General features: G+C 40.9%; 5 protein-coding genes, 10 non-coding genes and 1 pseudogene across 29 annotated transcripts; 10 read left to right on the top strand and 6 right to left on the bottom strand.

The window, feature by feature from the left end:
• Window positions 1–16,557: 16,557 nt before the first annotated feature.
• Window positions 16,558–48,110, top strand: VSTM5 (V-set and transmembrane domain containing 5). 2 transcript variants are annotated; one of them, XM_068556274.1, is made up of 4 exons: window positions 16,558–16,705; window positions 44,019–44,345; window positions 44,458–44,598; window positions 44,731–48,110. In XM_068556274.1, exons 1-4 carry the CDS (start codon window positions 16,615–16,617, stop codon window positions 44,772–44,774), a joined length of 603 nt encoding a protein of 200 aa, XP_068412375.1. In that variant the 5' UTR covers window positions 16,558–16,614; the 3' UTR covers window positions 44,775–48,110. The 2 variants fall into 2 exon arrangements, 1 of the variants encoding a protein (XP_068412375.1); XR_011075471.1 differs by lacking the exons at window positions 44,019–44,345; window positions 44,458–44,598; window positions 44,731–48,110 and adding an exon at window positions 38,715–39,179 and having other exon boundaries at window positions 16,620–16,705.
• Window positions 48,111–60,445: 12,335 nt separating this feature from the next.
• MED17 (mediator complex subunit 17) lies at window positions 60,446–79,618 on the bottom strand. 2 transcript variants are annotated; one of them, XM_068555411.1, is made up of 12 exons: window positions 79,174–79,617; window positions 76,603–76,769; window positions 75,647–75,866; window positions 73,685–73,821; window positions 73,511–73,595; window positions 73,012–73,164; window positions 71,214–71,344; window positions 70,167–70,351; window positions 67,109–67,246; window positions 63,800–63,917; window positions 62,180–62,339; window positions 60,449–60,994 (listed from the first exon to the last, which is right to left on the bottom strand). In XM_068555411.1, exons 1-12 carry the CDS (start codon window positions 79,421–79,423, stop codon window positions 60,783–60,785), a joined length of 1,956 nt encoding a protein of 651 aa, XP_068411512.1. In that variant the 5' UTR covers window positions 79,424–79,617; the 3' UTR covers window positions 60,449–60,782. The 2 variants fall into 2 exon arrangements, with proteins under 2 accessions (XP_068411513.1, XP_068411512.1); XM_068555412.1 differs by lacking the exon at window positions 62,180–62,339 and having other exon boundaries at window positions 60,446–60,994; window positions 79,174–79,618.
• Window positions 79,619–85,469: 5,851 nt separating this feature from the next.
• C11H11orf54 (chromosome 11 C11orf54 homolog) lies at window positions 85,470–117,584 on the bottom strand. 3 transcript variants are annotated; one of them, XM_068556298.1, is made up of 9 exons: window positions 117,313–117,489; window positions 111,192–111,253; window positions 101,202–101,300; window positions 96,552–96,625; window positions 96,267–96,368; window positions 94,973–95,149; window positions 90,974–91,123; window positions 87,535–87,651; window positions 85,476–86,589 (listed from the first exon to the last, which is right to left on the bottom strand). In XM_068556298.1, exons 2-9 carry the CDS (start codon window positions 111,244–111,246, stop codon window positions 86,416–86,418), a joined length of 948 nt encoding a protein of 315 aa, XP_068412399.1. In that variant the 5' UTR covers window positions 111,247–111,253; window positions 117,313–117,489; the 3' UTR covers window positions 85,476–86,415. The 3 variants fall into 3 exon arrangements, with proteins under 3 accessions (XP_068412400.1, XP_068412399.1, XP_068412398.1); XM_068556297.1 differs by lacking the exon at window positions 117,313–117,489 and adding an exon at window positions 117,507–117,584 and having other exon boundaries at window positions 85,477–86,589; XM_068556299.1 differs by lacking the exons at window positions 90,974–91,123; window positions 117,313–117,489 and adding an exon at window positions 117,507–117,584 and having other exon boundaries at window positions 85,470–86,589.
• A 186-nt stretch (window positions 117,585–117,770) lies between these two features.
• Window positions 117,771–129,132, top strand: TAF1D (TATA-box binding protein associated factor, RNA polymerase I subunit D). Its single transcript, XM_068555690.1, is given in 11 exon segments — window positions 117,771–117,914; window positions 119,410–119,574; window positions 120,351–120,729; window positions 121,562–121,737; window positions 122,091–122,148; window positions 122,540–122,656; window positions 122,659–122,716; window positions 126,157–126,206; window positions 126,449–126,484; window positions 127,134–127,180; window positions 127,552–129,132. Coding segments are annotated over 7 exon segments (867 nt in total). The 5' UTR covers window positions 117,771–117,914; window positions 119,410–119,515; the 3' UTR covers window positions 126,177–126,206; window positions 126,449–126,484; window positions 127,134–127,180; window positions 127,552–129,132.
• On the top strand, window positions 123,280–123,406 carry LOC137772739 (small nucleolar RNA SNORA40). The gene has a single exon (XR_011075544.1). It is a non-coding gene; the product is annotated as a small nucleolar RNA SNORA40 (small nucleolar RNA).
• Window positions 125,982–126,112, top strand: LOC137772733 (small nucleolar RNA SNORA18). Its single transcript, XR_011075538.1, has one exon. It is a non-coding gene; the product is annotated as a small nucleolar RNA SNORA18 (small nucleolar RNA).
• Window positions 126,274–126,345, top strand: LOC137772747 (small nucleolar RNA SNORD5). Its single transcript, XR_011075551.1, has one exon. It is a non-coding gene; the product is annotated as a small nucleolar RNA SNORD5 (small nucleolar RNA).
• Window positions 126,931–127,068, top strand: LOC137772723 (small nucleolar RNA SNORA8). The gene has a single exon (XR_011075528.1). It is a non-coding gene; the product is annotated as a small nucleolar RNA SNORA8 (small nucleolar RNA).
• Window positions 127,300–127,434, top strand: LOC137772728 (small nucleolar RNA SNORA1). The gene has a single exon (XR_011075533.1). It is a non-coding gene; the product is annotated as a small nucleolar RNA SNORA1 (small nucleolar RNA).
• On the top strand, window positions 127,699–127,771 carry LOC137772722 (small nucleolar RNA Z40). The gene has a single exon (XR_011075527.1). It is a non-coding gene; the product is annotated as a small nucleolar RNA Z40 (small nucleolar RNA).
• Window positions 128,037–128,157, top strand: LOC137772731 (small nucleolar RNA SNORA32). Its single transcript, XR_011075537.1, has one exon. It is a non-coding gene; the product is annotated as a small nucleolar RNA SNORA32 (small nucleolar RNA).
• Window positions 128,498–128,624, top strand: LOC137772727 (small nucleolar RNA SNORA25). Its single transcript, XR_011075532.1, has one exon. It is a non-coding gene; the product is annotated as a small nucleolar RNA SNORA25 (small nucleolar RNA).
• CEP295 (centrosomal protein 295) lies at window positions 128,802–177,153 on the bottom strand. 11 transcript variants are annotated; one of them, XM_068555685.1, is made up of 31 exons: window positions 177,018–177,102; window positions 174,915–174,950; window positions 172,982–173,121; window positions 171,717–171,917; window positions 170,437–170,561; window positions 169,637–169,730; window positions 167,265–167,360; window positions 158,442–158,582; window positions 155,825–156,008; window positions 155,444–155,611; window positions 153,706–153,927; window positions 151,345–151,437; window positions 151,088–151,191; window positions 148,825–148,962; window positions 148,312–148,409; window positions 144,588–148,053; window positions 143,108–143,276; window positions 142,828–142,971; window positions 138,474–138,626; window positions 135,173–135,276; window positions 134,581–134,677; window positions 133,951–134,199; window positions 133,047–133,186; window positions 132,213–132,363; window positions 131,014–131,633; window positions 130,003–130,143; window positions 129,640–129,736; window positions 129,338–129,502; window positions 129,165–129,264; window positions 128,987–129,086; window positions 128,802–128,905 (listed from the first exon to the last, which is right to left on the bottom strand). In XM_068555685.1, the coding sequence occupies exons 3-31, from the start codon at window positions 173,096–173,098 to the stop codon at window positions 128,867–128,869; spliced, it is 7,716 nt and encodes a 2,571-aa protein (XP_068411786.1). In that variant the 5' UTR covers window positions 173,099–173,121; window positions 174,915–174,950; window positions 177,018–177,102; the 3' UTR covers window positions 128,802–128,866. The 11 variants fall into 11 exon arrangements, with proteins under 11 accessions (XP_068411786.1, XP_068411780.1, XP_068411782.1 ...); XM_068555681.1 differs by adding an exon at window positions 173,708–173,777 and having other exon boundaries at window positions 128,812–129,086; window positions 132,213–132,387; window positions 174,916–174,950; XM_068555679.1 differs by lacking the exon at window positions 174,915–174,950 and having other exon boundaries at window positions 132,213–132,387; window positions 177,018–177,153.
• LOC137772736 (small nucleolar RNA U2-30) lies at window positions 134,765–134,834 on the bottom strand. Its single transcript, XR_011075541.1, has one exon. It is a non-coding gene; the product is annotated as a small nucleolar RNA U2-30 (small nucleolar RNA).
• On the bottom strand, window positions 134,970–135,049 carry LOC137772737 (small nucleolar RNA U2-19). The gene has a single exon (XR_011075542.1). It is a non-coding gene; the product is annotated as a small nucleolar RNA U2-19 (small nucleolar RNA).
• A 48,174-nt stretch (window positions 177,154–225,327) lies between the features above and the next one.
• LOC137771380 (elongation factor 1-alpha, oocyte form-like) lies at window positions 225,328–227,991 on the bottom strand (annotated as a pseudogene).
• Window positions 227,992–269,850: the final 41,859 nt, after the last annotated feature.

The following is a 269,850-nucleotide window of genomic DNA, read 5'->3' on the forward strand; positions in this document are numbered from 1 at the left end:
ACATGACACAGCAGTGCAGGTTGGCGGCTCTGCAAATTCATGATTTCTCATCTCAGCTGGATCCTCAGTGCAGCTTGACAACCTTTCTCTTTGTTCCTGAATAACTCTTTTGATTCATTCATGCAATATCACTGGATTTGTACATTAGAAAGATCACTCTGGAACCTGATAGTTTGAAGGTGGGCATACAGAAATCAATGACACCTATTGCAATTTGGAACTCTATAAATGGGTCATACCCCTACTTAAAGCCTGCTGGGCCTCCTTATAGAAATGAAAACACTGGCCAGGGTCATCCCAGCCTATATAACACCTTTGTGTGAATTAGGGAAAAGCACCTTTGCCTCAAGTTAGAAAAGCTCTATGTTAATATATCAGAGTACCGGGAATTCCCTGGCAGTCCAGCGGTTAGGACTCAGCGCTTTCACTGCTGCGAGCCCAGGTTCAATCCCTGGTCAGGGAACTAAGATCCTGCATGCTGCGCAGCACTCGGCAAAAAAAAAAAAAAAAGTATGTGTGTGTATGTGTGTATATATATATACATACACATCCATATATATACACATATATATCATTATATATCACATATATATCCCATATATACATATATATCAGAGTACAACCTGAACAACCCTAAGTCATGAGCCCTGGAAATAGAAACAGAGGTGGCTATGCCCTCTGCCATGTTCAGTCACCCTGAAGGAACGTTCTAGCCCCAGTGGCCATCCTGCCCTCTGAGGCAGGCTGAAGTTGGAGGGCAGGGGGACAGGAACGTGTCTCTGAGAGCCACAGGTGAGAGAAGCAGTCTTAGGGGAGGCAGGAAGTGGTTGGGACATGCACGGTTGCACCTGTGTGAACATATCTCCTGAGCTTGTTTAGGGCTTCGATTGCCAACGTGGCTTTATTAAAGAGGGGATTCTCCCTCACTGCTCCAGGACTCAGCTGAAACCGTCTCACCTACCTCATGTGGGTTAGTATGTGAATGGCATGTATTTCACATACAATGCCATGTGAATGGCCCCCCCTTAGATGTGGTGCCCTTGTGCAGTATACAAGCTGAACAGTTGTACACAGCGACCCTGAGTCTGACAAGCTCCTCTGACCCTAGATATCGTACCCGTCCTTCCCAGTTAAAAAGCCAACAAAACTCTTTCTCTCTGAGCAAGTGTAAAATGGGTACCTACCATTTGCCACTGGAAAAGCCCTGACTATTAATACACACTGACAAACAGAATGAAGTGTAACAGACAGATCAGGGCCCCGACCCCAGGCTCTGGAGGTTTCTATAAGTATTAAAATGGCAGTGGGAAGGAGACGATAAGAAAGCTGTTTAAGATGTCTGAGGTAGAGTCGCTCTTGGTAACAGCAGAGCTGGGGATGGGCCCTGGGGCTGGGGACTGAAGCAGATGGAGGGAAAGGGAGAAAGTTGAGCGGAGAGGCTGGGCCATCCTCACAGGCACTGAAATTCCCCAGGCTGGTTGCAGGCGTGACGTAGAAATCTACCTCAGAGAATTATGGGTAATTTTCTTTCCCCTCAAACCCTTCCCCTCCTCTGTCCCACTTAAACTTGATTGGTTGGTTTGTCCCTAAATTTGCAAGGAAGCCCAGCTACCCCAGCTAATGAGGACTTTTTACTCTTTCTATCGCTGGAGGGGGGAACGGGGGAACCAAATAAAATCCAGTGTGTTCATCCCACAGGGAGGAAATCCCAAAGTGCCCCTGAGGCCTGGAGATGCACAATTTCCACCCTTCGATTCCCACCCCATGCCAGAGAAACTGTGATTTGCTGAAGAGTCTCAGAAACTTCGATGTTATCACTTTGCTCATCTCTTTCCAAAATCACCTCGAGTAACCATGATGCAGTGGAAAAAATGTGAACTTCAAAGTACAACAGATCTAGTTTGAATTCCAGCTCTGACCTTGGACAAGTTACTCGATATTTCTGAGCTTATATTTCCTTAAATCTAAAAAAAGTGGGGGTGGGGCGCTGCGGAATTCCCTGGTCCAGTGGTTAGGACTCGGCGCTTTCACTGTGGTGGCCCAGGTTCAATCCCTGGTAGGGGAACTAGGATCCTGCAAGCTACGTGCTGTGCTCAGCCATAAATAAATAAACTAACAATTCCCATCTCATAAGGCTGTTGTGATAGTTACATGAAATCATCTCTATAGAGCCGCTCCCTTAGTGCCAGCACAGAGTTCCCACTTCTACCACTATAATCCTTCCCCGCAAAGCCCCAATGGCATCAGACCTCCCCCTCCATTAGCTGTTACTGAACATGAGGATGGCTACATGGAGTGGAGAAAGAGAACTGGCTGAGCTGTTAGGAGCCCTGCACTCCAGATGTGGCTTTAGGACTTCAACGGGCAACACCCAGCCTGTCTGGTCCTCGATTTCTTCATCTGTAAATGCAGATGGTGATTCCAGCCCTGCCCAACTCACAGAATGGATACGAGTTTTAAGGGAGCTAATGTGATTTGTAAATATCAGCAAAAATGGACATGTTAAAGTACTAGTGAGTGACAGCAGTTTAGAGTGCTACTTTCCTGAGAAGTATCTCATTTTCCCCTGCAGTAAAATGTAACCAGCCATTCATTTAATAAAGCTGAACTGGGGCATCCATCATGTGTCCAATCCTGTGCAAAGGATTAGTTCATCAATAACCCTTCTTCCTCGGTGCTACTGGATATATGAGTTGAACATTCATTTATTCATTAAATAAATAAATCTTTACTGAGCTTTTGAGGTTTGAAAGGAGTTACTACCATGTTTATCTCTTATAGGACATATTTAAGTCTTAGTAATTTCGTTGACTGTCACCTCTTTCTGACTAGACTGTGAGCTATTTGAGGACAGGTGAGATTTGGGCAAGATTCAGTTTCTGTTGACTGACCAAATGTACCCAAAGGACTGACTCAGATGACACGGTTGCCATGAGCTGCTTCTCTCTGACCATTAACTATAGTTAATGGGCTGCTTGTCACCCTAGTCAGGCCCAGGAGAGGGAACTGGACTCACCATGTTTCCATCACTCCAAAGGAACTACTGTTTGCCTTCCAGGTGACTCAGAAGTCTCAGGGCCCTGGCCTGGCATCAGACCCCAGGTTAGCCCAGGGAAGTGTCCTCTCTGTGAGCACAGCCTGGCATCTGCCCAACCAACATGTAAGCTCTCTGGTCCCTCTGCAGCCCACGAGGCTCAGGGGCCATTAGGGCTGGCTGGGACCTCTGATATTAATGAGGGATGTTCTCAGCACAACTCAGCGCTGCTTCCTGGGCATCAGCCCACCAGGAGCAGAGACAGATCTCGCTGGCAAATGAGCTTCCCTCCAGGGCTGGGACAATCCAAGGCTGCCCACTGGATGGGTGGTGCGGGAAAGATTTTGCTTCTCTTTTTCCCTTTGTCTCCTCCCTTTCTCCATGTCCCGTCTCCATCCTCCCTTCCCTTCCATGTCCCGCTTCACTTCCTTTTTTTGTCCCCTCCCTTCATGCACACTTCTTCTTACTCTCTTTCCTTATCACTTTTCCTGCTGTCCCATTGTCCCCCTCCTCCTTTATCTGGTGCCTACCTCCTCTCCTTTGCTCTTAATTTTTCTCATCTTTGTCTAATCCCATCTCTCTGCTACCTTGCCTCTTTCTGTCTTTTGTATATGTCTGCCTCTGTCTCCCTTTCCCTGTTTTCCTCTTTCTCCCCTCCCTCTACATTTCTAACCCTCTCGCCCTCAATCCTGCAACCACTACAGAGGCAGGAAAGCATGGTTTAGGGCACAAGAAAAGTCCAATTCTAACAGGACACAGAACACATAGAGGGGGTAAGCAGAAGAGCCTGGGATGGTATTTGAAATTATCTATGAGACAACCTTGAAACCAGGTTAAAGAGGGTTTTCTCCTTCCAAAATAAAACACAATATCATTTCACACCCACAACACTGGATAAAAATTTGACTTGACCAGTTGTTGGCAAGGATGTACAAACAATAGAACTTTCATACGCTTCTGGTGGAAGTAAAATGTAAAATGGTGCAACCACCTTGGAAAACTATCTTTTTCTTTTCTCATAAAGTGCAATGTACATCTGCTCTATGACCCAGCAATTGCACTCTTTGGTATAAACCCAAGAGAAGTGAAAAACTATGATCACATAAAGACAAAACATAATCATAGCAAACTGATTCATAATAGCCAAAATCTGGAAAATATCCAAATGTCCATCAATAAGAAAGTGGATAAATAATCATGGTATATTCATACAATGGAATACTACTCAGCAATAAAAAGGAACAAACACATAACATAATGACAAATCTCTAAAATGTTATGTTGAGTGAAAGAAGCCAAACACAAAAGAATATGATTCCATTTATATGAAATTAAAAAATAGACAAATTGCTCCAGTTGATTTTGATTGCAACATTGTGAGACTCTGAAGGAGAGGGCAGAGGTTTTTTTCATGTCATTAAAACTAACCTACTGTGATAAAAATGAGGACGGTGGTGGTGTAGTACTGACAAGAAGGCAAGGGCAGAAGGGAGATTAACTGGAGAAGGAACCTTCTCAGATAATGGAAATGTTCTCTCATTTTGGATGACATTTATACAAGTGTATACAGTTATCAAAATTTATTGAACTGGACAGTTAATATCTGTCCATTCTATTGTAGGTAAACTATGTTCGTTTTTAAAATCACCCATAATTACATAATCCACAAAAAAATACTGCTATATTTTCTTTTCTTCTATTCATATACAAATGTATTTTCATAACTGAGGTTAAATGATATATACAATTCCTTTTCTTTTAACATCATTTTGTGCATTTTCCCACGTCTTTAAAATTTGTTGAAAAGCATCCCTTTTAATATAATATATATAATATAATAGATCATCCTAGAGATGTACCATAATTTATGTCACCATTTCCCTATTATTGGACAGGTATGTTGTTTCCATTTTTTCACTATTATTAATGGCAATGTCATGACAAACATAAATGGAAATGTGTAGGTACTGAAGATTTTTTTACATTAAATTAGTGGTTTAAGAGCAGACCAGTTAAGTTTGACTCTCAGTTCCACCATTTACTAGTTGTGGGACCCAGGCAGGTTACTTAACCTTTCTCTGCTTCAATTTCCTCCCTGGAAATGGTGGAGATGTTAATAGTAACTTACCTCTAGGGTTGTGGTGAGGTTTAATGGGATAATAAATATAAAGCACTTAGAAACGTGCCTTGCATTTAGTAAGTCCTCAAGAGGTATTAGCTATTGTATACGGTATTATGAGGAAAGAAATACAACTGGGCTTAGAACAATTGATGTTGCAAACAAGTTTAAAAAAAATTATTGTTGTTGGAGGACTGGGGGAGACTGGAGAGAGTTTTTAGATTACCCCCAAAGTCTATATTTGGGTTGGCAGAGTGTAGACTAGGGATGGCATAGCCCACATTTGCCACATCCCTTGACCTTGGCAGACATTACTATTCAACTACCACACTGCTCCCATGGAGCCCAGATATAGCCTCATAATCACTTTCATCACTCTAGATTCACTACTCTTTAATCAAGCTGAGATAAGGTGTGGGCTTCTTTACATCCTTGTTCTAGAGCAATGGTTCTCAGCCCTGGTACATACTGGAATCACCTGGGTGGTGGGGTGGGCAGACTTCCAAGATAGCCCCCAATGATCCCCACCTCCTGGTAGGCACATCCTTGTGTACTTCTCCACTTTTTGAGTGTGGGCTGGACCTAGTGGCTTGTTTCTAATGAATAGAATATGGCAAAAGTAAGATGTAAGCTATTATATATAGAGTGGATAAACAACAAGGTCCTACTGTATAGCACAGGGAACTATAATCAATATCCTATGATAAACCATAATGGAAAAGGATATTAAAAAAAAGAATCTGTATATATGTATAACTGAATCACTTTGCTGTACAGCAGAAATTAACACAACATTGTAAATCAACTATACTTCAATAAAAAAAAGAATAGGGCAAAAGTAATGGGGTGTCATTTCCATGAATGGGTTATAAAGCAGTGTGACTTCCCTCTTGCTAGCAGACCCTCTCTCTTGCTGACTTGAATGAAGCAAGCTTCCATGTGGGAAAGGCCCAAGTGGCAAAGAAGTGAAAGTGGCCTCCAGCCAACAGCCAACTAGGAACAGGGACCCTCGGCCCAGCAGCCTGTGAGGAACTGAGTCCTGCCAACAACAACTGAGTGAGCTTGGAAGCAGATTCTGCTCCAGTTGACCTTGACTGCAACCTTCTGAGAGACCCTGGGCCCACACCTTGACTGCAATTTTGTGAGAGACCCTGAAGCAGAGGATCCAGCTGAGCTGTGTCTGGACTCCTGAACACAGACACTGTGAGATAATAAATGCATGTTGTCTGAAGCCACTAAGTGCTGGGGTAATTTGGTACACAGCACTAGATAAAAGAAAAGAAGTGGAAAAGGGGGGGGGGGAATCTTTAAAAATGTATACTGCTGCTAACTACTTAAATCAGGATTTCTAAGGCTGGGGCCCAATCACTGGTAGTTTTTAAATCTCCCCAGGTGATTCTAATATATAGCCAGAATCCACTGTCCGGGCTTCTCAACTGTAAAGTGCCTAGGAATCATCTAAGTGTTTTGTCAAAATGCAGATCTAGGGTGGGGCCCAAGGCTTTGCATTTCCAAAAAGCTCCCAGGTTATGTTGATGCCGAGGGTCGCCAGACCACACAAAGTAGCAAGGGTCTAGAGACTCTAACACAGGACAAGACAGGCCTGAACTCGGTGTATGGCTCTGGAAACTGTGTAGAGCACGAGGATGTGAAGTGCGTGAAGGGATACTCCTCAAATCTTGGCAATCAGTTGGGCGTAGAGGGTGATGCAAGGGTGACAGCTGCCTTGAGGTTTGAAGTCCAGAGGACTGGGAAGAAGCTGGCATTTTTGGGTGAGATGAGGAATTTTAAAAGGAGAAGCCTGATTAGGAGGAAAAATTATCAATGATGGAAGTAACCTGATAGAGATGATCAGGACATAATTTGTGGGACCCAGTACGAGATGAAAATGTGGAGCCCCTTGTTCATAATTAATAAGAATTTCTGCAGAATCGAAAATATAACACAAATGAACTTATCTACTAAACAGAAACAGAGTCAGAGACATAGAGAACAGACTTGTGCTTGTCAAAGAGGAGGGGGGGATGGAGGAAGGATGGATTGGGAGTTTGGGATTAGCAGATGCAAACTATCATATATAGAAAGGATAAACAACAAGGTCCTACTGTATAGCACAAGGAACTATATTCAATATCCTATAATAAATCATAATGGAAAAGAATATATATATATAACTGAAACCCTCTGTTGTACACCAGAAACTAACACAGCATTGTAAATCAACTATACGTCAAGGGAATACATTTTTTTTTAATTATTGAGAATTTCAAGATGGCGAGAGCAGAGCATTAACCCAAGGGTGGGAGGCCCTCTGAGCATGGGTCATACATCCTGGGACAGATCTGTCAACAGCAAGACTTACCTACTCCAAGAAACTATCTTTGGTGCCTTTGGTAGCCCCTGTCCCAGCCCCTCTGCCCTAGGGAATGCCATGCTCCTTGCCTGGGACTCCCTCACACGTTATCCTCCCACAAGGCACTGGTCTTGCTAGCTCCTATGCCTGCCTCCCCAGTGAGACTGGAAGATGATGGGGGGCAGAAAGAGCGACTGCTTTGCTCTTTCCCCCCCACCTGGTCTCATAGAAGCCTGGGTGTGGCTTGTTTAAGTCCCCCCAGATCAGCAACAGGCCTGGGTTTCAATCCCTGTCCTGCACCCACCTCCCCTATGCCAAGGCAGAGCTGTGCTGCCCTGAGCCGCAGCAGCCGGCTTTCCCTCCCTCCAGCCCCTCCCTGGACCTGGGGGTCTCTCGCAGACTGGCCATTCCGATAACAAGCTATGAACACAGTTCACGGCCTGTAGCTCCAAGAATATTGCTGAATAGTTATTTTCAGCAGAGTGCTGTATGGTCCAAATCAGAAAAAGCTATTCCCAGGGGTGGGGCAATGGAGAATTGGATGAAGGTACTCAAAAGGTACAAACTTCTCATTATAAGACAAATAAGTGCTAGAGATGTAATGTACAACATCATTAATATAATTAACTGCTTTATGTTATGTATGAAAGTTGTTAAGAGAGGAAATCCTAAGAGTTCTCATCACAAGAAAAAAATATTTTTTTTCTTTTTCTTTCATTTTATATCTATAGGAAATGATGGATGTTCACTAAACTTATTGTGGTAATCATTTCGTGGATGTATGTAAGTCAAATCATTATGCTGTACACCTTAAACTTATACTGTGCTGTATGTCAATTATATCTCAATAAAACTGGAAGAAAGAAAAAAAAAAGAAAATAGCTGTTCCCTCCCTGAGGGTTGGCACTGGCTCCTGGCTGATCATTTGACACTGATTGGTTTCCTGTGGTTGTTTGTGAATTGCTTACAATGCTAACCTGGACACCCTCAGGATCAGACCCCACTCTCAGGCCAGCTCTCAGATTGCCTTAAAAGGGCCTAGAGAGTCTCCTTCTGGGCCAAATTATGAACAAAAATTCACAATCAATGTACTGGAAAAATATGTAATCAAACTGATCTACTTAACAAACTTATTATCCTTCCCAGTACTTAAATCATGTCTCAACACAAGAAACTAAAATGTCAAGAGGATGAAAATAATGCAGTGTATCACAGTCTACAAAATTCTATTGAATTTTACCTGCTGCAACTTTGCACATATGGTCCTGAAATGATAGGTAAATGGTGGGATGTTTGGCATCTTGCTCTGTGACTTTATACCTAAGGAAGAAGGAAACGAATATTTACTGTGAAGCTATTATGTGTCAGGTACTGTGCTGGGCACTTCACGTGTTATCTGGTTTAATAGCCTAGAGAAGCAGAATAACAGCGATGGGGAGAACAGTCTCATAAGCTAAACAGCTGGGTACAAGTGAAGCTCTGCTCTTACTAACTCCTGCCTCAATTTTCTTATCTGTGAAATGGTCAGAATGATAATAATAGTACTTTCCTCATGGGGTTGATGAACTGATTAACGAATTACATGAATTATTACTCATAACACACTTAGGACAGCACTGACTTTCCATGTTTAATAATCTACCTTTAGGGCTTCCCTGGTGGTGCAGGGGTTAAGAATCCGCCTGCCAATGCAGGGGACAGGGGTTCGAGCCCTGGTCCGGGAAGATCCCACAGGCCGCGGAGCAACTAAGCCCACGCGTCACAACTACTGAGCCTGTGCTCTAGAGCCCACGAGCCACCACTACTGAAGCCTGTCCACCTAGAGCCCGTGCTTTGCAACAAGAGAAACCACCGCAATGAGAAGTCCATGCACCGCAATGAAGAGTAGCCCCTGCTCGCCGCAACTAGAGAAAGCCCACGCTCAGCACGGAAGACCCAACGCGGCCAAAAATAAATAAATTAAATAAATAAATTTATTTGAAAAAATAATAATAAATCTACTTTTATGTTCACAGCATACTTGTGAGATAGTATGACAATGCTCAATTTACAGATGAAGTAACTGAAATTCAGAGACGTGAGGCAATTTGCTCAAGGTCACAAAGTTAATAGTGCAGGAGGTATTTGAACTCAGGAATGCTCCAAGTACAGCCCAACGTTGAAATTCCTGGCATTATTCAGTCCTGAGCTCCCATCATGTGTCAGGCACTGCAGAGAAAGTGGAGAACTAGAAGATGAGGTCCTGTTTGTTTTGGGGAAAAGAGGGGAGCCAAAAACAACTAAAGAGATGAAGAAAATTTCAGACAGTGACAATGCAATGAAGACAATGAAACAGACTGACGTCAATAGGCAAAAACGGAAAATGACCCAAATGCTCATCAACAGGAGAATGAATACACAAATGGCAGTAGTATATCCATACAATGGAATAGCAGGGAATGAAATTCTGATACACGTAACAACATGGATGAATCTCAAAATCATTATGCTAGGTGAAAAAAAGCACATGCAAAATACTACATGCTGTATGATTCTATTCATATCATTCTAGAGAATGCAAATGACTCTATATTGACAAAAAACAATCCAGTGGTTGCCTAGGGCTGAGGGCAGAGAGAAGGATGGGCTGACTGCCCAGAGGAAACTTCTGGAGTGAAGGAAATGCTCTGTTTCCTGATTGTGGTGGCTGTTTCATGGATGTATACATATAACGAAAGCCATCAAACTGTACATTTTAAATGGATACAGTTTCCTGCACATTAATTAAACCCCAGTCAAGTTGATTTTAAAACACGGAATAGTGACTGTGCAGGTTGGTAGGGCAGGGCTACTTTAGGTCTCTCGAACAGAATGAAATTTGTGCTGAGAATTTAATGATGTTCAAGCGGTAAGAGATCTAGTCCAAGGGCACCCAAATATTTTCAATCCATGGCAAACCAAGGGCAGGGGGCATCTGGTCCCTGATGCAATGAGGAGGTGCAGTGTCTAAAAAGAACTTAAAAATAAGAATAAGACCCACTTAAGAAATTTCATTACCACCATGCACCGGCAATTCTAAACAATGTCAGTGACAGAATACTCTTCCCTGCTCAAGCTGACCACTCCTACAACCAATGTTTTCAGTAATGGTCCACGGGATCAGAAAATTCCGTGTGGCATATAGTTAACCTTAATTTTTTTTTGAGTACAGTGGTAAACCATGATTTTAAAATATGTGTCATAGGGCTTCCCTGGTGGCACAGTGGTTAAGAATCCGCCTGCCACTGCAAAGGACACGGGTTCGGGCCCTGATCCAGGAAGATCCCACATGCCGCTGAGCAACTAAGGTCATGCACCACAACTACTGAGCCTGCGCTCTAGAGCCCATGAGCCACAACTACGGAGCCCACGTGCCACAACTACTGAAGGCCACGCGCCTAGAGCCTGTGCTCCACAACAAGAGAAGCCACCGCAATGAGAAGCCCGCGCACCACAACGAAGAGTAGCCCCCGCTCGCCGCAACTAGAGAAAGCCCACGCGCAGCAACGAAGACCCAAAGCAGCCAAAAATAAATAAATAAAATTAATTAATTAATTAATTTAAAAAATATGTCTCATAAGCTTTTATCATATCTATTATAATTTCCTTCATAGTGCCCCGCCTTTGTGACTTTTTCATTGACTTTTATTGAAATTAGACTTGAATAGCTCAATTCCCATCTTGTACATGGGATACCCAGCCCATCTGGGTCCATAATGGTCATGTCAGATCCTGCTGGCCAACCAGCTCACAAATGCCAGCGAATTCAGGAAAACTGTTATTTGTTCTTCTAATTTTTATTTTTGTTTTGTTGCGTTTGACTGAAAATCTCCTGCAGACCATATTCTGGGATCAAGCACCTGGCATCTGCTCCAAACCATGCATTCAGTGCCTAACTCTTCATTTTTACCAATGAAGAAACTGAGACCCAGAGATATTAAATCATTTCCATAATGGAACAGCTAAGACCAGGATTCAGGTTAGACTTTTGCCGTCCACCACACTTCCCCCACTGCATATTTACTGAACACCTTCTACATGCCGGGCCCTGTGCAGGAAGAGACAGTCCATAGAAGATCTGAAAGTAATGGTCTCTGCCCTTTAGAAGTGTAGTCTTAGCATCCAAGACTAAAAAAGCATGAATCCACCAGGGAAATGTATTCAATTGCTGAGCACCTATTATACAAGACACTGAGCTGGACGCTGTGATAATAACTGATGTGGATCAGGGGTTCCCCTGCAACCATCCCACTTCACACCTGTATCTTATTTGACCCTCTCAGCAGCATTACTAAGTAGTAATATCAGAATCCCACTTTTCAGAGAAAAAACTGCTGTAAAGGAATGTTAAGTAGCTTGCCTAAGGTCACACAGCTAGGAGTGGAAGTGCTGGGCTTTTCCTGGGTCTGTCTGACTCCAGAGCCAGAGCTCTTATCCAATGTGCTCCCCGGAATCACTATTATCATGCAGAAGGGATATTAAGAGAATAGCACTGGCACTTACCCTTAAGGTAACCGTAGGCTGATAGGGGATAAGGCTTGCCTGCTTCATCACCACAACTCCTGCTCACAGAGGCTACACCCAGGCTGCGTGGTCCAGGCAGTTTGGACCAGCCAAGTTCAAGGGAGAAAGAGAATTGCCATTTTGGATCTCCCCCTTAGTAGGCTTGGCCTCCATATGGTCCCAGAGTGACATGGGGAACACAACAACGGCTCAGTTTAAGAGACTTAGGGCACCGTATGGCACCATAAAAGCCTGGCTCAAAGGAACCAGTTTTAACAAAGATTTGTATAGGTCTTTCATACCATAACATTCAACACAATCCCCTCCCACTTCAACCACCTGCCTGGCACCCTAATACCATACACACATACATAATAAACTACAAGCATATTTTCAAGAGAGACAAAAAAAAAAGAAAAAAAAAGCCTAAGAACTTACAGGTTATCTAAATGTGGTAATCCATTTTGCAAAACTGAACACCAAGATATATGGTCTCACTGGAAGAGCATATTTAAAATCAGGGCTGTCCTTGAACATGAGAATTATATGGGGATATCTATGGCTGTCACAGAGCTAGATCACTATAAACACACATCATTTTCTTCTTCTGGAAGTGAAGAATGGCTCCTAAGGTTTTGAGAAAATAAACACTGGTGGGTGTTTTTTTTTTAACCAAGTGGTTGATTGGTGAGAATAGTTACCAAATACCTGAGGGCTACAGTTTATGTCAAAGATTTCAAAGGAGAAGCCTACATTTCATACTAAGTATGAATCTTGAATTATACCCTTATAGCAAAAACAAGCAGCCTCAGTATCAGTATACAGGCCCCTCAAATCTTAGTCCCAACATGCTTTTCTAGTTTTTCTCCCTATTCCTCCCTCTCTGCCTCAACCAGACTGTTGCCGTGCCTGGGATCTTGTAGGCACTTAACTAAAAGTTGTAGGAAGAAAGGAAGGAAGGAAGGGAAGGAAGGGAAGGAAGGGAAGGAGGGAGGAAGGTAGGAGAGAATGAACAAATGAAATAGTAAATATAATCAGGGCTTAAATGACCTCATGCTATCTCCCTCCTCCCCTCTATGAAATCCTACTCTATATAAAGGATCCCATAAACTCAGATCAAAGTATCATTTGACTATGACACAAGAAGCTTCTAACTAACCTAGAGCAGTGTTTTTCCACTCTGGCAGCACATTAGAATTATCCAGTGAGCTTTCAAAAAACACTAATGCCAGGGCCCCACTCCAGAAAATATGATTGAATTGAACTGGAGTGAGGCCCAGGCCGCGGTGCTTTTTTTCTAATGTGCAGATAGGGTTGAGCATTTCTGGTACAGCCCAACCCCCTCAGAGGTCCAGAGAGTTGATGTTACTTCTCCAAGGCCAGAGAGCTGGTGGGTGACAGAGGCAGGACAGGAACTCAGAGCATCACTGAGTCACTCTAGCCTTTATCAGCTCTTGATCTCATGAAATTCTTCCTTCTCTCTTACATCTCGCAGACTACAGTTTTTCTAATTCGTGTGCCAGGTGCCAGGTACATGGCAGTGAGCAAAACAGCGTCTGCTCTCATCTTGGCCTCAGCAGGAAGACCCCATATACCTGGAGGCCTTTCTCAATCTGGATCATGCTACTTTGTGAGTTTCTTGGGACCAGGAGCCAAGAGTTAGTTATTCATCTTTGGAGCTGCAGGGCCTAGCATGTAGCCTGGTACGGGGTCAGATGCTATGAAAGTTTGATGAATAAATAAATGAATGCAAGTGATTCCTGAATCCCCTTACATGGAATAAAAAAAAAAACCAGAAAACTGTCAAGAAGACCCCTTGTATGAGCCAGGACTTTCTCAATTTTATGTCAGAGAAATCCAACTTTAATTTTTTGAGGCAAAAGAGGGTATTTATTTGCTCATAACTGGCAAAGGCTAGTGTGCAGAATCCCAGAGCTCAATCCATGTCATGAGGGCTCTATCTCTCTTCTCAGCTCCCATCTTAGTTTGTACCATCTTGGCTTCATGCTTAATTCAGGGTCTTTCCAATATTCCCAGTATTGCCAGGTTCGTATCCTCTCATTTTAGCAATCCCAACAATGACCACATATCATTCCCAGGGAAGACTCTGAGGGCTCTGTCCAACCATCCCTGAACCAAACACTTTGGCTGGTGAAAAGTGTACTCTGATTGGTCAGCCTGGCTCACAAGCTCACCCAGGGGCGGTCGGCAGGGTACCACTACTGTCAACCTCACCAAGAACACATGAAATTGGCAAGGAGTCCCCCTTAGGAACCAGAAGAAGGAGACAGGAAAGTGTGCCAGACTGCCACGGTCTTCTATCTTTCTATCTTTCTGCTCCATCATCTTACTTGGCATGATGGCTTTTGTCCTCATCCATGTAACTTCATGGATACAAGATAGGTGCCACAGATCTAAACATTATGATGTCTTCAAGGCAGGAAGAAAGGGAGAGGGGCAGCCCTAGCCTTATCTGTCACTTTTATCAAGAAAGCAGGGACTTCCTTGGCGGCGCAGTGGTTAAGAATCCACCTACCAATGCAGGGGACACGGGTTCCAGCCCCGGTCTGGGAAGACCCCACATGCCACGGAGCAACTAAGCCTGTGCGCCACAACTACTGAGCCTGTGCTCTAGAGCCCGCGAGCCACCACTACTGAGCCCACGTGCCACAGCTACTGAAGCCCGCGTGCCTAGAGCCCATGCTCCTCAACAAGAGAAGCCACCGCAATGAGAAGCCCACGCACTGCAATGAGTAGCCCCCGCTTGCCACAAATAGAGAAAGCCCGTGTGCAGCAACGAAGACCCAACACAGCCAAAAATAAAAATAAATAAATAAATAAATAAATTAATTAATTAAAATAAAAGGAAGCAAAAACTTTCCCAGAAACACCCCAAGAAGACATCCCATCACTGGCCAGCACCGGACAACCCTGCTACCCCCAGCTGCAAAGAAGGCTAGAAAATATAGTTTTAACAAACCAGAGTTGAATTTCATGACTAGCTGGGATCAATACTAATTCCTCCTCCACCCTGTACTCTCCCTCCCCAGGGTTAATTACTCTTGCCCTGAGTCCCCATAGCACACTGGGCCTCCCTTATCAAAGAGACATACGCACTGTACAGCAATTGCTTGTTTTTCCAGCCCTACCCCTCGCTAGGATTTCTAAAGACTTCTATCTTGTTCATAGTTGTATCCCCAACCTTTAGCACAGTGCCCAGCTTCAATCCACCAATGTTTTATGACTGTCTACCATGTGTCAGGCCCTGTGCAAATAAGTAGGCTCTCAGTGAACACATCTTGTATGCATGGATGAATGGAGGTGTGGATGGGGGGTGGGTAGATAGTGGATGGAAGAATGGTAGATGGTAGATGGATGGATGGTGGATGGGTGTATAGATGGATGGATGGATGCATGGATGGATGGATGGCTGGTTGGATGCATGGATGGGTGGATGGATGGTGGATGGGTGGTGGGTGGGTGTATAGATGGGTGGATGGATGCATGGATGGATGGATGGATGGATGCATGGATGGGTGGATGCATGGATGGGTGGATGGATGCTGGATGGGTAGTGGATGGGTGTATAGATGGGTGGATGGATGCATGGATGGATGGATGGATGGATGGGTGGATGCATGGATGGGTGGATGGATGGGGGGTTGGATGCATGGATGGGTGGATGGATGGTGGATGGATGGTGGATGGGTGTATAGATGCGTAGATGGATGCATGGATGGATGCATGGATGGGTGGGTGGATGCATGGATGGATGGATGGATGGATGGATGCATGGATGGGTGGGTGGATGCATGGATGGGTGGATGGATGGGTGGTTGGATGCATGGATGGGTGGATGGATGGTGGATGGATGGTGGATGGGTGTATAGATGCGTAGATGGATGCATGGATGGATGCATGGATGGGTGGGTGGATGCATGGATGGATGGATGGATGGATGGATGCATGGATGGGTGGGTGGATGCATGGATGGGTGGATGGATGGTGTTTAGATGGCTGGATGGTACATGGTGAATAGCTATCATCACTGTCCAGTGGCTCCACCCAGATCAGCCTGAGGCTCCCTTGTCCTCTTCTCACCCCTCTCACCCTAGGCTGTCATTTCACCTACCTGAAAGCCTTCTCATTTCACATGGAGCCATTAGATGGTCCCTCTTGGTCCTCAGGCAACAGCTAATACCTTACCTTCCTTCTGCCACCCAGCATCCAGCTGAATCTTGAATCAATACCAGTCAAGTGGGTGTGAACGGAAGGAGACTACTCATTTTTTGCTATTATTTACCTCTGGGTGTGTGCGTTCCAACTGCTTCCTCTCTCTCTCTCTCTCCCTCCCTCCCTGTTTCCTCTTCCTTCCCCACTCCTTGGAACTGGTTCAACCAGAGTACAACCAGCTCATCTGCATCTGGCCTCACAAGACAGGCAGGAGGCAGCGGAGGAGGAGGAGCGGGCAGGCGGGCGGCCAGGAGCTGCAGCGGCTGCCACGTGAGCGCACAGCCGGGGCCGCGCCGCGCCGCGCCGCGCCGCCCGGGACGCCAATGCCGGGCCGGCGGCGCGCGGGGCTTGCTCATGAGGCCTCTGCCGAGCCGGAGGAGGAGGAGCCACGGCCTCTCGCTGGGAGTCTTCGCCCTCTGCTTGGCCGCTGCCCGCTGTCTGCAGAGTAAGCAAGGGCCGGACTGGGCGGGGGTGCGGGGGGCGCGGGGCGAACCACCGCTTTCCGCGGGGTGAACCACCGCTTTCCGCGGGGCTGTGCGCGGCCTGGAGCGGGGACCGGGCCCGGCGAGGATCCCCCAGGCCGGCTCCCGGACCACTCTGGGTACGCGCCCCGCCCCGGGCGTTATCAGAGCCGGAAGCCGCCCGGAAGATAACCGGCTCGGCCAGGTGGCCGCCTCCTCTGCAGCATTTTTTCTTTCTTTTTCCTGGAATAACCAGACTGCAGCCCAGGCGTCCGCGACCTCCGGGCACACGGGCCCCGCCCCCTACTGCGGGGACCCTCCCCCTCTCCCTCCCGCGCCTTCCCTGGTCCTGGTGCTGTAGGCCTCCCCACCTCTCAGAGGAACCCCCAGCAGACTCTCTCGAAGAGAAGGGGTTGTAGGGGTTTGGGTTGGGTGTTGGGGCCTGAATCCCTCAGGCCGGCTGTGGTCCTCACCGCTCTGCCCGGAGCTGAGGGTTTGGATGGGCTGTCCCCAGAATCCCCCGGCTTGGTGAGTCTGCATGTAACGCACAGCCCCACAGACTACCACGGACCCACACCACAGATTGCAGTGCAGTTCTACTTTCTCATGTAATCATGATCCTTATGATCATTCCCATTTTACAGATTAGTCATCTGAAGTGTAGAGACTGACCGGTGCAGGGCCACCGGCGGTGGGAGGATCTCTAGTAAGAGGCGGTGCTTACTAAGCATGTTTGCGCCCACTGTCCCCGGGGCTTGACGACACTTATTTCATTGAATCCTCGGAGCAACCCTATGAAAAAAGTGCCGCTCTTATCCCTGTTTCGCAAGTGAGGAAACTGATGCACGGCCGTCACCAGCTAGGCCGTGGTGGAGTTAGGATTTAAACCTGGGCAATCTAGCACGCTTGACCTTTACACCTCTCTAGCTAGAGCCCAGCTTTGGAGGCTGCAGATCTCAGAAACCCAAAAGGACTGGGAAGGGGCATGTGCCTCTGGCTGTCCGTGGAGCAAGCAATAGTCATCTAGTCCATCAGGTGGGTGGGTGTGTTTGGCCTTGCAGTGACCTTTTCTATCATTTTTCAACCCTTCAACATGTGTTTCCAATCAGGCATTCTCATGCAACATCTGTACAGCTGTCCCAGGCATTCAAGGACCAGCGATTCACCACAGTGTATAATTCGTTTATTCACTCACTCATTCGTGGCACCCTCTGCTTCCAGGAAGCAGGCCACAATCGTACTGGGGATACCATGGTTCACGTCCTGTCCTCAGACGAGCAGACAAGAGTGCCGGCTTGGAGTGGCGAGTCCTGAGAGGCAGGAAGTGCCAAAGTTCTGGAAGCCCTAGAGGCTCAGGGGAATGAGGCCAAGCCTCCCAAAGGGAGCTGCACCTACCCAGTGACAGATGGACAGGAGCAGCCAGGGGAACGGGACAGAGGGAACACAGCGCGTCCTAGGTAAAGAGGAAGCACATGCAAAACCAGGAGGAAGGGTCAAAGTTTTGCAGTTCTCCATTGAATAGTGACTCCTGCAAAGCTGTAAACTCCAGGAAGACAGATTCCCAGCGCTTGTCCAGTGCCAGCCAGAGTCTACCCCTTAAGGATAGTGAGTGGGTGTGCACCTGCCTGATGGGGGCCTGTGCTTCAGGGCCAGCACTGATGATGTAGAGGGGGCCTCCTCCCTCCCACCAGCTCCCTCCATTCTCTGCCTCTTCAGGCTCTGCCCAAAGCTTCCACCCATAAAGTCAGATATTCATCATTTACACTGAAGTCTGCGTGAAAGCATGCTCCACAAACACAAACACACAAACACCCTGCATTTGAGGCCTTTTCTCTATAAACGGGACTGTTATGGACTGAATGTTTGTGTCCCCCTGGAATTCACATGTTGAAACCTCAGCCCCCAATGTGATGGTATTTGGAGGTGGAGCCTTTGGAAGGCAGTTAGGTTTAGAGGAGGTCATGATGGTGGGGCCTCCACGATGGGGGTAGTGTCCTTATAAGAAGAGGAAGAGACACCAGAGATCCCTCTCTCTATCTCTTTCTGCCATGTGAGGACGAAGCAAGATGGCAGCTCTCTGCAAGCCAGGAAGAGAGTCCTCCAAATTTGCCGGCACCTTGATCTTGATGTCCCAGCTTCCAGAACTATGTTGTTTAAGGCACCCAGTCTCTGGTATTTTGTGATAGCAGCCCAAGCTAAGACAGAAATTGGTACCGAGAAGTAAAGTGCCGCTGTAACAAATACCCAGAAACGTGGAAGCAGCTTGGGGACTGAGTAATGGGTAGAAGCGGAGGAGTTTTGAAGTACATGCTAGAAATATGGACTCTAAGGGCCATTCTGGTCAGGTTTCAGATGGAAATGAGGAACATGTTATTGGACAGTAGAGAAAAGGTGATCCTTGTTAGAAAGCGGCAAAGAACTTGGCTGAGCTGTGTTCATGTTCTAGTGTTCTGTGGAAGGTAGAGCTTGGGAGTGATGAGAAATTAGATATTTAGCTGAGGAGATATTAAGCAGTGTCGAAGGAGCAACTTGGTCCCTCCTGTCTGCTTATAGTAAAATGCAAGAAGAGAGAAATGGCTTGAAGAAGGAATTCTTAAGCAAAAAGGAACTAGAACTTAAAGATGTGAAAAATTCTCAGCCTATCTATGTTACGAAAAAAGAGGGCATGTTCAGAAGAGAACACGTAGATTGCGGCCAAACACTGCTTGATAAGATTAGCCTGGGTGTGAACCACGGGCCTAATCAGCCACCCCAGCAGAAACAACTCCAGTGTAACTGAAGGGGGTGAAGACAGAATGGAATGAGGGAAGGCTGTCAGATTTGATAGATCCTACAGGGCTGACTGTATCGCTGTTTAGCTGTGTACACTATTTTTCAGGCTAAGAAAAGAATGACTCTGAAGGCAATTCAGCCAGCATCAGAGCTGTCTCCTTGGTTTCAAAAGGCGGGGGTAGGGCATTGCCTTGGTTTCAACAGACAAGATGGAGGCCTTGCAGAGTCTCCGGGGGACATGGAAATGCCCAGCAGAGCTGCAGGGGTGAGGGTGCACCCCTGCCTCAGTGGGTCCTAAAGGCAAGACCACCGCCCTGGTGGGTCCAGAAGGCAGAGCATCGAACCAAAGAGCTAAGGGCATTTACCTTGCTAGGTTTTGGACTCACTTGGGACCCGCCACTCCTTCTTACTTCTGATTTCTTCTTTTTGCAATGGGAATGTCTATCCCATGCTTGTCCCACCACTGCATTTTGGAGGTACATAACTTACCTGGTTTCACAGGTTCACAGCTGGAGAGTAATTTTCTTTCAAGATGAATCATACCCCAAGTCTCTGAAAGGAGTTAAGACTTTTGGAGCTGTTGGGATGGAATGAATGTATTTTGCACGGAAGAATTCATTGCATGAATTTTTTGGGGCCAGGGGCAGGATGTTATGGACTGAATATTTGTGTCCCCCAGAAATTCATATGTTGAAGCCCTAACTCCCAATATAATGGTATGTGGAGGTGGGTGGGACCTTTGGGAGGCAGTTAAGTTGAGATGAGGTCATGAGGGTGGGACTTCAATGAGGGAATTAGTGTCTTTATAGTAAGAGGAAGAGACCAGCGCTCTCTCCCTCTACATGTGAGGATACAGCAGGAAGGCGGCCATCTGCAAGCCGGGAAGAGGGTCCTCACCGAGAACTGAGTCTGTTGTCACCTTGACCTTGGACTTCGCAGCCTCCAGAGCTGTGAGAAGTAAATGTCTGTTGTTTAGGCCCCCAGTTTTTGGTATTTTGTTATAACAGCTCAAGCTGAATAAGACAGGGACTTAAAGGCATATCCCCTCTGAAAGCTGGCAGGCCTCCCACACCTGGCCAAGGTGGAGTGCTTTTCTAGGACCCTTGTTCGTTTCCTTTCTCAGCTCTCAACATGGGAAGTTATCCATCAGGCCTCCTCCTCATCAGTGCTCCCGCTCATTTGGAAGCAGATGATCCAAGACTCAAGTAGGAAAGTTTTGGGTTTTTTTGTTGTTGGTTTTTTTGTTTGTTTGTTTTTAATTGAAGTATAGTTGATTTACAATGCTGTGTTAACTTCTGCCGTACAGCTAAGTGATTCATATATATATACGTATATGCATATATATATGTATATATATACTTTTTTTTTTAAACTTTTTTGGGTTTGTTTATTTAGTTATTTATTTATTTATTTTTGGCTGTGTTGGGTCTTCGTTTCTGTGCGAGGGCTTTCTCTAGTTGCGGCGAGCGGGGGCCACTCTTCATCGTGGTGCGCGGGCCTCTCGTTATCACGGCCTCTCTTGTTGCGGAGCACAGGCTCCAGACGCGCAGGCTCAGTAGTTGTGGCTCACGGGCCTAGTTGCTCCACGGCATGTGGGATCTTCCCAGACCGGGGCTCGAACCCGTGTCCCCTGCATCGGCAGGCAGATTCTCAACCACTGCGCCACCAGGGAAGCCCCTATATACATTCTTTTTTAAATATTCTTTTCCATTCGGATTTATCATAGGATATTGCATATAGTTCCCTGTGCTATACAGTAGGACCTATTGTTAAGTAGGAAAGTCTAGCTAATGGCCTGGGCCAAGTCAGCTTGCTTCCTGTGCTCCAACCCCAGCTTCTAAAAAGCAGCTCACTCCCCCAGCATGCGCACACACCCAGCCACACACGTGCACACGTGAATACACACACGAGTGCCCTTTAACATCCCCACTTTACCAGGGTGGAGCCAGGGATGGAGGAGCTAGCCCCACTGAGTCACTCATGGCCCAGTGCCCGGGAGACCAGAGGAGCCTCATGGGGGCTGAGCCTGGGTCTGGGGAGGGAGTTGATAGGCCAGAGTGGCCACAGCCAGATGGAGCTATGGGTTCTGGCTTAGCTGGAGGTGCCATGGGAGGGGAGGGAGAGCCGGTGTTGGAGGAATCCCCTGGAGGCCCCGGGGAGACACCGGGATCCATCACACCAGGACAAGGCCCCCACTGGTCACCTATGCAGCCGTCCACAGTTACTAAGCAGTTATGGTGTATCGGGCTCTGCACTGGCCCAGGTGAAACAAATGAGGCGTGGTCTCTCTCTGCACTGTCCTCTCTGATTTATAGACAATAGTCTTGCGTACCTATAAAGGTACCCACCCAAAAGAGTGGTGCTTGGGCGTGCTTTTAAAAATGCAATAAAAAAAAATTGCAGTCATGCCGTACTTGTTACTCAGCAACTTACTTTTTACAGCAGTTTATTTATTTATTTATTTTTGGCCATGCCACCCTGCTTGTGGGATCTTAGTTCCCTGACCAGGGATTGAACCCCGGCCTTCGGCAGTGAGAGCGCCAAGTCCTAACCACTGGACCGCCAGGGAATTCCCTTTTTACAGCAGTTTTTGAGCTCTGTCCATGTTGATAGCCTAGATCTTGCTCATTCCTCTCAACTGCTATCTGTATGTCATTGTATCCACATGCTACTTTTTCCTTAGCTAGCCCTCTTCTGATGGACAGGTCAGCTTTCAGATTTTAACCCTCCCTGGGGGGAGAACAGAGCCCTAATACAGGGTGCTGAGTGCACTGCTATTGATGTGCACATCGTATGGAGGATGAGGAAGGCCGGGGGCCACCTCCAGGCTGACAGGTACCCCCTGCACACACACCTCCTCCTCTTGGGGGTAGTGCTCAAAAAATGGCTGGGGGATTACACTGAAGCTATTGAGGGAGGGGCGGAATCAACCAGAAAGTCACCCAAATTTCTTCATTTCTGGTCTCCAAGGGAGTCCTGAGTATATTCTCTGCTGGTCTGGGAAGGGGCTGCAGTCAGGAGACTCTCCTTTCTCCATTGTCCCCAGGACTTAAGGACACCTATTTATTTCATCTGCTCTAAGACTTTTTTTTTTTACTTTTAATATTCCGATATATCTAAAGTCAAGATGCATGTTACAAATGAATAACTTTGCTGTAATCTCTGTCAGCCTGGACTGAAGTTGAGTCCTTCCCGAATGTGTGTTGCTTCTGTCGGTCACCGTCACCGGGAAGCATCCTCCTACCTGGGGAACGGGAATGAAGAAGGTGATGTTGAGTCTTGAAAGATGAGTAAGGGTATACAGCAGGACAGGTGGAGAAGAGAGTTTCAGGCATAGAGCAAGTGCTCAAAAACTAGGTTCACGCATCCTCTTGGGGCCTGGCAGGGTCCGGGTGTGCTAAGCGAAGGAAGAGGAAGTGGGGAAGTGGGGGAGTTGCCTTGGTAGGCACCTACTGGAAACTTAACTGGTCCCCCACTCAGAGACCCCACTGACACTGCACCCCCGTAGCCTGTGCTCTCAAACACTGGGCTGCCTGCACCTGGGTTTTCCCTGGAACACAGCCTCAGGGTCAGAAAGTGTTTACTAGCAGAAATGGGAGTGGAAGAGAGGCATCGTTGGCAGGTATGAAGTTGGGCCATGATTTTCTCCCGTAACTGGGTTGCTGGGCTGGGAAGGCACCGGTCAGCCCTGTGGGCAAAGGGGAAAGGACACACTGGACCGTGAAGTGAGCACAGAACATTCCTGCTGTTCACTGGGGTCCAGGAAGCTCAGTGGCCTTTCCCCTGCTGAGGTGCATCCCTAGGGGCAGCTCAGGCCAGTGACGTGCCGATCCCAGAGGAACCCCGCTGCTCTGGGGCTTCCTGGGGAGTCCCCAGCTGGAAAGGGGCAGGGCCTGAGAGGCTGGCTCCAGTCCCGTGCTGGCAGTAAGCCCTGTATATGGGGTCACCTTCATTCTCTGAGTGCACAGGGCCAGGAGGGTGGGCTGGCTTAGCGGTTCATAGCCAAGGCTGCACGTGAGAACCTCCTGGAGGGCTTGTAAGACCTACAGATGCCCACACCCTACCCCAGCTGGTTACATCCGTCTCTTTGAGGGCAGGACCCAACACTGTCTCGTTTCAAGTTAGGCTCCTGGGGTGACTCTAATGTGTGGCCAGGCAGAGAGTTCCTGGACTAGACCATTTCCATGTCCCCTCCATTCATCTTATCTTAAGGAAAGAGCTGGGCATGAAGAGTGCACCTTGCTCCCATCTTCCGTTCTCAGAACACCCACCATTGTATGCAGACGAATCTCGCTTATGCCTTATTTGTAGTTTAATCCTGACAAACCCATGATACTCTGCCACCGGGCTTAGGTCAAGAGAGAAGGCTGCTTTGCTTTGAAGTTTGGTTTGGTTCAATAAATGGTTCCTGAGCACCTACTGTGTCGGGAGCATCATGCCAGGAGCCAGGGGTACTCAACACGGTCCCTGCAGCGGGGGGAATCACATGACCCAGAGGGGAGGTCAGATCCTACCCAGATGATTTGAGGTCAGATGCCCAGGGAGTACTGAGAAAAGCATTTAGCTCAGCTGAGAGTTGGAAGGAGTCTACTCAAAGAAGAAGCCTCGAAGGCAAAGTAGGAGGAAGCCAGGTGAGCCGGGAGGAGGAAGGTTCTGAGCAACAGGAAATAATGAGCGCAGACACAGCACCGCCACCTTCTCGCTCTTGGAGCCAGTAGCGGGTGACAATTCTTTAGTTAAGTCAAGTTTTTCAGCTCTGGTCAATTTCTTCATATTCAATCTGATAAGTTGTCTTAACAGTTAAAGGACTGGGGCTTGGGAAGGTCTTGGATTTTAAGTGCTGGAACATTTCCTCTGATAGACTCTTACACTAGTGCCAGGGGATCAGGAGGGAGATGTGGGTCCCTCGGCACCAGACACTGGCCAGGGGACCTAACGTGAGCCTTCTCTGGCTGTTTGCCCTTCTGTCCTATTGCAATATCCCCACCCCAGGCTCACTGTGGGACTGGATCACATTCCTTTAGGAAGCCAATGCCCAAAAGCCGAACACCAGACCCGCTCTTTCCTCTTGCCATCAAGCAGGCCTTCTGCGTACTCTGGGATGGGAGTTCAGGAGTCCTTGAACCAGAGCTTGTTCTTTTATGTCAGGTAGACTGTCAATTCAGTTTGACAGCCCCAGTTTGAATGAGCCATCCGTCATGTCACACACTGCTGGGGTGCTGGCGATTCGGACCTAAGTGTGTGCTTGCCTGCTCCTTCTAGCGGGGGAGATGGGCAGTCACTCATCCAACACGAATGCAAAGCCAGCTGGGAACTGTGCTATGGGAGCCGAGAGGGGCCTGGCAGAGGAGGTGGCATTTAAGATGGGCCTTTAGAAGTGAGCGGAAGGCTGAGAATGGGGATGGGTGATCTGAGCTGAGCTAGAGGGAGTAAGCCACAGTGGGGAGTGGTCCACAGTTTGGTGCAGCTGGAACTGGGGGGTGGCAAGGAGTCTTGGGAGATGGGGAAGGAAAAGAAGGTTGAGGCGAGATTTTTTAGGTCTTTCAGAGCCAGGAGAGACACAGCAAGATGCGTAGTTTAGAAAGATCACTAATAATAGCCTCTAGCCAACTGAAGAGAAGAAAAGCCAGTACCTCCTGAGTTTTTATAATTGTTAATAACAATTACAAGACAGTAATATCTGTGACTATTTATTGAGCACCACGTACTTTGTGCCAAGCACTGTAACAGCTGCTTTTCCATGCAACTTCACAGTAATCCTGCAAATAGGTATTATTAGTCCCCATTTTATAGATGGGGAAACTGAGGCTCAGAGAGGTTGAGAGACTTGCCTAAAGACATTCATTCTTTCATCAGGTGTTTATGGGAAACCCAAAGTGCCAGGCACTGTGCCAGGCCCAGGGGATTCAATGAAGAACGAGATAGACCAGCCCCTGTGTTCATAGCTGAAAGTTGATCTGCGAGGATGGAGCATTAATCAAGAGAAATTACAATGGACAAGGATAAGTTGATAGAGAGGGACAGGGAGCCATGGGAACCCAGAGCTGGGACCCCTAACCTGGTGTTGAGGGACTGTGGCAGGCTTCCTGGAAGAAGTGATGTTTAAACTAAGACCTGTAGGATGAAGAGGGATTGGCCCTTTAATCTCGTTGAAGGAGGAGCTTTGTACTCCTAACTGTGGTACCCTGTCACGTGTATGCCTGAATTATCTTTTGATCACTCGACACCCCTCTTCCAAGTGCTTTCAGGCATCCTGTAAAAAGAATTGTTGGGAGACTTCCCTGGTGGCGCAGTGGTTAGGAATCCGCCTGCCAATGCAGGGGACACGGGTTTGAGCCCTGGTCCGGGAAGATCCCACATGCCGCGGAACAACTAAGCCCGTACGCCACAACTACTGAGCCTGTGCTCTAGAGCCTGCGAACCACGACTACTGAGCCCATGTGCCACAACTACTGAAGCCTGTGCGCTCTAGGGCCCGTACTCTGCAACAAAGAGAAACCACTGCAATGAGAAGCCCGCGCACTGCAACAAAGCATAGCCCCTGCTCGCCACAACTAGAGAAAGCCCACGCGCAGCAGCGAAGACCCAACACAGCCAAAAATTAATTAATTAATTAATTAATTAATTTAAAAAAGAAAAGAATTGTTGGGAGGTCAGCCACCTCATTTCCTCCTTCCTCCTCCCGTTCCACACACATTTCCACAGAAGTGTCTGAGGAGCACCCCACCTCCTGGTTCCCCAGGCTGGCCACTGACTCAGGCACGCCGTAAGTCCTGCAGCCCAGATCTGCAGAGGGAAATACCATCAGCACCCCATCCCCCAAGCTTGGGCAGGGCCAGGCAGCCACCTTCGCCATACCTGGCTTCCTTGATATCCGAGTAGAAACACAGCAGTGACTTGACCATAGCCTGTGACCATTCAGAAAAGTGTTTGGCTTTCTAGCAAGGGTGGCTCTTGCTTAAGTCAGAAAGATTCCAGAAGGAATTCCACAGGGAGGAATTTCGGGTCACCCAATCTCTTGCCACACCTCCACAAGTGGATCACAGATTTACAAACGCTGATTCAAGTTCTATACCTGTTACGTAATTTGGGCTGGAAGAACGAGCCTCCTTCACTCAACACTCCAGCTCCCAGTCTCAGGTCTACTGCTTCAGTCCCTGGTACAACTCCAGCTTCTGCTTACACACCCATGAGGATGGGGAGCTCACTACCTCAATAAGCAGCTCAGTGCATCTTCACAGAATTCTTGTTCTTTGAAGAATAATAGTTCAATAATGATTGAATGGGCACCAAGTGTTAGAAACTGTGATAAGCTCCTTGTATGTCTTGCCTCCCTTAAACTGCATTCTGCTGCCGGAGGTGGGCACAACCCTATTATAATATACTTATTTCATTGGTACGGTAACAGAGACTGAAAGAAACAACTTTACCCCAGATCACACAGCTGTTATTGGCAGACCTAAATGTTGAGGATAAGTCTGCCTGACTCCAGGTCTATGAATGCGTGCGTTCTACACACACTCTCTCAGTCCTCTTCACCAGAACCCAATCTTCTTTCAATCTTTACCCACTGGTCCTCGTTCTGGCAATGATTGGGTGTCTCAAGTCTTCCCTTCTCCAAGGTGAGAAGTTCTGCAGCAGAGGCTCTTCCCCTGCCTGGCAGAAGTGGTATTAACTGTGCTCGGCAAGGAGAGGAGGGGCCAGCTTTCAGGGATCCTGGGAGCATCCTCAGTGCCCCCCTTTGCCCAAAGTTCTAAGGGTGTTGTCCTGGGACCAGCAGCCGCATTACCTAGGAACTTGTTAGTGATGCGAACTCTGGGGCCTCACCCCAGACCTGCTGAATGAGAGACTAGGGATGGGGCCCAGCAATTGTTTCAATAAGCCCTCCAGGTGATTCTGATGCACCTAAATGTTGAGAACCATTGCCTTATAACATTGCAGAGAGTAGAGGAGGCAAAGGGAAACACTTAGGTCACTCGTTCTTCCTCCCTCACCCAAAAGCATCTCTAGAAATAGGACCAGATATAGGAAAATTTGAGGGATGCCAGAAAGAGCCCATTTCCCCCAACTATCTTGCTGAAAGGCTGTCACAGAGCCTCAAACATTCCTTTTTCACACAATGGCCCTTCATTCCTTTGGTTTAGGCGTTGTTAAATGCCCCTAGGAAGTGGGTCTGGGCTTCAGCCGCTGACCCCTTAGTGTGGATTCGTTCAGTGGTTTTCAGTCTTGTCTGTACACTGGAATCATGTGGGAGCTTTTAAAAATCACAGAGGCTTTGGTCTCACCCCCAAAGGCTCTAAACTCATAGTCCAAGGTAGGATTTTTTAAAAGCTTCCCCAAATGGTCTACTATTCAAAGATTGACAGTAACTAGATTAGATCAGGTGGTTCCCCTTGGTCCAGTCTGCTGACGGGGGAGGTGGGTTTGCCGGGCCGTCTCTGCGGGGCTCTGGGAAGAGATTGGGTGGAGCTGGTCAGATGCCAAAGGAGCTAATTATGGATTTGCATGTAGCATGTGTGACTCCAGGCTGGTGCTCCATCAGTGTCGGTCCCCTTGACTTACTTTCCCAAGTGCTTGTTGAATGGGAGGAGACTGGATTGAGTCTGGGTGAAAAATCAGAGAAGGGAGCTCCTCTGCCCCCTGGAATTGTTCCTGGCTGTCAAGCTGTCTCACCTACATTTTTTTTTTTTTTAATTGACTCATTAACAGCCAAGCCATGATGATCTGTAATTACAAATGAGGAAATAGTGGCTCAGAGAGGGGAGGGGATTTGCACAGTTGTTCAGCTAGGGCCTGGCGCAGCTGAAACAGGACCTGGGTCTTCTGATTCCAGGGCTTCCCCAGCCGGCATCTTGCCCTCCTCTGCCACCCTCTGTCCCCACAGGCAGGTGTGCCTTCCCGGCATCTGGGGAGAAGGGCAGCGTTTCCTCTCTGCCGGCAGAAAAGGAGCTGAGAAGAACATCGGGTGAGTGTGGTGGCCCAGAAGCCACAGGGTGTTTCAAGCAGGAGAGGGTGCCCAGTGGTGTCCCAGCAGGACGAGGTCATCTGCTGGGAATGAGGAGGAATCTGGAGGTCAGAGAGATTGGAGGGACATAATAACCATGGAGAAAGGAAGAGTGAATTTACGTGAACAATACGTTAAGAGGGGCAGCCTGGAGGGCCCTCTCGAATGTGCACTGGAAACCGCGTTCTCTGTTGTTCTGGAGAGTGTCAGCCGTGGGATGTTCTCCTGCCGTGCTGACTGCTCAGGTCTCAGGTCTGGGCAGAGAGGAAGTGTAGAGCTGTTGATCCAGGGTGAGGGTTTTGCTAGTAGATGTGATTAAAAGACAGAGGCCACTGGAGTTTGAAGAATCTTGGCAAGAGTGTTTGGGACATGATGGGCTATGGAACCCAGGCTGGAGAGGGAGGGATGTGAGAATGATGGACTGGGAAAGGCAGAGAGAGTCGGAGTGGAAGGACTGAGGAGGCCAGTGGGAGATGTTGAACAGTAAACAGGAAGGAGAGAAGGTTGTGGTCAGAGCAGGCTGCTCTACTGGAGACCGAGGTAGAGGGAGAATCTTCTTGTAGACGAGGATGCTGGAGGTATGTAGGGTGATGCCATACCTTGCAGTAGGGTTGCCAACGTGTTTGAAGAGTGAAGAGGAGACTGGGGGAGCAGAGCACTCACGATGACGAGGAGGGGAGAGGGTGAAACAAACTCAAGGGAAGAGGATTTTTCTGAAGCGAGTGGAGGAGTGATGGTCGAAACCAATGGTATCCAATAGAAATATAATGTGAGCCACACATGCAAGACATGTATGTAATTCTAAATTTTCTAGTGGTCACATTAAAAAAGAAACAGGCACAGTTAATTTTAATATATTTTGTCTTACCCTATATGTCTAAAATATTATTTCTACATGTATTCAATATACAAAATTATTAATGAGATATTTTACATTCGGTTTAACATACTAAGTACCAAGTCTTCAAAATCTGGTGTGTATTTTACATTTAGAGCACATCTCAATTCGGACTAGCTAATTTCAAGTGCTCCATAGCTACTGCGGCTTGCAGCTACCATATGGGAAAGCCCAGGTCTAGACTCTTGCTTCTTGTCACATCTGTCTCCCAAGTCCTTACCAGCACTGAGTGACGTGCTATTTTGGGAAACATAAAAGAAGTGAAAACCTCCACGTCTATACTCAAAGTGCCTTATCTTATTAGAGGCAGCTGTGGAGCAGTGAAAGGAGAGTTGGGTTCCAGTCTCAGCTCTGATTTTCTACTTGTCAGGGATTTGGACACTTATACCGTGACTCAGCCTCAGTTCCCTCGTCTTTTTTTTTAATGAATAAATGTACTGCTGGCTTAATAAGATTTTGACTGTAAAACATTCTGATCACCAACTATCTTTTTTTTTAATTGAAGTATGGTTGATTTACAGTATTAGTTTCAGGTATATAACATTGTGATTCAAAAATTTTATCGATTATAATCCACTTATAGTTTAAAATATTGGCTATATTCCCTGTGCTGTACAATATATCCTTGTAGCTTATTTATTTTATATACAGTAGTTTGTGTCTCTTAATCCCCTACCCGTATTTTGCCCCTCCCCCTTCCCTCTTCCCACTGGTAACCACTAGTTTGTTCTCCGTATCTGTGAGTGTTTCTGTTTTGTTATATTTACTAGTTTGTTTTATTTTTTAGATTCCACTTATAAGTGATATCATACAGTATTTGTCTTTCTCTATCTGACTTATTTCACTGAGCATAATACCCTCTAAGTCCATCCATGTTGTTGCAAGTGGCAAAATTTCATTCTTTTTCAGGGCTAATATTCAATATAAACTGTATATTTATACCACATTTTCTTTATACATTCATCTGTTGATGGACACTTAGGTTGCTTCCATATCTTGGCTATTATAAATAATGCTACTATGAACATTGGGGTGCATATATCTTTGCAAGTTAGTGTTATTGTTTTCTTTGGATATATACCCAGGAGTGGAATTTCTGGATCATATGGTAGTTCTATTTTTAGTTTTTTGAGGAACCTCCATAGTGTTTTCCACAGTGGCTGCACCACTTGACGTTCCTGCCAACAGTGTCCAACGGTTCCCTTTTCTCCACATCCTCACCAACATTTGTTATTTGTAGTTTTTTGTTGATGGCCATTTGACAGGTGTGAGGTGATAGCTCATTGTGGTTTGTTTTTTTTATATATATATATTTATATTTATGTATTAGTGTTTCTTTTTATTTATTTATTTATTTTTGGCTGCGTTGGGTCTTTGTTGCTGCACGCAGGCTTTCTCTAGTTGCGGCGAGCGGGGGCTCCTCTTCGTTGCAGTACGTGGGCTTCTCATTGTGGAGGCTTCTCTTGTTGCAGAGCACGGGCTCTAGGAACGTGGGCTTCAGTAGTTGTGGCACGCAGGCTCAGTAGTTGTGGCTCACGGGCTCTAGAGCATGGACTCAGTAGTTGTGGCACACGGGCTTAGTTGCTCCGCAGCATTTGGGATCTTCCCGGACCAGGGCTCAAACCCGTGTCCCCTGCATTGGCAGGCGGATTCTTAACCACTGCGCCACCAGGGAAGTCCTTATTGTGGTTTTGATTTACATTTTCCTGATTAGCCATGTTGAGCATATTTTCACGGACCTATTGGCCATCTGTGTGTCTTCTTTGGAAAAATGTCTATTCAAGTCTTCTGCCCATTTCTTAATTGGGTTGTTTGGGTTTTTTTATAGTGAGTTGTATGAGCTGTTTATATATTTTGAATATTAACCCCTTATTGGTTATATCATTTGCGAATATTTTCTCCCATTCAGTTGTTTGTGTTTTTTTGTTTGTCAGTGGTTTCCTTTGCTGTGCAAAAGCTTTTAAGTTTACTTAGATCCTGTTTGTTTATTTTTGCTTTTGTTTCCTTTACCTTAGGAGACAGATCAAAGAAATGTTGCTATGTTTTATGTCAAATAGTGTTCTGCCTATGTTTTCTTCCAGGGGTTTTACAGTTTCAGGTCTTACATTTAGGTCTTTAATCCATTTTGAGTTTATTTTTGTGTATGGTGTAAGAAAATGTTCTGATTTCATTCTTTTACATGTAACTGTTCAGTTTTCCCAGCACCGTTTATTGAAGAGACTGTCTTCCCTCCACTGTGTATTCTTGCCTCCTTTATCATAGATTAATTGACCATAGGTGCATGAGTTTATTTCTGAGCTCTCTATTCAGTTCCATTAATCTTTGTGTCTGTTTTTGTGCCAGTACTATGCTGTTTTGATTACTTTAGCTTTGTAGTATAGTCTGAAGTCAGGGAGCATGATACCTCCAGTTTTGTTCTTCTTTCTCAAGATTGTTTTGGCTATTTGGGGCCTTTTGTGTTTCCATACAAATTTTAAGATTGTTATAGTTCTGAGAAAATTGCCATTTTTTTGTTTTTTTGGTTTTATTTATTTTATTTATTTATTTTTGGCTGCATTGGGTCTTTGTTGCTGCTCACGGGCTTTCTCTAGTTGTGGCGAGTGGGGGCTACTCTTCGTTGTGTTGCGTGGGCTTCTCATTGCGGTGGCTTCTTGTTGCGGAGCACGGGCTCTAGGCGTATGGGCTTCAGTATTTGTGGCACGTGGGCTCAGTAGTTGTGGTTCGCGGGCCCTTGAACGCAGGCTCAGTAATTGTGGCGCACTGGCTTTGTTGCTCCACGGCATGTGGGATCTTCCCAGACCAGGGCTTGAACCCGTGTCCCCTGCATTGGCAGGCGGATTCTTAACCACTGCGCCACCAGGGAAGCCCATTGCCATTGTTTTGATAGGGATTGCATTGAATCTGTAGATAACCTTGGATACTTTGGACATTTTACAGTATTAATTCTTTCAATCCATCTTACCATGGTATATCTTCCCATCTGTTTGGGTTGTCTTCAGTTTCATTGAAGACAACAGTGTCTTATAGTTTTCTGAGTACAGGTGTTTTACCTCCTTAGGTAGGTTAATTCCTAGGTATTTTATTCTCTTTGATGTGATGGTAAATGGGATTGTTTCCTTAATTTTTCTACCTGATAGTTTGTTGTTAGTGTACAAAAATGCAACAGATTTCTGTATATTAATTTTGTATCCTGCAATTTTACCAAATTAATTAATGAGCTCTATAGGTTTTTGCTGGTATCTTTAGGATTTTCTTTGTATAGTATCATGTATAGTATCATGCAAACAGTGACAATTTTACTTCTTCCTTTCCAATTTGGATGCCTTTTATTTCTTTTTCTTCTCTGATTGCTGTTGCTAGGACTTACAATACTATGTTGAATAAACGTGGCAAGAGTGGGCATCCTTGTCTTGTTCCTGATCTTAGAGGAAATGCTTTTAGCTTTTCACCATTGAGTATGATGTTAGCTGTAGGTTCGTTATGTATGACCTTTATTATGTTGAGGTATGTTCCCTCTATGCCCACTTTCTGGAGAGTTTTATAATAAACGGATGTTGAATTTTGTCAAAAGCTTTTTCTGCATCTGTTGAGATGAGCATATGGTTTTTATTCTTCAGTTTATTAATGTGGCATATCATATTGATTTTCTAATGTTGAACTGTTCTTGCATCCCTGGTATAAATCACACTTGATCATGGTTTATGATTGTTTTAATGTATTGTTGGATTCGGTTTACTAGTATTTTTTTTTAATAAATTTACTTATTTATTTTTATTTTTTGGCTGCGTTGGGTCTTCATTGCTGCATGTGGGCCTTCTCCAGTTGCGGCGAGTGGGGGCTACTCTTTGTTGCAGTGTGCAAGCTTCTCATTGTGGTGGCTTCTCTTGTTGAGGAGCTCGGGCTATAGGCGTGCAGGCTCAGTAGTTGTGACGCATGGGCTTAGTTGCTCCATGGCATGTGGGATCTTCCCAGATCAGGCCTCGAATCTATGTCCCCTGCATTGGCAGGTGGATTCTTAACCACTGTGCCACCAGGGAAGCCCCAGTTTGCTGGTATTTTGTTGAGGATTTTACCTCTATGTTCATCAGTGATATTGGCCCGTGTTTTCTTTTTTTGTGATATCTTTGCCTGGTTTTGGTATCAGGGTGATGCTAGCCTAGTAGATGAGTTTGGAAGAGTTCCTTCATCTGCAATTTTTTGGAATAGTTTCAGAAGGATAGGTGTTAATTCTTCTCTAAATGTGTGGTAGAACTCACCTGTGAAGGCATCTGATCCTGGAATTTTGTTTGTTGGGAGTTTTTAAAATTACTGATTCAACTTCATTACTGTTAATTGCTCTGTGGATATTTTCTATTTCTTCTTGCTTCAGTCTTGGGAGATTGTATGTTTCTAAGAATTTGTCCATTTCTTCTAGGTTGTCCATTTTATTGGTATAAAGTTGTTAGTAGTCATCTCTTATGAGCCTTTGTATTTCTGTAGTGTCAATTGTAACTTCTTTTTAATTTCTGACCTTATTGATTTGGGCCCTTTCTCTTTTTTTCTTGATGAGTCTATCTAATGGTTTATCAATTTTGTTTATCTTTTCAGAGAACCAGCTCTTAGTTTCATTGATTTTTTTCTGTTTTTTTATATCTCTATTTATTTCTGCTCTGATCTTTATGATTTCTTTCCTTCTAATTTTGGTTTTTTTGTTGTTCTTCTTTTTCTAGTTCCTTTAGGTGTAAGGTTAGGTTGTTATTTGAGTTTTTTTTTTTTGTTTCCTGAGGTAAGTTTGTATTGCTATAAACTTCCCTCTTAGAACTGCCTTTGCTGCAACCCATAGATTTTGGATCACTGTGTTTTCTTTGTCTTCAAGTATTTTTTTTATTTCTTCTTTGATTTCTTTAGTGACCCATTGGTTGTTTAGTAGCATATTGCTTAGCCTCCATGTGTTTGTGGTTTTTGCAGTGTTTTTCCCTTATAGTTGATTTCTAGTCTCATAGCATTGTAGCCAGAAAAGATGGTTGAAATAATTTCACTTTTCTTAAATTTACTGAGACTTGTTTTGTGGCCTAGCATGTGATCTATCCTGGAGAATGTTCCATGTGCACTTAAAAAGAATGTGTATTCTGCTGCTTTGGGGTGGAATATTCTTTATATATCTATTAAGTGCCTCTGGTCTAATGTGTCATTTAAGACCAGTATTTCCTTATTGATTTTCTGTCTGGATGATCGGTCCATTGACGTGGTGGGGTGTTAAAGTCCCCTACTATTATTGTGGTACTGTCAATTTATCCCTTTATGTCTGTTAATATTTGTTTTATGTATTTAGGTGCTCCTATGTTGGGTGCATATATTTAGTGATCAAATAAGTAAGCACCTGTGAAGCAAAAAGCATGGGTCCTTAACCCCAGTCCCCTGCCTGTCTCACAGGTTGAGATAGTCCCTGTGAAGTACTTTGTCAGTTGTGTGTATGTGAATTACTAACATTATCAAATGTGAAAAATCTGGCACTGTGACCCAATCTTGGCATTCATTTTATTTATTGTTTTTCTTTAAGTAATTCACAAACTCACTAAAATATTCTAACTGCTCAAAAGGATATAAAATGAAATGTAAAGCTTTCTTCCACCCCAGACACCCAGTCCCCTACCCAAAGACACCCATGGCACCTGATTTTTAGAATACCCTTTGGGAGACGTTCTGTGCATTTTATGGATAAATGTGCATATCTCTGTGTGTGTGTGCGCACATGCACATATACATATTTACTCAAATGGAAACAGTCTCTACACACTGTTCTGCTCTGTGCTTTTTCATTATTTTTGAGATCATCTAATATCAATGCATATAGATCTACCTCATTTTAAAAGTGCCGCTGTAGTATTCCCAAGTGTGAATATTGATAATTTATTTAACCAGTTCTGACTTAATAAGAAATATATGTTTGGTCTCTGCTCCTGATTCCTGACACAGAGCTCCTAAAAACCTAGTAATTTCCTGGGTGATAGCAGCGATAGGACCATCTTTTGTTATAATATTTGGTCTTAGTCCTTAGTTCCTGACACATAAGCTTCTAAGACCCTTGGATTCTCCAGAGTGATGAGTGTTTTTTCGATTGTTAATGATGTGACTCTTGGAAGATGAGGGCTCCTTTTCAGAGAAACCAACCATGTGATTAGAAAGTTGGAATTTTAGCCCCATCCCTGACCTCCAGGGAAGGGAGAAGGTCTGGGGATTGAGTTAATCACCAATTGCCAATGATTTAATCATGCCTATGTCATGAGATCTCCCCAAAAAACCCTATCTGAAGGAGTTGGGAGAGCTTCTGGGCTGGTGAACACATGGAGGTATTGGGAGGGCAGTGTGGCCCAAGAGGATATGGGAGCTCCACGCCCCTTCCAACATACCTTGCCCTGTGGCATCTCTTCCATGTGGCTGTTCCTGAGTTGTATCCCTTATAATAAAGTGCTCATAGTAAGTAAAGTGCTTCCCTGAGTTCTGTGAGCTGTTCTAGCAAATTATCAAACCTGAAGAGGGTGTCATGGGAACCTCCAATTTATACCCAGTTGGTCAGAAGTATAGGAAGCCTGGACTTGTGATTGGTGTCCGAAATGGGGAGCAGTCTTGTGAGACTGAGCCCTTAACCTGTGGAGTCTACACTAATTTCAGGTAGTAAGTGTCAGAAGTGTTCTTCGTGGAGTAAGAAACAGTTTTCCTTTACCTATGAGCACATAGATTGTCACCAGTCTTTTGCTACTGCAATTGACTATGCTGTGCTTCAGTGACAATATGTACACTTATAACTTTGCATCTATGTGCCCTTATTACTTGTAGGATAAGTTCCTAAAAGTAGCATTTCTGGGTCAAGAGGTATGTGCTATTTAATATTTCTATAGGTTTCAACATGTTGCCCTTCAAGCAGATTATAACCATTTATAATCTACACGGTAATGATTGAGTATAACTTCTGCACACTCGTGACAACATAATGTTATCAAACTTTCTCATTGTTCCCTGTCTGATAGCAGCCAAGTCATTCAACTTTCCCAGCCTGGGTTTCACTGAGCTGTGATAAATGTGTATGACAGCTAGTATTTAACAAGTGTTACCAGTAGAAACGGTGGCTCTTGCTATTTTGGAGTGATTTTTCTGGTTGGGGTACAAGTACAGGAACCTGATGAAAGAAAGCAGCCTGCCAGCCTCGATCTAAACCTGCATCTGTCCATTTTGTTTGGGTTTGGCTGACATCTGGGTGACTTCCCAAGGCCATTATATGGCAATATTGGGGGGTGGGGGGTGGGAGGAGCTCCCTCAGGGAGGAGCTGAGCTCTTTGGTCTCTGAGTGATCAGGCACCAAGAGGGGGAATTACTACCTGAGCTAACAGGAGGGATAGGTACCCTGTAAATTGGATGTAAATGTCAATCATCAACACTAGTCATGGCGTCTAAACCTGAAAGCTGTTATTTGGGGTTTCTGTGTTGTCCCCTCATGAAGCTGTGTGTCTGAAATTCCAGGCTCGCTTGTTTCAAGAATGGCAGAAGTTAGGCAGGGACATGGATGTATTAGTTGCAGCTTAAAACCATCCCATTTCTCCTCCTAGCTATTTGACTCTCAGCAAACTTGAGGCTGGGAAAGGGGTCTTGACAGTTCTCCCTCAGCCAGGCCTGTTGCCCCCTCAACTCAACACAGATCCAACCCCTTACTTTCCTGATCTCTCCAAATGGGCAGCAGTTCAACAGGCAGGGCATGCATATTCGTTTATTCTTTATTCATTCTTTCATACAGGCATGTCGTGAGCACCTATGAAGTGCCAGACCCTGTGCTGGACACTGGTGTTTCTGAGATGAATCGGAAACGAGTTCTCCCAGCAAAGATCTCACAGTCTAGGGCAGATCTACCGCGCACGTGTGTGCTTCCTGCTGCCCTCACCACCCCGTCTCCCCAGTCCAGGCCAGAGACTGGCCCAGGTCTGGCCACACTCAGCACCTTAGGCTGTTCCCACCTGTTTGGGCTCCAGCCATGAGCTCTCCTGAAGGTGCATAGGACAAGCACATGCGGTGAGCCCAGGGCCGTGCAGGTGAGGTGTGTAGATGATAAAATCATGAGTTCTGCTGCCAGATTGCCCTTCCTGAAGCCCAGTTTAGAGCATGCCATGCTTCTACTTGAATACCATCCTAGGGCCTCACTGCCCGCGGATAACTCCTTCAGTTGATTCCCAGCCTGTGACAGATTCCTCATGGTATAGCCCATCTTTGTTTCTTACTCACCAGGTCCCAAACATGAGGATCCATCATGCTCCTCTAGGTGGGCTCACTTCTTTCTTAGCTGGGATTGCCCTTCCTCCCTTTCAAAATCTTATTCTTCAAGCCTCAACTGTAATGATGTCTTCCCCCTTCCCCAGCTCCTGCAAACATCCTGGCGTATTATCGGGACAGTTGAAGAATACCCCGATTTCCATCTCTACTCAGCCACTTACTGTGACATTGCACAAATTACCTAACCTCAGTGGCTTGACCTTGCTCCTCTCTAAAATGGGGTTGATGATATACTCTTCACCAGGCCAGCACCCACGAGCCAGTGCCCTGCCATGGAGGAAGCGTGGCGAGTGTGGGGCTGGGCTCAATTACTCGTGGGTGGTCCCCACTAAAAAGGGGATGTGGTGAGATTGCCGACCCATGGGAGATGTGTTCGGAAGCCAGAGGGTTAAGGGAAGAAGGGCTTTTGTCCTCTCTGTTTACCCAGAGCTGGCTGTCTCTACATCCCCACTGTGGAGCCCCCTTGGGTGCCTCAGAAATCAGCTGTTGTCTACCTTAGAGTTTTCTCTTTGCTCTTCAACGTTTCTTTGAGTCTCAGATGGGGTGACCAGCTGTCCTGTTTTGCCCATGACTGTCCTGATTTTAGCACTGAAACTCTTGAATCCTGGGAAAACTCTCAGCCCTGGGCAAACCATGAGGGTTGGTCACCTGAGGCTGGTGACACACTGATGGAGAGGGGTGAGCAGTGGGGACTGCAGCTCCTGGACGGGTACCTTGTGCTCAGCCCCGCTGGGCCTTACATGTGTTGTGTCACCTCATCCTCACAGCCCTCCTCCCAAGGTTTTCCAGTCCTCATTCCACAGCGGAGGAAGCCGGGGCTCTCAGCAGTGAAGGCGCCGTCTCTAGGTCTTGACAGCTAAGAGGCCCCCAGGGTGAACCTGTGTGGATCCTCCCACATCAGGTATCTCCACTGCACCTCACCGCCCCTGGAATAACCCTTTTGTGATGTGACTCATCACTTCACCAACCTGCTCCAGTACTTCTGAATTAGGACCCCTAAACTAGGCTTTCTTACTTCTAGTTTAGTTGCCTACAGTCTTGATACGGATGCTGATGACGATGATGCTTGTTTCCTGGTTCTCATCTGATGATCGCACTGGCTGGATAAGTGGCTTTCCAGATAAGTGAGCTGAAAATGAGTTGTCCTGGGACTTCCCAGGTGACGCAGTGGTGAAGAATCTGCCTGCCAGTGCAGGGGACACAGGTTCGAGCCCTGGTCCGGGAAGATCCCACATGCCACGGAGCAACTATGCCCGTGCGCCACAACTACTGAGCCTGCACTCTAGAGCCCGCAAGCCACAACTACTGAAGCCTGCGCACCTAGAACCCGTGCTCCGCAACAAGAGAAGCCACTGCAATGAGAAGCTCGCACAACGCAACGAAGAGTAGCCCCCGCTCGCCGCAACTAGAGAAAGCCCGCGCAGCAACGAAGACCCAATGCAACCAAAAAAAATAATAATAATAAAAATTAATTAATTAAAAAAAATGAGTTGTCTTGATTAAGGTGTATCCTCCATGGCAGGCAATATCTGTCTCCCCTTTAATTGATGCTGTTGTCCCCCCAAATTGTGGTGTGAACATTATTAACCTTTATTGTGATTTCAGGAAATATATCCTTCTTAAATAATAAATTTTTAAAAGCAGCAAAGCGCTACCTCTCATTTACTTGTAAGAAAAGGAGTAAGGATTACTCCTTTTAGATTAGATTAGAGTATTAGATTCCAGCCTGTTGCTCAGTAGCTGGCTTCACCTGCCTGGTACTTTCCCTTTGATTAGTTCCCAAGGGGTGTCACCAGCTCTAGGAAATCAGACTTTCCAGAAGCCCGTTGGTTCAGGTTCCGTGACTTCTGCCCTGCTAATGTCTTCAGTTACGTGACCTCTTCCTTAAAGGAAGCATCTACATCTTTCTGGGAAATTGGTAGAATTTAGTTTTTCTCTTCTCTCCACGTAGAGTTCAAGTAAAGATGAAAAGCAAGGTAAACTTTTAAACTTTAAACTTTGCTCACCAGATATCTTGGTCTAATCAGGAGAACTTTAAATGATTTTTAAAACATTTTTTTAAATTTTCAATTTAATCAATGTGAAAATGCAAAATGGTATAAATGTATAACTTGGAAAATTTCTGGTGCCATCCAATCTCTAACGGATAATCCCTGTTAATATAGCATATATTACTCCAACATTTTTCCATACAAAATATATACATATTAGCACATAGTTACACAAATGTAAGTAAGAACATAGCATATGGTTTTATAAATTTATTTTTTAACTGAGTAACATGTCATAGACATCTTCCCTTGTCTGCACAAAGGTCATTCTTGTTCATGGCTGCCTGGCATCCACTTTACACGTAAAATCTGATTTATTGCACCAACCTCCTTGAGTAGAACATTTGAGCCAGGTCTGACTATTGGCCTAGCCACTAAGTTCCTCTGGACTTGTTCTGGAATGATTTTAGCATGAGGTGCAGGAGTGGTTACTCATTAATTCAACTTTTTAAACAGTTGACAAGCAGTTTGCCTTTAAACTCTTGGAACTGTTCATTTTCCATCTTTGCCATAGACCATTTATTCCTAATTCTATGTGTCAGGAAGAAGAGGAACTCTTTGTTCCTAAAACCTAGTTAAATGCCTGATTAATTTGTCAGATTAGGAAGAGGGTTTTCTAGTCAAAAGAAAATATAGGGCTTCCCCAGTGGCGCAGTGGTTGAGAATCTGCCTGCCAATGCAGGGGACACGGGTTCGAGCCCTGGTCTGGGAAGATCCCACATGCCGCGGAGCAACTGGGCCCGTGAGCCACAACTACTGAGCCTGCGCGTCTGGAGCCTGTGCTCCGCAACAAGAGAGGCCGCGATAGTGAGAGGCCCGCGCACCGCGATGAAGAGTGGCCCCCGCTTGCCGCAACTAGAGAAAGCCCTCGCACAGAAACGAAGACCCAACCATAAATAAATAAATAAATAATTTAAAAAAAGAAAAAAGAAAATATAGAAACTAACAAGGACCAGTTGGCCAGCTTCCAGCTGTGTCAGCATCTGAGAAATTTGGGCATGTTATTTTTGTTTTTCAGTTTTGCTGTTTCTTGGGACAAAATAACTGAAAGGCTCAAAATGGAGGTCCCTAAGGCTATGAAAAGGGCTGCTACTCTCCCAGGAGACTAGTCTGTCAGTAACCTTGACTAACATGGTTAACACAGGATGTACATGTAATACAAATAGTTGATGATCCAGATTTGTCATTAGTTCTAAATATGGTTCTCCAAATCTTACGGAAATCATAATCCCAGCTGCTCATATTTGAGGTCAGGGAAATCAGAAAATATAGATAAATAAATGATAGATCGATCAGTAGTCACCAAGTAGAGTGGAAAAACTGTGGGTTTTGAATCAGACAGAGCTGCATGCAAATCCCACCTTTGCCATTTCCTAGCTACATGGGTATGTTGCTGACTCCTGTAAAAAATAAAAGAGAAGGATTTTAAAATACGTAATAAATAGATAATAAAGCAATGGGCACATAAATCCTCGAGTAAATTACAGTTCTCTTTGCTACGTGTGTATAAGCTTTTAGATGTGCCTAATTTTTCAAACCACTGAAGCAGCAACATTTCTATCAGATCGGCTCGCCTTCTTGCTGCTATAATTAGTCATTCACTTATTCATTCAACAAACGTTTATTGGCCAATCACTATGTGTCAGGCATTGTGCTGGGTACAGGGAACACTGAGATGAAGAAAGCACCTAATTCCTGCCCTCCAAGGGCTGACCTGGAATTTAACCTCTGTTTTCTACCTGAGAGAGAGAGAGAAAAAGCAAATGCGGCAAAATGTTAATAATCGGTGAATTTAGGAGAGGGTATATAGATGTTAATTGTACTTGGCTTTCAATCTTTCTGTGAGTTTAACATTTTTTAAAATAGGGTTGGGGAGAAAATATTTTTCTGTTACGTGGCAGCTGTAACTTTTTTTTTTTTTTTTTTTTTGGCTGTGACGGTCCTTAGCTGCGGCATTCAGGATCTTTCGTTGAGGCGCACAGGCTTCTGTCTAGTTGTGCTGTGCAGACTCAGCAGTTGCGGCACGCGGGCTGTCTAGTTGTGACGTGTGGGCTCCAGAGTGAGCTGGCTCAGTAGTTGTGGCGCACAGGCTTAGTTGCCCCATGGCATATGGGATCTTAGTTCCCCGGCCAGGGATCGAACCTGTGTTCCCTGCATTGCAAGGCAGATTCTTAACCATTGGACCACCAGGGAAGTCCCGACAGCTATAACTCTTGAAAGCCATTATTACCTCCCAGTTTTTCAGCATGGAACCTATCGGATTATCTCTGGCCACTTAGCCGAGCCTTAGGAGAGGGATGGTAATGGGATATTCTGGGGATGGGAGAGGACAATGAGAAAAGTCTGGAAAAGTAACAGGCGTGGTTACCTGGAGCCACACAGCAGGGGCCCTGGGGAAACTGGGCACCCAAAGAGTGAGGGGCTAAACAGGAAGTAGCGGTGGAAACAGAGGCATGGGCTCCAGCTTGAATCCTGCCCTATTCACTATCCAGTCTCCAACCAGCCCTGACCGTTCTCTGTGTGGGGAGGGTGGAGGTGGAGGGGATTTGTCACATTCTGTGCCCTGAACTGCCAGCCACTGACCTTTGATTTGAGCATAGAGGTTAAATATCTGACCTTTGGAGTCAGCAGCCCTTGTGTGAATCTCAGCCTTGCAGGGTCAACTTGGACAAGCTACTTAATCCTGTTGACACTGAAGTTTCTTATATCCTTGATGGAACTGTAGTGGGTTGTGTGACACTTTAATGACGTGGCGTGTGTAAAGCAGTTAGCGCAGGGCCTGTGCATGGTACCTACGTAATAAAATATTTCATGACATATACGATCTTAGCCAGTGGCTCTACTGTTCATCCACACACTCATGCAGAAATCTCGGCTTGATGCCTCTTTTCCTCGCCCACTGCCACGGCTAGTTATCGGCATGTTCTGTCCTCTTTACTTCCAAATGCATCCTAAATCAGACCACCTTTCACTCTCTCCAAGGCTATGTCTCCATCTCTTATCTAGTCTCTGCGGCAGCCACCTGACTGTTTTTCCTGCCTCCACTCTGGCCCCCTCACCCGCAGACGTTCTCCACAGCGGACTCTCTCAAGCTTAATGGAGAATGTCACCTTCCCACCTAAGCCTTCCTATGGCTTCCCATCACCCTTGCGTAAAACCCACCCCTGACTCTCACGTCGTGACCCAAGTCCTGCCTAGCTCTCCAGCCTTGTCTCCTGAACTCGCCCCATGGCTCCCTGCATTCTGCGTTCTGGCCTTTCTGTCCCTCAGACATACCAGTTCACTCTCACCTCACTCTTTGTAGTTGTTCCCTCTGCCTGAAACGTGTGTCTTCACGTGGCTCCCTCCTTGTCCTCCCTGTCGTTTGGGTCCTGGTTCATTTTCTCAGCGAGGTCCTCTCTGACCATCCTGTCTCATGTTGTGTACCCTACCCACCACTAGTACCCTATTTTATTATCTTTAAAGCACTTGTTATCTAAAATGATCTCATGTGTTTATTTAACCCTTGTGTGTCTCCCTTATACAATGAAAGCTCTAGGGAATAGTGAATAGTAACCTTGTTTTGTTCACTGTCCTAGCTTGGGCTGCCATAATAAAATACCACAAACTGGGGGCCTTAAGCAACAGAAATTTATTTTCGCACAGTTTGGACGCTGGAAAGTCCAAGATCAAGGTTCTGGCAGGGTTTGGTTTCCGAGGAGAACTCTTTTCCTGGCTTGTAGACAGCTGCTTTCTCACTGTGACCTCAAATGGTCCTTTCTCCATATGTGCCCATGAGAGAGAGAGGGAGAATGAGAGAGAGAGAGAGACTTTTCCTATGAAGACACCAATCCAGGGGACTTCCCTGTCTGTCCAGTGGTTAAGACTCCACACTTCCAGTTAAGGGGAGTCAGGTTCGATCCCTGGTCGGGGAACTAAGATCCCACATGCCATTCGGCACGGCAGGAAAAAAAAAAAAAAAAGACATCCAACTGGAGCAGGGCCCCACCCTTATGACCTCATTTAACCCTAATTACTTCCTTAGAGACCCCATCTCCAAATACAGCCACACTGGGGGGTTAGGGCTTCAACATAGAAATTGGGAGGTGGGGGGGCAGATACAAACATTCAGTCCATGACATTCACCATTGTGGCATCAGCATTGGAACCTAGAAGAGAGCCTGGCATGTAACAGGCACTCAATAAATACGTGCTAAATAAATGAATGTGTTATAGAAGTTCACTTCACTGTGAGTCCATATGAGTGGCGCCAAGTCTAGCACTCCATCCCGCAGGTCAGGGCGTGTCCCTGTACATTCCCCAGGCAGCCATCAATGCCACGGTGGAAGAGGACATCCTGCTCTCGGTTGCATACTCCTGCCATGGCATCCCCACTATCGAATGGAAGTATACGTCCAACTGGGGAGTGCAGAAGATCGTGGAGTGGAAGCCAGGGACTCAGGCCAACATCTCCCAAAGCCACAAGGACAGGGTTTGCACCTTCGACAATGGCTCCATCCAGCTCTTCAGTGTGGGTGTGAGGGATTCTGGCTACTACGTCATCACGGTGACCGAGCGCCTGGGGAGCAGTCAGTTTGGCACCATCGTGCTGCACGTGTCGGGTAAGACACCCCCCAGGGGCCCCGGCGCCTCTCAGAACTGTGAGTGTGCGGAGGCCGACTTCATGATATTAAAAGAGACGTTATCTCCCCCTCCCCTCCCCCCGCCCCGTAGAGATCCTCTATGAAGACCTCCACTTTGTCGCTGTCTTCCTTGCTCTTCTCGCTGCCGTGGCTGCAGTGTTAATCAGCCTCATGTGGGTTTGTAATAAGTGTGCGTATAAATTCCAGAGGAAGAGAAGACACAAGCTCAAAGGTAATTCTCTGGGCCTTGTGATAATCGATTCGTGGCTTGGATGGCCAAAGGCGGCCCTTGTCACATCTTGTTCTTACCAAGAGACCAGCCCCGGCCGATTGGCAACTCATGGATGTGTCTTTTGCTTTGCAGAAAGCACAACGGAGGAGATCGAGCTGCAAGATGTGGAGTGTTAGCCAAGGCTGGGCCCAGTTACATTCCTGCCTCCAGAGGAAAACATTATCTCCCAACGAAAGGGGCAAACACGGCCAGTCCACCCCAAGCCTCTTGTGCCACACACTGGTTCCTGATGGGACAGCTGGATGTTGACAGGATGTTGACTGGATGTTGACTGCCTGGAGCTGGACTCTGGATTGGATAAAGGCAGTTCCAGTGGCATGGAGTTCAAAGAGGAGAGGGGTGCAGGCTCTGAGCCACAGCTGTGCTTGGCTGCGGCTCCCGGGCCGTGTGGACGCATCAGCAGTGGCCCCGTGCAGGCCCTGGCTGCTTCCTCACTACGCTCTGCTCTGGCGGGGGGATGGCCATTGGAGGGGTCCCCGTACCAGAGGCCAGAGTATTTCCAGATCAAGTGTGCAACCAGCACCAGAGCAAGCTGTCTGTGCTCCGGTCTCCTCTGCCTGTGGCCTCCTCCAGCCCTCTGCTGTGGGAGCTATTGTGAGAGCTGAGGCATTAGAGCACCTGCTCAGAGCAGGGAAAGGACCCCCCCCCCCCCCCCGCTCCGTGGCCTGGAGCTTTAGGGAGAAGAGCTTAATTTGTTCCACAGGGACCAGCACTGGGAACAAGGAATAGGAGAAAATTCTCTTTCTCTTTCTCTCTTACTCCAATGTTAATTAGATTTTTCCCTTCTACGGCCCCAATGTAGGCCAGTGTGAGGAAAACAGTTCATCTCCGCCATGGGCAGAGTCTGGCTTCCAGATGGCCCCCTGACAAGCTGGGTGACACTACCTGTGTGAAGGCTGGGCCTGCACGGTGGGAGGGACAACTGGAAAGTCAGCGCGGGCTTCGAATCTGTCCCCCTCAGCCACTCACACTTCCTGTCAAGTCAGAGCCTTGCTTGCTCCCAACTGGGCTGAGGAACACTTGGCCCGCACCTACCTCACCCTCAGGGTATCATGTGAGGCCCACAGTAGCACAGAGCACTCCGAGCAATGGAAGGAAAGCATGAGGAATCTTCCAGAGCCTAGAAAGCAATAAGCACTATGCTGAGTCCTGGAAAATGTAAAATACCCTGGGGTATTGGGGCCCCAGGTGAAAGTGGGGACTGGATCACAGCTGACCTTGGCCGTTGTTCTCTGAAGTTGTTGGCCACCGCGTTTGCCTGAGTTTCTCCATCCCAGCTTCCTTTCGGCAAGCTCTAAAGCAGGCATGAATTTATCTTCCATTCTCTTTTCCCTCTCCAACATTCTTAGCTACAGATCAAAGGTACCATCCCAATTATTGGTGGAATTTGAGCTTAGTAGCTGTGTCCCCAGCCCTCAGCTGCAAATTTACCCACACAAACATGAAGGAGAGCTAGAACATTCTCTTCTGCCTCTCTTCAAGTCCCCAGTGTCAACATCTTTTCCAGAAGTTACCTGGAGACGTTAGTATGAGGCTTTTCCCTGAATACTGAATCCGGGGTTATAGGAAGGGATCTTTTGGGGCTATCAGTGATCTAGAGCAGAGCTCCAAAGGCACTACTTGACTCAGAAGGTGAGAGAGCAGTTGATCTACACGACCGATTTGTAGCCTAAGTATGTGACACACAGAAGGGTCTCACCTCAGGCCACCTCCTGGACACATGTGTAAACACATACACCTGCACCCTTTTCCCTGGACAGCAATCAGGGGAACCAGACCTATGCCATGAAGGATGGGTTTCTTATACTGGTCTCCAGTGCCACGAAGAAGCAGGCTAAGTGTCAGAGAGGGTCAAGGATAATCTGATCATTTCTTCGTCCTTTTTCACACCCATCAGCAGGAAACCGGACTGGATCTGGGTAGCTGCTAGAGCCTCTGTCCTCTTGACACTACCTGCTTTCCAGAAATCTACCTCTCAGCTTATGAGAAGTCAGGGGTGGTAATCTTTGTAATAAAAGGAGAAATGGAAAAGAACACCCAGTGAGAGGCACAAACCCAGATGTAAATTAAATTTGTGCCCAGCCCCTGCCCCAAATCTTCATGAAAGGTTATTCCCTCAGCTTTCCGTGTCTTTATTTTGCACTTTTAAGCTCCCCCCATCTTGAATATTCCTGTGGAAAGTTCTTGATTCTTGAGCCTGGGGGTTTTGTCTATTTTTTAAAAAAGAAAACGTTAAATCATAGAGGTTTAGCCACTGAACATGTTAAACTATAAGTTATGTTTCAAGCTGTGAGGGAGAAAAAAAAACCATTTTAAAGACTGAAATAAAACCTGCAAACAAAGCTCTGGTCCTTTGTGTGTGAGCCCATCCCTGCGGAGAACTCAGAGGCCCTGGGAGAGGTTTCCATCACCTGTAGACAGAAGCAAAACCCTCAGCCACAGCCAGGGACCTGACAGGTTTTTTTCATGACAATGGAATTAATCACACTGATTCTAACCATAAACATTCTTCAGCAATTCAGAAAAGCCACACTTCATTAGCGCCATTATTCTCCCCTGTATTGTAACCAGAAGACTAATTTGAAGTTTTTGCTTCCGGAATGTGACTTGTGATTCAATAGAGTCCTTCCTGCTTCTACAAGGGGCTGAAACGAGGATGTGGCAGTTGTTATCACCTCGTTCAACGGTGCATAAGACGCCAGAACTTCCGTGCTTTGTCGACAGAATGTCCTCTCAGAGATTGTGATCTTAGAAACCCAAAAGGGACACACTGTTCTTTCTCATTTCATGGTGTTCCAGGTATGCAAGGATTGCTGAAACAGAGCACCCCTGTCCTCTGGAGCCCGCATGAGATGCTAAATGCTCCACAGGACGTCACGCTTGCTCTGATTTGAAATGGTACCACACAAAGCTGAGGAGCCAAAGCAGTGAGAGATCAGAAGGTTATCAGGATATCTTGCTCAGTGCAGGGCTGTAGAAACAAGCCCTGAGAGAGGATAGGGTTTGGAAAGGCTAGATAACTGTAACGAGGGCAGAGAAGACGTGGCAGAATAGAATGTTAGGAGATGGAACCAAGAGGAACCAAATGTGATGGGGTGAAACCCCAGGGCCCAGACGCAAATACAGCCCCCTATGACAACATGGGAGGGGAGACTGGGGAAAGGGAAACCCTCTCTCTGTCATCAGCCTTTATATATCCAGCATGTTTCTTCTGCCCAGTTTTCAGGGAAGCCTCAGACGCCTCTAGTTTACTGAAAGCAGAGCAAATCCCTGTGGTAGTTGATAGTGTGTCGATCCAGAGCTCAGCTTCTGTTAAGGGACAGTGCGAGTCTCCAGCACATGCACCTCTCTGCACGCCCATAACCCATCCCCACTGTCAGCTTTTCCAAACCCTGAGAACATGGATACTGAGTCCACTATTTCCACTGCCTTTTATTTTATTTTATTTTATTTTATTTAAATTTTTTTTTATATTGGAGTGTAGTTGATTTACAATGTTGTGTTAGTTTCAGGTGTACAGCAAAGTGAATGTTATATATCAGTTATATATATATATATATATATTTTTATATATATATATATATATATATATATATATATATATATATATATATATGTATGTATATATCCATTGTTTTTCAGTTCTTTTCCCATATACGTTATTAGAGAATACTGAGTAGTGTTCCCTGTGCTATACAGTAGGTCCTTACTAGTTATCTATTTTATATATAGTAGTGTGTATATGTTAATCCCAATCTCCTAATTTATCCCTTCCCCCCATGTTTCCCCTTTGGTAACCATAAGTTTGATTTTGAGATCTGTGAGTCTGTTTCTCTTTTGTAAATAAGTTCATTTATGTTATTTTTAAATTAGATTCCACATGTAAGTGATATCTCCACTGCCTTTATTTATTTAAAAAATATTTATTTATTTATTTATTTATTTATTTGGCTACGCCAGGTCTTAGCTGCGGCACACGGGATTTTTATTTGCAGCATGCGAACTTTTAGTTGCGGCACGTGGGATCTAGTTGTTCCCTGACCAGGGATCCAACCCGGGCCCCCTGCATTGGGAGTCTTAGATACTGGACCACCAGGGAAGTCCTTCCACTGCATTTTCAACATTAGGTGGATGTTTGGTTTAATTACAAAGGGGATGAATCGTTCTTTAAAATTAAAATGATATTGGAGTCCATATCTAAAGTAAAAAGTAAAAGTTCTCTCTCCTTTTTTCCTATGCAATAGTTAAATTCAGGTGTATCCTTCTAGACTTGCTCATGCATATATGAAAATATCTGTCTATATATACATGAACCACAATATACATATTTAATCTATTTTCTTTTTAGGCAAATGGGATTCTATTATACACATTACCCTACAACTTGCTTGTTCTCCCTTAATGTTTCTTGGGCATTATTTCATGTCTCTACCTATTCCTAAATATTCTTATTGCCTCCACAATGCAATTCATAGCATGGATACATTGTAATTGTTTGTTCACTGAAAAATTTTTATTTCAAATGGTATATACAAAAATAAATATCTTGGGCAATCTTCCTATCACATCAGACTTGTTCCTTCAACCAAGATGGCTTCCTCTTGTTAACTAAGGTGCATAACTCCATCACCTATGAATCTCTTCCTCTTTCAGGAAATTCAATGTTTTATAATATTAAAAAAATTTTTTTTGAAATATAGTTGATTTACAATGTTGTGTTAGTTTCAAGTGTACAGCAAAGTGATTCAGTTATATACATATATATTCTTTTTCAGATTCTTTTCCACAATAGGGTATTACAAGATATTGAATATAGTTCCCTGTGCTATACAGTAGGTCCTTGTTGTTTACCTATTTTATATATAGTAGTGTGTATATGTTTTTTTTCTTCTTTGTTTTTGCTCTGCTGCACAGCTTGTGGGAGCTTAGTTCCCCAATCAGGGACTGAACCCGTGCCCCCTGCAGTGGAAGCGTGGAGCCCTAACCACTGGACTGCCAGGGAATTCCCAGTAGTGTGTATATGTTAATCCCAAACTCCTAATTTATCAACCCCCCCCCTCCCCGCCTTCCCTTTTGGTAACCATAAAATTGTTTTCTATGTCTGAAGTCTGTTTCTGCTTTGTAAATAAGTTCATTTGTATATTTTTAGATTTCACAAATAAGTGATATCATATGATATTTGTCTTTCTCTGCTCTGACTTACTTCACTTAGTATGATAATCTCTAGGTCCTTCCATGTTGCTGCAAATGGCATTATTTCATTCTTTTTTTACGGCTGAGTAATATTCCATTTGTGTGTGTGTGTGTGTGTGTGTGTGTGTATGTGTGTGTGTGTGTGTGTATACGTATATATATATATATATACCATATCTTCTTTATCCATTCATCTATTGATGGACATTTAGGTTGCTTTCATGTCTTGGCTTTTGTAAGTAGTGCTGCAATGAACATTGGGGTGCATGTATCTTTTTGAATTTTGGTTTTCTTCAGGTATATGCCCAGGAGCGGGATTGCTGGATCATATGGTAGCTCTAATTTTAGTTTTTTAAAGAACCTCCATACTGTTCTCCATAGTGGCTGTATTAATTTACATTCCCATCAACAGTGTAGGAGGGTTTCCTTTTTGCCACACCCTCTCCAGCATTTATTATTTGTAGACTTTTTGATAATGGCCCTTCTGACAGGTGTGAGGTGATACGTCATTGTAGTTTTCATTTGCATTTCTCTAATAATTAGCGATGTTAAGCACCTTTTCATGTGCCTGTTGGCCATTGGTATGTTTTCTTTAAAGAAATTTATTTAGGTCTTCAGCCCATTTTTTGATTGGGTTGTTTGTTTTTTTGAATGTTTTATAATATTGGTGAGTTTTATGTAAAGTTTAGCAAAGACTGAATGTTGGGAGAGGGAGAAAGAGCCCTATTAATGTAAAATCAAAAGATTTAGCTTCAGATTTGACCTTATCAAGTGCACCCACATGTAGGTTAAATTCTTTTGATGCAAGACTCCTGGTTGTTCAGGCAGTTCTGTCCCTAAATATGCTAGAAAGTACTTTTCCCTCAGGTACCTCATGGTTTGAAAAGACTTTTTCTTACTAAACAAAGTGAACTTATTAAATAATAATTCAGTCTCCTGTTTTTTATTCAATAACAATACATAAATGCCAGTTAGAATTCCCGGTCAACATGAGATTATCAGGAATACCACTTTGATTTCATGGTGTTCTGGCAAAGAAATCAGATGGTGAAGTTTTAAAGGGTAAATATATGATTCCGTTAGGCTTGTTACCACCGATCAGAGCTCTCTCTTACTGCCTCTTTGGGTCTCAAGGGGATCGGGATGGGACTACATGTAAAGAAGGTTAAAAGAGAAGCCGTGAATAGAATCGAGTGGAAGAAGAGATTCTGCCACTGGCCTAATCTCCTTGGTATACTCACTAAGTTATCAGGAAGTTTTCCAGATTGTACGTTACTTTTCTATCTCAAACTTCTCCCTCATCTACCAAATTTCAGGCCAAGTATAGTCTGTTCTACAAAGCTCACAATCAGTAAATAGGGAAACAAAGACAGTATAACATGGAAGTTTTTCTGGTGCATAAGCTAGGGAAGCCAGAATACCGGGAGTAGAAAAACTCCTTGGCCATTTGAGCTCAACTATTAGAGAAGTAAAAATGAGTGCCTGCGTCTGGGACCCCTCTAGCATGATTTTAGTCATTCTTTCAGATGTTTAGATTGGTCTCAGTTTTTCACTTTTACAGACCTCCTTGATAATCCTTACACAATGATCTTTGTGAAGTATGTCTATAGGATAAATTTCTGGAAGTGAAGTTGCAGATAGGAAACAGCAAACTTTAAAGCAAAGACCCAGCTCTGGTCACTGACTTTTGAGTAGCACTTATGTCACTTTGTTTGCTGCTTCGAAGAGACAGGGTTTCTCCATGGTGAACTTCCTCTTAGTTCCCATCCTAAAGTGAGATTCAGAGACTTGAATTTAGCTCCAAGTATTTAAGGTATCAACAAAGAACAGGAGTAGGAAAGTGAAAGTGAATGAAAGGCCAAGAGAGAGGGTGTAGAGAGAGTTCAACCACAGAGAATGGCTTTAAAAATAAACTAGAGAGATGGCTAGTGGGAAGCAGCCACATAGCACAGGGAGATCAGCTCGGTGCTTTGTGACCACCTAGAGGGGTGGGATGGGGAGGGTGGGAGGGAGGGAGATGCAAGAGGGAAGAGAAATGGGAACATATTGTATGTGTATAACTGATTCACTTTGTTATAAAGCAGAAGCTAACACACCATTGTAAGGCAATTATACTTCAATAAAGATGTTTAAAAAAAATAAAATAAAATAAACTAGAGAAAACAAATCTTCCACCCACAAATGCACTCCCTGTCTTTACCATCTGTAAATTTGAATATAGGACATAGGACATTTATAGGACAAATATAGGACATAGGACATTTATAGGACAAATATAGGACATTTTCTCCTAATGATAAACAAACATAAAGCTGATGTCTTAACCATTTTTCCAACTTCTAATTAGCTCAACTTTTAGAAAAGAGTTGCTTAATGCTTTATATTCGCACAACACTTTAGAATTTAACATCCATTACCAACCATATTGAAACCTTTGAACCACCGCTGCGGTTACCAGAGGCATCCTTGTCCCCATTTTATATACATGGAAACAGCTTCAGAGAAGGTAACCCTGCCAAGCAGACACAGCTGAGCAGATGTAGAGCCAACATTCCAACACAGCTCCTTTGCCAGCCTGTTAAATACTTGGTGAGGGACTAATTGGTTTTCTTCTAGCCTCTCTCCCAAATTCCACAGCACATCCTTCCAACTCCAGGTCATTCAGGTTGAAACATTAATCTGGAAAATGTGGAGTTGCTGCCACAGCAACTGAGCTTCCTGCCATTTCCCCCATATTTACTTTTAGTTTTCACTATTCTTCAAGTGGGAAGTGGCTATTCTGTAAACAGTGACTTAAGATAATGCGGACAGGAAGGCATTTGGAGATCCTGTTGGTCTTCAGTTATCCTGGTCCACTCAGATGAAGTGTAGATGAGCAGGTGGTAATGTCTGTGCGTGTATTCTTATCAGCTCTACTCAGAGTGTGGTCCTTTTACTGGTTTATGACAAGATAATCATAGAAACAGAAAATAAAACATTCAAACATTTTTATATTTGACAGCCATTTTATGTCTATTATAATAGATGGGGCTTTTATTTTGTATCTCAAAATTTTTCTAGTAATTAATTTTTATTGTATTTTACCAAAGTATCAATCTGCAATGGATGGAAATTTTTAAAAAAAAAAACAAAAAAAACAGTCTTTTGGTGAAAGCTTGAGAATCACTGTACTGCAGTGTGAGCCTTCTTAAAAGACTCCTTGTGTGAGTAGAGATGTACAGATTAGCTTAGCAAAATTAGCTAAGGCAACTTTTGGTCCACCATAACTTATGAAGCACAGAAATTTTTAAAATAACTGCAGATTCATACCAATCTTTCCATTTCCATGGGTAGAAAGATGTAGTACCTTGATCAGGAGGAAAAAAAGCAAACAGAAACAGAGAGGTGTTAGGTATTTTATGGCTTACAAACTCTATTTATCTTTTAAAAGAAAAAATGTAGAGAAATACAAAGGACTTTTTAAAAGTTACTTTAGTCATAAATTATTAGAAAGGTATCTTTTAAAAACTGAAAGCTACAGATTACTTATAGATCATTTATAGTGGCACCAAAAGGCCCATAAGGCTAAATCTCTTATTGAAACAAGAGGGAAGGGGACAGGGCACAACCATTAAAAGAATGACATGGCCATAGGCATGACAAAAACTGGTTAGAACTCACTAGATCCAAGATGGCAGGAGATTCGATTTCCAATGGACCTTGAGCCTCATTATATGCTCGTTGTAATATATTAGCATGCTAAATGACACACCCACCAGCACCATGACAGTTCTGAGGCTAACCATAAAAGGCCATAAAAGACCAAAAAGTGAGCAGTGTCCCAATTCCTGGAAATCTCTGCCCCTTTCCCCCAAATAATTGGAATAATCCTCCCGCTCATTAGCCTATGAAATTACCCAGCCCATAAAAACTAACCACACCATATTTTGTGGTGCTCTCTCACCTTCTGTGATGGCCCACGCTCTGTCTGTGGAGTGTGTTTCTCCCAAGGCCTCTCATCTTCTGAGATGGTCCACACTCCACTTCTTACCTATCACTTCATCTCTGAATTCTTTTAGAACGAAGCAAGAACCTCAGATTCACTGGGAACATATTGGTGAGCCAGCCAGGAGAATTCGGTAAGCCTCAGCCTCTCGCCTCCCTTGCGCTTGAGAGGGACTACCTTATTTCCCACCATTACTCTCCCATTCTCTCCTACTCTCTCCCTTACTCTCTCTCTTTTGCTTTCTTACTCTCTGTCACCTTTTTGGACTTAGCCTCTCACCTCCCTTGGGCTTGAGAGGCACAGCCTTACTGCCAGTCATCCTCACAGGCATCTAGGGACCTGAACCACAGGATCTTTGCCTTCTGGGTTTGCCTCATCCACCATTTAATTAACTGTTAACAGGTCCAATTGTGTAAAAATATGGAATACAACCTTACTTAGAGTTTGTGCCCTGGTTACAGCGGCTGCAGTCCCTTCGGGAGCTCCCTCAAGCAGTAGGCTGTCTGTGCGTATACCCCCAGGTATTAGGAGGGGGATGGTTCCTCCCCACGTGGTTGGGCCTCACGGTGGTGGGACCATCGTTCACCACCTGCCTCCTGGCGTTTGTCCGGCCCCCTCCAGAGTCCACCCTGACCCCACTGCCACCACGCCCTGTTAGGGCTGGCCAGGCGACTCAAACTGCATGGCCACGCCCCAGGGATACATGCCTGAGCAATGACCCGTATCTGCCGTGCTTGCCTCCCCGGGGTCACGTGATTGGGGGTGTTCTTCTAGGGTTGCGGGGCCCTCTATCCCCCTAACGACAGTCACGGTGCCTCTGCCTCGGCTGCCATATCAGCCCCTGCACCCAGCCCCGCTGCCCGCTGGCCAGAGCATGTGTGGGAGGGGGTGAGGGGGAGGATGGCACCAAGGTCCCAGGGGTGCTGCCCGCAAAAGGGAAGGGAAAAGAGAAGTTTTTTTCTTTCTCACAAACCATCTCCCTTAATGGCCAGTGCCTGTTTTCTGAAACTTACCACCTTTTTAGGGAAAAAGGCTGGGACTTAAATAAGTCTTAGAGCCATGAGGATGTCCATTCCAGGGGAACATATCCCAGAACACAGGAATTAATCTATAGACTGTATAGAGAAACCTTCAGGAAGGTCACTCATCCTGGGTACCACAGACGCCAGGATAGGATACAGGCCCCAGGACTTGGGTGCCAACAGGACCGCCACATGGGGGAGTAGCTAACCCCCACTGTGGATAAAGTCAACAGGACTATGTGGATGGGGATGCCTGGAACCACTCCTGTCTTAAGAGCGCTCCCATGGGACCTCCTAATGCTAGTGCTTCTCTCTGGTACAGGAGCACCCTCTCCCTGAAGGAACGATGGGAAACACCTCCTCCATCCCCAAGGACTCACCCCTTGGTTGCAACTTGAGTCACTGGGACAAGTTTTCTCAAGATTCTTTAAAACGAAAAAGCTCATTTTCTTTTGTAATGAAGCCTGGTCCCAGTATAAACTTGAGGATGATGAGGCCTGGCCAGCAAATGGGAGCCTCAACTGTAATACCACTCCTACAGTTAGACATCTTTTGCAAAAGGCAGGGGAAATGGGACAGAAGTTCCTTATGTACAGGCTCCTGTGGCCCTGAGAGAAAACCCGGAGCTTCGCAAGTCTTAGGTTAGGGAACCTGGCCGGCTGGGACCCATTTAGGCTACACAAAAGCCCTCTGTAGTGGCACACCTGGAAGAACAGGAGCCCCAGACAGAAGACCCAAGCCCTAACACTCTTCCACCATCTTCAGCCTCTCCCCCGCCCTATAAGCCTCTTTACCCTTCGGTACCAGAAATGCAGGAGAGCCTCTTTGCCCCCTTCAGGAAGGAGTAGGTGGGCCTCAGGGAATTACCAGAGTCCACGCCCCTTTTTCCTTGTCTGACCTTAACCAATGCCACACCTGCTTAGGCAGATTCTTGGAGGACCCTGGCCAGTTCACCGAAGAATTTCAGGCACTGACTCTCTCCTTTGACCTTACCTGGAAGGATGTAAATACTGTCCTTTCCCACTGCTGCACTAGTGAGTAAAAGGCCCGTATTTGGGCACAGGTTCAAACATATGCTGATGAATTACAGGTTGCCCAACCACATCGATACCCTTTGGGCCTGACAGCCGTGCCTCTAATGGATCCCAGTTGGGACTATCAACCAGGCCAGCCTGGTTTCACTAGTAGGGATCACATGATCCTTTGCCTCATTGAAGGGACGAAAGGATGCGTAATTAAACCTGTTAACTATGTTAAGGTTAAAGAGGTCACCCAAGGCCAAGATGAAAATCCAGCCCTATTTCAGCCCCGATTGGTAGATGCCCTCAGAAAATATACGAATACAGACCCAAATATTTTCAAGGGACACATTATATTTGCAACCCACTTCCTTAGCCAATCAACCCCTACATCTGTCGGAAGATTCAAAAGCTTGCCACGGGGCCCTTAACCCCTCTCAACCTTCTTACTGACACAGCCTTCAGTGTTTTTAACAATAGAAACCAGACTGAGGAGGAAAAGAAGGAACGGCATGACTTAAGGAAGGAACAACGGCAAGCCAGGATTTTGGCAGCTGTCATGACGAGACCTAAGCCACCTCCTTCCTGGTCACCCCAAAAGTACTCCTAGAAGACCTCCACCAGGGAAAGGAGCCAGTTTCAGCTGTGGGAGTCCTGAACACTGGAGCAAGGAATGCTCAGGAGACAGGCCCCAGCCTACACCCAAAACGCCATGCCCACTCTGCAAGACGATGGGCCACTGGAAGAAGGACTGCCCCAGCTCCAAAGGGAGTGAGGATATTCCCCCATGCCAGTCATGGCAGTGGTTGATTGACAGGACCTGGGACCTCCCAAGGCTCCTGAGAAGACAGTCATCATACACGGGAGGAACTGCGGGTGACCATTGATGTGGCAGGTAAGCTTGTCCAATTTCTAGTGGACACAGGAGCCACTTATTCTGTCCTGACTTCTCTTGCTGGGCCCCTTGCCCCTGAAACCTGCTCTACTGTTGGGGTTGAAGGAAAGCCAAAATTAAAACATTCCACCACCCCTCTAACTTGCACCTGGGGAAAGAGTCTTAAAACTCACAAGCTCCTTGTCATGCCTGAATGCCCCAGCCCATTATTGGGAAGGGATTTTTCTCAGTCTTGGGGGCAACTCTTACTCTCCCTGAAGACCAAAGCCAAGGAGTGTTTTTGGCTGGACTATGTATTATACAAGACATGGACAGTCCAACCCAAAATATTCCCCCCAGAAATTGAAAAACTTACAGATCCACAGGTCTGGGATCAGGGAATCCCAGGGAAAACAAAGTTTGTCACTCTTATAAAAATCACCTTACAGGAAACTAATAACTTCCCTTCCGGGCGCCAATACCCCATAAAACCAGAGGCTCAAAGAGGCCTCCAACCCCTAATCTCAAAATTCATTAATTATGGGCTTTTGGTGCCATGCCAATCTCCCTGTAATACTCCAATCCTACCTGGTCTTCTCAGGAATCCTTATCTCTGCCACCTTTTTAAAATGCAAATTTTGAAAGAGGGTAATTTAGATCTTGACTTGTCAAGGATAAATAGAAATCCTAAGTGTCTTTTCTGTAAACATTAGTAAAAAGGGTTTAGCCATCTAGACAGGTGACCTGGATTTGTTCCATCTGCCAGAAGCCCAATTTGAATCCAACCCCTTGTGAATGATGGGTTTTATATTACTGTACCTGACTCGGGGCTGAAATTTTGAAATGGGAACTATGAGGTCTCTGTGTTTGTGTGTTCGTATGTATCTATGTGTGTTGCAGATGTATGCTATCGCCAAAATTAATTCATAAAAGAGCTCTATTTAATTGGCTTAAAGGAAATTAAGTCCTTATAGCTTATATAAATACTCAGAAATATAAAACTGGCCGGAATGAATTTCAGGCTCAAGTCATCTGGGAAATATTCAATACTAGGCCGATATCTGGTATTAAAGGTGGCTTAAGCTGGTTGGTCTGATTAATATAGACGTCTTTATAGAGTCATCAATGTTAAGTATAGTACTTCTGTTGTACCCAGGTTTACTAGAGGTCAAATAAGACCTTATTCTGTTATGGATTTGTCAATAAGTAACTCGATGTGAAAAAAACATTTAAGGAAAGTAGGTTGTGTGTTTTCAGTAAAGAAAGTGTGAGGAATGGAATTGCATTTAATTAAGGGAAAAGAAAGTCTGCCTTCTGGTTGTTTCTGGATGGAAAAAAATAAAGCGATGGATATAGAAGAAGGTGATAAAAGGTTTGTGGAAAGTGGACCCTGAGAAAAGGGTTTTGTGCATGGTCAGGATTGACTGAGTTTAGAATAAATTTAATTGAGTAAATGAATTGTAAAAGTAAGCTGGTGCAACACTTGAATTTGGCCTTTCTCTCTCTTAAAAGGACAAGTTTTCTTAAAATGTTCAACTGTCTTTGCTAACAGGTTTTAAGTTCTTTATCTTTTAAATGATCTGTATTTGTGTTTGAAATGTTTTATTGTCACTTTGGCTAAGTAACTATTGTCTCACAGTGACCTATGATCTTATTTGACCAAGTGTTTTAAATCTTTTTGACAAACTTCCCAAATACCAAATTTTAATTTAAGTTCTTTTGATTTCCAGCTAATTTGGGGATATTTTAGAGGGCCCCTGAGGTATCTCAAAGAGAAGTATTTAACTAGGATTATTTCGTATGTTAAATTACATGTAATCAGAGGTTTAATCAGGCCTTTTAAGTCTTTTGTCATTTATAGATATTTTTGTACTCTGACACTGTTACAAAAAGTGCTTCATCGTCAAGAAGATTCATAGGAAGGCTAAGGAAACAGTTACAACAGTTCCACATCAAGATGACGGCTTCCAGCCGGTACGGACTTAAAACAAGGAGCTGTCCTGCCCTTGTGGCCCCTAGATCAGGCATCCAGAGATTTTTACTCCCTGACAGGCAGGGTCGACGCCCCTACTCAGCCTTGAAGCAGTTGTAGAAGACAGACCGTCACCCCTCTGCTTCCCATAAGAATATGGGAGTAAAATCTCTGAGGAGGTAATGAAACAGGAGTGAAGGGGGCACGGCACAACCTTTAAAAGAATGACATGGCCATAGGACATGACAAAAACTGGTTAGAACTCGCTAGATCCAAGATGGCAGAAGATTCGACTTCCAGTGGACCTTGAGACTCATTATACACTCACTGTACTATATTAGCATGCTAAATGACACACCCACCAGCACCCTTACAGTTCTCAGGCTAAGCATAAAAGGTCAAAAACTGGGTGGAAAAAACAAAAAACAACAACAACAAAAAAAAACTGGGTGGTGGCCCACTTCCTGGAAATCTCCACCCCTCCCCACCAAAAACTGGAATAATCCTCCCACTCATTAGCCTATGAAATTACCCAGCCCATAAAAATTAACCATGACATATTTCAGGGCACTGTCTCACCTTCTGAGATGGTCCATATGTCTGAGTGTATTTCTTTTTTTTTTAAATTAATTAATTAATTAATTATTGCTCTGTTGGGTCTTCATTGTTGTGCGTGGGCTTTCTCTAGTTGTGGCGAGCGGGGGCTACTCTTCATTGTGTTGTGTGGGCTTTTCATTGCAGTGGCTTCTCTTGTTGCGGAGCACGGGCTCTAGGTGTGCGGGCTTCAGTAGTTGTGGCTCCTAGGCTCTAGAGCACAGGCTCAGTAGTTGTGGCGCACGGGCTTAGCTGCTCCGCGGCATGTGGGATCTTCCCGGACCAGGGCTCGAACCCATGTCCCCTGCATTGGCAGGCGGATTCTTAACCACCGTACCTGAGTACAGTGTTATTTCTATCTGAGTGTATTTCTATCTAAATAAATCCGCTTCTTACCTATCAATCACTTTGTCTCCAAATTCTTTCTCGACAAAGCAAGAACCTCAAATTCACTGGGAACATTATTAAGTGAAGTTCCTCAGACATATTTTAGGACTGGGGCACTATTTCCAAGAAGTTCATGTTATTTATTCTTTGCAAAATGTATTCCATTACTCCCTTTGTATTTTCCCTGGGAAAATGCAGAGAGCTAATGGAATAAGACAGGACAAATCTTTAGTTGGAAGAAGCAATCCAGGGCTGCTGGCTGAAGCTGGGGACTGCCAGAGGCAGGGCCAGGCAGGAGCAGGTGCCTAGTGTGGCAAGGCAAATGAGGTCTTTCAAGTGGGAAAACAGACCAAGGAGGGACCTGAGGAAACACTAAAGATACAGTCTGCCTTCCAGGCCTTCAGCTGGAACTCTCCAAGGAATTTCTCAAAGTAGTAGACCCAGGCATGCATAACAAAGACAATCAGAGGAAGAGGTACTTTATCCACTAATAACAAGAGCTCGCTTTAATAGCTCTGGTATGGAGTGGAGAACAGGCTCCTTTGGCTGGAGAGTACTTTGTTGCACTTCAGGGAAAGGATCTGCTTCTCTCAACTGGAGGGAATTTCTGTATGAAAGCTGAGTCTTAAGAGTGTTTAAATATTCTTAAGCAATAACAAACAGTGGAATGAGACAAGTCAATTAAAGACAATTCACTGAGGTTGAGTTCAGAGTGTCTGGAATTTTTAACCATATGCTTTATTTGATGTCAACATCAAAGGAATATTTTAAAAAGCAAATTCAAATCCATAAGTTAGTAACAGTTCAAGTTAACTGCATTAAAAAAAAAAGTATTTACATCTCTCCATACTTGTATACCCTATAACTGTACACAAACTTTTGCATTTCAAAGCAGTTGTCACTTATAAAGTGAAAGTTTTCAAAATGCTAGGTAAACATTTGCTAATTATGACTTTTTGAAAACAATACTCCTTTGGAAGATTCCTCTTCCTTGTGCTTATAGTTGATCTGAAACATTTCTCAAAGTTTCTGGAAACTTCTCTGGAAAAAAATATCTGGAAACTGGCCTGGAAGAAAATCATAGTAGACAAGGGCTAAGTGCAGACATAAGCAGCTCCATTTTGTAAACAAAGTTCCGGCCTTCCATTTTATTCCACTGAACTTCTTTGAAGGGTCCACGAAGATGATTCCATTTGCTATCTTGTAAAACATCACTTTTTGGAAGGTCTTTACACTGGTTACGGGGAAACTGAACCATAATCTTGCTGCCACTTTCAGGGCCATTACGAACTGTGGAACAAAACCAAAAATTCAATATGCTCATTTTCCAAGCTAGAGACAACAAAGATCACACAACTTCATTTTCCATGAGTATAAAAACCTTGTTTGTCTATCAACTTGAAAGTGCTCATTTAAAAGTGCTTTTCAGGTTCAATATGCTAAAATAAAATTTACTAATTTATAGATACTAGGCTGGTATAAATATTCATGAATTACCATTTGTACTATAAAAATGTGGCAAGATGAATGTTGGTTTAGGAAAGTCAAATGTCCTATACATTTTCAGAACATATTATTTTTTTCTAAAATACTTGACAACCCAATCATTCAATGACTTGGTTAATATATACCTACTATGTGATAAACTCAAATGTTCAAAATCAGAACTGGAAAGGATGGAGGAAAGATTATTCCAAATATGAACTTTAGGTTTTAATGAGGCTTTATAACCCAGGAAAGAAGAAAAGAAATTATCAATTAAGGGCCTAGCAATGATCAAGTCTGCAGATTCACAAGCTCTGATCCTGTGCGGAAGAATTTCTAATTATCCACTCTTTCAAATATTTAGAGCAGGTATTAGAAAAGATCCCACTAAAACCATATATAATTTTCAACTAGACAGTATGTATACATGCCTATCAAAGTGCCCCACTCATAGTAGGTGCTTCATAAAACACCTCTCTGTTCCATCCCTTGAGCATCTTTAGGATCAAATATTATTCTTGCATATTTGCAGCAGTATACGCATTTTATCTATCTATCTATCTATCTATTTTTGGCCACGTGGCTTGTGGGATCTTAGTTCCCTGACCACGGATTGAACCTGGGTCCACGGCAGTGAAAGCACCGAGTCCTAACCACTGGACTGCCAGGGAACTCCCCAGCAGTGTATTTTTAAAATGCATTTATCCATTAAAAGTTTTGAACTGCAGGAGCAACAATGCTGATGGCATTTTTCAGATAATCTCTTAGGAAAATGTGTTGCCAAGCAAGACATTTTTTATAACTACTAGAAAGAGAAGGAATAACCTGTTGCTCTGAATAACAGCTATGATGAGATAAATGCTCAGTATAATTACTGCATGAACTCACCTACTGCAGAGATAAATTACTATTAAGTATAGTACCTATTAAAGCTAAATGTTAAGGCCAAACTCCCAAAGGTCTCTTCACATTCAGAGAAGCAGAAAGTACCTGAAATAGCATAGTCACCATTCGGGGAGGCCACTGTTATGGCAGAGGCATTGCCAATGCTCTCTATGGGCCCAAGTCCCACGTGATTACTGAAGCTCAGGACCTGCCAGCCCATAACCTTGGCTAGCTGCTGAACTGCATGCACCTGGTGCTGTGACATCTGTGAATGAAAAAGGAAACTTCACTGACAATCAGCACGGGTATTTACTTTGCAGTGACTTGACGTCGTGACTATAAAATAAACTTCTGTTGGGGTTTTCAGTGCCTAGCACAGGAACCCTATCTTATGTTTGAGGAATCCTCCTCTGTGTGACCACTGAGGGAAGCGAACAGCACCCCACCTTCTACCGCAGAAGCTAAAACAGCCTGATACTCGCTTTCCTGTCCACTGGCAGCTGGAAGACAGGCATACAGCCTGAACTTGGCCAAGTGGAACCTCCCACCTGGATCACTGATTATGAAGCAACATCTAAGTAGTAGCAGGGTGTGTAGCTGAATATCTTCCATTAACCCCCTCAAGTCCACTCTCCACCCTACTCTGTCCTGGGAGGCTGATCCATATGGTTACACTACCAGCTTTTACAACTAGGTCCTTAGTAAACCGACACTCCTGAAATTATCCTGAATGTGCCACTTATTTCCGGTTAAGACCCGACTGATACCACGGGGCAATTCAGAGTGCATTCTGTCCCAGCGATGAAGGCAGTAGTGCTGGGACGGCAACAGTAGTGGCATTGCCCTGGCTGTGGTTCTATCGAGCTTCCTTTGACTCTGATCCATTCGCAAGTCTTATTCTCTAGACTTCTCATCAATTCTGGAAGCTATCCAACAGGCTTTCAATATGTTTCTGCGTGTATGCGTAAGCCGACCAAAGCCATTTTAGGTGCAATCAACCAAGAGCTGCCGTACCTCACGAATGCATTTTATTTCCTTGGTACCACATAAGCAAGTCAGTATAAAAGATTATTGCTTCTAGGATGGAGAGTGTCAGTATTTTCAAAACATTTTATGTGAAACATAAATACGTGTTTTATGTGAAAGATTCATTAGCATTTCAAAACCTACCCTTTCTCCCATAACTCATATTTCAATGGGTCATCACAGCTCCATGAAGAATGTAGGAAAAATACTGTTCTTACTTTACAGACGAAGAAAGAAAGGTCCAGAAATTTGTCCAGTGTCACAAAGAAGGTTTGTAACAGCACTCTCCATACTGTCCCTTAATAAGAGGAACTCTTTCTTAGGGCTCAAGAGGAAGGCATTCCATTTATCATAATGGAGAATGGACACTATAGCTTTGTATCTGATCTCCCTTTCTCTGGTTTTCTTGGGTTAGTAATTCTAAACTTTCGTGTGGTCCTGGAGGGGTTGTATATCTTGGCTAACGTGAGAAATGAAAAAAGTCTGATAGTCTCAGAACTGGTCCTGCATCTTAAATACAAACTAAGAGTAGAAACAAATCTAGGAGAGTTTGTCAACACTTTCAATTAGCCCGTAGGTTGTAAAATGTGCACTACAAATTAGGTGGCAGGGAAAAATGGCTTTTTAAAAATAATTTTACTTCTTACCCACTTTGTTCTTTCAATAATTATGAGTGGACCTGTAGTGTGCAACTGTTACCTGAGACAGAAGGAAATCCTGCAGCTCCTGCTCCTGATGAGACAGAGTAATTACTCTTCCATCTCTGTGTACGACTCGGATCTGCTCAACTCCAATATTCAATTGCAGCTGAATGGACCTTTATAGACACATATACTAAAAATCAGAAACGTTGAAAATTACCTTATACAACGCCAAAAACCTTAACATCAAAGAAAAAGAATGTAACAGACAGTTTTGATAACCTACACCAACACCCACGGGGGAGAGTTTTCTTAGGTTCAGCAGAAACCATCAGACTCTCTCTGAACTACTGTAGGCCACTGAGCAGCAGTCTACTCAGAAGGATACAGTGGGGGAAGCGCGGCTTGCCAGCAGGCCAACAGCACTTGCTCCTCTTCCGCGGCAGGCCTTTCAGCTGTCAACACTGCAGCAATACACCTTTGCTGCAATGAAATGAGATCCGCATTGAGAATATGTGGGACATGCCCTGACTTAACAACCTGGTTCCTCACAGGAGCCACGCACCCTTAACAGCTCCACAGGCATGGTTTCCAGGGTGCCCACCAGAGACACTGCCCACTGTTAGAAGTCACGCCATCCCGGGAAATCCAAAGCCGTCCCCATCAGGGATTTATAATTTCTCCCAGTCCAGAACCATTTTACCAATTTGGGATCATTTTTGCCATAAGCAGTGTTGCCTAGTGACAAACATGGCATCTTTCCTTATCAAGTTACTAGGAGACTAGAGCGAGAGTTAACCAAAGGTCAAATTCTCATACAGAAAGGAATAGGGTTTGTTAACTTCACCCTCCTGAAATAATCAGCAAACAAGTCAAAATATGTACGCTCTATTAACTAGGCTTAGGTCAAACAAAGAAACTCATAAAATAGCCAATGAATATATACGCAGATCACAAAACTCCTCCAAACTAATTTATAAATTTTTAGCATATGACATGTACATGAAACACAACTCTCCAAATCAAATAATCTAGATGAACAAATGTGGAAAAAAATAGCATTATATCTTTCCACATCTGATAGTACCTCTTTTTTCCTAACTTTGTTTTACAGCAAATATTTAAGAATAAAGCATTTTGGCAACTATCTATATAAAATTGTAATTTTGATGAAGTTTACATATTTCTTTCCAAGAAAAAACACAAAATTCAGAAGGCTTAAAGGAAAAGACTTATAAATCTAACGAAATTTTTAAATTCTCCTTTTTTAAACAAAGGTGTGAGGGAAGAGGAATTTGTAACCACTTTGAAAAGCAAATTGGTAACATTAATCAAAATTTTAAATGTCCTTATCTTCTGACACAGCAGTTACACTTGGAGGGGTGTGTACACATGTAAGCGTATCTATAGGATAAATTATTTTGCTGGCGTCCAACTAAAATATTCAACAATAGAAAGTTGGGGAGTTCTAAGAAAGAGAATTACTTTCCATTTTAAATAGCATAAGATGACCCCACCAGCTATAGAAGATGGGGAAAAGGGCATTCTACACTTCCTTCTACTTCCTCTCCTGTCCTGATTCTGTCAAGGCTACATTATCACAAACCTTTCTTCAGAGAAGTTTAGAACATTTACACTGGATTCTATAACCATATTCCCACAGTTGTTTGGTCTTAGCTCTAGATGTAAATAATTCAATGCTGATCAATTTTTTCTTTTCCTCTCCTTTGTGCTCACTCTCTAAGTTTTTATTATGGAAAATTTTAGGCACACACAAAAGTAAAGTATAGTATAATGAAAGCCTATGACCCCGTCACCTAGCCTTAACAGTTAAAAACGTACACTAACTTTGTTTCATATATTCAACACTTCCTCTCCCACCACACCCCCGAGCCACCCCAATTATTTCATTATTTCTTTAGGTAGAGGGGGAAGAAAGCCATGATCCACTCCACCAACCTTTTCCGAGAAGTTTCAAGACTGATTTCCTTTGCATTGTATACTCTTTTACCTTCTATATTTCATCTTTAAATCATGTTCGTCTACTATTTTTCATTTTTAAAAAACAGTGAATTAAAACATCCCTATTAAAATATAGTGTTATTATTATATTATATATTATTATATTCCCCTACTCCTGAGGGTGGTGATTTCGTTTCCAGTTGTGTTTTGCTCACTGAGAGACCACTGTGGCTAGTTACGTCTGCCTGAAATAAAGCAACTAAAGCTTGAAAAATAAAACATACAGACCCTGATAAACATACTCACTCTCTCAGACTGACCTGGAGGAGGGGACTCAGCTCCATCTTTCTAGTTGTTAATTTTCAAAGAGGCTAAAGTGGAAGCCCAAAATGTCTTTCATGGCCACCAGCTAACTATATTAACGTGTTCCTCCCCACTGCCCACAGTTTTACTGCGATATAATTGACAATGTCATTGTATCTGTTTAAGGTGTACAACATAATGGTTTGATATTTGTATATATGGCAAAATGATCACCACCAAAAGTTTTTTTAGCATCCATCACCTCACATAGTTACCCATTTTCTTTTTCTTGTGATTAGAACTTTTAAGATTACTCTTTTATCAACTTTCAAATATACAATAGAGTATTATTAACTATAGGTTCCATGCTGTACATTACTTCCCCAGAATTTATTTACCTTATAACTGGAATTTTGTACCTTTTGACCACCTTCACCAACTCCTCACCAATGCAACCACCAATCTACTATCTGTATATTAACTTGTGATTTATGAATATAAATCAAGTAGACTGCCCCTCCAGGAATGCTGGGGACAAAAGTCATTAAGGGCATATCATGAACTGGATTAGACACAGGGGTTGTTTTAGGCACACTATGGAAAGGACAGGCTCTAATATAAACAGCCCTCCTCACCTCAAATACCCCAGACTGGCCACAGCCTCTAGGCAAGAACTGAAGCGGATTGGAGTCTGAGGAAGCGTGGCAGCTTTCCGCTCAGTGCTGGGGTTCCTTCTTTACCACAGCTCAAATATGTGACATTTACCTAATAGAGACTATTTTAGACATTCTTACCTCTGTTTTTTTTGGTTTGTTTGTTTTTTTTCTGTATATTTTGGCCGCACCACGCGGCATTGGGATCTTAGTTCCCCAACCAGGGATAGAATCAATGCCCCCTGCAATGGAAGCACGGACTCTTAACCACTGGACTGCTAGGGAAGTCCTTACCTTTCATTCTTAAAAACACTCTACAGCTGACATAATTTACTGGAATGTTATGCCACCCTAGCAAATAAAAACCAAAATCTTGATATAATCACTCAGCAAACATCAATACATAAAAAGCAACTTAACATATTAAACAACTTCTTTTTGATACTCACTTGCATATTTGTTCATAGCCTTGTGATGTGATTAAGACTTTCACACTAGATTCATAAACATCATTAATATTTGACCAATGAGCCTGTATCTGAGGATCTTCAATGCGACTTGCTAAGCTGTCAATGGTTGCAGCAGTTCTTTTAAAGAAAATAAGTTAAAAATTTTATAAAGTTACCACATAAAATAATAAGATGATAAATCACTTATCAGTTTTACGGTTATTTGAAAACCAGATGACTACTTTTTGAAAATGCCATCATTTGAAAAGCAAAGATTTTAAAGAAAGGTCAGATGTAGCTCTGACGTGCTGGTTCTCAGTTTCACATCACGGCACAGTCTCATGCCACGTTGATTTCCTTTTAACTCCATTTGTTTTCTGCCACTCAGAAAATCTTACCAGAACACAAGTGAGAAGGATACTTCCAGGGTACTAACCTCAGCTCTGTAAAGAATATAAATTACTCATAAATATCAGTACTTGATCCCTGGTAACAAGTGACTTGGGACATACTCGCACCTGTAATTATAATTCCATTACTGTCATGGAATTATAATCATTTTCAAGAGAACCTAGAGAGACTTATTGCACAATTAAAACCTATACTCCAAGAAAGATAAATATGGTAAGCATAAATGAAAAATAAGACCCATCAAGTGATAAAAGATAAATATGGTAAGTATACATGAAAAATAAGAGCCATCAGTGATAATTATATACCAACTACTATAACACGTGCTTTCATGAATTATTTTAACCTTACTAACAATAGTAGACACTACTATTATTACCTCCATTTTTCAGAAGGAACAAAAGCAGTTTAGCAATGTTTAGTAACTTGCCCAAAGTTTGTAACTGTTTGGGGCACAAAACCTGGAAGTCTAACTCAAGAGCCAATAATCTTTCCTTTATATTTTATACACACTAATGAAAAGCCACTGCCTAGAACCAAAGCATAAATTATGTAAGTTAACCAAATTACTGAGATCCTCAGTTTCTAAAATTTGATTCTAGCACTTGACTGGAAAGAGAAGGAAAAGCCAGGAGGAAATGCAAGAAATGAGAATAGCCACTGAGGACAAGGGGTTTTTACACCAACAGGCTTGGGCTTTGTTCTTTTATCCTGCTTCTGCTCTAGTACTGGTTTCTTTCAATCCATTTTTAACTTTACCTTCTTTTTCTGTGATTTGTTTCCCTGGCAGCGCTTCAAAAATTTTTACAGCAGATAAATACGTATGTGAGAGTTTTGATCTCAGTATTATATCTATCAACAAACTGGGAATAAAAAAGTATCTAGCAATTGAGAATTGTTAAAAGAAATCATGAATTAGTCACACAATGGGCTATTACATAGCTATTAAAATATCTCTGAAGGCAGGGTATAAAACTTTATGATACCAGATTTATTAAAAAATAAAAATATACACATGCCCTGACACATATACTGTTGACCCATGAACAATGGGTTTGAAATGCACCTGTCCACTTATAAGAGAATTTTTTTCACTAAATAATTACTACAATAATGCACAATCTTTGGTTGGCTGAATCCACGAATGCAAAACCTGGGAAAAGGAGGAATTGCCTATTTGGTGGCCGACTGCAAGTTATACTTGGACTTCTAACTGTACAGAGAGGGTGGCACCCCTAACCCCCGCGTTGCTCAAGGCTCAAATGTATGTAAAAATATATGAACATGTTAATTGTATGGAATTATACAGATGGGTTGATACATCTGGAATATTATTTCTATATCTAAGGGGAGAAAAGGGAATATTTTTAAAACTTTGCTGCTTCCAAGATTATAACTACTATTCAGAAATTTATAAGTGTTCTAAAGATAACTTTTTCCATGCCCTTCATTTATTTCAGGGAATATTTAACTTTATGGTTAATCAGAAATTTGCAAGATTAACAATATACTCAAATTAATAGCTTTTATACTTGAAATGTACAAATGGAAAGTAACAACAATAATCTAACATATAATATTCTTACTGCTTATAAGGAACTTCTGTATACATTATTCAATTTGATCCTAAGACCAGACTCCTATACCCCCAGTTGACAGAGAAATAGAGGGCCACAGATATTAACTAACTTGCCCAAAGTTACTTAGCAAGTCATTGAGCCCTGGCTTAAACGCATCTTTTGCCCTAAACTCCTTACTCCTTTCACTGTATCATGCTGTTGTCTCTAACACGTCTTCCTAATTCATTTTACTAAAAGTTTCCATTCTGAGACCAAAGACTAATATGCTAATAAAACCATGACTGTATTACCAGGAAAAAACCAAAAATCAACAATAAAATGCCATTCACAAAAACAGTGTGCCCACGCCTGTTGAGTACCACCAAGGCGCAATCATGAATGAAGTAAAAACAGAACTCTTCACTAAGTGCCAATAATAAAATAGAAGAGCACCCTTTAGCATTTGGAAGTGATACATTCATTTAGGTCCAATCATGCAAGTTTTTTTTGTAAATGATGTGTATGGAGGAAAGAAAATGAGCTTTGGGGTTACATAAACGTGGGCATAAATCCTGATTTTGCTAACCTTTCAGCTGTGTAACCTTCGGCATGTTGCACAACTTCTCTAAACCCCAATCTTCTCATCAGCAGAAATGGGTTAACATGATCTGCCCCAGAGCTAAGGATTAAATAAGTCAACATATAGGAAAGTGCCTTCCAAAGTCCTAAAATGTGTGACAACCAAAAAATAGGGAAAGCTTCAAAAAAGGTTTAAATCCGTTCAGGAAGAGCATCCCATGGACGGGTTACTGAAGACAGTTTGGTGTCCCACGGCAGGTTCCTAGTCAGTTGTCTTTGGAAACATTAGTGCCAGCGTCAGAAGCAATATATTAAGTTACATGGGCAATGGCGCTAAGTCTTCCCCAAACTTGACAGACCCATCTACGACCATAAACTCTTCTACCATAGCCACCTCCATCTCCCCGGAAAAAAAATTAAAGCATGCCAAAAATAATGTAACTAATAAAGATAACTAACAAAGGAAAAAGGACTGCAGTTTCAAAGAATAATAGTAACTCTGTCCTTACCTACTCCTCAGAAATATATGCTTTGCTTGTTTAATTATTTTTTCCAGGAGCCCTTCACTTGACTGTATTGAATTAATTTCATTTTTATCAAAAGCTTGAGGACCCGAAAGTCTCATTCTCTTGTGGCCGAAAGGTGCACTTGCTGGATGCGGCATCATGATGGAACTCAAGGTCTGTTTATGAAACTGTAACAAGAACAGCCGTTTTAAACAGCCAATACCCACATATTAACTACACAATATTCGATCAAAACATGGCTCACATTTTGGAATCATGAAAGCAATGGATCTGAACCACATATAAAGGCAGTCTTGGCACACAGATAAATGTTAACATCTACTAGGCCACATTTAATGTGAATTTGTAAAGAGAAGGGTCCCTCTCAAGCTGCTGTTTTTATTTTAAAAGTTTTAAAGTAGAAAAACAAATATTCTTTAATAAGTCCCATTGACAGAAAACATAAAATCAATAGATAATTATTCCACCATACCCTAGATTAGAGGTTCCCAAACCTGGCTACAACAGAACCATCTGAGGAACATAAAAAAATACTGATTCTTGCACCACCACAAATGACTGAACCAGATTTTGGGGTGAGGCAGAGAAGGCTGGAATATGTACTTCTATTAAAAGATTTTCAGGGGAGTCTTTTGAAATTAGCCTAAACTGTGAACCAGCACTCTGGAAACATAGTTCTAGATGACGTGTAAGTAGAATACATCCTGAAATAACTCAAGTAATCCTTTTCACGGGCTCTGGCAAGATATTTTCCCTGATTACCCAATCAGAATACCCTCTAGCATGCATTTCCTACACCTCTCTATAAAACTTGTGGTGTATTTCTGCCACTAGAAGCTATGCTTGGGGATAGAGACTGTATTCTGATTATCTCTGTATTCCCTGAGCCCATAGCAAGGATCTTTCACAGCACAGCTAGTGAATGTCTTCGCTATATGAATAATGAGGACTCAGCAGAGGGGAGTGTGTGTACATTCACTGCTGTGGATACTCTTACCACAATGCAAGGAAAAACATTTACTTCATTACCTCTCTAATCAGTAGATGCAAATTATGCTCTAGGACATAAAGATGGTCCTCTGGACTTTGCTTCTCAGTAGCAGATTTTTGGGATTTCTTATCATTTGAAGAATGGCACAAAGAAATAGATAACTGCAAGCCTATTTATAAAAATAAGTAGGACAGATATAAATAACCTATAATATGGACAGGCACAAACTGTTTTCATAAAGTATAATCACAGCCCATTCTCAAAAGATACATTCTGAACTTTAAGAGGAGGCTTTCGTGATCAACATTTTTACACCAAAATGACTACTCATGAATATAATAAACTACCATATATTTTAACAATTCAAATTCTGTTCACCTACAGTGTGGCTGCTGACCTTGAGCTGTGGCTAAAGACAGGTGAACAGAAACTATATGTTAATTTATTTCTTCCAGATTTTAAATTAAAAACGAAACAAAACACAGAGTTAACATCTGGTCAAGATCTAAGAAGATGCTCAGAATTTATGTAAAAAACGAGTGCAGCTAATTACAAATTGATCTCTAGGTAAGCCTAACTGCTTTTGAATAATATTTTAAATTCAATCTCCACAAATTTAGGCATATTATGGATATTTAATTATGCATTTTCTAAACAGAAACACTAATTGGAAAACATACATGCACCCCAATGTTCACAGCAGCATTATTTACCATTGTCGAGATATGGAAGCAAAGTAAGTGTCCATCAACAGATGAATGGATAAAGAAAATGTGGTGTATATATATACAATGGAATACTACTCAGGCATAAAAAAAAAGAATGAAATTTTGTCCTCTGCAACATGGGTGGACTTTGAGAGTATTATGTTAAGTGAAATTAGTCACAGAAAGACAAATACTGTATATCACTTATATATGGAATCTAAAAAATAAAACAAACTAGTGAATATAACGAAAAGTAAACAGACACACAGATATAGAGAACCTAGTGGTTACTAGTGGGGAGAAGGAGGCAGGAGGGGCAATGTAGGGACAGGGGATTAAGAGGTACAAACCACTATGTATAAAATAATAAGTTACAAGGGTACATTGTACAACACAGGGAATACAGCCAATATTTTATAATAACTATCAATGGAATATAACCTTTAAAAATTGTGAATCACTATGTTGTACACCTGAAACTTATATAATATTATACATTAACTATACCTCAATAAAAAAAATAAAAAATAGGGACTTCCCTGGTGGCAAAGACTCCACGCTCCCAATGCCAGGGGCCTGGGTTCGATCCCTGGTCAGGGAACTAGATCCCACACGCATTCTGCAACTAAGAGTTCGCATGCCACAAATAAGGAGCTGGCAAACCGCAACTAAGGAGCCCGCCAGCCGCAACTAAGACCCAGTGCAACCAACCAAATAAAAAAATAAATTAATTAGATATTTTAAAAATAAATAATTAAAATTAAAAAATAAAAAAAACTAAGCATTTTCTAATTGACATCTCATTTAGACAATAAGACAGGATCCCTGAGAAATCTTCCACAAATGGTGCTGGCATAGACACTTCAAAGCAATTGTTACTGAATAACAGCCTTGCTAGGGCAAACTTTAACATATATTGTTTAAAGCCCAGGAGTGACACTACTGAGGACACAGACCAGAGTCAGCAGTGTAGACTGTGTTGCGTACTTCGTTGGCTGTTATTACGGACCGCACACTACCTCTTTGCTCTTACTGTTCCTTCAGCACACCCAAATAGCTACCCGCTTTGTCCTGTTCCCCAAACCACAAAGTCCTAATTATAAATCTCAAAAGGGTAGGCTGCACTTACTTGGAAAGGGCTGAGAGATAATCTGGTTTTTCACCACAATGTGAGGGATCTGTGATTTAATTTGAACAGCTTCCCGAGAGAGCTGTGCAAAAATTTCTTTACATAAGAGAACATTTTGTGCTGCTTCTAATTTCGTCTGCCAATGTGGGGAACCTGAAAGACAGGGGACATACGTATATATTAATTACCTAATAATATTAGGTATTAACTAGCTTAAATGATGATCTGGATACATATGACAAAAGTTTAGAAAACAGTGCATTATGGCATGTAAAACATTTTACTTCTTTTACACAGAGAAAACTGGTAAATAAGTTCAATCTTTAAAAACAGATTGTACAGCTATTCACTAATGGTTAATTAACAAATTATAAATACTTACATTTCCAATTGCTCTTATTCCTAAGTACCTATTTTTCCTATCTATGTTTATCTTCAGTTCATTTGTAAATATAAGCTTAGATAAGACCAGAAGTTAGAGGACAGAACATAACTATACCTGGTTTGGATTTAGGCAAAGGTCGTTTGAAGAGGTTAACTGTGCCAAGATCACCTATGTCTGGAGCCTGCTTTTGAATTGAAACCTATGTGACAATAATAACACGAAAAAATTTAGCAAATTAGCTTCTGGGCTATTAATAAGAAATTACTTGAAAAATACTTTGACAAATACCTTGATATATGCAGAGCCCTCTAAATCACTAGGAATCTGGACATCAAGGGGACAGTAATCTTCAGGTATTTTCTTGTCTAGATCAATATCTGTATTCTTTATTACTTCAAATGTACCATGATGGGGAAACAGAGATCCTAAAGGCGTATTAAAAATAGGAAAATCAAAACCAGCTAACATGTTAATTTAACACAAATTATTAAGTGTATAATAATATTTCACATACACATCACTGAAGCATAAATTAAGTTCCTATGAAAAACGTGTGTTTTGGGGGAAGGGAAAGGTGTGGTAAACAAAAGGAAGCAGGAGAAAAGAGTTATTTACCTTAAAAAAATAACATGCCTTAGTCTAATGGTATCATAATAATATGAACTCTACAGGCCATCCAAACTGTTTTATTCAAATGGAGTTTTGACAAAATGAATATAATTCTAGAAAATACTTCCATAAATTTAAACTTTGGAGATTAAAAACTTCTGGAGCTCAGTCTCCGTAATAAGGTTGCAATTAAAGGGTTCTGAATTCAGTAAGAGAAGGACAAAAGGAGAGTGTATATACCACCCTTTTTTCAACCAATTCCTAGACTTTCATGTGATGTCTTTTTATGTAGTGCATAAGTTTGGGATAGTTGTTTTGGGCTGCTGAATTACCGGAGGAGTGGGTAGATAAATGTAACTGCTGTTTTATAACAAGGGAAGATGTTCAAGATTTTCTCGCAATTAAAAACAGAATGTAATCAAATCCTTTTATAACACAGGTGACTATCCCACAGAGAGAATTAGGTGAAGTTCTTGCACATAATTATTTGTTGGGAAGAGTTTACAATGTCCAGAGCCAGAAAGCACTGCTTCTACCGACTACCTATTAAAATGTAAAAATGTCTTTGTCATCTCAAATTCATCTTTGTGATAGAACTTTACCTTCAGAATTCAAAATTTCCCAATTCACATCAACACTAAGGCATGTAGGTCCTCCAGTAATTAACTACCTCAATTTACCTTCCTTTAATTTTGGGATAATGATGGCTTGCTCTGACAAATGAATCCTTTTAAAATATCACTCTACTATTGTTACCCCAGTGATCACAGCCAGGGCTCCTTGCTTTTTTATCCCTTGACATTCAAAGTTTTTACCCCATTGAGCTGTGACTCATGAACTTTTACTGTATCCTCTGAATATACTTCAGCAGCTTAAAGACAGTACCATAATTACCTCGAAAAACCTGCTATTACATATCATAGCTCAACAACAAAGAATTTACACCAAAAGATGTGAATTCAGGATATTAAACTCTGATATACTTCAACAAAGTATATTCCTTAAGTTAGTGTTGCAACCTTGGCTGAATGGAAAAAGGAAGGCGAAGTGTTTTCACCACTGTTTCTCTTCACCCAGGATATGAAAACAGCTTAGCAGACTTTAGGGAGAAAAACAGAATAAGGAAGAATAGAGAAGTTTCTTTTCTCCATTTATGCCCAGTTTTTGAGGGTTACTGGTAAGCCTGTGATTGAGGACGCTAACCCTACCTCCTTATTTCTGACTAAAATGTCAGTTATGGTTCAGGGTGTATGAGCACATAAATCCTATCTCTGAACTTTCAATTCAATGTATCTAAAATGTTTTCAAATTGAATATAAACTATTTATACATATATTTACATAGGTTGTGATAAGGGTAATTTTAGCTTTTTCAGGCTTATGGGCACAGAAATTAAAACTTCAAAATGCAACATGTAACTGAGAAATAATATTATTACAGAAGAATATGTGGGAGTCCCCTGGCAGTCCAGTGGTTAGGACTCGGCACTTTCACTGCCAAGGGCTCAGGTTCAGTCCCTGATCCGGGAACTAAGATCCCGCAAGCCATGCGGTGCGGCACCCCCTTCCCACCCAAAAAGGTAACATTACAACCTATCATTTATAGTTTTTGAAGAACTATATTTTAAACAATAATCTATACCTGCACTTCTGTAGCTCAGATCTCCAAGAATTTTATCTCCAACTTTTCTAAGTTTCCAGTGTTGCCTGAGTCTCAAAAGCTCAGAGTTGAAGTCTCTTTGTAGCTTATTTTCTTGGTTTTCAGTGACTGATTTAGTCAGTCTTTCTGCCCCCTTCAGTAGGATCTGTGCTGCTCCGGCAAGTGACTTCTTTTTAGATATCAACTGCAACGTCTGAGGATTCTATCAAAAACAATCCAAAAGTGTAGCTCTGTATTATTTTTTAAATGATTTTAAAATGATACACTTTTCTCAACAATAAAGTACCTACTCAAGGGAAAATTTAAAAATTAAAGAAAAGCACGGAGAAGGGCGAAAAGCACATATAATAATGTTGTTTTTTTTTAAAAAATAACCGTAACCTATTTCTTTGGTCAACTCAAATAAAGATTTGTGTTAAACCAAATCACCACCGTGGACTATAAATCAGAACTTAACACTGCATCAGCCTGGCCCAGCCTAGGTTAGGTTCCACTCTCTGTACTGCCATTCCTCTCCTATGTATGCCACTCTCCCCCACACCCACAGGTACACCCTTTCGAAGCACTCAGTATACTTCAAAGTCCATAACTGGAAAACTGATGAGAAATCAAAATCTATGTATTATATACACATATATAAATATCCACAATCACTACCAATTCATGTAGACATACTTCCAAAAAGCCAAGTTTAATAAAAGTTTTCTGGCTGCTGCATAAGAGTCAAAATAATAAAGTTTCATAAAAATGTCACAATATTTTGATCATATTACAGAACCGAATTTTGAGTTTTTGGAGAACTCAAGAGAGTTAATCTTCAAATCTTCATCTGGACTTAATTTTGCATTAAGGAAAAGGAAACAATGGGCACACAGCCTAAAAGATGGTCCTGGGACTTAAGAAAACGGCACCATTATTCAATCAAATCCCACAAATACCTGTTTTGGAGGAAGTGCATCCTGAGAGACGGGATCAAGAGTCATAAATTTTTTATCCCTAACAATACTGAGAACATCATAGAGAACACACATCTCTGTCAGGGCACCTCTCAAATTGTTCCTCACTGAATCCCAAGGCCAAAGGGAAGGTTGAAATTTCACCAACCCTAAAAAGAGAAAGAAAAAAAAAGAAATACACAGGTATTAGTTATAGAAAGCTCATTTAGAGGTTTAAAAGTACTAAAAGAAGAAATAATGAATTCTATTTTAAATTGTTCCCACTTTTATCCCATTCTCTCCACCCTTTCTTGAATCTTGGTTAACGTTTAAGTTAGTATTCCTACAATGTCAAAACAAGTATGATATCTAATTTCCTAAGTTAACTCTAACATTACAACATGATAGGCTTTCAAACAACTTTTAAAATTTATGCAAGCCTTCTTAATAACCTTTTTTTCTTCCAGCTTTCAAAACCTGAACAAGTAATTGTGGAGAATTTCCAATACACAGAAAAGTACAAAAATAAAAATGACCTATAATGGCAGCATTCAGATAGTAAACACTATTAACACATCTTCCAACCTCTTAATCACTTTTAAAAATTAAATTTCATGAATACAGGCTCATTGTACAGAGTTCAAACAACAGAGTTATAGAGTAAAAAGTGAAGGTTTCCCTTTATTCCCCACCCTTAATTCTCTCCCCTCCTGACAGGCAGTCACCATTAACAGTTGGGGCACACCCGTCCAAATGTTCTTCTATGCATTTACATACATGTACTCCCAGTTTTCTATTGCTTGCTTCTCCCCGCCACCCCACCAAGTTAATATGTCCTAGAGACAGTTCCAGATCTACTTCATTCTTTCAACACTGTATGATATTCTGGAACACAGATGTACAGTAAGTCTACTCATTTCTGTTTAATGGACATGGAGATCGGTTTCAACAACGCTAGCAGTGGTAAACATCTTGAACACACATCTGTGTATACGTCAACTTTTTCTGTAGGTTAAATCATTAGCCATGATATTAGTGGTTCAAAAGAGATACACACTGGCAGTTCCCTGGTGGCCTAATGGTTCGGATTTCGGCTTTCACTACCGTGGCCCGGGTTCAATCACTGGTCAGGGAACTGAGATCCCACAAGCCGCGAGGCGTGGTCAAAAACAAACAAAAACAAGCAAACAAACAAAAGAGATGAACATTTAAAGATTTTGATACATACTGAACTGCCGAACTGTTACCCAAAAAGGCTCTAAAAATTCACATTTCCAACACGAGATATTAACAATCTTTTTAAATTGCTACTGATCTTATGCATGAAATAGTATCTTAATGATATTTTCATTTGCTTCTCCCTACTAGTGAGATCTGAAGTCTTTCCTCTGTGAGCAAACTGTTTATATCTTTGGCCTATTTTTCCAATGAATTGTCTTTTTCTTTTCAGTTTCAAGGGACTCTTTGAACATAAGGGTATCAACCACTTGTGTGTCATATGCATTGCATGTGCTTTTCCCAGTCTGTCATTTATCTTTTTACTTTATTTATGGCATATTTTTCCATTATTATTTTAAATTTTTATGTAATTAATATACCTATTATTATACCTATCTTTTCCTTTATAACATCTGTGTTTCCTATCTTGCTTAAGAAGATCTCTCCTAATCCCGAAGTTATATGATTATAACTTCTTTCCAATATTTTGTTTTATTCTCTTCACTTGCATGTCAATCCTTGTGGAAATATTTCTGTGTGAGGTCTGAGGTAGTATTTACCTTTTATTCCCAAACGGATCCCTAATTGTCCTAACACGACTGGCTTGAAATGCCATCTTTAAATTCCCATTTACACAGGGTTTCTTCACATAACTAAATCAAGAACTGTTAATGTTTTTTTATTCTTGACAATAAGAATACAAAAACCACACTTTTTCTATAATTCCCTCCTAACTAGTTTTATTTTCCTTATAATCCATTTACTATATAGCATCCAGAGTGATCTTTTGTAAACAAAATCATCTGTCTACTTAAAATCCTTCAAACTTTCAGCTGTCGTTCTAATAAAAACCAAGTGCTTATCCTGGCCTACTGGCTCTGCATGATTTGGCCTCTGCCTACCTCTTAGATCTTATCACATACTCAAGTCAATACAAATTTCCTTTCAGTAGGTGTTACTATAATCATCCACCTTGCACAGCGAAACAAAGTAACTAGTCCAAGGTCACACAGCTAATACGTGTCACAGCCGAGATGTGAACTACAGGGCTCTTAACCAGGGTGTGCCACATTACAGACGCTCTATTAAAAACGTAAACACTTCACCAGTGACAGTGTCCCTCAAGTGCTCCCACTCAAGGAAACCTGCAGAAGAATAAGGAGTATTAAGAGTCAAGCAGTGCCCTAAATTGTCCAGGTGACGAAGAGCACAATTAATGTTTCGCGTACCTACGTTCGAAGTACTTCCACGCACAGCATCTCACCTGGCGCAGGAGAGGCAGAGTGACATTACCTGGGCGGGTACCGGGACCCCCAGACCCGCCCAGCAGACTCGAGCAACAGACACGGGCCTTACCTTCCTCGTCGTCCTGGTCCGCGCTGGACCCGGCGCCCGCCCAGTCCTGCGCGTCGCCATCTGCCCCCGCCGCCTCCTCCTCCTCGGAGCCCGAACCCTGGCTGAAGTCGATCCGCTGGGCCAGACGCGCCAGATTCTGTGACATGGACAGCGGCTGCAGGTACGTCTCAGTGCCATCCAGGCCCACCTCCTGGACCTGCTTCTCGCAGGCAGACTCAATGCTGATCCGCACAGCGCGCACCCCAGACATGCTGGCGGCGTCGGCAGGACCCCAGCGCCAGCCGAAAACCGAAGGAGGAAGTATGTGCGCCTCTGTGGGGAGCCGGGAACCCAGGAACCGCGGCCCCTTGGAGGAGCTTTTGGGAAACCAAACGCTGCTCTTGAGCCGGAAACAAAGACGAGAGCGCCGAGACTTGCCCAGAATGCACTGCAGGCCCCTTCGCACTCCCCCCTCCCCACCTCGTTGGAGTCTCGCGGAAGGAAACCGGCTGACGCGGGAACTCTGCACTTCCGGACGAGCGCTTCCGGTGAATCCCACTATGTCGTCCGGAGAAGCTTCCCGGACTGTAAGAGGCGTGGCTGGCGGTGGGAGGGTGGGATCCGGGTGCGGAGAGCTTGGGGAGGCGGGTCCCTGGTGTCCACCTCCGTTTTAAGTGTTACTTGTTGGAAAGTGATGGAGGCTAGAAGGGTTAAGACGACCGAAAAGAGGTAGGGAAAAGGAGATGAATGGGCCCGTGGATCCTAGCAACGAGAGGCCCTCTGAGAATGCTGAGATTTGAGGGCTTACACCTGGGGTAGAAACATGTCTGAAGAGTTAGAAAATAAGGGCGTAGTTTGAGGAAAACAATGAATTGTGCTTATCACTACTTAAAATTATACTGCATAATTAGTTTGTTATCTAAACTCCCGTTAGTGGTAAACTCCATGACGGTGACTATCTCTGACGTGTAACATGCGCATATTTCTTTCATGCCTTAGTTAAAATAATATTTATAAGATTAAGAAGAACTGATGTGGACGTGGGGGTGGTGGGATGAATTGGGAGATTGGGATTGACATATATACACTAATATGTATAAGATAGATAACTAATAAGAACCTGCTGTATAAAAAAATAAAATTCAGAAAAAATATTAAAAAAAAAGAAGCACTGATGAGTCTTTGAGTCCCTGAGAAAGTATTTCATCAGTAGTAATTCCACAGGGGAAGAGGAATTCTTTTATGTTACAAAACTCTACTTAATTTAAGGAATTATGTATATCATTTATCATGAGCCTCTCCAAGTTTTGTGCTAAGGTATATTTAAGTTTTCCAACTCCTTTTCTAAGGTATTTAGGAAAATACGGTTGTCATGGTGTCAGTCTCTACCTAAACAATACATGTGGGGTGTTTGTTGGGGGGGGGTGTGTGTGTGTGAATTTTCGAGGGAGGAAGCTCAACGTTGGCAAGCTCAACAGATTCTGCTGGACAGTCATGTTTGAGAACTACTGTACTTTTTATGCATAAGTTTGTAAAAGATTTTAATACCTTATTTCAAAATTTGATTAATATTTATCTTGGGCTCTATTTGTGCCAGTCACTGTGCTAAGTGTTTTAAACATATTTCTCCTTTAATCTTTATAAGGTGCTCATACTTACACAGTTTGGCTGGGGCGTCTGCTGTCTCAGCTGGGCTTGACCTGAGGGTCAGCTGATCTAGGCTGGGCTCAGCTGGTTGGTTCTACTTCAAGTTATAGGTCTACAGGCCATTTAGAAGACTCTGTGCCATGTGTCTCTCATTCTTCTTGTACTAGCAGGCTGGTCAGGCTATGTCCTTCTCATGGAGATGGTAGAGGTACAAGATGTAAGCCTTGCTTGCATTACATGTCTAAAATCCACAAGTCCCATGGCCAAACCCAAAAGTCAAGGGTGGGAGAGGGGTTACACTCAGCTTTTTCCGTTGCAGAAACTGCAGAGTTACATAGAAAGGGGTGTGGATAATGGGAGGAGCAGGGCCAACCATCAGTCACATATGGAAAATAATCCAGTTGCATTCCCTTATCTCACATCCTAAATAAAAATAAATTCCAAATGGAGTAAAGATCTAAGTGTAAAAAACAGTGACGTCGTCTGCAGACTAAGATACACATAAGGTATATACCTACCTAAGTCCTGCTTAGAGGAAAGTGTTCTATAAAAAATATTTGTCAGATTTTGAGCGTTCATGGAGCTCAAATCTACGAAAGGGAAGAACTGAACCCCACACCATCTTTCAGGATTGAGGAGGCAGAGATCTGCCAGGCTCTGAATTAAAATCCCAGAAGTAACACAGAGTAACAGACTCTAGGCAGAGGTGGCCTGAGTTTTATTTAAAATGCAACTGAGCCCCAACCCAGCTCCATCTCTGATTACAAGGAGCTAATCAGTCTCTCACTTCATCTGCCTAACAAAAGAAAGGTGGAAATCCTCACTGGTGAAAGATACCACCTAGCAGTAGTAAGCGGTAGGAAAGAGTGACTGATAAAACATAAGCAAAAACAAATAATAGGAACGTATTCATGAATGATCAAAACATTGGTGATGGAAGACAAGGACTTTAACAGATTAGTATGTTAAAAAAAAATTGAGGACTTCCCTGGTGGTCCAGTGGTTAAGACCCCGTGCTTCCAATGCAGGGGGCATGGGTTCAATCCCTGGTCAGGGAAGTTCTGCATGCTGCACGGCCAAAAAAAAAAACGGAAAATGGACAAAATGGATGAAAAGATGGGGAGTTTCAACAGAAAAATTTCAATCTATAAAAAAAAATGATCATATATACATTCTAGACTAAAAACTAGCTGCAATTAATAACCCAGGGTTTACTAAGAGATTTGACACAGCACAGAAAAGGATTAGTGAACTCAAAGGCTGGACAATGGAAAAGTCCAAAACACAGAACGGAGTATAAGATAATTTGGGATACACATTCAAAATTCTTACAGACATTAATAGGCTAATAAGGGAATACTGTGAATATCACCCCTTTCCCTGCTTCCTCTGGCCACAAATACCAGTTTTTCTTACTTTTAGTGCCCTACACCCCAGACTGTAATGTAGTCCTTCACAGCTGGGGCCACCCTCCAGAGGAAGTACCAAGAGAAAAGAGAGAGAAAAATGGGACCATAAGAAACCCATTTCCTGATTCCTCTGGAATCATTTTTCTCTTGGTGCTTTAGGTAACAGCTCCCCTGATACCACTGGTACAGCAGTGCAGCTCTGACTGCACTGGGACTAGCCTCTGGGCAGAGCCAAGAGATAAAAAAGAAACAAGAAAAAAATGGAGACTTTCACACTGTGGCCTGCTGAGGCTCCCTTTCCTGGTTCTCGGGCCAAAAAGAACTGTCTCTTGGGAGTTTTTGCTGTCCATGCCCATTGCGTAGTTCTGTGACCCAGACTGCCTTGGATAAAAGAGGAAAGAAAAATCAGGAAACTCATCATCAGTATTATTCATTCTTCAAGTTTTGACTTCCCTCTTCAACCAGTCAAAATGGTTTAATTTTCAACAGTGTTCTGGGAGTTGCTTTTTGTATTTTATCCAAAATTTTGTATTTTGGAATTGTGGAAGAAATAGCCTGTTGTGGGCTTATTCCATCTTGGCCAGTACCAGAAATTCATGTGTTCTTTAGTAAATTTATTTTTGTGTTTGTGATATGAAGTGTCCTCTAATGTACAGTACCTTACAGGGTAATACTGATAGGACTTATCCTTTTTTATTTTAATTATTTGTTCGTATGTCAGTCAGTGTCCCCAGCTGACTGGGGTAGGCCTGGTACAGTGCTTGGCACATTGATGGTGTTCAGTAAATTGTCCTGGAATGAATGGTAGAACAAGCCACACGGAGGCATCACAGAGAACGTAAAAGGAAGCTGGGCTTTTAAAACCAAAAGCAAATGAGAGTCTGCTTTTAGTTTTTTAAATATTTATTTATTTATTTGGCTGCGCCGGGTCTTAGTTGCAGCACACGGGATCTAGTTCCCTGACCAGGGATCAAACCTGGGCCCCCTGCATTGGGAGTGTGGAGTCTTAACCACTGGACCACCAAGGAAGTCCCCCTATCCCATATATTTTAAAATGAACTGGTGAGGTTCTATAAAAGCCCTACTGGGATTAGACTGACGTTGAATTGAATTTATAGATTTGAGAATTGATACTTCTATGAGATTGCATCTTCCTGGATGTAACCGTTTATTTTGATTTCTTTGAGTTTTCAACAGTTTTATAATTTTCTCCATAAAGGTTATATATAACTTCTGTTAAATAAAAATACTGCTGTGTACTTTTGGTAACACTGTAATTGGTATCCTTTTCAAATTTCCTTTTTTTTGGTTTTGGCCATGCCACCGAGGCTTGCAGGATCGTAGTTCCCCAGTTAGGGATCTAATCCAGGTCCTTGGCCCTGAGAGCACGGAGTCCTAACCACTGGACCGCCAGGGAATTCCTGCCAGATTTACATTTTTAACCTATTTTTTGTTGGTATGCAGAAATACAACTCATTATTGTATACTGATTTTACATTTAGCAACTTTTTTTTTCCCTTGTTGATGTATAGTTACAATATTGTGTTAGTTTCAGGTGTACAGCAAAGTGATTCAGTTACATATATATTTTTTCTCAGATTATTTTCCATTATAGATTATTACAAGATATTGAATATAGTTCCCTGTGTTATACAGTAAATCCTTGTTTCTTATCTATTTTATGTATAGTAGTGTGTACCTGTTAATTCCACACTCCTAATTTATCTCTCCCCCACCCGCTTCCCCTTTGGTAACCGTAAGTTTGTTTTCTGTGTCTGTGAGCCTGTTTCTGTTTTGTATATAGATTCATTTGTATTATTTTTTAGATTCCACATTTAAGTGAAATCATACATTTGTCTTTGTCTAACTTCACTTAGTATGATATTCTCTAGGTCTGTCCATGTTGCTGTAAATGGCAGCATTTCATTGTTTTTTTATGGCTGAGTAATATTTATATTTAGGAACCTCTTTGAACTCAGTCTGATAATTTAACTATAGAGTCTCTTGGGTTTTCCAAGAAGTCAATCATGTTTTCTGCTGAAAAAATTATTTTTTCCTTCCTTTTCAGTTGTTATACCTATCCTGTCTTTGTCTTTTTTTCCTGGTTGAAACTCCAATAGTTAATGATATTGGGCATCCTTGTCACATTCCTAAAGTGAATATGGTATTAACATAATTTTGCAAATAGCTAGCTAGCTAGCTAGCTAGCATTTTAAAAATTGCTTCTCGCAATATGCGCTAGATGTTAGCTTCATGGAGTTCAGGTGATCCTATTTTGTTTACAGTGGCTTCTTTGCCATATTTTGAAAATACCAAGTCCTCTTCTGCCTCTGAGCCTTTAAATCTGCTGGAAAGGATGTTTCTCCAAATAACTTCATGGCTCACTCGCTGAGTTTTTTCAGGCCTTTGTTCAAATGTCTCTTTATCAGAGGCTTTCTCCGATCTCTCTCTATAAAATGTGTCATATAGAGTCTGATTCCACGTTTGATGTTTGACCGCTGACAGCTGTTAAGCCTTACCCCACTCCTTCCTCCCCTTCTGCCCCACGTTTGTGCAATAAAGCCTGGCTGCTTCTTGCTTTGCCACCTGTGGGAAATTCAAACTGCATGCAGAACCATCACCCTGGCCCTACCCCCTAACCACCATAAAACCCCCAAGCCAGTCTCCTCTCTCTGTTCTCTCAGGCCATTTTTGGACTTGCTTGGGAGCTGCCCTGCTTTCCCCAGAAAGCCTCATTATGGGAATAATAAAGTCTTTCATACACCCTTGGTATGTGTGTGACTTCATCAGTCTCAACATCTGAGCTGAATTTTGGGTGGGGAGTCCACCTTTTCTCAGTGTGGATGCCCACAACAAAATAACATCCTCCTTCACAGTCCATCTTCTGCTTTATTTTTCTTCATAGCACTAGTACCACCTGACATAATATGTATTTGCCTTCCCCTACTATATAAATGACTGAACGATAGATCCCAGCATCTAGTGAAGTATCTGTCATAATCATTCATTCAACAAATATTTGAGTGCCCATTTTGGCCAGGTTCTCTTAAAGGCAATAATGCTATAGTGGTGATCAAAGCCCTTGCCATGGAGCTTACATTCCAGAGGGCAGGGTAGGTGTTCATTCAGTATGTATTTGTTAAATGAATGAATACGAATATTATTTTTGTCTGGAGGTAGGATATTAAAAAGAAACACAATATCATATTATGAATGTAAAATTTTTATTCATTTCTTTTGGTACAAACTAGTGTTTATTAAAAAATAATATTTAGGAATTTGTACTCACAGGACATGTTATAGTTAACATCCAAAGACAAAAAATATTTCTTGACAATTTATTATATGCTTAGTACTAAAAAGCTCCTAAATCAGTGTTGGCATTCCAAGATTAGAGAGTTGTTTTTGGCTCATGATTATTATAGAAAAACACTGAGGAAAATTTCAATCATTGCAGTTGGTAAAGGTATAATTTTATATTGCATGAAGGATAGTAGTCATATTTAGCAATAGCCTCATTTATAAATTAAAGTATACTCACTTCGAGGTTGTATTTTGATGCTGTTTCTTTTCACTTCTCTTCTTGCAAATAACCAACAAGGCACAAACTGCTTCCAATTGACAGTCCAAACAAAGGAGGAATCATGGCTAACCGTCCGGTTGCTAATATTTGTTAAAGGCAAATTGCAAACTTCGGAGTATGGTTCAACATCACCAAAAGGAGTAAAGTTGCTCCCTCTGACCACCTTATTCCATGAAAAAAGTGTACTTTGACTTCTAAAATGGATTTTAAAAATTCAGTAGAAAGATTTAACAACTGTCAACATTTCCAGCACTGATTTTTCTAATACCCAGAAACACCCACTTAGCAGTTGTAAGACTAACTTGAAAAACTGAATATACAAATGTAAATTATTGCCATTAGCTAGTAGGAATCATCACTTGATTCTTAATCCTGTTTATATTTAATTATAAACATAAGACTGATTTTTAGAATAAAAAGAATGAAGAACATCTCCATCCTGTGTCTTTGTTCCCAATAATCCCTTTCAGATAGATCTGTGAAGTAATACAGAGCACAGTGTCAACATACCTTTCATTTCAAAGGCCGAAAAAAATAGGGCTTATTAAGTAGTGAGATCATTTCTGTTAGGCTTTATATTAGTATCAATTAATGAGTTAATCAGTCAAACGAGTATCAGTTGATTTAATCTCGCCCAAATGAATGGGTCTCTGTTGGTTGATCAATGCGATAGAGAAACTCTGCAGGTAAGAAGTATCCAAGATATTCCACTCTGTCTGGGGTGGTGTCATAATGGTAGTGTCCCCCTTCTCCATGATGACTAAAACAATGAGTGTGCTCCAACCGCAAATCAAACCCCTAGGACAACAGAGAAGCTATCTGTTAGTATTCCAATTATTTTGCATAGAACTTGTTTAAGGGGACGGGAGACTTTTTAAATTTATGTTACAATAATTTTTATTTTATTTTTTTTGGTAGGTAATACAGTCACATGATTCAAAATTCAGAGGGTGCAAAAGCATATATTCAGTAAAATGTATCTTTCCATCTCCTGCCCTCACCACTCACTTCCTTTCCTAGAAGGCAACCAAAGTAAGCAGTTTCTTCTATATCCTTCCAAAAGGATTTTTTAAAAATTTATTACTTGTATGGTAGTACTCCGCACCTACTGTGCTGTGTGTTGCTCTTCTTCATGTAACAGTATAGCTTTCAGATCTTTGTATATCAGAACATAAAAGAGCTTCCTAATTCTTTTATATCTACATGGTATTCTATTGTATGCGCATACCACTTTCCAACTGACATTAGATTATTTCCAGTTCTTCTGCTATTACAGCAATGCTGTCATGAATAACCCTTTTAACTAGTCATTTTATGCACATAAGCATATATTTAATGATAAATTCCTAGACATGTAGTCACTGGATCAAAAGATATAAATAGTCAGTATTTTGGTAGATATTTGCTTTGAATTAGTCTATATCTTCTAGGGTAGAATATTAGAATATAATGAACAGTATATAGAACAGCAAATAAGATGATAGGAGACCTGAATCCTGTCCTGCTTCTACTATTTAATAATGTGACTTTGGGTGTTATTTAAAATGCCTGTGCCTTCAGTTTTCCAAAGGTAAAATCTGCTCTGCCTAAATCATAGGTGGTCAGATACTTGCTCCCTTACCTTTCAAGACAATTCTACAGACTATCTTAGTTCTTAAATAAGAACACAAGAAGTGCCTAATTCTAAAAGAATATTCTAAAAATCAAGCATTATTGCAGTGTAAAAGACAGACATAGACTTACTGGGTCTCTGGAGATAAAAACTGGCAGACAAACCAAAGGAGCCTTCATCTCATAAAAACGTAACCATTCATTCACGTCTTCATCAGAGTTCAATGGGCAGGAAGAAAATTCTGCCGGCTACAATAAAAGGACATTAAACAAGTAAACATACTGAATATTATTCAGGTAAAAATTTATATATAATTTCATTGTTAAAACCTTTAAGCCTTCTTATACATTCTATTGCTATTTTTGGCACCAAGAGAAGTTATATACCCTAGTTTTCAAAAGGACCACCAATCAATGTGTACACACTAAAAGATATGAATGAATAAATAAAGGAGTCTCTCAGTTTTCCTATGACCATATCCTCATCCCAGTCTTAAATGTCATTATTGATACTGGTAGATGAAAAAAAAGGAAGGCATTGAAAGTGGGGTAGAAGCATCAAAGAGAATAAAATACTTAGGACTAAACTTAAGGAGGCAAACGACTTGTACACTGAAAAGTACAAAGCATTGCTGAAACGAATTTTAAAAGACTCCAGTAAGTGGAAAGACATCTTGTGTTCATGGATTGGACAACTTAATATTGTTAACATGTCAATACTATCAAAAGCAATCTAAAGATTCACTGCATTCCCTGTCAAAATCCCAATGACGTTTTTGCAGAAATAGAAAAATCCACCCTAAAATTCATATGGAATCTCAAGGGACCCCAAACAGCCAAAACAATCTTGAAAAAGAAGAAGAAAGTTGGAGGTCTCACACTTATTGATATCAGGCTTGCTACAAAGCTATAGTAATCGAAATAGTGTGATACTAGCATAACAACAGGCATACAGATCAATGGAATAGAATAGAGATCCCAGAAGTAAACCCTTGCATATATGGTCAAATGGTTTCTGACAAGGATGCCATGACCATTCAATGGAGAAAGGGCTGTCTTTTTAACAAATAGTGCTGGGAAAACTGGATATCCACATGTAAAAAAACAAAGTTAGACCCTTACTTTATATCATATACAAAAATTAACTAAAAATGGATCAAACACCTAAATATAAGAGCTAAAACTGCAAAGACTCTTAGAAGAAAACATAGGAGGGAAGTTTCATGACATTGGATTTGACTTTTTGGATATGACATCAAAAGTACAGGTAATAAAAGGAAAAATAAACAGGTGGGACTACGTCAAACTAAAAAGCTTCTGCACAGCAAAGGAAACAGTCAACAATATGAAAAAGCCTATGGAATGAGAGAAAATATTTGCAAACCGTATATCTGATAAGGGGTTAATATCCAAAATATGTAAGGAATTCAATAGCAAAAAAAAAGAAAAGGGCTTCCCTGGTGGCGCAGTGGTTGAGAATCTACCTGCCAATGCAAGGGACATGGGTTCGAGCCCTGGTCTGGGAAGATCCCACATGCCGCGGAGCCACTGGGCCCATGAGCCACAACTACTGAGCCTGCGCGTCTGGAGCTTGTGCTCCGCAACGAGAGGCCGCGATAGTGAGAAGCCTGCGTGCCGCGATAGTGAGAGGCCTGCGCACCACGATGAAGAGTGGCCCCCGCTTGCCGCAACTAGAGAAAGCCCTTGCACAGAAACGAAGACCCAACACAGCCAAAAATAATTAATTAATTAATTAAAATAAAGGAATTCCTTTAAAAAAAAAGCCCAATTAAAAAATGATCAAAGGACTGAATTAGACATTTTTCCAAAGAAGACATAGAAATGGCCAACAGGTATATGAAAAAGCACTCAACATCACTATTCATCAGGTAAATGCAAATCAAAGCCATGAGATATCACTCACTCTAGTGCAGATGGCTGTTCTCAAAAAGACAAGAGATGAAAAGTGTTAGTGAGGATGTGGAGAAAAGAGAACACTTGTACACCGCTTGTGGGAATGTAAACTGGCACGACCATTATGGAGGTTCCTCAAAAAATTAAAAATAAAACCACCATATGATCCAGCAATTCTGCTTCTGGGTATATATCCAAAGGAAATGAAATCACTACCTTGAAGAGATATCTGCACTCCTATGTTCACTGTGGCATTATTCACGTTAGCCAAGATTGGGAAACAACCTAAGTGTCAATCAACAGATGAATGGATGAAGAAATTGTTATCTGTCTATCTTTTTAGTTGTCATATGTATATGAAATATTATTCAGGCTTAAAAAAAGGAGGAAATCCTGCCATTTGTAACAATATAGATGAACTTGGAGGACATTATACAACACTAAGTGAAATAAGCCAGTCACAGTCAAATATTGCATGATATCACTTATATGTGGAATCTAAAGAAGTCCAATTTAGAGAAACAGTATAATGGTGGTTGCCAGAGGATGAGGGGGTGGGGGAAATGGGGAAATGTTGATCAAAGGGTACAAACTTCCAGTTATAAGATGAATAAGTTCTAGAGAGCTAATGCACATCATGATAACTATAGTTAATAATAAAGTATTGTTTACTTGAATTTTAAGAAATCCTATAATCCTTTGGTATTTACAAATAGATTTATCTATAATTTTGTTGTAAATTGGAAAAGTAAGTAGTTTCACAAATGTTGTGTCTTTCTATGCAGAATCAGCTGGCTTGCCATTTAAAATTATCAGGATAAAAAACATCAAAACAATACATTTTCTAATGGCTTCATTGTTAAAACAAAAAGGACATTAAGTTATAACACTTTTACACTTCATTCATTTATTCATTCATTCACTCACCTACCAAAAATTATTTTAAAAGTCCTAGATGACCTGGTCTGTCTTCATATAGTATTCCGTCATTAATGTCTTATAAACTTATTATAGTTAGCCCATAAGATTATAATTTTCATGAGTTCTTTCCCTAAAACCACAACCATCTTAATAGCAAAGTCTATATAGGGATTCTAGCAATGAAAATAATCAGTTTCTAAGGCTTATACTCACATCTACCTCGATCTTTAATACAAACAAATTGAGAAGAAAGTTCTAATATATTAATATGAAAAAGGACTCCAGCTGGACATTATCATACAAGTTGCTTTACAGTATTGTTTGTCATTTAAATTTGAAAGTAATATGATCACAGTAAAAGGATTTGTTCAGGGTGTCTTTAAAAGTTAAATTCTCAGGTCTTCCCTGGTGGTCCAGTGGGTAAGACTCAGTGCTCCCAATGCAGGAGGCCCAAGTTCAATCCCTGGTCAGGGAACTAGATCCTGCATGCATGTTGCAACTAAGAGTTCGCATGCCGCAACTAAGAAGTCCACTAAGAAGCCGGCATGCTGCAACTAAAGATCCTACATGATGCAACGAAGATCCCACGTGCCACAACTAAGACCCAATGCAACCAAAAATAAATAAATAAATATTTTTTAAAAAGGTTAAATTCTCAATGTATATTAAAAAAATCCTACAATCTTAAGCACATGCACACACACACACACACACACACACACACACAGGCCTTTACCATAATATGAGTCTTCACTTTTCCCTTCTGAATCACGAAAGTACCTCCCATTCCTACAGGCTTATCTCCATAATGTTTTTCAAGAGTCTGTCTCATACAAGTCACAAAGTTAAGTTTTCCAGTTCTTCTTTTGGCTTTCACCTCAATGACCTAGAGAGGACATAAATATACATACCATTGTTCTAAGCTGCAAAATATTATGTAAATAACTACCCAAGTGAAACATTATATAATTTAATGCCATCAAGCAAATATTCACTTGTTTGCTTCAAGCACCCAGATATGAGCAGAAGTGTCTCAATCCTCTAAGTCTTAATAATATATATAGTATTATATATATATATGAATTATGTATCATTTACTCTAATAATGTGCTTTCTTGCACTGAGAAAGAGAGTTATAGCTAAATTTTATAAATTTATAGCCAAATTCTACACTGAACTCTAGAGATTCTTATTATATGTCAAGGTGGTAAAAGACTGAGAATTCTTTGGTTTAAAGGGATTAACTTCTGATAACTGGAGGGAGGAGAAATGATTATGTTTTCTCATTTCCTTTAAAAATCTGGACTTCTGTTACCTCCACTTTATTAGGTATTTTTGCTTCACTATCTCATTTCCCAAAGTGGCTGAAGTAGTTATCTCTACAAGATCTGGGAGTTCTCACAACAGCTAAAACTGAAATCATCTTTTAAAAAAAAATAACAGCTTTATTGGGGATATAGCTCACATACCATACAATCCACCTATTTAAAGTATACAATTCAATGGGTTTCAGTATATGTATAGAGTTGTGCGACCATCATTACAATTTTGTAACATGAAATCATCCTTTTTTTTTTTTGTACTAACAGGAAGTAAATATGAAGTGACGCATTAATTCTCCTCACCTCTTCTATAATTTTTTGCTCCCATTTCTGTCTGTATCAATCAATGTCTGGTCAGTCAGAAATGAGTAAGTTATGTATATACTAACTATATAGGTAGACATTATCTACTTCAGCTGCATGGTTCATCTATTTGACTAACTCACTCCCCACAGGAACATCCTATTACTTTTAGTTCCTTGGAAAAAAGGCTATCGCTTACTAAGTATTATTCTTTTTTTTTTTATTTTTTTAAATTTTTGTTTGCGTGTGTCTTTGTTGCTGTGTGCGGGCTTCCTCTAGTTGAGGAGAGCGGGGGCTACTCTTCGTTGCGGTGCTAGGCCTTCTCATTGCGATCGCTTCCTTGTTGCAGAGCGTGGGCTCTAGGCACGCTGGCTTCAGTAGTTGTGGCACATGGGCTTTGTTGTTCCATGGCATGTGGAATCTTCCCAGACCAGGGCTCGAACCCGTGTCCCCTGCATTGGCAGGCGGGTTCTTAACCACTGCGCCACCAGGGAAGCCCAAAGTATTATTCTTTTTTTTTTTTTTTTTTTTTCATGGGCTCCAAGTGGATTTTAATGGATTTCAGATGATTTCATCACAGTGCTGAGAAAACAATCCACAATACTGAAAGCATGAAACCAAATGGACAGTTTTACAACATATTTCCATTCATTCATAAACTACTATGACAATACCACTCATTATATCTCCCCAAATCTCATATAAAAATAACTATTCATGACAATATTATGTTGACAAATTAATAGTACAATCAGCTATTACCTTTTTAAAACAGATATGATTTTTAAATAGATTCTCAGTAGAATATCAAAGAAATATAAAGATAAACTACTATGGAAGAAAATAACAGCGCATTTTAAGTTGTCAAAAGCCAAATTACCAATAAAAAGACTTTCACACTGACACTTATGGAAGAGTTAAGTACAGGATACTGTGGGAACAACTGAGGGGTGCCTGGCCAAGAATGGCTAAGGATGGGGAGAGATTGAAAATTCAGGAAGGCTTCCTAGGAGACTTCCTGCTAGAACAAAGAGGGATTACTTCATAGAGGTCCACATTTCCTGCCCTTCACCCTTCAAATTAAAGCAGATGGACTCAATCTGGACTTAAAATGTTAATGTCAGATTGGTGCATTAAATAAAGCACTTAGTATAACCAAGGTCATCAATGTTTGGTATATCTACATCTTTCTCAAGAAAATGTGGTGAGTTGATCTTCCCTAAAGATTCAGCTCAATACAAAGAAAACTATTAAATCTAGTAACATTTCTATAGTAACAAAGACCAATAATTACTATAATCTTTTTAAATCGCCATTTAAAATTATTTATCAAACTGGAAAAATTCCACATTTAAAAATATTCATTGTACAATCTGCAACCATTAGTTTTTCCATTTATTTTAAAAAAGGAGAAACACATTAGATACTGCCATTCATGGGGTATTTTTTACATTTTTTTTCACTAAACTGATATCAGACATTCATTGTTATTCAACTTTTTGAAAAGTCTTTCCAATATTCTGACCAAATGTCATCCCAATATATGTATACCTACACATATATATACACACACATATATATAGTTAAAAACATCTAAACAAATATAACAAAGTGACGGTTATCAACTACACCAAAATATGCCCCCTGAGGTTTACGTACATTTTTTTTTCTTTTGAGACAGTAAGCTTTAGGATTTCAGTTTTGTAATTAAATGGAGTAAAGATGATATTTTCAGTAGTTATGCAGTGGTCTTTTATAACTTGATTTTATCGATATGTATGTTCCTATGACCATTTTCTTAATTGTTTTGGGTTTGTTTTTGTAGGTCCTTTTCTTCTCTTGTGTTTCCCACTTAGAGAAGTTCCTTTAGCATTTGTTGTAGAGCTGGTTTGGTGGTGCTGAATTCTCTTAGCTTTTGCTTGTCTGTAAAGCTTTTGATTTCTCCATCAAATCTAAATGAGATCCTTGCTGGGTAGAGTAATCTTGGTTGTAGGTTCTTCCCTTTCATCACTTTAAGTATATCATGCCACTCCCTTCTGGCTTGCAGAGTTTCTGCTGAGAAATCAGCTGTTAACCTTATGGGAGTTCCCTTGTATGTTATTTGTCGTTTTTCCCTTGCTGCTTTCAATAATTTTTCTTTGTCTTTAATTTTTGCCACTTTGATTACTATGTGTCTCGGCGCGTTTCTCCTTGGGTTTATTCTGTATGGGACTCTCTGCGCTTCCTGGACTTGGGTGGCTATTTCCTTTCCCATGTTAGGGAAGTTTTCGACTATAATCTCTTCAAATATTTTCTCTGGTCCTTTCTCTCTCTCTTCTCCTTCTGGGACCCCTATAATGCGAATGCTGTTGCGTTTAATGTTGTCCCAGAGGTCTCTTAGGCTGTCTTCATTTCTTTTCATTCTTTTTTCTTTAGTCTGTTCCGCAGCAGTGAATTCCACCATTCTGTCTTCCAGGTCACTTATCCGTTCTTCTGCCTCAGTTATTCTGCTATTGATTCCTTCTAGTGTAGTTTTCATTTCAGTTATTGTATTGGTCATCTCTGTTTGTTTGTTCTTTAATTCTTCTAGGTCTTTGTTAATCATTTCTTGCATCTTCTCAATCTTTGCCTCCATTCTTATTCCGAGGTCCTGGATCATCTTCACTATCATTATTCTGAATTCTTTTTCTGGAAGGTTGCCTATCTCCACTTCATTTAGTTGTTTTTCTGGGGTTTTTTCTTGTTCCTTCATCTGGTACATAGCCCTCTGCCTTTTCATCTTCTCTATCTTTCTGTAACTGTGGTTTTTGGTCCACAGGCTGCAGGATTGTAGTTTTTCTTGCTTCTGCTGTCTGCCCTCTGGTGGTTGAGGCTATCTAAGAGGCTTGATGGGAGGCTCTGGTGGTGGGTAGAGCTGACTCCAAAGTATTATTCTTAACCTTAGTTTTAAATGAGACTTTCACTCTGCCTGTAGTACTTTCTGAATCTTTCATAACTGGGTTATTTAAAGAGGTTTGGGACTTAGGTAGCTTTGGATTTTCTTAAGAAAACTACAGTAGTAGGAATAAGCATTCAAATTTTTAGCTATCTGAGAACTCTTGGAGAATACTGCATTTTTAGAACAAAATCACCTTTCCAGGTTGGCCTTCACTGGCAAAAAGATTAGCCAGTAATGCAAACCCAAAATCATGATATTTCTCACTGTATTTCTCAAGTAGGCACCCTCCATCTGCAGAGTTAACATGAGCAAAGTAACTTCCATTCACAGGAGGTTTGTGTTCACTTTCTGTCTGAACAACTGGCATAAACTGAAAAGAAAAGTAAATAAGGTAATTAGTCAATCCTAGTATCTCTATGCAAAGAGAAGATCTTGAATAATGTAACAAAATATTTTGTCCTAGACTTTAAGACATTTTATTTCAAGATCTAATAATAAAACATGAAAAATAAAATATTTAAAGTTAGATTCAAAATGTTAAAGATTTACAAATATCAAAAAACTGAAAAAACATTTTAGAAAATGTTTACAGTATTATAGTGTTTCTATAAGATTGTGACATTTGCATCAAAATTTCTCATTTATTTATTTATTTATTTATTTATTTATTTATTTATTTATTTATTTATGCCGAGTGGCTTGCAGGATCTTAGTTCCCTGACCAGGGATTGAACCCGGGCCCTTGGCAGTGAAAGTGCCGTGCCACGTCCTAACCACTGGACCCCCAGAGAAGTCCCTAAAATTTCTCACTTAAATTTTAAACTTTTTCTGTCTTGAACACCAGGCAAATTATATTAATGTTTCTGTAAAAGGACTTGTATGATTACTGACTAACAGTCACACCTGTAAGAGGCTGTGAGAGAATGGGCAGACTGAGCAGGTTATTCATTCTTCTGTTCGTGAGATGTGAAGAAACAGTGATGTTTTTATGTTGGAAATGTGTTAACATACATAGTGATAGATATTACCTTTTGTAAATAATAATCATACTACTGGGGTAGGTCCCCGCAATTTGGTCTGAAAGAGGGAGTTGATTAGATCATTAAATATTCATCTTCTGATTGAAAGCTGCCCTTATACCAGCAAAGATCATAGAGAACTTAGGAATCCTCTGATGTGTAAGGATTGAAATCTTTCACAGTCCAGAGTCCTCAGCAAATCACAGTAGGACCTTCGATGGACTCCTCTAATACTGAGTGTATGCCATAAGAAAATCTAAATTAGACATGAGTGCTCCATTTCAGTTGGACTGATTGGAGCATGTGCTAGACTCCAAATCTGTATCAAACAGCAACAAATCTGTAGAGAGGTATGACATCAACCACTTACAATTCATTCAGAAGACAAGATTTCTGATAGGGCAGTAAAAGGAAGAAGGCAAACTAAGTGTCAAATCAATAAAATAAAATAATTATATATATGCTGACCTCAGAATTGAATCCAAGAGTCTGAAATGGGCCTGCTCCTGCTCCAAGAACAAAAGCTCCAGGAAGCTGGATTTCTTTTGCGATTTTATTTAGATCATAAACCTATACAAGAGGAAACGCATATTATTTAAATCTTATTTATATAAATTCCCAGGTTTACTTTTTATTACTGCATCCATTAACATTTCCTTGTCACATTGGTCAATGGACCTTCTAATAATAAAAACAGGAATCAACCTAATTTTCATAATCTTCATGTGAATGTGAAAAGTAAAAGAAACTTACTTTTTTTTTATTTACAAGAGGCAATAAGTAAGGCACACCTCCTACTTCTGCAATTCTAGTTTTCCCACAGATACCTAAAAAAAATAAATTAAAAAAGCCATCTTAAAAATAGGCAAACATCTAAATTTAAGTATAAAATGCCAGAAGACACTAATTTATTAAGAGTATATAACTTTTCGGTTCATAGTTTTACAAATAGCAGGGGTTGGAAAATGTAAGTAGCTAGGATCCCTGTCCTGTTCTAACTTCCTGTGTTTCTAATACTGTCATAACCAAGCATGACTTGATATAGTTAGTAGCATAAAGGCAATCGAAAGTTGATGATACACAACACTGTAAAGCAACTATACTCCAGTAAAAATTAATAATATAAAAAAAAGAAAGCTGATGATGATAGGGCAAGGGCTAGCACTGCAGCCAATGTTTGGATTGGATGAGGTTTCTAGAATTGGTCTATAATGACTTATTCCTTTAAAAATCTTTCTTTTGGGGGAGGGAGGGTTTTAGCTAAAATTATATTTTAATTTAAAATATCTTGGTAAAATATTACTTCTTTTAAAAATCCATATTGTGGGGCTTCCCTGGTGGTGCAGTGGTTGAGAGTCTGCCTGCCAATGCAGGGGACACGGGTTCGAGCCCTGGTCTGGGAAGATCCCACATGCTGCGGAGCAACTGGGCCCGTGAGCCATAATTACTGAGCCTGCGCGTCTGGAGTCTGTGCTCCGCAACAAGAGAGGCCGCGATAGTGAGAGGCCCGTGCACCGCGATGAAGAGTGGCCCCCGCTTGCCACAACTAGAGAAAGCCCTCGCACAGAAACGAAGACCCAACACAGCCATAAATAAAATAAATTAAAAAAAAAAATGCAAACCTTTAAAAAAAAAAAACCATATTGAGAAGTCCTCTTGTTAGAGTTGTTTGTTACAAGGTTGTTTATAAAAATGACAAGTAATTTTAGGTAAATTCAGATGCTGGGAACTTTCTACTTACATTTTTAATTAAACGTCACAGGTACAGCTAGACACTGTTTGGGAAAAGGCACATTTTTTTTTTTTTTTGTTAATGTAGAGTGGAAAATCATTACCTTTTATCTGAGAAAAAGTAGTCTTACAAATTTCACACTAACATCATTCCATAATAAATGTAGATATAATTGCTCAATTCAGCTATGCAGAGGACACATGTACAGAATTCTGTGAGGTTCCATTTATAATTAGGGATTTTGGAAATGTTTTCCATGGGATCGGCAGAAATTACTCACTTATAAGACTCATAAATGATAGTAACATTAAAGTTTACAGAAGCCATTAGAAGGACTATTTTAGTAGTCTATGGAAAAGACAAGTAATGAGCTAAAAACAGATGAGGAAATTAAGAAAAAGAACAAAGAAAGGAGAATAGGCAACTATGGTGAAGGAATGAACTGGAATTATTGACCTATAGCTAAGAAAAAGAGAAAGCTAGGTGAGATATACAGATTTCAACGTTGTTGTATGCAAGTAGAATTAAAACCACAGGAGTAGATGGAAAAGCCAGAGAGATTGGACAGAATAAGAGGATGAGGAAAGAATTCTGGAAAGATCAAAATTTAAGAGCCTGCCAGAAAGAGAAAGGAGCCAGTAAAAATGAGGAAGAAAGAACATCATGGAGGAAGGAAAGGCACCAAGGAAGAAGAGGCAAAGAACCAAGGAGAGAGGAGAACCAAGAGGAGAAATAATATCAGGCAGCAATGGCCAACCAGTATGAAATGTGTAGAGAGACTGTAAGCAGATAGGGTAGGAGTCCCTGGAGAAAGAGAACCAGGAATGGTTTTCTTGACATAAGAGAACTCATTTTGGCCTAAGCCATTTTGTGATCTAAGCCTGGCCACAATGCTTGCCCTTGAACAGGTCTCAGCAATTAATGAGCTTAAGGGAACAAAGGAATGCAGGAACAGAAAAAAGGCAGTGAAACAATAGTGCAGTGATAAAGCAGAGTCCTAGTTCCTCCTCAAGGGATATAGATAATAATACATCTTGGAGTTCTGCAGGAACTAAGGCCCCCACCCAGGTGGAGGATGGAATGATGATATTGACCCTCCAGACTTCAGTCAACTAAAGCTTGGACTCTGTAGACCTTTGCCCCAATTCTATGCTGAATTCTCCTCTGCTCAAGCCCCGTCATGAATGTGCATGTACTCTTAGCTTAAAACTTCCCAGTTTTGCTGTTGGGCAGACACTGCTTTGGGAAAGATCCCCCAGTGTTCTCCTTACTTGCTGCAAGTGACAATAAATCCTTCCTTCTCTAGTGCTTTGGTTGTGTCTATTGGCCCGACACCCACCAAGAGGTGAACCTGGTTTTCGGGTAAAAAGACGAAATAATACTAGTAAACACGCCAAGATCACTAGTGACAAGACCAGTTCATGTAGAAAGTACCTAAATATGTTTATGAAAGATCATATATGTAACATACGCATACATATCTGGCTTCCTTAGTATGTAATTTAAAGACTCACAAATTATTGACAAGAACCTAGAAAACTCTTCTTCAAACCAACCCTTTGGGTGACAAAATTAAGATTAACTATTTTTCCTTGTACTCTTCTGTGTTTTCTGGTTTTTATTTTAATTATTTAATCAATTATTTATTTTGGGGTAAAATATATTACCCTTATAATTGGAAGAAACAGAGCTATAAAAAAGTATTATGATAGGGACTTCCCTGGTAGTCTAGTGGTTAAGACTTCACCTTCCAATGCAGGGGGTGCAGGTTCAATCCCTGGTGGGGGAGCTAAGAGCCCACGTGCCTCGGGGCCAAAAAACCAAAACATAAAACAAAAAAAAACGTATTATGGTAAAATGCTTTCAAGGTGTGAAGAGAAATTGCCATCTGGTACATAAAACTTCTAGAATTTATAGGTCTCCTTAAAATCAAAGACTGAACTAGAAAGACCCAAAAAGAACATTTAACCCAAATCCCACTACCCCCCACCCCCATTTTAATGTATCTGAAGCCCAGATACATTAATTGGCTTACCCAGGGTAATGAAACCTTAAGTGGCAGAGAAAGAACTAGAGTCCAGGATTTCTACGTAAAACTGCTTTTTAACAAAGATGTCAATTACCTAATAAAAGAGTGAGTAAGTGTGACTGTTTCTCTCCAAATTCCTCATCACAGTAGGGTATAATGAGAGAATGTTGGACTTTGGAAGCAGACAGATCTGGATTTGAATCCTGATTATGATTCACACTGAGATTACTTAGCCTCTCTTGAGCTTCAGTTTTCTCATCTATAAACTGGGGCTAGTACTTACCTTGCAGTGTTATTATAAAAATTTAAGACATCAAATATAGATATCCATCATACTGTCTGACAAATTATATTCACTTAATATTGAAACTGAATGGTACAAATGAACCGGTTTGCAGGGCAGAAATAAAGACACAGATGTAGAGCACAAATGTATGGATACCAAGGGGGGAAAGTGGTGGTGGGGGGGGTTGTGGTGGTGGTGTGATGAATTGGGAGATTGGGATTGACATATATACACTAATATGTATAAAATGGATAACTAGTAAGAACCTGATGTATAAAAAAATAAATAAAACTCAAAAAAAGAAAAAGAAACCGAGCAGGACCCTGTGGGGCTCCTGGGCACAAAAGTCTTTTCGTGTCCCCTGTTTTTTTGTTGGTAGGAAATAGGCTTCATTCAGCTTCTGTGACCTTCCCTGAGTTCCAAAGGGCAGGTTCAAACAGTTGCTAATCAGGGAAGGGAGGGGATGAAGAGACAAGGGAGGAGCGGTCAAGAAACAATAGTGCAGCCTTGGGGCAGGGTCCTGGTTCCTCCTCACGGGATATACATAACTGTATCTTTGAGCTCTTCCGCAGAACTAAAACCCCCACCACAAGGACACATGGAAGATGTTAACTCCTTGATGAAACATTCTTCATTCCAGAGAGAAGGTTACAGTTCAATAACCTAGAGAACCATAGATCACGGGACCACCTGAGATGATCCTTAGATTGAAGGAATGCAGGCCTTGCAAGCACCCTGATCCTTATGAGAAGCCCCACCCCTTGACTGTAAGACTCCCCACAACCCCCCCCCACTGAGTTTGGGACACACAGTTTTGAGGGCGTTAGGCCTCTGTGGCCCCCTTTGCCTGGCAAAGCAATAAAAGTATTCTTCTCTACTTCACCCAAAACTCTCGTCTCTGAGATTCATTCGGCACTGCTGCACAGAGGCTGAGTTTCAGCATCAATATTAATTTCCCTTCTCACTTTAAACACTGGCTGGATAATCACTTGACAAATTTGTTGACGGGATATTAGTATTTAATAGATGATTCAAATAAATACAAGGCTTTTAAGATCCCTTCTGGTCTTGAATGAATGAATGAATGAATGAATGAATAAATAAATAGATAAATAAATAAAAATTACAGTAAGTTTCCATAACAGTGATTTGAATGATTAAAAACAAAACTCTCATGTGATATTCAGGATTCTAGCCTATTGAATATCTATTATATAACCTGTGAAAGTTACAAAAGTACATAAAACACCGTATTTTTCTACAAGGCTATAAAATGAAATTTGACCAATATTAGAAAACACAGAAATTAAGCACAATTTAAAAGTTGGGGCAATATCCTTTGGAGATATTGCTTACCTTTTACGGGAAAGGTAAACGGCTCCTTGGTCAAATTAGGGCAATCAACTACAGAGACCTGGACATCAGCAAAGTTATCCGTTAGCCCCTTCTGCAGAACTAATAAAGACAAGGACAAGGGTTAAACATTAGGTAGAAATTTGCCATCACATATCAAGTCTTCCCTCAACTGTTTTGTGTGTCAAACTTCCAACCTAAACTTGTGTAATGTATTATTTTTTTATTTTTATTTTTTGGATGTGCCACATGGCATGTGGCATCTTAGTTCCCTGACCAGGGACAGAACCCGTGCCCCCTGCAGTGGAAGCATGGAGTCTTAATTGCTGGACTGCCAGGGAAGTCCCTAAACTTGTGTAACTTAAAAGGAGGGGGATAAGGGACTTCCTTGGTGGTCCAGCAGCTAAGGCTCAGTACTTCCACTGCAGGGGGTGCTCCCCACATGCTGCGCAGTACAGCCAAACAAACAAAAGGAGAGGGAAAAGGTCTTATTAATGAATATAATCAGACACTGGACACAATCACAAGATATGTATATTAAGATACATAAATACTTGCATAAATAACACTGTAAACTGTAGTGATTAGAAACCACTGAAGATAAACACTGCACTCAGGTGAGGACTATGTTTCTTTTAGGGAGAGGATTCCAAGTATTGAAATGTAAATATTTAAACTGCTAGAAAGTAAGCAATTACATGCAACACCTTCATTAATGCTTACAGACAAAATGTTGAGCAAAAGAAGTAAGACATGGAAGTATGTGTTATATGACTCATACGTATTTCAAAGACAGGCAGCTAATCTAAGGTTCTAACAGGTCAGAACAGTGGTCACCTCTTGGGGTAGAGATATTGACTGAGAAAGTGCAAGGAGTCTTCTGGGATGCTGGAAATATTTAATATCTTAATCTGGGTGTGTTATGGGTGTAAACATGTTAAAATTCATCAAGCTATACACTTAAGATCAGTGTACTTGGGCTTCCCTGGTGGCACAGTGATTAAGAATCCACCTGACAAATGCAGGGGACACGGGTTCGAGCCCTGGGCTGGGAAGATCCTACATGTCTAATAGCAGCTGAGCCCATGTGCCACAACTACTGAAGCCCGCGCGCCTCAAGCCCATGCTCTGCAACAAGAGAAGGCACCACAATGAGAAGCCCGTGCACTGCAACGAAGAGTAGCTCCTGCTCGCCTCAACTAGAGAAAGCCCTCACTCAGCAATGAAGATCCAACGCAGCCAAAAAAAATTTTAAAAAGTAAATATAATAAATTTAAAAAAGATTAGTGTACTTTACTGTAGATATGTCATAACTCAATCAAAAAGGTAGAAAAGCAAACAGATGTCTCAAAGTTATAAATCTGGGAGCAATGTACTTTTTTTTTTAAATACATTTATTCATTTTTAGCTGTGTTGGGTCTTCGTTTCTGTGTGAGAGCTTTCTCTAGTTGCGGCGAGCGGGGGCCACTCTTCATTGCGGTGCGTGGGCCTCTCACTATCGTGGCCTCTCTTGTTGCGGAGCACAGGCTCCAGATGCGCAGGCTCAGTAGTTGTGGCTCACGGGCCCAGTTGCTCCGCAGCATGTGGGATCTTCCCAGACCAGGGCTCGAACCCATGTCCCCTGTATTGGCAGGCAGATTCTCAACCACTGCGCCACCAGGGAAGCCCAGGAGCAATGTACTTTTAAGGATGAAAAGTTCTTATACAAAACTTCTCTAAGGGGACTTCCCTGGGCGGTCCAGTGGTTAAGACTCTGCACTCCCACTGCAGGGGGCACAGGTTCAATCCCTGGTCGGGGAACTAAGATCCCACGTGCCACTTGGTGCAGCCAAAAAAACCTTCTCTGACAATAGTGTCGGCCATTAGTTTAGTCTTGTAGAATCAGACTTTCTAAAATCATGAAGTCATCCTAAATTTAGCCCTAAATATCCTAAATAGATATTCCATACCAGATCTTTTATGTACATGAGAACAGAAACCAAATTGACTGGAAAATCCCCCTACCTAGACTAATGACTGCATATTTATGAATATATAAAGATTCAATGTATGGAAATAAATATAGTAAAATCTATTTTTTACCAATCACAAAGGGACCAAGTTCTGGCTATAACATTTTCTGTAAAAACTGAAAACAAATTTTAAGCCAAAAAATTTAGATTTCATCTCTGTTTTGTATAGAATATATCTTCTACAGATAGAAAACAGAAACGTAAAGACACAAGAGAAGATAGGTTGTAGGAAGGCACTCGTCTGATTCCTAGCTGTCCTGTTATATCAGGAAAGACAGATTGACAGAAAAGAAATACAGACAAAGAATACTAGTAATCCAGTTTGTTTACTAACTCCCCTTCAATTTAGGGAAAAATAGGAAGGTTTTAAGAGGAGAGCCACAACCAAGCAAAACGTGAATATACCTCTTTTTTTTTTTTTTTTTTTTAAATAAGAAAGAAAGAGTGGCTTTATTTCTTTGCCAGGCAAAGAGGGAACACAGGCTAGCGCCTCAAGAACTGTGCCCCGTTAACTGGGGAATAGGGTGAATATACTTCTTGACTTCAACCTTATCAGGAGGACAGAAGAGCTACCAGGACAGATACACTTTGAGATAAGGGTAGGTTTTACACTTACCCTCAGAATAGAATCCAAAGGCTGTCAGACAAATGCTAGCATTCTGACAGGCTATACAGTTTTGGATTAGTACTATTCCTGGCTTCGTTTCATGTTCCTATTTTTATTTTCTTTTTCTTATCTATATCCCCTCCTTCGAATTAATCTTGGGAAGCTGCCTTAAGTTCTTGTTCAAATAAGATGAAATACCTAAAAACATATGCAGACAGAGAAATCTAAGCAAGTTCACTGGCAGTCTGTCATATCAGGAGAGGGAGGAAAAAGTAGTAGATTGGGAACATGATTAATACACCACAGTAGATTATATATTTCAAGAATATTACAACTGGTAAAAAGTTAATAAAGCAGGGGTGGAGTCAAGATGGCGTACTAGGAGGACATGGAATTCGCGTCTCCTCACAACTAGGGCACCTATCAGGCACTGGGGGGACCACAGACACCTAAGGGGACGAGAGGAACCCCCAGTAACCGGGTAGGCCATGGGGCTTGGGGGGAGTGAAGGGGGAGGAGAACTGGAGGTGGGATGGGACTGGAGCCCCTGAGGGGCGGCTGGGGGAGGGGAAGGGATCCCACACATGAAGGGGGAAATCGGGGAACCACTGGGAGGGCAGAGGATCAAAAGGGAGCATGGCTAGGTTTCCCCTGCCCACGTGGACCCCCAGGAACCTGTTGAGATCCTGGGCCTGATCCTCTGCCCACCTAGGCCCCCTCCAGCCCTGCAGGTCCTGAGTGAGTGGGAGGGAGGGAAGGGGGAGCAAAAGTAAAGGCTGGACCTATGGGACCGGCACCCTTGAGGGCCAGCCAGGGGAGGGAAGCAGTTCCTACACCCAGCGGGACCCACCCATGGTTAGGGGTCCAGCAGTGACGGGGGAGACCCTGGGGGAGACAGTGGGGGAGGGGCACAAAGGAACGGAAGGGAATGGGGCCAGTGCTTTCCCTGTCCTCTTAGGCACCAGGGAGCCTGTTGGGCTCCAGGGCCTAATCCTCTGCCCTTGGAGCCTCCCTCCTGCTGTGCAGAGCCAAAGCCCCGCCCCTACACCCCCACCCAGGGCCCTACCTCTACACTTGGAGACCTCCTCCAATGAGCTGGGCCTAAACCCTACCCACACACCCTCACTCAGGGCCCTATCTCCAAACTCCGGAACTCCACACTCCAGAGGCCCTCCTTTCGACGTGCTGCCTCTCCCCTTCTGTGCAGGTCCTAAGCAGAGGCCCCGCCCCACACTCAAACATCACCCTGCCTAGGCCCCGCCCCATGCTCAAGTGTCACACTCCCACCCGCCTAGGCCCTGCCCCACCCAAAACCCCACCTCTGCCTAAGTTCCACCCCATGGCTAAACTCTGCCCCTAGAGCCAAGACTTTTTTTTTCTTTTCTTTTTTCCTCTTTTAGATTGGGGTTCTGTTTTACCTCATTGATTCATTGTTGTTGATTCTTTTATAATTTTATTTTTTCCTAATCTTTTATTTTTCTAATTTTATTTTATTCTTTATACTTTGTTAGTGATCTCTCCTTTTGGCTTGTTCCCCCGCACCTTTATTTTTTTTCCTTTTTTCTGTTGTTTTATTTTACCTTGTTGCAGTTGTTTCAATTATAGTTTTACTTTTCTAATATATTTTTTATCTTTCTAATTTTATTATCTTTTTTATTCTTTGATATTGTACTGCTCCTTTTTCTCTTTCTTTCTTCCCTTTTTTTTTTTTTTTTTTTTACCATGCCACAAAGCTTGCGGGATCTTGGTTCCCAGGCCGGAGGTCGGGCCCGAACTCCTGTGGTGGCAGCTCTGAGTCCAAACCTCTGGACTAATAGAGAACCTCAGACCCCACAGAATATCAATTGGAGTGACACCTCCCAGAAATCCTCATATCAGCATCAAGACCCAGCTCTATCCAACTGCCTGCAAACTCCAGTGCTGGACGTCTCAGGCCAAACAACCAGTAACACAGGAATACAGCACCACCCTCAAAAAAAAAAAAAATGAAACGACAAAAAAATTTGTTACAGACGAAGGAGCAAGGTAGAAACCAACAAGACCAAATAAATGAAGACGAAGTAGGCAACCTACCTGAAAAAGAATTCAAAGTAATGATAGTAAAGATGATCCAAAATCTTGGAAACAGAATGGAGAAAATACAAGCAACATTTCACAAGGATCTAGAAGAACTAAAGAGCAAACAAACAGTGATGAACAACACAATAACTGAAATTTAAAATACTCTAGAAGGAATCAATGGCAGAATAACTGGGGCAGAAGAACGGATAAGTGAGCTGGAAGGTAAAATGGTGGAAATAATAACCAGGGAGCAGAACAAAGAAAAAAGAATGAAAATAATTGAGGACAGTCTCAGAGACCTCTGGACAACATTAAATGCACCAACATTCTAATTATAGGGGTTCCAGAAGAAGAAGAGAAAAAGAAAGGGTATGAGAAAATATTTGAAGAGATTATCATCAAAAACTTCCCTAACATGGGAAAGGAAATAGTCAATCAAGTCTAGGAAGAACAGAGGGTACCATACAGGATAAACCCAAAGAGAAACACTCCGAGACACATATTAATCAAACTATCAAAAATTAAATACAAAGAAAAAATATTGAAAGCAGCAAGGGAAAAGCAACAGATAACATACACGGGAATCCCCATAAGGTTAACAGCTGATTTTTCAGCAGAAACTGCAAGCCAGCCGGGAGTGGCAGGACATATTTAAAGTGATGGAAGGGAAAAACTACAACCAAGATTACTCTACCCAGCAAGGATCTCATTCAGATTCGACAGAGAAATTAAAACCTTTACAGATGAGCAAAAGTTAAGAGAATTCAGCACCACCAAACCAGCTTTACAACAAATGCAAAAGGAACTTCTCTAGGCAGGAAACACAAGAGAAGGAGAAGACCTATAATAACAAACCCCAAACAATTAAGAAACTGGTAACAGGAACATACATATCAATAATTACCTTAAATGTAAATGGATTAAATGCTGCAACCAAAAGACATAGACTGGCTGAATGGACACAAAAACAAGACCTGTACATATGCTGTCTACAAGAGACCCACTTCAGACCTAGGGACACATACAGACTGAAAGTGAGGGGATGGAAAAAGATATTCCATGCAAATGGAAATCAAAAGAAAGCTGGAGTAGCAATTCTCATATCAGACAAAATAGACTTTAAAATAAACACTATTACAAGAGACAAAGAAGGACACTACATAACGATCAAGGGATCAATCCAAGAAGAAGATATAACAATTGTAAATATTTATGCACCCAACATAGGAGCACCTCAATACATAAGGCAAATGCTAACAGCTGTCGACAGTAACACAATCATAGTAGGGGACTTTAACACCCCACTTTCACCAATGGACAGATCATTTAAAATGAAAATAAATAAGGAAACACAAGCTTTAAATGACACATTAGACACGATGGACTTAATTGATATTTATAGGACATTCCATCCAAAAACAACAGAATACACTTTCTTCTCAAGTGCTCATGGAACTTTCCATATCCTGGGTCACATATCAAGCTTGGTAAATTTAAGAAAATTGAAATCGTATTAAGTATCTTTTCTGACCACAACACTATGAGACTAGATATCAGTTACAGGGGAAAATCTGTAAAAAATACAAACACATGGAGGCTAAACAGTACACTACTAAATAACCAAGAGATCACTGAAGAAATCAAAGAGGAAATCAAAAAATACCTAGAAACAAATGACAATGAAAACACGATGACCCCAAACCTATGGGATGCAGCGAAAGCAGTTCTAAGCAGGAAGTTTATAGCAATACAATCTTACCTCAAGAAACAAGAAACATCTCAAATAAACAACTTAACCTTACACCTAAAGCAATTAGAGAAAGAAGAACAAAATAACCTCAAAGTTAACAGAAGGAAAGAAATCATAAAGATCCGATCAAAAATAAATGAAAAAGAAATGAAGGAAACGATAGCAAAGATCAATAAAACTAAAAGCTGGTTCTTTGAGAAGATAAACAAAATTGATAAACCATTAGACAGACATTCAAAAAAAAGGGAGAAGACTCAAATCAATGGAAAAAGGAGAAGTAACAACTGACACTGCAGAAATACAAAGGATCATGAGAGATTAGTACACGCAACTCTATGCCAATAAAATGGACAACCTGGAAGAAATGGACAAATTCTTAGAAAAGCACAACCTTCCAAGACCGAAACAGGAAGAAATAGAAAATATAAACAGACCAATCACAAGCACTGAAATTGAAACTGTGATTAAAAATCTTCCAATAAACAAAAGCCCAGGACCAGATGGCTTCACAGGCAAATTCTATCAAACATTTGGGGAAGAGCTAACACCAATCCTTCTCAAACTCTTCCAAAATATAGCAGAGGGAGGAACACTCCCAAACTCATTCTACGAGGCCACCATCACCCTAATACCAAAACCAGACAAAGATGTCACAAAGAAAGAAAACTACAGGCCAATATCACTGATGAACATAGATGCAAAAATCCTCAACAGAATAATAGCAAACAGAATCCAACCGCACATTAAAAAGATCATACACCATGATCAAGTGGGTTTTATCCCAGGAATGCAAGGATTCTTCAATGTACGCAACTCAATCAGTGTGATAAACCATATTAACAAGTTGAAGGACAAAAACCATATGATCATCTCCGTTGATGCAGAAAAACCTTTTGACAAAACTCAACACCCATTTATGATAATAACACTCCAGAAAGTAGGCATAGCTGGAACTTACCTCAAACAAAATAAAGGCCATGTATGACAAACCCACAGCCAACATCATTCTCAATGGTGAAAAACTGAAACCATTTCCACTAAGATCAGGAACAAGACAAGGTTGCCCACTCTCACCACTACTATTCAACATAGTTTTGGAAGTTTTAGCCACAGCAATCAGAGAAGAAAAAGAAACAAAAGGAATCCAAATCGGAAAAGAAGAAGTAAAGCTGTCTGCTCTGTGCAGATGACATGATACTATACATAGAGAAGCCTAAATATGCTACCAGAAAGCTACTATAGCTAATCAATGAATTTGGCAAAGTAGCAGGATACAAAATTAATGCACAGAAATCTCTTGCATTCCTATACACTAATGATGAAAAATCTGAAAGAGAAATTAAGGAAACACTTCCGTTTACCGCTGCAACAAAAACAATAAAATATCTAGGAATAAACCTACCTAAGGAGACAAAAGACTGTATGCAGAAAACTATAAGACACTTATGAAAGAAATTAAAGAGGATACAAACAGATGGAGGGATATACCATACTCTTGGATTGGAAGAATCAACATTGTGAAAATGACTCTACTACCCAAAGCAATATACAGATTCAATGCAATCCCTATCAAAGTACCAATGGCATTTTTTACAGAACTAGAACAAAAAATTTCACAATTTGTATGGAAACACAAAAGACCCCGAATAGCCAAAACAATATGGAGAAAGAAAAACGGAGCTGGAGGAATCAGGCTCCTGGTCTTCATACTATACTACAAAGCTACAGTATTCAAGACAGTATGGTACAGACACAAAAACAGAAATATAGATCAATGGAACAGGATAGAAAGCCCAGCGATAAACCCACGCACATATGGTCACTTTATCTTTGATAAAGGAGGCAAGAGTATACAATGGAGAAAAGACAGTCTCTTCAATAAGTGGTGCTGGGAAAACTGGACAGCTACATGTAAAAGAATGAAATTAGAACACTCCCTAACACCATACACAAAAATAAACTCAAAATGGATTAAAGACCTAAATGTAAGGCCAGACAGCATAAAACTCTTCAAGGAAAACATAGGGAGAACACTCTATGACATAAATTACAGCAAGATCCCTTTTGACTCACCTCCTAAAGAAATGGAAATAAAAACAGAAACAAACAAATGGGACCTAATGAAAGTTAAAAGCTTTTGCACAGCAAAGGAAACAATAAAAAAAGACAAAAAGACAACCCTCAGAATCGGAGAAAGTATTTGCAAACGAAGCAAGTGACAAAAGATTAATCTCCAAAATATACAAGCAGCTCATGCAGCTTAGTATCAAAAAAACAAACAACCCAATCCAAAAATGGGCAGAAGACCTAAATAGACATTTCTCCAAAGAAGATATACAGATTGCCAACAAACACATGAAAGGATGCTCAACATCACTAATCATTAGAGAAATGCAAATCAAAACTACAATGAGGTATCACCTCACAAAGGTCAGAATAGCCATCATCAAAAAATCTACAAACAACAAATGCTGGAGACGTTGTGGAGAAAAGGGAACCCTCCTGCACTATTGGTGGGAATGTAAATTGGTACAGCCACTATGGAGAACAGTATGGAGGTTCCTTAAAAAACTAAAAATAGAACTACCATATAACCCAGCAATCCCACTACTGAGCATATACCCTGAGAAAACCATAATTCAAAAAGAGTCATGTACCACAATGTTCACTGAAGCACTATTTACAATAACCAGGACATGGAGGCAACCTAAGTGTCCATCGACAGATGAATGGATAAAGAAGATGTGGCACATATATACAATGGAATATTACTCAGCCATAAATAGAAACGAAATTGAGTATTTGTAGTGAGGTGGATGGTCCTAGAGTCTGTCATACAGAGTGAAGTAAGTCAGAAAGAGAAAAACAAATACCATATGCTAACACATATATATGGAATCTAAAAAAAAATAATGGTTCTGAAGAACCTAGGGGCAGGAGAGGAATAAAGACTCAGATGTAGAGAATGGACTTGAGGACATGGGGAGGGGGAACGGTAAGCTGGGACGAAGTAAAACAGCAGCATTGATATATATACACTACCAGATGTAAAATAGATAGCTAGTGGGAAGCAGCTGCATGGCACAGGGAGATTAGCTCGGTGCTTTGCGACCACCTAGATGGGTGGGATAAGGAGGGTGGGAGGGAGATGCAAGAGGGAGGGGATATGGGGATATACGTTTGCATATAGCTGATTCAGTTGGTATACAGCAGAAACTAACACAACACTGTAAAGCAATTATACTCCAATAAAGATGTTAAAAAAAAAAAGTTAATAAAGCAATATTGTACAGCTCTTTGGGCACCACACATATTTAAATCGTGGACTACCATATTCATTTTCATTCTGTAAAGTTCGTATCTCATCAAGAATCTTTGAATCGTGAATTTAGATTTTTTTTGAGGGGCAGAGTTTTGGACTCTCTCAATAAAAACAGTACAGATACTGAAAAGGAAAATTTGTTCTGTATTGAAAGTACTATTGCATAAACCTTATCTTAGAATGTTTTTATTTTTAAATTTTTTTCCTTAGGATAATTTTAAAAACTCAGTATTGCATTTACCTTCAACAAGCTCCTCTAGACTTGGCACATGAAAAGAATACTCAGCACAAGACATCTTCTTTCTGAAACAGGAAGGGGGCAGGACACAACCTTTAAAAGAATGACATAGCCATTGGGGGACACAAAAACTGGTTAGAACCAAGTAGGTCCAAGATGGCAGATTTCCAGTAGAACTTGAGCCTCATTATATGCTCATTGTAATGCATTAGCACCTAAATGACACACCCACAGGTGCCATGACCATAAAAGGCCAAAAGCGGGCATTGTCCCAATTCCTGGAATTCTTCACCCCTTCCCCCAAATAGCTGGAATAATCCTCCCACTTGTTAGCCTATGAAATTACCCAGTCCATAAAAACTAACTACCCCATATTTCACAGCCTCTCACCTTCTGAGATGTTCCACACTCTGTGGAGTGTGTTTCTCCCAAGGCCATCTCACCTTCTGAGATGGACCACATTCTGTCTATGGAGTGTGTCTCTCTTTAAAAATCCACTTCTTACATATCACTTTGTCTCTCACTGAATTCTTTCTGTGATGAGACATAAAGAACCTGAGCTTCGTTAAGTCCTGAGTGTGTGATCTCAATTAAAGGACAGTGTGTTCAAGTCCCAATCTGAGTTTTGGCTGGGGTCAAGTCCCAGCCCATGGGCTCAAGTCCCAATCTGAGTTTTGAGGTTTCACGAGGATGTACAAAATAAAGCAATTGTAGGCTAATTATCGCAGTGCACCAAGCATGAACAGCTCCTGCTCTGGAAATGAAAGAGTTCAGTTATATAAAGAGGGCAAAAGGGCATTTAGGTGTCCTCACAGAAAGGCAACCATAAGTTCTTGTATTTAATATTCCAAGTGAGAAATGTCCAAGTAACCTCTTTTAATACTAATACCTTAAATAGCTGACATTTAAAATAGACAAGAGGAATACCAAACCAAGAGGGCACATGATTCATTTTCTTCAGTCATGTATCTGGATTGAACATGCAGCTTTCTAATGGTTGATTTAAGGAATATAGATCCTGAAGCAAAGGTAGTTATTAAGGTTTATGAATAAATGTTTAAATGGTTGTAGATAACAGTACAGGATGTTCAGGTACTTCTATAATAGATCATTTACTTGTGTTTTCTATTCTATATTTTACATTTAGCCTAAAAGTTAAACAAGTTTCTTAGACTATCACTTTTACAAGAGAAAATTTAAATTACTGAGAGAAATGGAAACTTCTACAAATTATTAGCTTTTGAAATTCAAATTATTTCATTTACAAATAAACATATTTTCTTGGTAAACAGTTTCAATGTTCAATTATTCTGATAACCTAACCAATTATAATTTGATTTTTAAAAAATATATGCTAAATATATTTTACAATAAGTAGACATATATGCACAGAGATTAGTATCTTGCCTCAAGTGTACAGGTGATGAGGTGTGCAAGCAGAGAGAGTTAAATAAAATGCAGGCAAAAAAACCCAAACAAACGAAAGTAATATGAGGTGGGCGGGGAATCCCACTGGAGGCCAATCACAACAAGGAATAAAGACAAAACTCTTAAGGCTGTTTCTAAGAACACTGTTGGAGTTCTCATTAAAATTGTTAATGAAATACCTCATTAATGTGAATAATCTCTGATATACCATTACTTAGTAAGTGAAAGATGGTCCTTCAACATCACTTGAAATACTCTTCCAAAAAAATTTTTTTTTTACTTTTCCAAAGATTCAGTTTTCTTAGAAACTGGATTTCTAATTTTGATGATAATATCAAATAACACATCCTTCACAAACATACATTTAAGATCTGACATTTCTTTAGTACTTTATCAGATAATACTTTATTACCCTTTATTTACTTAATATGCATAATTTGGTCTCCCAAAGAAAATGTAAAGTGTTGATAATGGGCCCCAAACCCTATATAATCATATTTAGATGATCTCAAATATATTTTCTTTTTTTTTGGCCGTGCATTGCGGCTTGCAGGATATTAGTTCCCTGACCAGGGATCAAACCCGGGTCCTTGGCAGTGAAAGCGAAGCATGGAGTCCTAACCATTGGACCGCCAGGGAATTCCTGAAAATATATTTTCGAATTTAATAAGCTATAATTGTTTAGGAATGAGCCATTGTAACTTTATTGAAATAATTTCAGATGGACAGAAAATACATACAAATAATCTCATATATGCTTCACCTAGATTTTCCAAATGTTGACATCTTATATTTTCTTTCTTTTTCTTTTTCTTTTTTTTTTTTTTTGGCTGCTCTGCGAGGCATGCAGAATTCTAGTTCCCAGACCAGGGGTGGAACCCGTGCCCCCGCCCCCCCCCCCCCCCCCCCCCCCCCCCCCCGCAGTGGAAGCGTGGAGTCTTAACCACCGGACCACCAGGGAAGGCCCATTGTCTTATATTTTCTTTATTAGAAACCAGCAAGCACTAATTAAGAATATGGAAAAATCTGCTCAGTGAATACCATGTTTATTTAAAACGAAGATAATAAAAGCACTCTAGATATTTCTACTTACAGTAGGAATAATAAAGACTCAAGTTTAAATTAAATACAATCCTAATGATCTCAGGTGGCCTCGGCCTGCAGCAGCTTGAAGCAAGATCTCGTTCTTCAGCGAAGTCAGGCCATGGCAGTGAGAGCACTGAATCCTAGCCACTAGACCACGAGGGCCAGTGGCTAGTGACAACGCCCCTGGGTTGTCTTATTTGTAAAAATTAATTTCAACAAAGAGATGGAAAGTAATGAAACAAGTAAAGTGTTTATTAGGAGGGGGAAAAGTACGTGTGAATAGACACACATGGGTGGACTAAGAGAGAGAGTTGCATCTTCGTGGTAGTTTAAATCACTTATATGGGGCATTTCTTGCGGGTTTCCTCTGGCCAATGTCTTGCTTTGCCTGGCTCTGAGCCCGTATTTGGTATAACTCAGGGTTCTCCCCTGTATGTGCGCACATCTCTTAATGCAGAGACCTACGGGAAGGTTGACATCACCTACTATGGGGTGGTGCCCCCCTCCCTTCCCCACACCCCCAGCCTTTCTGCACCTGTATAGTTGGGAAGATCTCCTTGACCTTGAGAATGAGAAATATGTGGTCTCTTTATCTTTTTTCTGGGCGGGACTCAGCTCCTCCCAGCTCCTGGCATTATCTTATCTTGGAGTAGCTGCTCACACAGGACAGATTTCAGCTGCTCAGCCTGGGGCCCATCTATATCTCCTGCAACACTAACTTTACACCCTTTACTATCTTTCAAAGGTCAGGTTTTTGTTTTCTTTCCCCACCAAAACAGAAACAAATTCCAACCCTAGGAGGCTACAGCCTGAATAACTGGTTTAGAAATGCAAGCCAAGAGCCCAGAAGGCAGCGTGGTAGTGTGTATAAGTGTGTTTCTGTGTGGGTGAGAGATAGGGAAGAGGAGGTTGGAGTTGGAGCGATGAGAGAAAAGGGTTAGAAAAGTTCTAATACAAATCCAGAGTGGCTCTAGGAGGACAGCTTTGGGCCACATGGGGGCAAACAACATTTACTCTCCAGATTCCATTGCTGGGAGTCAGTGGCCCAGAAGTAGGGTCTAGAGAAGGGAAGAATGGAAGATAGGAGGCAGCAGGATAAATGGAGCTGCAGAGGCAATGCCTAAAGGGGTAGACCAACTATGGCCGATAACTACTGACAAACTGCATTCTGTAAACCAGACAGTATGTTAGATGCTTTACAGACATTCCTTCAAAACCTCACACAACGACATATTATCCTTCTCATTTTACAAGAGGAAATAGGCCAGAGAAAATATATTATTTACTCCAGATCACTCAGCTATTAAGTGGCAGAAACAGAATTCAAAACCAAATCTAGCCCACTGTAAACCCAGAACTCATCACATTATACCTTGCCATTAACTGGTGAGGGAATGATACAATTCAGCTCACAATAAGGGAAAGTTTGTACAGAGCAACCTTATAGCACTCAGTATACCTGTGGTCATCTGTTTGCTTTGTTTCTGTCCCTTAGACTGTGATCTCTTTGAAGATAGGACTGTATTTCTCATATTTGTCTTCCAAGTACCTAGCATACAATGGATACCAGTTCAGCCTTAGTTTTTTTTTATTGAACATTTACGATATTCCAGACTCATAAGGCTCTGGGACATGGCTGGCTTCATGGATGTGCAACTAGTGAAGTTACACAGGACCATGTGCTCAGAATAGCACTTGGTTTATGCTCCATTGCCACCATCTTTAAATTCTTAACTTTAGGGACTTCCCTGGTGGTCCAGTGGTTAAGACTGCAAGCTCCCAATGCAGGGGGCCCAGGTTCAATCCCTGGTCAGGGAACTAGATCCCGCACGCCATAACTAAGAGCCTGCATGCCACCATGAAGACCCCGTGTGCCGCAACTAAGACCTGGCGCAGCCAAATAAATAAATAAAATAAATATTTTTAAAAATTCTTAACTTTATATTTGAACTTTTAAGATGGATAGGACAATGGAACATGCTTGGGATCAGAGGAGAGAGGGTCTATGTGCATGTCCACCACCACTCCTTGCTTCCCATTCACAAAAAGCGTTTAAGTCCTGTGAGCATAGAATGCTTGTGGATGCACAGTCCAAGGGAGTTCATCGAGACTCAAATTCCCTGGATTCCATAGTGTCGGTAGAATGCGCACGCATGGAGAAGTAAAATAAATACAGGGGTCCTAGTTTTGTGCAGTATCCAGTGTTCTAGTAAGAACAAAATACATATGCCTACATAGTACGAATTGTGAAATTTCAGTAATTCTGCGTACAAGCTAAATGTTCTTATGTTTGTATTTAAAACTGGCATTGCAGAATATAGAGTGGTAAATCTCATGCTAATGAGTTAAACTCAATTTTTCTTTACTTAGAGTGACAATAAATAGCAAATTAATGCTATTAATTAATAATTGTATAATTAGTGATTAATTAATGAATCAATAAAATAGAATGATTAATGTCATTAATAATTAATAATAGCAGGGCTTCCCTGGTGGCGCAGTGGTTAAGAACCCGCCTGCCAATGCAGGGCACACGGGTTCGAGCCCTGGTCCGGGAAGATCCCACATGCCGCGGAGCAACTAAGCCCGTGCGGCACAGCTGCTGAGCCTGTGCTCTAGAGCCTGTGAGCCACAAATGTTGAAGCCTGTGCACCTAGAGCCCGTGCTCCGCAACGGGAGAGGCCACCGCAGTGAGAGGCTCGTGCGCCGCAACGAGGAGTAGCCCCCGCTCGCCGCAACTGGAGAGAGCCGGTGCGCAGCGGCGGGGACCCAATGCAGCCAAAAATAAATAAATAAAAATAAATATAATTAATAATAGCAACTTAATGCTATTAATTAAAACATCATGACAAGTGGAAAGAGATACTACAGAAGAAAGGAGACAGCTTATATTTTAGTACCTTTAATGGCACTTTCCCCCTGCGTTTTGAACAAGGGGCCCTGCATTTTCATTTCGTACTGAGCCTCACAAATTACATAGGCAGGCATGTTATGGAACATGGCAGTGAATAAGATGCGATCCCTGTTCTGGAGCTTACGGTACTTCATAATGCCTAGAAGACTAGACTGTCTGTGCCTGGAATTGCTCAACATTTAGAGCAAAATTGAGTAAAGAGGCTAGATTACCTCCCAGGTCTGTCCAATCCGAAGATGACACTAACCACAGATTATTAAGACTAGACGGCTTTCCTGGTTTTATCATATGATACAAGAGGTCTGAAAGTGGACAAATCAAGCCAGCTCATTCCTTTTTGTAACTACTTTGGGGGAAAAAAAAACCCAAAATACCAAAACTAAACTAGTTTAAACTTTTATCTTAACAATCATTAATCATTCAGGGAACTAAGGGAGAAAACAAACAAAAAAGTTCGCCGCTGGTATCTCTTGTGATATGTTAACCAACCCCTGGGAGGCTGACACTTAGCCCTGAGTGGAAGAGTAGTTAACAAAAGTCCAAAGGGGAGAGGGGACCTGGATGTGCTACGGGGTAACACTGGCTTCCAGTACAAAGGTTACACATTTTGAGTCTCGGTCAAAGCACGATCGTCTCACAATTTAACGCAGAGGCGATTTCTGAAGGCAAAAGTAGGCATAATATGACAAAACACACCTGGCACCGTAAACACACGCACATCCCCCACACGCTCGAGATCAGAAGTCAGAGGACAGCTCAGCAAAGGCGAGACCACTGGAAGCAAAGCAGGTGGAGTGTCTGTTTCCTTGCAGTTTACAGTCATTCCGTTCACCTGACCCCACAATTTATTTCTTGTAGTTTGCCGAAACATTCTTGTCTACTGCACTTACCTAATCGGTGAGGGAAGCCTACACCTGAAACCCGATCTTGCCTCAGTCAACTCCGCCTCCTCTGGATCCGGGAGATCAGACCCCGCCCTCTCGAAATCGCTCCTCCCCTCCCGGAGATCAAAATGGCGCCCCGCGAGTCGCCACTTCCCACCTCTCACTTTCTTCCTGGAGTCAAATTGTTATCGCGAGACTTCGGCCTCAACTATTAGCTGGGGCGCGCAGCCCGCCCCTTTCTTTTCTCCAGCGTGGTGGTGGAGGTTGGTGGTTCTTAGTTTGTTGGAGTGTTGTGGGGGGTCCGGAGGTTGCTGAATGCGGACTTCCTAGGGAGGGGTGGCGGGTATCTGGTACGCAGCTGAGGCCCATGCCGAGCCGGCGCTGGTTGGTGCAAGCTGTCTGCCCTCTCGACGGGTAGGAAAGAGGACGGGGGCTTCCGGGCCTTGTGGGCGGGTGAGGGTTTCCTCTTGTAGCTTTTCCCAGGCCTCTGCGTGGCGTGGCGGGGTCCAGCCGCGGAAGTCAGTCCCCGAGGGCGGAGGGCTCGTGGTTTTTGTGGACTTCGGGCCTAGTGGCTTTACTGCGGCCCACAGTACACGATTAATGGCGTGGGCGTGGTCCGTTGTCTGGCATGTAGATGTTAAAAGGTGGTATAGACAATACACGTTTTCTGAATTAATAAGGGTTAAGTGCGAGGTAACCATTGCTGACGCCGTTCTCCTTGCACGAGGTTAGGCGCTTCCTGGAGACGCTCGCCCCAAAATCGCACAAAATGCTGAAGGGGAATTGTTAGAGCCAGTGAAGGGCACTATCGCCATGTGCTCCTCCTCGCAGAATCTCGGAATAGGAAGCCACACTTCCGTAGGAATGCTTTCTAGTTTCCGAAAAAGAGGTTTTGAGTCAACTTTAATTTTGATAATACGCTCTGATTTTTTTTCTTTTAAATCTCAGGTATACCATCAGTGCCACTGGATCCACTTGTTGAATTTCTTTTTGGGCAGTTATTTCGTGACTTATTTCTTAGATTTTGCATTTTAGAAAACTACGGTAAAACATACCATGAAATTACCAGGAGTCCCTTGGATATTTTGCGAATCTGAGATCTCTGTGACCTTATTGGTTTCCTATGTTTGAAATATATTGTTCTTGTAGGATTTCTTTCATCGTTGCTCATTTGTCATTACCAAGAATGCTAAAGACTAAGACCAATATACGAATAGGAAGAATGATGGCATCCCCGATAAGGGAGATGGAAAAGTAAAATTAGACATTATCTTTTTTTTAAATTTTGTCCAAACTATTGTAATGTATCTAAGGAGATTACAACAGTGCCCTTTGTCTTTTTTTTTTTTTTTTTCATCTGTAAGCCTTTCATCGAAAAGTTTGAGAATTCAGAACTTTTAAATTAATACCCATAACAGCAAATTCCAGACCAGGAGTTTGGATAGAGGTAGTTAAGTCCTGCTGATTATTTTCCCAGGTATACTGAGGCCATACTCCGCCTTCTGGCTTTGTATGCAAAAGATTTTCGTACTAGTTCCCAACTGCTGTTGAAAAATGGCTTTTTGGCCGTTAGTTGAACATTGATAATCTTCATTGTACATTACTATATGGCTAAGGGTAAAATTACATTTTTTTACTGTTGCGGAAAGCTGTTTGATACTTTCGTTGGAAATTACGATACTCTTCTGGAATCTTCCATTGGATAGATTAAGGAGGCAAAACTGAAAGATAGAACCTGTGAATAAAATCTCTAGATTTTAGGATTGACCTGAAATGACAGTTCCTACGTGAAAGTATTAAAGGCCTTGTATGTGATTTTGCCTTAACTTATGTGTAATTAATTTACGTAATTGTCACGACTACATCAACATTTTCATTACTCTGACACTAGCTGTTTGCATTTATTCAGGGAAACAACATCACATTTACTGAATTTTATATGGTCAGAAATCTGTTTTAAGTCAAAGGACAATTGACAACAAATTTGAGAGGGGCTTGGAGAACACATACCGGGAATGGATTCTCTCAACTATGCAACGGTATCTGATTCAGCTGTGGAAATTGAGAATCAGAGGTAAGTGCTTTTTTTTTTTTTTTTTTAAATAACTATCACCAGATTTTTCTGGAAAAAAGACTAGGTGGTAATTTTACTGTATTTGAATTACCGGGAAAGCATAAATCATTGTAGATAATGAGTGGTGGTAATGGTAATTTTCATGCATTAGAACAGAAAAGGAAAACCTGGTTTGCACAGGCCTTTAAAGTTTTAACTACTTATAATCGTGGGACACATTGTTAACTCAGGGAAACGGGAGTATATTCTCCGGGCCAAATTGGTATCTTCCTGATTAAATCATCCTCATTTTATAAGAAAATGGATATCAGTAGGGAATCTTGTTTTAAAATCAACTTGTTCTATCCCACATTATCAGGGATGCTGGCTTATGTATATGATGAGAGGTATCTAGTCCTAATCGTTGTTTATCTCACTGGGAAAACAAATGAGCATTTCTAGTATACTCACTACATCTCTCCACTAGGATACTCTTGTTTTATTTAGAGGAGGCTTTGTCTTAGTTTAGCCTCTAGCAGTGAACAAGGCTGCCTTTGTGGAACTTACATAAAGGAAGATGAGTTTTTGGCTAAGTGCTATGGCACATGGCATTATGGACCACTTGTGGTAGAGTGGTCAGAGCTAAGTGATTGGCTAGTACTGAGCCCATCTTTTAAAAAATTACTTTGAGCATGTTTTTCTGCTTTGATTTGTAAAAAAAAAAAAAAAAAGTATATTACTGGTAATGAACATTCAGTAATATAAGAGGGTACAATTAATCTTTCCCTGTTTTCTAGTGATAACTCTTCCTCTGGTAGCAGCTTATTTAAAACTCAGTGTGTTCCTATCCCACCTAAAAGGAGGCAAAGAAACCCTATTAGAAAATTTGTTCACAAACCTGAAAGTACTCAAGCAAGAGATTCGTCTAGTGACTCATCTATAGAGCCAAGACCATTGACTTTAAAAGCTATTTTTGAAAGATTCAAAAAAAAGAAACGTAAAAAGAGGAAATACAAGCCAACGGGAAGATCAAGGGGAAGACCAAAAGGAAGGAGAAACACTAGACGCTCACAAATAAACAAGAAACAATTTAAAGACAAAGGACCTGGTTTCCCATTTTTAGAATCAGGAAATGGAAGAAAACCATTACCTTGGAGAAAAATTTTAACCTTTGAGGTGAGTCTTTATATATGCTGGTACACATGGCTTAAAATGTCTGAAATGAGTTGTTGGTTGCTTTTAGAATTTAGATGTACCTGGAACATAGAGTCTTCACCTTTTATAATACTTCTCTATACTGACTCTACTGCCGCTTAAATGCCACCCCCATCCTTCAGCTCAAAGTTCACTTGGACTTCTGGGTGGAATCTTGCACTGGTAACACTGGGTGAATGTACCTGTATATGAAGTGCTCTAAGGCTGATTTTATACCTTGATCTTATCCTGTCAGGGCTTTAAACATCATTCCTAAAACTCAAATGCCCAGTTGTTTTATAGTAACCGAAGTGAAACCCACACCTGCCTTTCATGTTCAGTGGCTTTAGTAGATTTCATTTTGTTCAGATATTTCAATTTCTGACAGAATTACCAGACAAATATGCCAGTACTTAGCAGTAGACTCTGAAATATTTGAGATAAGTGATTGCATAATTTGTAGTCACTTGTTCTAGAATCTGGTTTATAGGAAAGGATTAATACTCATTAACCTCTTTATGTTTTAAGGTGATTAAAATAGACAGTTCTGTGCATTAAAAAGTGTCTTAAGTAATGCCCAAATGATAACAAGATTTGTGCTTGTTTTTCTTGGTACTAACTTTGATAACTTGCTAGGTAGAACAGTGAATTGATACACGTGATCTCCATATGGCAGAGTAGTTAAATCAAGATCACTAAGGACCTCCTTGTTATGGGGATCCTTGTAATTTTGGAACGTAGGCATTTGCTGAGTGGAAGAAAATTTTTTTATTTTTAAGTCCTTGACTTAAAATATGGTGTTTTTGGTACATAGCAAGCAGTGGCAAGAGGATTTTTTAACTACCTTGAAAAACTGAAGTATGAATTCCATCTCAAGGAATCCTTGAAACAAATGAATGTTGGTGAAGATTTAGAAAACGAAGACTTTGATAGCCGGAGATACAGATACTTGGATGACGATGGATCTCTCTCTCCTATTGAAGAGTCAGCGTAAGTTCTATCATGGATTGGAATAATTTTGGATATAGGTTTTTATGAGATTAAGTGCTTTTACATTTTAATGTTGCTCCATATGCTATCAATTTGTTTATACTTAGATTTAAAAGTGATGTGAGCACAGATAAAATATTAATAGACTTGACTGGTATTGCTATTTCAGTTGTATGTCATGGCAGTATACTTCTCATTGGGTTATGAAAGATTTGTCGTCTGAGTGATACGCTTTTTTGTTTTTAACTCTTTATTGGAGTACAGTTGCTTTACAATGGTGTGTTAGTTTCTGCTTTATAACCAAGTGAATCAGCTGTACATATACATCGAGTGATATGCTTTTAATATTGCAGAGCAGAGGAGGAGATGGCAACAAACCTTGAACATGATGAATGTGATATTAAATTGGTGGTAAGTGACAATTTTAATCCCACTTCCTTTTGGGAGGACAGCTCTTGACAAAGGGAACAGTTTATCCTGTTGTGTTACTGTCTGTATTTAAGTTTTGAAAGGTTCAATGCCTTTGGTGCAGGAAATGCAAGAATAAAAATAAGAATTTTATGGATAATTGGTGAGAACATGAATTATCAATACTATATCCGTAAAAACAATACTATTTAAGTTTTCATGTGTGGTGTTGCTACTAGGATATCAGATGAGAAAATCAGCAGAAGTTAATTTGGAGTTTTAACATCCAGATGTAGTATCCAGGTTATTTTAAGTAACCTAGAGTTTAGTTATATGTAATTACTAGCGCGGTAAAGTTTTCAGTTGTTGCTTAGTATTGGTATTTCTTACGCAGGAGGATAATTATTTCATAATAAGTTCTGAGTTACCAAAGAAGAAGCATGTATATTTGGAACAAGAGGAAAATACTGAAGAAGCTGCACTGCCTAAAAAGAGAGCATCAAAATCCAAAAAACACTGGACAGAGGACAGAATGGCCTGAAAATAGATAGGACTATGACTACCAGACAAGGTAAACAGAATAGAGAAAAAGGAACTTTATAGAAAGAAAAGACCATAAATGTGAATACACATGCCAGCCTTATGATAAAAAAGAACCTGGTAAGAAAATAAAAAGATTAAACAAATTTATAAAACTCCTGAAGTAGTAATTATAAGAAAAATAATTAAAACAGTGAGATTATGTAGAAAAAACATTGAGGCTGTTACAGCAGAGATAATCACTTCCCAAAAAAATAAACAACGTCCTACTGTTTTTGCATATGGTGGTGTATTTCTTGGGTAAGAGAACTTAAAGGTGCCATTTGAGCTTTGAATCAAAGAAATAAGATTGTAATCCTGAAAAGAAAATCTTAGTTGCAATAACCACTAATGATTGACAGCCAGCCACCCTCCTTAGAGTACCTGCAACCCCATTTTTATTTTTTTTTTCAGACGAATTTAGTGTGAAATGCCTATTACTGTAATAAGAACTTAATATTTTCCTTTCCTGACTACCTATAATATTTCAACTATCATTTTCATCACCACTGTATGTTGCAGATTATGCCACTCTATGTACTGCATTTTACCCATAGCACTTGTGTTTGTTTTTGTTTAATTTGTGGACAAAGACTTATAGACAGGTGCAAAAATAAATCCTCTTTTGCAACCCAGAACTCATTGTTCAGTATGAGTTTTGATACAGATAAGAAGGAACATGATACCTAAAAGAGAGTCAAGTGATGGGGGTGTATTGATGAGCATAAAGATTGCTTCCAGGACTATAGGGCTGATAATTTCTCTCATATCTTAAGCTTTTAAATTATCAGCTGTATTGATTTAGTACTCTTAATTTTAATGTTGACATGAAACAAAGATGGCTTCTTTTTTTAGGCTTTTATCTTGAACACAGTGTCTGGATAATTTAAAAAGGGATGTCTTACGCTTTAGGTGAGTTTGGGTCCAATTTGTGTAAATGTGATGAATTGTCAGAATTTAAAACCTCCATAGGTTTCATTATTGAAAGGCATTTTTGCCAATTTTAAATTTCTGTTCATAATGTAATTTTGGAAAATGAATCTCAGGATTGACATGCTTTATAGTGACATTGTGCCAGTTTCACTTCGCTTGAAGGAAAGGGTCCCAGAACTATAAATAAGGCAGTTATAGTCAGAATCCTGGATATTCCTGCTTCAAGCATACACAACATATTTTTAACCTCCCCGCACCCCTATACAATATTTTTTAAAATTTTATTGAAGTATAGTTGATCTACAATATTAGTTCCTGCTGTGCAACAGAGACTCAGTTATACATATATTTCTATTATGATTTATCACAGGATATTGAATATAGTTCCCTGTGCTATGTAGTAAGACCTTGTTTATCTGTACTATGTATGTAAGTAGTTTGCATCTGCTAATCTCAGACTCCCAGTCCATCCTTCCCCCACATCCCCCTTTTTGGCAACCACAAGTCTGTTCTCTCTGTCTGAGGCTGTTTGTTTCATAGATGTGTTCATTTGTGTGGTATTTTAGATTCCACATGGAATTGGTATCCTATGGTATTTGTATTTCTATTTCTGACTTACTTTGCTTAGTATGATAATCTCTAGGCCCATCCATGTTGCTGCAGATGGCATTAATTATTTCATGCTTTTTAATGGCTGAGTAATATTCCATTGTGTATATATGTGTGTGTGTGTGTGTGTGTGTGTGTGTGTGTGTGTGTGTATATACACCACATCCTTATCCATCTCTTGATGGACATTTAGGTTGCTTCCATGTCCTGGCTACTGTAAACAGCGTTGCAATGCATGTATCCTCTCAGACCATGTTTTTCTCTGGATATATGCCCAAGAGTGGGATTGATAGATCATATGGCAGCTCTATTTTTAGTTTGAGGAACCGCAGTACTGTTTTCCATACTGGCTGTACCAGTTTACGTTCCCGCCAACAGTGTAGGGGGGTGTTCCTTTTTCTTCACACCCTCTCCAGCATTTACTATTTGCAGACTTTCTGATGATGGCCATTCTCACTGGTGTGAGGTATATTTGCATTGCTGATACTGAGCAATGATGAGCATCTTTTCACGTGCCTATGTGTATGTCTTCTTTGGAGAAATGTCTATTTAGGTCTTCTGCCAGTTTTTTGATTGGGTGGTATTTTTTTGGTTATTGAATTGTACTATCCAATAGTTTTATTATTTAAATTTTCTGGCCATGCCGCTACTTGTTATATACGTCATTACATCTGGACTGAACATATTTACTAAACACGTCATATGTTTTCAAGTTCTTCCTTCCCTTCAAATTTTGGTTTACCAAAATTGATGTTCTGCTATTAATTCACCCTCACATGATGGTGAAGAATTCCCAAATAACTATTTTCTTGAAAACCTCATGGCCTAAATGAGATGAAATGTTGCTCCTAAAGGTTATTTTAATGTTATGCATGTTAATATGCTGAATAATTTTATAGATTATAATTTTGATTTAATCTGACCTTTGTTATTTAGATTTGCAAAAGGGATATATTTTTCATACACTTGTTTGGCTAGTGCATTCTTTTATTTTTGGCTGCACCAAGTGGATTGCAGGATCTTAGTTCCCAGATCAGGGATCGAACCCACTGCCATCTGCAGTGGAAGCGTGGAGTCCTAACCACTGTACGCCAGGGAAGTCCCTGCAGTGTTTTTAATGCATGCATAATCTAAAATGAGGTGGAAGATTTAATAGTATAATGCTAGAAATGACTACACAGGACACACAATTTCATGAATCTGAATGATATAAAGTTTAATTAAATACACCCAATTTGCCTTCAACGATTCCCCAGTGGTCAGAACATCAGCCACATTAACATTTTTCTGTATTTTTACAGTTGCTATCAACTAATGAGAAAATACTTTATATAGTTCTTAAATTAAGGGAAAAATTCAGTTAAAGTAAAAATTTTGCAGTAATCAGGGAATTGCATAGGCAAAACACATTGCAGTAATGAAGTTCTTAAAATCAAGCTTAAATTTATATGTGGAACTCTGTTTGGTTCAGGTATAATAGCTAATAAGTACTTTGCATATTTTTATCTGTTAGTATAATGCTATCTTTTCTAAGCATTGTTAAAATACCTACCATGTGATTAATTAATGGGATGATTTCTTTAAATTTCTTAAACATCCTTTGTGATAGACTCTGACTGTTACTGCACAGTTTTGAACTCATCTAAGAGACTGGAGCTCTTTCAAATAATTGTTCTCTTGTGGACTTGTTTATATTTTTTAAAAAGGAAGCAGTGGTTGAGGTCTATCCCGATGGGGCTTTTTCTGTAAACCTACATCGTTGGAAACGCCTCATAGATTAACTGTGTGGTTTCCTTTACTCATAGAACTACCTGTTAGATCTGTGGGAAAGAACTACAAGACAGAGCTGCCAAGTAAACTGTGAAAAACCTAACAAACTTTTTATCTTAGGTATTGGCATATCCCAGTGATCTGTACTGTTCTAGGGTGTGATGGCTTAGGTAAGTTTTAATCAGTGACGGTGTCATTTGTTCGGGGTGGGGGGGGGGCGGGGGGGGTACTATTCCAGTTCAGATGATGAATTTAACCGTTCAACTGCTGAATGATACAGACATGAACTAAAACTTAATTCTGATAGAGCTGAGTATGCTTAATATCTAAATATTTTAAGTTATATATTGAGGTTTTAAGTTTTAATCACATGAGTGTGGTATCCATCTTTTATTTGCTATTTTATCTGCAGGAGTGAATATGATTTGAACCTAATACATTTTTAGACGTAAGTGGAATATTTAATTTCTATTCAAATTAAGGATTCAGAAGTTCTGAAAAGAATGTTAAATTTTGAGTATAGCATTCCATTTCTGTTGTGACTGCTAGTTAATTAGGTTATAAAACAATTGTCAGGATTTTGGCCAAAAATACTGCTGTAATATTTGTGTTTACAGAATTGGAAAAAAATGGAGACAGCACTGACATGTAAATATCATGTATAATCGGATAGTTTCCTATGTAAGTTCTATAGGTATAGAGAGGGTAAAGGTAGCAATGGCTAGGTTTATAGTTTAAAGTGGAGTTAATGTAGTTCTCATTGGAATGACAGATATAAAACTCAAATTAACATGTTACAAGAACGTAAATTTTTAGAGACGTGTGAAGATAATATTTCTCAGATAGTAACGTTACAAACTTGAGGTTGAGGGGTTTTTCTGGTTCAGTCATAATTGCACTGCATGGTATCTGCATTCAGCAGTTTGTTCCTGCTGGGTGTTCAAAGGACAGTGCAATATAAATTCAGTATTTGGCATCGTTGGTTTTCTTGGCTTTGTGCATGTTAGACCTGGTATTTCTACTGATACAGTATTCCTGTAGTTTCTCATACTGTTCAGTTTGACAGTCTTCAATAGTAACTAATACTATTTTTCTAGGGTGTCAAATTCAGAACCAGGCAGATCCATCGCCTGACCCTAAACATGTAAGGCTTTCTATTTGTTGCTTCTAGTAGCTTTCCTTTATTGATAGCATTGTTGAACTTCTATACAAGTGCAGAAGCCTTTTGCAGTGTATATATAAGCTTGAGAGAAATGTTTATAAAGCCTCATACTATTGAAAACGGGCACTGTTGTTCATGGTGTCCGTAAATTGTTAATGTGGCTACATTGAGAACACAGGTTTTGCTTCCATCACTGTAATTTTATTGCAGTGGTGACAATGAGACCTGCAACATTTTTTTTTTTTTTTTTTTTTTGCTAGGCTCATGAGTAAAAACTGGATATAACAAGGCTTTTCAGTATTAGAAAAGATGAAGGGATAAATAGCAACGTACTTGCTATGTTTAATTTCTAGGGTCCTAAAGTAAATCGCTTGAGGAAATTGGATCCCAAAGATTACAGGTATGATTTTCATTTCATTTTTTTCCCCTTGTATTTAATGAAAAAGACTATAATGATGTTAAAAAGGCCATTAGTAGTTTTACTATTTACCAGTGATGTATGATGTCATGATGATGGGCAAAATGTTCAACTGCTCTGAATGGGCTGAATGAAAATAGCCTTTCTGAACATCCATCTTACATAAAGCTATATTTTAAAACATGAAAGCTCTAAGGTAAAAGTTGCCTGAAACATGCATATTTGGAAGCAATCAGCTAAAGTTAGGTATGAATGAAAATGGAACCTAATCAGTCCCAGTTGCCATTACAATCTTTTTCTGTAGGTGGGGAATTTTGAAGTGTGTCCATATTTCATTGGAGATCAAAGAAGCCTAACTAAAAGAATTGTGGCAAGTAATTTTTTTTATTTTACCACACCAAATTATTTGTCAGGTTTTAATGGTCATTACCAAGGCTTTTAGAATGCAGTTTCTCATTTGCTGTGGACATGACCATACAAAAAGTTTCCCACTAGGTTTTACTTCTGCTACTTTGTAGCATTCAGCCTGTTGGGAACATTTTATTGTTTACTTGTATTTCCATTGCCTAGGTCAGCACTGTTCCAGTATAAATAGAACACAAGCCATTTTTTCTAATTAGATTTTACAATACCGATACATGGGTAGTGACTATTATATTGAACAGTATGTGCCTAGATTGCTGGAGTTCTTTGTTTCATCCTGGGCTTCTAGTTTATTACATTACAGGTTGCCTGGTTACTAAAGGCGGGGAGGCTGGCTTCAGAATTTTACATGAGCATCTCTGAAAATGGACCCTTACCTTTATATTTGTTATACAGGGCTGACTCACACGATAACTTCTTTTTGAAAGGTATGTACACATTAAAGAAAATAATTTTATAGGTCATTTCAAAGAGGGCTGATGGGACCAAATCCAGGAGCTCTTTACGCTGTGACCAAAGATTGAGTTCTCCACTGGATATGATAGTAACTTGATAGTGCTATGTTTTCCGGATGGAGATACAAGCCACTCATACCCATGATTGGTGATGTGGGAAAGTAAAAATAAATGTAAATATCTTCCAACTTTAACCAATGTCTACTCTCTTCTTTAGGGCTACTTTATCTTGAAGATTATGAGTTTGGAGGAAGTAAGGTGATTGGCAGTGGAAAGAATCAGAACATGTGAAATTCCTTAAAAATTTATTGACTTAAATAACTTTGTGTTACACATAATTAAAAAAAAACCCTTTACACTTTGTGCAGAAAGTCAGCATATATTTTTGGCTCGAAGTTTCTCTAATGTTTTCTGTGGAGGGAATAATAACATTTATCAGTTACAGTTCTGATGTGCCTTGGACATGAAAAATTGGGGGCGGGGGCTGCTCACCTTATGGAATTCTTTTGCCCTTGCTCTGTTTTGGGCATATGCGTCTTGCTTTGCTTTCTCTTCCTTTTGCTTTTTCACTTCAGGTAACTGATGGTATAATCTGTAAGAAGTTTATATGGAATTAAAGACACACTTCAGCTATGTGACTTCATATATCTTCGTATATCCACATACATACCTTAGAGCCCTTTGGTGCATATGGGCTTGTGCAGTCTTTCTGTCTTCAGGAAGAGACACTCTAACCTTGTTCACACCCTTCAGGTGACTGACAAATGAACCTGAGCAGAGAACAAGTCATTTAATATATATGTAATGCCAGGTTCTCTTTGAAAACTGATGTGGAGAGTATACCTGTAGGTTTCTCCTTTACTATTTTGGTTTGAGAACTTCCAGAGACACGAATTTTATTCCTTATTTCTTTCTGTCTCTGTGAGGATCTCTCCATAAATGCTTTTTTTCTTTTTATAAATGCTTCTTGTAAGCTCCCTGGAGTAGCTGTAAACTTTGAAAGGGTTTCTGTTTAAAAGAAAAAAATTGAGGCTATATGTCAGCAATATACGAACATGCGGGGTTTCTGCTCAAGTAGGGGGAACCTGAGTGGGGAACCCCACTGGCCCCTGGGCTCACTAATCTGATGCTCAGGGCATACATACCTGCACACACAGCTGGTGGTTTCTCCACAGAATGTTCTGATGCAGCTGGACAATCTGAGTTTTGTGTTTCTGATAGAAGAGGCAGAAATTCACTCACCTAAATTGTGAGAAAGTCATAGACTTTACCACTTGACCTCACTGTACAGATTCACAGCAAAGGTTCTAAACTTTACCCATTCTCAACCCTAGGTCCTTTGGCCTTTCTAGAAAGTTCAGTTATCAGCTTGTCCACTGTGAGCACATTCATACAACGATTCTAATGTAAGAATAAATGCCATATAGAAAGCTAAGTAAAACTATCCTTTTTTACTCCCTAATTCTCAAATATGGGTTGCTGTATGAAATGAGAGCTACGAAATTTACCTGAAAACAGCTCTTTGCCTCATTTTCTCTCTTTTCTTCTAGAGTTAAGTTTGCAAAATCCACTTCAGCAATACTGATATCACTATTGCTTATCAATGTAAGTTCTGGTTCTTCCATTATACCATGGCCACATTCTGTCTCCTGTGCAGTAAAAAGGGAAACAATATTCAAAAATCATAGCCTCAAAAACACTCAGAATGTGAAAAATATGTACATTACGGAGGAAGAACACCAGGTTCTTCAAGACAAACTACTCCATGGGTTACAGAGCCAAGCGCCTGCTGACTGACTGGGGGCTGTGCAGAACTGCAGTGTATGTGTCCCCTACCTATCTGAATGGCCGCTGGGCTGCAGCTGGATGCTGCGAGACCACAAATTGCTTCAACCATGTTTTGTTTTGTTTGTTTTTTTGATGTGGACCACTTTTAAGTTACAGTATTGCTTCTGTTTTATGGTTTGGTTTTTTGGCTGCAAGGCCTGCGGGATCCTAGCTCCCTGACCAGGGATGGAACCCACACCCCTGCATTGGAAGGCGAAGTCCCAACCACCGGACCGCCAGGGAAGTCCCTAGACCACACTATTAAGGAGAAAACCTTTCAATACTGAACAAGAATTTACAAAAAAACACAAAAATCCAAAAGCTGCCAAGTAAATCACCTTATTTTTTGCTTATCTGTGAAGGGACAAACACATAGTACTAGAAGGTAAGCTGAAACCAAGCAGATTAATCCAGTGCAGCACAATGAGGTTCAACACTGTTAAGTGCTGAAGCATAGGCTGAGCCACCATTTTTTAGGAAAGCTGGAGAAAAATGTGAATTGGGAAGATCTGTAAAATTCAGAGGGAGGTCAAATTTAAAAAATTTGTTTTCTCATTTCATTGGAGATTTCCAATGATTATGAGGTTGACTATATCTCAGATAGTAGCTCTGTTGCATCTCTTGCAATTTTGTTTTTAAAAAGTCTTCTGAAAATGAAATCAAAGATTATATACAACACAGATTTCACTTACCCAGATTGGAATAGAGTTCTGTAATGAAAACGATCCAGAATTTACAAAGAGCTCTGACTGTGCTAGTTGAGTTTGGTTTCCTACGATTGTTGGAGTTTCTGCGGTAGTTGAATCCTCAAGACGTTTTTCATTCTGAACAGTGACTGAATATGGTGTCTGAATTGAAGTTCTTACACATAATTGTGGATTTATATTTAAGACTCCACAGGTTTCTTTATCATCAGTGAGCCCTTGACCTTGTAACACTGTTCCAACTCCTCTTTCTGACAGTTCTTCAAAGCCCAGTCTTTCTTTTCTGCCTTCTGGTTGGTCTTTTATTGAGCACTCACTGGAGGTAGAACCACATGGAGTGCTATGCTGTAGATTTAACTGATGAAATACATTAGCCTCACCAGATGAACTGAAGACTGAACTTTGCAAATTTCCTACAGAGAGCTGGAAAGGAACACTTTCTTGCTTGTTTTGTAATATTTCATTCTGTTCAGAGGAGTAGTTTTGATTTTCCGCCCCTTGGGAAGAGTCTCTTGCTTCAGTGCTAAAAATACTTGGTAAGTCAGCATGCTGGCTTCCTTCCTGTGAAGAAAATTCTGGCAGAAGTTGCTGAAAAGACTGTTCAGACCCTATAAGAAATCAGTGGATCATAATTATATGTTGTAAAACTTGAGTAGAGATATGGTCTCTAATAGTTGCTGAGGACATTGCAAGTAATAGGTTACTTAAAATTTTAGGAATGAAAACTGACATAGACATGAGTAGAAAGTTAAAGGATGGTCACAGTGATTTTCGAATAACTACTGCTCACACCATGTATTTTCTCCTATAATATTTAACAAAGGAACTATGACTTAAGCATGAGGACTTTTCCCCCCATAACAGAATACTGACTTTATAACAAAGACTTAAACATGCATGTGCATCTCATATATGTTGTGATGTGTGTGTATATATATAAAATTTGTATAAAAAGTTTTAGAAGGATACTTAAACTGATAACTGTAAGGGTTGAGGTAGGGAAGTTGAGCAAGAGGCAGCACTTTTTTATTTTATCAAAATAAAATGCAAACTGAGCATATATTACTTCTGTTATTTAAATAAATATACAGAGAAACTGGTGAGGTGGAGACAAACCAAGAGCAATTGATACGAACAACCGTGAAAAACAACTGAGCTTTATTTAACTTTTTTGAACTTCTACATACCTTCAATAACAGTTTCTGTAGCAAAACTCTGAGCTTCGTCACGAGCCCAGTTAGGATCAGGCTGGTTCAGGCTGGTCCTCAATGCTGTAAAAGAAGCTGTACTTTTGGGTGGCAGACTAGAACAGAGGCTTTCACAGGAGGAATCTGACCTCTGATGGAAGACAACAGGGAAACGCTGAAATATTAGTATTTACTATGTGTTACCAGTTGAATCAATCTTTTATGTTTCTTTGATATTATTCTTCCTTAATTACCACTTTACTACCACATAAACCACTTGCTTATTCAAACCCAATTCTTTCACTTCAGTAAATATGAAACAGACTTTTTGTTTAGAAAACAAATTGTGAATTAACAAAACAGAGTTCAGAATATGACTGAATCATTTTCTGATAAGCAGGAACTATGCAGAGCTGCCTGGAAATAGAAAGACCCAGGTTTGAATCTTAGCTCCTTTATTGTATAGGAAGAGACTTTAAATTTTGCAAAAATTCTGTTTACTTGACTGTTTAAGACTGAATTCCATTAAAGTAACACCACCCCCCAAAACCCTGAAAAGTTTTTATGGGTCCTCATAGCTAGAGATAAAACTTTGGGACAAAATTCTAATGCACCTATTTTCAATCTTGGTTCTGCATTATAATCACTTTATCTGACCATTCCTAGGGATTCTGATTTAATTGGTCTGAGGTACAGTCTGGGCACTGGTATCTAAAAGCTTACCAGATGATTTTAATTGGCAGCCAAGGCTAAGAAGCATTGTTCTGTTCTAACAGAAGAAAAGACAGACTGTTTTTGGAAATTCACTGCAAAGAAGCATCTACTTTATTATACCTGGTAAAAGTCTTTGCTGTCTTGAGAAATCCCAGAGAAAGATGATGACGAATCAAAATCTGGATGTGGTTCTAAGGGTTTAAACAGCTGACGATGCAAATTTGGAAAACTCTGTTCCAGTTCTGGGAAGTCAAAGTCAACTGTTGGAATTTTAAGGAAAAAAGACACTTATTTTAAAAATAAAGCCTAGAAAAGTAGTACCAAGAACATATTCATAAGGTAGCTCCAATTCAACAAAATTACTTGCATTTTTTTCATTACCAGCAGATGCTTTCAAATTAAGTCCTACCGTTATCTCTCATGTACAAAAGGGGCGGGTGGTGGCGGCGGTTTGACCAGAACCTTTGCCAAATGCAAGTTTCCATTTCTATTATAGCCTCAAGGTCTTTATGGGGTTAGTTAGGAGTAAGATGCCATCATTGTCACTGCTTTGTTACAGTAATCTTTGCTATTCTCAGCTCATTTCAGGATCAATGATTTGAAAAAAAGAAAAGCTCACTGTAGCAAGTGTTGCCACAGGCCAGACACTGCACTTTATGTGCATTATCCCCAACACCCCTCCTTCCACAGGAGACAAGAGTAAGCTGCCTGTGGTCTCACAGTTAGGAAACGGTCAAGACGTCTGATTTCTGAGTTCTTGTGCTCAGTATGGCAATACTGAGCTACTGTAGTTAACTTTGCAAAGGTGAAGGAAGATCTGCTCACCTCTTCTACACTGTCTCAGTCAGTCTGTTTCCGGAGCCCCTCTCTCACTAAGTGCCCTCAGCGTTTGCCATGTTATAACTGCTACAGCAAGCCATCAAAACACAAAGCTCAAACAATTACTACTTCCAACTAAAAAGGATGAAAGGTTAAAAGTTAACACTTAGTTTACATGAAAGTATTTGTTCACAAATAATTTTACCCCACAAGTCTGTTTTTTCAGTCATCAAATTTGCTTCATTTATATACTTGTCTATCATCTGCTGAATGTGTGTCTGACCAGATGTAAATGTTTCCACTGCAGGTAAAAGAGGTTTATGGGCGTCCTGAGGGTCCTGTCTTTGATAAATAACTTGTGTTGAAGGAACTACAGAACTTAAAACATTTGTTTCCTCTTCTTTACTGGTGGGAGATTCTTGTTCCCTCTGGTCCACAAGCTCTGAAAACGACTCTGAAAATTGGGTTTAATGAAAATATTTAGTGTCTGGGTACTTCCTTTGAGACATATTTTAGCAGAGAGGCATAGCAATACACATGGATAAGGAATCAGTGCAGCCAAGAAATGTGCTCCGTAGAGTCCCACCAACATTAGCAGACCCTCCTCAACGTGCTACTGGAGATGAGCAGAGTGTCTCTGCGTCTGCAGCCCCGTGACTTCAATCATGGTTAGAATGTCATACTGTCCAATATTCTAAAGGCATGATTACTTTTGAGATTTAAAGAACAATCCCTCTCAGCACCTTGTGAAAAGCAATGTTGGCTCTCACCGCTGTACTGCAACGCAACTGGTGCTTCTCTTTCAATTTATTTATAAACATTCTGATATTCTTACCTGTAAGGCTCAAATCTGTGTTTTCATAACTTAAAAAGCTCCCAGTAGAAACAGTTATTGAAGATAATGGCTCATGATAAATTTCTTGTGTTTCAGCCTAAAAATTAAGAAGCACATTAGGCCACAATGTAGGAAGTAATATCTAGAAAAAACCCAAGTCACCAACATTAGCAGTTATTTATTCTGAGCTCAGATCAAGTGTAGAAACCTTCATAGTTATAAAGGTCCGTAGTAAAACCTTTTCATCATTGCTCAGAACTGATTAGCCTTTCATACACACAACCCCCAGCCCACTCTCACTCCCCCATCAGTAAGTCCTCAGTTATCCACTGTCACCTTTACACACACACACACACACCCCACTTATTGTTTTAAATTATTCTTTTGCTTCTCAGAACTATAGAGATCATGCATCAGGTAGACTAAGAGGTCTTCTGATGCTCAGATTTGGCTGTTTTCATCACTGATCCACTCCAGTAAGAGCAGATCTCAGAGAACACAGACTTCAATATTCCACAACTTCTGTAAACTAAAAAGACAATATGAAGCCAAGCAACTCTAACAATGCAGCACACATCAAGACATTACTAACCTTATCATCTGGCTTCACATCTGGACCCAGGTACGTATGGTCTTCTTCCTCCACAGAGTAACTTAATACTGCATGATTCTCAACCACAGCCTCACTGACCTTGACTAAAATGGGGAAGGAGGGGGAAGGTCTGGATTATGACAAATCAAATATTTAGCACCAGAGGGCATAATTTCCTGCTTTCCTACAATTTTCTCTCATATTTTGCTTTGTAGAGTTGCCTTATCTTAGACCAAAAAGAAAAAAAAAAAATTCATGTTGTTATTCATTAAAAGCATTTAGGACTTCCCTGGTGGCGCAGTGGTTAAGAATCCACCTACCAATGCAGGGACACGGGTTAGAACCCTGGTCCGGGAAGATCCCACATGCCTCGGAGCAACTAAGCCCGTGTGCCACAACTACTGAGCCTGCGCTCTAGAGCCCGTGAGCCACAACTACTGAGCCCGTGTGCCTAGAGCCCGTGCTCTGCAACAAGAGAAGCCACCGCGATGAGAAGCCCGTGCACCACAACTAAGAGTAGCCCCCCCTCACTGCAACTAGAGAAAGCCCGCGCACAGCAACGAAGACCCAATGCAGCCAAAAATAAACAAAATAAATTAACTAATTAAAAAAATAATTTATAGTCAGCACAATATAATTTTTCATGGAAAACTGTAGTTGTCATTATTATTCTATGAATAAAACCCTTTAGAAAAGAGCCAGTGTGATGGGAAATGCTTGTCATTAATTTTAAGTGAAGAAGCAAGAATATTCAATTATAAGTACAGTGTGATCTCAAAGGTGAGAAAAATGCACATAAAAAAGACAAAAACACCAAAGTGCAACCAGTGGTTGCTTAAGAATGGTAGGACGAGGAATTTTACTTCTTTATAACTTGCAGTGCTGTCTAAAATCACAATGAGCATACACTGCTTTTATTATGAATTATCATTCCTAATTACATTTGACATATTAAAAATACATAAAAATTATACTTTCTGTCTCACTATTAGTAATCCGGGTATTCTGAGTTAGTTTTTCTCATACTCCCAATAGCCAACATTTGTGAGAAAGCCGGCCAAGGAATATGGTCATCTGTGGCTCTGAAATAGAATATAATTAAAACTGCTCCGCCAAATATAAACTAAAATTTCTGTCTCATTATCCCCATGATATTATTAAAAGAGATCATGAACATTAAAAGTATGTTTCTAAAAAAAAAAAAAAAAAGTATGTTTCTTAGATGTTTGTGTAAGAAATGTTTTCTAAGAGGTAACCCAGGACACATATGCATGCATACATATGTATCTGTATATGTGTGCAGATACATATATTTATTCATAAAATATCTATATTACAGATAATAAAGTAAAAACAGCAAATATCAAATATTATATTTAAATATAATTTGTTTTTAAATACAATTTTTTACCCTCTCCTAGTTCAATTACAAATATATTATTGTGATACAATTGATTTAACCATTAAACTGTTATTTGGTTGCTTCTTTACACACTAAAATTTTAAGTGAAGAAAGTTAAGAGATGGTGAAACTTTATAGTGAGTTGTTATTTTTTCTTAAGCAGCTCATTTCAAAAGCTAGTTGTGAGATGGGAAATTACGGGTTTACTATTTCGTAATCACAGTTCTATAACTGTTATTATCTGTAACAAACCAAAGAAGATTCCCCCAGAGGAGGGTGACCAGGGTAGCACTTGGGTAGTGATAAGAATTGAAAAATAAAAATAAGGGAAAGAAAAGCAAGGTCAGAGTTAAATAAACTTCAGTGAAACTGCAGTTTTGTGAAGGTGTTAAATGAGGGGAGAAAAGTCTGAACATGTCTGAACATAGACAAAACCATGAATACTGTCCAAACCACAAAAATGCTCATGTTAGCCAGGATAAGGAGATGATAATCTCCTTATCCTGGCTAACATGAGTGACTGCTGCTTAATCAAGTACAGCTTTACTTAGCCTAACTCCATTATTCCTACCTCCTAGGGAAGAATTTTGTAGGTATCCAATAACAGGATCACCCTTGCTTCCTGATAATATCCAGTACTAACAAGCAAAGCCCTATTTCAAAATACTTAAACCCTCCTCAAAATCACCTAATAAAGCCCAAATCTTATAGTAAGTCCCTTCTAATACCCTCTCACTAATTCATTGGCCTCATGGTTCCCCACGGTGTGCATTCTCCCTAACTACAACAAGTCAAAGCACCCAGCTTTCTTCGATTACATGTGTGCTCTTGGTAGTCTTTGGCTAGAGGACATTGACAGGTAGAATAAAAAGGAATGCAAGTATTCACCGGCTACATCTAAAAACATGGTAATGGTTTTTATTTTAAAATGTCAAAAACTATAATTCATTGGAAATTATATTTTGTAGTTATTTCAATCTCCAATTAAAAAAGGAGAAGCTAAAGTCAATTTTTCTATAAACCCTCAAAAAGAAAATAGGTCTTGCTCATCTCTCATTGTATTAAACCCTAGATACAACTAAGATAACAATTATCCAAGTATAAGTGACAGCTAAAATAAAAAGAAATCTGGTTAGAAAAGGCAACTACTTAAAAGGTGCTTTAGAACTAATGAAGCAGTACTGGAACTATGCTTTGCAAGGTCAATATTATACATATAAAATAGCTTGTTATAAATATGCACAAATTCAAAAGCGAGAAAATTAACATCAGTTGTCTCTGGGTGGCAGAATTAAGTGATTTAAAGTTTTTTCCTTGTAACTTGTTCCTTAATACTTTCCAAATATTTAAAACTAAACATAAAACAGCTCATTTAGAATGCCACAGGTAGAATTTTTAAAAGATAATACTTAGTAGTATTTAATTAAATGTGGATTGTTACAAATAGGCTTAAACACAAAATGTGTAGAGTTTGCCAACTGTAAAAACTTCATACCCTTACATACTTCCTACTGACATTTACTTACTTAGTGAAACAATTTAAAAGTGTAATTAATTATTCTCTAAATAAACTTCACTTCCCTCATTCAACTTTTTGTGTACAGAAATAATATAGTCTTATGGAAAAAAAATTTCACAGTATGTAAACATATGAAATAGAAGTGTGAAACCCAACCTCCAACAAAGATTAACCCGTACCTAAACTTTGGTGATTCTTATTCCAGACAGTTTTCAAATGCATGAACACAGACTTTTCTCCTCTCATTTAACACCTTCACAAAACTGCAGTTTCACTGAAGTTATTTACCATTTTTCATTACAAGTAACACTACAATAACTATCTTTTGTCCACATATTCTTATGCACAGCAATTCCAGTTTCAACTTCTTTCTCTCTCACCTGCTTTATCAGAGTCATCACCACAGATGTTCTCCTGGGCAACTGGGTGAAGATGACCAAATGGATCACAGCCCAGGGGGCTCCCAAGAAAACTTTGTTCTCGGCTTACTGAGACCCTCAGTGGGTCTCTGTCTTGATAAAAGTCTGGTTTACCTGGGAGGGAGAAAAAACTGACTCACTGGATTTCCACTTACGTTTCTAGTTAAAACTAAAATGGCAATTTAGATTATGGGTAAAAATCTAAACTCTTAAAGACTTAATCAGTGTAGCAAGAAAATAGTAACTGCTTAACTTTCACACAGCCTTTAAATTATTTCACTTCAATTTTACTAAGTTTTTAATGATACTCATACTTCCTAATAATAGAAAATGCTTCAGTACTGACTAATCACAGGAAAAATGCCTGGAAAAATGATCAACCATTAAGTATTATAAGGAATAATATGCATTCGTAATATAAAGTTCAAAAATAGCTACAGCTAATCTGTGGTATGAGAGATCAAGATAAGGGTTTACCCTGGGGAGAAGAGGAGGAAGAGTAATTGCGAGAGTACAAGGGACGCGTTTATGGAGTTCTCTAACATTCCAGTTCCTGACCTCAATGGTGTTTACCTGAGGGTGATTATCAAAGTAATAATCACTGAAATAAACACTTATGACTGAAATAAACACTCATGACTGAAATAAACACTCATGAAACAAACAAACAAACAAAGGAGTGGGAGACACTCAGAAGTAGAAGCTAATTTACTGTGCAGAATCCCAGAAAAACTTGGGAATTAAAGGCAAGAGGTATTACAAAAGGAAGGTGTGAATCAGGGAACTGAAAACAGGGAGAATGTTTAAAAACACGTACGTGGAAAAGATCCCTCCCATCACCTGAGATTCCTATCTCTCAACATCATCCCCAGAGAAGACTAAAGGTTTATCCTCTAGAGAAACTGAATCCTACATACTCTGCGATCAAATTTATAGCAGACTCTCAAACTGGTAAAGTGTCAAAGGATTACCTTTCTAAGGGGAAAGGTGCAGTAGCTGACAGGATTTGAACCTGTGTGGGGAAACCCCAATGGATTTCTAGTCTATCATCTTAATCACCTGGCCACAACTACGTGAATCCAATACACTCTGAATTTAGGGGGATCAGGCACTGAAAGGGGCAAGGGTGGAGGGAAGAAAAAGAACGCCATAAGGAAATCAGAGGTATTAAAAGAAAGTTTGCACCCTCGACTCAGATCCCCACAGGTCTGGCTCCATAACAGCAACAGCCAGGCTTGTATCAAACTTGGAGGATCTTTCTTTGAAGAAACTAAACTGTAAATTGCTCAGGGAAAAGAACCACAGATACTAAGTTGAGGGTCCTCAAGGAAAAGCCACATTTTCCAATGAAATCCAGAAGTAAATAAGGTCCCCACCTATAGAATTTCCAATTAGCCATTCAGTGTTCCACTCAAATATGGAAGATATTAGAGAAAAGCCTCTAAAACTTCAGACAGAAAAAAAAAAGAAGAACCCAGACAAACAGAGAAAATACAGGAATGCAAACAAACAAAAACCTATAAATATTCAAAGTAAGTAGTATTTTGCATCCATGAAACAAGAGCAGGATGCTACAAAAAGAAAAAATCAGAAAGGAGGGCAAGCTTTTAGAAACTACACTTTGAGAGCCAAAATAAAAATTCCTAAGAAATGATAGAAGAAAAAGCTGAGAAAATTCTCCCAGAAAGTAAAGCCAAAAGAAATAGACTACAGGGACTTCCCTAGTGGTCCAGTGGGTAGGACTCCCTGCTCCCAATGCAGGGGGCCCGGGTTCGATCCCTGATCGGGGAACTAGATCCTGCATGCATGCCACAACTAAGAGTTAACATGCCGCAACTAAAAAAAAAGATTAAGACCCGGCGAAGCCAAAAAAAAAAAAAGTAGAATACAGACAAGAAAAGAAAATTGGAAGAATATTATAGCTCAGTGTTTCTCAATATTAACTTTATCATCACCCACCTAAGGAGCCCTTTCAAGACTTTCTTCCTAATTGCCTGCTAACTCCATGAAACTTAATAACTATATATACTGTATATCTTTTTACGTACACTTGTGCTTTGGTACATAAAGAGTAAGACTTTTTCATCTCCCTGAGAACCAATTTTCATCCCCTTTGGGGACAGTAATAACCTTGTTAAGAATGTATCATCCAATATCACACTAAAAGATGTTCTCACAAACAGAGAAAATGATGTGATCTCAAATTATTTTAGCGGTGTTTAATATTTGGCTTAATATTTGCTAAAATCCATTGCCAACTACAGAAGTAAATACAAGAAGAAACACCTAGGAGACTTGAAAAGTGACTGTGTCTGGTGAGTAGCATCAAGGGGTAGGGGGTGTGTAGGGGCAGGAAGAAATGCTGTTTCATGTTGTAACCTTTTAGCACTATTTGCCTATAATATTTTGACTAAAAGTATTACCCAAAGAAGTGTGATGAAGGCTATGATGAAAGCTCCCAAAGAGCACATGACAGGGATGCCTGATAGCTCGGGCAAAGTTTATGCCACACAAGTGGCACTTACCTCAACCCTGAAGGGAGGGAGTGAGATCATGAAGGGCCTTGTGGGTGAAGCTAGGGACTTAAGACTTAATTTAGACTTATTCCTCCAGTCAAAGGGAAATGATTGAAGAGTTTAAACATGGAGCAATAGAGGCAGATTACTCTGAGTACACCATGGGAAAATGAAGGAGAGTAATGCCAGACTGGAAACAGGGAGACATGGGGAGTTGTAGCAGCCCTTCAAGAAAGAAATGACAGCCTGAATTAAAAGAGTGGTAGTGGGAATGGAAACAAATGGACAGATTCCAGAGTTGATCAACTAGAACTGAGAAGAACAGGTACTCTGTAGGGTGTGGCAGAGGTATAGACAAGGAAACAGTCAAGACTTACATCTGGGTTCTTTTCATTGAAAACAGGCTGAAGGATAAGGAGGTGGAGGTGAGGGAATATATAGCTTTCCCTTTTAGATAGGCTGACATTTTTGCAATCTCAAACACAACTCATTAAATTATAGGAATCAATGGTGAGAATTTCCCAATGCTCATTCTGAATTAGGAAAAGCGCCAATCAACTCCTGAACAGTTGTGTTTACCAAATAGTGCAAAATGAAGAAAAGCTTCCAAAGCCTAGTAACAAATAGAATCATTACTTTGTTATAATTTCCATAAGACATAAGAAGAAAGTAAAAAGGGGAATGATTCTTAAGAGTTATTCTGGGGCTTCCCTGGTGGCGCAGTAGTTAGGAGTCTGCCTGCCAATGCAGGGGACATGGGTTCGAGCCCTGGTCTGGGAAGATCCCACATGCCGCGGAGCAACTAAGCCTGTGAGCCACAACTACTGAGCCTGAGCATCTGGAGCCTGTGCTCCACAATGGGAGAGGCCGCGACAGTGAGAGGCCTGGGCACCGCGATGAAGAGTGGCCCCCACTCGCCGCAACTGGAGAAAGCCCTTGCACAGAAACGAAGACCCAACACAGCCAAAAGTAGATAAATAAATAAATAAATTTATAAAAGTAATACTGAATCTTAAGAAACAAGTGAAAGGAAAGGAGGTAGTCAAAAACAAAATCTAAAAAAAAAAAAAAAAGTTATTCTGAATCTCTTACCTTCTTAAACTCTTTTAGCTGGAAACAAAGGTACAATATTTTATGGCTTTAAGACCAAAATAGCTAATATTAACATTACATTTCTAAGTACCTTTCTATTGACAAAGTTATTTTCCCCCTTACAAAAGAATTTGCTTTGATAGATTTGATCAAGAGAATTATCTGGTTGAGTCTGAAATCTAGAAATAATTATAAAATGAAAAGAGGGCTATTTACTAAGGATTGCAGGGAGGAATTTTTCTAGATAATTGAATCTAGGAAGAAGTACCGTGAAGAAATATACGTGTTACAACTGCTCTTAAAGCCAGGGTTTTACGCACCATGATTATCCTGTGAAAGATACAGGAAAAGAGAAGTGAAGGTACTGAAGGGAAAGAGCAGCAAGGGAGAAGAGAAACAACTGGGTTTTATCCTAGAGAAACTGGTTTAGAAAGGAAGCAGAGGGAAGCAAAGGTGTCAGAATAATGGATAGCAAAGAATTTTTGTCTACAATAAATTGCGCTTCCTCATATATAAAGAAACTAGTTACCTAATGACATATTTCTTTAAGTCCACATTTTAAATACTGTTTGTACAAACCATTTTTTCCCCTTCATGAGTACTCACAGTCTAAGTTTCCTCAACAACAAAATATTTAGCATCCTGAAAAAACTGTAGAAAACTGGCAAACTATTAAAAAATCATATTTTATCAAACCATCTGTTTACCTAGTATAGAAGTTCTGCCACTTGCTGGTGATTCTACCTCTTGTATGGCACTAAGTTCATGTTGGTTCAAGTCCAATCCACCTTTAACTTTTGCTACAGGTGGTTTTGAGGATTTCCCACCCAGTTCTTTGTCCTGATGCTCCCCTATCAAGTCAAAGACAAAGTTAGGCACAATACAAATCTGTTAACGAAACAAACTTCTTCAACTGGCAAGTTGCAGGAGGTTAAAATAAAGAATCATCATCAGGACAATCAGTACTATAAAATGCAATTATCTTACCACTTTGCTTGGCATTACTATCTTCTGAAAGGAGCTGATTGTCATCACAGTTTCTCCTGCCTGCAGTACCAATGTTTTCCTGATTGTCTTTGGCTAGATCTTGGAGATGAACAAGGCAGTCTCTGAGCTTCTTAGTTTCAAAATCATTTTCAACTGTGGGCTTACTTGTCTGAAAAAGTAGACAGACGAGGGTGGGGATGACACAAAATGAAAGATCATGTGAAGAAGTCATTCGATTTGTATCTCCCTTCTTCAGTTAGAACCTCAACCACATCAACAGCTCCATCAACCACATTATTACAATTTTATCTATAGAAAAAAATGAGAAGTACTTCTAATATTGAAAGGGTAATAATTCCACTGAAAAGTACAACCAGTCACAGCCTCGGACCTTACAAACAGCCTCCACTGCACCTTTCAATAAGAGATTATACTTGAGTATCCCCCTCTGCTTTTCTTTTCCCATTCCTTTTCCTTAAACTGACCAGTAAATCCCCAGAACTCAAGTTCTCATGAACGCAACTCAAGCTTCTCCTGAGCATCAAAGGATTGTAGAATTCTGTTTAGGCTAACTCATAAATTTAGGAAGTGGCCTTTTAAAATAAAATGGACACATTCATATATAGGAGAATATACTGTCTCCCATATAGAGAAACTATGAATAGTCATCTGAGTGACCACATCAGAGTCCTCTCAACAATTCAGTCACAAGCAGCCGGTCCGGCGGTCCATCAGCCTAAAATCGCACCACTTTTTTTTTTTACAGTTATACTTTTATTTATTTATTTATTTATTTTTTATTTTTTAAAACATCTTTATTGAAGTATAATTGCTTTACAATGGTGTGTTAGTTTCTGCTTTATAACAAAGTGAATCAGTTATACATATACATATGTTCCCATATCTCTTCCCTCTTGCATCTCCCTCCCTCCCACCCTCCCTATCCCACCCCTCTAGGTGGTCACAAAGCACAGAGCTGATCTTCCTGAATCGCACCACTTTTATAACAGATGTTAATACTGTCACTTATGGAAAAAGATGGTACTGATTTTGATTCTACACAAATGTCAACACAGTGCTATACAGAAAGCACAAAGTCTGCCATTTGCCTAAGAGAAATTCTGCTAACTAGTTATTTTACAATTGAATCTTCTTGTGGTAAGCTCAAAATCCTTTATAACAAAACTTCAAAAGGCAACCTACATTTTCCATGATGTTTGAGTTTGGTTGTACCAAACCAGTGGCTGAAATTAGTTGGGCTTCAAATAACTATTAACTTCATAAACGCCATGCAAGGTGGATCAATTTTTACCTTTTAATTTCCAGGTTAAGGTAGAAAATTAAAGCACAGTTAAGGTCAAACCACTTATTCTCAATAACTAAGAACTTATTTCGACCTAGGATTAAAACAAATACTTAGCTTGTCTAAGTCGGGTTATTGTCGATGTTTAATTCTCAGATATTCGAGATTAATACATACCTGACTGTCTTTAAAGAAATCCTTCAAGGTCTCCTGATGTTTCTGAATGTGCTGCTGCAATGCTGTTTGTCTCTGTACAAGCAATTCTTCTTGGGCTTTTTGGCCATAATGCAGAACTTCTTTTTGTAGCTCCATCTGCTTCTGAAGTCCCAAATTATCTTGCTGAGCTAAGAGAGGTTGTGAAAAACTCAAAAATCTATCTTGAAGTCTTGGGCTCATAGAAGCACTTGAAGGAGCTGCATGTTCATTTTTGGCTGAATACGATTCACAAATGTTTTTAGATTTTACTTCAGCAAAAGGTAGTGGAATCAATGAATGCTCTCTTTCCTTGGGTAGAAACACAGAGGGAACAGGCTGCTCAGAAGAGCCACCTTCAATCAGCTCTGCTTGCTTGTTTAAAAGCACTTCTTCCTGAGCTTTTTCATTAAAACGCAGCACTTCTCTCTGTAAGCCCAACTGTGCTGACACATGCAGAAAAGCCTGGGATAAACTCAAAAGCCTATCCTGAGATCTTGGAATCTCAGGATGACTTGAGGAAACAGTACTGTCACTTCTGGTTGGAAGAGATTTTGGGATTCTTTCAGAGTCAGCAACAGGCAGTGTTACACGGGATAAGGATGAAGAGGTGCTGGTCTGCTCAGGTGAGACCCCTTTCTCCAATTTACTTAGTCTTTGCAAAAGCAGTTCTTCTCGGACTTCCTGGCTAGATTGAGTGGCTTTCCTCTGTACGTCTAACTGCTCTTGAAGTGCCTTCAAATCACCATGGAGAGGTTGGATAAAATGCTCAGATGACTTTTCCTCAAATTTATATTGTCTGGGCAAAACCAACTCTTTCTGGGTTTTCTCGCTACATGGAAGGGGACCTGTCTGTGTATACACGTGTTCCTGTTGAAATGTAATCGGATAATCTTGTTGAGATAAAACAGGCTGTGGTAAACCCAAAAGCCTATCAGGCAACCTTGGTATCTCAGAACGACTTGGGGAGACTATATTATCACCCTTAGTTGAACAAGGTTCTTGGATTCTACCAGCTTCACTAAGAGGTAATGGAGCAAAAGGACGCTGTACAACTAGGGGTAGGAAGGAAGAGGTGTCAACCTGCTCGGGAGATATTCTTCCCTTCCACTCACTCTGTTTATGCAAAAGTAATTCTTGCTGAGCTTCCTGTCTAGACTGAATGATGGCTTCCCTCTGTGTAGCTAACTGTTCTTGAAGTGCCTTCAAATTATCTTGTTGAGGCTGGATAAGCTGTGATATCTTCAAAAGTCTATCCTGCAATTCTGGGATCTGAAAATGGCCTGAAGGAATTCTACTCTCACTCTCTGCTGAAAGAGGTTCCCGGGTTGTAAGAGATTCAGCAGAAGGCAATGAAGGAAAAGAAAGCTGTGCTAACTGGGGTGTGAACGAGGGGCCAGTTTGTTCAGAAGATACATTCCCTTGGATTTTCTGGATAAACTGAAGGGCCTCCTCTTCTGTGTCTAACCATTCTTGGTGTCCTTCCAAATTATCTTGTAGAGGTTGTATATGTCGTGAAAATCCCAGAAGTCTTTCCTGAAATCTTGGGATCTTCCAATGGCTTAAGGGAAATGTACTGTCACTCCTGAATGACATACAGTCCTGGAATTTTTCAGATTCAGCTCCCTGAGACAGAGATAAAGAGGTGCCAGTCTGTTCAGAAGGAATTTTTTTTTCTAATTCATTTTGTTTGTGTACAAATTCCTGAGTTTCTTGTTTAGCACCAAGTATTACCCTCTGAATGTGTGACTGACCTTCGAGTGTTGTTAGATTTTCCTGCTGTGTCAGGCTACGCTGTGGAAAACTAAGAGACTCATCCTGAAATGCTGGCATTACCAAATGACTTGAGGGAGTAACACTCTCCTTCTCAGAGAAATAAAAGTTCTGAATTCTTCTAGGCTCAGTTTTAGAAGAAGCTTGTGAAGCAACTGAACGTTGAGTGACCACTGGCAGGAATGAAGAACTCATCTGCACAGACTTATTAGAGTCTTCCAAATCCCTTTGTCTACGTAAAAGTAATTCTGCCTGGGCTTCATGCCTGGCCTGAAGAGCATCCCTCTGTGTAGTCAGCTGTTCTTGGAGCAACTTCAAACTATCATGCAAAGGTTGGAACTGCTGTAGGAAACTTGAAGACCCATCCTGAGATTTTGGGATTTCAGATTGGATTGAGAGAATTTCCTTCTCACTCTTAGATGAATACTGGTCCTGGATTTTTCCAGATTGAGTACCAGCAGAAGGTAGTGAAGTAAATGTATGCTGAGTTCCTTGAGATGGGACAGAAGGGGGCCCAGTCTGTTCAGCCCATACTCTTCCATCCAATTCACTCTGTTTACGTGCACATAATACTTCCTGGGCTTCCCGTCTAGCCTGAAAGCTGTCCCTCTGAATATTTAACTGTTCTTGGAGAAATTTAAAATTAAGCCTATCCTGAAGTTGTGGGACCACAGGATGGCCTGAGGAAACTGTAGTCTCTTTCTGGGTTGGAGAAGATTCCTGGATTCTCCCTGACTCAGCTTTGGCAGAAGGCAGTGAAGCAAACGAATCCAGAGGTACCAAAGGAAGGAATACAGAAAGGCCAGTTTGCTCTTCCAATTCTTTCTGTTTGCACAAAAGCAATTGTTCCTGAGCTTCCTGTCTTAACCGAAGAACTTCTTTCTGTAGGTCTAACTGTTTTTGGAGAGCCTTCAAATTACCTTGCTGGGCTATGATATTCTCTGAGAATGGCAAAGACTTATCCTGCGTTTGGCCAACTACAGAATGGCTTACAGAAACTACATTTTTGCTCCCAGTTGAAAAGCGTTCCTGGATTTTTCCAGACTCAACTTTAGTAGGCAGAGAACTAAAAGAATGCTCAGCTACCAATGGCAGGAATGAAGAAGGTTCAATTAACTTAGACGATATACTTTCACTGTTCTCTGAGAACATTTGCTGGGAGTCTAAAGTTTGAAAAGTTGTTGCCCCAGAGGTTTCAGCTCTTTCTCTAGCATCCTGTACTATCGGTGGCTTATCATGTGACAAAGCCCTTGAAAGTGTATGAGAGTCTTTAGGGACTAATTTATAGTCTCTCTGTTGTGTTTCAGTCTGTGAGAGTTGCTTTGGCTGTTCCTGTGATTCCAAAGCTTGCTCGGCTAAAACATCTGAAGTAACTAATGTTTCGGTTGTTTCTACCTGTCTTTGTGGAAAGCGATGTTGTCTTGGAACCTGAAAATCTTGCTCTAATTTGGAGATCTGTACGGGTTGCATAGGTTGTTTGTTAGGACTCAACTTGGGTCTCTGACCTTGATCCTCAAGTTCTGATGCAACAGCGGGTCTTTCAGATTTCTGTGGTGGTACCGATGTAACAGAACCAGGTATCAATGGTGTAGCTGACATGGATGGGTACTTTCCTTTTAACATAGTCTGATAGTCGAGTAATCGTTTCCTGGCTGTTTCAACAGACTGTTTGTGAAGCCTACCCAAAACAAACAAGCATTATTCTTTTTCGATTAAAAAAAATGCCCCACATTCTTAAGTGTTTATACATTAAATTCAATCTAGGGGTGGCCATAATCAAGGCAGAAATGGAACAATGTTATTAACATTGCTCTTTGAGAAATCTACATGCCATAGTTCTAAAGGGAATCCTGGTAAGACCTTCATATAAACCAAATAATAAAACCTGAAAATGTAGCCACACACTATCACATATAAATTGTACCCTAGCTAATACCTGTTTTGCTGTAAGAGCTGTTGTTGATAGTTACGAATCATCTGCCTGTGATTATCTTCATCAGAACTTATGGTGCATGATGCTGGTGCAGTGCCAACCTAATAAAAGACAAAGCTACTAACTAAAAGGCAAATCCAGAAATAAGTACTAAAGTACTTTACGTAAACTGACGTTCTATAATTGTAAACTTCCATATAGCTTTATTTTTTATAAAAGAGACTGCCATTTCCATTGTTAAGAAATGAAGTAATCTACCGCTCTCCTTTAGTGTCAAGCCCAAGAGCTCAACATACACGTTACATACAAGTCATGGTCACATATATTAGCACCCTCTAGAAACTGAAAGATGAAAGTCATTAGGTTTGTATAAAGTTATTTTTACATATACATTATTTTTTTAAAAAATTATCAAATACAAATTAGAAATGCACTTTACTTTTCTGAATGCTAAGATTGCCCACGCTTCTTTATCCCCCAACAATCTACGTAGGGATGAGATTTCCTGCATCGTACCCCAGTCTGTTGAGTTTTTTTTCTTTTTTCTTCTTCCAGCTGAGCTCTGAAGCAATCAGTTTCTAATCTTAACTTCTGTTGTTCAATTTGTTCAAGTAATTCCAACTGTTTTTGCTTCTGTTCTTCTATTTCCATTATCTAAATAACAAAAATACTATTGATTTATTAACAACAAACTCATGCCAAAGAAAAGTTTATATGCATTACAATGAAAAGAAACAGGTCTCATCACCAAGAGTACCAATTATCCAAGAAGAAAGTGGTGACGTTTTATCTGTTATTGCCACTGCCAGAGGGAGGAAGGAAGCAAGAGACAGGAAAATGGGAAAGGAGGAAAAGGGAGAGAAGTAAAAATAAACATATTAACTATTTGTATTTCCTGGGAGCACAGGGAAACCTTGATCACCACTGAAGCACCACCTCCAGAGAAGTAGCAAATTCTGTGTTCACATCTTTAATTTTACCTTGTTCTCAGTAAGAATAATGCCTAAGAAATTAAATATTGAGAACGCTCACAACACTTTGATTTCTTAGGCATACTCATAAAAGGGTGCAGTTATCTACAAGCTAAATAAAAGTACAGTGAGCAACATTCAGTCTTTACTGTCAGGCATTAAAGAGATGGAAAATAATGGCAGAGTGAAGACAAATAAACTCAAAATTATACCAACATACACACACACATAAACCCAAGAACTAAAAACATGTGTTAAAGTAACTGTAAGATTCATGAGGACAGGGACTAGTCTGTCTGGTTGCCTGTTAAATCCAACACCTAGTAGCCCTTGAAACATATATAAGAAACATATACTGAATAAACAGAAAAGGGAATGTATGTGAAGTTTTATTAAGAGGAATACGTCTACTAGAGATAATGAAGAATGATCTTGTTTTCAAAATTAAAAATGTCTCAATATGATATTACCTATTCTTAATCAGGCAATAGTGGCTACGGCTTAGTTCCTGTCTTCACCTTCCTTTCCTTCACTCATAGGAGCCACGGAATTTAAACCATTTACAGTTTTGTAGTAACTCTAGAACTGCACTATCAATATAGTAGTCACTAGCTACATGTGACTATTAAAATTTAAATCAACCCAAAACAAATAAAATTTACAATTCAGTTTCTCAGTTGCACTACTCATACTTCAAGTATTCAATAGCCCATGTAGGTAGCAGTTACCATACTGAACATAGATATGGAACATTTGCATTACTGTAGAATATCTATTGGACAATACTGCTTTAGAATATTGATTAGAAAGCATTTATCTGAGACGAAATACTGGCTCATAGAATTGTCATCCCTCAGCTGCATTTTTATAAAAACTATGACTATAAACTGACTGGCTTAGTAACAATTAGCCTCTTTCGAGGTAATCTGTGTTAAGAAAATCTTTCATTAAAGTAGAAGGGACAAATATTACAGTTACAGAAGTTGAATTTAAAATTTTTCTTTGAAATACAGTTTTTCAAAAAAACTTTTGGGATTACAAAGCCCAGATCAATGTTTAATATTATGACAGGGACTCATTTATTCAACAAATATTTATTGAGTACTTACTATGTATAAAGCATTGTACAAGAAACTATGTAGGATAAATTGACTTTTTAAAAAAGACAGTCTCGGACTTCCCTGGTGGTCCAGTGGCTAAGACTCCATGCGTCCACTACAGGGGGCACGGGTTGATCCCTGGCCGGGGAAGTTCCACATGCCCATGGTGAGGCAAAAAAAAAAAAAAAAAAAAAAAAAAAAGACAGTCTCTGCCTTTAAAAAACTGATAAATATTATAGGGAAGATAAGATACATACCAGAGTATAAAATACAAAGCAGAATGCAATAAGGGTCAAATGAGCAGTACAAGTAAAGATGAAGTACCTTCTATCAAATGAATGTGTAAGACAAGGCAGAAGAAATGGTATCAAAAGTAGCCAGATGTTAAGACAAATTTTACTGGTCAAATAAAACTATAGTACATAGGGGGAAGAAAGAAACCTTTAAAAATAAAAATTTCAGGGACTTCCCTGGTGGTCCAGTGGTTAAGACTCCGCACTCCCAATGCAGGGGGCCTGAGTTCGATCCCTGCTTAGGGAACTAAGATCCCACTTACCTCAACTAAGCCTGAGCACTGCAACTACTGAGCCTGCGTACTCTAGGGCCTGCTCGCCACAACTAGAGAAGCCCACGCGCCACAACGAAGACCCAGTGCAGCCAAAATAAATTAAAAAATAAAAATAAAATAAAATAAAAATTTCAAATTACCTGTTTCTGCCTTGCTGCCATTCTAATTCTGGCTGCTTCTTCCTGAGGATGAAGTAGAACTGAACTCTGAGCTACAGCTGTGATAGGCTGAGTCTCTTTCATTTCTAAGAGAATCCCCAAAGCAATAATTAGTTTCAATAATTTAGAATTTGATACCACCGTAAAGTCTTTTGTTCATTTATTACATGTAATTTTATTAGGAAAAAGATGTGAAGAATCAAGCAAGTTTAATTTGAGAATATGATAAAAAGAAATACCTTGTTCCTTTTCAGAGTCTGTATTGAATGAAAGTGGTTTATCTTCACTAGTAAGTGGTCCAGAGTCAACTGTTAGCGTGTCACTTTCAACAACTGTAATAGATACATCATTATGAACATATTATCGCTGTCAAACTTAAATCTGACAAATGTAACAAAAATCTACATTCAGATTGACACTGGTCCACCTGAATGTCTTATTTAGTTAAGATCCAGCCACCTTCCAGAGACCACATATTTTATCCAATAAATTCTAGCCTAATACAAAAAGACCTAAGACTAAAATTATAAACAAAAAAGAAAAAACGAAGGAGAACTGACTTAAAAGGTAGGCTGACAGAGTTTCAAACACAATGGGACAGCATAAAAAGAGCAGAGTAAGCAAGGCACCAACGTGTAAAAAGAGAAGAAATTTAAATGTATCTTTCACATACTTAGTTATTAGGATTTTTATTATTTATGAATCCAGAGCAGAGAAGGAAGTTAAAGCAGTATACTTTGATCACATCAGGGTAGCCAGAAACTGAACGGAGCATTCAGTCACCTCATTCGTTCAGCACCTACTTATGTGCTGTATGCACATTTACCACGGTCAACAAGAAAAGGCCTCAAAGGAGGTAGGTGGGGGACAGAACATTATATAATTATCCTAGAAAAAAATTATAAAATTAGAAACGGTGCTAAGTACTATATAAGAAAAAAGGGGGCTTATACAATAGAGTATTTCAGAGGAATCTGAATTAGACTAGGAACTCAGATGAGATTTCTCTTAGGAAATGGCATTTAAGTGGACATTTGAAAGGTAAGGAGGAATCAAACAGGTAAAGAGTGTGGGGATGTACAGGAGACCTTTCCAGATAGATCAACAGGTATTAAGACCCTGTGAGGAGTGAAAAACTTGGCTCAGACAAGGGGAAGAATGAAGCCAGATGAGGCTAGAGAAAGCCTACTCACACAGGGCCTTGTCCAAAATAACTTGGTTATGGATTAAAGATGAAAGTGTCCCTTTGTATTAAATGCCAACACCATACTCTCTCTCCTTCTTCTCACTCCTTTTTACTGCCTTTGCTGCTTGCCCCTTCTCTAGCCATCTTCTAAATGATGCAGTCCCTTCAGATGGTCTTATAAGCCCTTTTCTCACTGAATTCTTTCCCCTAAAGAATTCTTCCATGCCCATGTGCTTGAATATCATATGTATATCTGACTTCCAAACTTACCTCTCTTTGCTTTAGGCTAGTCAATTAATTCAACAAATATTAACTGAGCACCTTTTATGTATAAGGCACTAGTCTAGGCTCTGGGGGTACAGCAATGAACAAAATCAAGCCCTATATTCCAGGACTGGAGGGTGAGGAAGGTGGAGAGGGGCAGGTGTCAAGACAAGAAGCAAATAAGCAAGAAGGTAAATTTATGGTCCATCAGATGTTAAGAGCTATGGAGTAGAGGTGATAGGGAGTGAAGATTATGGGGGTGGGGGAAGGCACAGAAGTTTGTTGTTTTATATAGAGTGGTTTGAGAAGGCATTACTGAGAAAGCAGTATCTGAGCAAATATCTGAAGGAAGTGAGACAGTGAACCATAAAAATATCCAAGAGCATTCCTCCCTCCCCCAACCAAGACCAGCACTTGCAAAGACCACATGATTCGTATTTGCTGTGTTGGAAAAATAGCCAGGAAGCCAGTGCCTACAGTGCAGCGGTTGGGGAGAAAATGAAGTCAGAGAGAGAAGTAGTGGGGAGGGGTGTGTGTGCAGATCCTGTAAAGCTTTGATGCCACTGTAAGCAAAATGGTTTTCCTGAGGGAAATGGGTAGTTGTTGGAGGGCTTCTCCCAGAGGAATGATAAGCTGATGTGTTTTAACAGGATGTCTCTGGAAACAGATTATTGCAGGAAGGTGCAAAAGCTGTGGATGGAAGACCAGTTAGGAGGCCACCAGCTAATACAGGCAAGAATCTAGAGAATGAACATCACTTAAACTAGGATAGTAGGTGGTGAGGAACAGCTGGACTCTGGATATATTTTGAGGGTAGGACCGACAGGATTTGATGATGGTTTGGATGTAGGATATAGAAGAGCAGAACCAGAAAGACAAGCTTTTTGGCTTAAGCAAGAGAATTTTTTGCCACTTACTGAAATATGTAAGATTATATATATATATATAAAATTCTACTACACTTAAAGTGCTCTGGAAGGAGATTCACTAAGGTTTCTAACATTTATTGCCTTTAAGTGGCAGCATTATGGGCTTTAAAATATTTTCTTCCTTTTGACCTCTATTCTTCGATTTTTCAGAAATGAGCATATTTTTGAACAGCTTAGAAAGGGTTTATGTGCTATAAAATGAGATGACTGGAGAGAACTACCTTGTTTCTGCCCAGAAGATACTGTTCTGTCTTCACTCACAGTTGCTCCTGATTCAACTGTCAGGGCTTTACTTTCAGTTTCACTAACAGTTGTCTTCATTTCGCTTTCATCCTCAGACATGGATTTAATTGTCCAGAGAGATTTTTGGTTTCGGATCTTATTTAATAATTTTTTAAAAAGAATTTTTGAAGGAATCTGGTGGGTCTTCATTGCCAAGGGAACTAAAAGTAAAGAAAAGAAAAAAAACCTTATTCAGCACCTATTACAAACCAGGTAAATTATTCTATCTTTATACTTAGTCACTATAACAACCACTGGTTAAAACAAAAACACAACTTTATTTTCCTCAATATTTATAATTTAACACAATTTTATAACCAGGAATAATTTTTTCAACTTAAATTTAAATAAGGACACCAAAATTCAACTATAGTTCACCCTTGAACAACATGCACTTGAACTGCACAGGTCCACTTATTTGAGGATTTTTTTCAATAAATACATACTACAGGACTGCATGATCCAGGGTTGGCTGAATCTGCAGATGTGGAACACTGGATGCAGAGGGCCGACTCTAAGTTATATGCAGATTTTTCGACTGCGTGGAGGGTCGGCGACCCTAACCCCTTGCTGTTCATGGGTCAACTGTATTTTTCAACAATAGACAGCAACATAAATTTCAAGCGTAAAAATGTATCAGGAAGATGTTTATTCCACTTGCTAAATGAGGATAGAATGCGTATCTCTTAATCTGTGTGTAAGACTAGCATTCAAAATATGTGCTGTAAGGGTCACAAGAAAATAAAAGATTCTGCAGAGGCCAGAAATGAAGTTTCAAGGGGAATTCATGGCAATTGAGCCCTAAACCCATCTTCTGAAGTTTATGCCAAACCACAGGAAGCTTATACTTTGTTTGGACAGCAGTGTGGGCACAGGAGACAGGGATAAAGCTTAGAGCCCTCACCCAAGGAGTCTACGAGGAGACCCACATAAAATTGGAACCCCAAGGACTACCTATCCACAGTATAGGGTGAAGATGAGAAGAAAGCCTGAGTGGTTTTGAACAAAGGCGATACTCATAGGTATGGGGAGAAAAGAAGTCAAAAGGAAGAGGACTTGGTCTCTAAGAAGATGTGGAGTAAGAGACACCTTTATCTTTTTAGAGGTACCTCTCATGTCTCTGGTTTGGATTACTGCAGACTGTGGTATCATCACTAACATGAGGAAGGCAGGAAGACAAGGTTTCAGTAGGCAAGAGAAGATGATAAATTTATTGTCAGACACCAAGTTCTAAGTACCTGTGCAACAACCAAGTGAAAAAATTCAGAATGGTGGAGATAGAGATGAAGTTTAGAAAAGAGACCAAAGTTTGTGCTGATCATCATTATACATGAAGTGCCTAGCAGTAATTAATACGGTAGGATTTCTGGTGATTTGATCAAAGTCTTAAAAAAAAAAAAAAAAAAAAAAGCTGACCTTTCAAATGAATTCAAAATTGATCATCTAACTTAACCTAAAAATCTTTAGACTGTATATTCATATAAATAAAATAACATTCCTCCTATGTATATGAAAAGGATCTTTAGTGATGGAAATCTGAAGTTTCCTCCTCCTATCACTCCCATGAGTATTAGTCACTGTTTGCACTTAAATGAGACCAGACTTTCCTAACTGTTGGCAAATGATTAGCATTTTTTTCCTATAAAATACTGCAATATTCAGCTCAGAAGTTTTTACCGTCTGCTTCACTAGAACATATTGTTTCAGCTTCTGTCACTGGAATGTTTTCAGTCTCCCCTGAAATTTCTTGTTCCATTGAAAGGTCCAGTTCTTCATCTTGGATCTGATCAGTCACAGTGGGCAGAGGCTCTGGTTCAAGGTGCAAAATCAGGTTTCCTTTCATCTCTCAATAAAGAAATAGAGACATGTTTCCATTCCAAAATGACTAAGAAGAACTTGAGCATAAAATTTTAAAGACCATCATAGTTTAAAGTCTAAAATATGAGAGCCTCTTTCAAACTGAGAACTCATTTCAAAATAAAAACTGCTTCAAGACAAATGTATTTTCCCACCAAAACCTTTCAAAGCATTGTTGAAAGTTTACTGAAAATATCTTACTCCTGTCTGCATTGTACATGTCTTCAAAGGCAAATTCTAGCTCTCTCTGCCAATCATCTTTCATTTCACTGCGTTTGTATGGAAGTTCAACTAGTTGTGGTGGCATCCGTGCTACCATCTGTCTCCTGCGTGCCAGGTCCTCTTGTTGTAGCTGTTTGAGTTCTTTCATTAGTTTCTCCTGATTCTTCAAGAATAAAGAGAATTAATTAACAATTGAGTAACACACTTTGGACAGTGGATAGTAACATGAATAGTGAGGGAAGAGTGGAGAAATCATGAAGACAGGGACTCTAGTACCCTCCCCTTCTCTACCATTTGTTCAAACACAAAGACACTAATTAAGAGTCGGCCCTCCATACCCGCGGTTCCTCCACGTCCGCAGATTCAACCAACCATGGACCATGCAATACCACAGTATTTACTATGGGAAAATATGTGGGTATAAGTGGACCCATACAGTGCCAGGGTCAACCGTATGATGTCAGTAAGTACTATGAGAAGACGGCTTTGGTTAGGCCACAGAGCTTCAAAGTGTCTGCCAGGCACAGGTCTTCTTCCTCAGGACAGTCACGAAGCTACATTCTAACTAAGCTGCCACCGCTCCTGCACTGTACTTTGTTCCAGCCCTCCACACAGCCAGCAGCAGTCACCAGTCTCAGGTGAGCACCAAGACCCAGCCAGGGTAACTGTGGCTTAACAGATATTTCTTGTTACTCCACACTCTTATGAGTCCTCAAGATTAAAGGGGATTTGTACATATCTCTTTTAAGTTTAAAGAGTCTGGCGAATATGAAAGTTTAAGCACAATGTTTTAGTGAAGTTATCTAACTTAATTTTGGTGGTGGAGGATAAGGAGGCGGGGATAAGGGAAGACCTCTCACCCCCAGGATGAGGAGTTAGCCAGATATGAGTGGGTGAAGGAGGAGGAGTACAAGTAAGAAATAACAACTCCAGCACAGAATTATGCAGATGAAGGCATGGGCAGTCAGGGAGAGTACAATGTTCATTATAGATAGGGTATGGAGGGCAGGGATGGTTAAGGAAAAAAGGTAAAGTTGGAGAGGCACGTAGAGGCCAAATACAACACACTATAGCAGGAAGTAAGATCCCAGGGCACAATAGGGTCTGCAGCAAAAAGGTTCAAACAGGGGAAAGGAAATCCTCTGTATGTATTGCAGACCATTCTTGTGTAAGAGACACAGTCTAGAAAAAGGTAGAGAGCCTATATAACAAAGTTTTTGTTAAGTGATTACACACTACTTATTTGTAAATATTTTGTCATTTGGAGATGAGTTTTTTTTGCCCGACCTTGAAAAGAATCAAATTATGAACAAATTCATTTTTTATATTAAGATTCAAACCATATCATTAAATTAACTTCAAAGTTATTTGAATAAGCCTACTATTTCTGGCTCACTGAAAGTGTGGAATATTATTCTACTTGAATTATTTATAACAACTACTATGACCACTGACACTGTGAGCTTATGAAATTCTAGGCACAATTCTAAGGGCTTTACTAAACTCATTTAACCCTCATAAAACAGATGATGAAACAGAACTCGGAGAGGCTAGGTAACTTGCCTGTAATCAAATAGCTACATAGTGAAGAAGAGAGGAAAATCCAGGAAGACTGACCACGGAGTCCACTTTCTTAACCACTAAACACTTCTGATTTATGGAAGAATGTGCTCTGTTTACCAACTGCTTTTTTCATATGTTTTTTTTTTCCCTATAGGTTTAAATCTTAGATGAAAATTATGGGTAATAATTCAGACATTCAGTTATTTTACATTCAGTAAGTAAGTGAATGTAAAATAACTGAATGTCTGAATTATTACCCATAATTTTCATCTTTTAGTTTTTATGAACTAGGAGTAAGTTATGATAATCATAACTTACCCCTAGTTTATAAAAACTAAAAATTTAAGGGAGAAGGTCATAATTCAGTTCAAACCATACAAAAGAATTTTAAGGCATTTAATTCCCATAGATGTACTTAAAAACTCATTCTTCAGATGAATGTTTGAAACATCTAAATGCATTAGTCAAATTCAGACTTCTAAAAAGATGAACCATTTTTATGCTGTTTCAAGAATAAGCACTGAACAATAAGCAAGACAGATGTAAAGCTGTGACTACAAAGCCAGTTTGCACGATACATATTTTACAGCTCTGCAACAAAGTCAAAGCTCCTTGACAGCAAGGATCATGATTCTACCTCTGAATCAATATTCTGCAAAGCCAACAAGTGCTTTGCTCAATAAATATTTAATGAATCGAATCTTAAAATTTGCAAAGCACAAATACAATTCAAATAATTAAATTAGAAAAGTGATTAATTTCTTCTTGGGCTATTTTTAGACTGATTAAAATATTAAACTTTTAATGCATTCATCAGTGAAAATTTTAGAAGAGAAATGAGAACAGCTTCACCCAACCTGAATTTGAAACAGGAGGTAAAAGCAAGCTGGGAAGCTTGAAATGACACAAATCAGAGAGAATATTTTCCCATTCTTCACAACTATGTCCTCTAAGCCTGTTCACTATCAGTTAAGTTTTACAGTGCCATCGCTAAGGCCATCAGTAGTGGTCACAGCCAGAATTTAATTCTTACTTGAGCCAAATGGATCTTTTTCATTGCTTGGAAACCCCGTGCATGTGCCTTCTCACACTGCTCCATTCTCTCTTCTGCTGCTTGTTTCTGTAGTTCTTCCAATCTTTTAGCCTCTTCTTTAGCAGCCAAATGAGGATCTGGCTAGCAGTCAATCAGTAACATTTTAGATAATTAAGTAAAGTGTGAAACAAAGTGATAACTAAAAAACAAAACAACCTTAAAATCATGTTTTTCTACTTATATCGAATTAAATGATAACAAGCTATAGTTTGAAATGCCCACAATTATCAACAGCACGTACGTATGAAAAAAGTCAAATTGTTAGTGTAAAGTTTTACAAGTTGTTCATTTTACAGCAGAGTACACTATACTCATCCAAATACATTCTTCCATCATTTTTTAAAGAAATTCTATTAAAACAACAGTGTTGAAAGGTAAACACCTGCAAAGCTAGTAGTTAAGAAACCACAAACATTGAAGGTCATGTAAGCCATTTGGGGAAGCACTAAGATTTGTCTTTGGTTTTTAGCCAAAATGTGCAGCTAGGCTTCAGCTTCAGGAAAGCCAAATCACCAGAACACTTACTTTAATATAATTTCTGGCTTCCTAGAACTTGTGCATAATCAATGATCATGTGGTTGCACAGTGAGCCATCATCTCATTGACATAACAATAATATCAAATGTGGGAGGACACACAACGTGTATTATACATAAACATTCACTTTCAAGTATAGGTAACCATTCCAAATACAACTTTAAGTAAAACTCATATATTTTATATGTTGATAATTAGTCAAGTGAAACAATAATGACCATGAAAGCTGTAAACTATATATCTAAAATTATTTATAACTCTCAGTGAGATAAATAGGTAAAGAGACAGTTAACGTATTCAGAAAGAGTAGGAACTTCCCTGGTGGTCCAGTGGTTAAAGATTCCACATTTCCACTGCAGGGGGTGTGAGTTCGAACTCTGGTTGGGGAATTAAGATCCCCACATGCCGCTGGGTGCGGCCAAAAAAAAAAAAAAAAAAAAAGAGTGCACTGGCCAAACAAGTGTATGAAAAATATTAAATCCCTTTGGAGCTAATAAATATTTATGCAAATCTAAATAAACACAGGTCAGATTGCATTAACGCATAACATTAAATAAAATAATCTTTAGGAACAACATTTCATTTCATTTAGGCCATGAGGTTTTCAAGAAAAAAGTTATTTGAGAATTCTTCACATCATGTGGGGGGTGAACTAAAAGCAGAATGTCAATTTTGGTAAACCAAACTTTGAAGGGAAGGAAAAACTTCAAAACATACAATGTGTATAATAAACATGTTCATTCCAGATATAATGAGGTATATAAAGAATATCAAGTAAATAAAGGGTTAGAGAAAAATTAGGTACCCCAAACAAGTTTTAATCTGACTGCCCAATGTCAAAACAAGATTTTACAAGAATGTCTTAGAAAGACAATCCCTTAAAAATTTATGTCAATACAATTAAAACTTTAAACAAAAATCTGGTTGAAATAATAGTTAGATTCCATTTTTAGCAGTTGAACTCAAAAGATATGTGAAATTTGCAAAAACCGTGAATCCCAAGCAAAAAATTCTTTTTAGAAAACATGTCTCTGAAAATCTTTTCCATGAACTGTAATCTGCAGTGCACAAAACAATGTGATTATTAAATATGCTACTTCTGCATCTTCTACATCAGACTTATCTTAAGTATGACAGCATTGTAAATTGAATTTAAGTGTTTCTGCTGGTCTGCTGACATTTCTGGGTCTCACAACAAACAATATAATGGACCTGATTGGAAAAATATTTCTAGGATGAAAAATCCATTTTAACAAGTGCTGTGCTAACTGTTGCTGACAAAGGAACAAACAGGATGAGGGGCACGAGTAATTCAGAACTTTCAAGCATACGAAGTTTTGTTTAATTGTGTGTATAGAACGTAAATGTAGCATAAAACAAAATTTAGAGAATAACTGGCTCTAAGTAGGAATACAGCAGGTCAATTTCATCATTCTTCTTCAAAGACAAATTTTATAACATACAAGAAATTTTAGAACCAGTTTATCAAGATATTCAAACAAAACACGATAGCAACTCTTACATGCTAAAAGGCTGACTGAACAAAAAGTAGCTTATTTGGAGAAAGCAGCTGAAGGAATAACTAAAATGTATGCTAAGAGTGCAAGTATTTTTTATATAATACCTGCTGTAAAGATCCTATTATTCTACTCCAAGAAAGATTCTAAATTATTGTGCATGTGAAATAAGCTTAGATGCAAATGAAAATGCAGAGATTTGTTATATGGAAAACCAAGCACATTGCTCCACTGTCCCATTTTAAACCCAAGGTTTAAGGACTGATTTTTCCTAAGTGATGGTGTGAGGAAGCAAATAAAAGAAAATACCAGAATGCTTTAGCTTGTGTGACTGTTTTTATAAAACTGCATTATAACTACTGATATATTCTTCAAGTCCAGAAATTGAAGAGAAGGTAGGTCTTTTAGTTACTGTGAAACAGGAAAGTTTAATAACTTACTGTGATACCATCAGTGGCACCCTATATTACAGAAGAATGTATGAAGACAGAAGACAGAAAAATGTCTTTCTTCATCAATCTTAGTATTAAACATTTATTTAATACTGTAAAAATATATGTAAAAACAATGTTTTAGTGAAGTGGACAAACATATAGGACAAAAGCAAGTTAGCAATACATGGAAGTTATTATTTCTGTATTATAAAATACTGACCTTGTAATAATATTTTACAATTTTAAACAAGTTTCAAGATTTACTCTTATTTCCTAGAAGTTAATTCTATGATGACATGCACAGAAAGACAGACAAGATGAAAAGGCAGAGGGCTATGTACCGGATGAAGGAACAAGAAAAAACCCCAGAAAAACACCTAAATGAAGTGGAGATAGGCAACCTTCCAGAAAAAGAATTCAGAATAATGATAGTGAAGATGATCCAGGACCTCGGAAAAAGAATGGAGGCAAAGAAAGAGAAGATGCAAGAAATGTTTAACAAAGACCTTGAAGAATTAAAGAACAAACAAACAGAGATGAACAATACAATAACTGAAATGAAAACTACACTAGAAGGAATCAGTAGCAGAATAACTGAGGCAGAAGAACAGATAAGTGACCTGGAAGACAGAATGGTGGAATTCACTGCTGTGAAACAGAATAAAGAAAAAAGAATGAAAATGAATGGAGACAGCCAAGAGACCTCTGGGACAACATTAAACGCAACAACATTCGCATTATAGGGGTCCCAGAAGGAGAAGAGAGAGAGACAGGACCCGAGAAAATATTTGAAGAGATTTTTTTCAAAAACGTCCCTAACACGGGAAAGGAAATAGCCACAAGTCCAGGAAGCACAGAGAGTCCCATACAGGATAAACCCAAGGAGAAACACACCAAGAAACACAGTAATCAAATTGGCAAAAATTAAAGACAAAAAAAAATTATTGAAAGCAACAAGTGAAAAATGATAAATAACATACAAGGGAACTCCCATAAGGTTAACAGCTGATTTATCAGCAGAAACTCTACAAACCAGAAGGGAGTGGCATGACATATTTAAAGTGATGAAAGGGAAGAATCTACAACCAAGATTACTCTACCCAGAAAAGATCTCATTCAGATTCGATGGAGAAATCAAAAGCTTTACAGACAAGTAAAAGCTAAGAGAACTCAGCACCACCAAACCAGCTCTACAACAAATGCTAAAGGAACTTCTCTAAGTGGGAAACACAAGAAAAGAAAAGGACCTACAAAAAAAACCCCAAAACAATTAAGAAAATGGTCATAGGAACATACATATCGATAATACCTTAAATGTGAATGGATTAAATGCTCCCACCAAAAGACACAGGCTCGCTGAATGGATACAAAAACCAGACCCATATATATGCTGTCTACAAGAGACCCACTTCAGACCTAGGGACATATACAGATGGAAAGTGAGGGGATGGAAAAAGATATTCCATGCAAATGAAATCAAAAGAAAGCTGGAGTAGCAATACTCATATCGTATAAAATAGACATTAAAATAGAGAATGTTACAAGAGACAAGGAAGGACACTACATAATGATCAAGGGATCAATCCAAGAAGAAGATATAACAATTATAAATATATATGCACCCAACATAGGAGCACCTCAATACATAAGGCAACTGCTAACAGCTATAAAAGAGGAAATCAACAGTAACACACAAGACTGGGGGACTTTAACACCTCACTTACACCAATGGACAGATCATCCAAACAGGTAATTAATAAGGAAACACAAGCGTTAAATGACACGATAGACCAGATAGACTTAATTGATATTTATAGGACATTCCATCCAAAAACAGCAGATTACACTTTCTTCTCAAGTGCGCACGGAACATTCTCCAGGATAGATGACACTTTGGGTCACAAATCAAGCCTCAGTAAATTTAAGAAAATTGAAATCATATCAAGCATCTTTTCTGACCACAATGCTATGAGATTAGAAATCAATTACAGGGAAAAAAACTTAAAAAACACAAACACATGGAGGCTAAACAATACGTTACTAAATATCCAAGAGATCACTGAAGAAATCAAAGAGGAAATCAAAAAATACCTAGAGACAAATGACAATGAAAACACGACGACCCAAAACCTATGGGATGCAGCAAAAGCAGTTCTAAGAGGGAAGTTTATAGCAATACAATCCTACCTCAAGAAACAACAAACATCTCAAATAAACAATTTAACCTTACACCTAAAGGAACTAGGGAATGAAGAACAAACAAAACCCAAAGTTAGTAGGAGGAAAGAAATCATAAAGATCAGAGCAGAAATAAATGAAAAAGAAACAAAGAAAACAACAGCAAAGATCAATAAAACTAAAATCTGGTTCTTTGAGAAGATAAACAAAATTGATAAATCATTAGCCAGACTCATCAAGAAAAAGAGGGAGAGGACTCAAATCAATAAAATTAGAAATGAAAAAGGAGAAGTTATAACAGACACCACAGAAATACAAAGCCTCCTAAGAGACTACTACAAGCAACTCTATGCCAATAAAATGGACAACCTGGAAGAAATGGACAAATTCTTAGAAAGGTATAACCTTCCAACACTGAACCAGGAAGAAAGAGGAAATATGAACAGACCAATCACAAGTAATGAAATTGAAACTGTGATTAAAAATCTTCCAACAAACAAAAGTCCAGGACCAGATGGCTTCACAGGTGAATTCTACCAAACATTTAGAGAAGAGCTAACACCTACCCTTCTCAAACTCTTCCAAAAACTTGCAGAGGAAGGAACACTCCCAAACTCATTCTATGAGGCCACCATCACCCTGATACCAAAACCAAAGATACTACAAAAAAAGAAAATTACAGACCAATATCACTCATGAATATAGATGCAAAAATCCTCAACAAAATACTAGCAAACAAAATCCAACAACACATTAAAAGGATCATACACCATGATCAAGTGGGATTTATCCCAGGGATGCAAGGTTTCTTCAATATACGCAAGTCAATCAATGTGATACACCATATTAACAAATTGAAGGATGAAAACCATATGATCATCTCAATAGATGTAGAAAAAGCATTTGACAAAATTCAATACCCATTTATGATAAAAACTCTCTAGGAAGTGGGCATAGAGGGAACCTACCTCAGCATAATAAAGGCCATATACGACAAACCCACAGCAAACATCATTCTCAATGGTGAAAAACTGAAAGCATTTCCTCTAAGATCAGGAACAAGACAAGGATTAGAACACTCCCTAACACCATACTCTCACCATTATTATTCAACATAGTTTTGGAAGTCCTAGCCACGTCAATCAGAGAAGAAAAATAAAAGGAATACAAATTGGAAAAGAAGAAGTAAAACTGTCACTGTTTGCAGATGACATGACACTATACATAGAGAATCCTACAGATGCCACCAGAAAACTACTAGAGCTAATCAATGAATTTGGTAAAGTTGCGGGATACAAAATTAATGCACAGAAATCTCTTGCATTCCTATATACTAATGATGAAAAATCTGAAAGAGAAATTAAGGAAACACTCCCATTTACCACTGCAACAAAAAGAATAAAATACCTAGGAATAAACCTACCTAGGGAGACAAAAGACCTGTATGCAGAAAACTGTAAGACACTGAAGAAAGAAATTAAAGATGATACAAACAGATGGAGAGACATACCATGTTCCTGGATTGGAGGAATCAATATTGTGAAAATGACTGTACTACTGAAAGCAATCTACAGATTCAATGCAATCCCTATCAAATTACCAATGGCATTTTTTACAGAAGTAGAACAAAAAATCTTAAAATTTGTATGGAGACACAAAAGACCCCGAATAGCCAAAGCAGTCTTGAGGGAAAAAAACAGAACTGGAGGAATCAGACACCCTGACTTCAGACTATACTATAAAGCTACCATAATCAAGACAATATGGTACTGGCACAAAAACAGAAATATAGATCAATGGAACAGGATAGAAAGCCCAGAGATAAATTCACGCACCTATGGTCAACTAATCTATGACAAAGGAGGCAAGGATACACAATGGAGAAAAGACAGCCTCTTCAGTAAGTGGTGCTGGGAAAACTGGACAGCTACATGTAAAAGAATGAAATTAGAACACTCCCTAACACCATACGCAAAAATAAACTCAAAATGGATGAGAGACCTAAATGTAAGTCTGGACACTATAAAACTTTTAGAGGAAAACATAGGAAGAACACTCTTTGACATAAATCACAGTAAGGTCTTTTGTGATACCCCTCCTAGAATAATGGAAAAAAAACCAAAAATAAACAAATGGGCCCTAATGAAACTTAAAAGCTTTTGCACAACAAAGGAAACTACAAACAAGACGAAAAGATAACCCTCAGAATGGGAGATAATATTTGCAAACGAATCAATGGACAAAGGATTAATCTCCAAAATATATAAACAGCTCATGCAGCTCAATATTAAAAAAACAAACAACCCAATCCAAAAATGTGCAGAAGACCTAAATAGACATTTTTCCAAAGAAGACATACAGATGGCCAAGAAACACATGAAAAGCTGCTCAACATCACTAATTATTAGAGAAATGCAAATCAAAACTACAATGAGGTATCACCTCACACCAGTTAGAATGGGCATCATCAGAAAATCTACAAACAACAAATGTTGGAGAGGTTGTGGAGAAAAGGGAACCCTCTTGCACTGTTGGTGGGAATGTAAATTGATACAGCCACTACAGAGAACAGTATGGAGGTTCCTTAAAAAACTAAAAATAGAATTACCATATGACCCAGCAATCCCACTACTGGGCATATACCCTGAGAAAACCATAATTCAGAAAGACACGTGCACCCCAATGTCCACTGCAGCACTATTTACAATAGCCAGGTCATGGAAGCAACCTAAATGCCCATCGACAGACGAATGGATAAAGAAGATGTGGTACATATATAGAATGGAATATTACTTAGCTATAAAAAGGAACGAAACTGGGTCATCTGTAGAGACGTGGTTGGATCTAGAGACTGTCATACAGAGTGAAGTAAGTCAGAAAGAGAAAAACAAATATCGTATGTTAACGCATATATGTGGAACCTAGAAAAATGGTACAGATGAACCGGTTTGCAGGGCAGAAATTGAGACACAGATGTAGAGAACAAACGTATGGACACCAAGGGGGGAAAGTGGCGGGGGGGGGTGGTGGTGGTGGGATGAACTGGGAGATTGGGATTGACATATATACACCAATACGTATAAAATGGATAACTAATAAGAACCTGCTGTATAAAAACATAAATAAAATTCAAGAATTCAGGAAAAAAAAAAAAGAAGTTAATTCTATGATAATACTCATCTCATGTCTTGACTGAATACTGACCTGCTATTACGGAATTTGTTGAATTCTAACCGCCACACGAATGCTATACTATGAAAGTTTATATTCCTAGTAGACAGATATATCTAATATGAAAAAAGTGAAAACCCACTGTTACAAAGAAATAGCAATTATAAGAAGGAGTGATAATCATTTGTCACTCTTAAGACTGACAATTTTTAAACCACAACATTTCATACAGACAAGGGTATGATAAAATGGCCATTTTCATATGTTGCTGATGCTATTTAAAAGGCAATTTAATGATCTGTATTAAATATCTGTTATCAAATGTTATACAGTTTGGAACCTATAATTTCTCTCTAGGAATCTATTCTAAACAGGGCTGTAGACAAAATGTGCAAGATGATTATGTTTGCATTTATGAAGCAAAAAAGAAAACAATAGAATGGTTAAATAAATTCTATAATGAAATATTAAGTAGCTATTAAAAATCATGTTTTGAAAAGTGTGTGTATATGTTTATACATAAACACTATAACAAATCCATTAATGTATTAACTGCATTACTTTTTGGTGATGGAATCATGGGTGTTTTTCCTAGTTTGCGCCTATGTGTATAGTTTCAAATTTTCACAGAGTATGTATTATTTTTATGTCAAAAAAAGTTTTATGGTTAAAAAAAAAAAACTATTTTAAAATATAACTGTTTAAGTAGCCAACTCTTTTCTTTCATGTTAAATCAGCATTCATATTAAACATGACATCATAATTCAAAGCATATTTAAGTTTTTTTTATCACTATTACCCTAATATGGTTGGTAGAGTTGTTCAAATTTTGATATCTGAGAACAATATACATAGAACAAAGATATAACTCAATTCAATGAACAGAGAAATAATAAAGTGAGGGTCACGAAAAAACAGTCAATCACCTGCTTTGTGTCCACCTCTCTATTAACAAAAGTATAAAGATGATGGTAGGTAGAACTATTGGTTTTCACATTAGAAGTTTTCTTTACTTCAATGTTCTGAAAAATGAAACAGAAAATAGACTGTTAGGTTAAAAGTATTAATTTTCATTTAAAGCAGGATCCAATGAAAAAATAATTTTGTATTTTAATCAGTTATTCTTTTTTTTCATGAGATCATGCACTGTATTTCCATTAAGCTGGAATTTAGGTTTAAAAGTCAGATTTCTTTTTTTTTTTTAATAAATTTATTTTATTTATTTTTATTTTTGGCCGCACTGGGTCTTTGCTGCTGTGTGTGGGCTTTCTCTAATTGCGGCAAGCAGGGGCTAGTCTTCGTTGCGGTGCGCAGCTTTCTCCCTGTGGTGGCTTCTCTTATTGGGAGCACGGGCTCTAGGCACGTGGGCTTCAGTAGTTGTGGCACACGGGCTCAGTAGTTGTGGCTCGCAGGCGCTAGAGCACAGGCTCAGTAGTTGTGGCGCATGGGCTTAGTTGCTCCGCGGTATGTGGGATCTTCCCGGACCAGGGCTTGAACCTATGTCTCCTGCATTGTCAGGCGGATGTTTAACCACTGCGCCACCAGGGAAGCCCCAGATTATATTTCAACAAGAATACTGAATAGGTGATGCTGTACAGTTTACTACATGATATTAGGAGGCACATAATGGCAAGGTGCTCTGCTATTATTGATTCTAAGTTTGATCATCTGGTTATGGTGGTTCATAATCACTGATAAGAGAAAGTTCTCTCTTCTTTTGTCTAACAGAAGTAGGCCAATGAATAAATGTAGAAGGGTGATAGATACCTATTTGGTGCCAAAGTATCATTTCCCAGATTACTTGGCAATTGAAAAGAGAAAAATATACCTTTATAATGGAGATCTCTTGTAGTCACATAACCACATCAGAGAAATACAGAATATAAGAAACTAGTCTAGTCTATTCAAAAATTCTGAAATAAAATGTTGGCTAGGGTTGGGGGAGATAATGTTTCACATTGACAGAGACCAAGAGACAAAGCAAGCAGAAGCAACAGGTAAACCTTGACTGGATCCTGGTAAATTTTCTTAGTGTGATATTGTGGTTGCATAAGAGAATGTCCTTATTCTAGCAGAGGCATGCTGAAGTATACAGGGTGAAATGCAATCTCTACAATCTATATTCATATGTATATATTTATTCATTCAAATGTATACACAACCATTTGAAATCTACACACAATGCAAACAGCTGTTCCTTTGTACTCTTCTTTTAACTTCTCTGTATTTTGAAAATTTTCGTAATAAAAAGTTGGGGGAAAAAAGTACAACCACACTTTTACATATAATGCATATTTGCCAAATCACTTACACAGACAATGTTTTGCTTGCTTTAAATTTTTGACCTTGGCTTGTTAGGAACATTAGGAATTATGACAAAAGTAATCAAAAAAACATGGATAAAATACTGCCTGCCTTTTAACAAGGTACTGAGGGAGTGGCTGAAATCTGCCTTTTCCATTTGGATCTTGTTGGATCAAATATCACATGGCAGGTGGCTCAACATAAAAGCAGGAAGGCTGACAAAACCAGAGGCTTAAGACAAGAATATCTGGTACTTAGGCTGATCATACATACATAAAATACACTTGTCTATACAACTAAATTAGATATCCCTGTATGTGTATTTTTTTTTTTTACTTCTACTTAACTTTTTTGATAAAAATAACTATGTAATTTTGATAATCATCCGAACTAGCCATTTTAATAACCATAACAAGATAATCTGAACGAGAGGCAAGACCTTTCAAAATTAATTTCTGCTTAATAAGTTAAATTAAAAAAAAAAAAAAAAAGCTCAAAATCAAACACTTTACTCCCATAAAGAAACAGGCCTCTCTTATCACTTTACATAATCTTGTGTAAATTTATTAATTTATCTGAACCTAATTTCTTTATTTGTAAAATGGTAGCTATTTACAATAGTCAAATCTTGAATGTAGGAAAGTCTTTAGGGCAAATAATCCTTTTCTTTCCCAATAAAATAAAAAAATTATAGTTTTTCAAACAACAAAAGAAATTTTTGAGACAACTGAGGAAAACTGAACACAGACTGGGTATTAGATTATATTGAGAACAATATTATATTAGTATTGTGCTTTTAAAAAAGTCCTTATACATCAGAGATACATACTAAAGTATTCATAGGTAAAACGATATCTAGGATTATTTTTAAATATTCTAGATATGTGTTACCTGTACAGTTAAAAATTAATACAAATGGTATTTTGACCTACACTGAATTCTAATAGTAAAGAAGAATTATTATAACCTAGCTCCAATACTCAAACTAATTCACCTCAAAAAGAGTTGGAGGAGGAGGTGGCAGACTTGTAATTTTGGCAGATCTCTCTTTTTCCGCAAGCAGTGCCTCTTTTCGAGCTTTTATATGCCTTAAAAAACACAAGATGTCATAAATTAATCTCTCAGATAATATTACAGTACAGCTCTTAGGGTTAAGAATATAAAAGCCATTACAATCTCAAGAAATCCTCCAGTCTGATCCCACAGGCTCAATATGCTGTTTAATAAAGAGTCTACACACAGTGGACAGGTAAAAAGATGTTTACCAAGTGAAAGAGGTATATCTAAAGATATAAAGCTCCACAATGGGGAGTGACCCAACAAACACCTAATGCTCTTTAGTTGAGAATAATTTAGAGTAAAAAAACTAGAAATTATTGATAAAGATGGGCCACTGTATAAAATGACCACTGCTGACTAGTAACATGCTCTTTCATTTTTACAACATGCAAAAATCTCATCAATGACTTGCAAAGAGTCTACGACCTCTTTTAATGTTCATAATTGCACTGATTTTTTTCTTTTTATATCAGAGGCAGACAGATTTTGGTTGATTTGCATTCTAAACTAGTAATACATTTCTCCAGAAACTTAGTAATGGCTACTACAGTCAGACTAGAAGAGAAAGCTCATTTGTTAGTATGTTCATCTAAGCAACCACTCCCCCACTGCAGTATTTTAAACCAAGTTTAACAAACACAATGGATATACTGACTTTAAGTATCCAATGTACCCTTTACTTCCAGCCATATCAGTTTCAGTGGAGAATATGGTAAAAAATCACTATTACTTTACCAGGTTTTTTGTTTCATTAACATTTCTTTTTGATTTTTCTGTACTTTCAGGGCCTCTTTATGCCTCATTTCTGCTTTTTTTTTTCTTTCTGCTGCCCGGTGTGCCAGAGCATTTAAATCAGGCTCCTAAAAACAAATATTACTTAAAATGTCATGTTAAACAGGATTAAAATGTCAAATATATGATAATATGGGTGGTACCCAGTAAGGGCAAAAATCATGAAGGTATATTCAAATGAAACACTGCACTAAAGCACAAAATTAATGATGGCATAAATAAAGCTACAAAAATCTGATGTCAGAACTTATGGCTATTACTAAAAAACACAAACTAAAACCAGGGACCGAGAATATTTTGATTGCCACATTCTTTAAAGAGTTCTCTTATTCCCTAAAAGTTTGGTAACAAAGACGTGCCTTCTTTGGAACCCAGCTTGTTTATTTTGTGTGACTATCTCTGGGACCACAATCTAGCATTTTCCAACCATAAAGCACAATAAACAACAAAATAAGGTCAGGGAGCAGTCTTAAACACTGAGTTAATTTCTACTTTGCCTTTGTGAAAGTCATCAAAGAATTTTTACTGTCTGTGAATGAACTCAAGTGTATACACATTCCACTACACGTTTTGGAGGTATGAGGAATAATGAATGATAATGAAAATGAAACCAGAAATCTGAATTCACTCCACTGAATCTGTCCAAAATGCTTGAAATGAATAACAACTTCTAATTCTGAAGGTTACTATTTTATTTACACAGATAGTTAAGGACTGGAAGAGAATAATGTTTTTTTTAATTGAAGTATATTTGATTTACAATGTTGTGTTAGTTTCAGGTATACAGCACAGTGATTCAGTTATATACATATATATATTCTTGTTCAGATTCTTTTCCTTTATAGGTTAGTACAAAATATTGAGTATAGTTTCCTGTGCCATCCACTAGGTCATTGTTGGTTATCTATTTTATATATAGTACTGTGTATATATTAATCCCAACTTCCTAATTTATCCCCCCCACCTTCCCCCTTTGGTAACCATAAATTTGTTAGAGAATAATGTTAACTTAAACATCATTGGAAACAGATTATCCTTGACATGACTCTTACTAGGAAATGAACCTAGCAGAATTCTTAAATTATATTAAATTTACAAAAAAGTTCGGGCTGCCCACAGCAAATTCTATACATGGAAACATTTTTATAAGTGTCTAACAACTGTAATCTGCTTTTAACAAGTGTCACTACCACAGGCAGGTAGTCAAATAAGTGCTCACTTACATTTTCTTTGGCTTGTTGATGCCCCTCTCCCATATTTCTTAAACTTGCCAAATACAGTTTTTCCAAGTTCTTTATTTTCTGAGTTTGTGATTCCTCCCATTCTGTCCTTAGTTCTTCTGCCAAACGAGTGAGTTGCTGATTTCTCCTCTGTTTTATATCTTCTCTTATTTGTAAAGCAATATCTCTTTCTTGTTGTCGAACCTGAAGGATGAGTATTTAACACATTCTATGAAAAGAGCCTTCCTTCAACTTTTTTGAAAAGCTATTTGGAAACAGGAACTTAAATGAATTCTCTTTAGGTATTAGCTACATCAATTCTCCTGAATATTCACATTATATTAGATAAGGCCTATTTAAAGCAGAAAATCCAAGTGATGGAGGAAAAATTAAAATCTCAAGACTACTTCTAAAGTTCCCTGATTAGCAATTATGTTCTCTCCCCAGAGATCTAATCGGACTGCCATTATCATTCTAATAACATACAAGAGGCTAAACTGGTAAGCATGATTCAATAAAATTTATAGCCCAGACAAGTACAGAAAGATCTAGATGAGAATTCCGTATCTGCGACACATCATCCCCAATTCTAGACAGAATGGCACCTAAAATGTTTCACAAAGACTTAACTACGTTACTCTAAAAAGACTTCTAGAGAAGAATAGACAACTTCTGAATAAATTTATTTCAGTAGGTAATAATCTTTCCAGTAAATCTTCTTCAAAGTCATTCTAATATTCTTGCTTAAATCTTCATCAGTTACATATGATTTTTAAAATGAACTATTTTCAGCAATGGTGTTGGGGGGTTTGCCTATGTTTTTGTATTGACTCATAGGTTTTTTTGTTTGGGTTTTTTTTGTTTTTTGGGGTTTTTTTTTTTTTGCCTTTATGTCAGATGATGTATTCTGCAAATTTATTTGGGGGAAGATCTTGGGAAATAAATATTGCCTATATACGTTTTATATATATATATATATATAAAGAAGAACAGAAAAATATTGCTAAATATTTAATAATCTCAGAAAATGAACTATTTCCTAATAATTATTGAGTCAGTCCTTATCCTCAAACTCTTCTTCAATTTATTTACTGTTTCATCATACTTTTCAAATGTTCCAAAACTAGTTAATACGCAAGAACCAGGGCTCTTGTACAGCCAGAAAAGACTGTTAAATGCGACATTTTATTTAAAGCACTCTAATGTAAAAAATACTGATAATCTGGGGAAGACAAAGAATTTGACACTATGTTCCAAATAAATCTTACCTGTAGCAATCTTAGTTTTCGTCTTCTTTCATAATCTTCCTTTAAAATGAAGGCTTCCTCGTTAGGACTCAATCTCAGCTTGCCGGTGGCATTCACCACCTTTCTTTTCATTTTCATGTAGTACTTTAAATATGAAGGTTCTGATTTTTAAAAAATATATATCTATTAAAATAGGGCAGCAAAGATTAATTTTAAAAATTCATATTAATATTTTTTACCATTTAAAGGGCTGTGTACTTGCAAATAAAATAATTTGGGTAAACTAAGTCCAATGTATCTACAAATAGCAATTTTTTTTTTGGCTGCGTCAGGTCTTAGTTGCAGCACATGGGATCTTTTGTTGCAGTGCGAGGGCTGTTTGTTGTGCCGTGCGGGCTTATCTCTAGTTGTAGTGCACAGGCTCCAGAGAGTAAGGGCTCAGCAGGTGTGGTGCAAGGGCTCTGTAGTTGTGGTGCGCAGGCTCAGTAATTGCAGCACGTGGGCTTAGATGCGCCGCGGCATGTGGGATCTTAGTTCCCCGACCAGGGATCGAATCTGGGCCCCCCTGCAATGGAAGTGCAGAGTCCTAACCACTGGACCACCAGGGAATTCCCTTTCTGAAGCTAACTTAAGCACCACTTCTCCTTGAAGCTGCCCTCCAGTGATTCTTGCTCCACCCACCTACCACCCATTCCTGACTTGCCCACCTATAACGAATATTACCTTCACATTCATATGGGGACTAACCTTATGCTATCTTGGTATCACCTTCCTCTCGTTTTTCATCAATTACAGCTTGCCCTTTCTAGTTAGATTCCTAACAATTAAAGGACAGAGGCTCTAGTTTTTTTTTTAGTTTTAATATTCAAATTAAAATAATAACAATGAATAACAACTACCAGGCATTATTTCACATGCTACGGATAGATACTGCTTTCACTCAGGTGTAAAAACAGCAGCCAGAAGAATTTGGGGTTATCTAATAGGAACTAGTACTTTCTCAATGAATTCTCCACCAAAATGTAAGCTCAATGAGGGCAGGAATGATCTTATTCATGGTTTTATGTGCATAGCCTACAAACAGTGCTTTGCATGTAAGCAGGTCCTTCAGTGTGTTGACTGAATGAATGAATGACTCATTCAATGAGTTAATTCATGTAAAGTGCTACATACATATATGTGGTCACTGTTACAATCTGATGCCAAAAGAGGATTAATCTTTTCCAGTGCATCCCACTCAGCTGATACTCACAAGGCCTTCGTAATGTACTCACAAAACTTTGGAAAAGTGCCAATTGTTCTCCTTACTTTAGACAAGAAGAAACAAAGGCCTCTTAAGTTAAAGGACTTGACCTAAGTGACAATATCTACTGGCAGAACCAAGGGAAGAATCCCGTTTTCTTACTCCATATGGCTCCTAACTTTCTGAAATGCTAAAATATATGGAGTGAGGAAAATTTTGTTTCAGCCAGTATTTTTTGCGAGTGGGGACTGAAAAACAGGTAAGAACTAAACAAAGAAGAAAAAATTGAGCAAGATTAAATTGTCTTCACAATGCATCTTTATTCATTTGTCTGAAGGTCTCTGAAAAATCACTCATATTCAAACGATTAAAACTAATTTCTGATAAGTCCCACAGACATAGTACCAAGGGAAAAAAAGCAAAAAAGAGACATATTACAAAATTCCATTTACATGAAATTCAAAAACAAGGAAGACCAATCCATGATGAAAGAGGTTAAAATAGGGGCCGGTCACCTTTCTGGAGACTACTGAGAAGGAGGGGGCACAAAGGAGCCTGCTGGAGTACTAGAAATATTCCATATTTTAACCCGTATGATGGTTTTACACAAGTGTAACAGGTGTATACGTATGTAAGGATTCCTCAAACAGTACACTTAGATTTGTGTATTTAATTCTAAGTTATACCTCAATGAAAAAGAAAAAAACTTAACTTTTCAGTGTTTTGAGTATCCATCCATTTCATTTCCTAGAGGATTACAGGAAAACATAATACACTTGTTATTTTTACCTAACATGTGATAGAATAACTGTTTTCTCTTGTATATCATTTTCTTAATTTTTAAACTTATTTGGAAATCACTTGACCTAGAATTCCCAGCTTCTCTAAATGTCAACCATAGTACAATGACCAAAACCAGGAAATTAACACTAGCACAATACTTTTTAACTAATCTACAGACAGCATTCAAATCTCGTCAATTATCCCACTAATGTCCATTTTCTGGACCAGGACCCAAGCCAAGGGAAACATATCCTTTGACTGTTGTGTTACTCTGGGTCCTCCAAGATGCCAAGATGGGATGAAACCCACAAAGATTTTATTAGGGGAAATTCAGTGTGAGGGAAAATGGGGATGGAGCTGGTAAAAGATGGGAGCATTTCAGACTTCCATGCAAATCAGACACTGAGTGAAGGAGGGAGGGAAAGTTGGATAGATGCCTCTCAGACTGCCACGCAATCTAAGGAAGGTTCAGCAAGACTTCTGGGGAGTCCTTAAGCCAGAATCCCTTGTGTCTTAGGAACGGGCCTGCCTTCACATCCATACCAGGCTCAGTCATTAACTAGGAGCAGTCCAGGGAAGGCATCCATGCAAACAGATTTCAGAACACGGGGGCTGAGGGTCTATGAATTACGTTCTAATGGCTGCCAAGGTTGTTTTGCCTCCTTCAACTCCTCTAATCTGAGACCTTCCTCAGTCTGTTTTTTTTTTTCCCACTCAAGATCCTGACATTTTTAAAAGATGCCAGTCAGTTATTTTGCAGACTGTCCCTCAATTTGGATGTGTTTAATCCCTTCTTGTGTTTGGACTAAGGTTATGCATTTTTGCCGAGACCACTGCAGAAGTCACTAGGCACCCTTCTCAGTGCATCACACCAGGAGGTAAATGATGTTAACATGATGCGAATTTTGATCACTTGATTAAGGAGGTGTCTAACACGTTTATCCACTGTAGATACTACTTTTCCTTTTTAAGTATTTGGTGGAGAGATAGTTGAGGCTATATAAATATCATGTTCCTCACCATACTTCTACCAACTAAATTTAGTATCCACTGAGGACTGCCTGAAACAATTACTAAGGCATTTGTCAAAAGGTATTCTCTATTTCCATTATTCCTTCTACACTTACCAACTGGAATCCTACTGTAAGAAAGAGTTTCCCCCATTCCCTCACTTTAGTATTTATTCATATCAATATGGATTTTCAAATTGTATATACTGTAACTAACAAATAATAAAGGTGATGCTACTTATCTTGCAAGACTTTGTCCTGAGGATTAAATGGCAGCGGGCACATCGTAATCACATATACCAGACTTAGAAGATCTGGGTTCAAGGCCCAACACTACCACTTTAAAGAAGGAAGACCCTTAAGTCACTTTGGTCTCGTTTCCTTAAACTACGTAAGGGGAGTCACAATATCGTGTCCAACAGGTTGTTCTGATGATTATGTGACTTAACGAATATACACTGCCAAATTTTTTCTAAATATTAAAGATTCAAAATTCCCCACTGTTGTAAAAGCTCGGGTTTGTGGCAGGACTTAATATCTAAGAAATTAAAGGTGAGAGACACCGAGAGAGAGTACGCTCTCTGCATGAAACAACTCCAGGCAGTGTTCTTCAGCGGCTACCAGGATTGAGGCCACGCCGCAGGTGACCTGGGGGCAGGGTGGGCAGGACGCACCCAGAAGCGTTCGCAGTAGCGACCGCGAAAGCCCTCCCGGCCGCCCTGACTTGGAAGCTCAGGGACCCCGCGAGACCCGATTCCGGGAGAACGCGCAAAGCCACCCGCGCCAAAGGCCCCGGAGTGGCCTCTCGCACGAAGCAGGCGGGTCTGGGTCGGGACGCGCGTGCCCGCTGCGCCGGCGCTCCTCCCGGCCGCCTGCCCGACCCCAGCCGGGGCCCGCGGCCCGCCGCCCGCCGAGGCCGGAGAACCGCGGGCCGCGCTGCGTGCGCGGCACCCCCTTCATCCGGAGCACACTCCCGCTTCCCGGCCTCGGGGAGTCGTGCACGCCCGCGGCCGTCACTCACCCGGGAAACGGGACCCCGGACTCAGGAACCGCGGCTCAGACAGAGAAGGTCGCGGCGGCCGCCACACAGAAGCCTCCCAACAGCCGTTTGTGCGCCTGTGTGGCGGCCATCGCCGAGCCCCCGTCACTTCCGTCATTCAAACCGCCCGCCAATGGCGCGGCGGAACCGCGGGAACCCGCCTCGTCCCGCCTCCTCCGGTGGCCGCCGGGACTGCCGCGCCGGAAAGCCCGCTCCCGGCGCACGCGCACGCGCACGCGCACGCGCAGGCCCTCCGTCGGCCCGGTCATTTCTCACATCGCGGGCGGCTTATGGGCTTAACCTCACCTCTCACAGCGTGCTCATTTGGCAGATCGAGAACACAGGTCCGGAAAGGGGAACACGTTTACCCAGAGCCATGAGGGTGACGTTAGTCTTTAGTGCCATCATGAAGATTCCTTGGGATATGCATCCTTTTGTGTACTGACTATGCAATTCATGTGGTACTATTAAGGTGCAGTTATTTTTTTGTTTTTTAAAAATTTTATTGAAGTATGGTTGATTTACAATGTGTTAATTTCTCCTGTACAGCAAAGTGACTCGGTTATTCACATATATTCTTTATCGTATTCTTTTCCGTTACGCTTTGTCACAGGATATTGAATATAGTTCCCTGTGCTATACAGTAGGACCTTGTTGTTTATCCAGCCTATATATAATAGTTTGTCTCTGCTAATCCCAGATTCCCATTCATTCCCTCCCCTACCCTGCCCCCCCCAACCACTAGTCTGTTCTCTATGTCTGTGAGTCTGTTTTTGTTTAGTAGATACGTTGATTTTGCAGTTATTTTCTGATAGCTTTCAACTCGTGCAACAGTGTACCGTATCATGATACTCTGTGCCTCCAGAGGTCTGCCACACCTAGAACATGTCAAGGATTTATCTGCTGTAAATAACGGAGAGTCAGAAAGGGGGTGAGCGTGGGTTCATATTTACTGAGCACCTATTATGTGCCAAGTACAGTGTGCTAGGTGCAGGGGAGATGAGGGTGAATGGATTATGACCCCATCCTAGATTTTGTAGTCTAGAGGGTGAATCAAAGAATCAAAGAATTAGAAAATGGGGAGTTGGGGAGAGGGAAGTTGCTGATATGATCAGATCTGGCTTCGTTGTGGAGAAGTCAGAGGAAGTTAAGACTGAAGCCAAGGCAGGGAAGCCAGTTAGGATTCTGCTGCAGGAAGTGAAAGATGATCACAATAAGAATGGAGAGAAGTGGATAGATTTAAAAGGCAAATAGGAGGTCAGACATTGGGAGTTGTTGGTTATCTGGTTATGGAAGGCAAAAAAGAGGGAGAAATCAATGGTGATGACCAAGTTCCATATTTAGCAACTGAGTGGATGGGGATAACATTCTCCTAGAACACACAGGAAGAGGATCAGGTTTGGGAAGGGAAAACAATGAGTTAAGTTTTGAATATTTTTAGTTTGAGCCGTTTCCGGGATATCTTGACAAAGGAATGAATTCCAGAAATATTTAGGTGGCAAAATTAGCAGTACTTGACAAACAATTGCTTGTGAGGTTAAAGGAAAAGGGAGACTGAAATTAACTTCACGGTCATTGGCTTGAGGAGCGCTATTATGGTGCTGCCAGTAACCAAGTGGCAAAATTAGCAGTACTTGACAAACAGTTGCTTGTGAGGTTAAAGGAAAAGGGAGAGTGAAATTAACTTCACGGTCATTGGCTTGAGGAGCGCTATTATGGTGCTGCCAGTAACCAAGGGAGAAGTCAGAAGTGGGAGTCAGTTTAGTGGGCAAGGTGATGAGCTCAGCTCCGGACATGTTCGGCTTCATGTGCCTGTGGAATGATGTGCAGCAAGAAGAGGAATACAGTGGTAGACAGCCCACAGAACTGGGCTAGCATATAGACTCGGGTTTCATTTCCATATGAGTTATAACCAAAGCTATAGAAGTGGATGAGATCATTTAGGGAGAATTTGCAGAATGAGAAGAGCAATGAACTAAGGACCAAACTCTGAGGAACACCAAGACTTAAAGGAATTGGAGAAAGGAACTGTCAAGTACACAAAGAAGAAATAGTGTGGGGACTTCCCTCGTGGCACAGTGGATAAGACTCTGCTCTCCCAATGTAGGGGGCCCAGGTTCGATCCCTGGTCGGGGAACTAGATCCCACACGCATGTTGCAACTAAGAGTTTGTATGCCACAACTAAGGACTCCATGTGCTGCAACTAAGGAGCCTCCCTGCCACAACTAAGACCCGGTGCAACCAAATAAATAAATATATATTTTTTAAATCAAGAAAGAAGAGAAACCATTATGTTAAAAAAAAAGAGGAAGAAGATGAAGAAGAAATAGTGTGATCCAACTTGGTTTTACAGTCAAGGAAGCTGAGTTACAGAGAAATTCAGTGACCTGGCCAAGAGCACATCAAGGGAAGGGTGCAACCAAGACTAGAGTTCATGTATTTATCCCAAATACAGGAGTTCTTCCTCCCTGCTTCCCTATCCATTTCCTATCACATTTATCTTAATGAATAGCTGTATTTATTCTAAACATACCTCTTCAACATCCTCAACACAGATTCATAGATACTCTCCCACACTCAACAAAGGGTGTGCCCATTATTTCATGCCTTGGGCTAGTTTTAGTGCCCACCATGTTTTCCAGGAGCACCCTGCACATTCCCCATCATGGCACTTATCAATTCTTATTGAAATGACCTGTTTATTAGGCACTCTGTTGATTAGACTCTGAATTCCTCAGGAACTCTGTTGATTAGACTCTGAATTCCTCAGGAACCAGGAGTGCATTTTGTTCAGTTGCCTGCCACATAGAGCTTCTCAAATGTTTGTTCAATGAATGAATAAATGAATGAATTATATGCATCACTTCATCTACCTCCATCCTGGGCAGAAATCTTACAGTTGAAGATTTTGAATTACGACTTGTTATGGTTTTAATAGGAGGCACTGAGGAATCAAAGAAAGCCCAGTGGGCTTAGAGTCAGAGTGTTTGGTTTAGCATCATAACTCTGAGACTTTCCAGCTGTAGGACACTAAGCCAATGAGCCTTAGTTTCTAGTTTGGTTCTCTACTGTTGCCAACCAAACCATCCCAGAATGTCCAGAATGGCTCACTCATTATGACTAGCAGTTGATTCTGATTGTCATTTGAAAACTTAGCTGCAGCTATTGACTGAAGTGCCTTCATGTGGCCTTTCCATGTGGATTGGACTTCTTCCTAGCTGAGTTTCAAGAGGGTGTCCAAAGAATGAGTATTTCCAGGGCAAGAAAGTGAAAGCTGTGAGTCCTTTCAAAGACAAGGCTGAGAAATAGTTATAGTAAGTTCTGCCACATTGTATTAAGTTTCATAGGGCCAGCCCAAATTCAAGTGAAGGGGAAACAAAAGCTATCTCTCAATGAAGTGACAAAAAAATCTGTGGCCATCTTTAATTCACCACCGTTTCCTTAGTAATACTTGACCAGCCCTCTTCACAGGCTGGTTGTGAGACTCAAAGGCATGAATCAAAAAGAGCACTTATAAACTCCAAAACCATGTTAGATACATTAGCAGCTATTTTATATATAGGAAACTTCCTCTCCTGTTCTCATACAGACCTAGCCCTCCAGGCCACAGGGGTAGGCATGTGACCCAGACTGGGCAAATCACAGTTCTCTATCTCCCTTGCCATTGAGATTGACGCAAGGATAGGAACATAATCTAAATTGGGTTAATCAGAGTCTTCCACAGGAATTTTCTTACTGGAGTCAGCAGGGATGAATATTTAACTCTCTGAGCTCATGTTATGATATGAAGCTGGAGATTCCCCAGCAAGATTTCCCACCACGTGGTCACCCACAAGCTGGTCTGAAAGAATAAGTTTGACACTCAGCCAGGAACACAGAGAGAGACTCCTGACAGTTGTCAAGTGCCTGGATCCAGCCATCCCTGATGTGAGCTCTTTCTAAAGCTTACTGGTAGGAGCCATTAAGTTCTCCCTGACCTTTTACTTAAGCTGCTTTGAATGGGAGTTTCTCTTATTTTTGCAAATTGAAAGAGGCTGTAGGTTTACATTTAAATTCTCACAGGCAAACAACATCTGAGCATCTTGGGAAATAACATAGAATCAAAGTTAAGACATTGGACCCACAGTCCAACTGCCTGGGCTTAAATTTCTGGCTTAGCAACTCTGTGACCTTGAGCTAGTTCCTCAACCTCCTGAGAAGTCAGTTTTCTCATCTTTAAAAGGGATGTAGTAAAAGTATTCAAAAGGTTATGAGGTTTAAAGCTCTTAAGACAATGCTTAGCACAAAGCATGCCATAAATGTTATCTTTCTTGGCTCTTATTTTAATACATTCATCTCAGACTGCAGGAGGCAAAACCAAAACCAAACCAAACCAAACAAAAAAACCTTTGAAATGTCTTTATTAGTGTTTGGGGTTTAATTTTTTTCCATATATATATTTATTACAGTCGCATTATCCAACTTAGGTTGTTTCCATATCTTCGCTGTTGTAAATAATGTTGCAATGAACATGGGTGCAGATATCTTTTCACGTTCCTGTTTTTGTTTCCTAGGTTATTACAAGATATTGAATATAGTCAGGGTTTAATTTTTAATTAGGTCCTTTTGTATTTTATTGGCTTAGGGATAGGTATATAGGTTTAGCTTCTAGTGTTGTTACCCCACTAGGAATGAACATTAATAAGCAATGATCAAGAGGAAGAGTTTCCCCTAGGCAGTAACAACATTAGTGTGACTGGTCGCTATGAAATGCTGCCCCTTAAAATGCAACGGAAGCCGTTCAGGATTGGAGCAGTTTAAGATGTTTCTCTGATGGTAACAGTTTCACTGTTTTCTGAGTTCCTTTCATCTTTATCCACATTCAATATGGGAGATTGGCATTAAAGTCGGGGTGGGGGGGACCCTCAATAATTCTCACATATAAAGTCCAGAAGAAAGGGAATCACTGCAAGAACAGAAGTAATCAAACTTCCATCTGACCATCTGCCAACTGGCCTTCCTCTCTCTCTGGCATAAACACCACAAGAGTTTAACAAGTGATAGTATCTCAGGATAATTTACAGCCAGTAACAGAAGTGAGATTAAGAGTGCTCAGCAGGAGAGGAAAGATGGGCTGCCAAAGGCTTTTAAAAGCTATAAATATTTTTTTAAATGTGTGTGGGTAGATCCGGAGGTGGGGAGGAATTGGGCCATTTATTTAAGGAGAGTGAGAATTGAGAGAAAAGAATAGGGAAATTAATTTTGTTTCATCTTTTAAATCTTTTTCAGCTAATATGATTTTTATTAATATTACTAATATTTATTAAGCCATGAGGGTGTAAACCATGAGTTACATACTTAAAAAAAAAGACAGGGAAGTCTGAATGAAAAAGGGGAAAAAAGGAAATTGTTTACAACCCAGACATGTACATAGCAGTTGAGGAGGATTAGGTGGGATGGGGAAGAGCTTTGCAGCTGGATTCAGAAGATGTAGGTTTGGACATCTGCTTGACCAACAGTTAACCTCTCTGAGGCTCCATCTTTATCTATAAAATGGGGATGAAAATACCCAACATTTATTGGGCACTCCATGTGCCAGGGACGCTAATACCCTTCCTATCTTATAGAACAGTTGTAAAGACTACATTTTAAAAAGTTAAGTTATAAAAACCAACTAGGAAAGGTTGTAAATATCATACATAAAAACATATACATAACTATAAAAGATCATACTACAATTTGACCACCTGTGCAGACTCTGGACAGGCAATGTCCACTTTGCAGTTTGTTTGTTACTGCCATTTGACCTGCTTTAACTGATCCAGCTTTTATACAACAAGAATCAGCATTATTTGGTCAGAGTGCTCTTCATCCAAAATTATTTCCATTTCCCTATGAATATAACAATAATCTACACCCTTGCCACACAAAGTGTGATCCAAGGACCAGAAGCATTGGCGTCACCTGGGAGCTTGTCAGAAATGCAGACTCTCAGGTTCCATCCCAGGTATGCTGAGACAGAATCTGCATTTTTACTAGATTTGCAGGCAGTTTATACACAAATTAAAGTTTGAGAAACACTGCTTGACACAAAGCCCCATGTGAGGCAAATTTAGGACAGAGTAATTTATTTCCAAATAGGAATAGAAAAGGGGAAATAAATGAATCATAATATGAATAAGTAACAGAGGCAGACCAGGACACTATCTAAAATGGGGGAAGAGAGCCAAAGAAGAAAAAAGGAACAAAAATGATTACAAAAACAACCCAAAAGCAATTAAGAAAATGGCAATACATAGATATCTATCAATAATTACTTTAAATGTAAATGGACCAAATGCTACAATCAAAAGATGTAGACTGGCTGAATGGATACAAAACCAGACCCAAATATATGCTGCCTACAAGAGACTCACTTCAGATCTAAAGACACACACAGGCTAAAAGTGAGGGAATGGGAAAAATATATTACCCCCTAGATCAGGGGTTCCCAACCCCTGGGCCACGGACTGGTACTGGTCCATAGCCTGTTAGGAACTGGGCCGCACAGCAGGAGGTGAGTGGTGGGCGAGCAAGGGAAGCTACATCTGTCGCTCCCCATTGCTCACATTACTGCCTAAACCAGACCCCACCCCGTCCATGGAAATATTGTCTTCCACGAAACTGGTCCCTGGTGCCAAAAAGGTTGGGGACAACTGCCCTACATTTTACCAATACAGACCATGACCACTTTGTGGTATAGGTTTATGGTGTGGTTGAAAGAGTATACTGGATTTGGAGTTCTTATTCCAGCTCTGCCACTTACGAATTTAGAATACCAGTCACTCTGAGACTCAATTTCCTTACCTATAACATGGGGATTATAATATCTATAATTTACATGAAGCATTGAGCACAGAACTGAGAAACCATTGTTCCTTTCATCTCCCTTGATGGAGCATGTCCAGGAGGGTAATAATAGGATAGGTCGGTGTTACCTTTATGATGGATTAGCTCTCACCCAGAAACTTGGGAATGTGTCTACATAGTGGGCATCTTAATAAGATGGTAATTGGGAATTCCCTGGTAGTCCAGTGGTTAGGAGTTGGCGCTTTCACTGCTGTGGCCTGAGTTCAATCCCTGGTCAGGGAACTAAGATCCCAAAAGTTGCATGGCGTGCTTCCCCCAAAAGATGGTAATTATCCACTTATAAGCATTTTGGCTATGTTGTACTCATTCATTCATTGAGCAACTACTAAGTGCCAACCAAGTCCTTTGACTGAGGATACAGTGATGAACCAGATATTGAGGCTATAACAAATGCACAAGACAGACATGATCCTACCCTCGAAAAGGCAGTGCAGACGTGTGAACAGGCTCTCACAATACCTCATATTAAGTGCAACAGCCTGCTCGTTCCTTGCTCACTTTTATTCCCAGCTAGTGTCCTGTTTGAGCCTAAAGTGTGGTTGCCACGTAAGTGGTGAACTAGTGAGGTGGCCATCAGAAGTCTGTGGGCTTCTTGAGGGCTCAAATTAGCAGAAAGAAGGAAGCAATGACTATTGAGGAGACGATTGTTGTGTCTGCTACCCCAGAGATCCAACACATATGGTAAACATGTAATGCTTTCCAGAAAGGAGGAACTCCAGCTATAAATCTTTGGCACCAGGAAGAAGACAGGTGGGGATCTAAGATATTCTAGCAATTTTAAAGGGAACAGAGTATTGCTAATATAATGCATATGGTGTCACTGTGTGCTGATGGGGTAAAATATTTATTTACATGCTTGTAATGTGGTGAAACAGGCATATTGAGGGGAATTCTGCACTTCTATAATACTGCCAAGCACGGCTGAGAGAATTAATTTATGCTTGTTGCAATCTCTGTATGGTTAGACTTGTTTTTTTCCTCAGCATTCCAGAAAGTGGTGACATGGGACAATCTTTCAGCCAGACAGACCTTTATAAGCATTCATGCCCTGCTTAAAACCTACAGTGGTTCTCTTTAAATAATACATCAACCCTAATGTCTCTCTTTTTTTAAAATTTAATTTATTTTTTTATACAGCAGGTTCTTATTAGTTATCCATTTTATACATATTAGTGTATATATGTCAATCCCAATCTCCCAATTCATCCCACCACCACCCTGGCCCCCCCGCTGCTTTCCCCCCTTGGTGTCCATACGTTTGTTCTCTATGTCTGTGTCTCAATTTCTGCCCTGCAAACTGGTTCATCTGTACCATTTTTCTAGGTTCCACATATATGTGTTAATATACGATATTTGTTTTTCTCTTTCTGACTTACTTCACTCTATATGACAGTCTCTACATCCATCCACGTCTCTACAAATGACCCAATTTCGTTCCTTTTAATGGCTGAGTAATATTCCATTGTATATATGTACCACAACTTCTTTATCCATTCGTCTGTCGATGGACACTTAGGTTGCTTCCACATCCTGGCTATTGTAAATAGTGCTGCAATGAACATTGGGGTGCATGTGTCTTTTTGAATTACGGTTTCCTCAGGGTATATGCCCAGTAGTGGGATTGCTGGGTCATATGGTAATTCTATTTTTAGTTTTTTAAGGAACCTCCATACTGTTCTCCATAGTGGCTGTATCAATTTACATTCCCACCAACAGTGCAAGAGGGTTCCCTTTTCTCCACATCCGCTCCAGCATTTGTTGTTTGTAGATTTTCTGATGATGCCCATTCTAACTGGTGTGAGGTGATACCTCATTGTAGTTTTGATTTGCATTTCTCTAATAATTAGTGATGTTGAGCAGCTTTTCATGAGCTTCTTGGTCATCTGAATATCTTCTTTGGAGAAATGTCTATTTAGGCCTTCTGCCCATTTTTGGATTGGGTTGTTTGTTTTTTTAAAATTGAGCTGCATGTGCTGTTTATAAATTTTGGAGAATAATCCTTTGTCCGTTTATTTGTTTGCAAATATTTTCTCCCATTCTGAGGGTTATCTTTTCGTCTTGTTTATAGTTTGCTTTGCACAAGTTTTTAAGTTTCATTAGGTCCCATTTGTTTAGTTTTGTTTTTATTTCCATTACTCTAGGCGGTGGATCAAAAAAGATCTTGCTGTGATTTATATCAAAGAGTGTTCTTCTGATGTTTTCCTCTAAGAGTTTTATAGTGTCCAGTCTTACATTTAGGTCTCTAATCCATTTTGAGTTTATTTTTGTGTATGGTGTTAGGGAGTGTTCTAAATTCATTCTTTTACATGTAGCTGTCCAGTTTTCCCAGCACCACTTATTGAAGAGACTGTCTTTTCTCCATTGTATATCTTTGCCTCCTTTGTCATAGATTAGTTGACCATAGGGGCATGGGTTTGTCTCTGGGCTTCTTATCCTGTTCCATTGATCTATATTTCTGTCTTTGTGCCAGTCCCATACTCTCTTGGTTACTGTAGCTTTGTAGTATAGTCTGAAGTCATGGAGTCTGATTCCTCCAGCTCTGTTTTTTTCCCTCAAGACTGCTTTGGCTATTTGGGGTCTTTTGTGTCTCCATACAAATTTAAAAATTTTTTGTTCTAGTTCTGTAAAAAATGCTGTTGGTAATTTGATAGGGATTGCATTGAATCTGTAGATTGCTTTGGGTAATACAGCCATTTCCACAATATTGATTCTTCCAATCCAAGAACGTGGTATGTCTCTCCATCTGTTTATATCATCTCTAATTTATTTCATCAGTGTCTTATAGTTTTCTGCATACAGGTCTTTTGTCTCCCTTGGTAGGTTTATTCCTAGGTATTTTATTCTTTTGTTGCAATGGTAAATGGAGTGTTTCCTTAATTTCTCTTTCAGATTTTTCATCATTAGTGTATAGGAATGCAAGAGATCTCTGTGCATTATTTTGTATCCTGCAACTTTACCAAATCCATTGATTAGCTCTAGTAGTTTTCTGGTAACATCTTTAGGATTCTCTATGTATAGTATCATGTCATCTGCAAACAGTGACAGTTTTACTTCTTCTTTTCCAATTTGTATTCCTTTTATTTCTTTTTCTTCTCTGATTGCTGTGGATAGGACCTCCAAAGCTATGTTGATAACAGTGGTGAGAGTGGACATCCTTGTCTTGTTCCTGATCTTAGAGGAAATGCTTTCAGTTTTTCACCATTGAGAGTGATGTTTGCTGTGGGTTTGTCGTATATGGCTTTTGTTATGTTGAGGTAGGTTCCCTCTTTGCCCACTTTCTAGAGAGTTTTGATCATAAATGGGTGTTGAATTTTGTCAAAAGCTTTTTCTGCATCTATTGAGATGATCATATGGTTTTTCTTCTTCAATTTGTTAATATGGTGTATCACATTGATTGGTGTATATTGAAGAATCCTTGCATCCCAGGGATAAATCCCTATTGATCATGGTGTATGATCGTTTTGATGTGTTGTTGGATTTTGCTTGCTAGTGTTTTGTTGAGGATTTTTGCATCTATATTCATGAGTGATATTGGTCTGTAATTTTCTTTTTTTGTAGTATCTTTGTCTGGTTTTGGTATCAGCGTGATGGTGGCCTCATAGAATGAGTATGGGAGTGTTCCTTCCTCTGCAAGTTTTGGAAGAGTTTGAGAAGGATGGGTGTTAGCTCTTCTCTAAATGTTTGATAGAATTCACCTGTGAAGCCATCTGGTCCTGGACTTTTGTTTGTTGGAAGATTTTTAATCACAGTTTCAATTTCATTACTTGTGATTGGTCTGTTCATATTTTCTGTTTCTTCCTGGTTCAGTCTTGGAAGGTTATACCTTTCTAAGAATTTGTCCATTTCTTCCTGGCTGTCCATTTTATTGGCATAGAGTTGCTTGTAGTATAGTCTCTTAGGAGGCTTTGTATTTCTGCGGTGTCTGTTGTAACTTCTCCTTTTTCATTTCTAATTTTATTGATTTGAGTCCTCTCCCTCTTTTTCTTGATGAGTCTGGCTAATGGTTTATCAATTTTGTTTATCTTCTCAAAAACCAGATTTTAGTTTTATTGATCTTTGCTACTGTTTTCTTTGTTTCTATTTCATTTATTTCTGTTCTGATCTTTATGATTTCTTTCCTTCTACTAACTTTGGGTTTTGTTTGTTCTTCATTCTCTAGTTCCTTTAGGTGTAAGGTTAGACTGTTTATTTGAGATTTATCTTGTTTCTTGAGGTAGGCTTGTATTGCTATAAACTTCCCTCTTATAACTGCTTTTGCTGCATCCCCACGTTTTGGATCATCATGTTTTCATTGTCGTTTGTCTCTAGGTATTTTTTGATTTCCTCTTTGATTTCTTCAGTGATCTCTTGGTTATTTAGTAAAGTATCGTTAAGCCTCCATGTGTTTGTGTTTTTTATGTTTTTTTCCCTGTAATTGATTTCTAATCTCATAGTGTTGTGGTCAGAAAAGATGCTTGATATGATTTCAATTTTCTTAAATTTATTGAGGCTTGATTTGTGACCCAAAGTGTCATCTATCCTGGAGAATGTTCCGTGCGCACTTGAGAAGAAAGTGTAATCTGCTGTTTTTGGATGGAATGTCCTATAAATATCAATTAAATCTATCTGGTATATTGTGTCATTTAAAGCTTGTATTTCCTTATTAATTTTCTGCTTGGATGATCTGTCCATTGGTGTAACTGAGGTGTTAAAGTCCCCTACTATTATTGTGTTAGTGTCGATTTCCTCTTTTATGGCTGTTAGCAGTTGCCTTATGGATTGAGGTGCTCCTATGTTGGATGCATATATATTTATAATTGCTATATCGTCTTCTTGGATTGATCCCTTGATCATTATGTAGTGTCCTTCCTTGTCTCTTGTAACATTCTTTATTTTAAAGTCTATTTTATGTGATATGTGTATGGCTACTCCAGCTTTCTTTTGATTTCCATTTGCATGGAATATCTTTTTCCATCCCCTCACTTTCAGTCTATACGTGTCCCTAAGTCTGAAGTGGGTCTCTTGTGGACAGCATATATATGGGTCTCGTTTTTGTACCCATTCGGCAAGCCTGTGTCTTTTGGTGGGAGCATTTAATCCATTCACGTTTTTTGGGCTCCTGTTGACTCTTCTCCTTTAGAAGAATCCCCTGTCTTATTTCTGTGAGTTAAATCTCTTATCTCCAGTAGCCCTTCTCAGGTTTCAAGTTTCTGTGCTCTTTTTTCCCCCTTTTCTTTCCCTCCCCTTCCATCTTTGCTCCTAAGACTTCACTATTAGAACTCCACAACTGAAATTTCCCTCAAACCTTCCAGTAGGGATCTACTCATCCTGTGCTCTCTCTCCGCAGCTTTTACTAAAGAGCCTAATGACTTCATAATCCATTCCCTGATGTCCTAAAGCCCAGCTCAGATGAGGGGTGTCTGTTTTAAGTACGTGCCCCTCTTTCACCTTCAACACCAGTCCCAATATACCATGTTCAGAGAGACTTAAAATAACAAAACTGTTACATGATCTGTGGCTTAGCAAGCATTTCACTGAGAGCAGAATTATCACCATCATGCCTGTGCTACAGATGGGAAAGCTCATGCTCAGAAAGACTAAATAGTGTGCCTGGTATTACACATCTTGTCTTCTGCTCTTTACATTTGGAACAGCCAGGGGACCCCTTTATGGCTCACTTTTTTAGCTGACTTCCCATGGAATTTCCTGACCTCATCCCACTGTGTCTCATTCCTCAGGCTGGCTATATTCAAGCTAAAGGATTCTCAGGCAGACCACTCCTCCTAGGCATAGGCATAGGCACAGGTGTGTGTTTTCAGAAGGACCGTCAAATCCTTAATACAAGGAAGTGAGCAATGGGCTAGTTTTAGGCACTTTCCTCTCTTTACATGGTGGTGGCAGAACCAGTAGTGGGAGGTGAGGCGAGCACCTCAGATGCTGTCCTTTATACCTTTATGGGCATTTTCTATTTTAACTCCAGTTGGGGGAAAAGTGGTGGAAATTATTATGTTTACCACTAGAGGGCAGATTAGTCAAAATTTAGAATGTCTGCTGGCCATTGAGAAGCCGTGGGAATGTGTTTTGTTTCACATCCCCTCCACCCTCTGCCCCACCCCACCATTAGACAAGAGAAGAGAGACAAGGATCACCAGAAATAGGAAAAAGCAAAGGCAGTGCCATTGCTGTTGATAAGAGCGGGTCCTCCTCATCTTCTCTACGTGTGTACAACATGCTAGACCTGCCCTAGGGAAGGAAACAGGGAATAATACATCCGGGTAATAACAGCTTAGTATTTAGTGCCTGTTATATACCAGGCACCTTACTAGGCATTTTACCTACAATATCTTCTCTGATCCTCACAAGAGCCTTCTGAGGCAAATTTTTAAAATCATTACTTTACAGGTGAAGAGACATGCTTGTTAAAGTTAAATATATTGCTCAAAAGCAAGTGACTAAGTGGCGGATGTGGGGTTTGAGTTGATGTTTATGAAGGATGGGGTTGATAGGAAAGGGGGAGTCTTGAAAGGGCCTGAAATTAAGTGGTAAATTACCATTCCAAGCCTCCAAGAGGGCTTCTGGGATGGACACTGTCTTATGGTAGCCGCTCTAAGTGGAGAAAATACCTTTAAGCAAATTTTGTATATTCACTGTAAAAAAAACCAAAAATCAACACAGAATATCTAAAGAAGAAAGTAAAAACTATCTTCAAATCTTATCATCTAGGTAAAGCGTGTTTAACCATTTTTAGTCAGGCTCCTACGATACTGTTTTTATTTTGCTTTGTTTTTTTATGAATGTTTTGTTTTTTATGGATCCATGTCACTACATGGATACATTACCATGTAGGTAAATACAGAATCTTCACTATCAATTTTAATGATTATGTTTTAATCTATTGTACTTAGATCCCTAAAATCACTTATCCAGTTTCTGTTGATAAACTTGTCATTAATTTCCGGTTTCATTTTTTACTATTAGAACAATTGTGTAACAAATTCTTTGTATCTGCTTCTATCCAAATCATCCCCCTCTTTTGTTAACTGGATCCCATCTCATCTTCCTAAATTCCTTTGCTATTTTTTCCTTTCTGCTATATCATTTCTTCAGCCAGCAGATATCAGATAATAGCTCCCATCTTAAAAAAAAAATCTTCCCTGATGTCACTCCACCTCCAGCTGTAGCCCATTTTCTTTGTTTCTCCAGACACCTAAAATTCTTGAAAAGTTGTTTAGACTTGCCAGTCTCACTTTCTCTACTTCTGCATTCTCTCCATCAGATTTTCATCCACGGTCCTCCATAGACAGTTCTTGTCAAGGTCACTGTGACTGTCACGATGTCAAACTCAATGGTCATCCTCCATCTTCATCTTTCTTGCAGCCTTTGACATATTGGCCATTCCTTTCTTTTTTTGGAATTCTTCACTTGCCTTCCAGGAAACCACTTTCTTGGGTTTTCTCCTGTTTCATTGGCCACAGTCCCCTTTGCTTGTTTCTCCTTGTCTTCCTGACCTCCAAATTTTGGAGCATCCCAGTATTCAGACCTCAAACCTCTTCTCTTCTCTATCGACACTCATCTGGTCTCAGGACTAAATACTACCTATATGCCCAGACTTCTCCCTGAACTCCAGCTTCATATCCAAGTGCCTTCCTGACAGCTCTACTTTGATGTCTAATAGACATCTCAAACGTGACAAGTTGAAAGCCTCGATTTCTCTGACCTCACCTCACCCTCTTCCTACAGATTTCCTCACTTCAATAAATATCATACTTCTTAGCCCCAAGTCTCAGTCATCCTTGGCTTCTTTATTTCTCTTACAACTCACATCTGCTCTGTCAGGAAATCCTGTTGGCTCTACCTTCAAAACATATCTAGAGGGCTTCCCTGGTGGCGCAGTGGTTGAGAATCTGCCTGCCAATGCAGGGGACACGGGTTCGAGCCCTGGTCTGGGAAGATCCCACATGCCGCGGAGCAACTAGGCCCGTGAGCCACAACTACTGAGGCTGTGCGTCTGGAGCCTGTGCTCCGCAACAAGAGAGGCCGCGATAGTGAGAGGCCCACGCACCGTGATGAAGAGTGGCCCCTGCTTGCCGCAGCTAGAGGAAGCCCTTGCACAGAAACGAAGACCCAACACAGTCAGAAAGAAAGAGAGAGAGAGAGAGAAAGAAAGGAAGAAAGAAAGAAACCCAAAGTTAAAAAAAAAACAAAAAAAAACATATCTAGAACTCAACCACTTTCAACCACCTCACTGTCCCCCTGCCCCATCAGATCTCATGTAGATGATTGTAATCTCACCCTAAGTGGTCTTCCTGCTCACGCTCTTGTCCACTTCCAGCCTACTCTCCACCCAGCAGTCAGAGAGTCTTTACAAACTCAAGTCATCGACCATCACTGCCCTGCTCAAAGCCCTCCAGTTCTGCCTGTTTCATTGATGGTCAAACCCAGTGGCTTTATCATGGATTGACAAGGCCCCATGTGGTCTCAGAGCACCGCGCCCTGGGCTTTTACCACTTAACCCCACCCCTCATTCCGCTCAGTCTCACTGGTCTCCTCCCTGACCCCACTTTTGCACCTGCTCATCCCTTTGCCTGGAATCATCTTTCCACAGGTATCCCTAGGCCCTGCTTCCCTACTTCCTTCAAGTCCCTGCTCAGTGTCTTTATCGGAGATGCTTTCCTAATCACCTTGTTAAGAACAGCACATTCCATTTTCTATTGCCCTTACCCCCCTGCTTTATTTTTCTTACCATTATCACCACACAGACACACAGACACAGGCACACACACACACACACACACATATTTGTCTTTTGTCTCCCATGACTATAATGTATGCTCTTGTGAAGGCAGGCATTTTACTTGTTTTGTTCTTGGCAGTACCTCTAACTCCTAATCTAATGCCTGACACCTATAAGGGCTCAATACATATCTGTTGAACGAATGAATATGCATCTTCTAGTGCAATGATTTCCTTCGGGTAGATTTCTAGGAGTGGGATTACTGACTCCCAGGTTATGAATTTTAAAGACATATTTGACCAATTTATATTCCTGTCAGCAGAGTACATGACAGTGTCATTGACTCAATGCTCACCAAAAAGGGTTTTGTCAATACTTTTCATCTTTAGTAATCTTATAGGCAAAAAATTTTCTTTTCATTTGCATTTTGGGATTATTTGCATGTTTTTATGTATAGATTTATTGACCGTTTGTACATGCATGATTTGTGCAAATTCCTAGATTGTGTTCTTTGTCTACTTCTCTATTATGGTTATTTCCCTTATTGATTTGTTCTTTGTGTATTAAATCTTTGTTTAAATTGCCAATATTTTTTTTCCAGTTTTTCATCTGTCTTTCAACCTTGCTTTTGGTGTTTTTGCAAAAAAGAAGTTAACAATATATTATGCAGTCAAATTTATTCATTTTCCCCTGGTGATTGTTTATTTCTCCAATAAGAATATAGTTATATGAATGAATACTTGAATATTGAGCTTGCTCAGACTTTCTTGGAAATGTTTACTAAGTATATTCTTTTTTTGTGGATAAATTTCCTGCTAAAGTATTATATTATGCATCCAGGTAGAAGGAAGTGGTATAGTACTACCTAACCCATCAAATGTATAGTCCCAGGAATCTGGGGGTGGTGGTGTAGGAATATTATATACCAAGGCAAAATGCCATGAACCCAATTCTCTGGGAAGTTCACAGAAGGGCGAGCTGACTACAGCTGCTAAACACCTATTCATAGAGCAGGTGCCAGAGAGAGAACATTGTGTAGCTCCTGGAAACTGTGTGCTCACATTGTTCTGCTCCAGGGAGAGACACACAAAGGAACAGAACTACAGGGTTTTGGAGAATCAGAAATGTTTACCTTGACAGGTTTCCCTGCTTTCCGAACTATATAATCACCAGCTATTTCCCTTCCCTTGTCAGCGGTATTGGCTGACATATACCTCATCACAAAGTGGTATATTTATGCACGGAGGCAGATGTCTTCCCATCCACCCTGACACCATGTGCATCAGGCACTAAAGACATCCCCAGGTCCAGAAACAAAACCGTCTGGTCCCAATATCTATGATGAGTTCACTCAAATTAATATGCGTGAGGATAGCACTTCCCATCCATTGTGCCAGAGATGTGTTGAGGTGTCCTAAGATATGTATTCCTCCCTGGCCCTCTGGGCTGCTGGTAGAGGGCCTGGGGGGCCTGAATCCCCAACTCTTATCCCTCAAATTACTGTCCATAGACAAGCAGCATCTTTTGGGATCTTGTTAGAAATGCAGAATTTTACTCCTCATCTCAGAATCTGCATTTTCACAAGATGCCCAGGTGATTGTCTGCTCATTTAAGTTTCAGAAGCAGTGCCCATAACATTGGAATCTGTTCTTGAACAACCCCGTCCTGTTGTAAACATTGTTATTTGTTTTTTGATTATGAAAACCTTTGGAGAGCACTGATTATTATAAACAGAGCTAGAAAGAATGTCAAATAATGTTGCTGCTGCTGCTGTTGTTTTTTAATGGAAAAGTGTGGACACTACTTAGCACCTGATTTTGTTGGCTTTGTCCCCATACCTAATTGTTCATGTACAATACAAGGCTTGCTCCTTTCCAGTGAGACTGTAGGATCCTAAATGACAAGGGTTATTTCACCCTTATAATACTTCCCTACAATTTTTTTTAGTGCCATAAAGCAGTGTTTTGCAAACTTTGCATAGGAATCACTGAGTGGATAGTGGCGGAGCGGGGGTGTCGTTAAAAGGCAGATTCTTATTCAGTGGCTCTGAGATTCTACATTTCAAGCAAGCTCTCAGGTGGTACTGGTACTGCTGGTCCATGGACCACACTTTAAGTATCAAGGTTTTAGAGTGTTCATCTGACTCTCATAACAGGCTTATAAGGTAAGTGGGCTAGATGTTATCCCCATTTTATAGATGAGGCTTTTGAGAAGCAGGGAGTTACAGTACCATGCCTGAGATCCCACAGCTAGTAAGCGATGGAGTTGGGTCCCCCGCGGTGTTTGCCTCTTGAAACCCTTCTTCCTTTGTGCAATAAGATACAGAACAGCAGTTGAGACTGGCCCCATAATGAATGGTTACAGCAGTCTAGGGGCTAAGACGAGAGTTTTCTCTCACTCTCTCTTTTTCTTTTTTGATGACCATGACTTGGGCAGTACACTTTAGTCTGTTCAGGATGCTATAACAAAATACCACAGACTAGGAGGCTTATAAACAATAGACATTTACTTGTCACAGTTCTGGAGGCTGGGAAGTCCAAGATCAAGGTGCCAGCAGATTTGGTATCCAGTGAGGCCCCTCTTCTGCTTCACAAATGACTGTCTTTCTGCTGTGTCCTCACATTGTGAAAAGGGCAAAGGAGCTCTTTGGGGCCTCTTCTTATAAAGGCACTGATCCCATTCATGAGGGCTCCACCCTCATGACCCAATCACCTCCCAAAGGTTCCACTTCCAAATAACTTGGGGATTAGGATTTCAACATATGAATTTTGGGGAGACACAAACATTCATTCACCAGCAATGGTAAGTAAGAGTTTCGTTCTAGGGGGCCATTTTGACATTTCTTAGTGGCTACAAAATAAACTTCAACCAAGATACTAATTACTTTATATCCAATGGCTCTCAATCCTACCTCACTTGTGGAACTTTAAAAACATAAATTCCTGGGCTCCACTATAAAGATACTAAAGTCAGAATCTTTGGACATGGGAGTTCAGTCCATCTACATTTTTTGAAGCACCATAGGTGATTATAATGAATGATTGGGATTTTAAAAAACGATTACTCTCTCTATCTTTCCATCCTTGTCAAGCCAATTTTTTTTATTTAGGTGTAATTGACATACAGCACTGTGTGAGTTAAAGCACTGCATAAGGTGTACAGCATAATGATTTGACTTACATACATCACGAAATAATTATCACAATAAATTTAGTAAATATTCATCACCTCATATAGATACAAAATTAAAGAAATAGAAGAAAATATATATTCTCCCTTGTAAGAGAACTCTTAGGATTTGCTCTCTTGACAACTTTCATATATAACATACAGCAATGTTAATTATATTTATCACGTTGTACATTATATCCCTAGTACTTATTTATCTTATAACTGGAAATTTGTACCTTTTGACTGCCTCCATCCAGTTTCCCCTCCCCCCACACCCCATCTCTGGTAACCACAAATCTGAACTATTTTTCTATGAGTTTGTTTGTTTTTTTATTGGGGTATAGTTGCTTTACAATGTTATGTTCGTTTCTGCTGTAAAACGAAGTGAATCAGCCATATGTATACATATATCTCCTCCCTCTTGGACCTCCCTCCCACCCACCCCCATCCATCTAGGTCACCACAGAGCACTGAACTGAGCTCCCTGCACTATACAGCAGGTTCCCACTAGTTATCTGTTTTAAACATGGCAGTGCACATACGTCAATCCCAAACTCCCAATTCACCCCCATCCCTGTGTTCACACATCCATTCCCTACGTTTGTGTCTCTATTTCTGCCCTGCAAATAGGTTCATTTGTACCATTTTTCTAGATTCCACATACATGCGTTAATATATGATATTTGTTTTTCTCTTTCTGACTTACTTCACTCGGTATGACAGACTCTAAGTCCATCCACGTCTTAACAAATGACACAATTTCATTCTTTTTTTATGGCTGAGTATTATTCCATTGTATATATGTACCACATCTTTTTTTTTTTTTTAGCATCTTTATTGGAGTATAATTGCTTTACAATGGTGTGTTAGTTTCTGTTTTATAACAAAGTGAATCAGCTATACATATACATATATCCCCATATCTCCTCCGTCTTGCATCTCCCTCCCCCATCCTCCCTATCCCTCCCCTCTAGGTGGTCACAAAGCACCGAGCTGATCTCCCTGTGCTATGCCGCTGCTTTCCACTAGCTATCTATTTTACATTTGGTAGTGTATATATGTTCATACCACTCTCTCACTTCGTCCCAGCTTACCCTTCCCCCTCCCCGTGTCCTCAAGTCCATTCTCTATATCTGTGTCTTTATTCCTTTCCTGCCCCTAGGTTCTTCAGAACTTTTTTTTTTTTTTTAGATTCCATATATATGTGTTAGCATATGGTATTTGTTTTTCTCTTTCTGACTTACTTCACTCTGTATGACAGACTCTAGTTCCATCCACCTCACTACAAATAACTCAATTTCATTTCTTTTTATGGCTGAGTAATATTCCATTGTATACATATGCCACGTCTTCTTTATCCATTCATCTGTCGATGGACACTTAGGTTGCTTCCAAGTCCTGGCTATTGTAAATAGTGCTGCAATGAACATTGTGGTACATATCTCTTTTTGAATTATGGTTTTCTCAGGGTATGTGCCCACTAGTGGGATTGCTGGGTCATATGGTAGTTCTATTTTTAGTTTTTTAAGGAAACTCCATACTGTTCTCCATAGTAGCTATATCAATTTTACATTTCCACCAACAGTACAAGAGGGTTCCCTTTTCTCCACATCCTCTCCAGCATTTATTGTTTGTAGATTTTTTGATGATGGCCATTCTGACCAGTGTGAGGTGATACCTCATTGTAGTTTTGATTTGCATTTCTCTAATAATTAGTGATGTTGAGCATCTTTTCATGTGTTTGTTGGCCATCTGTATGTCTTCTTTGGAGAAATGTCTATTTAGGTCTTCTGCCATTTTTTGATTGGGTTGTTTGTTCTTTTGATATTGAGCTTCATGAGCTGTTTGTATATTTTGGAGATTAACCCCTTGTCAGTTGCTTCATTTGCAAATATTTTCTCCCATTCTGAGGGTTATCTTTTTGTCTTATTTATTGTTTTCTTTGCTGTGCAAAGGCTTTTAAGTTTCATTAGGTCCCATTTGTTTATTTTTATTTTAATTTTCATTACTCTAGCAGGTGGATTAAAAATTATCTTGCTGTTATTTATGTCAAAGAGTGTTCTTCCTATGTTTTCCTCTAAGAGTTTTATAGTGTCCAGTCTTACATTTAGGTCTTTAATCCATTTTGAGTTTATTTTTGTGTATGGTGTTAGGGAGTGTTCCAATTTAATTCTTTTACATGTAGCTGTCCAGTTTTCTCAGCACCACTTACTGAAGAGGCTGTCTTTTCTCCATTGTATATTCTCACCTCCTGTGTCATAGATTAGGTGACCATAGGTGCGTGGGTTTATCTCTGGGCTTTCTATCCTGTTCTATTGATCTATATTTCTGTTTTTGTGTGAGTACCATACTGTCTTGATTACTGTAGCTTTGTAGTATAGTCTGAAGTCAGGGAGTCTGATTCCTCCTGCTCCATTTTTGTTTCTCAGGATTGCTTTGGTTTTTTGGGTCTTTTGTGTTTCCATACAAATTGTAAAATTTTTTGTTCTAATTCTGTGGAAAATGCCACTGGTAACTTGATAGGGATTGCATTGAATCTGTAGATTGCTTTGGGTAGTATAGTCATTTCACAATATTGTGAAAATCCAAGAACATGGTATATCTCTCCATCTGTTTGTGTTGTCTTTGACTTCTTTCATCAGTGTCTTATAGTTTTCTGAGTACATGTCTTTTACCTCCTTAGGTAGGTTTATTCTTAGGTATTTTATTCTTTTCATTGCAATGGTAAATGGGATTGTTTCCTTCTCTTTTTGATCTTTTGTTGTTAGTGTATAGGAATGCAAGAGATTTCTGTGTATTAATTTTGTATCCTGCAACTTTACCACATTCATTGATTAGCTCTAGTAGTTTTCTGGTGGCATCTTTTGGATTTTCTATGTATAGTATCATGTCATCTGCAAACAGTGACAGTTTTACTTCTCTTCCGAGTTAGATTCATTTTATTTCTTTTCCTTCACTGATTGCCATGGCTAGGACTTCCAAAACTATGTTGAATAATAGTGGCAAGAGTGGACATCCTTGTCTTTTTTCTGATCTCAGAGGAAATACTTTCAGTTTTTCACCATTGAGAATGATGTTGGCTGTGGGTTTGTTGTATATGGCCTTTATTATGTTGAAGTAGGTTCCCTCTATGCCCACTTTCCGGAGAGTTTTTATCATAAATTGGTGTTGAATTTTGTCAAAAGCTTTTTCTGCATCTACTGAGATGATCATATGGTTTTTATCCTTCAATTTGTTAATATGGTGTATCACATTGATTGATTTGCATATATTGAAGAATCCTTGCATTCCTGGGATAAATCCCACTTGATCATGGTGTCTCATCCTTTTAATGAAGGGGTCTCCAACCCCCGGGCCAGAGACTGATACCAATCTGCAGCCTGTTAAGAACCAGGCCACACAGCAGGAGGTGAGCAGCGGGCAAGCAAGCGAAGCTTCATCTGCCGCTCCCCATCACTCCCCATCACTCACATTACCACCTGAACCATCCCCCCCCACCCCCGTCCATGGAAAAATTGTCTTCCATGAAACCAGTCCTTGGTGCCAAAAAGGTTGGGGACCGCTCTTTTAATGTGTGGTTGGACTCTGTTTGCTAGTACTTTTTTGAGGATTTTTGCTTCTATGTTCATCAGTGATATTGGTCTGTAATTTTCTTTTTTTGTGATATCTTTGCCTGGTTTTGGTATCAGGGTGATGGTGGCCTTGCAGAATGAGCTTGGGAGTGTTCCTTCCTCTGCAATTTTTTGGAAGTTTGAGAAGGATAGGTGGTCACTCTTCTCTAAATGTTTGATAGATTTCACCTGTGAAGCCATCTGGTCCTGGACTTTTGTTTGTTGGAAGGTTTTTAATTGTAGTTTCAATATCATTATTTGTGATTGGTCTATTTATATTTTCTATTTCTTCCTGGTTCAGTCTTGGACGGTGGTATCTTTCTAAGAATTTTTCCATTTCTTCCAGGTTGTCCATTTTATTGGAATATCATTGCTTGTAGTAGTCTCTTATGATCCTTTGTATTTCTGTTGTGTCAGTTGTAATTTCTCCTTTTTCATTTCTAATTTTATTGATCTGAGTCCTCTCCCTTTTCTTCTTGATGAGTCTGGCTAAACTTTTAACAATTTTGTTTATTGTCTCAGTGAACCAGTGTTTAGTTTCATTGATCTTTGTTTGTTCTTTAGCTCTTCTAGGTCCTTGTTAAATTTCTTGTATTGTCTCGATCCCTGCCTCCATTCTTTTTCCAATATTCTTGATCATTACTATCATTTACTATCTGGATCATTTACTATCATTACTCTGAATTCTTTTTCAGGTAGGTTGCCTATTTCATCTTCATTTATTTGGTCTTGTAAGTTTTTACCTTGCTCCTTCATCTGTAACATATTTTTTTGTTGTCTCATTTTTTTTAATGGGTACGGCTGTGTTCCTGTCTTGCTGGTTGTTTGGCCTGAGGTGTCCAGCACTGGCGTTTGTTGGTAGTTGGGTGGAACCCAGTCTTGGTGCTGAGATGAGGACTTCTGGGAGACCGCACACTGATTAATATTCCCTGGGACCTGAAGTTCTCTGTTAGTCCAGCAGCTTGAACTCAGCACTCCCACCACAGGAGCTCAAGCCTGACCCTGGGCCTGGGAACCAAAACCCCACAAGCCACACTGTGCAGAAAAAACAAAAACAAACAGATAAGAGCAGAACAATAACAAAGAATAAAAAATAAAATTAGGGGGTGGAGTCAAGATGACATACTAGGAGGATGTGGAATTTGCGTCTCCTCACAACTAGGGCACCTACCAGGCACCACTGGGGGACCACAGACACCTAAGGGGACGGGAGGAACCCCCAGTGACCAGGTAGGACGTGGGGTGTGGAGGGAGTGAAGGGGGAGGAGAAGTGGAGGCAGGACGGGACTGGCGCCCCTGAGGGGCGGCTGGGGTAAGGGGAGGGATCCCACGCCTGAAGGGGGAAATTTGGGAGCCATTGGGAGGGCAGAGGATCAAAAGGGAGTGTGGCCAGGTTTCCCCTGCCCACGTGGACTCCCAGGAGTTGAGATCCAGGGCCTGATCCTCTGCCCACTGAGGCCCCCTCCAGCTGCGTGGGTCCTGAGGTAGTGGGAGGGAGGGAAGGGGGAGCAAAAGTAAAGGCTGGACCTCTGGGACTGGCACCCAAGAGGGGTGGCTGGGTGAGGGAAGGAGTTCCTACACCCAGTGGGACCAACCCATGGTTAGGGGTCCAGCAGCAACAGGGGAGACCCTGGGGGAGACAGTGGGGGAGGGGTGCAAAGTAATGGAAGGGAGCGGGGCCAGTGCTTTCCCTGTCCACTTAGGCACCAGGAAGCTTGTTGGGCTCCCGGGCCTAATCCTCAGCCCTCCGAACCTCCCTCCTGCCATGCAGAGCCCAAGCCCCAGCCCTATACCCCCACCCAGGGCTCTACCTCTACACTTGGAGACCCCCTCCAAGGAGCTGGGCCTAAGCCCCACCCACACACCCTCACTCAGGGCCCTACCTCCAAACTCTGGAACTCCAACCTCCAGAGGCCCTCCTTTCCACATGCTGCCTCTCCCCCTCTGTGCAGGTCCTGAGCAGAGGCCCTGCCCCAAGCTTGAACGTCGCCCAGCCTAGGCCCCACCCCCAAGGTCTTTTCTGGCTATATAGGTCCTGAGCCTAGGCCCCGCCCCACGTTCAAACATCACCACCCCACCCGCCTAGGTCACGCTCCACCCTAAACCCACCCCTGCCTAAGTTCCACCCCCCCCAAACTCCACCCCCATAGCCAAGGCTTTTTTTTCTTGTTTTCTTTTTTCCACTTTTGTTTTTTATTTTTTTCACTTTCTTTTTTTTTTTTAATTCAAACAGAAAGTCACAAAAATTATAATTATCCTCATCAGTTCACTCAGTCCCATGTAATTAATTTTTTTTTCATCTTGATCTTTTGTTAGCACTTTTATGAGTTCATCAGTTTTTCATTAGAGTTCTGAAAATGCTTATTCATTCAGTTCAGCAGTACAGTCAGTTACCAGAAGCCTGTACTTGTCAGAGTCTTTGGGATTGGGGTTCTGTTTTACCTTGTTGATTCATTGTTGTTGATTCTTTTATATTTTTATTTTTCCTAAGAAACCTTTTATTTTTCCAATTTTATTTTATTCTTTATACTTTGTTAGTGATTTCTCCTTTTGGCTTGTTCCCCACCCCCAACTTTTTTTTGTTTTTTCTGTTGTGGCTTTATTTTACCTTGTTGCAGTTATTTCAATTACAGTTTTATTTTTCCTAATATATTTTTTATCTTTCTAATTTTATTTTGTTTTTTATTCTTTGACATTGTACTGCTCCCTTTTTTCTTTCTTTCTTCCTTTTTAATTTTTTTTTTAACTGCACCACGAAGCTTGCGGGATCTTGGTTCCCAGGCCACAGGTCGGACCCGAGCTCCTGTGGTGGGAGCTCAGAGTCCAAACTGCTGGACTAACAGAGATGCTCAGACCTCAGGGACTATCAATCAGAGTGAGGACTCCCAGAGGTCCTCATCTCAGCACCAAGACCCAGCTCTGTTCAACTGCCTGCAAACTCCAGTGCTGGACGTCTCAGGCCAAACAACCAGTAAGACAGGAATACAGCACCACCCATCAAAAAAAAAAAAAAAAGAAATGACAAAAAAAGATGTTACAGACAAAGGAGCAAGGTAAAAACCTACAAGACCAAATAAATGAAGATGAAATAGGCAACCTACCTGAAAAAGAATTCAGAGTAATGATAGTAAAGATGATTCAAAATCTCAGAAACAGAATGGAGAAAATACAAGAAACATTTCACAAGGATCTAGAAGAACTAAAGAGCAAACAAACAGTGATGAACAGCAAAATTACTGAAATTAAAAATACTCTAGAAGGAATCAATAACAGGATAACTGCAGCAGAAGAACGGATAAGTGAGATGGAAGATAAAATGGTGGAAATAACTGCCAGGGAGCAGAATAAAGGAAAAACAATGAAAAGAATGGAGGACAGTCTCAGAGACCTCTGGGACAACATAAAACGCACCAACATTCGTTTTATAGGGGTCCCAGAAAAAGAAGAGAAAAAAAAAAGTGTCTGAGAAAATATTTGAAGAGATTATAGTCAAAATCGTCCCTAACATGGGAAAGGAAGTAGTCAGTCAAGTCCAGGAAGCACAGAGAGTACCATACAGGAAAAATCCAAAGAGAAACATGCCAAGACACATATTAAACAAACTATCAAAAATTAAAAACAAAGCAAAAATATTAAAAGCAGCAAGGGAAAAGCAACAAATAACATACACAGGAATCCCCGTAAGGTTAACACCTGATTTTTCAGCAGAAACTCTGCAAGCCAGAAGGGAGTGGCAGGACATATTTAAAGTGATGAAAGGGAAAAGTCTACAACCAAGATTACTCTACCCAGCAAGGATCTCATTCACATTCGATGGAGAAATTAAAAACTTTACAGATAAGCAAAAGTTAAGAGAATTCAGCACCACCAAACCAGTTTTACAACAAATGCTAAAGGAACTTCTCCAGGCAGTAAACACAAGAGAAAGAAAAGACCTACAAAAACAAACCCAAAACAATTAAGAAAATGGTAATAGGAACATACATATCGATAATTACCTTACATGTAAATGGATTAAATGCTCCAACCAAAAGACACAGACTGGCTGAATGGATACCAAAACAGACCCGTACATGTGCTGTCTAAAAGAGACCCACTTCAGACCTAGGGACACATACAGACTGAAAGTGAGGGGATGTAAAAGATATTCCATGCAAATGGAAATCAAAAGAAAGCTGGAGTAGCAATTCTCATATCAGACAAAATAGACTTTAAAATAACCACTATTACAAGAGACAAAGAAGGACACTACATAATGATCAAGGGATTAATCCAGAAGAAGATATAACAGTTGTCAATATTTATGCACCCAACATAGGAGCATCTCAATACATAAGGCAAATGCTAACAGCCATAAAAGGGGAAGTTGACACTAACACAATAATAGTAGGGGACTTCAACACCCCACTTTCACCAATGGACAGATCATTTAAAATGAAAATAAATAAGGAAACACAAGCTTTAAATGACACATTAAACACGATGGACTTAATTGATATTTATAGGACATTCCATCCAAAAACAACAGAATACACTTTCTTCTCAAGTGCTCATGGAACATTCTCCAGGATAGACCATATCCTGGGTCACATATCAAGCCTTGGTAAATTTAAGAAAATTGAAATCATATCAAGTATCTTTTCTGACCACAACACTATGAGACTAGATATCAGTTACAGGGGAAAATCTGTAAAAAATACAAACACATGGAGGCTAAACAGTACACTACTAAATAACCAAGAGATCACTGAAGAAATCAAAGAGGAAATCAAAAAATACCTAGAAACAAATGACAATGAAAACACGATGACCCCAAACCTATGGGATGCAGCGAAAGCAGCTCTAAGCGGGAAGTTTATGGCAATACAATCTTACCTCAAGAAACAAGAAACATCTCAAATAAACAACCTAACCTTACACCTAAAGCAATTAGAGAAAGAAGAACAAAATAACCCCAAAGTTAACAGAAGGAAAGAAATCATAAAGATCAGATCAGAAATAAATGAAAAAGAAATGAAGGAAACGATAGCAAAGATCAATAAAACTAAAAGCTGGTTCTTTGAGAAGATAAACAAAATTGATAAACCATTAGACAGACATTCAAAAAAAAAAGGGAGAAGACTCAAATCGATGGAAAAAGGAGAAGTAACAACTGACACTGCAGAAATACAAAGGATCATGAGAGATTAGTACAAGCAACTATATGCCAATAAAATGGACAACCTGGAAGAAATGGACAAATTCTTAGAAAAGCACAACCTTCCAAGACTGAAACAGGAAGAAATAGAAAATATAAACAGACCAATCACAAGCACTGAAATTGAAACCGTGATTAAAAATCTTCCAATAAACGAAAGCCGAGGACCAGATGGCTTCACGGGGAAATTCTATCAAACATTTGGGGAAGAGCTAACACCAATCCTTATCAAACTCTTCCAAAATATAGCAGAGGGAAGAACACTCACAAACTCATTCTACAAGGCCACCATCACCCTGATACCAAAACCAGACAAAGATGTCACAAAGAAAGAAAACTACAGGCCAATATCACTGATGAACATAGATGCAAAAATCCTCAACAGAATAATAGCAAACAGAATCCAACAGCACATTAAAAAGATCATACACCATGATCAAGTGGGTTTTATCGCAGGAATGCAAGGATTCTTCAATGTACGCAACTCAATCAGTGTGATAAACCATATTAACAAGTTGAAGGACAAAAACCATATGATCATCTCAATAGATGCAGAAAAAGCTTTTGACAAAACTCAACACCCATTTATGATAAAAACTCTCTAGAATGTAGGCATAGCTGGAACTTACCTCAACAAAATAAAGGCCATGTATGACAAACCCAGAGCCAACATCATTCTCAATGGTGATAAACTGAAACCATTTCCAGTAAGATCAGGAACAAGACAAGGTTGCCCACTCTCACCACTACTATTCAGCATAGTTTTGGAAGTTTTAGCCACAGCAATCAGAGAAGAAATAGAAACAAAAGGAATCCAAATCGGAAAAGAAGAAGTAAAGCTGTCTGCTGTGTGCAGATGACATGATACTATACATAGAGAAGCCTAAAGATGCTACCAGAAAGCTACTAGAGCTAATCAATGAATTTGGCAAAGTAGCAGGATACAAAATTAATGCACAGAAATCTCTTGCATTCCTATACACTAATGATGAAAAATCTGAAAGAGAAATTAAGGAAACACTCCCATTCACTGCTGCAACAAAAACAATAAAATATCTAGGAATAAACCTACCTAAGGAGACAAAAGACTGTATGCAGAAAACTATAAGACACTTTTGAAAGAAATTAAAGAGGATACAAACGGATGGAGGGATATACCATACTCTTGGATTGGAAGAATCAACATTGTGAAAATGACTCTACTACCCAAAGCAATATACAGATTCAATGCAATCCCTATCAAAGTACCAATGGCATTTTTTACAGAACTAGAACAAAAAATTTCACAACTTGTATGGAAACACAAAAGACCCCGAATAGCCAAAACAATATTGAGAAAGAAAAATGGAGCTGGAGGAATCAGGCTCCTGGTCTTCATACTATACTACAAAGCTACAGTAATCAAGACAGTATGGTACTGGCACAAAAACAGAAATATACATCAATGGAACAGGATAGAAAGCCCAGAGATAAACCCACGCACATATGGTCACCTTATCTTTGATAAAGGAGGCAAGAGTATACAATGGAGAAAAGACAGCCTCTTCAATAAGTGGTGCTGGGAAAACTGCACAGCTACATGTAAAAGAATAAAATTAGAACACTCCCTAATGCCATACACAAAAATAAACTCAAAATGGATTAAAGACCTAAATGTAAGGCCAGACACTATAAAACTCTTAGAGGAAAACATAGGCAGAACACTCTATGACATAAATCACAGCAAGATCCTTTTTGACCCACCTCCTAGAGAAATGGAAATAAAAACAAAAATAAACAAATGAGACCTAATGAAACTTAAAAGCTTTTGCACAGCAAAGGAAAGTATAAATAAGATCAAAAGACAACCCTCAGAATGGGAGAAAATACTTGCAAATGAATCAATGGACAAAGGGTTAATCTCCAAAATATATAAACAGCTCATGCAGCTCAATATTAAAAAACAAACAATCAAAAAAACAAACAACCCAATCCAAAAATGGGCAGAAGACCTAAATAGACATTTCTCCAAAGAAGATATACAGATTGCCAACAGACACATGAAAGAATGCTCAACATCATTAATCATTAGAGAAATGCAAATCAAAACTACAATGAGATATCACTTCACGCCGGTCAGAATGGCCATCCTCAAAAAATCTAGAAACAGTAAATGCTGGAGAGGGTGTGGAGAAAAGGGAACCTTCTTGCACTGTTGGTGGGAATGTAAATTGATACAGCCACTATGGAGAACAGTATGGAGGTTCCTTAAAAAACTAAAAGTAGAACTACCGTATGACCCAGCAATCCCACTACGGGGTATATACCCTGAGAAAACCATAATTCAAGAAGAGTCATGTACCACAATGTTCACTGCAGCTCTATTTACAATAGCCAGGATGTGGAAGCAACCTAAGTGTCCATCGACAGATGAATGGATAAAGAAGATGTGGCACATATATACAATGGAATATTACTCAGCCATAAAAAGAAATGAAATTGAGTTATTTGTAGTGAGGTGGATGGAACTAGAGTCTGTCATACAGAGCGAAGTAAATCAGAAAGAGAAAAACAAATAACGTATGCTAACACACATATACAGAATCTAAAAATAAAAAATGGTTCTGAAGGACCTAGGGGCAGGACAGTAATAAAGACACAGACGTAGAGAATGGACTTGAGGACACAGGGAGGGGGAAGGGTAAGCTGGGATGAAGTGAGAGAGTGCCATGGACATATATACACTACCAAATGTAAAATAGGTAGTGAGAAGCAGCCACATAGCACAGGGAGATCAGCTCAGTGCTTTGTGACCACCTAGAGGGGTGGGATAGGGAGGGTGGGAGGGAGATGCAAGAGGTAGGAGATATGGGGATATATGTATACATATAGCTGATTCACTTTATTATACAGCAGAAACTAACACACCATTGTAAAGCAATTATACTCCAATAAAAATGTTAAAAAAAAAATGAAAATGAAACAGGAAGGTAAAATAAAAAAATAAATAAATAAAATAAAATAAAATTAATTTAAAAAAATAAAAAATATCCTAGAAAAAAATAACAATAAAAATGAATCAGCAACAACAAAACAAAACAGAAGCACAACAGCAAAAAACAAAAGTATAAAATAAAATAGAGAAAATAAAAACAATTAAAAAAATTAAAATTAATAAGAGTTCCCTGGTGCTCCTCTATCAGTGTCCTTGCTCTCACAGTGAGCTACAGCTGCCACCTGCCTCCCCAGTAGGTCTCCAAGGCCTCTAGGTAGGTCTCTAGACCCGCTGTGCCAGCTCCACCTCTGTGTGTGTTCTCTCACTAGTGTCTGTTCCTGGAACTGGTCCGGAGCACACGTGTCCATGCAGGCCAGCTGGGGCCCAGGCCCAGGCCAGTGCCTGCAGGGGCCAGTGCAGCAGGAGGAGGCCTTGGAGTGGGGACCAGTGCTTGCCTGCCCGGATCCACTCGGCCAGAGGAGGCTCTGTCAGGGGTGGCACTCATGCTGCCAGGACTCACGGGGAGGCTTTGGCAGGTTCAGGGCTTGGGCCCAGCAACACATTTGGCAGGAAGAGGGCCTGGTGGGGGGTGGCGGCTCAGGCCCGGGGACCCACGAGGCCAGAAGAGGCCTGGCGGGGGTGGGAGGGTTCAGGCCCAGGTCCCCAGCAGGCTCTCTGGGACCTGAACAGTTGGGGGAGGCTCTGGCCACATTTCCCTCCAATCCCCCATCCCTTGAAGGTCTCTCTCTGTCCCCGCTGATCCCCTGCCGCCCGCTGCCAGTGGGCCACTCCGAACCCGGGAACCTCTCCTCTCCCCCAGCCTCCCCTAGGGGGCGCTGGTCCCATCCTGCCTCCACTCTTCTTCCTTCCCTCCCACATCCTACCTGGTTGAGTGGGGGTTCCTCCCGTCCCGCTAGGCACCCGAGGACCCCTTCCAGCTCCCAGTAGGTGCCCCAGCTGCGAGGAGACACGAACCCCACATCCTCCTACTCTGCCATCTTCTGTTTGCTTTTGAAGTATAATTGACCTACAATGATGTGTTAGCTCCTGTTACACAGCATAGTGATTCCATATTTCTATACATTTCAAAATGATCACCATGGTAAGTCTAGTTACAATCTGTCACTATTCAAAGATATTATACAGTTATTGACTATATTTCCCATACTGTACATTTAATACCTGTGGCTCATTTATTTTGCAACTGGAAATTTGTACCTCTTAATCTCCCTCACCTATTTCTTTCCTTCCCCTTCACCCCTCCCCTCTGGCAACCACCTGTTTGTTCTCTGTATTTATGACTCTGTTTCTGTTTTGTTATGTTTGTTCATTTGTCTTGTTTTTTAGATTCCATATATAAGTGAAATCATACAGTATTTGTCTTTCCCTGTCTGACTTATTTTACTTAGCATAATACTCTCTAGGTTCATCCATGTTGTTGCAAATGGCAAGATTTCATTCTTTTTATGGTTAATATTCCATTGTATATATATACCACATCTTCTTTATCCATTCGTCTATTGATGGGCACTTAGGTTGCTTCCACATCTTGGCTATTGTAAGTAATTCTACAATGACCATAGGGGTACATATATCTTTCTGAATTAGTATTTTCGTTCTCTTTGGGTAAGTACCCAGGAGTTGAATTGTTGGATTGTATGGTAGTTCTATTTTTAATTTTTTGAGGAACCTCCATACTGTTTTCCATAGTACCTGCACCAATTTACATTCTTGCCAACAGTGCACCAGGGCTCCCTTTTCTCCTCACCCTCTTCAACACTCGTTATTTGTTGTCTTTTTGATAATAGCCATTCTGACAGGTGTGAAGTGATATCTCATTGGGATTTTGATTTGCATTTCCCTAATGATTAGCAGTGTTGAGCATCTTTTCATGTGTCTCTTGGCCATCTGTATGTCTTCTTTGGAAAAATGCCTATTCAGATCCTCTGCCCATCTTTTTAATTGGGGTTTGTTTTTTAATGTTGAGTTGTATGGTCAAGCCGATTTTTATAATGGAATAGATAACACATTCAGAATTTGCTAAGTGTGGACAGGGGAACAACAGCATTGACTTTGCCAGGGATCTTGCTAGAAAAAGAATCTCAGGCTCCAACCCACATCCACTGAATCAGAATTTGCATTTTACCAGGATCTCCAGGTGATTTCTATGCACATGGAGTTTGAGAAACAGTCTTTACATGCATAATCTCATTTCATTTTATCTGTCCAACACACTGTGGGCTAGTTTTTCAGATGTGTGGGTATTGAGGTCTAGGGAAGTAACTTGCCTAAGGTCACACAGCTAGTAAGAATTCAAACTAGATCCCATCTGACTCTAGAGCCCATGCTCTTAACGGGTATACTAGTGATTCTCACAGTTTCATATGTGGAAGATTTTTCCTGAGGAGCTTATTAAAAATACTGTTTCTTGCGCTTCCTTCCTGAAATTCTGATCCAACCCATCTAGGGCAGGGCCCAGAAATCAGCATTTTAACCCACCCATCCTGGGGATTTCGAGGCAAGTGGTTACAATTTGCAAAGCACTAGCACTTTACTATACTTTCTGAATGTACTGTTGGGGGAGAAAACTACCCTATATTTCCAAAGCACTTCCAAATGAGGTCTTGGTTGATAGTAATAAAGACTTTCCCCACCTTGATGGACCCAGATCCCCTGGCAGCCTCTGGAAACCATTCCAAGCTTTGGGAGAGAGCGTGGAGGAGTTCCACCACAGCTGAATAAGGGTTGATTGAGTACCAGACAGACACTGCGGCCAGGTAAAGGAAAGATCCAGGATCCATTTAAGAACAAAACCAAAAGGTTGTTATTTTTCACAGTCTACAAAATTGAATGCAGGCAGAGATGTTGGTTACCTTTTTAAATTTTTATTATGATTTCATGTATAATTTAGATCACTGGATGGCTGTAACTCCTGCTAATAAATTGTGTACACCCTGAACACAATAAAAATCAACCAGCACAGTAGAATCGGTCTGTTCATTGTTGAACCCCTTGGGGCATGCCAGAGTTAAAGAACGATGAACAATAGCTAGCCACAAAGGTGCAGGAGCCCTCCTCTCCCGTTTTATTTCAACAGAGTTCATTTTGAATATATGTATGCTTTTGACATACACTCTTCTTCCAAAGAGCTCAGGGTGTAACACATACACACAAGCATACTCACATTCCTTTTATTTGATGATTGCTACAAGTGAACCTAGGATTGATGTATGAACAGAAGGGGAACTAAGGGGAAGGAACTGGAAAGAATAAATAGTAGTGAACTATTTGTAACACTCATTTAAAAATCTTTTTTAATTTAATTTTTATTTTATATTGGAGTGTAGTTGATTTAAAATGTTGTGTTAGTTTCAGGTGTATAGCAAAGTGATTCAGTTATACATATTCATATATCCATGCTTTTTCAGATTCTTTTCCCATATAGGTTATTACAGGATATTGAGTAGAGTTCCCTGTGCTTCCCAGTAGGTCCTTGTTGGTTATCTTTTTTATATACAGTAGTGTGTATATATTAATCCCAAACTCCTAATTTATCCCTCCCCCACACCGTTCCCCTTTGGTAACCATAAGTTTGTTTTCGAAATCTGTGTCTGTTTTGTAAATAAGTTCATTTGTATCATTTTTTTAGATTCCACATATAAGTGATGTCATATGATATTTGTCTTTGTCTGACTCCCCATTTTGAATCCGTTCATTCATTATTTTATTTAGCAGCCTGTACTGAACATTTATCACACACCGGGCCATTTGGTAGATACTTGATTCTATCATGGCTTCCACCCTCAAGGTACTACAGTCTCCTTTAGGAGTGAGGGGAGAATAAGAGGAAAAACAGAAATACACAATTTTATCACATTAACTTAATGAAGGAAATGCCTCCCCCCAAATATATCTCCCTGGAATATATCTGTTATCAATAAGGAAGAAATCCAGGCCTTGGGAAATATGATAACAGAGAGTAAGCCGTGATTTGGGGAAGGGCTACTTACTCATGTCAGACACTCCTCTCAGCAGTGCCATCTCTGCATAGTTATCTCCGATGTACAGACAAGGAGGGGAAGCTCCGGGATGGTAAGAATATTCCCCAGGTTACACTGGGGGAACATGGCATAATCAGGACCTGTGTTTGTCAGACCCCAGAGCAGAGCTTTTTTGAACTTACCACCTTATTTCCATAGTTGAGAATGTGATAAAGAGAAGAAAGGAAAATCCACATGTGAAGAAAATTTAACTTAGAAAGTAACACCTCTAATGATTACTGCTGGGGTTTTAGAAATTCAATTCTGTGGTATCGGATAGAGTTTAGTGATTTTCAGGATGAGTAGATGGCCTGGTCAAGGCCAGATGGGTGATTTCCTCTTACAAGGCCTGAAAGAGACCCTGTAATGAGATTCCGCCCCAGCCTTCTCAGATGCTAATGCTTAGTTTACCCAAAGGGGACCCTGGTATCATGTAGGATGCTAGATTTTGGTATGAGATTTTGTTAAGAGCCTTAAACCCAGAAACACAGATGTAATCAAGGGACTCAGAAGATTCCACACTTCTATCCAGGTGCTGAGTTGTCGTAGAAAACTGAGTATGTGGCTTTTCCCTGGCTGGTATGTCTATCCTCCCACTCTGAACATCATGGTAAGTTGGGGCTGGAGTTAAGTTTAACAGTCTGTCTGTCTGTCTGTCTGAAGTTGCTAGAAGTGGTAGGAATCCAAGGATGTGTGAATCAGTTATGCTACAGTAACAAATAAGACTCCCAAAATCTCGATGTTTATGATAATAAGGGTATATTTCTCACTCCTATGTCCCACAAAGGCTCAGCTGCTACTCTGTTCCATATCTCCATACTGAAACCAAGCTGATGCAGTAGCCTCTCCTGGGAACATTTCCTGTCATTGAAACAGAGGGAAAGAAAGATGGGAAACCATGTTCTTAGTGTCACTTCTGCCCACTTTTCACTGGCCAAGTGAGCCCATAGCTACTCTGGAGTTCAGCAGTGCAGGCTTTTTTTTTTTTTTTAGAAATAAGAGTTGTTATCCCATCTTTTTTTTTTTTTTTTTAAATTAATTAATTAATTAATTAATTTATTTATTTTTGGCTGTGTTGGGTCTTCGTTTCTGTGCGAGGGCTCCCTCTAGTTGCGGCGAGCGGGGGCCACTCTTCATCGCGGTGCGCGGGCCTCTCACTGTCGCGGCCTCCCCTGTTGCGGAGCACAGGCTCCAGACGCGCAGGCTCAGTAGTTGTGGCTCACGGGCCCAGTTGCTACGCGGCATGTGGGATCTTCCCGGACCAGGGCTCGAACCCGTGTTCCCCTGCATTAGCAGGCAGATTCTCAACCACTGCGCCACCAGGGAAGCCCCAGGGCAGGCTTTTATAATCCTCTCACAGGGAGGAGGATCAGAACATTTGGTGATGAGTAAAGCAATCTACTATGATGAGTCAAGGGTTCTGAGCAATGAATTTGGGATCTAAATTCAGAAGTCAAGTACAATGGATGAAAGCGGAGGCTGAATTGGAAGGGAAGATCAGTGAGGCTAGAATCTACCAGAACTGAAGGAATGCAGGGATTCAGAGCAAGGGTGGGCTCAAGGGTGGACACCCTGGGTGGTTTTCATCCACTGACCTGTGACTGGCTGGGACGTGGATGAATTGGATGGTTTAAAGGTTCATGAATGTGCAGGCTTGGGGAACAGAACTCATTAGAGTCCATCAGAGTGGTGTGAGTTATCCATTTTGTTTGACTGGATCAGAGTTGCCTTCACATTATCTTGTCTTCAGCTCAGTAGAGCCTGATCACCCTGGAGAAACTGAAGCAGCAGGCTGCTACACCAGTGATGGGTTCTAGAACACTTCCCATGTTTACAGCCTTAGAAGATCCTTTTTAGGACCCTTGAATGCTTTTTTCTTTTTTTTAAATTTATTTATTTATTTTTGGCTGTGTTGGGTCTTCGTTTCTGTGTGAGGGCTTTCTCCAGTTGCGGCGAGCGGGGGCCACTCTTCATCGCCGTGCACCGACCTCTCACTATTGCGGCCTCTCCTGTGGCGGAGCACAGGCTCCAGACGCGCAGGCTCAGTAGTTGTGGCTCACGGGTCTAGCCGCTCCGCGGCATGTGGGATCTTCCCGGACCGGGGCACGAACCCGTGTCCCCTGCATTGGCAGGCGGATTTTAACCACTGCGCCACCAGGGAAGCCCGAATGCTTTTTTCTTAAACGACGTAACTTATATTGTGCAAAACTCTTCCAACTCACTTTAAAGGACTTTTGATAACAAGTTGGTGAAGTTAGGAGAGCCTTGCAGATAACAACTTGTCTGGGATAAATAATGACTTACAATGAGCAATAGTCAGTATTGTTAAGTTAGCTTGGTTTGTTTTCCCATTACCTGGAGCAATAGCAAGGTATACTCTGCTACAAAGAAGAAAAGGTGAAAAGATAGTCAGATCAGGCAAAGGAATCCAATTCTTGTCCTTTTAGACCTTGAGAAAAAGTAGAAAGTGAATTTGGTTCAGCACTTTCCTTTTTTAAAAAATTAATTAATTCATTCATTATTTCTTTTATACATGTATTTATTCTTTTTCAAATTCTTTTCCCATTTAGGTTGTTACATAATATTGAGCAGAGTTCCCCGTGCTCTACAGTCAGCACTTTCTACCATTCCTTTATTTAGTGTTCATCTCACTAGTTTGGGACTTTTACCTCTCCCCACAACATGCCGTCCCCCCCCCCCCCCGCCCCCAGCAGTGTCCTCTTGCATCTTCCTGCAGCACCCTACCCAGCTCTGCCACTCAAGTTAGAGTCTCAGTCTTCAAAATTCTCTCTTCTCCACTATCAAAATTTCCATTCAATTCCCTTGGTTGGGGACTTAGCTTAACAGCAATACCCGAGGAATCCGTAGATAGACTAATTCAGACAAAAGTGTAAGAGACTGGTAACCAGTCAATATGTTAACCTTTTCTAGGAATATTTGCATTTCAAAGCTTTCCCAGGACAATGCTTCGACTAAGCACATACTGCCATAATAGTGGAATATGAGGCAGTGTGGCTTGCCAGTGGGGGAGCTCTTTTGTTAGGGGGACTTTTCTGGATTATTCCCAGTCCCTTCTAAACAACCTGTATTTATCATACCCTCCAGTATTTGCTGGCACCCAGCTTGACACACAATTCAAGCAGCTGGGAAGCTGATGGCTTCTGCATAGTACTGGGCTACTTTCAGCCAGATAGTGTGAATTTCAAGTGCCTATGCCAGCATGGCCAGGAAGAAGCTAGTAATTATAACACCATACATATCATCAGGCTTCACGACGAGAAAATCATGAGCTCCTAAGCACTTTCATATGGATTAACAGAGTTAATCCTTAAAAAGTCCATGATGGGGGCAGGCCAGGTTTGTTACCCCCATTTTATGGATGCGGAAACTGAGACTCAGAGACGTTAAGTGACTTATCTAAGTCACACAGCTAGTTAGTCTCCCCATACCTATTCCAGTACATTTCCTTCACGTAGTGCTGCTGCTTCATCCTCTGGAACTGCCTGGACAGTGGGCACTTGGGGTTTGGATCAGGCAGGGCAAAAGTACAAGTTGGTAGGGGGCAATGTCATCAGTCAAAGCCCTGGATATTCAGCCCCACCCCCACCAGGCCAGTGCTTTGCAGCTGGGCATCACCTCAGCAATGGGGGCAGGGGGAGAGGGATGGGGGGGAAGAGGGTCAGGGCCTTGTTTTCTATATTGGTATTCTGCATCTGTGCAGGTATTGATTTCCTTCTCAAAGGGTTCCATCTGCCTTTTATCTAATTATGTCACTAATCTTCATTCCAGCCCTTTGAGGATTTTTATCCCTGTTCCGTAGAGGTGCAGGTTTCCAGGGTTACCAGAAATCCATAGATTGAAGCCTTTCTCTGGCTTTCTTGTCAAAGTCCTTATCAGTGGAAATCTTACTTTCCTCCACCTTTGTTTTCTGGATGCTGTGTCTCTCACAACTTTTCTGTTTTATTTCTTCTTGCAGTTAATTTGTTAAGAATAATCCTTGAGAACTGATGAGGATGATTATAATTTTTGTGACTTTCTGTTTGAATAAAAAAAAAAAAGAATAATCCTTGAGAAGCTGCTTGGTGCAGAAGAGGATGTAGAATAAATTACAGACCCTGTGTCCTCAGTGACAGTTAAAAGAAACCCAAGAACCTCTACAGCAAGACCAATGTCTTGGGGGGGTGCGGGTAGTGCTCTTCTCTTGGAATCAGCAGAGTGTGGATGGGTCTCTGACGATAATTAGCTGTGTGGTCCTGATCTTGTCACGTAATTGCTCCCATCTGAGTCTCGGCTGCTTCATCCCTGAGACGGGGACATAATAACGGCTGCTTTGATTTGGGAGGATTTGATGAGATGATTTGTCAGATGGGACTTCTCAGACTTTAATGTGCATAGGAATCACCTGTGGGAAATGCAGATTAAAGTGCAGATTCTGAATCATTAAGTCTGAAGTGGGGCCTGAGAATCTGATTTCTACCAAACTCTCCAATGATGGGACCAAGGTTGAGAACCACCGTCTAAAGAAATGTTGGAACAGCACGTGGCCACAGCCACCCATGAGTGTCTGAACACTGAAGGGAGAGGGAATCAGAGCAGCATTTATAAAGCTTCTCCTCTTCATATTTAAGACCTGCTGCAAAGTAGTGTTTAAATGCAACATTTATTTTTTATATTTTCTTATTACAGAAATAATGAGTGGTATTTGTGGACAAAAGGCTAACTCACATCCTAACACTTTCCTTGGCTGACATTCACACTGATTTACAGTGCCAGGGGCCAAAGGTTTGATAATATCCCAGCATCCTACTGCACAAACAGCTAAATTAAACTCAATATCCAAGACCTGTGTGATTAGAATAATGAACTATTTCAATCTACCTCGAAGACCTGTCAGTGGGGAGAGTATTGTAGGAGCAGGAAGAAGACAAATTTGGGAAGCAGAAACTGTATTTCAAAAATAAGTCCTACCAACTGTTTACATATCAGATAAATTGTTGTTTGGGATGGTGAGAAATTTGCTGTTTCAATTTGCCTTAAAGTTCGATGGATTTTTGACCTAGAGGAAAACTTTCTCTTTTCTCATTTGGAGAAAGTGGGCAAAATCTTGTTACAGTCAACACCATATTCCTTTGTATTCCCATGTCCAAATTCTCCATCCCACCCCCAGGCACTGGACAATCTTGGGAAGGGCTGTAGACCAACAATCCTGCCAACCCCAGACTTTGTCATCTTCAGAATGATAAGCTAAAATTGCACAGTGTTTTATGGTTTAAAAGGCACTTCCACTTATATTATCTTATTTGATCCTTATGACTCTCCTTTAAGCCAGATAATATTATCTCCATTATCAGTTTTGGAGAATTTATGTGATGTGTCCAGGGTCATACTGAAAGTGGTAGAGCTCGAAGGCAAAACCATCTTTTGACCAGTTATTTATTGCTCTTTCCACAAAAATATAACTGACCTTGTTCTAGAAAGGTATCTTTTCAATCCTGGACTCACATTAGAAGCTTTTAAAAAATACTGATGCCCAGGTCCTATCCCAGATCAATTAAATCAGAATCTTTGGGATGGAGACAAAATTCATCTGCATTAAAAAAAAATTCTGAGAGTGATTCTAATGTGCCTCCAAAAGTGAGAAATCACTTCTCAGGAAGACGTTGTGGGAACTGCTAGAGGAAATTTTTTTTTTTTTTTTTTTTTTGTCAAAAGGGAGGTATCTGTTTACATGGGGCTAGATATTGTCATAGTACTTGGTTCTTTGTATGTGTGATTTCTGGCACCTCTCTCAAGGTCTGGCAGAGTGGGGGAAAGAAACCAAAGTTCCAGCATCCCTATTATGGGTCAGGTGCTCTGTTGGTCATTTCACTGCCCTACACCTCAGTGAGATTGGTATTACTAACTCATTTGACAGAGGGGGGCACTGAGACATACCAAAGTTAAGTAATTTTTTCAAAATCATGCCATTTGTAAGTATCAGGGTTGGGATTTAACCTACATCTGTCAATGCCAAAGCCTAAGTGTGTCCCACCATGCCAGCGGTTCTAAACCCTGGCTGACATTTGCAGCAACATGGATGGACTCAGCGATTATCATACTATGTGAAGCAAGTCAGACAAAGAAAGACAAATATCACATGCTATCACTTATACGTGTAATCTAAAATACGACACAAATGAACTTATTTATGAAACAGAAACAGACTTACGGACACAGAAAACAAACTTATGGTTTCCAAATGGGAAAGGGGGAGGGAGGGATAAATTAGGAGTTTGAGATTAGCAAAAACAAACTACTGTCTACAAAATAGATAAGCAACAAGGTCCTACTGTATGGCATAGGGAACTATATTCAATATCCTGTAATAAACCATAAGGGAAAAGAATATGAAACAAACACACAAACAAAAAAACCCCTGCTGAGAGTCTGATTACCTGGACTGGAGTAAGGGCAAGACATTGGTATATTTCAAAAGCCTCCCAGGCGACCCTAATGGGTAGTCAAGGCTGAGAATCACTGCCCCACACTATTCGGCCTTTGCAAAGTGCTTAGAATACATTTGTTGAACTTGAAAGGTATTGGGGAAGGGCTACGTCAATCCCCATCCCTCCACCCTAAGTTAGGAGGGATAAAGACTTCCATTCCACAGAAAACACTTTTTAGAATAGGAAATAGAATAGGAAATCTAGTCACATTAATTGTCAAGCCTGTCTTGAGAATTTGTGCCCGAGGGCCTGGGTATCTCAAGGGTGGCTGGGCAGAGGGAGAGGGCACAGAGGGGGTAGGGGAAAGTGCAGAAAATTAAGCTGGGGGTCACAAAGACAAACTTGGACATCTTTACAGTTTTACTTGGAGTCAGTCTACACTAGGAAGCAGCCAAGTCTTGCCAAGCAGATGTGATAATTTAGACCAAACTGTATAAGGAATAGCCCTGTGACTGGGAGATCATTAAGGGGTTTAGGAAACATCTTATTAACTCCCTGAATCCTGGCATGATCTCTGGGAGGATGGATTTGGATATTGAGGGAAATATAGCAGATTTTCCCCTTGGATTGGGTGCTGGCTCCACTAACCCTCAGTGAGCCCCACGTGCACAAGCAACACTGCATGGGTTTCAGTCTCAGGGAGAGTGATTCTCAGGTGCTGCCACTGCTTCCAAAAGCCATAGCCAAGTCTTCATTGTTATTTAAGCTTACAATTAAGTGCTTCAGAATTACCCCAGTGAGGGGTGGGGTGGGAGAGACTTGCATCTCTCCGCTAGTATTCCGACCATGTTAGAAGAAAACACAGTATAAATTTCTACATCAATGTTTGAAATTTGTCCAAAGGCAAAATTCTTTTTATTTATTTTGTTTTTTGTTGCGTTGGGTCTTCGTTGCTGCGCGCAGGCTTTCTCTAGTTGCGGCGAGCGGGGGCTACTCTTCTTTGCGGTGCGCGGGCTTCTCATTGCAGTGGCTTCTCTTGTTGCGGAGCACAGGCTCTAGGCACGTGGGCTTCAGTTGTTGTGGCACACGGGCTCAGTAGTTGTGGCTCGCGGGCTCTAGAGCGCAGGCTTAGCAGTTGTGGCGCACGGGCTTAGCTGCTCCGCGGCATGTGGGATCTTCCCAGACCAGGGATTGAAACTGTGTCCCCTGCATTGGCAGGCGGATTCTTAACCACTGCGCCACCAGGGAAGTCCCCAAAGGCAAAATTCTTAGTCAATTGCCCTCAACTGGTTGCTCTCAACCTTCCTTGAACCTGAGACTCCAGCCTTTCAATAACAGACTGAGGGTCACAGCTGAGTGACGCCAACCTGGAGAAAGGAAACCTTAAGATCCAGATTAGACTGGGTCCAAATGAATTTGTTTTGGGCCAAAGAGTATATGCTGCTTAAGCAGAAGGTGAATCATTGCTTCAGTTAAACATTTTGAGTCTCCTAAGCCAATATTTCAGGAAGGTCCCGTAACCTCTGTTAATGATGTTTGAATTGAATCCAAGAAGTGTTAATTGAAGGAATATTGAACTAGAAGATTCCAAGTGTAGTAAAGCAGAGTCCTCACCATGTGTTCATCAAACATTAATAAGCTGTTAATATGTGCCTGGTTCTGGCCTAAACATTGGGGTATGAAGATAAGTAAGCTGCTGCCTCCATCCAAGAGGCCCACAATATTTCCTCAGCTTCGCCAGAAAAGTAGTAGCAGTATTTCCACAACCGGCGTACAGATCAAGAGAAAGAGAAGAAAGGCAACTGGCATGGGCTGTCCCCTTTGTTAGCTCTCCACTACTCCCTCTTCCTGCAGACCCAAGACACACAAGGAAGCAGATTGTAATAAACCCAGCATATGGGTACCTCCTGACAATGAGAGGGTTTAGCCACAGCAGTGTTTGGAGCTCTTGAAGGTAGTGATAATACTTGCCGACTTCTTCTGTGGAGTTCTGCAGTTCACTTTTTTTTTTTTTTAATTTTTGTTGGCGTGTAGTTGCTTTACAATGTTGTGTTAGTTTCTGCTGTACAGCAAAGTGAATCAGCTATATGTATACATATATCCCCTCTTTTTTGGATTTTCTTCCCATTTAGGTCACCACAGAGCATTGAGTAGAGTTCCCTGTGCTATACAGTAGTTATCTCTTAGTTATCTCTTTTATACATAGTATCAATAGTGTTTATATGTCAATCCCAATCTCCCAATTCACCCCCCCTCCCCTTTCCCCCTTGGTATCCATAGGTTTGTTCTCTACGTCTGTGTCTCTCTTTCTGCTTTGTAAATTTTTTCAGATTCCACAGATATGTGTTAATATATGATATTTGTTTTTCTCTTTCTGACTTACTTCACTTCTTAACAAGGAAGGGGAAGAGGCTCACTCTGATATAAGGACCCCTTATTTGGTCTCTTAAAGCCACAGAGACCTTTTTATGGATCCTAGGCCTTACAGGCACTGGTTGGGTCATTTCACCTAGATGAGGACAGTACATTATAGCAAGAGGAAATCTACCACTCTCCCTTTTTTCCTTCATTATAATGTAACTCACTTAACTGGAGCAAGAATGCTGGGTCTTGACCTTCCACTCAACGAGACACAGAGTAGGACTCTCTCAGGCCAAAGGGAGGGTAAAGTAGGAAACATTTGGGGTCTGGGCATTAACCAGATCACTAGTTGGGGGTGAGCCAAAGACCCATGAGAGTGGGATATCAGTGGACAGGAACAGACAGAAGTCAGGTGACTCAAAAGTCTAGGCAAGAACCAAGGAGTGAATGGGTGAATTTTCTGGCCAGAAATAGGCTAAAGGCTGGGGAATCACTAAGGGCCAAGGCACTCCTAGCTGTCAAGGTCAAGGTCAGACTAGGAGTTCTGAGAGGTGAGGAATCTTGGCAGGAGTAAGTTCAACGTTTGGGTGGGTATATGTGCACAGATGGGAGCCAAAAGGTGAGAAAGGAAGGTAGCTGGTTCGGGCAGAGGAAAGGAGAGGCTGTAGGTTCCTAGGAAGCTGTTTCTATTCATTAAAGCGAATTAATCCTTCCATATATATTCTTAGCCTATTGTTGGATTTATGTGTATGTGTATATATATATATATATTTATATATATAAATGTTACTTCCCCAGCAGACTTTGAGGCTTCCAGGGCAGGGGCTGCAAACTTGCTTACATAGGTTTGGCACACAGTAGGTGTTATTGGCTTTACCTGATTCCTAATGCAAGGTTCTTTACTGACCCCCTGAGGTTTCCACGTGGATGCTCAAACATATAGAAATGACATCTCTACAATTACCCAGGTCCTTTTTGCCACCGTGTCTCTGACACAAGGGTCATATTGGCTTGCAAAACAGTGGCATAATGTTCCATCAAAATATCCTAATGAAGTAACATTTATTGAGAACTGCGGCAGCCTTGGCCTCGTGCTTATGGTGCTAACCTTAGTCAAATTTACCATCAGTGCAGCTGATTTTGTAAAACCAGCCCCAAAGATGCATCTCTTCTCCTCCCACTGGTTATGAACTGTTCTCTGGTAGCTCCCGGCATTCTGCTCCAGTTCTCTTATTTGAGTTTTTTTTCTGGGCTGGCAATCTTCTAAAGAGACATGACATTTATTCTTCCTAATTCCCCAAACACTGTGATACAATGAAAGCACTCTTATTGGCTGTTCTGTCTTTATAGTTTTTGTGAAGAAGGGAAAAAAGGGAGGGAGGGTAGAAAAAAGGAAAAGATCAGGGGTGCATCAAGGGAGAAAAGCAAAAGAAAAAAATAGAAGGGTGAGGGAAAATAAGAAAAAAAAATATAAATCTTGTTGACAGTTTGAGTTTTGCCTGATTCAGAAAGCAGTTTAAATCCTTCAGAGTTTCTCTTTCAAGCTAGTCCCCTGTCAGAACTTGAAACAACATCTCTTCTGCCTGGGATACAAGCTGTAGGAAACTGAAAAGACACAAAGACACCTACCTAGATTCTTTTCCTATTTAGGGTGTGTGTGTCTATCTGTCTGTCTGTCTGTCTGTCCCTTAGTAGGGCTATGGCAACCACTTCTGTGTTTGAAAACCAAAACGATGAATTCTCTCTTCTTTTCCCGAAACACGGGCTCTGCTTGTAGTTTGTTTTTTCACTGTGATGGCTTAGTGGATGGTACAGAGGACAGTAATTCAGCTATTTATTTTCAGGCCATTGATCAGCCAGTGGGTGAGGGAAGGGAGATGATTCCCTTTCTTATTTCTCTGATTGCTTTGGAATTTTGAAGAAAGAATAAACGTTGTCCTTTGTCCTCTCTATCCTCCTGAACTCCCGGGATCCCGCTCTTCTCCTTTTTCTGCTTTCTGCCTATGAGTGGCTGGCCTTTGTGTCCCAAGTCCATGCCCTGTTCCACTAGGAATTGTGCCTCCCCCCAGGATGAAGCCGTCTTTTCTGTCGACTCAGCGGGCACCACCAGGCAGGTCTTTCTAACATCCTTTTCAGGGAGTCTTTTAGTGATACTCCTGACAAAAGATGAAATAAGGCCTTCCCTGGTGGCACGGTGGTTAAGAATCTGCCTGCCAATGCAGGGGACACGGGTTCGAGCCCTGGTCCGGGAAGATCCCACATGCCGCGGAGCAACGAAGCCCGTGTGCCACAACTACTGAGCCTGCGCTCTAGAGCCCGTGAGCCACAACTATTAAGCCTGCGAGCCACAACTACTGAAGCCCGCGTGCCTAGAACCCGTGCTCTGCAACAAGAGAAGCCACCACAATGAGAAGCCTGCTCACCGCAACAAAGAGTAGCCCCCACTCGCCACAACTAGAGAAAGCCCACGCACAGCAACGAAGACCCAACAAAGCCAAAAATAAATAAATTAATTAAAAAAAAAAAAAAGATGAAATAAAAAGCTGAAACCTCAGGCCCTAGGAAGAAAAGAAGCAAACTTCTCAACAGTGGGATCTATAGCTGTCAGAGCATTAGTGTCTGTGTTTATGAGTGTGTGTGTGTGTGTGTGTGTGTGTGTGTGTGTGTGTGTGTGTGTTGTGGGGAGGATTTTCCTGATGCTTATTTTTTCCCCGGTGGTTTAAATTCTGCCTCCCTGCCCCCACCTGGAGTGGCCTTCTAACCTTCCCTACCTGCCCTTCCTAGCTTCCTTCCCTCGCTCCAGGATGAAGGTGAGGTAAGGGGAGGCTACAAATACCATGTCACATGGGAAACTCTTCAGTGGATGTCGAGGTGACAGGAGGTGACACAGGGAGAAAGCAGAGGGAGAAGGGAGGGTTGGGATGGGATTACGAGCGTAGGTTTCAGACACAAGCCTAGATCTGAATGCCAAGGTTAGCACACAACAGCCATGTAGTCACTTAGCTTCTCTTGTTGCAGCATTGACGTCTGTAAATGGGAATACAATAGATTACGTATCCAGAGCAGTTAGAACGCTGTACATTTAATAAAAGCTCAATAAATGTAGATATTATTAGCATTTACTGCCTGGAGGGCAAGAGCTTTGAAGGAGTGGTTTTTATTTGAAGACCCATGAGCAATGTTTCGAAAGGAGCATGAAGAACACTAGCCACATGTGCCCTCTGCTCTTCTACCACTTCTGTGCGCAAACGAGGGAATAGGAGAGTGGGTCGCTTCCCTGTGAGAGGACTTCAGGGAGGTCTAGGGGAGAGGCAGATAAACAGTCGTCAAGGATTCCTTTAAAAAAAAATCATGCCTTTATCTCATCTTCAACTAGATGACCCTCTAGGTCCTCTAAAACCTATTTAATCTACAAAGAAATGCTGGGGAGGGTGCAGAGAAAAGGGAACCCTCCTACACTGTGGGTGGGAATGTAAATTGGTACAGACACTATGGAGAACAGTATGGAGGTTCCTTAAAGAACTAAAAATAGAACTACCATATGACCCAGCAATCCCACTCCTGGGCATATAGCTGGAGAAAACTCTAATTTGAAAATACATGCACCCCTATGTTCATAGCAGCACTGTTTACAATAGCCAAGACATGGAAGTAACCTAGTGTCCATCAACAGATGGATGGATAAAGAAGATGTGGTATATTTATACCATGGAATATTACTCAGGCATAAATAGAATATCATGTCATTGGCAGCAACATGGATGGACTGGAGATTATTACACTAAGTGAAGTAAGTCAGACAGAGAAAGACAAGTATCATATGATATCACTTATATGTGGAATCTCAAAAATGATACAAATGAACTTATTTACAATACAGAAACAGACTCACAGACAGAGAAAACAAATTTATGGTTACCAAAGGGGAAAGGGGGTGGGGGAGGGCTAAATTAGGAGTTCGGGATTAACAGATACACACTACTATCTATAAAATAGATAAACAACAAGGTGCTACTGTATAGCACAGGGAACTATATTCAGTATCTTGTAACAAGCTACAGTGGAAAAGAATCTGAAAAAGAATGTGTGTGTGTGTGTGTGTGTAACTGAATCACTTTGCTGTACACCTGAAACTAACACAACGTTGTAAATCAACTATACTTTAATAAAAAAAGAAAAATAGGGGCTTCCCTGGTGGCGCAGTGGTTGAGAATCCGCCTGCCAATGCAGGGGACACGGGTTCGAGCCCTGGTCTGGGAAGATCCCACATGCCGCAGAGCTACTAGGCCCGTGAGCCACAATTACTGAGCCTGCGCGTCTGGAGCCTGTGCTCCACAACAAGAGAGGCCGCAACGGTGGGAGGCCCGCGCACCGCGATGAAGAGTGGCCCCCACTTGCCGCAACTAGAGAAAGCTCTTGCACAGAAACGAAGACCCAACACAACCAAAAATAAAATAAATAAATAAGCCTACACCTTAAAAAATAAATAAATCTATATGAAAGTGAGGGTGGGTGAGAGGGACGCACATGTTAGCACTGAACTAGCCTATTGGCACTGAGATTCTACCCTATGCCATTGTGAATACACTTTATCACATCCCAAAACAATTCCTCTTCCTCACAGAGAGGACCAGCCAGAGGTGATTAGGTTCGAGGGAAACGGGAAGAGGGTGGGAAAGAGCCCTGGGTGGGAGAAGGAGGTAAGACCCTGAATGGTGTTCACCACCCAGAGCATAAAACTGTGAAACCTATGGGCCTTAAATTAGTTGTTCTTCTACCCAGAGTTTCCTCATTAACCTGATGCTTTCCTCCTTGGAAGAAACCAAGACAGCTAGTTTAAGTTTTATTATTAATTTTATTCTGTCAATAGACAGAAGTATCTCATATAATGGAGGTTGCCGAGGACACACTTCATTTCTTGCCGGCCTTCACTGCTGAACTTGGCCGCAGAGGCTGTCTTCTCCTCCACCGCCTTGATGACTCCAGTGGCCACTGTTTGCCTCGTGTCCTGCAGAGCAAAACAGCCTGGAGGAGGAAGGAAGAATGAGATTTCTGTAAAGTGACACTGAAGGAAAAAGGCTCCTTGGCCTCAGTCAGAGGTGCTTTCCTTCCCAGGACTCAGCAGCCATCAGTCCCTGGCTCACCTAGAGCTGGGTACTCAGAGAAGGTCTCCACACATGTGGCCTCGCTGGGGACCATCTGCACTATGGCTGCATCAGGGCCTTGGGGTTGTCCTCCAGCTTCTTGCCTGAGCGCCAGTCAATCTTTTCCCTCAGTTCAGCAAGCTTGCAGGAGACGTGGGCCATGTGGCAGTCCAGCACCGGGGAATAGCTGGCATGGATCTGTCCCGGGTGATTCAAGACTATCCCCTGGCAGGGAAGGAGGATGGAATTAGAAGAGATCCGATGGCACCTGTGATCTGGAGCCAACCCTCAACCAACCTGGGGCTTCCGCTGAACTGGGACTAATTTCTAAGAAGCATTTCCATCACCACCAAGCACCAAGGCCCTTGGCTTCCTGGGCACCTACCTGCACCACAAAGCTGCTGGCCTCCATGGGGGGGTTATTCTTGCTGTCTCTGACCACGTTGCCATGTCAGATGTCTTTCACGGACACATTCTTCACGTTGAAGCCCACTTTGTCACTGGGCAGGGCCTCGTGGTGCATCTCCATAGACTTGACCTCAGTGGTGACGTTGCTGGGGGCAACGGTGACCACCATGCCAGGTTGCAGGAGGCCGGTCTCTACACGGCCCAAGGGCACAGTGTCAATGCCTGTCCAATGGGAAAAGGGCACTCAGAAAGATTCTAGACCCACCCAGTGAGAACTGGCTTCTGAGGAAGTCCCTTGGTCCTGGGGCTCAAGGACCAAGGCCACCTACAGGACTGGCTGTTTCTTCAGTGTATCAGATAATTTGGAAACGCTGGGGGCTTTACACTTTATCACAGCTCAGAAGTCAGGATCTGAACCCTGGCAAGTCAGACACCGGCCCTCATTGTCAATTCCTTCATTCCTCAAGAAGCCCTGTCACCTCACCTCCAATCTTGTACACGTCTTGCAGAGGCAGCCTCAGGGGCTTGTTGACAGGGCGAGTGGGCGGGAGGATGGAGTCCAGAGCTTCCAGCAGTGTCACCTGGGTGGCGTTTCCCTCCTTTCGCTCAGCCTTCCAGCCCTTGAACCAGGGCATCTGCGGGAGGATGCAGAACGTAGTGGAGGTGAGCCTGGGGCATTGCTCTCAGCACACCCACCCCAGGACCAGGACCAGGACCCACTCCGCCTGCCCGCAGACCCAGCCTGCACTCACGTCGCTGCTGGGCTCCAGCATGTTGCTGCTGTGCCAACCCGAGATGGGCACGAAGGCCACGAAGGCTGATCTTGATGTAGGCGCTCACTTCCTCCGCGATCTCCTGGAAGCGCGCGGCGCTGTAGGCGGGCTCGGTCGAGTCCCTCTTGCTGATGGCCACGATCAGCTGCTTCACGCCCAGGGTGAAGGCCAGAAGCGTGTGCTCGAGGGTCTGCCCGTTCTTGGCGATGCCCGCCTCGAACTCGCCTAAGCCGCCGGCCACGATAAGCACTGTGTAGTCGGCCTGCAGGACACAGACACCACGGGGTCAAGGGCTTAGTTAGGGGAGGGGGCGCCGGCCGGGCTGGGAAGCCTGCTAGAGTTTCGGGCAGTCCCGGGCCCCTTGGGAAAGCTCGGGGATGGGCTGCTCCCCAGAAGTTGATAAATTCATGGGTCCCTTGGTTGCTGCTGTGCGCAGAGGTCCCGCCTCCCAGTTAAACTCTCACCTAGTCCCATAAATGAGCTTTTAGTTCCTTCCTCCCAGACGGACCCCGAGTGATCTACTTGTCTGGGTGTCAGAAAACCTGGTCCCTGCCTCAGCCTGAAAGGGGGCCCGTATCTGAGCCTCAGAGAGTCTGTCCTCCTCTGGTTCTTTCAGAATTGATGATTGGCATGGATGAGGAAAACCTTCTAAGGCTTATGATACCCTCCTTCCCAGAGTCCCGGAAGTAAAGCCTGAGTTTCCTCCCTCGCTCTGCGCCCGGCCTGCCCCCATCCGAAAGGGAGGGCCCTGGGAACAAGGGCTGCTTTACCTGGGAGGTGCCCGTGATCATGTTCCTGGGGCATCGATGATGGTGATGTAGTACTTGCTGGTTTCAAACTTCCACAGGGAGATGTCGATGGTGATGCCACGCTCTCTCTCTGCCTTCAGTATGTCCAGCACCCGGGTGTACTTGAAGGAGCCCCTACCCATCTGGGGAGGGGTGGGGAGTGAGTAGAGCACATTGATGGCAAGCAGACTGACCTATCCCAGGGAATTCAGTGGCGCCTTAGACCTCACAGCGCACCCTGCTGTCTGCGTTGGACCCACCGAGAAGCGGGACATCCATCCCCCCACCCCAGCTCCTAGAGGCCAACACCGCGCGTGGGTGCCTTACCTCGGCTGCCTCCTTCTCAAACTTCTCGATGGTCCTCTTGTCGATCCCCCCACACTCGTAGATGAGATGCCCGGTGGTGGTGGACTTGCCAGAGTCCACATGGCCGATGACAACGATATTGATATGGGTCTTCTCTTTGCCTGTGGCGGCGGGTTCCTTCCTTCAGTCACTGCTAGAGGGGAGCACCGGGGTGGGTGAGGCCACAGCGTTCCAGGCCTGCCTCTCTCCTCTCCTCCCCTCCACTTTGCTCCTGTCCAGCACCCCCCTCCCCACTTCACAGCCTAGCCTGGCGCCTGGGACATGGTAGCGTCAACTGAAAAGTAAAAGATTTGCCAGGCTCACGCCCTGGCAGGGGTCACAATCCCAGGTCCATAGCTGGTACTTCCAAGCAGTCATGGCCCATCCATCCTTTCTCCTGTGTGGGCCTTCCCCCCCCATCCCTCCAATCCACCCCACCCCACTCCCCAGCCCCGGCCCACTTCTTGTACAAGAAACCCTGACACTCTGTAATTTGCAGTTTGTCCCCTGCCCCCTGCAAGTCCCTACCTCCAGAGAACAAGGAACAAAGTCGATCCAGCAAGAGCTGCAGCAGCTGCGATGATAGTGAACAGCTGTCTTGCCTCCTGCTTTTATAAACCTAGCACTGGACCTTCCAAAGCTGACACCAGAGCTGGAACTGGTTTAGGAAATGCTACTCCCTACCCCCAAACTCAATTGCACAGACTTCTTCTCTGACCGAGTGGATATTCGCATGAAGAGATGGTGGGTGACTAATGTTCAAAGAGCACTATTTACACTAGCCAAGACATGGAAGCAACCTAAATGTCCATCGACAGATGAATGGATAAAAAAGATGTGGTACAGTACAATGGAATATTACTCAGCCATAAAAAAGAACGAAATAGTGCCATTTGCAGCAACATGGATGGACCTAGAGATGATCACATTAAGTGAAATAAGTCAGACAAAGACAAATATCATATGACATCACTTATATGTGGAATCTGAAAAAATGATACAAATGAACTTATTTGCAATACAGAAACAGACTCACAGACATAGAAAACAAGCTTATGGTTACCAGAGGGGAAGGGTGGGGGAGGGATAAATTAGGAGTTTGGGATTAACAGATACACACTACTACCTATAAAATAGATAAACAACAAGGTCCTATGGTATAGCACAGGGAACTATATTCAATATCTTGTAATAACCTATAATGGAAAAGAATCTGAAAAAATATGTATAACTGAATCACTTTGCTGTACATCTGAAACTAACACAGCATTGTAAATCAACTGTACTTCAATTTTAAAAAAGCCCGTTTTAAAAATGTGATACAAAATCCAAAATGTATAAGAGGATTTATACATTCCCAACCCAGTCTCTCAGTTCCTCTCCCCAGAGGCCACCACCACAACCATTTTCTTATATATTCACATGTATTCTAAATGTTTTAGCCTCTGAAACCCCATTTCAGAATATCCCCTTGTCCTTTAAGCCTGCATTAAAAACTAACTTTACATATGCTCTTTTATACTTTTTGGGGGAGAACTTCCAGGGCTGTCATATCCAATGTGAAAACCTGGAGCTGCAAGCCAGGGGTGGGGGTGGGGTGAAGCAGCAGAGCACCCCCGCCCCTCCCCCTCCCCCCCCTCCCCCGCCCATGCGCTAGAATGGCCTTGCTCACTTGCTCTCCCTTAGGGGACATTTGCTTTCCACGTCAGATCCCCGCCCTCCCTGTAGTGGGGACCACAGTGAAGCACGATAATGCTGAATTACACTAATACAGTGTCATTAGGAGAAGAGAGAGAAGAGCATACACGCTCAGGAGTTAATGACAGAGAAGTGGAAGGAATGTTTCCTTCTGTTTAAGAGCCTGGAGAAAAAGCCTGTAAGGCCAGGAGGAAACGCTCAACTAGAAAGTAAAAGGGTACAGGGGACAGAGGGTCACCCACATTGGTGACCACAAAACTGAAAAAGTAAGTGCTTTTTCCTCTCCTGTTGCTCCCAAACTATCTACTGATCTTATATTCTTGCCAAAAGCAACTTCATTCCTTCTGCGTTCCACGTGACATTGTCCTGGTCCAATAGTACAGCCTTTGTTGTCGATTGTTGATTTTGCGGAGAAGCCCTCACAGGGCTGCCCAGCCCCAGTTTTTACAGTGTGGTCTTATTTCACTGATTTTATAAGGTCAACTCATTAGAGGCAAGTTGGGGTGCCCCAGAACAGACAAGTAGTCTGCTAAGCCATTCACTTAAAATGACAGTAATAAAAATTTTAATAAATATCAATATTTGCACCATGGTTTATGATCGCTTTTAACAAGCAATTCTGTGGTGATCTTCAAATGATTTTCCTTAATAGATGACCTCCCTGTTGTCAGATTTGATCTTGACTCAATGTGATTATGCTACCCCATCACATGTGTGCTGGAGTTAAAGAGCCTCTTGGCTGAGTTCCACAGCTGAACTCAAGAATCAGATTCCTGGGACTTCCTTGGTGGTGCAGTGGTTAAGAATCCACCTGCCAATGCAGAGGACACGGGTTCGAGCCCTGGCCTGGAAAGATCCCACATGCCGCGAAGCAACTAAGCCCGTGCACCGCAACTACTGAGCCCGTGCTCTAGAGCTCGCAAGCCACAACTACTGAAGCCCACGCGCCTAGAGGCCGTGCTCCACAACAAGAGAAGCCACTGCAATGAGAAGCCCATGCTGAGAAGCTCATGCACCACAACGAAGAGTAGCCCCTGCTTGCTGCAACTAGAGAAAGCCTGCACACAGCAATGAAGACCCAACACAGCCAAAAAAATAAATTATATAAATTAATTAATTAAAACAAAAGAATCAGACTCCTTATGGATTTTTATAAGTGGTGGTCACTTCTCTGCATGAGTTGGGATGGAAGTTGTGGGTGATTTAAATTGTAGAATTAAAACCCACTTACGTAAATGACTAATTTAGGTCCTCCAAAATCTATCTCCAGGCCAGAATTACCTAGATTGGGTCTCTGGACAACTACTGAGTAATTACTCAGTATACTTTCAACTTTATATTCTGCTCTTTAGACATTAACTTATTAAGCCATGAAAAGTTCTTAAAAACGGGTTGTGTTGGGTAATCAAAAGGCTTTATTCACTCTTCAAGACTCAGTTTCAAAAAAAAAAAAAGACTCAGTTTCTTCATCTGTAAGATGGGGGTGATAATAACTTATTTCTCAGAGTTATATACAAGACACGTGTATATGTATATGTATGTGCATATGTATATGTATCTTATTTAAATAAGATCTTGTATACTAAGTGCCTAGCATAGTGGTGTCTGATGTGTTAGCTATTATTATAATTGCCAAACAGCAGCCCCCTCTAAGATTTTCCCAAAGTTCCTCAGTCTGATGTGTAAAAACAGTAGGCTCGGTTTGGTGTTTCCCTATTTTGACGTATCTTTTGCACACTTTACAGGAACCTGCAGATCATGCAGGCAGCATTTACTTAGATTGTGTCTACCATTAAATGATGTTCCCCCATGGAGTTCCTTTGTGGGTTGTTTTTTTTTTTCAGTTCTTCTTTACTTATCAATACTCATTGACATGAATCTTTTACAGAAAGGGCTTAGATGGGGAATGGAATGTTCTGTTTACCAGAAGATTAACTTAAAATTAACTCTGAAGCCTCTTTTGTCCAGATCTTGTTGAAAATATTTCCAAATGAACAAGTCCCTTTTTCTGCCCTCAGTTCCATGAACATACAAAGTTCATCTTTCTGTGATGATAGGAACTCTTGGGGTGTCTGAGTTGTCACTCTGAATGCTGGCTTTTATCATGCAGGCCTGAGAAGATAAAAGCTGAAAAGCAAGTGCTGGTCACCTTTGCCCTGTGCCAAAGTTGGCACCAAGAGTAAGTTTTCACTGGGTTTACGAGAACTGTGTCTTATACGGTTTTATATTGTAGGCACTTGATAAATGTTTGTTAAATAAATGATAATTGCATCTTTGCTCCCTCAAATCCTCAGTCCCTCCTGCCACCTCTCTTCTCCATCTTTCCCCAAAATATTTAAGATAGCTTATGAGGACTCCTAAAACCTAAAGAATGGAGGAGACATCACTTAAGGATAAATCAGTCTCAGCCACTTCTTCCCTTTCCTCCTGCTGTGGCCAAGTGTGTGCTGTGGTGGACCCGGTTCTGCTGCCACTGCCGACTGACTGGACGAGGAATTGGGGAGTGGGGTGGGCAAAGTATTGCACGGACAGAGCTAATCAGACTCTCTCCTGGGAGAGAGACTATTCTCAGTGTCAGTGTGATGGTATTTTCTTCCAGACACCCTTCCTTCTTGGTTTAGTTAGTTTGAGTAGATTCTGTTTTATCTATTTAATGAATAAATGAATGAATGTTTAATAAAAAAATTTTTTTAGTGGTTTCTGTTCTTAACAACAACAACAAATCCCTGACTAAAGCTGACCCACAGCTTGGCTGCAAGCTTTCTACAGGATGTTCAAAGTCAGGAAACATAGAGTAAGCTTATTTTTAGACAGTAGATCAGTTACTTTTTCAAATCCTATGCTTCCCCTCCAGACATCTTTGCAAGTAAAGTACCTCTAAATTTTAAGCAGTGGGTCTAATGGTTAATCTGAAAAACGTACAATAAATATAAAACAGAGTGGCAAAAATAAAAGTTTCAAAACACAGGGAAGATAATGTATTTATTCTTTTTTTTTGGATTAACAATCTGAAATTCCGTGGTGCATTTATTTTGGACACATCCATATTAGTCAGCATATTAGTCAGTTAGTTAAAAGTAACTAACATGCTGTTTAAAAATAAGTTTATCCTACATTCCCAGACTTTTCAGACACCCTGTGGTACCCAATGCGAACACAAAAAGTTCACCACTATATAGTTGAGAGTGTCACGATATAAAACAGAATGTAACTGCTCAAGTAGTGATAATCTACTCTAAGGCAGATTTATCCTAAATTTTATCCTAAATATAAAATTTAGATTTATCCTAAATATCCTCATAAAAATCTCACCGTTTAACAGAGTGAACAACATCCTCAGCTGCATCTTTACAACAGCGGAACGCAAATTTTATAGTATCGTTTCTTGTAATATCTTCCAATACTGGAAGATGGTGTTACCTCCAAGTGCAATTCAGGAAAAATGCACTTTGAGGGCAGAGGAGACAGTGGGCACCAATCACCCTTTTTGGCCTTGCTTCAGCCCAGCTTGCCATCCTTTGTTCAATTCGTTTCAAGACATATGTATTGAATACCTATTATGTACACTGTGTAAATTGGAAAAACCTACAATTTTCCCTTCTCCTGTGAGTCTTCTTTACTTCCACACAGCTGACACTTCTGGTCACCAAATGTATGGGGTTTCCACCTCAACAATTCTCTGTAGGACACCAGCTGGGTGTTTATACAATTTAACTCAATATTTAACCCTATCCATCTGGAGATGGTGTCAGATCCCACAGGCTGAGGGCTCAGTCCCACACGAATGTTCCCATCCTCCTTCAGATGCCAATCACAAGTAGCAGGTCCCCAGGTTATCCACAACTTCTGTCTTGGCTACTAATTGGAGGGTCCCACGCCCCCCTCCTCAGGTTCAATTAATTTGCTAGAGCATCTCAGAACTAAGGGAAACACATTTACCAGTTTATTAAAGGATATGATAAAGGATACAGTTGAACGGCTAGATGAAGAGGTACAAAGGGTGAGGTCTGGGAGGGTCCTGAGCACAGGAGCGTCTGTCCCCATGAGGTTGGGGTGTGTCAGCCTCCTGGTATGGATGTGTTCACCAGACTGGAAGCTCTCTGCATCCTATGCAATTGGGATTTTAATGAAACTTCCCCATGTAGATATGATCTATTATTGACTCCATTTCCAGCCCCTCTGCCCTCTCTGGAGAAAGGGGAAGGGGCTAAAAATTCCAAGCTTCTAATTATGACTTGACCTTTCTAGTACCCAGTGCCCAGCCAGGAGTCATCTGGGAGCCCACCCAGAGTCACCCCATTAGAACAAAATATAGCCCAAGTGCTCTGCTCTTATCACTTAGGAATTTACATGGGATTTAGGAGTCCTATGTCAGGACAGCGTCAAACACCAAATATCAGAACAAAAGATGCTCCTAGGGGGCTTCCCTGGTGGCGCAGTGGTTAAGAGTCTGCCTGCCAATGCAGGGGACACGGGTTCGAGCCCTGGTCTGGGAAGATCCCACATGCCGCGGAGCAACTGGGTCCATGAGCCACAACTACTGAGCCTGAGCGTCTGGAGCTTGTGCTCCGCAACAAGAGAGGGCGCGATAATGAGAGGCCCGCGCACCGCGAGGAAGAGCGGCCCCCACTTGCCGCAACTAGACAAAGCCCTCGCACAGAAACGAAGACCCAACACAGCCAAAAAATATATATATAAATAAAAATAAAAATTAAGAGCTTTGAGATATAATTAAAAAAAAAAAAAAGATGCTCCTAGGGTTCTTATCACTTAGGAAATTACAAGGGTTTCAGGAGTCCTGGGTCAGGAGCCAGGGAAGAGACACCAATATATATTTTTATTATCTCAGGCTGTGCTAATTGCTAGGGATGCGTATGTTAATAAGGTAGAGTCACTGCCCTCATGAAGTTTACCATCTGGCAGGGATTAGAGACTTTCACCAAGAGATTGCAACTGTGACAAATAAAAAGCAGGTCTTAGGTGCCAAGCCTTCTCCTGGACGCTTTACATCCATTATCTCTGTTAAGTAGATCTTGTTATGCCCAGTTTAGGGTACTGGTGCTTAGAGAATTCAGATTTGGGATTTGAATTCAAGTTTGCATGATTTGATAGTCTAGAATCTTATGCTATCCCATATGCCAGCCACTAGTCAGTCATGTGTGGGTATTTAAATTTAAAGCAATATATATTAGATGAAATTTAAACATTTAGTTCCTCAGTCACACTGGCCACATCTCAAGTGCTCAATAACCGCATGTGGCTAGTGGCCACTGTATTGGACAGTGCAGATATAGGACATTTCCACTAGAACTCACAGAAAGTTCCATTGGACAGCACTGGTCTAGACTCTTCAAGTCTAGACTCAAGCTCAACTTCAAGATCCTATGCCCAGAACAGATTTCCAAACCCCAGGAGTCACTATAATCAGCACTGTTTCTTTTCCCTGAGCCATCAGTAAAGAAGCTTCTGAATAGGGATTTACCCTGGCACACTTTTCAAATGCTGCTGATCTTGGACGTGACCTTGATTTGGAGGTGGTTCAGAGGTTCTGTTTGTAATGGGAAGTGTGGACAATTTAATGAGATAATAAATCATACCCTTCAGTGTGAAGCCTGGCACATAGTAGGCACTCGATAAATGCTAATATGATATTAAAGAGTGTGGAATGTGGAGTCACAATACTGGATTTGAGGCCCAATTTATCACTTTCCAACCGTGTGGCCTGTACAAATCAATCAGTTTCTCTGAACCCTAGTTTCCCTAATTATAACATGGAGATAATATCTGACCTTGGAGACTGTGAAGACCATGAGCTATCGGATATGAAAACACTCTGTTAAGTAAAGACTTTGTAAAGTAAGGTATTATTTTTGCCCTCCTTTGTGCCCTGAAAAAAATGATTAAAATAATAAATTCCTAATCATAGCTTGTTTACCTGTGCTTTGCCTCTTTTTCCTGAAAATGGAGGACAGAAAAGATATGGTTTATTGAGGGCCAGAATTACATGAGACTACTCAGGTTTTACTGCAGTAGAAAGAGGAAAGGAAGAATAGGGGAACAGAGTGAGCCAGCATAAATCTTCGCTAATTCCCTGATGGTCAGGACCAGGGTTGCAGGCATTGCCCAGGTGTCTGTGGAGCAGATGCTCTCCTGTGTCTTGCATTAGTGAGTCCAGATAGGCCTCAGAGAAGGGCTCCAAGTGGACCCCATTAACCACCTGTGACTCCCCAAGCATTCATGCATAAGTCCTGGGGAGCAACGTGCCTCCGGGGTCTCTGTCTTCTCCTAAACAGAGTTGTGTCCTGAGAATGTCCAGGTGGCAGACTGCCAGACATGCAGGAGAAACAATCTACCTTAAATCCAGCTCTTTCCATCTTTCCATTCAGGGACTGAGGGTTACGAGGAAGTTTTAGCCCACTTTTGAAAAGGCTTGTTAGGGTAATTCCTTTTCCTCCCATATCTGCAACCCATACTTATAACCCCAAAGTCAAGATCCTCCCCTGAAGTTCCCTGAGTCACCGAGATCATCATTTCCATGCTGCCCACCCTTCTTCACCACTTCCCAGCTCCCACTTTGTTCTCTGCCTGCCCCCCAGGGCACAGGGCTCCCAGTAGGAAGTTGCCCCTTTGTGGGGCATCAGTGGAGGGGTACGAGTGGGCAGTGCACACACCCCCTTTACTGTCCAAACCCTTTGCTTCCCATGACATCATCACCCAAGAGTCAATGAATGGGTGTGTCAGACTTTACCAAAGAGCTAGCTTAACTAGAGGGAATGATAATAAATGGGGGTGAAGGTGGGGTGAGGGGAAAGGGTCTTAAAGAAAAACCAAATGGCTGTCCTCAAAGTCAATGGTAAAGCATGAGCAGAATTCACCCTTCAGAGGGGAACCCTGGGCTGGGGGGGGCACACCCCAATTCCCAGCCAGGATCTCCATCCTCAGGTAGAGCATTCTTCTTCAAAGCTCAGAGCATACAAAACCATCACCCTTTAATGGAAATCCTGCTCCCCACCCTTAAGAGTATTAAATAACAAAAATTCAACTGAGTAAATTTGAAGATTGAATTGGTTTTATTCAATGATTGATGAATCAGGCAACATTCCATCTAGCAATAAAAAAGGAGCTCCAATGAGTTGTAGAAAAGGAAGGCGGAGAGGGGCAGAAAAGGGAAACTATTAGCCAAAAATGCATTGTTTTAGGCAGGCTCGCCCTCCTAAGGGGAACGGAAGGGACCTATTCGGTGCTAACCAGGTAATTCCAGGTGGAATGGTTAAAGGTTACAATCTGGGGGGAGGGTGTAGCTGTAGTTAGGTTGGGTATTATGTCTTGGTTTGCTGACTTGGGGCCTTAACACAAGTGACTTCATTTTGGGCCTGTTGTTTCTTTTTCACAGGGGTTTTTCTGGCCCTAAGTGCTGGGAACACAGAAATCCCATCAGTACATTTCACAAAGTCTCTGAGTTGTACCAACGAGTCTCAAATGTAACAGAACAGTTTAGGATCGGCTTTAACTTGTCCTCTTCAAAGTCTCTTAGCTGAGGAGAGGTGCACATGGGCCTCTTCAACTTTCTGGGTGATCCTAGATATAACTGTTAGGGCACTTGGACACACTGGAACACTGACAACACACACACACACACACACACACACACACTACAATCTAAATCCATATTGAGGAAATGAAACATATTTCTAACTTGCAACATGGTCCACTGAAGTACTCTGGCCCATCAGTGAAATAAAATTATTTTGAAGGCAGGACTAGAAAATTTTTTTTTTTTTTAAGTTTCTTTTTTTTTAAAAATTTAATTAATTAATTAATTTATTTATTTTTGGCTGTGTTGGGTCTTCATTTCTGTGCGAAGGCTTTCTCTAATTGCGGCAAGCGGAGGCCACTCTTCATCGCGATGTGCGGGGCCTCTCACTATCGCGGCCTCTCTTGTTGCGGAGCACAGGCTCCAGTCGCGCAGGCTCAGTAGTTGTGGCTCACGGGCCTAGTTGCTCCGCGGCATGTGGGATCCTCCCAGACCAGGGCTCGAACCCGTGTCCCCTGCATTGGCAGGCAGATTCTCAACCACTGCGCCACCAGGGAAGCCCTAGAAAATTTTTAAACATAAAATTCTCTCTCTGCTCGTTTGGGGTACTACTCCTCTTTGGTGTGCACTGTGCATCTGCTGGTGCAAACTGGTGTGAACCTAACCAGACCTCCTTAGAAATCACAGGAATGCCTGCTCGACTGAAAAGAGCAATTTTCTCCTGGTGCAAGAAAGGTAACTCCTTAGGAGATAACACTCCTTTCTCAATCCTGTAAGGGGTCACGATGGCCCACTACCCACCTTGTACATGCAGATCTGGACTATATAAACTGTCAGTGTGTTACTTTGATGTATAATCCTTTGTCTCGAAAATGTATATGACTGCTTTGACCTCTAATGGGTGAAACGGTCCTCAGAACTTTCTGAAAGACTGTCTCCCAGGTTATAATCCTCAGGTTGGCTCAAATAAAGTTCTCTGTTTCTTTCTTAGATTGACTGTTAATTGATTTTTCGTTGGCACCATAATAGAAGTAGAACATTATATTATTATGCAGAGTTTTGTCAGTCTCTGTACGTTCCTTTTGCCATGCTTTCTTGGTGTAGGGAAAACTGACCCATTTTGACCATCCACTACTTGGCTACTCAAAAATATCTTGTCAGGGCTTGAAAATTAAAGTTGTTTGTTCAGTTTTTCCTTTTGGGGATGCGTTAGTTTGCTAGGGTGGCTATAACAAAGTACCACAGGCAGGGTGACTTAAACAACGGAAATTTATTTTCTCACAGTTTGGACTCTGGAAGTCTGAAATCAAGGTGTCAGCAGGATTGGTTTCCTCTGAGTATGTTTCCTTGGCTTGCAGATTGCTGTCCTCTTCTGTGTGTTCACATTGTCTTCCCTCTTTGTGTACATGTAAGCAGCTCTTTCCAACCCCATGCTCTACTCATCTCCAGCCCTAGCACACCTTTCAAATCTTTTAATCACACAATACCTTGCCTAACTTGTCGGTTCTTTCTGTAGATCAAAGAGGTAGAAATGAAGAATAAGTAATCAACAGATAACCAGATCTCTTCCCTGGCTTCCCCTTCAGTAATCTGGTGAACAAACTGTGTGACCAAACTGTGAACAAGATACCATCTAGAGGAAGATCACGAGGAGTCGACAAGCCTGCACACAGTGGAGGATGTCGATGACTCTGACGCCCTATCTCAATGATTAACTGAGATCACTTCCCTGTTCCCCTTCAAAAGCTTTCATGACCAAGCAGAATCTTCGGAGGTGGTTTTTGGGGACGCTGAGTCCACCATCTCCCCAGATAGCCGGCATTCTGATTAAAGGCACCTTCCCTTTCTACCATTTGTGAGTATTGATTCTGTAAACGGTGAGCATCGGGGCCTGATTCGATAACATACCCATATCCTAATCTCTTCTTACAAGGACACCAGCCATATTGGATCACGGCTCACTCAAATGACCACATTGTTACTGAATTTGCTCTTTAAAGACCCCCGTCTCCAAATACCGTTGCATTCTGAGGTTACTGGGGGTTAGGTTTTCAACATATGAATTCTGGGGCAGGGAGCAGGGGGTAGAGGTAGAGACACAATTCTGCTCATAACAGGGGACGAGATTCAATTCTCGGGCTGGGTATTTTTCAGCATGTTTTGAAATCTTTGTATTCTGAAGGAAGGCAGCAGGAGGTGCTGTCGTCCCCCAGTCCTAGAGACCCCCAGGGGCACAGATGGGTTGGAAAGGAGGTGGGATTTCTCCAGTGTCTACACAAACAGCAAATTCATTCTACACAGTGCTGCAGGCCTACCCCTTGCTGTTACCAGCAGCATACCACTGAATGCCTATTCTCGGAGAATGCCAGAAGATTCCCCATGACCTCTAACATCAACTTAAACTCGGATAATGAGTTTTCCTCTCTCTCCCTTTTTTTTTTTTTTTTTTGCTGAAACAATGCTCTGCATACTATGACTCCTTAATAAAAAGTCTTGAATAGAAGCTATTGTGATAAGGCTTCCGAATCAAAAGGACCTGCCCCATGCAGAAGCTCCACCCCTTACTGTGTTCTCAGGGGCAATTCACTCAGCTCATTCCACAACCATTTACTAAGCACAGACCATATGCCAGGCATGGTGCTAAGTCTGAGAGCCACAGAGATGAATAAGATCAAATTCCTCCCTCCAGGGGCCTAGAAGAGGATGAGGGAAAGTAAACAAATGATTAGCACACAGCATATAATAAGGGCCATAAGAGCGGGCTGCAGTGGGAGTTCAGAGCCCCGGGGAAGGGGGGGTGGGCAGGAGGGGAGGTCAGGGAAAGGTTCTCAGAGGCAATGACCGAGTGTTCCCAGAGGAGCAAGAGAAGGTAACCAGATGGTGAGGGAGGGGAGCGTTACAGGTGGAGGTGTGGTAACCATCCACAACACGGGGATAGGACCACCTAACCCAGAGAGCTCTTGTCAGAATGGATGGTGAAAAGTTGTATGTATAAGGTGTCCAGGCCAGTCTGTAATAGGTGCTGACCAAAGGTAGTTCAGGGGGCCCATTCTGCCCTTTGAACTCTTGTATTCTCTCCCCTCGTTTCTTCTTTGTGGCAAGGCCGATCTGGGACTTAGCAAGATCTCCCCAAGATCAGTGTGAATTTAGGGTCTGGCGAAGATCATCCTTTCTCTGCTATGTCAAAACCACCCATAGTTTATGCATCTTAATTCCAGAAGTTGCAAGGGGATCCAGCCACCTTCTTTTTTTTTTTTTTTTTTTTAAACATCTTTATTGAAGTATAATTGCCTTACAATGGTGTGTTAAATTCTGCTTTATAACAAAGTGAATCAGTTATACATATACAATATGTTCCCATTTCTCTTCCCTCTTGCATCTCCCTCCCTCCCACCCTCCCCATCCCACCCCTCTAGGTGGTCACAAAGCACCGAGCTGATCTCCCTGTGCTATGCGGCTGCTTCCCACTAGTTATCTATTTTACATTTGGTAGTGTATATATGTCCATGACACTCTCTTACCCTGTCACATCTCACCCCACCCCCTCCCCATATCCTCAAGTCCATTCTCTAGTAGGTCTGTGTCTTTATTCCCGTCTTGCCACTAGGTTCTTCATGGCCTTTTTTTTTTTTTTTTCCCTTAGATTCCGTATATATGTGTTAGCATACTGTATTTGTTTTTCTCTTTCTGACTTACTTCACTCTGTATGACAGACTCTAACTCCATCCACCTCATTACAAATACCTCCATTTCATTTCTTTTTATGGCTGAGTAATATTCCATTGTATATATGTGCCACATCTTCTTTATCCATTCATCTGTCGATGGACATTTAGGTTGCTTCCATGTCCTGGCTATTGTAAATAGAGCTGCAATGAACATTTTGGTACATGACTCTTTTTGACCTATGGTTTTCTCAGGGTATATGCCCAGTATTGGGATTGCTGGGTCGTATGGTAGTTCTATTTGTAGTTTTTTTCAGGAACCTCCATACTGTTCTCCATAGTGGCTGTATCAATTTACATTCCCACCAGCAGTGCAAGAGTGTTCCCTTTCCTCCACACCCTCTCCAGCATTTATTGTTTCTAGATTTTTTGATGATGGCCATTCTGACCGGTGTGAGATGATATCTCATTGTAGTTTTGATTTGCATTTCTCTAATGATTAATGATGTTGAGCATTCTTTCATGTGTCTGTAGGCCATCTGTATATCTTCTTTGGAGAAATGTCTATTTAGGTCTTCTGCCCATTTTTGGATTGGGTTGTTGGTTTTTTTGTTATTGAGCTGCATGAGCTGCTTGTAAATCTTGGAGATTAATCCTTTGTCAGTTGCTTCATTTGCAAATATTTTCTCCCATTCTGATGGTTGTCTTTTGGTCTTGTTTATGGTTTCCTTTGCTGTGCAGAAGCTTTTAAGTTTCATTAGGTCCCATTTGTTTATTTGTGTTCTTATTTCCATTTCTCTGGGAGCTGGGTCAAAAAGAATCTTGCTGTGATGTATGTCATAGAGTGTTCTGCCTATGTTTTCCTCTAAGAGTTTGATAGTGTCTGCCCTTACACTTAGGTCTTTAATCCATTTTGAGTTTATTTTTGTGCATGGTGTCAGGGAGTGTTCTAATTTCATACTTTTACATGTACCTGTCCAATTTTCCCAGCACCACTTATTGAAGAGGCTGTCTTTTCTCCACTGTATATTCTTGCCACCTTTATCAAAGATAAGATGACCATATGTGTGTGGGTTTATCTCCGGGCTTTCTATCCTGTTCCATTGATCTATATTTCTGTTTTTGTGCCAGTACCAAACTGTCTTGATTACTGAAGCTTTGTAATATAGTCTGAAGTCAGGGAGCCTGATTCCCCCAGCTCCATTTTTCGTTCTCAAGATTGCTTTGGCTATTCGGGGTCTTTTGTGTTTCCATACAAATTGTGAAATTTTTTGTTCTAGTTCTGTGAAAAATGCCAGTGGTAGTTTGATAGGGATTGCATTGAATCTGTAGATTGCTTTGGGTAGTAGAGTCATTTTCACAATGTTGATTCTTCCAATCCAGGAACATGGTATATCTCTCCATCTATTTGTATCATCTTTAATTTCTTTCATCAGTCTCTTATAATTTTCTGCATACAGGTCTTTTGTCTCCTTAGGTAGGTTTATTCCTAGATATTTTATTCTTTTTGTTGCAATGGTAAATGGGAGTGTTTTCTTAATTTCACTTTCAGATTTTTCGTCATTAGTGTATAGAAATGCAAGAGATTTCTGTGCATTTATTTTGTATCCTGCTACTTTACCAAATTCATTGATTAGCTCTAGGAGTTTTCTGGTAGCATCTTTAGGATTCTCTATGTATAGTATCATGTCATCTGCAAATAGTGACAGCTTTACTTCTTCTTTTCCGATTTGGATTCCTTTTATTTCTTTGTCTTCTCTGATTGCTGTGGCTAACACTTCCAAAACTATGTTGAATAATAGTGGTGAGAGTGGGCAACCTTGTCTTGTTCCTGATCTTAGTGGAAATGGTTTCAGTTTTTCACCATTGAGGACAATGTTGGCTGTGGGTTTGTCATATATGGCCTTTATTATGTTGAGGAAAGTTCCCTCTATGCCTACTTTCTGCAGGACCTTTATCATAAATGGGTGTTGAATTTTGTCGAAAGCTTTCTCTGCATCTATTGAGATGATCATATGGTTTTTCTCCTTCAATTTGTTAATATGGTGTATCACATTGATTGATTTGCGTATATTGAAGAATGCTTGCATTCCTGGGATAAACCCCACTTGATCATGGTGTATGATCCTTCCAGCCACCTTCTTGATGGAAAATAAGGGAGTCCAGGAATGCACAAAAAGAAGCACAGTGGAATAGTTTGAGAGTGCTGGTGCATGCCCCGAATTATTCTCTGCATGATCATTTCTATCACGGTAATTAGACTCTGTAATTAAAAATCACTAATGTTTCATGACAGCCTGCAATTGGATTTGGGGCACAAAGGAAAAGGTTAGGGGTGCGCTGATATGGGATGGGGACACCAAACACAGATACTGTGCTGGGAAATGGTGTCATTCACTATAGGGCCATTCACTAACAAAAAGTCTTCTCATTTATATACAGAATAATGAGGCAAAGGAGCAGCTTTTAAAAAATAAAAAAGACAGAGAAGATAAGCAAAAAAGGAGAGATCATTTAGAAAGCCACAGTAATTTACCTGCCTGCTTTCCTTTTCTGGGAAGATTTTTATCTCTGCCTGCATTGTTGTAAATTACTTAGTAAAGCTGAAGTCAAAATTGGTTTTCAGTTTCTTCCACCTCTATTTGACCCCTGTGTAAACAAGAAGCCACATGGGTTTCTTCATATTCTTAGCGGTGTAACAGCCCCCAAGAAACCAGGATTTCTGTTTCCAATTGACCGTGACCATGGGGTTAACTGATCAGCGATGGCAGGGAATCAAAAGTAGGTTCCTGGTGCTGCCACGGAGGGGAGGGATTCTCCAGGCTTCCTGAGAGCAGGGCACCTGCTGGGTTAAGCAGAGCCTGTCCTTGGTACCCTTGCAAAGTAGCCAGAAGGAAGGGAACATTGGAAGAAATCTAGTTCCAGTCTCACCCTTGTCGGAAAGGGATTTTTTCCTTCAGCCTCTGAGAAGGTCTGCATCCTGCGAAAATAAATTAGGCAGAAAATTACTTTTTGACAAACTTGACTGAGGCTGTGAAAGTCGTTCTAAGTTTGAACAGTGATTGGAACTGAAGGGTTTTTTTTTCTTTTTAATGATTCTTTCTCTCTTCTTTCCTTTTTAAAAAAGATTGCCCCAGGGGAAAGAATAGGAATTCAGGTAGACGGTGAGTCCTTTTCTAGTTTGCCTGATTCTGATGGGGAGTTCTTATCTTCATTTGCATGTCAATACTGAGGGCCCTCTTAGATTTTCTAGGTATACTGGATCAGTCTGTTAAATCTTCTATTATTTCTCATTGCACATGTATCATGTTTATGGATTAAGCAGGCTTTCCTACTAGTCTTGGGGGAATACGACCATCATACTTAAGCTGTTGTGTCTACAATTATTTGTTATCTATTGTGGGGTAACAAAGCACCCTAAAGCTTAGCATCTGAAAACAACCAAGATTTATTGTTTTCCTCAATTTTGTGGGCTGACTGGGCAGTTCTTCAGTCCCACATGGGTCAGGCAAACAACTGCGTTCAGCTGGCAGATGGGCTGGGCTGGAAGGTCCATGAAGGCCTCTCTCTCATGTCTGGGGTCTGGGTGCTGACAGTCAGCTGAGATAGCTCTGTTCTCCTCCATGTGGTCTGTCTCTGCACATGGTCTCACCCTCCAGCAGGATAGCTTGGACTTCCTTACAACATGCTGCTGGCTTCCAAGAGCATGAAATCAGAGTGCCAGACCCCTTAAGCTCTCAAGGGAAAGGCCCAGAACTGGGTACAGTGTCACTTCCACTATATTCTGTTGGTCAAAGCAAGTGACAAAGCCAGCTCCGATTCAAGGGAAAGGGAAACTGATTCTACCTCTTGGTGGGAGAAGCAGCAAGGGCAATTAGGATGGGGAGGAGTTATTTGTAGCCGTCTTTGGAGACATCTACCGCAATGGTAAAATGCGTCCTAAACTGATGCTTAAAAACATATTCTGGGAAATTGGGGATTGTCAGTATTGCTGAGCGGGTGCTGGATAGACTGATGGTAATTAATAATGATAAAACTTATAGCTACTATTCATTAAGCACCTCCTTAATGTAGGCTAGGCAGGGTGTTAGGTGCATTATCTCTATCTTCTAGAAAACAACTCTGAAAGGGTGGTATTATTATATCCATGTTACATATTAAGAAACTGGGGCTAGAGATTCTGTAACACAGGGGTTCCCTGTAGCAAGCTGTGAAAGATGCTGAATGGGGCCTGCTGCCTCTTTACCATCCTCCCTTCCCCTGTCTCTCCAGAATGCCCCACCTTGGCTCTTCACCAGCCTGGGCCACACGAGTCAGACACCCTGCCTCCTTTCCCTGTCTGAAGGTCTGTTATAACTAGACTCTGTCCAAACTTGCTTTCTGCTCAGTGACAAAAAGTGCTAAAGGGTTTTTAGTTAAACGTATTCCATTAAATCTGTTATTCTTTTAAGTTGTAAGCCTTGACTCACCCAGTTTTTTGTTTTTTGTTTTTCTTAAAAAGGTACTTAGCCCAGAAGAGTCAAGAGATTTTTGAAGAATTTAGAAAGGTACTTGCTCTATAGCTATTAAGACTTATTATGAAGCTATATTAACTTAAAAATGTGGTATTAGTGCCAAAGTAGACAGCTGGGACAGAATAAAGAGCTGAAGCTCTGCCCCAACCCACATAGAGAATCCCATGTAGAAGAATGGTTCCACCAACAAGGGTGGTGTATGAATCAATGGAGAAGAAATGGACCTTTCAAAGAATGGTTCTGGGTAACCAGCCATTCATATGGAAAAGTACAAAATTAGATCCCTACTTCACAACATACACAAAAATAAATTCCAGGTGGATTAAAGGCCTACATGTAAACAGGTGAAGAAAATATGCGACTATTTCTAGAAACTTAAGTGTAGAAAAGGATTTCTTAAATAAGACACTAAAGTTCAAACCATATTGAGGAAAATGGTTAACTCAAATGACATTAAAATGTAGAATGTCTGTGAAATTGAAGACGCCTATACCCCATAACCCAACTATTTGGGTTACAGGTAGATCTAGAGAAACTCTCCTATGTAGGCATGAGGAGGAATACAAGATTGTTTATTGAAGCACCGCAACGTAAAAAATTAGAAAGAACCTAATTGCTCCTCAGCAGGGGAGTAGAAAAATAAATTGTGGTTTATTCATATAATTTAATAATATTAGCAGTTAAAATGAATAAACTAGATTTATATGTAGAAACATGGATAAATCTCAAAATCATGGTGCGTGAAAAAAGCAAGTGCAAAAAATTTGTATGGAATGATGCCTTTTATGAAAAATCTTAAATGTAGGAGATGATATTGAACATTTTAAAATATAGCTACTTGCATATGTAGAAAAACATAAAACACGCACAGGAAGATACACACCAAGTTGAAAACAATGGGAAGGAGGAAGGAAAATAAGATGGTACATAGGGGGCTTCATATGTATCTTTATGGTTGGTTTCTTAAAAATAATCTGGACTAAATATGGTGAAATATTAATATGTGTTAAATCTAGGTAGGGGTAACATGAACTTTTATTAAATTACTATATTTTTCTTATGTTTTAAAAAGTTAATGTTTTTAGAGCCCCTAAAGAATGATAGCAAAGCTGTGAGATCCAGGACGGCATGAGAGAGACAATTTGGAGGATTAGATTACCTGGGAAGCTTGTGAAGTACCTGTTGGCTGGTCAGCTTTCCATCCCAGGACCATATCCTTCAGACTCAGCCCTGGTCCAGCCGAAGCTCCAGGCTCCTTCCACTGCTGCTTTCTTCTGACCCAATCTCCAAGCTGCCTTTGGGGATACCCGCCCCCAATGCAAGTGGAAAACAAGTTAAGTCTTTGCTTGTCTCTACTTACCAATTCCAGTTACCCAAGTTCATTCCTATTCTCCTTTTCATCGTTAGGCATTTGAATACCAGAGATAAATAATGATGATGCTATTGAAGAAGGAGAGGAAGCCCAGAAGGCCTTACTTCTTGAAAAATCTTTATGTTTTTCAAGGCTGTGTCATCTCTACTATTTCAGTGGCTTTTCACATCAAGCCTATAGACAGAGCAGGGGTTTTTATTCCCATAGTACTGTTAAAGAAACTGAGTCATTGAAGAGCTTAAAAACATGGCTAGGCCATCAAAATGATTGGTGAGATGGCTGGCACTAGAAACTGTTCTGAAGGCCCAGCTTAAGGCTCTTTCCAGTATAATGAGCTGAGCGTGGTATGTGGTATAGTAATACCATGGGTCCCCAAGGGAGCAATCAGAGGGGTCCATCACTGTAGTGGGTTGAATTGTGTCCCCCTGAAAGATATGTCTAGGTCCTAACCCCCAGTACTTGTGACTGTGACCTTATTTGGAAATAGGGTCTCTGCGTATGGAATCAAGTTAATATGAGGTCATACTAGATTAGGGTGGGCCCTAAATCCAATGGCTGGTGTCCATACAAGAAGGGGAGAAGAGACACAGACACACACACAGGAAAGAAGGGCATGTAAAGACAGAAGCAGAGACTGGAGTGATACAGCTATAGCCAGGGAACAAAGAGGATTGCCAGGAGCAGACAAAAGCTAGGAGAGAGGCCTGGGGGATGGGAGAGGGGCTCTTCAGAACCTCTAGAAGAATCAATGGAGAATCCATTGCCCCCACTGACATCCTGATTTTGGACTTCTGGCCTCTTGAACTGTGAGAGAATAAATTTATGTTGGTTTAAGCCACTCAGTTTGTGATAATTTGCTATGGCTGCCCTAGGAAACAAATACAACCTACAGGCTTGGGGTGATTCCAGTGGAGGTGACGTCTCAGCTGAGAACTGAAGGGCTAGAATAGGGATGGTGCTGGGAAGGTGTTCAGCCGCAAATAACAAAAATCCCACCCAAAGTGGCTTAAACAAATAAGGTTCCTTCGTTTTCACATAACAAGAGGTTCAGAGATAAGCAGTCCAGGGCTTGTGTAATTGTCCATGCCATAGGCAACCCGGGCCCTTCCATATTTCTACTCTACCATCTCTAACTCGTTGGCATCTTTTGTCCTCATGCTTGTTGCTTCATGGTTGAAGCTGGCTCCTGAGCCACTCAGCCACACATCTGCATTCTAGGCAGAAAGAGGATGGAGGAAAAAGGAAGAGCCTTTTTCAAAAATCACCAGCAGAATTCTACTTAGATTTCTATGGCCAGAACTGGCTTACATTTCATATGGCCATCCCAGCTGCAAGGAAGGGACATAGATCTTTGTATTTTTAGCTTTCCAGCCTCTAAAATAGAATGTAATAGAAGGGCACACATGAGAAGAAGTTGATAATTGGTGTTGAGTAAGCAATTCTACAATACCTCTAAAATACCATTGTTTTAGATCAAATTTTAGGACAGGCAGCATGCATAGAGAAAATCAAAATAATAGTAGTTTAAACACATAAGAGTCTGGATGTAGGCAATCAAGGGCTGGTATGGAGCCTCCACAATCGTTGAGAGAAAAGATTCCTTTTATCTTTCTTTTCCTTTATCCTTAGTGTTAGCTTCCATCTTCATTGTGGACTCATAAACCAAAATGGCTGCTGAAGTTCCAGTCATCACAGTTTCTTTCCAGAAAGCAGGAAGGATGAAGGGGGATGGCAAAATAGCATACTCTAGACAATTGTCCTTCTTTGGGAGAGTCTTCCAACCAATATCTCCCATTCTATCTCACTGACCAGTATAAGAGAGAAGAGAGGGTGAAAAAAATATTGCTTTTATTGAATAAAAACAGGGCTGTCTCAGTAAGGAAGAAGAAGATATGTATTTGGGTAGGCAATAAGCAGCTTCTGCTTCATAGGGCAATTTAGTTTCAACTCAAGTGGCGATTTTAACTTATTTGTAGTGATTTCCCAGAGCACTGTGTTAAAAAAGATTCTGAAGCAAGGATCTGGGCTCAGCGTGTAGAGTGCAATGGCTGATTATGGATCTTGATCATGGTCATGAGAGTGGGGGATAATGATCTGTATATATGTGTCTTGAATTTGCTATTCCTGGGTATGCTAGCCAGTGAACACTGGGGTTTAAGAAAAAAAAAAAAAGAACACATGCCTTATATCCTTCCCTTCCCTGTGTAGCTCCTGTGCTGGCACAACGCCTGATGCCTTACCGGCTCCTGCACAACAACTGGTTGTTGAATGGATTCCTCTTCCCTTGGAAAGGGTGGGAGAAGCTCTTCTGCTGGTGACAAGGGTGACTGTGGGAAGATGTATTAGTTTGCTGGGGCTGCCATAACAAAGTACCGCAGACTGGATGGCTTAATAGAAGCAATTTATTTTCTCATGGTTCTGGAGGCTAGGAGTCTGAGATCAAAGTGTCCGCAGGGTTGATTCCTACCGAAAGCTGTGAGGGAAGGATCTGTTTCAGGCCTCTCTCCTTGACTTGTAGATGGCCATCTTCTCCCTGTGTCTTCACATGGCCATCCCTCTGTCTGTGCCAGTGCCCATATCTTCCTCTTCTTATAAGGACACTAGTCATACTGAATCAGGTCCATCCTAGGGACCTCATTTTAAGTTAATTACTTATTTAAAGGCTCTATCTCCAAGTACAGGCACATTCTGAGGTACTGGGTGTTAGGACTTCAACATATGAATTCTGGCGAGGGGTCGGGGTAGGGCTTGTCCTGTTACAGCCCATGACAGAAGATGTTCTTTTCCCCTCTGACTGTGTCAACCTGCCAAGCAGCCCAGGGATTTAATAACATTGACATCCAATTACCAATCCGTTATACTTCAGTTTAAATCAAAGTAATACATGCGTGTGCTTTAAGAAAAAATCCAATTGTTCTGAAGAGCTTATGCTGGAGGATGGCAGTCGCCTGTCCAGCCCCTCCCTCACCCAGCCCATCACGTATGGACCGCTTGCTTTAGTTCACGTGCTGACTCCTGCCCTGACTTTTCTTTTTTTTTTTTTAAATAGATCTTTATTGGAGTAAAAAACTAACTAAATAAATAAGCTGGAGCTTATTCAAAGACTATCACTAAAGAAGTCTCTTCCATACCAAAACAAGTGGTTGAAGACGGGAAGAATCCAATCACATGTGTTATGTGACATCAAGAAGCAGGAGAATTTGTTGTCTTCTTATATTCGTGTGGTATCACAGTTGGTGACAGTTGTGCCCTGGGGACCAGGACTGGGAGTTTGGTCAGGTAGGAAAGGGGCAGAGAGCTGGTGCTGAGAGGTGAGTTGTAGCAGAAAAGCAGGCAGGCTCCAGAGGTTGGAATAGGGAAGATTGATTCAGAGGCTGGGAGGCCATGTCAGGGAGTGTTGAAGGAGTGGGCTCCGCAGTCAGGCGGATCTGGGTTTCAACCCTGACTCCGCTTCCTTCTGATTATATCATCTGGTCAAATTTCATAGTCTCTCTGGGCTTCCATTCTCCTATCTGTGGAGTGGGGACAGCTTGTTGTGGGGTGGAGGAAGGGAATGTACACAAAGTATTATCGCAGTAACACCTGGCATATAGTGACTGTTCATTAAATGGTGAGAGGTGAGGGGTCTGGAGTGGGGAACAGAGAGCAGTCTAGACCAGGTCTGGGCAGCCTGGGCTAGAATCCAGTCCCAGGGTGTGGATAATGTCAGGGTGGGTCACATGGAGTTTGAAGTTACCAGAAGGCTTTGAGGCTTCCCAGCTGTCTAAGGTCTTGTCTAGAACCAGACGTAGTTTTGACCAGGTTTCCTGCGGGCAAGAATAATGTCTGTCTTTTTTTTTTTTTTTTTTTTTGTCCCTAAGTCCCACGGTCTGATCCCTGACTGATACTCATTTATTCAACAAATAGTTATTGAGTACCTAAGACTTGTTTTACATATATTATTTAATTTAATCATCACATGGTATACAGCAGGTATTATAATCACCATTTTTTTTTTTTTAATATGAGAAAACTAAGGGTTTGAGTGGGTTAGTAATCTGTTTAATGTTAGGCAACTAGTTAGAGTCAGAGGTATGACTCAAACACTGTTCTGTCTGATGTCAAAGACCATTCGCTTTGCATGGCAAAATGGGGATGTCTGCCTGTCTGTGTGTGCAGGGGATGCAGTAGGTACCAACTGGGGGAGGGTGGTAGTCACCTCACAACAATTTCCTTGGTGGCTGAGGCTGTCGCTGGAGCTGTGCTATCTCCCCTCATTATTATTACTATTTTTAAATTAATTTATTTAAAAATAAACAGACCTGGCCCTACCAATCATGGGGACTATTAGGTGGGGTCAGTTATAATACACCCTATGCCATTCCCCTGTCCTCAGAGACTGGTGCATGTAGAGTCATGTAGCTCAAACTAAGCCAACCAGAGCTCTTCCCTGGAATTTTTCAAACACAACTGAGAGAGAGTCCTCCTTCCTTTAGATCATTAAACCTGAAGGCTGTAAGCCCAGAGCAGCCTGTGCCATGTCCCTTGCCATGTGGAGAAATTCCACTTGCAATAAAATAAATGAAGCCAAAGTACAAAAAGGAGCAGAGCAGATTAGAGAGACAGAGTTCTCCACAACATTTTTTTTTTAAGTTTTATTTATTTATTTATGGCTGTGTTGGGTCTTCATTTCTGTGCGAGGGCTTTCTCTAGTTGTGGCAAGTGGGGACCACTCTTCATCGCAGTGCGCGGGCCTCTCATTATCGCGGCCTCTCTTGTTGCGGAGCACAGGCTCCAGACGCGCAGGCTCAGCAATTGTGGCTCACGGGCCCAGTCGCTCCGCGGCATGTGGGATCCTCCCAGACCAGGGCTCGAACCCGTGTCCTCTGCATTGGCAGGCAGATTCTCAACCACTGCGCCACCAGGGAAGCCCTTCCACAGCATTTGAGTCCCTGCTTATGATAGGGGCTCCCTAAGACCAGCTGCATCCATCACTGTGTAATCCGATACATCTCCCAGTTTTGGGTGGTAGAATTGGGCGTCTGTCACTGACAAAGAATCCAAATAATTCCCCAGTAGATGGAATATAAACACATTCAGCAAACTTTCTATCTAATCAATAGGATCACTAATCACAGGCCAAAAATTTTAATTTCTAGGTTTGTTTCTTGGGGACCCTTTTCAATTTATGGGTATCCGATTTTTAGCAAGGCTATTTAGAGCACTAGCTAGCCTATAACTATGGGCTGGTGGTTCCCAGAGGAAAATATCATACCTTTCACTGAGATGTTTCAGGATACAGAAAAGGGGATAATATTAATATTAATTCATACAGGAAAAATTATTATGTAAGTACCATTTACATATTTCTCTTTAAAGTAACTTTTGCATTGGACCTTTTTTCTATATACAGATGTGGAGTTCCTCTGATGGGCTTCTAACAGTGTCTAACTCATAAATTCCCTTCTTGCTTTCAACTATATGATATGTAAAACACTAACAAGGCATTTACATTTGAGTGCTGGTTAGTATATAGATATGATGGTCAGATTATATTTTCAATGAAGCATCCCATCTAAATGAACGCTTTTATCTCTGCTCCCAACAATATTTATAAGAAAACTTCATATTGTGACAAAATATGCACATTCCATTCTGGTGAGGTGACATTACTAATAGCAGAGAATAGTGGCCTGACAAGTCTATTTTTTCACTGGAGATACGTAGACACGCTTGCCATTGAGGTTTTGTTTGCCCTTTAATGAATTGCATAATCTAATAATAACTAATTATACCTTCCTTCTGTCATAAAGCTCTTAAAGCACTTCACAATCAATTAGCAGCTCAGGGACATCATTATTATCAGACATTTTGCAATATGAATGTATTCAGAGTTAGTACAGAGTAAACTTGACTGCTAACCAGTAAAAGTGGGGTAAGGTAGTAAGCCAAACCAGCAGGCTTTGAAGTTTCTGAGGAAAGCTTTCTTCTTTTTTTTTTTTTAAATTAATAATTTTTGGTTGCATTGGGTCTTCGTTGCTGCGTGTGGTCTTTCTCTAGTTGCGGTGAGCGGGGGGGCTACTCTTCATTGCAGTGCGTGGGCTTCTCATTGCCGTCATTTCTCTTGTTGCATGGGCTCTAGGCGCACGGGCTTCAGGAGTTGTGGCACGCGGGCTCTAGAGCGCAGGCTCAGTAGCTGTGGCACACGGGCTTAGTTGCTCTGCAGCCTGTGGGGTCTTCCCGGACCAGGGCTCGAACCCGTGTCCCCTGCATTGGCAGGCAGATTCTTAACCACTGCGCCACCAGGGAAGTCCCGAGGAAAGTTCTCAATGTCTCACCAGCTTACTGGCAAAGCTTCTTGGTCCCTCGCTTTTATTTTTCTCTTGTTGCTTTTCTCATTACTTATGCATTGTCCATTAAATTCAGCACTGGAGCCGAGGTCTGGTGCTTCTGCTTTTCCAAGTTGCATTGCTGCATTGCTGCTCTTGCTTAGATAAGTTAAATGTGTGTACCCAACTGAAACAAAGTCCAATACTGCATAAATTATCCAGTGTATTTGGTTGGCACAGGCCAGCAAGCCGGGTGATTTAGGTCAGAGTGGATTTTAGGTTAAGGTCATGCTAGAAACTATTCAAGACTCAAATCTAAACTTCAAATGCCACCAACCTCTGATCCAGCCCTTGAAAGGCTGTTGAAGCCCTGTACAACGAACTATTTGCTCATAACAATGGGTGACCTGAAAGACGGTAAAATAATATGGTACAGTTACGTACAGTGTCAGATATAAACATTACCCATGACATTTTTAGTTTACATGGTATGTTTGTTTGAATCAAACACAGGCCAAATTTAAATAGCTCTTTACGGATCCTCCTAAAGGGAATTTAAGGTAGTTTGAAAAACCTCCTACAATTTACTTCTACTCTCTGGAGTTTCTCGATGTAACTAAAATCTGAGTATTCTGTCTTATTTGCTAGTTTAAATCAGGGAAGGCCCTAGGAGCCTGGGATGACCTATAAGGTGTCCCAAGCTGGAATGGACTACTCACCTCTTTTCTCTTAGCTAACCCCTGCCTTCAAGTGAGAGACAAGTCATGTTTTAGCAATCAGTAACAGTGGGGTAGGCTGAGTAATGGCCCCCCAAAAGATATTCCTTGTTTTAATCTGTGAAGCCTATGAATATTACCTTATATGGCACAAAGGAAAAAAAGAAAGAACGAACTTTGGATAGGATAAAATGAAGATAGGATAGGATAAAATTAAGGATCTTGAAATGGGGAGATTATCCAGCATTATCTGGGTGAGCACTAAATGTAATCATTTATATCCTTATATGAGGGAGGCAGAGGAAGATTTGACACAGATAAGAAGAGAAGGCGGGCTTCCCTGGTGGCGCAGCGGTTGAGAATCTGCCTGCCAATGCAGGGGACACGGGTTCGAGCCCTGGTCTGGGAAGATCCCACATGCCGCGGAGCAACTGGACCCGTCAGCCACAACTACTGAGCCTGCGCGTCTGGAGCTTGTGCTCCGCGACAAAGAGAGGCCGCGACAGTGAGAGGCCCGCGCACCGCGATGAAGAGTGGCCCCCGCTCGCCGCAACTAGAGAAAGCCCTCGCACAGAAACGAAGACCCAACACAGCCAAGAAGAAAAGGCAAGGTGGCCACAGGGCCAGGGATTACAGTGATGTGGCCACAAGCCAAGGAATGCCAGCAGTCACCAGAAGCTGGACAAGCAAGGAATGAATCCTCCCTGAGAGCCTCTGGAGGGAGCATGGCGCCGTCAACACCTTGATTTTGGACTTCTAGCCTCCAGAACTATGAGAGAACAAATTTCTACTGTTTTTAGACATCAATTTGTGGTAATTTGGTATAGCAGCCCTAGGAAACTAATACAAACAGTGAGGTGAAGTGATATAAGGGCACAGAAAAGAGGATTCACAGCTGTCCCAGGATCTGCCTCAAATGAGGAAGTCTAAGGGCTGCAAAAGACAAACCGAGACTAATTGTTTGTGTCCAATAATGTTCATTGCTAAAGAAATCAAGGTGAGTTTGAGACTGGTGGTAGAAATCTGGGGACTTCCCCAAACTTGGATTACACCCTGCACCGCAGACTGTACAGTGTCTCAAATCTGTGTTGTGGGTGTGTAAAAACGTTAGATGCTAATAGTCTGTGGAAGTTTTCCTTTTTCTCAGCTTTGTCTTGATCTAATGGAACTTCATTCTGAGAGTTATTTTCTCTGGTTCACTTACCTCTGTTTGTGGCAGGAGACTTTTTACCGGATGGCTCCTCAAATGGTACAACTGCACTATGCAAATCTTTTTGAGACCCAGTATCTTGGCGGTTCTTTCAGGCAAAAAGGAAAGTCTGGCATCCTGGGGGCTCTGCCTGCTGTGAGTGGACATACGCCCCCCCCATCAGGCTGGGAAGTGTCAGAGCTTGTGGGGCAGCTGGAAAAGTGAGCCTGGAGCTGGGTGGAGAGGAACTGCTGTGCTCTCCCAGGGGTTCCCGAGTTTGGCTGAGAAATAACATGTCAGTTGCAGTAGGGCTCTCACTTCTGACCAGAAGCCCCTGGGGGAAAGGACACATTGGGTGTGCTGCTCATTCTCAGGGGCTGGAAGAAATTTGGCTGAATAGAACAAAGTGCTTCTGAGGACAAAATGGCTCAATCAAGTGAAAAGTGATTTCAGAGCTGACATCAGCCTGACGTTAACAACCAGCTTCTTATTATTATCTGCTTTTGAACCTCAGTAGGAGAACTTGCCTACCTTTGATACTATAAGCACAATGCTTCATGTTTAAAGATTAAAGCAGCTTTCTGGCGTGTTGGAAAGAAATCACATGGGAATGGTTTTCACAGCCAGAAGCCGGGCTCCCTCAAAAGGATGTCACTCTGCAGCAAGATTATCGTCCCCTCCCATGAATATCAAAAAAGCCCATGATTAATTCTTTCCATTAGGAGGCCCATCTCCTGCTACTGTTACGTTTAGGACCGAAACAATATAGTCTGATGACCACTGTTCTGCGCAGTTTCGATTGCAAGGGCAAAATGTGAAATGTAGGAATTTTTTTTTGTTTTTTACATCTTGTCACTCCAGATGCAGATATACTTTGGAAATGGAATGCGAAACAATGCAACGGTAATTAAAGACTGGTGTCTTCCCTGGCACTAAAACACAGCCCGTAATGCCAAGAGTTTGATTGGCAGTATGTAATTAAAAGCTGCTTTAAATGGTTATACTAAGCATAACCAGCTTCAAAAAGGTGACAGAGGGGAACAATTTTAATATAGGGATTTTTTAAAAAGTTAGACACATTTAGAATATGTGTAAAACACCTGATTAAACACTTAAAATGAAATCCCTAGGGTGCACTGAAAGGGTTATATTCCACAGTTTTTGCTTTCTTATTTACATGAAGTGATAATTTAGTGTACACTGTATTTGCAAAAAATTACCAGTTAATGTATATAAATTTTAGAGAAAAGGATAAGTTTGAAACAACAAAATGATGGAATTTTAGAAGATAAATTTCAATATGCCTGAACTTACCCCTTTTTATTGATACAATTTAATATCATTCAAATAGAATTTAATAATTTTAAAATTTCCATTTTTGGTTTTACTGTATATAAATTAAACCTCAATTATAAATATTAATTGTTGGTCAATTTGAGTACAGTATCTTGGTGGGGGAGGAGGAAACATTTACGAGAAAGAAAAGGAGGAAGCAGGAAATACTTCTTCCTGCTCCCTAAGCAATATTTACATGAAGGCCCATTTATTTGCAGAACCACTGGAGTTGCAATGTCACTAGGGAGTTACCAAAATGCAGAGAAAAGCTTGTTTTAAAGATTGAAAAAAAATTAACTTGATTTAATATACATATTTATGAGTTTAAAATAGTTCACATACATGTTGTTAGTGTGAGTTTTATCTGCTTTTGCTGAAAACACTGCCCCTGATGCTCAAGCCTGAGGCTACCTGGTTATTCCTATCCAGGCCCACAGCTGGGAAGAGGCACTGACAGAATCAGAGAGCATGCATCCAGGTCCGACAGGACTTCCCTGGTCCCCTTAGATGACTGGGGGTTTTCTCACCACCGCACTTAACAGTGCAGCAGACCCTGTTACTTACTCACGTAACCAGCCCTGAACTTTCTTCTTTTAGAGTTTAAGGAAGAGATGGAACTCACCTGACCACAAGTAAACAGGCACAGAAAGTCCTGATCGGCATCATTAACATTCCCTAAAGAGAAACACAGCAGGGCCCTTGAAAATGGCAAGTTGAGAGCTTTTGACAAATCTGAACAGCCCAAGAGAAAAATGCTGCTAAATGGGTTCACAGCCAGCCCCTTCCCTCCCTACTTTCCACTGTAAATTGCTTTGTGACAGCAGGAGAGGTGGAGAGGAAATTTACCCCCGTTGGAGCAGCGTGGGCTCTTTGTCAGGACTCGGTTCCATCCTGACTCTCAGATCAACTATGGTGACAATTCAGATAACTATCCACAAGGGACTTGCTGTCTTTTTCAGCATTGGCAGTAACCTCTATTGTCTCATTAAGTGGCCCAATCACACATGGGAAAGTCTAGAACTGCTGGCAGGTGTTGTAGGGGGACAAAAGTGTAAGGCGAAATCCATCGGGGAGCACTGAGTCTGCCTGGGAAAGTCACACACACACAGTGCTTATTTGCCACCAAAAGAAGGAAGGGAAGAAGGACGGACGGAAGGACAGAAGGAAGGGTGGAAGGAGAGAAGGAAGGAAGGACGGAAGGACGGAAGGACGGAAGGAAGGAAGGAAGGGTGGAGGGACAGAAGGACGGAAGGAAGGGTGGAAGGAGGGAAGGAAGGAAGGAAGGGTGGAAGGAGGGAAGGAAGGAAGGACGGAAGGATGGAAAAAAGGAAGGAGACAAGGAAGGAAGGAAGGGTGGAAAGACGGAAGGAAGGAAGGGTGGAAGGACGGAAGGAAGGAAGGAAGGAGGGGAAAAAGGAGGTAATTTTATTTTATTTTTAACGTTTTATTTTATATTGGAGTATAGTTGATTAACAATGTTGTGTTGGTTTCAGGTGTACAGCAAAGTGATTCCGTTATACATATACATGTATCTATTCTTTTTCAAATTCTTTTCCCATTTAGGTTGTTACAGAATATTGAGCAGAGTTCCCTGTGCTCTACAGTAGGTCCTTGTTGGTTAGCCATTTTAAATATAGCAGTGTGCACATGTCAATCCCAAACTCCCTAACTATTCCTCCTCCTCACCTTTCCCCTCCGGTAACCATAAATTTGTTCTCTAAGTCTGTGAATCTGTTTCTGTTTTGCAAATGAGCTCATTTGTATCAAAAAAGAGGTAATTTAAAAACAAACCCCATTGCTTTCCATGTGACCCCTGATCATTATTTTTAAATTGAATTATTTAAGATTAATTTATTAGAGGTTCAATGCTTAATTTTTTTTTAAAACTAATGACTTCTTAGCATTTAAAAAAAACCAGCATTTAATTCCTAGTAATGTGGGTTCAGACACTACACTACCTATGTCTTGCTACCTATTTTGCTCATAACAAAACAAACAGAAAAGTACTTCCCTGGAAAAGCTCTGCTTTTCAGCGTGTTCTTATCCTTATTGTTTGTAATAGCAGTGAAATAACAGTCTTGCAGTATCCAGGAATCCTTGAGTTTCTGAGAAGTGAAAAAGAAGCTTCTCCACTTCTCCACAGACCCAGGAGAAGGGGGTAAGAGCCCAGGAGAGATTGCGTTTAGTTACACGGGATCACAAATGGCGATTTACGCATTCCTATCTTTCCCTTAGTATTTCTCCAACTCTGTGGGCTGTGAAAGCGGCTGAACTCCCATCAGACCCAGCAGCAAAGGAGGGGAGCCACAGCCTGACTTAAAAGCATTTGATTAAAATACAATTCTTTAATATTTTGGGGGGAAATAATTTCAAATTTACAGAAAAGTGGCACGAATAGTAAAAGAACTATTATATAGCCTCCACCCTGTTCCCTAATCCCAAATTCCCTGATGTGGTATTAATATTTTACCACATTTGCCTTGTCATTTGCTCTCTTTCCGTATTTTTTTTTACATACAGGTTTTTTTTTGAACCTTTGAGAATCAATTGCAGATATGATGCCTCATTACTCTCTAATACTTCACTGTACATGTCCTAAAAACAAGGACATTCTCCTACATGACCACAGTACAGTCATCAAAATCAGGAAATGAACACTCACACAATACTCCCATCTAGTCCTCAGGGCCCATGTCGATTTCTCTGGTCATCCCAATCATGTCCTCTTCTGTCCCAGGATCAAACCCAGGATCACATGTTGCATTATTTGTCATGACTCCTTTGTCCTCTTCAATCGGGAACAGTTCCAGGCTGTGCTGCTAAACTGGCTCACTGGGAGAAAAAAAAAAAAAGCCCTAATTTGTAGTGGTTGCCAATTTTTATGGGGTACATATTCCCATTCTAGCCAATTTCAAGTTACCAACTTGATATCACTGTCATTGAGCAGCAGCGTTAGGAAGAGATGCATGCAATTGATTTTCTAGAGTGGGTCTGAGCCAATACCAGCTGGCTCCCATACACCACTGACTTCCTCTTTTTTTTGTATTTCATGACTACGGTATGATTTCTTTTTAAAAGAGTACAGGCCAGTTACTTTTTAGAATGTCCTTCATTTGAAGTTTGTGTGATACACTCGTTCATGTTTAGATTCAGTTTATCCACTTTGTGGCAGGAATATCACAGAAGTGATGCTGTATTCTTCTCAGTGCATTATACCAGGAGGCACATGATGGTGATTTGTCACATCACTAGAGATGATAAAAGAGGTGTTCCATTCTGTTATTATGTGGTAAAACAGTATCTAACCAGATTTCTCCACTGTAAAGGTAAACTGTAAGCATTTTATACCTTATACAATAAGTCATCAATAAGCATTTTGTAGGGAGATACTTCTAGACTTAAATGTCCTCCTGAAAATTTTACCTACTAGTTTTAGCATCCATTGATGAATCTTGCTGGATCAATTGTTCCTATTATAATCTCCAAATTGTTCAGTTCCATTAACCCTTTACAATTATTCGTTGTCATTCTACAATAGGTCGATCCTTCCCTTTCCCTCAATTTCTTTATTTTTATTTGTGTGGATTCATGGATCTCTATTTTATTCTATGAGTTATAATTTGTTACTATCATTATTTATTTTGACACTGAAATATTGCAGATTTGGCCAGGATGAGCCCTTTTAAGACGGTGCCTATGTTCTTTTGACAGACTCTCATCATTCTTGGATCAGTTTCTTACTCTATGGCACAAAATGTTCCAGGTGTATCTTATACTTTCCCTGCACCAGCCCTGGAATTAGCCATGTTCTGAGTAGTCTTGGTTCCTTTGAGAGAATAGATTTCATTGCTCCTAGGCCTTCTCAGAGAGCCAGGAAATCTATGTACACACCCACATGCATGCACACACATACACATATGCATTGTGGTAGACATGAAAATGTACCACTCAGATCCCCCTACAAGGAAGGACTTGTTGCAGAGAAATGTCTTGCCCAGTTTCAGCCCTCTCCTGGGCAGCCAGCCCGCATCTAATGACTGATTGAAGAAAGGGATACAGATTGGTCATTTTGGTGCAGTGAGGAAAAATCTGACAGGCCATGTGTGCTCCAGAGTGGAGGTGACCAAGACTGCCCTGGGCCGACATCGCAGTTCAGTGTCTTCTTCTGCCCAACCTGTTTCCTTCCACATGTTTTGATCCCTAGTAAATATCCTACACTCCAATCTTCATCTTAGTGTTTGCTTCCAGAGAACCCAATCTGCAACACACACACACACAGCCCTATTTCTACATTTGTAAATATATAAGTTCAGACCAATATTTCCAATTCCAACCGAACACCATGGGTTTATTCCAGTCTTCCCCTCCCCCACCATCACCAATATATTCACTTATTTCTCCATTCCTCACTCTGTAAGCAGTCTCCTAACCAGGCAGGATGCCTCTTCATCCACAGCCCCAACACCTGGACCACGCTGGCCCTGCAGACCCCCCTGACTGTGTTAGCTGCATCCTCAGCACCGAACAAGGGGAAGGGGAATCTAATTCATTTTATAAGATAGGGGGTTAAAAAACTCCATATAGAAATACACTTTAGTCCATTCTCTACATCTGCATCTTTATTCCTGTCCTGCCCCTAGGTTCATCAGAACGAGGACACTGCAGGGGGTGGGGGGACGGTAAGCTGACAAAGTGAGAGAGTGGCATGGACATATATACGCTCCCAAATATAAACTAGATAGTTAGTGGGAAGCGGTCGCATCACACAGTGAGATCAGCTCGGTGCTTTGTGACCACCTGGAGGGGTGGGATAGGGAGGGTGGGAGGGAGGGAGATGCAAGAGGGAGGGGATATGGGGATATATGTATACATATAGCTGATTCACTTTGTTATACAGCAGAAACGAACACACCATTGTAAAGCAATTATACTCCAAAAAAGATGTTGAAGAAATACATTTTATTTGATTTGAGTGTACGTTTCAGCAGTATATGATACTTGCTTCCTTTTTACTGGTGACTGAGGTCTATTAAAAATGAAATTCTTTATTAGAATTTCATCTCATGTCAAATGGAGAAAGGGTTATCAAAATCAACATTCTGGCACATATGATAGAAATGTCAAGAGAAGGCCCTAATTACTTTAGGAAGTTGCTCAGTAGAAAGAGCAATCTTTACCAGCTAAGTCTTCACAGAGGCAGTGGGGCTTTGAACTGGCTTCTCTAGGATATACTGGATTTGAATAAATGGATCAGAAATGGATCAGGAAAACGGAAAGGTGGGATGTGGTGCCAAAGAATAGGTAGAATGAGTAAAAACAAGGAGTACTGGGGGGAAATGAGTAGATCAATTTGGCAAAAGAGAAGAATTCATGTAGGGGGAATGAGGAACATAAACTTGGAAAGTTAGCTTGTGAAGAGGATCCTGACGACGCTTCAGATTTTATTTTATAGGCAATGGAGAGCTACCTTTCATCCTTGGAGTGTAAATATAAAGATGTCTAGCAGCAATGGTCAAGATGCATTGGTGGGAGAGAAAGCAGTTAGGCCATTATTGCTGTGGTTTGAGGTCTTTTTTTTTTTTTTTTTTTAAATTTATTTATTTTTGGCTGCGTTGGGTCTTCGTTTCTGTGCGAGGGCTTTCTCTAGTTGCGGCGACTGGGGGCCACTCTTCATCGCGGTACGCAGGCCTCTCACTGTCGCGGCCTCTCCTGTTGTGGAGCACAGGCTCCAGACGCGCAGGCTCAGTAGTTGTGGCTCACGGGCCCAGTTGCTCTGCGGCATGTGGGATCTTCCCAGACCAGGGCTCGAACCCGTGTCCCCTGCACCGGCAGGGAGATTCTCAGCCACTGCACCACCAGGGAAGCCCTGTGGTTTGAGTTTTGATGATAAAGGCACTGGTGGGCTGCTGGATCAGTCAGGGTTCAGTCAGGAAAGCAGATCCACTCTGAGTATACGGAATAAGGATTTGTTATAGATACAGACCTTAAGTATCATGAGAGCAGCCATGGAAGTAAGGGTCTGAAAGGAGGAGCTGGAACGTTTGAGAAAAGTCCACTAACTAGTCTCCCTGAAGCACTGGCACGGGTGGAAAAGTTGGAGCTTCAGTTTGGAGGATAGGTATCTGTAGCCTCCAGGGTGGGACCACAAAGGAGAGGTGGTAGAAAACTCTATGGGAAGTTGCATCTCTGTGTAGCTACTGTTTCTGTAGGTTTCCAGCCATGTGTCTGGTAGTGAGCCCAGGCTACTGTTAGTCATAAGGGCCAACAGCTGGGAAAGAAAGCCAATCATGAAGTAGATGAGAGCAAGACAGCCAGATGAGAAAGAACCCCCTCCAAAAGACCACCCCTCCACCTCTGTCTGTCTTCACTTCTCATCATTATGACCTTCAGAGAGCAGTGGCTGCTAATTCACTTCACCTTTCAAAACTTGCTCAGATTCTTTGAATTACTCTAGGTCCTCTGGGAAGTAGAAGCCAAAATGGGGTTAACAATGCAAGAGACTTTTTTTTTTTCTGGCTGCGTTGGGTCTTCGTTGCTGCACGCGGGCTTTCTCTAGCTGTGTTGAGCGGGGGCTACTCTTCGTTGCAGTGCGCGGGCTTCCCATTGCGGTGGTTTCTCCTGTTGTGGAGCACAGGCTCTAGGTGCGCAGGCTTCAGTAGTTGTGGCACGTGGGCTCAGCAGTTGTGGTACGCGGGCCCTAGAGTGCAGGCTCAGTAGTTGTGGCACATGGGCTTAGCTGCTCCACGGCATGTGGGATCTTCCTGGACTAGGGATTGAACCCGTGTCCCTTGCATTGGCAGGCAGATTCTTAACCACTGTGCCACCAGGGAAGTCCCTGCAAGAGACTTTTTAAGGGAACCATCTGTGAAGGAAAATGGAGAGAGAGCCAGGGTAGGAGGGAGGCTGAAAGAGCCATCAGACCATGAAGCAGGTCTGGTCCTGGGCGAAGGAGAGAGGGAAGAAAGGAAGGTTGGGTGGATCAGTATAGTTCTAAGAGAGCTTGGCAAAGCCACTGGGGAGTCCTTAAACAAAATCAGAGGCATGTCCGTCAGAGGAATGTTCCATCTCACAGGTACAAGCCTGCTTTAGTATCCCTGCCATGCTCAGTCATTGTCTGAGAGTGGCTCATGGGAAGTGCGACTTGGGTGCTTACATGGTGGCGGATTTCAGAGTCCAGCATCTGGGGCCAGTCAGTTGCCCTCCCTCTAGCTGGAAATCCAAGAATCTTATTCTCATGGCCACCATATTCTTCTCTTGATCAAGTCTTACCTGGAGCCATATACGGAATGGATTAAGTTCCAGCTTAACTAAACTGGCCACCGTTGGTAATAGTAGGGATAAGCAGAGGACTTGGGAAATGCCTCATTAGGGCAGAAAATGACAGGATGGTGACCGGATGGATGAAGGGGCCAAATAGAAGAATAAGGTCAAAACGTGTCTTGTCTAGGCTGCTGGGTATCCTTAAGAGAAAGAGAGAAGGAAATTAGAAGCAAGAGCTGGTCTGGAGGAAAGCTGACAAATCCAATTCTAGATGAATTGGAGGTCCTGGAAGGACATGCAAGTAGAACTATCTAACAAGCATCTGGAAACATTAGACTGGCTCTTGGGCAAAAGTGCAGGGAGAAAGATTGGATGGCCCTGCATGTAGAAGAATTTGTGGAAGGCATGAGAATACGTGGGTTCTAAGAGAGTGGAGAAAGAAGAGAGGACTTAATCCAGGCTTGTGCCCACATCTAGGGGGACTCAGAGAGTAAAGGGACAGAAGGATCATTCCAAGAGAGAAAGGAATTGAGAACCAAGATCACAGACTGCCACCAGGGCCAGAGAAAGTAGAGTCTCAGGGAGGAAATGCCAGCAATATCAATGCTCCAAAGAGGCCAGGAGAGTGAGGACACACCACAGCTGCCATGAGATTTGGGATTAGAAGCTCATTTGTGTTTTTGCATAGCGTAATTTCCGAGGAGAGGTAGAGGCAAACGCAGATCTCTGGACATGAAGAAATGAGCAGCGGGTTAAAAAAATGAGGGATGTGAATGTAGGTTAGTGGAGCCGTCTGACCCACATGGAGACCCAATGAAAGGTTCTCAAGCCAAGGCAGATTTGACCAGAATTGTACACGGAGAAGGAGGAGCCAGTGGAAAAAAGATAGACTGACAATATTAAAAAGGACAAAATCCTGAAAGAGCCTGGAAAGGTGGAATCAAGAGCTCAGGGGAAGGAGAGGTTAATGTCAGAAAGAAGACACATGTATTCTTTTCACATACACATATCCCCTCCCCTGCTCCTAGCAGAGGAAATCCTGGCTCCTTCTCTAGAGATCATGCCCATTATCCTCAGACTAATTAGCACCATGCATTTTTAGTACTACCAATACCTCATAAGCCGATCATACATTCACAAAGTAAAAATGTAAGTCGCTTGGCTTTTGGTTATTAAAACTAACTGCATGGAACAATTAATAAAGAGAAATATCTTGCAACTCACTAGAGAAGAATCATCCACAGATGTCAGGATTCTGATATTTTATTCCTACATTAAATTTAAGGACATGGGGGCTTGTTAAACTGGCTTTTTATTTGGAGATTTGTGGAGTTAGCATATTCCGAATGTCTTTGGCAAGGTAATTTAGGTAAGAAAGTTTGTGCATACCTTTTAGTGCAGGTGACAACATTCCAATAAAGTATTTTACAGAGAGCGGAACACAGTCATTAATAACGCAACATCCTCACCAGTCACGCATATTTCTTTTTTGTAACAAGCATCTTGTTTGGTAATGGCAGGACAGCAGAGTGACTATCCTGCCACACTGAAATTCATGAAGTCCAATCCATTTTATGAAATGCACATAGAAAGACTTTCTGCTCTACTCTTTTTCTTTTAATTTATTTTTGGCTGTGTTGGGTCTTCGTTTCTGTGCGAGGGCTTTCTCTAGTTGCGGCGAGCGGGGGCCACTCTGCATGGCGGTGCACGGGCCTCTCACTGTCGCGGCCTCTCTTGTTGCGGAGCACAGGCTCCAGACGCGAAGGTTCAGTAGTTGTGGCTCACAGGCCCAGTTGCTCGCGGCATGTGGGATCTTCCCAGACCAGGGCTCGAACCCGTGTCCCCTGCATTGGCAGGCAGATTCTCAACCACTGCGCCACCAGGGAAGCCCCTGCTCTACTCTTTCTAAATTGCCGTCTCTATCCTTATGACTTGGGGATTTGGGAAATACTCTCCTGGTAATAATACTTTAAAATGCATCTCCCCTGTAGTATATCCATTATGTCAATTGAACTACATAAGAAATTCTTAAAATATAGTCTGCTTTATTTATATAAGGATAATTATTTGTGGAAGATGCCATGCTTAGAAGGAGTAGGGGGAAGAACTAATGGCTGTATTGGAGGACCATCCTGGGACTCAGCATCTTTGGAAGAGCATCTAGGAGACCATTCAGAAATATTGGTTTGGCCAAAAACTTCGTTCGGGTTTTTCTATAACATCTTACACGGAAAAAACCTGAACGAACTTTTTGGCCAACCCAATACATCAAGCAAATCAAAAGATCAGCATTCCTCTCCTTTTGTAAGATGAGAGGGAAAAATGAAGAAGGCGCAAATTCATCATCGCTCTGGTTCAATTCCTTCCTGTAGGCTGCTCTGCCAAACCTGGCTTATTGAGACTAACTGGAGAGAAGTGTCTGATTTATAGAATGTTTTCCAAGAAATGCACTTAGTAACTCAAACCTAAATGCAAATGGTAACTCAAACCGGGTACAAATTTTGCCAAGTGGGTGTCCTGGAAGTGCCAGTTCCCGGACTGGAGCTGACAATGCTTTGTAATTAGCATAGCGACTGTGTGCGCAGTACGTTGATGCTCCTAAAGGGCTGTCTTTAAGCCCATTTTTGAATCTTCAATGTTCTCCCTGCAACTTTGTTTACCCTAGTAAGTAACCTTTTGGAAATAAACTTTAGTCATGTCCCTGTTCCATGAACTCAAATTTAGTGGGACCTCAATTAAGGAGGATTTATTTGTGTGTGTTTGTGTGCGTGTGTGTGCGCACATGCCCATTGGTATGCATGTTTTTAGCCATTTTATTTTTAACCCAGGAAGGAGAAAAAGAAAACACCAAGACATCACCAAGTTATAGGCCACAATGTCATATAAGTTCTGCACATGGTGATAAGGGCGTGGTCCTCAAGGGAGGTGAATTGATATTTTTTGAATGTATGCCAAGTTCCAGACCCTGAATTAGGTGATTTTGTATTAGAAGCTAGGATTTATAAATCTCAGCCCAGGGATTCTTGTAATCTAATATTCTAGTCATCTAATTCTTGTAATACCAAAATACGTTCCCTTGAAAAGACCCAAAGAAGCTCAGGATTAGGCCTTGGGATAGCAGAGTAATCAGGAGTCACTTAGGTAGCAGCCTCAACTCACTGAAAAAAGTAGATGACCTAGAATAAAGACAAAGAAGAAAAAAACAACCAAAAAACATGTGTCCCTCAAAACAAAACAACAAAAAACTCTGAAGCAAATCAAATACAGAGCAAGTAAAACAAATGGACTCAAATCAGCAAACTTGAACTCATGCACTTTTCTTATAGTAGAGCTTCACGACTTCACTCAGAATCAATATATTCTTATATTGGACACAATGTTAACTGGATTGAATGAGTGCTTTCTTAGCCAGCTGGAGATTAGAAGCAACCTGTTCCATTAAGGTGCTGGTAGTGGCAGCTCTAATTCTAACTGAAGGAAGAGCTATAGTCCTCTATGTCTAGCAGATGTCCAAACTCAACACCTGCCAATCTAGGGTCTCCGATGTAGAGGATGAAGTGCTTCAATAATCCCCACATATATTTCTGTATTATAGCACAGAGAACTATGACTCTGAGTCATCAAGCAAAGAGTAATTTATGTCCAATGGACTCATGTTAAGGTGGGAAAAATATCCAGAATATCAAAATGTTTTGGAGTAGAGCTTTTACCACATATAAATTTTATTTTATTTTTAAAATTTTTATTGAAATACAGTTGATTTACAATGTTGTGTTAGTTTCAGGTGCACAGCAAAGTGATTCAATTATATATATATATATATATATATATTCTGTTTTACATTCTCTTCCATTATAGATTGTTACAAGATACTGACTATAGTTCCCTGTGCTATATAGTAGGTCCTTGTTGCTTATCTATTTTTTATATAGTAGTGTGTATACATTAATCCCAAACTCCCAATTTATCCCTTCTCCCCTTAAATTTTATTGATGAGGAATATTTCATTTGTGACAGAGATGGAAAAACACTATTTTTTCTTTTACTTCATTCATTCTTTTCCTCAATCATTTACTTGCTCATTATTTTCATCCACTCAACAAAATCTGATATGGCTGAGGTGTTTCTATATTAAGACGTTAAGGAAATATTGTATTTTCAGGTGGTCTGACTTCCGATTGATCTTAAATCACTTACACAGATCTAGCAACTTTTAGGATCCAAATGCAATCTGGGGAAATGTTTCCCTGTTGAAAGGGAAGTGAAGAACTTTGGAGTAGCCATGAGAACCAAACCACAATTCAAGGCAGTTCTTTTGGGAAAATTTTAATTGTGAGTGAATGAATGCTCTTTGTCATTAATATAGATCTTGTCCATATAAACAGAGAAAAACCACTGAGGCAATGTTATAGATTTAAAAGAATAAAAGGGAAAAGGAACAGAAGAGAAACAAAGAAGAAAGAAAAGGAAGAAAACATTAAAACAGGAGGCGGTCCCCACTCTGAGCAATGAGAATACGCATTAAGCTACTTCTCAGCTCAGGATAAAATAAACTCTTCAATTGCACCAAAATAACGTACCGACCCAGTAGGTACAGAGGACCAGCCTGAACTATGTCTTAAGGCAAAGTTTACCTTTGCTTGAAAACTCTCTTTCTGAATTCAGTTCCATTTATATATTCAGTTCTGTTCAGCTAATTTCTCAGACATTTACTGAGTCTTAAAATAGGGTAGGCCTATTCAATCTACGCACTCTGTTAAAACTGTCCCTTACCAATTAGTTCCAAAAATATTTGGAGACACACACACACACACACACACACTCCTACGTTTTTATTACTTTTAAATAACCCTAATCAAGTGTGCCACTTCCTTGTGATTACTGTCTTTTCTTTTCCTAAACAATTGGAAACCAGAGATGTCAAGTCTTACACAAACAGCTAAAAGTAACTATAATAAAACTGATTCAATAAAACTGTGAAATTGGCTAACTTGATTTTCTTTGCTTTCATGACCTGCCTTTCCAGTAACATCATTTAATTTCCTCATTTATTGAGCACTTACTGTCAGGCATTAATAAACCTTTTCTCAGAAAATATTTTGATATCAGTTATTTATTTACTTATTTGTTTGTTTATTTACTTACAAATGAATATCTATTTGAAACAGGAGGGAAGGGGACAGGGCACAACCTTTAAAAGAATGACATAGCCATAGGACATGACAAAAACTGGTTAGAACCAACTAGGTCCAAGATGGTAGAAGACTGACTTCCAGTAGACCTTGCGCCTCATTATACGCTCATTGTAATACATTAGCATCTAAATGACACACCCACCAGCGCCATGACAGTTCTGAGGACAACCATAAAAGGCCAAAAAGTGGGCGGTGGCCCAGTTCCTGGAAATCTCCACCCCTTCCCCAAATAATTGCAATAATCCTCCCACTCATTAGCCTATGAAATCACCCAGCCCATAAAAACTAGCCGTGCCATATTTCAAGGCTCTCTCTCACCTTCTGAGATGGCCCACACTCTGTGGAGTGTTTCTCTCTAAATAAATCCACTTCTTACCTATAACTTTGCCTCTCACTGAATTCTTTCTGTGACAAGACATCAAGAACCTCAAATTCACCAGGAACATTATCTATCTATCATCTATCTATCTCTTCTTTTAAGTGCCAGGCTAGGTACTGGTGTTTCACCAATAAACAAGATAAATATATTTACAGTCCAAGAGTATGGTCTGTAAATCAATGTGTTGCCTTCCCCAGGGTATCTGCTTTTAAACTCTCTCAGATTGCAGAATAAAAGGCTTCGAGCTGTAAAAAAAAATAGGAGTAAAAATACTATTTCCCTACCCTCTTATCATATGTGTCTGAGGCCTGAGAATTAAACTGACAAAAGACAGATTAAGAGAAGAAAAGTCATACACATTTTATTTGATGTTAATATTTTAAGTTTTAGGGCATAGAGACCTTCGCAGAAAAGAAATGAAGACCCAAAGAAGAGGTTAGACCTGGGGGCTTATATACCATTTTAACAAAGGGCAATATATTTGAAGAAAAATGACAAGACAAAGGAAAAGGGGTTTGGGCTTCTGGGGGCAGTAGATTGTGGGAAGGTAAATATATGGGGAAAACTAATGGAAGATAAGTGTTATTTTAGTAAGATCTGTTTGTGCAGACCCATCTCGGGGCTGACTTTCTATCTCCGGTGGTAAGGGTTGTTCTCTGCCTGGTACGAGAGAGGGGAAGGAGAAAATGTTCACAAAGGAAGCTTTTTTATCTGTTTTTAGGCAGATAGCGGGAGGGCAAAGAGCTCCTTCCGTGTTTGCTGCTTCTTAATTTCTTCAGCTCAAAAATAATCCTTATACCAAAGTGGCATA

This window comes from Eschrichtius robustus, chromosome 11 (genome assembly GCF_028021215.1).
Source record: "Eschrichtius robustus isolate mEscRob2 chromosome 11, mEscRob2.pri, whole genome shotgun sequence".
NCBI lineage: Eukaryota > Metazoa > Chordata > Mammalia > Artiodactyla > Eschrichtiidae > Eschrichtius > Eschrichtius robustus.

What these genes read in the sequence shown, in the direction of transcription:
- MED17 (XM_068555411.1), bottom strand. Translation starts at nt 79,423, where the DNA reads ATGTCTGGGGTGCGCGCTGTGCGGATCAGCATTGAGTCTGCCTGCGAG. An exon ending in GGACCAGGACGACGAGGAAG is followed by an intron (nt 76,770 to 79,173) that starts GTAAGGCCCGTG and finishes TTCTCTTTTTAG; the next exon opens with GGTTGGTGAAATTTCAACCT. An exon ending in GGCTATGAACAAATATGCAA is followed by an intron (nt 63,918 to 67,108) that starts GTGAGTATCAAA and finishes GTGTCTATAAAG; the next exon opens with GTCCATTCAGCTGCAATTGA.
- VSTM5 (XM_068556274.1), top strand. Translation starts at nt 16,615, where the DNA reads ATGAGGCCTCTGCCGAGCCGGAGGAGGAGGAGCCACGGCCTCTCGCTG. An exon ending in CGCTGCCCGCTGTCTGCAGA is followed by an intron (nt 16,706 to 44,018) that starts GTAAGCAAGGGC and finishes TCCATCCCGCAG; the next exon opens with GTCAGGGCGTGTCCCTGTAC. An exon ending in GAGAAGACACAAGCTCAAAG is followed by an intron (nt 44,599 to 44,730) that starts GTAATTCTCTGG and finishes TTTGCTTTGCAG; the next exon opens with AAAGCACAACGGAGGAGATC.
- CEP295 (XM_068555679.1), bottom strand. Translation starts at nt 177,153, where the DNA reads ATGACGGAAGTGACGGGGGCTCGGCGATGGCCGCCACACAGGCGCACA. An exon ending in ATCAACAAGCCAAAGAAAAT is followed by an intron (nt 170,562 to 171,716) that starts GTAAGTGAGCAC and finishes ATTTGTTTTTAG; the next exon opens with GAGCCTGATTTAAATGCTCT. An exon ending in CTCCTCCAACTCTTTTTGAG is followed by an intron (nt 167,361 to 169,636) that starts GTGAATTAGTTT and finishes TTCATTTTTCAG; the next exon opens with AACATTGAAGTAAAGAAAAC.
- C11H11orf54 (XM_068556298.1), bottom strand. Translation starts at nt 111,246, where the DNA reads ATGTCTTGTGCTGAGTATTCTTTTCATGTGCCAAGTCTAGAGGAGCTT. An exon ending in TCTAGAGGAGCTTGTTGAAG is followed by an intron (nt 101,301 to 111,191) that starts GTAAATGCAATA and finishes TGTCTTTATTAG; the next exon opens with TTCTGCAGAAGGGGCTAACG. An exon ending in CTCTTGGATTCAATTCTGAG is followed by an intron (nt 95,150 to 96,266) that starts GTCAGCATATAT and finishes TTTTCTTTTCAG; the next exon opens with TTTATGCCAGTTGTTCAGAC.